Raw genomic sequence first — 245,117 nt, 5'->3', positions numbered from 1 at the left:
TGTTTTCCAGGAGGGATTTGGGGAACAGTAGCTGCAGCTTGCAAGGGCTAGAATTAGTTCCAATTCCCATATGGAATCCAGTAGTGAACAAATGCTTCCACTTAGCACTACACAGTTGTAACGGGAAATGGAAACAAAAAAAACAAAACTCATGAGCAAAATATTCTTGTCCTGTATTGGACATTTTCACAGGTTCATGGGGTAATAGCAAGGAAGTTCCTCAGTTCTTCATAATAGGTTCTTATCCATCTTCAATTCAAGCAAACTATTTAAAACGAACAGCGTTATTTATTAAAGTGAGAATTCAAAGTGAATTCAAAATTATTTTCAAATTTATGGCCTAAGTCAAATAGTTGACTTTAAGAATTATTGGCTAATTTACTTCTGAAATTCATTTTGAATTCTAACATTATTGTTCTAACATTATTGAATAACCCTGTTAATATTAAACTTTTAAACATGACATTAATTATTTTGTCAAATTTTCATAGGATTTGCAATAGGTGTATTGGAATCGTATAACCACAAGCAAATCAGACTAAGAAAAAGTCCATATAGTTCAGCCTTTGCACATCTTTGCTATTTCTATTGATTCAAAAGAACACAAAAAATCCAAATTGAAGTAATTTCCAACAATAACACAAATCTGAATTGCAGTCAGATTTTTCCTTGGATCAACCAAATATTAACTATTTAATATCACTGAATGTCATGGTTTTACAAAAAAAATTATGTTTAAAACAATCTGTATAGGTTCTGATAAAACAACCTCTAGGGTCAGAATTCTAAATATTTATTGTTCTTACTGTAAAGAATTCTTTCTTCTGTCATAGGTGAAATCTCCTTTCTTGAAGTCTAAATGAGTGACCTTTTGTCCTTTCTACATTCCTAATAAAGAAACACTATAACTTTAGGAATACAAACCTGTATTCCTAATGCTATAGTGTCCCTGTCCCTAACTTAATAAGTCCCCTCCCATCTCCGATCATGACAGAGTAAAAAAAAAACTTTTTTTAACTTACCTCTTTCCAGCACCAAAGCTCCTTCTCCCGTGATGTCACGGCTAGGTCTCTTCCTACAATGCGGGACCTAATACACATGTGTCACGACTACTAGTGTGGTCCAGCACGCAGAAACTATGTAAACATATACATAGGCAAGAAAAGGAAAATAAAAGGACAGAGCATAAACCGGACCTTAGAATGGCCGGACTAATACGCTAGGGACAGAGAATGGTCAAAGGGAATGCCGAGGTCAAGGAAGCCAGAAAATACACAAGCCAAGTCAGGGAAACCAGAATTCAGAATTACCAGGAAAAAGCCAAGATCAGGATACCAGGAAATCAGATTCACAAATATAAAGCACTCTCAGGAAAAAAAGGAACAGGAAACCACGACAGGGCAAGGTACTGAGGTGAGCTAGGGATTTAAATATCCCTCTCTAAGGTCTGATTGGTCAGAGGGCGACCTCTGACCCCAAAACGTGCGTGCGCATTGACGTTGTAACGTCACGCGCACGTCAGTATGAACTTTGGGGGCGGAGCTACGTCTAGGCGCGACCACGCGGTCATCGCCATTTTGGATCCGGGCGCGACGGCCGGAGGATGCAGGGAGACGGTTGTCGGCTCGCCAACGAGCAGGTAAGCTCGTGCTGTCGGCGAGGCTGTGCCAGTCGGGCACAGCCCTGCCACGCAGCGGGCCGGCAACCGGGACAACATGCATGGCACTTGCCCTTCTATGCAAGACAATCACTAGAGGTTAGTTAGCCCTGCAATGTAATCACTGCCGTTTATCAAAGCCAGAACATTAAAACACTGGCAGGTGAAGTGAGTAATATTGATTAAATCATTACAATGGCACCTGTCAAGGGGTGAGATACATTAGGCAGCAAGTGAACCAGCAGTTCTTGAATTTTATGTGTTGGGAGCAGGAAAAATGGGCAAGCAAAAATATTTGAGAGACTTTAGTGCCAAATAGTGATGGCTAGAGGACTGGGTCAGAGCATCATCAAAACTGCAAGTTGTGGGTTGTTCCCGGTATACAGTAGTTAGTACCTACCAAAATTGGAGTAAGGAAGAACAACCGGTGAGCAGGCATCAGGGTCATAGGCGCCCAAGGCTCATTGATGCATGTGTGGAGTGAAGGATAGCCGTCTGGTCTGATTGCACAGAAGAGCTACTGTAGCTCAAACTGCTAAAATAAGTAATGCTGATTATGTTAGAAAGTTATCAGAACACATCATGCATTACAGTTTGCTTTCAATGGGGATGTGAGCTTTTAGAACTGGACTATGAAGAAATGGAAGAAGGCTGTCTGATCTTACAAATCACATTTTCTTTCAGATCTATTGGATGAATGGGTGCATGTGCACCTGTTGGCACCTGGATAACTGTTCTACTCTGGACTTGGGAAAAATTAAAGCATAATATCCACTAATTCATATCTCCAATGCAATCTTCATATCACAATAAATCATATCTAAGGAACAGCAAGCTCATACAGCAAAAATGGCACTTGTCCAGTCTTAACTCTTGTCATGCTTATATCCCTGTGTTGCTGACACTCTATATAACTGTGTCACATGACTGCATATGTGGGGCACACACTTGTATTCTTTTCATATTGGTTGGCCTTAATTGGAGCTGCCAAAGGTAAAGAAGTATAGAATGAACCTATATATTTAATATTCATTTTATAGAATATAGTGGACTAAGTTCCTTTCACCTATAGGTAGAGGATAACCAGGGCTGGTGTTACCATTAGGAGAATAAGGCATTCTCATGGGAAGCAAACCTGCCGGGTGCGCCCATTGAGAGGTTTCCTGGTGGGCTGCCATGCTGCTGTTCCCCAGCCACCACTCTTTTTCCCCCCAGCCCCTTCATGTGCCTTATTCCCCCCAGCAGCTCCATCCCCAACCATGTGTCTCATTCCCCCCTTACCCACTCCATGTTTCTCATTTCCACCCATAGCCCCTCCATGTGTTTAATTCACCTCCAGCCCTCCATGTGTATCTACCCCATCCCCTTCATGTGTCTCTCCCCAAACCCCTTCATGTATCACATTCCCTCCCCAGCCCCTCAACGTTTCTTATTCTCCCCCTCTTATCTTGCATGTGTCTCTGCCATCCCTTCCATGTGTTTCACCCACCACCATGGCCCCTTCAGGTGACTCCCCCCAAGTCCTTCTATGTGTCTCATCCCCCCAGACCTTCAATGTGTCTCTTGCATGCCTTCCATGTGTCTCTCTCATCCCCAGCCCCTCCATGTGTGTCTACCACCACCTTCCTCCCGCAGCCCCTCCATGTGTCTCTTCCACATCCAACCCATGTGTCTCATTCTCCCCCAGCCCCTCCATGTGTCTCATTCTGCCCCCAGGCCCTCCATGTGTCTCATCCCCGCCCCAGCCCCGCCATGTGTCTCTCCCACCCCCCAGGCCCCTCCATGTATCTCTCCCCCATTCTCCTTTCCTCCTGTACTTGCTGACTCTATGATGAGCTGACTGTTGTACCTGTCTGACAGAAAGTGCTCTCTCTGAGCACTTCCTGTCAAACATCAGTCCGCTCAGCCACACTACATAAAGTGACTAGCAGTGTGCGCCCCGGGACGACCTTGAAGTGATGGCAGCTTGCGGGTGCAGGGGGCGAAAGGGCGGCCTAGCCCCCTTGAGTGATGGGCCCAATTGCACCCTGCAACTGTGGTAGTTATGGAACTGCCTCTGAGAGAATGTAGAAAAGGGATCTTTGCCTATGGCAGCAGGTATCCTTGCACCACCTTGAGTATAACAACTAGGTAGAAAATATAAAAATGGGAACTTGGCAGTTCCAAATCTTTCCATTAATGTAGTAATACACTAGTCATACAGTACATGCTTTTTAATCTGGTTAGCAAAGGGGGTTTAACAGATTAGGCAAAGGACACCCTATGCTGGTTACATTTGTCTCGCTGGGGTTGGTGACTTGAATTCCTAACTCCAAAGTGTAGAAGATCGGGGATTGAACAGCCCAGACATCAATTCCTTTTCTGGTAATACCCAATCCTGGCACATTTTAAAATTATGGGCTCGATTTCATGTTTGGATCAGCATTAGAAATGATCACAGTCAGTGAGATAAACTTTTTTTAAATGTTTAATCTACAAAATATTCCCATATACTTTTTTTTATTATTCTTTTTGTTCTGCATTAGATAAACAACATTTAAGCATTGATGACATTAGTTGTTAACATGATGGATGAACTATATATCAGCATAAACATGACGAATGGCCTGCACATTTTTATAGTAAAATAAAGACCTGAGTGGAAAAAACAGATATCTTACATTCGATGAAACTAGTGTATCCATCAGAGCCTAATGTGAGATGAGAGGCCAATACAACACAAATTATGAGGTTGTATAACCTGAGGGGTAGCAGGTTGGTGTTTGTGTATTGAACTTTACTTTGTCAGGTGTCTGGGCTCGGCAGATTCTCAGACTCTGGAGCTATGTTGAGCATATAGCCGAGAAGAGGTAAAACAAAAAGGAAAATAAAATATGAATTTAGTTAAGATTAAAATATAGTTAGGATGGGAAGACCCTTGTGGAAAGGACATTAGCTAGCAATTATCTTAAGTCTTTGTCTTAGCTAAGCCACCCTCCAGCATGCCCTGTCATACCCGGGGAGGCGAGAGTTGTTGTTGGGCAGGGCGAGAGTGTGCTTTGGGTCCCATGGCGAGCGCTCTGGGTAATTAACTCTGGGCCAGCTCTCTGGGTAATTAACTTCACCGAATGATCGTTTTTGGGGACGTTAAGTGTGCGTGTCTTCCCATTGGATCTCCATGGTGTTGGGTGACCATTGCCACTCAAGCTATAATTTTACCCCTAACCAAAGGGGCAGCGGGGGGTTGGGGGTTTCATAGTTGCTGTATTATAAGGACCTGTGCTCTGGCAGTTACAGTTACAGAGGTAAGAGCTGCACAGGGGCCTTGGTACCAGAAAGTTCAAACTATAAACAAGAGGTAACGCTAAGAGATGAGATAAAATTTAGGGTCCATTTGGACTGCTTGAAGTGTAGACTTTTCCTGTCCCAGTCAGGGCATTGGGCTTCTAGATTCCATCGGTCATGGGATAAATGGTGCTGAATTGGCTGGGTCCCAGATCCTAGGAGGAGGTATATTGGTAGGTATATCTGGAAGTCTCATTTTAGCAAGAAGTGCGGGCACCTCCGCATCAGAGGATATCTTGTGGGTGAGTCCGTTGAAGGGGATTAACAGGGACCTCTGTGCTCCTGAGAATGCTTTCCTATGAACTGCCTGGATGCGCGCACGGCTCTTGCCGCGCATGCGCATTCAACTGATGACGACCGAAGGAGGAGGAGAGTCCCCAGCGCAGAGGGAGCACGGCACTGGAGAAAGGTGAGTGTTTAACCCCCTTCCTCCCCCTTCCGCCCGGCGGGATTGGGACCCTGAGGGTGGGGGCACCCTCAGGGCACTATAGTACCAGGAAAACGAGTTTGTTTTCCTGGCACTATAGTGGTCCTTTAATATTCCTACATCAGTAGCCAGCATTTTCTGTATGTCCTGCACCCAGTTTTGTAGGTCCCGCTTGGTAGCAAGTGTAATGTCGTCTGGCGCAGCAATGTCCGGCTCCGCCTGAGTAGATGAGTGGGCCGGTGAGCGGGATTGCGTCTGTTCAGCAGGGGCCATTTTAGGCTGCACCTGCCAATGTCGGGCTGTTCTGTAGAAGGGCCAGGGTGAGACTTTTGTGTGCGTCTCTCGTGGGGGTTTTAGTGTGGTTTGGGTAGAAGTCGCTGTCCGGATTGGAGTCACCATGTATGTAGGCTTCCCTGATGAGCTTCTCCAAGTCGTGGATGGTCAGTGATTGGTAGGCCTTGGGTCTGCGTTTCAGCTTGCTAGTCCTCGGTGTGTGGAGGAAAGTTGTGGTGTTCGATCCAGATGTCGATTTTGGGTGATGAGCACTTCTCAAGATATTTGCAGATTATTAGCCTCCAAGGTGGGAGCCAGCAGCTATGGCATCTGCCCACCTTTAGGTCCTATCTCTGCCCTCCCCATATACATTTATGGTGACTTCTGCAGATAAACCATTTGAACTTTTTTTTTTCAAACAGATTGTAATCATTTGTGATGCTGATCCAAACAAATTAAATCAAGGCCTATGTTACCTAAAGAAAAGTCATTCAGTTCGCATAGCAGCACACAAGCTAGCGGATACATTTACAGGCTTAGGGAATCTACGTCAAAGTTAGCTCCATGGTGCCTGAGCTACGACGGATATATATCAGAAATTACGGTAATTTAATGGGGAGGGTTATATTTTCAATAGTACGTCCTAACTAGTGAATTGTAAATGTGTTTTCTATCTGTCATAGACTGTGCTCTTTTTTTCCAGTTGCTAGAGAGCAGGAGAAATTCCAGTCCAATCAGCCAAGAGAGAACCCATCCTCCCCTGCACAAAGATCACCCCCCACTCCACAAATCTTCACAGTCCCTTCTATAACCTAATAATTTCTCTGCCTGAGCTGCTGAGTGCCTATATTATGCAGAAACGCTGAAAAGAGACCTCAGCGTTTACCATCCTGTGCCCTTATGGTAAAACCACTATTGCACATTCACATACCATCACATCCCAAAGGAAGCAGGCTCCAGTGGATTACTCTGAGTTTTTTTTCAGAACCTCAAGTCTTTATATGGGCAAAGAGAAATGAAACAAGCAGAAACACTCTTCACTGCATTCAATCTAATCTCAATTAAAACAGACAGAGGGAGATAAAAAAAGATCCTGTTATGTTCTGTAACAAAATGTATCTCTCTCACCCTACGAAGGGATTGCACATATGAAAAATGAAGGAGCAGAACAGCACACATAGAATACTTGAGCATCTAAATATATCACCTACTGAATCCCTAGAGGGACCTGTCTAAACTATCTGAGCCAAACTCATTTATCTAAAATGAAGATAGAATCAAGATCTTGAACTATTATGTTTATATACCTGGGAACATTCTAAAGGAGCGTTAAAATATTAACCCTTTCATAGCACAGCAATGATTTGATCACAGGGAAAATGCACAAAACAAACAGTTGGTAGTGGGGAAGATATAGACCAATTTTGCCAGAAAAAATAAAAAAGTTGACTTATTTTGTAATATAGTTGTTAACTCTCATCAGCGTGTTGCAAATCCCTATAAATTAATTCGCTTATATTATTTTGGCGTTAGTGGTTTTAAAGTTACATTCCAGTCACCATAAAAACTTCTTCTGAATTAAAATCAAGGTTAAACAATTATAGAGCAGCTTAACTCCAAAGTCTTTAATCTGCCGACCATCAGCTCTGTCCTCCACTTCTGTTCCAGTTATTGGTTTAAATCAGGAAATCAGGACTGGATGCTGACGACATGCCTACTATTTTCAAAAACAGAGTGAAAAATGTGCATATCTTGTTCATCTACTGATTAAAGGTTCAAACTGGAATGGTAGAGAAGGGGCAGAGCTAACAGACAACACACTGAAAACTTTGAAGTCAAACCATTTGATAACACCAGGAGGCACACCAGCCTGAGCCCTGCAGACAGCAAAGTGTGGTCACCCCTTTAAGAGAACTGGCTGGGTTTGAACTCACAGCTCCAGCATCCCAGTCAAGTTCTCTGCTGTGCTGTCCACCAGGGGGCTGCAGTTTCTGTTTGCATTATTCTGCTTCCTGACCCCTGGCCTGGATTAAGCCGTGTTGATCCGCCTGTAGCCCTTTTCCAATTAGGGTCAGCTGCATCTAATTTGCAGGCTGTAAAAGCCAGCCCCGCCTGAGACCTAGTATCTGGTCATTTTGCCTGTTTGGGGTTTCCTGATGGATATTTGCTTTGCTACTGACTGATTTCCTGGACTCTGACCTCTGCCTGCTTTACCGACTACGTTACTCCGCTGCCAGCCCTGACTTCTGCTTCTTGTCTGACCCTGCCTTTGAATTTCCCCTTAATCTGTACTGCGCTTTTGTTTTTTGCCTCCTCCCTGTGCCATCTCCTGCAACTGGGCTCCAACTCCTGTTAAACTGTTACATAAGTCCCCAGGTGACTGTTACAGGAGGTAGTCCTGGGACCTCATAGGTTGTTATGGTGCCAACAGTGCCCAAACCATGTAAATCTTAATTTATCCTTTTCAGCTCTTGTCATAAGAACCCCAAAAATTCTAGGGTGGGTATTTTACAAAAAAAAATAACTGGGTGCCCTCAAGCGAGCATACATAAAAACCATGTGGTTTTGTACATTTACATGCTACTAAATATATATTCCACTTTAAAAAAAAAAAAAAAAAAAAGGTTTTTTTTTTTTTTCATCATGTTTAAAGAGTTACTCCAAACACCATGACCACTTCAGTGATATTATGTGGTCATGGTGCCTGGAGTTTATATGTACAGCGTTTCAGTTAAAGGAGTTCCTGGAGCTCTGGGAGAGGATCACCCTCAAGTCCTGGGTATCCTTACATGCTCTTTACCTCCCTGATAACCTCTAAAAATAGGGCTATGATTGGTGGTTGGGGGGTCGAGCAACACCCGATTAAAGATACAACCGATTACAGCACTGTTCCTATCCAGTGAATAGTTCCACAGTGATTCAATGCATCTTCCAGTGAGGCGCTTGCTATGTAGAATCAGTCCAGGTCATCCCCAGAATTAATCGAGTAAGCACATCTGGTCCCCATATCCCTTGCCACAGTGACAATAGCCCCATTTTGATTACTTTGAGCATGGGTCGTCAACCTGGTCCCTACCGCCCACTAGTGGGCATTTCAGGATTCCAGGTGGGCGGTAGGGATTTCCTCATCTTGAGAGATCGGGCGGGTGCGAGCCAGCGGTACCCCAGCAACCGGGTAAAACCGCCGGGGCTGCCATCCAAGGGGTCCATCGGGTGGCCCATGCTGTCAGGGCCACCTGATGGATGTGGATTGTAAGGGGGCCCAGTCAGCGCTGGGCGCTTTAACAGCGCGACCGGGCCCCCTGTGATTACATCACAGAGCTGGGAGGAAGTGACAGCATGTCACTCCTCCCAGCTAACACACAGACCGCGCGGGAGGAAGCAGAGGGAGTCAGAGTGGGAACTCTGACTCCCATCCACCTGAGCCACCACTGGACCCCAGGGAATGTCACCCTCCTGCACTTAAAAGGTAGGAAACAGGAGGGTGACTAAAATATTTTGTGTGTTTTTGTGTATGTGTGTGTGTGTGTGTCTGTGTGGATGTATGTCTTCTCTTTGTATGTATGTGTGTCTTGTGTCTGTGTGTGTCTTTGTATGTATTGTGTGTGTGTGTGTGTGTCTGTCTGTATGTATGTATGTGTGCCTGTCTGTTATAGTGGGCTATAGTAAGTAATAGTAAGTGGGCTACCTAGCTCAGCCTTCCTACTGGGCATTGCTATAAGGAAGGTAAAAAAAATAGAAAAAAGGGGGAAAAAAGGTGGGGGAGGGGAATTGAGGAGGGAGAGGAGGGGAGCTGATGCACAGATGAGAAATCATATTATGCGCAAACAGAGAAATCGTCTGATTATCCCCGAAAGAGGAGACCTTCGTTTGTTCCTTACGAAATTTGAACCAGATATCAAATATTTAGTCTTGCAGCATCAATCTCAAGGATCTCACTAATCACTAGTAAAGGTAATTTCAATTTACTTTAGTGTTTTCTCATTAAACTTTATAAAGTTAAAAACATTATAAACATGCATTAAGTAGAAATAAAAAGATAAATGTAAAAACACCCTCCTTTCTAAAAAAATATTCTGCACTTGCACTAAAACTGGTGGGCATTAGTGGGCGGTAGGTAGAAAAAGGTTGACTACCACTGGCTTAGAGGCTCCTGGGACCTTGTCCATAGTCTGCCCTCCAAGCCCCTCCACAAACCAGGGGAATTGGGTCTTCTTTCACAGGGGGCATGTTGTCCTCCTTTCAGTCTGCCCTCCCTGACCCTCGGCAAAGGGAAGTTGCCCACGGAGAATCGGGCTGGGGGGGGAGAACTTCACAGAGACTCAGCAACCGGTATGGAGATACATCTTATACACCCTATGCCTTCATAATATATCTAGCATAAATGTTTTCAGTTTTGTCGCGTACATGCTTAGTCTATCTACTAAATACCATTCCCCATCGCAAGTTCCATGTTTATCAATGGGAGTTTTTCAATTAATTTGAAGAGTTTTCTACAACCACATAACAGATTGGATATACCAATGACAGTAGTAAATTGCATGTTTTGTATAACGTTTACACAACACTACATTTTTTATAGTTTATTATAATAAATAGAAGGGATAGTGTTAACGGCTGTAACATAATGGCACATAAAAGTAATCTTGGTACTCTTCAAAACTATTTTTCCCCTGGTAATCCTATTTTTTTTTTCTCCAAATTTAAAGGGACACTATAGTCACAAGAACAACTACAGCTTATTGTAGTTGTTCTGATGAGTACAGTCGGTCCCTGTAGGGTTTTAATGTAAACACAGAGAAAAGGCAGTCTTTACATTACAGTCTAGGGACACCTTGCAGGGTTTCTTTTTGCAACTGCTATGAATCAGATATGACAGCAGAGATGTAAAAAAAAAAAAAAAAAAATCTTATATAGTACCAATGAATATAAATAATTATACAATAAAATGGCATCAAAGAGTCGTCACAAATTTTAAGCTAGGTATATCATATGGCAGATTTATTTATTGTTTTCACATTTTAGGAATCACAGGAGTATGGGCAACATTATTTGTCTGCCAACAAATGCAATGTTTCTGTATCAGAGAAAGAAATATGAGATTAAAAAAATTACCTCCAGGCATGGTAATGATTCATCTGTTTGTGGAGACAAACCAGATGATTTTATTCATGACAAGTAATAGCCTGCATTTATCTTTATTTCCTTTCTAAAAAATGTTTCGTTTTGTTTTTTAGATTGCTTAGTCATCTCAATATCAGCACTGTAATGACCTTTTATTTCTGTGTTATATCTACATTTGAAGTTAATTGCAGTTCAGTAATGTCCTTAGATATGATTGTTAGATATGATCGTTAATGTCCTTAGACATAATCAGCTAACAAAGGTGTGCTACAGACCCACCTCTATTGTTCTGCCAGACTTAGAGTGTTCTTACCTCCTTAAGAGGCATAAGAGCATAAAACACTGTGTAAAAAATAATTCAGATTTGGTTAAACGAATATAGATAGGACACTTGTGCAGGGCATTTTCGGCAGGGCCGGATTAACATAGGGGCTGATGAAGCTGCAGTTCCAGGCCCAGGCCCATGGAATAGGCCCATTTAAAAAAAATATATATATATATATTTTTTTTTTTACACACACTACTCTTAGGTTTGCCACCTGACTGGTATTTTACTGGCACAGCCGGTATTTGAGGCTGCCTGGCCATGCTGGTATTGCAGTAATACCGGCTATAGTACAAATGCAGGTATTTTTCTCAGAATAAATGGAGATTACTCTGCAATACCAGCACCAGCCAGTAGGGGTCACTGTCTGTGGAGAGAGGCAGGGATAGGAAGTTACAGCATATCCCTGCCTCTCTCTACTACTCACTGATCTGTGGGGGAGCAGCAACACAGCACAGAGTCCAGACAGCAGCTCTACAGTTCAGGTAAGTGAGGGATGGGGGGGAAGGCAGCAGGGACACATGGGGACACTGAGACAGTAGGGGACACTCAGACACTAGGGGAAACTGAGACACTAGGACACATGGGAACACAGACACAGGGAGACCTGGGAACACTGAGACACTGGAGAACATCGGGATGCTGAGACACATGGGGATGCTGTGAGACATAGGGACATTGGGAGACACTGAGACATTGTCTCCCAGTGTACCCATGTCCCCCAGCCAGTGTCCATAGTGTGCCCAAGTCTCCCAGTGTCTGTGTCCCATGTCTCTCAGTGTGCCTAGTGTCCCCATGTCTCCCAGTGTCCCTATATGTCCCAGTGTCCCCATGTCTATGTCCACAACTTTCCCCATGTCTCCAAGTGTCCCCAAGTGTCTGTCTCCCAGCCAGTGTCCCCTAGTCTCACAGTGTCTGTGTTCCCATGTCTCTGTGTCCCTAGTGTCCTCAAATGTTTCAGTGTCCCCATGTCTCCCAGTGTCTGTGTCCCTAGTGTCTCAGTGTCCCCATTTCTCCCAGTTTCCCTAAATGTCTCAGTGTCCCCGTGTCTCTGTGTCCCCAGTATCCTAGTGACATGGGGACACATTGAGACACTGGGAGAAATGGGGAAACTGAGACAGTGGGAGACTAGGGGACTGGGCGACATGGGGACACTGACACTGTGATACATAGGGACACTGAGACACTGGGTGACTTGCGAGACTGAGACACTGTGAGACAGGGAGACACTGGGAGCAATCCATCTATACAGCAGAATAAAACTCAGTAGTTTATTGGTGATTTTACAGAATTTTCTCTGATGTCACTCTTTGTGATTTACATCATGTGATGTCACGCTTAACTAATTAATTATACAAATGATTAAGGCTGGTATTTTTTTCCAAGAAAGGTGGCAACCTTAACTACTCTTCACATACTCGTTCTTAAAGGAGCACTATAGGGTCAGGAACACAATCATGTATTTCTGACCCTATAATGTTAAAACCATCACCCTGGCCCCTTCTTGCCTCCCTAAATATAGTAAAATCTTACTTGTATTCAAGTCTGAAGCTCCTGGCTCTACCTCTGAACTGACTGTCTGCTGACATCATCAGAAGTGGTGGTCTGAGCAAATTACAATACTTACCCATAGGATTGGCTGAGACTGTCAACTAGGCAGATCAGGGGCAGAGCCAGCACAAGTCCAACATAGCCCTGGCCAATCAGCATCTCCTCATAAAGATAAATTGAATCAATGCATCTCTATGAGGAAAGTTCAGTGTCTGCATGCAGAGGGTGGAGACACTGAATGGCAGTGCTGCACACTAGGCAGTACTGCCCCAGGAAGAACCTCTAGCAGCCATTTAAGGAGCGGCCAAAGGAGTTATTTTCTCTGAAAAGACAGTGTTTACTGCAAAAAGCCTGAATGGAATTATTCTACTTACCAGAACAAATACAATAAGCTGTAGTTGTTCTGGTGACTATAGTGTCCCTTTAAGTTTGGAAGCTTTAGAGGGATGTATGGGAACAAACTTGTGTGGACTGGCTGACAATAAAATTAGTTTAGGTAATGCAGACGTTGGTCTCTCTAACACTGTGGCATGTTCCCTTTTGTAATGAACCGTTTCACTTACAAGAGGATAAAACCCAGTTTAGGCGATATCCCCCTTTCCAGATGCACAGGCAGCTACTGCAAACACCGCTCTCCCGACCGGAACCACACAAACACTGGAACAGCTGAACAAGAAAAGCATATAATCCGCTTACACTCCTGGCAGTCAGCATACCATCCAATTCCCCCAAAGAACGAGACGACACATCGCTTTGAGGGTAAAACAGGAACACTGGACTGGCTCATCCAGCCTGGCTTTTATTTCCAACTCACACATACAGGCCACACCCAGGGGGAGGCATAAAAGAACCAATGACTTAGATGTTACATCCCACACATCCCCTCCCCTTAGTGTGACACATAATCCCATTAGGCATACAGTTACAAATATACTTTTATACAACTTTCATAACTTTGAAACCATACATCGCATCCACATAAAAGCCACATATTCAGACTCAGCATACTTTAAACATAAACACTCTCAAAAATCATACCAATCCCTTCAGTCAATAAAAAGTTACACGGAAGTCCTTTTATGACCGACCGCAAGCACCTTTTCTTGCCCAAAATAGTTCCATGGATTTGGGCTGTGCGGTCGGTCCCTTCCTGGTATAAAAACGACTAAGTCCCGTTCGAAGTGTGTTCGGTACTTCGACTTTAGTCGAAGTGTCGAAGTGCAGTCGATGGTACGGGTCGGCGGTGTTCGAGTTAAAATGGCCGCCGCCACGTGGTCCTTGGTCCGAGGCCGGTCACTTCGACGACTTCGACACCTTCGGTAACTTCGGCACTTCGGCTGCATCCGAAGTGCCCTCTAGTAAGTGCCAATCCTTCTCCCATAGTCATTAAAGGGGCGAACACTGTTCTAAAAGGGCCCAATCTCCCAGGGCCATAATCGCTGGGCAGGAGGCTAGCAACCAGGCCTCTCCAGTTCACAGTGGCGAAGCTGGTTTCGCCACACCTTTCTTCTATACTCCCTACATACACCTTTTCTCTGTCTCAGACTATATACCAGGAACTTCTGCCTGCTAGTAAGACGGTAAGCAGACAAGTGGACCAGCGAGTGCTAGGGGACAGTCCTTAGAAAGCATGGAGTGAGCGCATCATTAGACGCATTTATGTCAAGCTCAGGGTGCTGCCTGCATAGTATGCCGTTAGTTGGACAACCTGCAGGATTGGCAGGCAGCCTGACATGCATTCATGCCAGGCTGACCTTCCAATTCTTTGGATAAACATGCCCCCTTTTTGGGTATGTTCACACCCTTTTGGCAGGTCTGGTCACATGATTCGCACCAGTGGCACACCCTTTTACCCCACCCTTTGACTTCCTGCTTCACTGGACACTGCTGTTAGTGGTTATGGATTTACTTGAAAGATGAAAGCATAAGTTAGCGAGAGATTAGCATCGAGTATGTGTTTTCTTATAGCTGCATCCTATGATTTTCCCTCCAGCACCATCTCCATCAGATATATGACGCTTGGGCGGTATGACCGTTTTAGTGTTTCTGGTAGATAAGATTCCGTAATTAGGCCCATCATAATTGTCAGCACCAGGCCCACTGGGCTCTTAATCCAGCCCTGATTTTCGGGGTCTCCCTCTAGCTCAACTGTGACCAAGTCTACTCCTACAATGATTGGCCAACTGGAGATCAACCATTTGTCCATTCATCTAGGGTTGCGTTTGTGAGTAGTATCTGTGTGTTTGAATGTAAACATGTGTGTGCGCGTGTGAATGAAGCAGTGTATGTTTGTAGTGTTTGTATTTGAGTGCAGTTGTGTATTTGTATGTCTTTTGTTTTTTTACATTTTAACACAGTGGTGTATTTGTGTGTGGTGTTGACATTTGAATGCAAGGGTGTGTTTTTATGCAGGGGTATATTTGTGTGTAATATTCACGTGTGTCTAGTGTGCATGTTTGAATGCGTGGCTGTGTTTGTAGTATTGGCATTTTAATGCAGATGTGTTTTTTCGTGTAGGACACATTTTGCAGGACACATAACTTTATCATGCAAAACCAGAATCTCATACAAGTGAAAAAAACACAGTGCTAAAATAATAATTATAATTTTCTCACCCATGGCAATGTCTAACAAAATGGCTATTAAGAAAATTGCCATTCTTCTTTTAGGGCTCCACTAACACATTAAAGTGTTTTTTTCACTTCAGAGATTCTGGTATTGCATTACATTTGGAAGTGGGTTTGAGGTACTCCCACACAAGTGTGTTTAAGCTGCTTTTCTTTACTGCACTTAAACTCACTACAACCCTATTTGTTTTCCTTATGTTGGATTGCCGTATTCAATGTTACCAAATTAGTGAGCTAGCTACTAAACACACATACATGTACAAATAACCATAGATATATGCATATTCATACAATCACAATATACACATACATATATAATCACAGACCTATACACACACAATCAGAGACATACAAACACACAATCACAGACATATACACACACAATCATAGACCCACATACACTCACAGACCTGCACAAACAATCACAGATATGCAGACACACACAAACACAATCACAGATCCACACACATACAATCACTGACACACAGAAACATAATTATAGACCCACACACATACAATCATGGCCAAACAATCACATATACACATAATTACTGGCATACACATACACATATTTAGTAATAAAGAGGTCGACATAGTCTCCCTACATTGCTCTGGGAGTGGATCTTATCCCCGGTGGCCAGTAGTTGGTGCTGTGATGGGATCACTGTGCTTTTCCTGCACAGGTCCCTTGTACGTCCTGCAACGATGCCGATGTCGGGATAACGTCATATCCCAGCTGCCAGCTCAATGCAAGGCACGTGAAGGAACTGTGCAGAAAGAGCAAAGTAAGTAATGGCCTCCCTGCATCCCTCGCCGCAGCCCGGTCGGGAATTGGGCCTCATTACAAGCGATTCAGGGCTGCATGCGGCTCTCGAGTTCTACATGACTGATGTAAAAAGTAAAATTGAAAAAAGAATAACAAATCTTTCTTTGAACAAAGAGGGTCCCAAGTCAAAAGACTATGGGTAACAATTCTCAAAAAAAGGTTGGATTACCATCATATAACATGTATAACCCACTATAAGTGGTAAGAAACAAAAAAAATTATATACACCTTATTAGTATTTAAAGGGAATATCTACTTACTAGTGAAAAAGAAAAGACAAAGTGAAAAACACAATAGTGACTTGTGAAAGTGTAATATTAAAAAGGAGAAACCTAGAGGGTCTGCCTATCTGGCTTGTTTATATCAATCACAGCAAGCGCGAGGAAATATACTAATTCTTCATCAACCCAAGTAGAAAGATATATCAAGAAAGACAGCTGTTTAGTAATAAAATGTTATTCCAAGTGGAAGGCTAAAATCTAGCCAATTAAGTAGCAGCAGTGTATGGGGATCTGAAGAATAAAGCTTAGCATTTAGATTCAAAATTAAATATATTTAGAAAATTAGAGAAATATCAGAGATATTCAAAAAGGTGAATAAAAAGGTATGGGTAGATACAATGATAGAGATAATGGAAGGAAACTGGTATATTAGTAGTAGGTACCGTTTTCTTTGCAACTATAATCAGGGTTGTGGTTTGTAGTGGGGTAGGTGGTAGGTAATTATTGCTATGAACTCCTACCATCCTGTTTTCCTCTTTAAATCCCATATTCACCCTCTTTTAAGTGGAGTTTGGTCTAATATTAAGGTGGGGGTGGTGAATTAACACTCTATACACCTGCCCTCGTGTTCCTTATAATCAGACTCTACTAATATACCAGTTTACTTCCATTATCTTCCATTATCTCTATCATTGTATCTACCCATACCTTTTATTCACCTTTTTTGAATATCTCTAATATTCCCAATATCTCTAATTTTGTAAATATATCTAATTTTGAATCAAAATGCTAAGCTTTATTCTTCCAATCCCCATACACTGCTGCTATTTAATTGGCTACCTTGTAGCCTTCCACTTAGAATAACATTTTATTACTAAACAGCTGTCTTTCTTGATAAATCTTTCTACTTGGGTTGATCAAGAATTGATATATTTCCTCGCGCTTGCTATGATTGATATAAACAAGCCAGATAGTTAGACCCCCTAGGTTTCTCCTTTTTCATATTACACTTTCAGAAGTCACTTTTGTTTTTTTTTCACTTTGTCTTTTTTTTTCTTTTTCACTATTATGTAGATAAATAATAAAGTTTATATTTAAATTTGTTGTTTCTTGCCAATTATAGTGGTTTATACATGTTATATGTGGGTAATCTAAACTTTTTTTGAGAATTGTTACCCATAGTCTTTTTTGACTTGGGACCCCCTTTTTTCAAAGAAAGATATGTTATTCTTTTTTCAATTTTGTCTTTTCTGGGTTAAGTCCATATTACCCATTTAGTCCACTCTTGACTCTAGGGTCAGGTTTCTCCTGCCCCTCTAGTCGTGTAATTTTTTTTTATAAATGTAAAAGGTAAATGCTGTAGGATTCCTGATTTATTTAGCATCTGACTTTGTATCTGGATCATCTGATTTTTACATTCAACAGGGCAGAACTTTCTATATATTGTCGATAATATGTATCAGGGGAGGGCTGGCAGCCTTAGGCCTGGGGGCAAATCCAGTCAAGTGGCCCATTGCACCAAGAGGAGAGTAAAAACACCTTTCCCATGTGATTGAAAGTGTGTGTATGGGGGAGGGGGGGGGGGGGAACCAGTCACCTAAACAGACAATGAATGACAGGCACACACACTTGCTGATTTGGCACACACTAAAAAAACATACACTCACTGACAGGCACACGCACACACTCACTGACAGGCACACAGACACACACAGAAAGACACATTGTTACATGCATACTGACTCGGACAGACAGACATACTGACACACACAGGCATACTGGCTGACACAGACAAATTGGCACACACACAGAGACATACTTGCACACAGACATACTGACACACACACAGAGATACATACTGGTAATCACACAGACACACACAGAAAGACACACTGTTACAGGCATACTGACTCAGACAGACAGACATACTGACACACACACACAGGCATACTGGCTGACACACACACAGACAAACTGGCACACACACAGAGACATACTTGCACACACATAGACAGACATACTTGCACACACATAGACAGATATACTGACACACAGACAGACAGACATACTGGCACACAGACAGACAGACATACTGGCACACACATAGACAGACATACTGATGCACACACACAGACATACTGATGCGCACACACACATACATACTGACATACTAACGCACACACAGACATACTGACATACTGACGCACACACACACACACAGACATACTGACATACTGACTGACACAGACATACTGACACACACAGACATACTCATACACACACACACCCAAACTTTACACTTTTAAAATCAGTGGACAGGGGCTGAGTAAGGGGACAGGGCTGTAGTGGGGGACAGGGGGTGGTAGTGGAGGGTATAAGCTGTAATTGGGGGTTTAGGAAATGTACGGGGGATAGGGGCTGAAGCAAGTTGATGGCTACAATTTGGGAAAGGGGCTGTGGTGTGGGTAATATGGGTTGCAATTGGGGGAGAGGAGCTGTAGTGGGGATGTTATGGGGCTGTGGTGGGGGGCATGGGGCTGAGGAAGGGGGCAGGAGCTGAGAGGGGGGAAAGGAGCAGGGAAAGGGTGGGACACGGGCTGACCAAGGGGACAGGGGCTGACTAAGGGGGCAGGGGCTGACTAGGGGGACAGGGGCTGAGGAGGGGGACAGGGGCTGAGGTAGGAGCTGACTAAGGGGACAGGGGCTGACGAAGGGGAGGTGGGGACAGGGGCTGAGGTGGGGACAGGGGCTGACTAAGGCTGAGGTAGGGGACAGGGGCTGAGATGGGGACGGGGCTGAGGAGGGGACAGGGGCTGACTAAGGGGACAGGGGCTGAGGAGGGGGTACAGGGGCTGAGGAGGGGGGACAGGGGCTGAGGAGGGGGACAGGGGCTGAGGAGGGGGACAGGGGCTGAGGAGGGGGACAGGGGCTGAGGTGGGGACAGGGGCTGAGGTGGGGACAGGGGCTGAGATGGGGACAGGGACTGAGATGGGGACAGGGGCTGAGATGGGGACAGGGCTGAAGAGGGGACAGGGGCTGACTAAGGGGACAGGGGCTGAGGAGGGGGGACAGGGGCTGACTAAGGGGACAGGGCTGAGGAAGGGTGATAGGGGCTGAGGTAGGGGACAGGGGCTAAGGAGAGGACAGGGACTGAGGAGGGGACAGGGCTGAGGAGGGGAATAAAAAAAAACACTAAAGTATATTTCCCCCCCTCCCTGAGTCTTACCTTAGGCCAGGGAGGGGTGGACAGCAGCCAACAGGAGCAGCAACCAGCAGCAGCCAGTGACGTTGTCCTCTCCTGATGATGTCAGGAGGAGGGGGCGTGACTTCCTCTGCTCTTCTCCCAGACTCCCCAGCGGTCCTGTGAGAAGATCAGTGGAAGTCACGCCCCCTCCTCCTGACATAATCAGGAGAGGCCTGCCGACTCCACTGACTGCAGACTGCAGGAAGAGTGAGGTAAGTTGAAAAATCTGACTCCTCAGCCAGAAGCAGGGGATTCAGATTTTTCCTTTTTTTGCTGGGTGTGGGAGGCCCTGGGTTTAGGGCGGCCTGGGGGGCAATTGCCTCCCTGCCCCCCTTCCCAGCCCGCCCCTGATATGTATAGGGGATATGTATTCTGGAAAATATGGTGCATATGGCATCTCTGGAAGCAGAGAAAATGTCTATGCTACTGTGCGTGCAAACAGAGTCGCCATCAGGGGGGCACAGCCAGCACCCCATTACCATTGCTGGATTAACATAGGGGCTGATGGAGCTGCAGCTCCAGGCCCAGGACCATGGAATAGGCCCATTTAAAAAAAAAAATAATAATAATTTACTTTTTTTTTTTTTTTAACACACTTCTCTTGGGTTTGCCACCCGACTGGTATTTTACCAGCACAGTCAGTATTTGGGGCTGCCTGGCCGTGCCGTTTTTGCAGTAATACTGGCAATACAAATGCAGATATTTTTCTCAGTATAAATGGAGATTACTCTGCAATACCATCACCAGCCAGTAGGGGTCACTGTGTGTGGAGAGAGGCAGGGATAGGAGGTTACAGCATATCCCTCCCTGCATCTCTCTACTCATTGATCCGCCGGGGAGCAGCTACACAGCACAGAGAGTTCAGACAGCAGCTCCCAGTCTGCAGACAGACTACAGCTCAGGGAAGTGAAGGATGGGGGGGAACTGATGGGGTGGAAAGGCATCAGGGAAACATGGGGACACTGAGACACTTGGGGACACTGAGGCACTAGGAGACACTGTGAGACATAGGGACATTGGGACACACATTGGGACATGGAAACACTAGGGACACAGTGTCTCCATGTCTCCCAGTGTCCCCATGTCTCCCAGCCAATGTCCCTAGTGTCTCAGTGTCCCCATGGCTCCCAGTGTCCCCTAGTCTCTGTGTCTGTGTCCCCATGTCTCTGTGTCCCTAGAGTCTCATTGTCCCCATGTTTCCCAGTGTCCACATGTGTCTCAGTGTCCCCATGTGTCCCAAAATGTTGCAGTGTCCCCATGTCTCCCAGTGCCCCAATGTCCCTAGTGTCACAGTGCCCCCACGGCTCCCAGTGTCCCCTAGTCTCCCAGTGTATGTGTCCCCATGTCTCTGTGTCCCCATGTGTCCCAAGGTCCCCATGTCTCCCAGCCAGTGTTCCTAGTGTCTCAGTATCCCCATGTCTCCCAGTGCCCCAACATTTTTCAGTGCCCCTATGTCTCCCAGTGTCCCCATGTCTATGTCCACAAGTGCCCCCATGTCTCAGTGTCCCCAAGTGTCTCAGTGTCCCCATGCCTCCCAGCCAGTGTCCCTATCTCTCCCAGTGTCCCCTAGTCTCCCATTGTCTGTGTCCCCATGTCTCTGAGTCCCTAATGTCTTTGTCTCCATGTCTCCCAGTGTCCCCATGTCTGTATCCACAAGTGCCTCCAAGTGTCTCAGTGTCCACATGTCTCTCAGTGTCCCCTAGTATCCTAGTGACAAGGGAAACACTGAGACATGGGGACACAGACACTGGGAGACTAGGGGACTGGGTGACATGGGAACACTGACATTTTGATACATAGGGACACTGATGCCAGGCTGGCCTTCCAATTCTTTGGACAGACATGCCCCCTTTTTGGGCATGTTCACCCCTTTTGGCAGTTCTGGTCACGTGATTCGCGTCAGTGCCCCACCCTTTTACCCTGCCCATTGACTTCCTGCTTTACTGGACACTGCTGTTAGGGGGTATGGATTTACTTGAAAGATGAAAGCATAAATTAGAGAGAGATTAGCATAGAGTATGTGTTTTCTTATAGCTGCATCCTTTGAGTTTCCCTCCAACACCATCACCATCAGATACATGACACTTGGGAGGTATGACTGTTTTAGTGTTTTTGGTCGATAAGATTCTGTAATTAGGCCCATCATAATTGTCAGCACCAGGCCCACTGGGCTCTTAATCTGGCCCTGCCCATTAAGGGTCTCAGCCGGCGTTGTAGAGTTATGCTTTCCAGTTGAGGAGATATCACTATCTCACCTAACCAGACCACACTGTGGAACTCCTGTGCGTGCCCTTTATTTGGTGTGTTGACTGTCCCATTTCTCCTCCTGTGCAGTAAGGTTAAGAGAAAGTGATAACATATCGCTTCTTCCCAGCATGATGCCACGCAGCGGGTGTTGGGGGAAGGGACAAATAACACAGTTCATATCTTTTGCAGCCAAAAGAGATAGGAAACCAGGAGTGTGTCTTAAAACATATTTTTTTGAGTAAATACCTTTTTGTGTGTGAATGTATTTGGTGTGAGGGTTCTTTGTTTGTGTATCCATTAGTGTTCATGTGAGTATGATATCTATGTTTAGCAGTGTGTTATGAGGTCTGGCTATGAAAAATGAAATGTCGTAATGGCAAGCATGGATACAGACCTTCTGCACTCTACGTCCCCAGGTGGCAATAAGATTGCAGACTTTTAATTAACTTGACATTTGGAACTAAGTGCAAATAGAACTTCTAGGATGGATTTTGTTTATGCACGATTTCGCCGGGCTATATAAGACATTTTTATGTAATTTAGATATACATAATATTCAGCAATAGTTTTAAATTTGGGGTAACAGCTTATTGATCCAAGGAGAGATCTGCCAGTGTGGGGTTGAGGAGGAACTTTTCCTAGTTTGTTGTAAAATTGGAAAGTGCTTCAAACTGGGGGTTGGGGGGGGGAGGGAGTTGGGGGGGGAATATGCCATCTTTGGGGTCAATAACGAAAACCGTTGTGAGAAAGGCTGGACTTGATGGACACAAGAAACAAGATAATACATTTTCTAAATTGTTAAATTAGTTTGAATTATTTACTTTTTCATCTGTCAACCCTAGACTCAACCCCCATTGCCTCTGGCATTATGTTTTAAGGCATTGCTTTCCTGTTCAGACATCCAGCTGCAGTGCTGGACCTGGAAATGGCATATTGTTGTGGTGGTTGACTTGCATAATGTGAGCAAACTGTGCATGCTGGTGCCAGACAAGTACTTGTACAGCTAAATGGGGAAGCAATTCGTCCCCCTATGACATCAGTAGGGACAAGGATGGAGTCAGAGATGAAGCTGCAAATGACAAAACCTTCAAGGATTTAAAAGGTAAGCTCCCTAGCAACATAATCCTTACCATGAGTTGTAGTGGATATGGTGCTTCAAGTGTACCTTTACGTTTTAGAAGGGTACTTCTCATCTCTTATGTCTACCTTTTCTAAATGTCATCATTTATTTGTTAGATTTGTTTGTATACCTACTGGACAGCTCTGCTGAATGTCTTGTACTGTGCAAACAAGAATAATAGTATAATATTGATAAGAAGCTCACAGACTGGGAAAAGTAATAGAAATGGGACACATTAGCTGTATTGTGCATTTTAATGATTGTCTTGATCTGTTCAGATGATAAATCCATGATCATCGAAAGGTTAGAATTGCCAAAGCTATTATTTTTAGAATCATTTCCTTGTAAGTATCACACTGCTTCACATATTATTCGCAGCATTGAGCACATTGTTGGTACCATACGGATAAAGACACGCAAATCCTTTGGTACTTAAGATAGAGGAGCCGAGGTGTCTGGAAATGATTATGCATTGCTGACAAACTATGGCTGCATTTGATCTGCAGGTGCAAGAGTTCTTTTTATTTTTTATTATTTTGCATAGCACGTGCAGAGCAGCAGGTCTTATATGAGCTATACCCATGTGTTGAGTTTTAATTCAGAACTATTTATTAGCGGCTTTATGATGTTTCTGGCTTAGGAGAGTAATTCACTAAAAGAAAGGGATATTAATTGACCACAAGCATGTGAGAGCAAATAACAGCCTGCATTTAACAATCATGTGTGGTGCAGTTCATTTATTTGGTTTTAATTATTTTAACGGCAAGGAGTGAGCGCTCTGCTTCGTCCCTGTAGTTTTTCTCTTGCAGGGTTATTTACTCAACTGTGAATTCAAAATGAATGTCAAATTGATGGCCAAAATAGCTATATTTGACAAATTCTCTAAGTCAGCAATGCTAGCAGTTCGGTTATCTGACCTTTGATTTGAAATTCACTTGGAATTCTCACTTTATTGAAAACCCTGTAAAAAGGAAGTAGCAAAAAGCAGCACAACTGCCTACTAGCTAATTCCAACCCACTGGACTGTGGAATTGGAGAATTATATAAATTGGGGTAACCCAGACCAAATGTACTCCAGATATTAGGAGCGAGAGGTCTGTGGGATGGGGCATTTCGATTTTAAATGAACAAAAGTGTCATGCAGCAAGCCACCATTACCACCTGCCCTCATCACCTGTGCTTTAGAGTGGGGGTTACATTATTTGGATGGGTCTGTTGCATGGTCCCTCCCATGCCCATCAACAATGGATGAGAGATTAAAAATATAAGTGACTTCCATGTCCCGGAATTAAATTAAATTAGAGAGACGTGGCAAAATGCTCCCCAACCCAATTGTATACAAGCGCTGTGAATTTCAAATTTAAATTATAAATGTGCTATTATTTTTTTTTAGACACCTCATTATTTCATTGACTTGATTTGTAAATTGCTTTAAAAATCCCCATGTAAAATATAATACATTATAAGTGTTAAACTCTTTTCATTTTTTTCAATGTATTTTATTTTTCGTTTGACAGAAATAATAATAACATGAAAAACCACATTGATGAGGGGGGTACAGAAAAGAAAAAGGGAGGGGGAAGGAGAGGACAACGGCATATACCACATCTGTTTTGAATTCACAGCAGTTGTATACATACAAGGTTTCATCCAGTTTGAACATAGTGTAAAAAACAAAAATTGGTACAGTTGACAGATTTACAATTTAGTCACTAAGCATATAACCAATCAGTACAGGAATCCCTGATAACGGTGTGTAGGATGGCCTATACGGATCTTGTCCTAACTGGGTAGTGGGGGAAGAGGGAGGGAGGCAGCAGCGCGCGCTAACCTGTGACCGCTTACCATCTTCGTTACGCTAGGAGTTCACTGGCCCTATATTAAGTATTATTTGTCGTTTGGCTGTTGGGCACTTGTTATTTATTTATTTATATATATATATTTTTTTTTTTTTAATCATTTACATGTTTCTCCCTGCTGGTATTCCACCCATCTGTGCCAGCGTGTCATGTGTTTGGCTTGGTTACTGGTCAGACGACTAGCCATGCATTCGTACGTGTAGGTGGAATCTAGTCTACTCAGGATCTCTGACAGGGTAGGCGTCTGTGTGGACTTCCATTTATGGGCTATAGCAGTCTTAGCTGCCAACAAGCAGTGGATCATCAGATAGAGTTCATCTGCAGGGATGGTGTTCTGGAGGATGTGTAACAGAAAGCTTTCAGGCCTCATAGGCTCCTCAATCCCTAAGTGATTGCGTAGGAATGACGCAACGTCACACCATAGTGTGGAAATCTTTGGGCAAGACCAGAAAATATGGTAAAGGGTACCCACCTGGTTCTGACACCTCCAACACATGTTATCTGACCCTGGGTAGATGTGAGCTAGTTTGGATGGAACCAAATACCAGCGCATAGTCAATTTGCAATATGATTCCCAATGGGAGAGGCTACGGGAGGCCTGTTTTGTTTTCTTTTGGGCATGGTACCATGTGTCTATTGGGAAACAGTTCCCTATATCTATTTCCCACTTTGTCATGTATGAGGGTTTTGCTTGTATGTTTTGGGATAGCAGTGCATGATAACACATAGATAATGCTTTAACCTTCGGTAGTTTCCCCATACATTTTTGAATAAACGGCGGTAGGAAGGCTGGCTGTTCGAGTCGGAGTCCGCACTCCAGTGTGATATTCCTAATCCGTAGGTAAGGGAACAATTCTCGGGGTGGTAGTTGGTATTCTCTAGCTAATTCCGGAAATGGTTTGATGCCTTGGGGCGTCAGGAGGGAGCGAACATATTGGACCCCATGTCTCAGCCACGGGTCAACCTGGAGGTTCGAAGTCCGGGCCGTCAGAGCCTGTAGCGGCGCGGCCATGAGTAAGTCGTTTTCCCTGAGAAACAGTGGGGTAGTCTGCTTCCATGTATGGACCAGGGTTTTCGTGACTGGTAATAAGGATTTTGAGGTGGGGAGCTTAGTGCCCGCCCAAAGGATAAGAGGGATCGTGTTCATGGGCATACACGCGTTTTCCAGCGCTAGCCATAACGGAGGAGATGCACGCTCAAGGATCGTGAGACCCTGTGCCAATATTGATGCTTTGTAGTAAAGTTTTATGTTAGGAATGCCTAATCCGCCTTTAGTAAAAGATCGCCACAATGAGTTTTGTGCTATCCTCGGCGGTTTTCGCTTCCAAATGTGTGCGTTAATTGTGGCCTGAAATTTATGTAAAATGGGGTTAGGGATTGTGATAGGGAGGGTGCGAAAAAGATATAATATGTGAGGTAATATCATCATTTTAATAGTGTGGATTCGCCCCAGCCACGAGATCTCCTTGTCTTCCCATTTTTTAAGTTGTTGGTCTAGTCTGTTAATAAGTGGTAAATGGTTTTCCTTTAGTATCGCTGCGTGTGATATGGGCAGTTTAATGCCCAAATACGAAATGGAAGTTGACCGCCAATCAAAGGGATATTCTGATTTCAGCTGTGTTAGGGTGGCATGTGGGAGCCCTATCGCTAACGTCTGCGTCTTTTTGGCATTATTCTTGTAGTAGGACATCCTCCCATACCTCTCCAGCAGTGCTAGCAGGATTGGCAACGTTGTCTCCGGGTATGTTAAAAAAAGGAGAACATCATCCGCAAAGAGGGCTATCTTTTGGATCCCCAGCGGCGTGTCAGGTCCTCTAATTGCATGGATATTCTTAATATGTCTGATCAGGGGTTCCATGCATAAGATAAATATTAAGGGGGACAGGGGGCACCCTTGTCTAGAGCCGTTGGTAATTCGGAAAGGCTGCGACAGAAAGCCAGAATTGAATATTTTGGCAGCAGGATTAGAGTATAAGGCCATAATACATTTCAGGAAGACTGGGGGGATACCCATGTGTGACAGTACCGCCTGCATATACGTCCAATTTAAGCGGTCAAACGCTTTTTCCGCGTCTAATGCTAAAAGCATGCCTATTTGGTTGGTGGTTTTGGCCCAAGTGATTAAGTTTAGGAAGTGACGAGTGTTGTCCCCCGGTTGCCTGTTTGGAACGAAACCTGCCTGTTCTGGGGAGACTAAGTCTTGTAGGATGGGTTGTAAACGCGTGGCTAGTAGTTTGGCGTACAATTTGACGTCCGCATTGAGCAGCGAAATCGGCCTCAGGTTGGCACATTCGGTGGGAGGTTTACCAGGTTTGGGGAGCGTAACAATATGGGCTAGCAGCATCTCCTCCGGAATGGACCCTGATTCCCTAAAAAAATTAAAGAGGTTCGTAAGGTGTGGTGTTAGAAGAGATTCGAATGTGGTGTAAAAGCAATTGGGGAACCCATCAGGGCCAGGAGCCTTGTGTTTGGGAAGTTTGAGAATTGCGGATCGCACTTCATCTTCAGTGAAGCTGGCCGACAATTTAGCGCTATGGTGTGCAGACAGGCAAGGCAAGTTCGCCTCTTCTAAGAAGATGTCAATCTCCGCCTCTAGCGGCTGGTGGAGGCTAGTGTCTTGTGTAAGGTTGTAAAGCTTATTGTAAAATTTAGCTAGTTCGTTCACTATATCTTGTGGGTTGAATAGTTTTGCCCCCGTGGCTGATGTCATGAAGGGGAGTTTGGACTGTACATATTGGGATTTTAGGCGTCTTGCAAGCATTTTACCCGCCTTATTACCGTGCATATAATGGGAGAGTTTCAGCTTGCGTAGTTGTCTTTCTAATGTTATTAGAGACAACGCGTGTAACTTTTCTCTTGTCTTTTCAATTTGTTGGGAGAGTTTTTTGGTTGGCCTTACTTTGTTGTCTCTATCTAATGTCTTGAGGTGTGTGAGTAGTTTGTCAGTTTCATTATGGACCTTTCGCTTGTGTATCGAACCGGCTTGGATTAATCGCCCCCTCAATACTGCCTTAAGTGCTAGCCATTTAGTGTCAGTGCGCGAGGGGTCATTTTCATGGATTTCCTAGAACGATTCAATACATTTACTCAATGTGGAGGCAGTGGTCCCGTCCTCGATAAGAGACTCGTTCAGGCGCCACGCACTCCGCCCACGGGCCGGGTACATGGCCCTGAACGTAACAATTACTGGGGCATGATCCGACCAAGTTCTGTCTCCTATCTGCACCTCCACAAGGTTTGTAAGGGTGCCCTTGTCTACCCAGCACATATCTATGCGGGAATATGTGTGATGGACCCGTGAGTAATAGGTGTAGTTTTCCTCCTCTGGGTATAGGGTGCGCCACGTATCATAGAGATCATGTCTGTGCAATAGGGTATTAAGATGATAGCTCATAGTGTTGGCTTGTTGGAGTGGATGCTTGCCTTCATTTCTTTTAATGTCTAATTTTGGGTCTAGTGTGCAGTTCAGGTCCCCACAAATTATAGTATGGCCCACCCGTATTTTGCTTATTTTGTTTAGTGATTTTTTTATGAAGGAAGTTTGGAAGTTATTGGGTGCATAGATGGATGCAATCGTGAGTTGCATTCCGTTCAGTGTGCCCACCACTATGAGGAGTCTGCCTTGTACATCCACGTAAGAGTTATTTAATTGGAAAACCCAGTCCGTATGGAACAAAATGGCCACACCTTTAGTTTTATTTGGTGATAGAGCGTGGTATACTTGAGGATACCTGGAGGGTAGGAAAGGAGGAGGGTTCTTAGTGCACATATGTGTCTCCTGGAGACATATTATTGCTGCTTTAGATTTGAGCATATCTTTGATCGCTACACTCCTTTTGTATGGGCTATTTAGGCCATTCACGTTCATAGATAGACATTTAAACTGGCAAGCCATTAGTGAGTTAAAAATATTCTGGGTGGCTTAATAAAGGTGAGTCTGTATCCACACAGGGGTGTGACCATCGGAAGAGCCAGCCAGTCAATAGACATTTGAAGATGGCTGGGCACCTGGCAAGGCTTTACGGATATACAGGAGATCAGCGCTGACTGGATAGGGGGGGAAGATTAACCAGGGTAAAACAGAGAGTAAAAAAATTAGGTATATACAACGTCTCTCGAACCAGAGAGAATGACAAGGGATACAATGGGGAGACTACTCGCTCCTTATCCATTGAAAGTCCCGTTTGGGGGTCGTGCGGAGCGGGTCCGCACCCGGGCCAAATAGTTGTCGTTGAGCCGCATTGTTGGTAGTGATTGTGATTACCGAGGGGCTTGTCTTAGATGGCAGCAGCTTCTCTAACAACGATTTCCCAAAGAAATATAAATATAAATTGGGAACCGATATAGTGCCACTCCGAGGGACCATTGATTATCAGTTGTGAAATGTAGTAAACCATTTTGCTTGCATTTTTTTTTTTCTCATTTGTTTTGTATATATTATACGGTTTGAGAGGCCTGATTTAGCCACCATCAGTTCTACTACTTCAGAAAGGCTGTGTGTTACCTAAGGATATACAGCGGTAGGGATCTGGGATGGGATTTGGGGTAGCATGAGAAATCAGTGGCAGGTATTGTTAGCGATATCACAGTAAAATAAGCATACAATCATATACTAACCACATAACAAATATCAGTGTGCAAAAAAGTACAACCCCAGTTAAACTTGAAGTAACCATTGGGTAGAGACCTCTATAACCAACAAGTGAGTTGAAGTCTCTTGAATATGTAGTTAGTTGTCATGCGTAGGGTCATATTGTGGCAGCTATCTGGGTTGGGATTTATGATATCGTGAGTGAATGTGACAAGTATTGGTAGATCACAGTAACCTAGGGTTACAATGATAGGCTGAGTCCCATTACAACAACAGTGTGCAGAAAAGGATACAGCACAAGCTGAACGTGGACTAACCAAATGGGTAAGGGCCTCCATACCCATTGCATGTGTTATAGTTTCTTAGAAACTAGTGCCAGAGTAAGTGTAAATCTACTAAACAGATGAAGCAGTAAGGTGTTATATTAAATACGGGCACTGGACTAAAGCATAATGGGGTCTGTTAAGAATTATGGGTACCATTTTTTCCTTTGTTTTTTTTTGTTTTTTTTTTGTTCTTGTTTTTTTTTTTTTTTTTTTTTTGCATTTTGTATTTATATTATTGATATCAGCCAAGTCCATTATGATAAAGCAGGTATGAGGAAGGAGCTTAGGACCATCGGGTGGCAAATAAGCGATAGTTCTTTCGGCGATCCGATCAAGTCACAGTCAGTTGGGTAGGTTCCTCGTAGCACTATTAGTTTGTCCTATGTTGAGAGGAGAGAAGGCCGCCATCTTCAACTTACTTCTAGCGGGGTGGGAGGCCCGCCATCTGCCAGTCCGGCCTGATCTTCTTCGGCGGAGGTGTGACAGCTACCGATGTAGAGGCCTGGTCTTGTGCGTTCCATAAGCCCCATTTAGTGAGCGTGGTCAATCCTTCCATCGGATCTTCTATAACATGGAGTTTGTTGTTTCTCCACACCATGAGTTTGGTGGGGAAACCCCATCTATAAGCTTGCTCGTGGTTCCGCAGGGTTTTGGTGATGGTGGAGAATTCCTTCCTTCTTGCCATTGTTAATGCTGAAAGGTCAGCATATATCGAGATTGCGTTGAATGGCTCCGGCAGCGACGGATTTGATCTGGCCGCCTTAAGGAGTGCTTCTTTGGCTTTAAAATAATGAAAGCGAGCAATGATATCGCGCGGCACTTCTGCTGCCAACCTGGATGGTTTTGGGATGCGGTGGACTCTGTCTAGCTCCCAATTAACGTCTTGTAGGCCGGGCACCAGTGTGGAGCTTAGGGTTTTAATGTAGGTGGGAAGCTGGTCAGTTGTAACGGTTTCTGGGACCCCACGGAATCTCACATTGTTCCGGCGGGAACAGTCCTCCATATCCGCCATTTTTTGCCAGAGCTTCACATTTTCCTCCTCCAGCTTCTGAACCTTATCAGATAAGGTATTATGAGCTGTGCAGAGATCATCAGTTTTCCTTTCGACTTGATCTGTGCGGTCTCCCAATTCTTCTAGTTCTTGGTGGATGCCAGACACAATGGTTGTGAAGTCGTCTTTAATCGTTGCTCTTAAGTCCATGAGCATAAGTTTCAGGTAGCCTTTAGTTACCTGGCTGTCGTCTGTTGCGTTTTGTGAGAGCGCCTCTGTGTTGTTGTCAGTCACAGGAGACTGGACTCTGCTAACGGCGCCATCTTGGGCCTGCTTCTGCCGTTCCTTTCTGTGCTGACGGACCGCGTCCGTTAGTTTCGTCTGCTTAGAGGGCGACATAGCACTCCTCCAGACTGTCCCACTCGGTTTTGGGTCTATTTGTGTAGGTAAAGAAATACTTGGTTGCTCGTTCGGCCCAGGTTAGTACGGAGCTCCTACTCCATGCGACCGTCCGTGCCGGAAGTTGGACACGCCCCCTGTTAAACTCTTTTCTAGTGTTTTGCATACTTATTGCTTTTCCATCTAGAATTAAATGTATTTAAATAAAGTATGCTCCCAATGATCTGCACAAACTAGTAGAGGGGAAAGTAGAGGGGAAAAGTCACATTTTACACAGGTATTGACAAATAAAAACCTGAAAAGTATTGATTACATGAGTATTAAAGGGACACTATAGTCACCAAAACAATTTTACCTTAATGAAGCTGTTTTAGTGTATAGATCATGCCCCTACAGTCTGTTCAATTCAGTGCTATTTAGGAGGTAAATCACTTTGTTTATGCAGCCCTAGTCACACCTCCCTGCATGTCACTTACACAGCCTTCCTAAACATTTCTTGTAAAGAATCATCTAATGTTTACACTTCCTTTATTACAAATTCTGTTCAATTTAGAATTTTTTTTATCTCCTGCTCTGTTAGGAGCAGTAGTGTCCTGAGTGTGATTACATTTTAATTTACAAAGCAGGAGATAAAAACATTAAAGCATGATCTATACATACAAACTGCTTCATTAAAGCAGCACTGTCATGCCGAACTTACCTTTAATCGCTTCCTCTTCTCTCCATCTGTCAGGATATGTTCTTCATTTCTTCCTGTCTGATCTAGTTTTTAAAACATAGGACAAAGAAGGGACTACTTTGTCTTATGGAGGTTTCCTACGCTTGACCATCTATGACCAGCGGAGGAGCAAAGTGTTTCCTGTGGCGAGAGAAATTTTCCCACAATTCTCACCTTTCCTTCATGATCTCACGATGCCTACTTTCTGTATTCCCATACGCCGGCAAAACTACTGAATTTCGTCCTAACAGAACGAGCAGTTCGTCCATTCGTGTTAGGACGAAAGTCGGTACTTTGTGCGGGTCGTAATTTAATTTGAATTAATGAAATTCCGATCCGATTGCGGCTGCATCTTGCAGCCGCTTAGCAGGTAGCTTCCTAATTCCCACGGCATTAGGGAGCTATCTACCAAAAGGCTGAAATACCAATATTGGTCTTTCAGCAAACTTTACTAAAACCAAGGTGGGGGTCTTAAATGAAAATGAGGGGATTTATTGTCCTCCCCCTGGCCTCCACCCATGAACTGTGGGTGGGGGCCCTAATCAAAAATGGGGGGGTGACCTATTGTGGGGGCTAAGTGTAAATACCCCCCAGGTGACTAGGGGTCCCCAAGCCCCTAGTCACCCCCCACCCAAAAAAGTTTAATAAAGACCTACTTAAAAATGGTGAGGGGGCAACGAGAAAACAAAATCTCTGTAAATAAAAAATAAGTTATCATTTAATGTCTTATTTTTTCAGCCCCCCAAAAAGCCAAATAAAATCCATAATACTAGTCGAACTTTAAAAATAAAATAAAAAAACAGAACGCTAATAAAAATCAGACGGAAAAAAAATCCTGACGCTAAAAAAGTAATCTATCTTCACCAAGCGAGGGCACCACGCAGACTGAGCTCCGCAATAGAGTACTCTGATTGATTGGTTTAAGCGAATCAGAGTGCTCTGACAGGTAGGTCTCTACATTTACCTGTCACAGCACTCTGATTGGCTTGAAATCCAACCAGAGTGCTCTGAGTAATTTTACACAGCGTGGGAAAGTTCTTTGGAATTTTCCCATGCTGTGTAATTTGACTCATAACAACACTCTGGTTGCTTTCCATCAACCAATCAGAGAGTTATGAGTCAAATTGCATTAGTATTGCAAAATTAGCATTGCAAATGGGGTATGTCCAGTCTTTTTAGTAGCCACTTATTCACAAACACAAAATTGGCGTTCAAATTCGTTTTTTGCATTTTTCACACACAAACAAATATTAACGCTAACTTTGGCCAGTGTTTGTGGCTAAGTGGCTAGTAAAAAAAAATGGACATACCCTATTTGCAATACTTTGGGTTGTGTACTATTGCAGATAGTATGCCATCTTGGGGGTAATTCTGATTCCTGGGCTACCATACAGTCTCAAAGGCAACGTAACCAATCTGGCAAATTTCAATGTGAAAAAAATGAAAAATATAACATGCTATATTTGACCCTGTAACTTCCCTAAACACCCTAAAACCTGTACATAGGGGGTACTGTTTTACATGTGAGACATCGCTGAATAAAAATATGTGTAATTTATTGCAGTAAAAGGTTACAGTATTAAGACATTCTTAATTTCTCACATTTTTCTTTTAGATTTTATTTATATTAAATTGCTTCATAGCTAAATATTTGATGTTAAATGAAAGCCCTATTTATCCTGAATAAAATGATATATAATAAGTGTGGGTGCACGTAATATGAAAGAAGTGAATTACGGTTGAACATATATATAGTCAATTTCCAAGTATTGCTTAAGTTTTTTATTTTGATCAAAGCGTGTACATTTGGCTCGGTCCTTAAGGGGTTAAGGAGTCACATAATTAGTTGAAAGTGTTCAGTGTTGTATAACTATAGATAAAATGTACCTGTTTCTGACAAAAGGCAGTGTTTACATTAGTGCCTAGTGACACCTCCAGACGGTATTCCTGGGTTGTGCACACTCTGCATGGAGAAGCTGAACATTCCTCATAAAGAAGCATTGATTCTCTCCAACTCTATGAGGATATGTTTTGAATGGCCAGCTGGTCCCAGGCTGACCGGCAGGAGGGAGAGATGTGCTGTGCTGCTCCCCTACTGCTGTCTATATGTGTAACGCGGCCAAGCACCGCGGTCTGACAGGAAGAAGGTCTGAAACATGGGAGGCTGGGAGAGAGAATGAGACACTTGGGTGGGTCGATGAGACACATGGAAGGGATTGGGGGGAAATGAGACACATGGAGGGACGGGGGAAATGAGACACATGGATAGGTTGGGAATTATGTGGGGGAGAAATGAGACCTATAGAGTGGCTTGGGGGGGTGAGACACATGGAGGAGCTTGGAATGGCTGGGGGGAGGGAATGAGACATAAAGAGGGACTGGTTGGGAGGAAAGTAGACACTTGGGGGGGAATGAGACACCTTAAGGGCTGGTGGGACCTGGGAGGGACTGAGATATATGGGGACAGCGGAGGGAAATGAGACAAATGGAGTAGTGAGGGGAAGGGAATGAGACACAGGGAGGGGCTGGGAAGGAGGTAATTAGACACATGGGGGGAGGGCCAGGGCAATTGGGGCCGGTGGTTTCTAATTACGCCTCTGATTCCAAGTTCTTCTCACGTCAATGAATAACCCTGTAATTCTTGATGATGAGATCCTGCAATGGTTTACTATTAGTTCCTTTCAGAACACACAGTAACTATAAAACAAAGATCCAGTTAAAATATAGCAAATTAAACCTCGGAATAGCTAGTTTGTACCAGTCCAAACCAGGGCCAAATTTCTGTCTATTAATTATCTCCTCCCAAATAGACTGCTGAAGAGATTTTGTAAAACATGTGACTTTGAGGTTTTTACACCATGGGTGGATATTAATGCAACTAACAAAAACATTTTGTACCTTCTGTGTGTCTCAAACAAAACACTCCTATAATCAGCAAGATGGTGCCTATACTAAAATAACTTCTCAAAAACGACTACACAATGTAGTAGCTATCACAGGCTTAGTCTCTCTTATTTTAACTTTTTCAGGACAAAGAATGAGACCATCTTCCATTAAAGGGTTAAAGCGTTTTCAGATTTTTCTTCTCTTCGATTTACTAAGAAAGTTCCTCAATTGTAAAAACTCTGGATTGCTTGCCTCATGGCAAGCGTAATTCATTTTAACCATGTGTTTGCAGGACAGTGTGTGCTGGCTGGGGGCAATATGTTGCAATACATTAAAGTGTTCACCACGTTGGCACTTTTAAATTCAGCCAGTAACTCACACATGCTTATATTTTTTCCCTTTTAATGAAGATATACACAGAAAAGTTTTTTTTTTTTTTTTTCCTTCACTGGCCGGAGGAAAATTCTGACATCTAGAGGCCAAAAATGAAACTCACCAGAAATCATATATTTTAGCCGTAAGGTCAACATTTTAAACTCAAAATATGTAAAATGGTATTAATCACATTAAGATTAAGATTTAAATCTCTATATACCATTAGGTACTGCAACCGAACAAGTAAAAAAAAAAGTGAAATATAGTTTTATTATTAAATGCTATTACGTCACATCTTACAACCAAATAAAATAAATTTCCTGGCCATATCCATGGCAGCACAACAATGGGTAGCAACTCCCCATCCCTAATTAGACAGGAACTAATTAAAATAAGGGTACAAGTAACCCCTCCTACCCTCAGTCTTTTTGTTCCTGTCCTATCCCTAGGACAGATTAGTCTTTTCAGACTGAGAATTAATTTTTTTTAATGGCTTACTATAAGGGTCTTTACCCTTGGCCCCAGGGGAGTTAAGCCTCTCTTCCTTGGGAAGCTCCAGTATGCGGCCCTGTACAAAGGTGTCCCCCTGGAGAAACCCCAGTGACCGGGGGAAGCTTGCAGTGACCGTAGGGGTAGCAAGCATAAGGAACCACTACCCTACTGACTGCAGTGACCCTATGGGTAGCAGGTATGGGCAAGGCATAAGCATTACGGATATATACCCCCTTCTACCTTCATTTTCAGTTACCTGGTTAATCCTGCCTTCTCTCTGATTTGGAGGCATTCCTCCTCTTTATTTCGGCAGTCCTCTGCCTGGTGTCTATTTCTCCCTTCTGGGGGAGGGCTTCCCTGGTGATCTAGGGTCCCCCCTGTCCCTATTCGCAGCATTTTTGCCGCATTTCTGGCTGTCCGTGATAGCTTGGGAGATCATGGGTCTCCTTGCTGGCTTGGCGTCCAGTTTTCCCTATTGCGCATGTGCGAACAGTTCGTTCACGCCATGACGTTTTCGGCAATGCGTGGAAGTGCCGGTTGTGCATGCACGGTACATCTGTGGTCCCGATTACGTCATTTCAGTAGTTTGGGCGCCCTTTTTAAAGTGCCAATACTGAAATTTTAGCTTTCCAATTAACTTAAAGTGGTACAGTGCGGTCTTCACCCAGTTTTGTGGTGCAGACTGAAGGTAAGTCTTTTAAAGGCACAGTTGGTCTGTTTTTGTTTTTTATTCAGTTGATGTTTTTTGAACCTTATTTTTAGCCTTATAGTATTTTATGGTCTTAACTTTTATAGATGAATTCATCTGCGATCATGGATTCAGACTCGTCAGTTCAAAGTAAACGGTCATTATCTAAATCTCAGGGATAAGCCATTTCCTATATACGAGAGATTGGCTCTTCTGGAGTTTATTTCTTCCCTGCAGCAAGAAGGCATCATTATGGAAGTTCCAAAGGAGGAAAAAACACACGGGTTTTATTCTCACCTATTCCTCACAAGAAAGTCCTCAGGAGCATGGAGACCCATTCTAGATCTTCACACTCTCAACAAGCGATTGAATGTAAGAAGATTCAAAATGGAGTCGCTTCAGTCCATCATCAAAGCAGTCTTGCCAGGGCAATGGCTGATGTCTGTAGATCTGCAAGATACCTATTTTCATGTTCTGATCGCTCAACTGCATCAAAGATATTTGATATTCGCAGTAGAAGGAGGGCACTTCCAGTTCCAAGCCATTCCCATTGGCCTCAGTACAGCTCCTCGCACTTTCTCAAAGATCCTGGTGGTCCTGATCGCAGAGTTAAGAAAGAGGGGCATTGTCATTTTTCATTATCTGGACGACATCCTGGTGCTGTCAGAGGACAGGTACACTCTCAATCAACAGGGACAGATATGCATTCAGTTCCTGTAGGAACACTGCTGGAAGATAAATGGAGAAAAGAGTCACCTTATTCCTTCACAGTCCATGCTTTATCTAGGAGCCCTGTTCAACACTGCACTGGGGACAGTTCAGCTCTCAAGAGAAAGAGGAGTAAAACTCATCAGCAAGGTGAAGGAGATACGACAATTCAAGGGCACCATGGCAGAGAAAGTCATGAGCCTACTAGGATCCATGTCATCAACCATAGGTTTGACAAGATGGGCGCAATGAAGAATGAGAACAATCCAGAGGAATTTTCTTTCCCAATACAGAGGGAAGAATCTACTCCAGCCCATCAGGATTCCCACCCTGGTCCATCTAAGCCTGACATGGTGGATGAACAAGAAGGCTATGTTCTTAGGGTTCCCCCTGGGGAACATTCCCTGGATTACTATAACGACAGACGCCAGTCACTGGGGTTGAGGAGCCTACCTGCAGAACGAGGTCACCCAGGGGAAGTGGGAGTTTCCTGCACACGAGACCCACTCAAACCTTCTGGAACTTCTGGCGGTTTTCAGAGCACTAAAGCACTTTCAGCGTTTACTACAGCACAAGTGGGTGAAGGTGAGAATGGACAATGCTACAGTAGTAGCACATATCAATCATCAAGGAGGTACCCGAAGTTTCAGTATGGTAAGGTTGATGATTCCCCTGATATCTTGGGCACAGAAGAACCTTGCGGGGCTAGTGGCGATTTATCTGCCAGGAGTGCAGAATACAGTGGCAGACTTTCTGAACAGGGTAAGGATAGACCCAGGAGAGTGGAGCCTCTCAGACAAAGTCTTCGAGGATATCGTGAAGAAATGGGGTCTTCCTCAAATAGACATCATGGCCACCAACAACAACAAGAAACTCCAGGGATTCTTCTCAACGGGGCACGAACCACAGGCCCGGTAGAGGGATGCCCTATCATGCAGATGGGAGTTCACAAAGGGGCATGTATTTCCTCCCACTCCCCTCATATTTCCTCTACTAAGAAGGATTCAGCAGGAATTTATGATCCTAATTGCCCCATACTGGCCTCACCGGCCTTGGTTCCCTCTTCTTCTGAGCCTCTGTCAGGAACCTCCGTGAGACCTTCCAGCAGTTCCTTCTCTTCTGCACCAGGGTCCTATCCTACACCCAGACCCAGCATCACTCAACCTGGAGGTTGAAAGGGAAAGGCTTCTAGAGAAGGGTTTCTCGGCTGCAGTCACAGATACCCTGTTATAGGTCGGCAGCATTCCACTTCCTCTACCTACTATAGAATGTGGAACGCATTTTCTTCCTGGGCCTCTCCTAAGCAGGTTAACATACAGCATCCTGCTATTAAAGACATCTTACATAGTTACATAGCTGAAAAGAGACTTGCGTCCATCAAGTTCAGCCTTCCTCACATATGCTTTTGCTGTTGATCCAAAAGAAGGCAAAAAACCCAGTCTGAAGCGCTTCAAATTTTGCAACAAACTAGGAAAAAATTCCTTCTTGACCCCAAAATAGCAGTCAGATGTCTCCTTGGATCAAGCAGCTATTACCCCACTAATTAGAAATTGTATCCCTGTATGTTATGTTTTTGCAAGTATTTATCCAATTGCAACTTAAACATCTGTATAGACTCTGACAAAACCAACTCTTCCGGCAATGAATTCCATATCCTTATTGCTCTTACTGTAAAAAAACCTTTTCTTTGCCTTAGATGAAATCTCCTTTCTTCAAGCCTAAATGTGTGACCTCGTGTCCTATGTATAGCCCTGTTTATGAATAGATTTCCAGATAAAGGTTTGTACTGGCCCCGAATATATTTGTATAATGTTATCATATCCCCTCTAAGGCGCCGTTTTTCCAAACTGAAGAGATTTACATTTTTTAACCTTTCTTCATAACTAAAATGCTCCATTCCTTTTATAAATTTTGTAGCTCGTCTCTGCACTTTTTCTAGTGCCATGATATCCTTCTTTAGAACAGGTGCCCAAAATTGCACAGCATATTCAAGGTGTGGTCTTACCAGCGATTTATAAAGAGGCAAATTGTGCTTGTGCATTCTTAACCCCGAAGTGCATAACTTTGCATTTTTCTACGTTAAATTTCATCTGCCATTTTAGTGCCCAGTCCCCCAATCTATCCAAATCCCTCTGCAGCAAGGCAATATCCTGCTCACATTTTATTACTTTACAAAGTTTTGTGTCATCTGCAAACACTGATACATGGCTTTCAATGCCCATTTCAAGATCATTTATAAATATGTTAAATAGAAGCGGTCCCAAAACAGAACCCTGAGGGACACCACTTACTACTTTTGTCCAGCTTGAAAATTTACCATTTATGACAACTCGCTGTACTCTATCCTTAAGCCAATGTTCTACCCAAGAACAAGAATATTCATCTAGACCAATTTCTTTTAGTTTGAAGACTAACCTATTGTGAGGAACCGTATCAAATGCCTTGGCAAAATCCAAGTCGATCTTGTAGTTTCTTACAAAAGGGTTTGAGCTACAACACCTTAAAGGTACATGTCTCCGCTCTTTCAGCTCTCACTGACCACAAAGGGGCCTTTAATCCGGATGTATCCAGGTTTTTTTCTGCAGTACTCAAGATTAAACCTCCGATCAAGCCATTTGCTCCCCCATGGGATCTACCCCTGGTATTGCAAGCCATGAAGTCAGCTCCCTTCGAACCCTTGGAATCCACCTCTCCTCATCTTCTTACCATCTAGACAGTTTTGCTGGTGGGGTTAGCATCAGGGAGAAGGGTTTCGGAGCTCAGTGCCTTATCAGTCAAAGAGCCTTTCACGGTGTTTCACAGAGACAGGGTGATTCGAAGAACCATCCCCGAATTTCACCCTAAGGTAACCACGGCCTTTCATGTGAATGAAGACATAGTGCTTCCAGCCCTGACACAAGAAGAAGATTCCCCAGAAGGAGGTTCTTCTCCGCTGGACTTGGTAAGATGTTTAAGAATCTATATTGACAGATCTCTTGGCATTCTTCGGATCAGCTATTCATCATCCCGAATGGGGCTAGGAGTGGTCGCCAAGCTTCTAGAGAGGCCGTGAGCAGATGGATTGTCTCCGCTATCATTCAAGCTTACTGTGCCAGTAGGGTTCCAGTACCTAGCGGTCTAAAGGCTCACTCGACCAGGTCCATTTCCTCCTCTTGGGCAGTCGCAGCGAGAGTCTCTCCAGAACTTATCTGCAGAGCAGCTACGTTGTCTTCGGTGAACACCTTTATTTGACATTATCAACTAGATGTCAGAGCGGGTCAATGGGACAAGTTTGGTAAATGTGTCCTTTCAGCATCCAACTAATGTCTCTTATTGTATGATTTCATTTCTAGATGTGCTAATACACTTGCATTACGAAATAATTTGAGTCCGTGTAATTCTTTTTTTTTCCCTCCCTTGGTTTTGCTTGGGTATTACCCATTGTTGTGCTGCCATGGACATGGCCAGGAAAGAGGAAAATGTATTCATACTTACCGTAATTTTCTTTTCCTGGTCATAGGCCATGGCAGCACAAAGATCCCGCCCAGGGATTTTGCTGGAATACAAGACTAGGGGTAGGATGGGGTACTGATACCCTTATTTTAATTAGTTCCTGTCTAATTAGGGATGGGGAGGAGCTACCCATTGTTGTGCTGCCATGGCCTATGACCAGGAAAAGAAAATTACGGTAAGTATGAATACATTTTCCTCTTTCTCTATGATAAATCTATAAGAAAGGAAAAAAATATCCAATGTGCAGATATCTAACAGGATCGAAAAAATACTGTAATAGAAATGCTAGCTGGCCTGAGTATGAGTTAATAAATCACAGAGCATGCCCATCTCTGGCATGACTCTGGCTCCACCATCGTCCAGTCCCAAATGTGTGTATAGTTGGAGGTACATGTTTATGTGACATCTCTGACACTTGTTTTGTTCTATCAAAGTCCACGTTTACTGAGATATATTCTATGTCAATTAAATACACATCGTGGGCAGTCATTGCTTTACTTTGCCTGAACCTGCTCTGTTTAGAGAAAATTGCCATACAAGGGAAAATAACTGTCAAAGCAAAGAATAAACGGATGAGAGTTAACAATGAATTAATTACTACAGTATATTCTGTATCAGCTTGGTAGTTGAGTACTGAGGTATTATTTTACTGTGAAATACCCTTTTTTTTTACATCATGGGTTTTGCTGTTTTTCCAATAGCATCGTTATGTAAAGTATGTTATGAGCAATGTCATAGTAACTGTGAGATTTGATAATGTCCGTAGAAGAAGAACAAACAGGCCTTTATAAACCTAACAGAAAAGTATTTTTTTAATAAAAACACATTTTAGGGTGCTTGCTCAGAATGCTGATTGTCGTAAAACAGGGTTTTGTGTTTAAGTTGGTTTATTGATTTATTTTTTTACTTTTGAAATTCCAATAAATTATTTTTTAAATCTTTTTTTATAAAATGGATAAATCCATAAAAATCCACAACAGTAACATGTGGCAGAGAGTCAGGGCAAACAATGACCTAAAATCAGAGCAAGAAAATAAAATATAATTTTAAAAATTGAGAAAAAAGAGAAAGAGGGCCATTCTGCAAACGAGCACCTGGATTTATCCTGCTTCCCACAACTAGAGTGTATTTAATCAATCACTGAGTCCATTGTGTTATAGCCAAAGCTAGTTCAAGGTTGCCCAGTGTGCCTGATAGGGGTTCCCTCCTAAATCCTTGAGCTCTGTTTCTGTGAGTGGTATGTGTAAGAGTGTGTGTAGTGGCCAGTGGTGACTCTAGGAACAATACACAGGGGGCGCAAAGACACCACATCAAAACGGGAAGGGGGAGCACTAATATCTCAACCAGTAAATCATATCAATAGTGGATGCCGGGGGCATAGGAGCTGCGTAGGTGCAATGGGGAGTGACTGTATTGTGTGCAGGTGGTAGAAGCTTTGGTTGATGCAGGGGAGTGAAAGGGTCTGTAGTGGGTGCAGGAGGTAGTGACTGTAGTGTGTGCAGGTGGTAGAAGCTTTGGTTGATGCAGGGGAGTGAAAGGGTCTGTAGCGGGTGCAGGAGGTAGTGACTGTAGTGTGTGCAGGTGGTAGAAGCTTTGGTTGATGCAGGGGAGGGAAAGAGTCTGTAGCGGGTGCAGGAGGTAGTGACTGTAGTGTGTGCAGGTGGTAGAAGCTTTGGTTGATGCAGGGGAGGGAAAGAGGTGCAGGAGGTAGTGACTGTAGTGTGTGCAGGTGGTAGAAGCTTTGGTTGATGCAGGGGAGGGAAAGAGTCTGTAGCGGGTGCAGGAGGTAGTGACTGTAGTGTGTGCAGGTGGTAGAAGCTTTGGTTGATGCAGGGTAGGGAAAGAGTCTGTAGTGGGTGCAGGAGGTAGTGACTGTAGTGTGTGCAAGTGGTAGAAGCTTTGGTTGATGCAGGGGAGTGAAAGGGTATGTAGTGGGTGCAGGAGGTAGTGACTGTAGTGTGTGCAGGTGGTAGAAGCTTTGGTTGATGCAGGGGAGGGAAAGAGTCTGTAGCGGGTGCAGGAGGTAGTGACTGTAGTGTGTGCAAGTGGTAGAAGCTTTGGTTGATGCAGGGGAGTGAAAGGGTATGTAGTGGGTGCAGGAGGTAGTGACTGTAGTGTGTGCAGGTGGTAGAAGCTTTGGTTGATGCAGGGGAGGGAAAGAGTCTGTAGCGGGTGCAGGAGGTAGTGACTGTAGTGTGTGCAGGTGGTAGAAGCTTTGGTTGATGCAGGGTAGGGAAAGAGTCTGTAGCGGGTGCAGGAGGTAGTGACTGTAGTGTGTGCAGGTGGTAGAAGCTTTGGTTGATGTAGGGGAGTGAAAGAGTCTGTAGCGGGTGCAGGAGGTAGTTACTGTAGTGTGTGCAGGTGGTAGAAGCTTTGGTTGATGTACGGGAGTGAAAGGGTATGTAGTGGGTGCAGGAGGTAGTGACTGTAGTGTGTGCAGGTGGTAGAAGCTTTGGTTGATGCAGAGGAGTAAAAGGGTCTGTAGCGGGTGCAGGAGGTAGTGACTGTAGTGTGTGCAGGTGGTAGAAGCTTTGGTTGATGCAGGGGAGGGAAAGAGTCTGTAGCGGGTGCAGGAGGTAGTGACTGTAGTGTGTGCAGGTGGTAGAAGCTTTGGTTGATGCAGGGGAGGGAAAGAGTCTGTAGTCGGTGTAGGGGGTAGGGGCTATGTTGGGTACAGGGGAGATTGGGGCTATAAGGTGTAATATAGACTGTAGTGGTACATGAGATAATAGGGATATAGTGTGTGCAGGTGTAATAGAGGCTGTATAGAATATAGGTGATAATAGGGGCTGTAGTGGGTGTAGGGGATAATGGGTGTTGTAGTGGGTGTGGGGTGGTAGGGGTTGTAGTGGGTGCAGGGAAGATAAAGGCTATATTGGATCGGATGCACTTACTTTCTTTCTGTCATCCCACTTGTGTCTCTCCTCATTCCCCCAGTTATGTCTCTGCCTCACCTTTTATTATCCCCCCTCCTCCCCAAGTCCTCCTTTCTGCCCCCAACTTTTATTTCAGCCCATTTTCGCTCTCCATCCTCTCCAGCAGCATCCCATCACATATGTGCAGCCGCAGGTTTTCCAGTCTGGAGCTCTGTGAGGACGTCGGAGCAGTGACTGGGAAACCTGGCGCCTGTGCTCTGACTCTCTCACATATTGCCAGAACCGCTCGATTACACCATGGACACCCGGAGATGGGTTTCTAAAGGATCGCACAGGGAGTTTATTTTATTTACCTGTCGGCTCGAGGTGGGGGTCTGATCAGAACCAGAGCTCCAGCCTCAGAGCCGGGGCCCTGGGTAGCCGTCTTGAATAATCCCGCTCTGGTTATTACCTGTCTTATACCCACAGCTTTGAGTTAAGTTTTTCATAAATTCTATTCATTTCTGAGTACATTAGCAAACTATATCCGATGGTAAGAGACCTATCACTATATATTCGCCTACCTCAAATCTTCATAGATTGCGATTGTGTGTATGTATGTGTGTCTGTGTGTCTACATGTATGTATATATGTATATACATTAAGAAGGAATTTAAGAAGAAGTCCATCTTGGGCACAGAAACATGAGAAATCATCTTTCCAAGCTCCCAGTTTGGCATACAAATAAACACAGATCCTGTTCCAGACTTTATACTTTATTTCTGCAGATACCCTTAGAAATTGACATTGGTTTAAACACAGCTTTTTTGGACTATGACTCCAAAGGATAAGTGACCATTGATTAGGCAGCGACTAGGGACTGAACTATGGAAGCTCTTCTATCTTACAACTAGTCCTTCAATAAAAATTAGAAAAGGGTAGCACCAAGGAGTGTTACAAAGAAAATAAATCTTCCTATCCTTTTGTTATGTACCTGTGATAGTGCATGTGTGTATGATCACTGTACATAATACTTTTGATAAATATCATTATTTTGTGACTTGATGACTTTCTATACATTTTACATTATTTTTCAAGCAAACTTTCTCTGCTATTTGAACCCTATAAAATAACCAAATACTTAAACTTAAATTACAGATTGACTCATAATTAGTAATTATGATTGAGTCAGAATTGGTAATTTTCAGGCTTAGAGATTTTTATTAAAGTCAGTTATTACACTCGACTTTAATTAAGCAGTTTTTATTTGTCAGTCTTGGGCCAGAATTGACTTGTTCTGCTTTCATTCAGATGATTATGTTTGGAGTGGTGGAGTGCATAGTTTGGGATAAAGATGTTTTTATTTATATTTTATTGTCCACGGGGCAACTGTGACAAGCTAGCGAGAGATGTGACATTAAACTCTTTATGTTCTTCAATTATGGCCTCGCTGTTAGCCTGACTGTGATAGAAGCCATTTGCACAGGCATGAATGAATCAAAGGATTGGAGCCAAGTACTTATTATCATGATTATTATTGGCATTTATATATAACATATTCTAGAGCATTTTACATTTTGATTGCTGGAATATAACAGAAAGCAACTAAGAAAAACAATTATCATCAATATAAATAAATAATTGACATTAGTCAAACAATAGTCATTTAATTATTTTAAATATGCAATTGGTGAATATATTTTATGTGTAATTTTTTGTTTGTACTTGAAGTTTATTAAGCTTTTTGTGCTTCCAAACAATAAAAACACGAATAACATACATAACATGCAATGGATGGATAAGTAAGACATAAAGGTACAAAACCATTGAGCGTACATGCATCATCCAGCAATACATTCCAGTACAAGGTAGAACTGTGCGATCGGCAGTCATAATACAATCCATAGACCACCCCAACTTATGGATATTCTTTTAAAGGAAATTTTAGTTAGTTGTCTTGGGTAACTAAAATACACTTGTTTTGTGTCTAGACTTCTAGTACTGCCTTTGCACCCCACATCGCCCCACCTATTCCTATAAGGTCGTGAGATAAGCCAGCCATGGCTTCCAAGTTTGGTCAAAGATCAGTCTCTGAGTGAAGGAGTCTAGGAACAATATTGTCTACTTTTTTTCTGCAAATATGGATATATATATATATATTGTTTCCAGAACTAATAGATAGTGAGGGAGGATATAACAATTTTAAGCAAGTGACCAGACAGCAGTTGGGCCACTGTATGCGAGAGAGGTTGAATCCTGGGACACTAATATTAGATGTGTGACTTTGTGCTGTCAAGACCTCAGCATCACCAACAAAGTGAAGGCACCAATGGTTACATTCTGTGAAGTCTGCTAGAAGTCTGCTAGGCATTAAGTATCATCGGTAAACTTCCTGTGCACTTCTATGTAATTATAGCATTTAGTTAAGCCCTATACAAAATTAATAGACAGGGACCAGTTTTGATCAGAAAATATGATGGTACATTCAGTCTCCCACTGCTGGATGAAAGCAAATACTTTATCTGGCCCGTGACATCTCTGGACAGTCCAACAGTTTAGATAGATGAAAGATAGATGTCCTCTACTGATAAGGTCTCACTTCACACTTCCAGTACCAAGCAATTCTAAACCTCTCCATTTGCAACTTAATGGTAGCTATTGAAGCTTGGAAGATAATCCACCTAATTGATTCTTATTTTGTTACTATATTATCATTTGTTACTATAGCATTGCTACAATTTATACTTGTAGTTTGCCACTGTAATGTTTTGTGCATGCAGGTATTTTTTTATTTATTATTATTGTCATTGAAGGTATTCCATCAATATTGCATGTATACATTGTTAATAATATTTTAGGTGATAGAATGTGGCTGATAAACTTTTCAATGGTATACAGCATATGTTTGCTCTGTCTACCCTTTCTCTCAAGCAATATTTGATCTCTCCATTTTCTCTAAACAACCACAGTGGGTGCAGACAGCTCCTTCTGGACTGCCGAGAAATATACCAGAAAGTTGTGTGTCATCACTCTAACAAAGTAGGAGGCAGACCATGCTATCCCTCCTCTGCACAGCATCCGGGCAGACTGGCAGGTGAGGAGATCATTAATCTCCCCACTAGCCATGAAAATCGGCATGCGGACAGATGGGAGGGCAAGGCAATGTATTGCCCCCTCTTGCCACCTGTAGCGACACCTGTGCTAGTAAGGTATTATAGCAGCAATTTTGGTCTTCTTGGTCCGCTATTTTATCTGTAAAGTGCTGTAGGGCAACTGTGAATTGTGAGCATTGATCAGCTCTTCGGCCTTGACTTCTAAATGAGCAGTGCACTCTCCTAGTGCTTGAATATTGGCCTTGCTATCTCAAGCCAGTGCAGAGATATCCACCTTTACTTTAAGTCACTTAACATTCTTTAAACCGAAGAATCAGTGCTGGGACCAGACACATCACCGAAATAGAGGTGACATCCCTCTTGTTTAAGCACGAAGACAAAGATGGCGGCTTGTCCATGCCATCTTGGGTCCTCATTTGCGGGGAAGCAAGTGATGAAACCTGGAGATTAAGAGTTCTTTCCTAGGATTTGTTGCTTGAGCAATTTGCCATCATGGCTCAAAGTAGGAAAAAAATTTCCACTAGAATTCCAGAAGCTACTGCTGTGATACACGCGGTGGTATGACACATCTCAGAGGGGTGGGTGCCTCACACAACTGACTCCTTGAACCATCCCTGGAGTCATTTAAAATCACTACAACAACAGTGTATTTGAGCACAATTTACAATATATGAACGTAAAGGAACACTTTAGTGTTAGGAATGCAAAGATGTTCATTTACCTGTTTCCAGTGACGCATGCGCATTAGGCCTTCCCTATAGGAAAGCATTACTTCAATACTTTCCTATGGTGTTTTCTCTGATGTTGGACATCCTCGTGCAGATCGTTTCATGGAGTCAAACTATGTAAAACTCCAGGAAACGTCATACACTAGAGGCAGTCTTAGTACTGCAACAATAACATTGCAGTTCTCAAAAACTAAAGACTAGAACTAAAGGGGACATGGGCACTGCATCCAGACCATTTGATGAGATGAAGTGGTCGGGTACCTATAGTGTCCATTTAAGGGTTTGTTATCTATAAATATGTTGCATTTTAATTATGAGGATCTAGACCCTTTTTTGGCAATATATATATGAAATTAGATTTTTCGCTATCTCTTTTCCTAACAACATATGACTAATAATTTCTCATCACTGCAATAGTTTTTCCAGAAGCCATTCCAATACACAATACGCAACAAATGTAACAATCTGTGTGCCAATAGAAAAAATGCAATATGCATAGTACACCCCACTAGTCAACAAAAGGTTAATAAAGGTTCAGATTTCAGACATAGGACGATAATTAGATATTCTATTTAAGATATTGTCAATGAACTATATTTAATCTTCTTTATTAGAGCATTATACAGAATCCGATTCCATACCAATATGGTCAAAGAATGCTAACCAGATAGCAATGCTGGAAACATTAGGTTTGCAGTTCTGAGAAAGAAAATTACTCAGACTGTTTCCAAAAAAAAAAAAAATACATAAATAAACTCACATTAACACTTCGTGTGACAAGGAGGTTTTTGAAATATTGCCTGTGTCATTAAATCATGTATGGGAGGTTATTTATTCTAATAACCTATTAGCTGACTATTAATATGACAAATATATGTATATACCTAACTCCTATATTTCTTTTAAAATGCTAAAACAGCTAAGTTGGTTAATTAATTTTTATTTTTTGCCTGGCAATCTATAACAGGCCGTGTAGACTTTCGATAAGATTTAACGTTGTTGCAGTTATATTTTAGCTCATTAGAGAAGGAAACACAGTTTAGAACCGTGGTCAAAGTTCACCTTACTAGTTCACCTTAAGTGTCCATGGGCAAACACCTGATGATATATATTAGACATGTGCAATTTGTTTCGTTCCGAATGTACATTCGTACAAATTTTATGCCATTTGGACATTCGGATGCTTACGAATGTCCAAAGTGCCCAAGTTCCGAAGCGCCAAAATTCCAAAGTGACGACGTTTGGCAGTTCCAAAGTGCCGAGCCGAACCGAATGCCATTGGTATGAATTGCCGAAGCAGACAAATGATTTTACTTACCTGAATTTCCTAACTGAACTGAACCAAATTTTTTGCCCATGCAAATCCCTAATATATATCCACCTACCTCAGATCCTCTTACATTGTAAACTTGTTTTATGATTGTAAAGTCCTGCAATATAATATTTATCTACATATTATTGCAATCAGGGCTCCGCTCCAATGGGAACTCAGTTCCCTCTGCTAATATAATATGGGAACTAAGCTTCCATTTGAAAAAAATATATAGATATGTGAAATATTAATATAGGCGTATTCCTTTAGTCCAACTATTGGAGGAAAAACATGGTGGTCTTGGAATTGTTTGAATGTTTTACGTCACCTGTGTGACACTCTTTTGCAAAGTGAGAGTTTAGTCTCAGCCAAATAAAATGCAGCACTCAGCAATCCCCATCTGAGTCCTTAAACTGTCCTACTATATGTTTTAACACAATAAAAAAAGGCATTGGTAGAGAATCAGATTAGGAATTTGAAACAAAACATCAGATTTTTTTACATTGTGAATGTAGATGGATGCTATATGTTCTGTAATTCTATGTTAATGCTATAACGTGCTTAAATATAATACTCAAAATTAAATATATTACTTGCAGCATGTGATAATGTGATTGTAATGGTGGTTTCAATAGCTACAATTTCAGGACTATACTGTGTCTACTTATTCCCCCATATCTACATAGCCAAGGACTAAATATTACACTCCTGATAGCCTTTTCTTCCCTTCCCCATTGCCCATCCTCATCCTTTTATTGTTTCTCTCTTTTTTGTCTTAGTTGATAAATTCTTTACTCTGATTTCTTATGTTGATCTTTTTATATCTATATCTGTCTATATCTGTCTGATGCGTTCAGTATTAGAAGGCATTCTTACAACCATATATTATCTTACAACTATCTCCATGAATATTCTCTTATTCTCTCTCTAACCAGCAATGCCAGTTTACTATTGGTTCGGTTGCTATTTTTTTGTTTAATGTTATATTATAAATCACTGTGTATTATTAAGCATTACATTTTGATTATTGAATAATGATTCTTTTTTTTTTTACGCGTATTATTGTGATAGCGTAATCACTTACAATTGCATGTCTTAACATAGTAAAAAATAAATTAATTAAAAATGGGGGACATTACTATATTGTGAGCATGTACAGCGCTATGGAATCTGATGGCGCTATATAAATAATAATAACAATGTTGGACAAATAAACAGCTAGTTCGGTGCTTGCATAAACCAATTTACAGTGAAAGCCGTACAGTGAAATCCTTGCTGTGGTTGTCAGGGTAACATTCATGGAATTCCAGCAGATTCAATGCTGATAAATGTGTTGCTTTCATATTGAATACAAAGTCCATAGAAATGTAACAGTTTGAAGTAGTGATGTGATTGGAGTTAATAGTTTCTGTGTTTCTTCCACGATGGAGTCTAATTTTGTAGTTTATATTGTTTGTTCATTTCATTTGCATGACGGCTTCTTGCACAACGATAAATGACGGATCTGCTCTATCAGATGGAAGCAATTTCCTTACACTTTGAAACATCAATTGCTGTACAACATTGAACAATGCAAGGTTCAGGTAATTCGTCTGAAAGAAAGAATACTTTAATGTTACGGGAAGATGTTATTTAAACCTTTTAATTATACAAAATCAAAGAAGTTGAAATAAAAAGTGTGAAAACGCAGCCATTTACCTAACTTATAAAAAAAAAAAAATCTTGTCTTTAGACAACCACTGATTTGTGCTGCATTCACAACTAAAACATTTTGCTCTGAAACAGTATTGATGGAAAATAGTTTGATGTGGAATTCCTTCTTTCAATGTTCTCTCACTGTAAATAACCCATTCCTCTGCTATAGGCAATGTTTTTGCTCTTCAAGTTTAAATGGGTGGTGTTTTGTCATTTGGACCGTCCTATCAATGAACAGATTATGAGAGCTGCCTGTACTGATCTTGTATGTATTTTAATAATTTTAGTATATCCCCTGTGAGTCCACATTTTTCTTTATTAAACAAGTTTAAGTTTTTTAGCCATTCTTCGTAATTAAAATCTAAATCTTCAGTTCCCCTAATTAATTATGTAGCCTATACACAATTATACACAATCTTTTTAGTATTACACTTATTTACATCCCTCTTTACAACACTTTCCCTTTATTGCATCACGTATTCAAGGTGCAGTTATTACCATTGATGATAATGATGCAATTAGTATTTTGCCCTGTGAATGAATAGTCCTTTTAACCACTAACATCGCTAGGGGGGTCAGAGGCCCCCTATGTTATACTGTGCCGACCCCCCACTTCCCCTCACCCCCCCTCACCCATTTGCCCTCCAGAGACGGAGGGAAAATTACGTGAATCATGATAGTAATCTTGACCAATAAGCTAATTCCTGGCACTGGGAGCCCTATAGATGTGTAAGTGGTGGCAAACCTGGCACTGGGAGCCCTACAGATGTGTAAATGGTTGTGGTGGCAGTTCAGGCACTGGGAGCCCTACAGATGTGTAAGTGCGTATGGTGGTTAGGGTTAAGGGTAGGGTTAGGGGTAGGGTTAAGGGTACGAGTAGGGTTAGGGAGCCCTACAGATGTTCTGAATTGCCAAAGTTCCAGATTGCCGAAGTTCCAAATTTCGGAAGTGCCGAACCGAACCGAATTGCTGAAGTGCCGAATTGCGGAAGTGTTTAATTTATTTTCCTTATCCGAATTTCCAAACCAAACTGAATTTTTGGCCCATGCACATCTCTAGTTCAGTGCTCAGCCTGGATATTGATTGGATACGTTTCAAGTAAACTGTGCAGGTCCCAAAACATTAATCAGGGTTATAAAGGGGAAGCAGGATTGATTGCAGTGCAACCAGGCCCCCAGGGATTTAGAAATCAGTCACAGCTGTACTCTCCTGGATCCTTTTTTTTTTTTTATGCCAATGCTTATGGCCCATTTGCTAACAGCAGCACAATAACTTCTATAGGGAAATCAAATGTACAGGGTTAATTAGCCCATAAATCTCCTCCCATCAATCACAGTCAAAAACACACGATTTACAAAAATATATTTCGTAAGTCTGTGGCAGTGTTTTATATTTAGAATAGGATTTATTATAGGTTCAATGGGAAACAACCAGGTAAAAAATGTGCATGAGAAACAAGCATGGCATTTGGTACAGTGCCAAGTATAATTGCAGCTATTTTTAAATGAAACTCTTTCCTTGATTAAAATGTTTCTTCAATAAAGGAAACATAAACATCGGTATAAATAACCAAAATGTAAAAATATCAGAGTTGCAAAAGTCCATTTATGTTAACCACACAAATAATGGCTGTTATAGCGAGGCCACCATTTAAGGCAGTACTGACTAATGTTGGTATCATAGATGTTTGTAAAATAAATTCCTGTTTATCAAGGTCGTCTTAACAGCATTTTAGGCCCAGGGCAAAGCGGTGCACTGGGACCTTGCCTACACAACCACTTGCACGATTAAAAATGTTAACTATCGACAAAATGAAGCTTAAATGTATTGGTACCTCCACCAAAATCAGTGTTTAAAATTTTAAAAACCTGCTGTATTGCAGCGTTGAATCCACACAAACATTTAGTAGGCAGCAGGCATGGATTGTTAAAAATATTAGAATAACTTTATTATAGTTTTATGGCTTCAAAAACCGCTGTGTGTTTATTTTGTTTGGCTTATGTACAATTAGTATGTGTGCGTTGTTTTCGTCAAGACTATTAGGCAGACTAGATGGGCCGAATGGTTCTTATCTGCCGTCACATTCTATGTTTCTATATGTATTCACAACAGCAAGATCGCATGTACAGATAACAGCTGATTAGTACACCTAAGCATTTCAATATAGAGGGTTTGAAGGCTCTGAATAAATCTTACGGGATAATATACTGAAAAGTTGGCAAGTCTATGAGGCCCCTATGCTCGTGGCGCCCTCAAGCAACTGTCCAGCGTGCCCATGCTCTAAGACAGCCCCGCTATTTATGATCATCAAGACTAAGGTTTTCTTTAATCAGTGGTGGCTAACTTAAGATCTGTTTAAGCATCATGGGTAATGTAGTTCACAAACATCAACAGTGCCAAGATTAGCCATCACTAATACAATAAAGGGAAGGAAACGTTTTCAGAAATATATGTAACACATATATAGATATGAACATATTCAAGCAAAAAATTCCTCTTTAAAGAAGCATGTTTAATGTTTTTTTTATATTTTATTACAGTAGTATGTCCATTTCTAAAAGAGAGTTCTTGTGAAACATATGAACAACTAATGTATTTGTGTTTAACAGAACCCCACACTCCTTAACCCTTAAATTGTCTAGGTTCCAATAAGTCCGATAATACAAGTAAAGCAGATTTTCAAAATTATTCAACACAGGGATTTTTTCAGCATAGCTACTATGGCCTAAAATGAGCCTGCCCTTGTCTATTCTACAACATTATTGGCTTAGTGAATAACCCTTTAATGTAAAGATTTGCTTAAAAATGGTTCTCCAAAACTTGGTAATGTCATAATTCGATTTCCGCTCACTCTGGTGAAGTACCTCACAGTACCACTACTTGTCTGTGGTGCTATTGCAGGCTGCTCCACCCAGACTGAGATCTATTTCCAGCTGGCCTTACTTTGTAATTATCTTCTCCCTATTTAGTTGAGCCTCACCCCTTCTTGTTGGCCAGTTCATTCATGTTAATGTTGTTGGTCTGGTCCTTCTGTCCTGTATATCTGAGCTAGATGGCCTCTCTGAGTTCCTGTCAGTGGAAGAGAACTTTGAAACAGCACAGTAATTTATAAGATAAATTTGCTTCTAGAACATTCTCCAGTATAAGTACTGGGCAATATGCTTTATGAGAACTGCTATTAGACTGTCATGTCACAGCCTGCACAGTATATGTAGACCAAAACATTGCTAATCCTGTGGCGGTGCTAATAAGGCTATGGCTTTACACATATGCAGACCAAAACTTATGCTTTGCATGTCTTATAAGGTTAGTGGAACATCTGTCCATAACACCACTACATTGGCAAACTACAGTACAGTTTACTGACCGTCCCTATGAGATTTACCTTCAACAATGTTATCATCCATCTTCCATCGAATCAGATGTTAGATTAACCTCTTCTAGTTCTGCACAAACCTTCCGAATGAAGATGCGATTTATTCCTACAATTTGGAAAAAAATTTGTATCGAGAGTCAGCGCCGGCACTATTACAAGGCTACCAATGTCAGGCTGACCAGCAGGAGAGAATCGCACTGCGCTCCTCTCCAGCCGGTTACTTCTTGAAGCGTGGCTGAGCGCAGCCCAGATCTTTCCGCCCGCAAAGCCCAGCCTCTTACTCTGGTGTCTGCTGCAGGCTGTGTGGAGGGAGTGGGGATATGATTTACATCGTATCCCTGCTCCCTGTGTACCACACAGCGCAGCTGGCGGCCAGTGATGGGGCTGGGCTGCAGGACGGGACTCCACAGAGCTGGACAACATGCACCCTAGGGACCAGATGTAAGTCTGTTTATGTATGTATGTCTCTGCATGCATGCATGTAACTGTATATATGTATGTATGTATCTGTATGCCTGTACATATATACAGCTACATACATATATACAGCTACATACATGCATACAGAGGTATACATACCTCTGAATGCATGTATGTAGCTGTATATATGTATGTTTCTGCATGCATGTATGTCTCTCTATGCCTTTTAGTCTCTGCATGTATGTTTCTGTATGCCTGTATGGCTCTGTATGTACGTGTCTGTATGCCTGTATGTCTTTGTATGTATGTTTCTGAATGCCTTTATGTTTCTGTATGTATGTTTCTGTATGCCTGTATGTCTCTGTATGTATGTAGGTATGTATGTATGTATGTGTCTGTGCGTCTCTTTATGCCTGTATGTGTTTGTATGTATGTTTCTGTATGCCTGTATGGCTCTGTATGTACGTGTCTGTATGCCTGTATGTATGTTTCTGTATGCCTATATGTATAAATGTGTCTGTATGACGGCATGCCTCTGTATGCATGTATGTATGTATGTCTCTGTATGCCTGTATGTCTCTGTATGCCTGTATGTCTCTGTATGCTTGTATGTCTCTGTATGTGTGTATGTCCCTGTATGTGTGTATGTCTCTGTGTAATTATGTCTGTGTATGAAAGTGTACCTGAATGACTTTGATTGTGTGCCTTTTATGACTGTGCGCCTGAAAAATTGTGCCTGTGGCTTGGAAGGAAAGACACACAAATGGGTCTGGAGAGGAGGGACACACAAAATGGACTGAGGGGAAAAAGAGCCACAAAGAGGGTCTGTGGTGGAGAATGAGACACGGAAAGGGGCTGAAGGTAAGAGACACACAAAGGGGCTGGGGGGAAGTAAGAGACATACAAAGGGGGGTTGTAAGACACACTAAAGGCAAAATAAAACACACTAGAGCAAAAAAGGGGTAAGAAATTCAACAACCCCCGTAGTTTTTCTCCTGCTTTAATAGAGACAGACTAGAGCAGACGGTATTGTATATCTACACTAAAGTTGGATGAAGGTTCCTGTGAGGGCAGATGTAGAAATACTTTTGTGTAGCACTGTTTAAGCGTCACACTAGGAAGGCTTATGATGAATCACCTTATATAAAAGTACAAATAAATAAAAACAACACCATTGTTCCAGAGGATCAGAATCAAAACCTTGCTCTCTCGAATGCTCTCTTTAGTTAATTAATATCATTCTATAAGAAAAGGCCAAGGATTGCATTAAGTTATAAAAGAAAAATCAAAGAGAGTATCAGCTAAAGCTAGATAGACTGTTCTATGGCATTGCGGCAAACTTGCACCATAATTCCTATATTTCTAACTTGTGTAATGCCACTTAGTAAAGGCGCCAGTCAAAGTGGGAGCACTTCAAGAAACCTCAGTGCTATTTGGTCTTCAATAATGGTGCAGCGGTTACGATCTCTGGAATAGCCTTTTTATTGGCAGAAAAGCTTTGCCTAATGACAGCAGACATTACGTCTTAGTAGGCGAGTAGTGCCAGAAGAATCAACCTTTTCATGCCGCACCAGAGAGATAAAATGTTATATTTTTATATATATATATATATATAATTGTATTTCTTTTTTTTTTCTTTTTTTTGTGTGTGTGTAATGTCTGTCATATTGCAAGGACACCCTCTTTATGAGACGTTCTATTTTGTACAAAAGCATCCCCCTCTCAATTGGCTTGTGTAAGTGGGATTGGCTACATATACAATATAACTAAAATATGCTTTTAGAAGAAATTGTGGTACTTTACATCTTATAGCAAGCCAAATCAATAAAGATTATCCTCTCTAATGCTATAAGGCGGTTTGCCAAGATAAAAGCTTGAAATGTCAGGTTTTATTTTTTTAATGTGCTTAGTAAACATTCTACGCTTTACATATTTTTCTTATCATAATTTTAATTGTGTTTTCAATAACTTCTAAGTTGAAAGTACATACTGTAAATTTCAATTATTATTTTTTTTTCCTTCTTGCTTTGAAAATAAAAGTTAATTTAGGATGAAAGACAAGATGCCAAGGCTGTTGTTTCTCCTCGGGATATCTCTGCATATTAAATAGATTTCTTACGTATTAGATAAATCTGAAAGAAGGAACTATGAAGCTTATGTATAACAAAATGTAATGGTAGGGTGGTGCATCACGGGTTGCTTTAGAGGCACAACAGATGGGGGTGGTAATTTTACAAAGTTTAACCCAAGGCAAGAGATGAAAATGAATGATGATATTTCTTCCATTCTCTTTATCAAGATCATGTCCTGATCTTACTGCCATATCAAAGGTGGTTACCCCATGTTCTTTACTAGCAATTAGTCTAATCTATAATCCGAAATAATGGTGTCATATAATGTAAGTCAACTATTTAGAGAGTGGCATCTTGTTTCCCACATTTGTACATTTTCTCCAATTTAGAGTCTAATAAGAGAATTAATTCATGGTCATTATAGGTATAGGACTAAGGAGGGACTTTTTCATCAATTAGTGAATCTATAGAGAAATCTGAAAAGTTGGACACGGAAATATTCTACTATGTATTTTTCATGTCAGAAATAATCGACTAATAAAAAAAAAACCTCCCATGATACTGCTCAGCAAAGGGTTTTCTTAATATGGTGACACACTGCCAAGAGCTTGAACCTACAAAAATGAATATAATTCATTTTGATTATGTGTTCTGAAAACGTTTCCTAGCACAACATAGAGATTACATTTTATTTTCTATAAATTGGGATTTTGCATAACAGGTGCACTTTAAGGGACTTTAAAGGAGCACTATAGGGTCAGGAACACAAACATATATTTCTGACCCTATAGTGTTAAAACCACCATCTAGCCCCCTGCTCCCCTCTTGCCACCCTAAATATAGTAAAACATTTACTTGTTTTCAAGTCTGCAGCTGCTACCTTTGCCCCTGTTTGCCTATGAACTGCCTCTGTCTGCTGACATCATCAGAAGTGGTAAAAAAAACTCACAGGCACTCCAAATGATCTATTTTGCTTAATCATCAGAAGTGGTGGCCTGAGCCAATCACAATGCTTCCCCATAGGATTGGCTGAGACTATCAAGGAGGCAGATCAGGGGCAGAGCCAACACAAGTCAAACACAGCCCTGGCCAATCAGCATCTCCTCATCAAAGAGCATCTTTATGAGGAAAGTTCAGTGTCTGCATGAAGAGAGGGTGCAGACACTGAATGGCAGTGCTGCTTACTCTGCAGCACTACCCCAGGAAGCACCTCTTGCAGCCATCTGAGAAGTGGCCAGTGGAGTTATGATATCCCTAGGATATAATGTAAACATCGCATTTTCTCTGAAAAGACAGTGTTTACAGCAAAAAGCCTGAAGGTAATGATTCTACTCACCAGAACAAATGCTGTAGTTGTTCTGGTGACTTTAGTGTCCCTTTAAGGAACTGGAAACACCATAAAGTAGACTTTTAAGGCAAATATTGTCTAAAATGAAAAAAAATAGCTAAATTGAATGAAGCATGTTTACATTTTCTCATGTTGTCATAAAATGTGCGATTCCCTGTGGGTTTCTCTAATCATGGAAATCAGAATTTCTTTTGGATCAAGCACAGAAACAGATTTGTGGACCATTGAACTTGATGAACTTTAAATTTAGGGCAAAAATAGCCGAACTGGAAGTATAATTTGTGTGGACAATTTTTAAGCTGTACAGAGGATTCTAAAGCTAGTGGAGTCACATGTGATTTTTGTGCTTGTGTGTACCTAATACAAGGCAAGAGGTCGCCTATTAAAAGGGTCAGTACAATTCTTTCTCTCCAGCTCCTCTGTTGATATATTACTGCTAAGAGAGCCATTAAAGGGACATCTCATTGAAGTGGTCTGGGTGCAGTTTCACTGTTCCTTTAACCCTGCAATGTAAAACATTCCAGTTTCTGAGAAACTGCAATAATTACATTGCAGGTTAACTCCACCTCAAATGGCTGTATTCCAGACAGCCACTAGAGGAGCTTCCTGGTGCTTCATAGCGTTTATCTCAATGAAACATGAGGATGTCCAGCTTCTTGAACATCCCCATAAGAAAGCATTGATTCAATAATTTCCTATGGGGAAGCTCTAATGCACGTTACCCCATTGCTGTGATGTTGGAGGAGACAGAGCCAGCACTGAGGGACCTCGACACTGGAAAGAGGTAAGTGAAATACAGGTTGCTCAGTGTTAGAGATACAGTTTTGTTCGGAAGTACCAAATATTTATTCCTAAACGTTCCTGCAAGGGTTACATTCTGGTGTAATACATATATGGAATAGTGAGTGCACCTTTATTATTATCATCAGTGGTTGTGACAAACTAGCCTTTTTCTGTGAGTTTGCCACGGGTTTTGGAGGGGCCTGTTTGCCAGCCTCCTACCCTGGGACTATGGCCCCTGTGTCAAATCCTGGTTAGAACCACTGTGTGCCCTTTTTAAACTTGTATGGCCACACTTCGAACTTTCGAAGTTGCACTTCGAACTCCTGAACTTCCGAAGCCATCCGAAGTGCCATTCGAACATGTGGCTGCGGCCATCTTGTTTAGTCGAACGCATCCAGCGGTGTTTGGTTGTTGAGTGCATGGAACTCAAATCAGACAGCCAATGGCATGAACACCGCTAAACTTTTACCTTCCATGGAGGTTCAGCTATTCGAACGGGAGTCAGACGGCGTTCGGTAAAAATAAACCCACGAACAAGAGACACATAATGACATTGTCCACGAATGGCTATGTTCGGTAATTCAAACTGTTTAGGGCATGAAACCATGCGTGCGGTTGGTCAAAAAGAGACTTCCAGGAATTTCCTCAACCCTTGCTCTGATCTGGGTGATTTTTGGATATGTTGTTCACCCAGATCAGGGCTATCAGGGGGTGTGTTGTGTTTTGGGGTACTTATGATAATTTATCAAATATGTGTTTTTTCTGCCTCGAGATAAATTAGTTACATACTGTACTTTATTCAATTATCTCCCATGCAGAGGGGAGGGATTGTGTGCTGTGTGTGGGAGTCTCAGTTACATTTAATTACTGTTCTGATTGGTTTGTAAGCTTTGTGTCCCTGTCCCATATACCTTGCTTGGAGCCAGCTGTGGCTTCCATTAAACACACTTGTTTTACCCTTCATGAAGTCTAGGCTCATGTTTGGGGGATTGGAGAACTACATTCACTCTGGGGATTGCTATAATCACTCTACTCCCCGGAGTATAATCACTAAGCTCTTGTAAGAGCTGTTCCTGCTACGCTCTCTGGACTAGGAAAGGTCTACCTACTGGAAGCTGGATCTTGGTCTTGGGTCCAGGGTGGGTGGACGACGGTGAGACCCCAACCAAGCTGCAGCAGTTTGTGGGGTTTATGGTGCTTATGGTGTTCCAGTGCAGTGCTTATGGTACTCACAAGTACTAGGAAGCAGTGATTGATGGAGGTACCCAGTCGGAGTGCCAGGCGGACCGTCACAGTGGTCAAACTGGAACTTAGTGCAAGCTAAGGATTTTCTTTTTTTAAAACCTGCAAAGCTATATACAGGGAGTGCAGAATTATTAGGCAAGTTGTATTTTTGAGGATTAATTTTATTATTGAACAACAACCATGTTCTCAATGAACCCAAAAAACTCATTAATATCAAAGCTGAATATTTTTGGAAGTAGTTTTTAGTTTGTTTTTAGTTATAGCTATTTTAGGGGGATATCTGTGTGTGCAGGTGACTATTACTGTGCATAATTATTAGGCAACTTAACAAAAAACAAATATATACCCATTTCAATTATTTATTTTTACCAGTGAAACCAATATAACATCTCAACATTCACAAATATACATTTCTGACATTCAAAAACATAACAAAAACAAATCAGTGACCAATATAGCCACCTTTCTTTGCAAGGACACTCAAAAGCCTGCCATCCATGGATTCTGTCAGTGTTTGATCTGTTCACCATCAACATTGCGTGCAAAAGCAACCACAGCCTCCCAGACACTGTTCAGAGAGGTGTACTGTTTTCCCTCCTTGTAAATCTCACATTTGATGATGGACCACAGGTTCTCAATGGGGTTCAGATCAGGTGAACAAGGAGGCCATGTCATTAGATTTTCTTCTTTTATACCCTTTCTTGCCAGCCACGCTGTGGAGTACTTGGACGCGGGTGATGGAGCATTGTCCTGCATGCAAATCATGTTTTTTCTTGAAGGATGCAGACTTCTTCCTGTACCACTGCTTGAAGAAGGTGTCTTCCAGAAACTGGCAGTAGGACTGGGAGTTGAGCTTGACTCCATCCTCAACCCGAAAAGGCCCCACAAGCTCATCTTTGATGATACCAGCCCAAACCAGTACTCCACCTCCACCTTGCTGGCATCTGAGTCGGACTTGAGCTCTCTGCCCTTTACCAATCCAGCCACGGGCCCATCCATCTGGCCCATCAAGACTCACTCTCATTTCATCAGTCCATAAAACCTTAGAAAAATCAGTCTTGAGATATTTCTTGGCCCAGTCTTGACGTTTCAGCTTGTGTGTCTTGTTCAGTGGTGGTCGTCTTTCAGCCTTTCTTACCTTGGCCATGTCTCTGAGTATTGCACACCTTGTGCTTTTGGGCACTCCAGTGATGTTGCAGCTCTGAAATATGGCCAAACTGGTGGCAAGTGGCATCTTGGCAGCTGCACGCTTGACTTTTCTCAGTTCATGGGCAGTTATTTTGCGCCTTGGTTTTTCCACACGCTTCTTGCGACCCTGTTGACTATTTTGAATGAAACGCTTGATTGTTCGATGATCACGCTTCAGAAGCTTTGCAATTCTAAGAGTGCTGCATCCCTCTGCAAGATATCTCACTATTTTTGACTTTTCTGAGCCTGTCAAGTCCTTCTTTTGACCCATTTTGCCAAAGGAAAGGAAGTTGCCTAATAATTGTGCACACCTGATATAGGGTGTTGATGTCATTAGACCACACCCCTTCTCATTACAGAGATGCACATCACCTAATATGATTAATTGGTAGTAGGCTTTCGAGCCTATACAGCTTGGAGTAAGACAACATGCATAAAGAGGATGATGTGGTCAAAATACTCATTTGCCTAATAATTCTGCACTCCCTGTATTTGTGAGCCATTTTCAAGTTAAAACAGGATTAGAGGAATCAAGTCACTAAACTGAGAATTATGGGGAAATGACAATGGAATTGCAAATTTTAGGTCAAAATAGCCAAATCGGATACATTTTTCAATTCGCTGCTTTTCCACATTGAATAATTTGGTCTAGAATGTGTCTAGAATGGTTCTATAGCCATTTTACCACAACTCCTGGCTGAGTAAACAACTTTAATTGATCAATCACATTAACAAGTTTTGGCCTGAACTTTATTCACTAAATACAACAAATTTCAGTCGTGCGAAATCCCGATGGACGAATGAAAACAAGTAGATATAAAAAGAAAATAAAAGAAACAAAATGTAAAAAGCGCTACCTTATCTCTGAAAGGAAATCTAGTATCTAGTATTTAACTGTAAAGGTTTTGATATTTATATGTTTACAAAGAGTAATTAAGAAGACTTTATCATAATAACATCTTTATTTAAGATCATTATTTTTTGTGTGTATAAAGCGCCACCTGCAGAGCACAATAGGAAACTGCAACACGTATAAATGCTGTCCTTGTTAAACATACAATACAAAAATAAAGATGGTTATTTGCAAATAATGAGGTAAAAGAAGGTGACACTTTGGATAAACATAAGCCTTTGGAATGGTATTGCTGACGCATTTAATAAGTGATTAGCGTCACAGGAGCTGTCTGCACAAAAAGGTTGCTGTTAAAATGTAAAGTTCAAAATGTCTAACTCATTTTTATTGAAATGTTGTTTTTCAGTTGATCCTAATTTGGTATTTAGTGAATGACCCCAGCTTTGGTGACACATATATATATATACTGTATTGGGTTTGTCTGATATCTAACAATGGAAGCCTGAGGTTGTCAGTTTATTTAACCCCTTAAAGACACATGACATGTGTGACATGTCATGATTCCCTTTTATTCCAGAAGTTTGGTCCTTAAGGGGTAAAGGACCACTATAGGCACCCAGAACACTTCAGCTTAATGAAGTGGTCTGGGTGCCTGGTCCAGCTAGGTTTAACCCTTTTTTATATAAACATAGCAGTTTCAGAGAAACTGCTATGTTTATATTAGGGTTAATCCAGCCTCTAGTGGCTGTCTCATTGACAGCCGCTAGAGGGCTTGCATGCTTCTCACTGTGAAAATCACAGTGAGAAGACGCAAGCGTCTATAAGGAAAGCATTGATAATGCTTTCCTATGAGACCGGCTGAATGCGCGCGCGGCTCCTGCCGCGCATGCTCATTCAGCCGAGGAGGCGGAGAGGAGGAGGAGAGCAGGAGGAGAGCTCCCTGCCTGGCGCTGGAAAAAGAGGTAAGTTTAACCCCTTCCACTCCATCCAACCCGGCGGGAGGGGGACCCTGAGGGTGGGGGCTCCCTCAGGGCACTATAGTGCCAGGAAAACGAGTATGTTTTCCTGGCACTATAGTGGTCCTTTAATAAGATCTTATTGTGAGCTGTATCAAATACCCTTACCAAATCTAGGTAACTATATCTAGTGTGTTCACCCTGTGTATTCTCCAAACTGGGAATTGTCGAGAAATGACAAAAACATTGAAAATATTACTCCAAATCAGCTGATAACAGTTTAACTGCAAAGAAAAAGAAAAATACAGCAATAAACCTCTCTTAACTTCACCTATTCTCCTGCATTACTTTAAAACATCCAGGTAAAAACACGTGACAGCAAGAACAATGGTTAATTTGTCCACTTGCAGAAGCACTGTAAATGTGGGCATTATGCCACCCATGTTTCCCTATGAGATGCCACACATCAAAATGTCAAGAACTTACAAGAGCTTATGTCCAAAGCAGAGAAGTTTGACGGGTTCGATTCATCATAGTCTAGTTTTAGCCAGGCAATTGTATTTAATGTATATGGGCGTTATGCTACCATACCATCTTAATACTTAAAATCCACTAGAATTAAGGGAATCTGCATTTTTTATACGTCATCAGACTGATCTCAAATACCCAAAACCTCTGTGAGCACTTCCTGTCTGACCATTTAGGGGATGGTCCGCCTGCGCAGTCACACTACATATAATGACTGGCAGGAGGGAAGTGATGTGCAGTTTGGACACCCTCTAAAGATTCACCCCCCCCTCCCCCTACCCTGCGCTTAGTACGCCAGTGCCATATAATTTGCCATTAAAATGTATAGAGTGCTTCCCTACTGTTAATGTCATTTTCAATAGATAACAACACCGTCTGTGTAAACTGCTGGTAGATAAACTCTCTCTCTCTCTCTCTCTCTCTCTCTCTCTCTCTCTCTCTCACATCTTCTCTCTCTCATATATATAATTCTTTTTGAGTTAAGGTATATTTTACTTTTGTTTCATGGAAAAATATGAATAAGACAAATAAAATATCTAAATAAAAATGTTTTGTTCTCAAGGGGGGAGGGCACCTTGCTAAAGGGCATGTAAGCTTAGCCTTACAGAGGTACAGGTAAGTATCCCACCACACTCCCCTTACACTTACAGACATCCATTTGTTGTTACATTGGTTTTGGTGGTGCCGGCAATAAAGCAATGTAGCTATGTAAAATACAACAGGAAGTCAGTGCTAATTAACAGACAAAATGTAAATGGGCAGCAACCCAAACGAAGGAGACCCCTCAAATCCTTCAACAGATAGATAAGCAATATAAAAAGATGGAGTAGGGCTGCGCCAACAGAAAATGAAATAACGTTAAATAGTCCCAAAAATCTCACTGGACGAACAAAAGATCGTCAGGAGTACTTGATAAAATGTAGATGAATATACTCTTCAGTGTGGATAGGTGCGTCTGAATGTCTCAGGGTATTTGTTTATTTTGAGGAAAAAGAGACAGAGGAAGCCAATAGTGCAATAAGTCTAAAATCCAGAGTGCAAAATAGTAGTAGGAGGTAGAAAACTCACATTTAAAAGAGCTATGGCCAGCTCTGGTGTGAAGGGCGTATAGCGGTATAATCCCGGTTATGGAATATGTGAAGAAAGTGCGTCTATCAGCACCGGTCATCCAAGGCCCCATGGGGAAATAAAAAAAGGCAACAATAGTGCTCTCAATTATGATAAAAATACTAAATAAAATTGTACTCACAAGCATAGAGCAGAAGCACTGCTCTATTAATAAAGAGTTGGTGGTATGATCCCACCTCGGATTTCTTTGAGTACAGGAACAATAAAAAGCCAGGAAGAGTAAGAATAATAAAAGTGCATATACATACAATCAAAAGAGGCTTGGCACAGCAAAGTTACCAAAAAACTTTTAATGATCTAAAATACACAATATAAAATAACCATTACGCGTTTCACCAATATAGGTTTTCTCAAATGGTATAAAAAACATACAACCTGGCTAGTAGGAGTTTATATGTAGGGGGGAAAATAGTTTAACATTGGAACCAAAATTACATCATAGGCTATCCTCCAATCAGCATACATCATTATTGTATAGATTATAAATAAGGAAAAGAGTGGTACATACTAATAGATATTGGGTTATGCACCATTAATAACATGTTTAATATCAAAAACAAACATGTAGTGAGTAGTTTCGGCTATTTGAAGCTGGACCACGTGACGCACATCACATGCACAGCTTTATTTACCAGCCGCTAGGTGTAATGGGAAATGTAGTTCCCAGTGTAGTAATTACGAGATCGGCCAAAAAATGGCGTTTGCCAACCTCAAAAATGAAGTGAGATTGGGAAGATGGAATGCAGGTGGTAGGCAAGGGAAAAAACATCAGTTTCATAGGGGGGAAAAAAAAGAAGTAATAATGTAAAATAAAATAAATCATGGCGGCCATCTTGGTTGGGGAAAATAATAGTGGCATATGCCATATACATGGGGAGTAAACTTAGTGGCCATGTTTGGGGGGGAACATCCCTAATGTTTGTTAAAAATTGCTGTACATAATAGTGAGTAATGTAAACTAAAAGTAATAATAATGAATGAGGTAAAAAATAGCTGAATAAGTTATTAGGTAAATAACAAAGAGTGCATTTAAAAGGTTTTGTATTAGATTAAACAATTAAAAGTGTCATAGGAACTGAGAGGAAGTGGTTATAGTAGGGATTTTCTTAATCATAATGCTGTAGGTAAAACAACTATGTATTAGAATATCCCTTAGATAACAACAAAATATTCCCAAGGAAGTGCTGCTAAAAGTGGTTTATTAACCAGGCCCGGACTGGCCATCGGGCACACTGGGCAAATGCCCGGTGGGCCGCGATGGCCATGGGCCGACACCGGCCGGTCTATGTAGGGCCGGCACTATCCGAGCGCCGGCCCCGCTGTGTTCCATGAAGGGCCGGTGGGGAGATCAAAGATCTCCCTCACCAGCCCACGTGCTGTCAAGCGCGGCCGCAGCTGGGGAGAGAGGGAGGGAGACAGCCAGCCTGGAGAGAGGACCCGGCGGAGCTCTAACTTGCAGCTCCATCGGGTTTATCTCGTGAGATTCGGGCCGTTGCCACTTACCACGAGGACCATCAGGGATGGATGTCAGCAGCACGACCCCCCCTTCCAGGCTACAGGTAAGAAGGGGGGGATATAATGTTGTTGTTGTTTTTTTGTTTTTTTGTTATTAAAAATAAATAAATAAGTCAATATTGGCCTCCCCCAACACACAATCCTTACAAACACACACACACACACAGTACCCTAACTCACAGCACCCTAACACACACACACACACAGTACCCTAACACACAGTACCCTAACACACAGCACCCTAACACACACACACACACACAGTACCCTAACAGACAGCACCCTAACACACACACACAGTACCCTAACAGACAGCACCCTAACAGACAGCACCCTAACGGACAGCACCCTAACAGACAGCACGCTAACACACACACACATCACCCTCACACAGCACCCTAACACATACACACACACACAGCACCCTAACAGACAGCACCCTAACACACACAGCACCCTAACAGACAGCACCCTAACACACACACACACACAGTACCCTAACAGACAGAACCCTAACACACACACACACAGTACCCTAACAGACAGCACCCTAACACACACCGCACCCTAACACACACACACAGTACCCTAACAGACAGCACCCTAACACACACAGCACCCTAACACCCTCACACAGCACCCTAACACACACAGCACCCTAACACCCTCACACAGCACCCTAACACACAGCACCCTAACACACAGCACCCTAACACACACAGCACCCTAACACACACACACAGTACCCTAACAGACAGCACCCTAACACACACAGCACCCTAACACCCTCACACAGCACCCTAACACACACAGCACCCTAACACCCTCACACAGCACCCTAACACACAGCACCCTAACACACAGCACCCTAACACACACAGCACCCTAACACACACAGCACCCTAACACACAGCACCCTCCCTCACACATACACACACACATCACCCTCGCACAGCACCCTAACACACACAGCACCCTCACACAGCATCCTAACACACCTCACACATGCATACTGCACCCTCACACACACATACTGCACCCCCCACACAGCACCCTCACACACACACACACTATACTCCTCACAAATGCACACTACACCCCTCACACATACACACTACACTCTTCACCCTAACACACACAGCACCCTAATACACAGCACCCTCACACACACACTATACTCCTCACAAATGCACACTGCACACCTCACACATACACACAGCAGCCCCCAAACACACTGCACCACTCACACACACACACAATAGTTCCAAACATGTATATACTACAGAACCCCTCACACACATACTGCACCCCTAAACACATTAAATTCCAGACAAACACTAGATTCCTTACCCAACTCTGGATCATCTAAAGATATACACACACTAGATCTCTATATACCTTCTGAATCCTCTATACACACACACACACTCACTAGATCTCCTATACACACTCCTGAGTCCTTCAAACACACACTAGATCTCCTACACACAGATGCTGCACCACCTACACACACACTACATTTCTGACATACACACTCTGGATCCCCTACGCACACACTAGATTCCATGTAAGCAAACACATAGTGTCTCCATAAATGGGATACAGTGAGTATCCCAATTATGGAAACCACTGAGACAAGTTTCAAGCAAACACAACGCAAGCATGTTATTAAATTTGCTTGCGCTGTTCAGAACAAATACAGGGCCCTTTTCTCATGCCCTGGAAGAGCATTGAACCAACATGCTCACTTTGAGATAGGGCATGCTTGTCATTGGGGATGACAAAACACACCCTATCTGGCCCCGCCCCCTTTTCAGTGGGCTGCTGTGAATAAAAAATGCCCGGGCCAAATTTTTTCCCCAGTCCAGCCCTGGTATTAACTAAAAACATCAAACATTATTAAAATCTTAGTAATAAATCATGACAATAGGCACTCTGACCAACATTGGTAGGTAATGCATGGGTATTATATAAAAGAGGATATATACATATAGAGTAGTACACATAATTAAATAAAATTAAACAGATCAAAATCCACGTTTAGACCAGAGGGGGTTAATGTTTTTAAATTAAATACCCATTCCATTTTCTTGATATTTCCACCTCTCCATGGAATCACACATTTTTTTATACCTATGCATTTAAGTAGTTTTGTGTCATTATTATGCATGCAAAAATGTTTGGTTTAGTTTTAAGGTTTGTTGTGGTCATACCTACATACTGGAGGCCACATGGGCACTCCAGTAAGTAGATTACATTTTTAGTGTCACAGCTGATAAAATCCTTAATTTTATAAGTTTTATTAGTTATATTTGATTTAAATAGAGTGTTTTTTGATGGAACAGAGGGGTCTGTGTTTTTACAAACAATACATCGCTTACATTTGTAAACTCCACTGGCATTGGAAATAAAAGAGGTGGTATTAGGTTTAGTCTCTTTAGTAAAATTTGTGGTTAAAATAGACCTAAAACTAGTAGCACCTCTAAAAACAATCTTCGGTCTATCCGGTATAATGTTTTTTAGTACTTCATTGTGTTTTAGTAAATGCATATGCTGTTTAATTACTTACCACTTTTGTTGTTAAAATTAAAAATGACCGGACCACCCGGGGTGGAAAAGTTAAAACCTCTTATTTGTCTGCTAATTTATGTGTTTGATGTTTTTAAACTACTCAATAACCGAGTTGATAGAACATCAGTCTATTCAGAAACATACACACACTTAATAAGCACATGAAACACTTGTAGTGATGTAGCCAGTGGAACAACCCCACAGCCTCTCACACACACGCTAAGCCTCACATCTCACTACTGTCTACCCAAAGCATAACTAAAAGAGCCTGCGTGTATACATAACTGTTGAATTCTTCAGTATCTAACATGTACCACAAGCGTATACCTTTATGAACAGTTCACTAACGGTGACAAACTTTAGCATATACTCTAGACACGGAAGATAAGCCTGTAACTGCTCATTATTATAAAAATGTGTGCAGTAATCATCTATGCCATATGTATGTAAAACTATGTTCTCCACCTTTCTTGTTACTGCTGTTGTGGCATTACGAGAGTATGTACCTATTCAATGCACCACAAAAATAAAGAATTAAAAAAAAAAAAAAAAAAAAAAAATGACCGGAAGGGGCATGGCATTAGTGGTTGGTTTGTTTTTGCATGTTAGGAGATCTGTTCTTTCTTTCTTCCTAATACCATTTATGGTGGTGTTGAGATGGGTTGGTGAATAGTTTTTTTCAATAAATTAATCTCTACGGAGACGTAGAAATCGGCTTTGTGGGGCACTTTCTAATCAGGACTTATAATGACAACTCGATTGCTCAATGTGCTATAGGCAGATGCCTATTCTTGTATTCTTCTCCTACTGTTCTTGGCAAAACTGGCCGCGTTGAAAAAACGAGGAAGAAGACAATGTCTGCTCACAGTCCAAAAGCAGACAATGTAACAATCTATGTACCTGTACAACAAGTTCAACCCAATAATTAATTAGGCCATGCCAAAATTGGATAAATTGTATCTTGTGAGCCTGATTGTTTTCTTCCTAGAGTTACTGCTTCATATTTTCTCCTACTGCAACAATATTTGAAAATACAGCGATTTTACTAATAAAATTTAATATAACGTGGTTGTGCTGTTTATACTATGTGGTTGTTGTTTATTGTTTCTCTTCCTTTAGTAATTATTTATTGTAACTGTTTTTGTTACTTTACATTTTATGAATTCATGCTGTTTGTGGGTGTTTCTTCGCATTTTTCCTTTAAAGGGACACCGTAGGCTCTATAACTTCTTCAACTGATTAAAGGTATTATGGTGAAGACCACATGGGCCGAGTCCAACATTAATCTTAAACTGATGCCAACTGTCTCTGGCAGCCTACAACTCCCCAAGATGATCTTGTGAAGGAAGAGTGATGTTGTGCCTCACACCAATTCATACCAGGGAATGCTGAAAAAGATAGATAATAAAAGTGATTAGTTAATGCCCTTAGCCTATCATTGCCTTATTCCTCTGGAATGGTGTATAGAACATCAATCTGACATTGCCATATCATCAATGGGGGGCAGCCGGGGACCAATCATCTCTGCTAAATGGTGAGTAAACCATTTAAGATCATAACAAGTCCAGTCAGTATTATCATAACACATTTAGATTAATGGTATCATTTAATGGTATTATTTAAAAAGGTCTGACTAAGGTCAGTAGGACATGTTTTAAGTGCAGCTACACTAATATATAGTATAAACTTTGCATGTGATATGGTACCTAATATGCAAAGGTTTTTAATTGAACATGCTATTGTATATATTGAAACCAAACACCAATTAGAAAGCCATCTGTAGTATAATGACAAGATAATCACAGACTAGTCTTTATTTCCTTTCAGCTACCACATATATTACCTTTGGGTCCTTCTTCCTTTCAGACAAAGATATAGTCAATATGCTGTGGCTATACATAAACAAATACTACAAACAAACAAAAAAAGCACGTATATATGTACAGAACTATTAAAAATGTATACATTTTGGGGGCGTGGCCTGACCAGGGATCGAACTGGACGTGGCTGTGTAGAGCTCCGGCCCCAACGCACAATCTAAAGCTTACTTTAGCAGTATTTTAGACACGAATCGATAACTATTGCCAAGCATGGAGAAGCGGAACCTCAAGAAACAGCCCAGGAGGGGAACCGAGGGGGGTACGTCGGTCCTGGACCTGATGACGGCCCATAAAGCCGGGTCTCCGGATCCCCAAGATGGCGCCGGACGGAGCCCCTCACACCGACCATGCTCACCACACGAGGCACTGGGTGAAAGAAGAAACAAGGGCGAAACTTCGCAAATCTTGGACCGCCTCGCTGAAGTCCAGGCTTACCTGGCAGGCGAAATCGTGAACTCCACAGCGGTCCTCCGAGGTGAGATTGCGGCCTTGGGTACACGCACTGCCCAACTCGAGGAGCGGATGGAGGCCACAGCCAAGGCCCATAATGCGGCGGTGACCCACCTTAACGGCCTGGCGGCCCGGATGACTGACGCAGAGCTGGCTATCGAAGATATGTCCAATAGATCGAGGAGAAATAATCTCCGTGTTCGTGGCCTACCGGAGGGCGAAACGGAGGGCATGCTGCCGACCATCCTTATGGCGTTGTTTAGACCCCTTCTGCCGGATCTCTCCGAAGATCGATGGCACATGGAAAGGGCTCATCGTGCCCTCCGAACGAGAAGGGCTGAAATCAACTCCCCTCGGGATGTAATTGTCCGCTTTCTGTTCTACCAGACGAAGGAAGCACTAATGCGCAAAACCAGAGAGGCCAAGTTAATGCATGACGGCAAGGAACTACAGGTATACCAAGATTTAGCCCCCAGCACGCTGCAGAGGAGGCGAGAGTGGAGGCCCGTTACGGAAGCCCTGCGAGGGGCGAACATCCAGTATGCTTGGGGGTTCCCATTTCGCCTGATGGCTTTTAGAGGGGGGAAGACCTTTACCCTGACCCCTAACGGAGACCCGAGAGGCTTCATGGATGCCCTGGGAGTAGCTGCTCGAGGGGACCTACCAGATATGAGGCCTACGCAACAGGTGCTGGACCCTCTCCCGATTGAATGGCAGGAGGTGGGAGCTCGTCGGCGATGACCTCGGAGGCCGGTATGGTATGTTGGCCCTGGGATAAATCTCCTCGAAGCAGAGGCCCTGTGGGGGGGGAACGGGACTGTGCTTGGGTGGGTTTTTTGGGCATGCGGAACCCTGGACCTCCCTGGGCTCTCGGTGCTGGATTGGTGAGCGGGGGGCTACTGCGGTACTGGGGAGGGGGCCCTGGGGGATTTGTTCCGGCCATCCAGGCAACTGATGAGGGGGCTGGGGACTGTCTCCCATGCACGATCGACTGGCCTCCCAGTGTGTGTGAGAATGGGAGCGAAGCTTCGCAGCAGGGAGCCTCGGACTCTTCCATACAGGCCCCGGGGAGGCTTACAGTTGCAGGACTGACACAAACACTATGGGTTCTTTGATAGATTTATCGCCCAAGCGGCCCCCTAGCCTGATGTACCCTGTTTATAGTTTCACTCTTACTTGTTTTATGCATGAAGGCAGGGGTACGTGAGTTTCCTACCGCTTTAGGGGGGCCGGCGCTCTGGGTAATCTGCACGACAGGTTGACCGGGCCCGGTGTACTGCCGGGAACCATGGCTTCTAAGCAAACCCGTGCAGAAGTTGCTGTTATTTTTCTTCTCCAGTTTTTTAATCAAAAGAGGGGGGTATGTCTTAGGAAGGATTAATGGTGGCCGGGGTACAATCGTACCGACGGAGATAATGGGACTAGGTTACAAGACATAGCTCATAACCGTAGTCACCTCCCGACGACGACCATAAGTCTTCACAGTATTTTACACGTTAACACATAAATGTACTTAAAATAAAAAAAATAAAAAAAAAATAAAAAAAAAAATAATAAAGACGAAAAAAGGGGGAGACGGTAGAATTAAAACGCAAAAAACAAAAACAAAAAAAGGGTGAAACCACCATTACATTAAAAGTTCTCTTTGCACCATGTATGTAGACTAGTTACAGGTAATGTGTATCTCATGGGGGGATAAAGGAGTACAAACGAAAAATGTAAACTGTTTACAAAATATAGTTTTCTGATTAATAACGCAGGAACTAAAGTAAATAAGTGAATTGTCAAACAGATAAGATCACAAAGGGCAGGTTGACTGGAAGCCGCCATTATTGTATAAGTACGACCTAGAGGCGAGAACTTAGTGTGTGACCCTGCCTGGGACGTCAACGGAGACCCCGGACACCCCGAGGGCCGTAGGGGCATGGTTGCAGTGCCTATCCCATGTGGATAGCCGCTGGGGGCCGCATAGCGGCACTAGGATCCTGGGGGGTCGAGGGGGGAGGTTGAGAGTAGAAAGGGACACGGATTGGAGGAGTGAGGGCTACTGCCCGTTTTAGGGATAGGGAGTCCCAAGTCGCACGGCCATACTGCTGTTTCTAACCCCCCTTCCTTTGAAGTATTTTTTGATGTATTTGTTGAAATGTTATGTTGTCAAGTGGTTGCATGCTTACACACATTGCTTTACCGGTAGCGGAGCCTTAGGGCGGGCGAGCACTCTGTACGGCGCCCCAGATGCCCCTATTGGAGGGCAATTTCGTTGCCATGCTGTGTATGTCACAATGTCTATGTACAATTTCAGTAAACTCCATTGTGCTGAGGGGGATGGGCTCGCGATCCCGCATATTCCTCCGAGCGCTGGACGCGGTTGGAATGCGGGGTCTTGACCCCACTGACGCCTGGCGGAGAGTAAGACCAGGCACTATTGGTGGAGCGCGAGATGCGCACCACTCTTTTTTATTTGATTCAATTTCTTTTTTTTTTGTTTCCCTCTTATTCTCTCTTTCCTTTCTTCCTTTTCCTGAATTCCAGTTTCTCTCTTTTTCCCTGTTTTATCCTGGGGGCAGGGGCGTCGCGGAGGGGGTGGGGGGCGGGGGCGTGGGGGGGACAGAGGTGGGCGTGCACTGCAGCAGACCGAGTGGAACGGACTATGGCAGTTAAAATAACTTCCCTGAACGTTAAGGGGCTTAACTCCCCAACCAAACGGAGACTATTATTTAGAGAAATTAAGAGAATGAGGACAGACATAGCTTTTATTCAAGAAACGCATCTCCCCCGACAGGCTAAATTTAAACTTAAAGACCACACATATAGCTCGACCCATGAAGCCAGGGCTTTATGCAAACGCAATGGAGTGGCGATCCTGATACGGAATAGCTGCCCCCTCAAGGTAGTAGCCACTGAATCCGACACGGAGGGTCGGTATGTGATAGTCTCAGGCACCTTGCTTTCCCATCAGGTCCATTTAGTTAATGTATACGCCCCAAACCGCCCAGAGGCAGCCTTCTGGGAGTCAATACAGTCCAAATTACAGACACTACCTCGTGGGATGATCATTGTAGGGGGGGACATGAACGCGACACCTTGTCCAGCAGTGGACAGGAAGACAGACGGTGGCATGCATAGGTCACAGGGCAGGGGGAGCCAGGACAAACTGCTACAAACTTTCATTGCGGGCTCGGGGTTGGTAGACGCGTGGAGAGCGCATCATCCAAGCACAAAAGATTACACCTTCTTTTCGGCCCCGCATGGATCCTATTCCAGGATCGATATGTTCCTGGTCAATACCGGGTGCCTACCGAGGATACTCGGCACGGACATTGGGACTATCTCCTGGTCGGATCATGCCGACATCTCACTAACCCTGGGGAGGCTATGCGAAGCGACCCCGTGGACGTGGCGTCTTAACACTTCTTTGCTGAAAGACCCGGATATAGCAAGCCAGATTAGGGCAGAGCTCGAACAATTTTTCGAGACCAACACAACCCCAGATGTGACACTAGCCACCGTGTGGGCGGCCCATAAAACGGTGATAAGAGGCACACTCATCAAAGTAGCGACAGCTAGAAAGAAATTGAAATTTCAGAAGCTGGAGGGCCTCCTGATAGACCTTAAGAGGGCGGAACAACAAAACCAGGGTAACCCGACGGAGCGCACCGCAGAGCGCTTGCGAGAGGTAAGGTTGGCAATACGCCAGCTGCTCCTTGACGACACGGCTAGATCCCTTACGTGGTCCAGGAGGAACTTCTACGAACATGCGAACAAAATGGATACCCTATTAGCCAGGGTCCTGAAACCTAGGCACCGCGGGGGACACATTACGTCCATAAAACACAAAGATGGCTCGACTAAAACTGGTCCACGGGATATCGCAGAGGTCTTCACGGACTATTATAAATCTCTGTACAATCACACCCCGGGTTCCGAGATGCGGGAGGCTGGGGAAGAGGCTCGGACGCGGCGATTCCTGGCAGACTTAGGACTGCCCAAACTAGATCAGGCAGGGGCAGACGTACTAGCGGCAGAAATCACAAATGAGGAGGTAGCGCAAGCTATAGCCGCCCTAAAGGGGAAGAAAGCTCCGGGACCTGACGGGTTCGACGGAAGCTACTATAAGGAATTCCGTGAGGAGCTGACCCCTCGCTTAACGGCTCTTTTCAACGAATTTAGATCGGGAGGCGATCCAGATTTAGATATGTCACTAGCGACCATTGTCCTAATACCGAAGCCGGACAAGGACCCGGGCCTCCCGAGTAGCTATAGGCCGATTTCCCTTATTAACCACGACATGAAGATTTTAGCAAAAATTCAAGCGACGAGACTAAACCCCTATTTGACCACTTTGGTGGACGCGGATCAAGTGGGATTTGTGCAAAACAGACAATTGTTCGAGAACACCCGCAGGAACATTGACATCATTTGGAAGCAGAAAGTTACACGCACTAAGACTATGCTAGTATCTTTGGACGCTGAAAAAGCGTTTGACAGGGTCACATGGACGTACCTATTCACACTACTATCTCATATTGGTTTCCCTGATCATGCGATGACCCTGATCAAAGCCATGTATAGCAATGCGCGAGCGCAAGTAAAAATCTCTGGAGCCCCGCTGACCCCTTTCAGGCTGTATAATGGCACCAGACAGGGCTGCCCCTTGTCCCCGCTCCTATTTGTACTCTCCTTGGAGCCGTTGCTCCAGGCCCTCAGGAAACACCCGGACATTCAGGGGGTTCGAGTGGGGGGCAGGGAATTCATAGTATCGGCATATGCGGATGATGTGCTCTTGACGCTCACTGACCCCATCCACTCGCTGCGGGCCTTGCAAGGGGTCCTAAAGGACTTCGGAGCTGTGTCAGGCTACAAAGCCAACATGTCCAAGTCTAGCGCCCTTCCTATTGCGATCTCAGAAGTAGAATTGGCTGCTCTTCAGAGGGAACACCACATACACATAGAGCGACAGACGATTAAATATCTAGGCATTAAATTGACAGCAGACCCGGACCATCTACTGCAACAAAACTACACACCACTCATAAAACAACTCATTAGGGAACTGGAGGCATGGAATGAAAAGCCTATATCTTGGATAGGGAGAATACATGCAGTCAAAATGAATATACTACCTAGGATTCTATTCCTTTTTCAATCTCTGCCCATACATCTCTCCAAGTCGCACCTTGCGCCCCTGCAGCAGGCGATAGGGAATTTCGTGTGGCAAAATAAACGTCACAGAATCTCGAGACTCACCCTATATAGGCCAAAGAATAGAGGAGGCCTGGGTCTACCTAACCTATATGGATACTACTTGGCGACACAATTGTCGCAGATAGTTTTATGGCACTCTCCGCCTGGAGAAAGGAAATGGGTAGACCTGGAGTCGCTGATGGTGGGGGCAGATATACCGCAGCTACTAATTTGGGTTCCCAAAGATAAAAGACCAATTGTTAGGGCCACATGCCCAGCTATATTGAATTCTATGCACATATGGGATAGGACCCAGCTGAGGTATGGCCTAGCGTCTGCCCCGTCTCCGTTGATGCCTTATTTGCGAAATAGGGCATTCCCCCCGGGTATGTCGGCAAGGAACTTTAGGAATCTAGAACGCATAGGCCTGCAGCGCATTCACCAATTAGTGCAGGGCTCAGAAGTGATATCATTTAGCGACCTACAACAAAGGGGTCACCTCACACCTGCAGATTTCTTCAGATACCTTCAAGTAAGGGATTTCGTAAGACTCCCATGGGTCCGAGCTGCGGCCCAAACACCCATGACTTTTTTTGAAAGAATCTGCCTTCGAGACCATATGCCTACGGGTCTGATAACCCAGTTGTACGCTCACCTCTGCTCTGTGTCCACTGTAGAGGGCGACATGGCCTATATCGACCAGTGGGAGAGGGACTTAGGGGAGCACCTAGAGGGGGTGGAATGGCAGGAGATCTGGGAAGCCAATCATAGATCTTCTGTGTGCGTAACGATGCAGGAGCAAGCAGTTAAGACGCTGTTTCGTTGGTATACAACCCCGGTTAAGCTATGCCACATGAGGAAGTGTCCTACAGACTTCTGCTGGAGGGGTTGCGGGATGAAAGGGACCTATATCCACATGTGGTGGGAATGCCCCCTGATGGTACGCTTTTGGCAACAGGTTAGAGATATGATGGCCCAGGTATTTTCCAGACCCCCTCCCTGGGACCCGTGGCTATACCTGCTCAGTCGAACGGTAGAAGGGTGGACGAGACGTGAACAAAAACTCATTCATAAATTTACACTGGCAGCTAGGAGAGCAGTGGCGGCTGATTGGCTTAAACAGACCACGCCGGCCATAGCGGGGGTACTTAACAGAATGAGAGAGGTGTACGTGATGGATGACCTGACGGCACGGGTTAGAGGAACGCAGACACAATTCCAAAAAATTTGGGCGCCCTGGGAAAATAGCCCCTGGTGCTAGGACCGGCAGAGGTATCGACAACTGCGAGTACTTAGACTGACGACAGTGGGCCCCTAATGGCTCCCGCCCCACCCCGCCCCACGCCCTACCCTTCTACCCTTCTATCTTTGACCTCTCTCTTTCCCCCTTTTCTTTGCTTTTATTTTTATGGTTAGCATATATTTGCCAGAGGCTGCTGGGTGGGATCTACCCGGGAGACGTAGTCACTACTGCTGTGCATGGGCTAGGCCCTATCGGGAGCCTCACTCACCACAGGGGCCTCCTTGCTAGGGGAGGGCACGCGTTACTGCTGCTCTTAGGCCCGTATGCACTAAAGCTGCATGATATGCCCCAGACTACATGTAGCGTACTGATTATCTCTGCGAAGTGACAAATGGCTGCTGGCATAACCATCCAGATCTCGGGGGATCACTACGACAGCCTCTGATACGAGAGTGGGTTGTCATTGACCACCTGTATAGCTCATGTTTACAGATGCAGTTAGGTTAAGGCTACCTGTGTATGCTAGGGGAGTCGCCCTTGGCCTGCCGACAAGAATCACTGAACGCATAAATAAATAAAGGGGCTGGTCGGCCAGGAAAGCTCAACTACAGAGGGTCATACACACCCGCTGTCTATGTTTTTTCTTTTCTTAAAATATAAAATTGTGCAATATGTTTTTCTATGCCATGTATATATTGTTTTGATGTTTGCCGCCTACGTCAGCTGTCGTGGCTACGTAAGCCCGTTGTTATGTCATGCACAACTATAAATAAAGAATTTAAAAAAAAAAAAAAAAATGTATACATTTTCATCCAATGCAGGTTCTCTGGAATTGAAGTCTTGAGATTTGACTGATCGATTTGGTCAAATTGTCCATGAAAATCCTTCACTACTCATGTTTTTCACATAATAACATGCTTTCCATCTTCAGGTATTACAAGAAAACAATATATGTACAACACTGACAACGATGTATTCTGATTGTTTTAATGTATTGTATGTAGCTTGTTTGAAAAAGGCTTTCTTCCCCTCCTGTCTCTCTACGCTGCGGAATATCTTGGCGCTATGTAAATAATATTAATAGACTTTCTTCAATGTCCACTTACAGGTCGGGGGAGCAGCACGGTGAAAATCCAACATTGACACAGATTACAGCAAAATATTGAGTTGGACCTCTTAGTGAGAAATAAAACTCTTTTACAAATTAAATTGAAATGATTGAATTTCAACAATTACCATGTCAGATGTATACCTAGCATGCAAAGTATACCTGGCTATACATAACCAACAATTATACGATTGAAGCAAGCAGGAAGCAATCTCTAACTTGAATATCAAAAGTTCTAAATTGACATTCCATTACATCGGAATGGCCACTTTAGAGAATCTTGTTATATCTGTCACCTTAGAATTAAATTACAGCTATCACTGGCATCGCTTAAAGCATACGTGTGGTTGGACTTAAGTCAAAATGAATTACGTCTGTTTTGAAGTAATGGCTTTTTTTTTTTAGTTATGCAATACTGCAATGCAATATCAATTAGTTAATCTCATGAGAGGTCATTCATAATCATAATGAATAGTGGGGTTAAACCATTGCAGAGATGTGGCGTCAACATTTTTATAAAATCAGCAGTAAAGCCATTGGGGCCCGGTGCTTTCCCAACACGAAGGAAAGAGATAGTTCGAAACTCCTCATCTATGTGCAAGATGAACAAAGCCTTGAAATAGGCAATTACTTTAGAGTGGTCATCTGATTGAGAGGTGTAGAGGGATTTAGAATGCTCTTAAAATCATCAATTTATGTGGGTATGAGCAGTTATTTTGGTGACAGAGAATGTGGTGATAGAGGCAATGTGTTTTACACTGAACGAACGATTAGCCATATGGACCAATAGTCTTTTGGGAATTCCACCAAAGGGGAACAATTAGCTCTTTCAAGATATTTTCAAGGATTAACATATCTAAGCACCATTTTTTTTTACAGTGGGAGGCAACCGAAAAGAGAATCAACACTGTTTTGGAGGTCTCCCACAGCAGTTTTGGATCATCTGCATCCTCAAGAAAGTTTGCCCCGGTGATAATGATGGGAGCTTAGAAGAATAGGTTTAGTGTCAAACATGAGGGAGATATTCAGTGCGGTGTGTAAAGTTGAGGAGGTAGAGAGTGGAAGGTTAAGGTGATGAGTGCATGCTAAGAGATGGTGATGGATTCTGTGAAGGTAGGACAGAAGTTATGTAAAAACTAAGAACATATCGAGGTTTGGGCACCTGATAATAATTCCTGCAGTCTATTTCTGTTTCATGAGATATACATGATGGCTAATGAAGACCACCAGTATGACACACAGTCAAGAGATCAATTTTATTGTCCAAAACAGTAGTCTCCATCTATGCGATCTGTCAATGCTTGGGTCTAAGACTGTGTTCTAGTCACCATGATTATTAAGCAGTCATGGTCAAATTAAGGGAGAAGTGTTAACAACTTAGAATAAAGAGAGGTCGTGGATGAATTCGGAGCATGGAAGGATTTCGTGCCAAATTCAAGGGGGTGCTGGTTTCACCCCCTTACTCCCATAATGGTATATTAATGTTTTTACTTTCATTTACTTTTCAAAACACATTTTAGTCTATAAAACTTCACTCACCCACATTTATATAACAGGAATAATTATCAGCCACTGGAAAAACAAATTTCTCTACCAGGACCCTCTGTCCAGTGTGCTGAAAATGTCAACTACCATTTCCTTTCAAGCAGTGGAGGACATTTCAATGAGCTATATGATTCCTACAGTCAATGAGTGGTAAGGAGTGAGTGGGCTGTTAGCGTTACATTAGCATACTTTGGAATATGTTTTCTGATCATCAGGCAAATTACATTTAAACCTACTGTACAGTGCTGCTAAGGCATTATAAATGATAATTGTCTCAACAGATGCAGAGTTACCTGCTGGTTTATAGCTACCTGTGATGAAGAAAAAGAGTTTTGAGATAGTAAGCTATTTTGTGAATATCTTTTTATTTGCAAAGAGAATACACAAACAGGCTCTGAACATTGACAACTGCCCTGTCTTTGCTGGAACAGGCCCATGTTTTGGGCTCCAATAATGACAAAAACAGGTCATACTTGGCAACCACAGAGAGCTGCTCCACTGTGGCAATGGGTCACTCTGTTTTGGGGCCCTGATTATTTGGCAGCTCCTAGGGAGAAGTTCCCTAAAACTACAGGACAGTCCAATCCCTGCCCCATGATCACTCTATTTGCTGTAGAGCGATCATGCAGGCACAGAGCCATTGTGTAACGGTAGTTGCTTGTAGTAACTCCAGGATACATGTCACGGTAGATTATAAGTATACATCACTCTCTGTGTACCTGTGAGTGTATGATGTGTATATGTGTAATAGTGTGTGTATCTGTAATTGTTTGAGTGTGTGTCTATGTGTGTTTGTATATATCAGTGATCACTATATGTAGGGTGAGGTAGAGGCAAAAAATGCCTACAAAATTCAAAATATAAATAGAGAAAAAATTAGACCTGTGCTGCAGATACTCCGCACTGAAGTCCCAACAGTGTATATACAACCAAAAAACAAACACGAGTCCTGCGCATACAGTATAGGTGTGCACACCCAGGTGCTACCACAGTTTATTTGAGGACAAAGTTAATGCAGCAAACGTTTCGAGCGGCAGCCCTTTATGAGGACATTGAGCATTGAGAAAGGGCTGCTGCTCGAAACGTTTGCTGCATTAACGTTGTCCTCAAATAAACTGTGGTGCACACCTATACTGGATGTGCAGGACTCGTGTTTGTTTTTTGGTTGTATATATCAGTGTGTTGTGAGTGTATGAGCAACTTCCACGTGTATTGACTGGTTATTATCTATCAATTAGACAAATATCATCCTAGCTCCGATGGACCTATCATCACACCTTGTATGGTTGGTTCAGCACAGACTCCTGTGTATTTTACATCCATGTTGCTAGGGAACCTTTTTTGTTAATGTTAGTGTTTTAATATCTTAAAAGGCAATTGTCATGAAATGGTGCTAAATAGATGCTAATAATAACAATAGAATCTGAGCCAACATGGTTGCTCGACCAGATAAAAAAGTGAGATCTTCACATCACCCCCCCCTCCTTCCCTGTAGACACACTCCGTCACCATGTCACAGTCACCCCAACACTATTCCCTCACACAGTCACCATATCACAGTTCATCCCCACACTTAGCCCTCACACACAGTTGCATTGCCAAAGTCACCCTGTCACACTCTGTTGCAGTAACCCTTTCGCACTCATTATGCCATAACAACCCTGCTACAGTCACCCTAATAAACACACAGGAAGACAGTGACCCGCATACCAGTGGCATACCTACCGCAGTCGCAGGGGTCGGCAGAGAGACCGGGTCCCCTGGAGTGAATGAGACACACGGAATGTAGGGAATGAGACACACGGATGGGCTGTGGGAGAAAATTAGACTCACGGAGGGACTGGGGGAAGGAATGAGACACACGGAGGGGCTGGGGGGAGGGAATGAGACACATGGACAGGCTGGGGGGAGGGAAGGAGACCAACAGAGTGGCTGAATGAGACACATGGGGGGCCCCAGGGCAATATTCGCACCCCTCACACATACAACACAGCCCTACCGCCCACAGCAATGAGTACAGCAAGAACACAAGCAGCTCTCATACACACAACACACTGCAGGCAGCTCCCTCCACACACTCACAGACACACAGACAAAGATATGCATTGAATGCACAGTCATTGATACACATACACACAGATAGACATTCACAGATGCACCATAATACTCAATGCCAGACACACCTTTAGGCAAATACATGCTACACAATACCAGACATGCACACACAGGTACCACCAATACACACTGCCAGACATACACTGTGATTGTATCACTGTATCTGTCAATATATGTGCATTTGTGTCTGTGTCATTGCATCTCTGTACATCAGTGTGTTTGTGTGTGTATCGAGTGTATATATGTGCATATGTTAATGTGTATATTTGCGAGCGTGTATCACTGTTTATATGTGTGCACATGTATTTGGGTGTGTCGAAAGTGGCAACATGCCTGTAATGTGAGGGTGATATGGTATGGCTAAAGTCAAGGTAATGTGGCAATATATGCAATATACATAGGGAGATTATATATATAAAGAAATAATCAGTCTAGAATTTTAATGGTAGGTGTATTTTAACAGTGAGAGACAAAATAACAAAACAAAACAAAAATCCGGAAAAAAGCTTTTAACAAAAGCTTTAAATTGATTTCCATGTCAATGAGTGAAATAAGTATTTGATCCCCTATCAATCAGCAAGATTTCTAGCTCCCAGGTGTCTTTTATACATGTAATTATTATTAGTATGTAGCTCCGTACAATGGGTGGACAAACAGACATGTAATTGTAACCAGACAACTGGACATACAGGAACAGAGAGGTGAGCTTACATTCTAGAGGGAGTGGGGTATAGTGACACAAAGGGTAAAAATAGGGGTACGAAGTAGGTTGTTAGAAAAGTATTCACTGAGGGCTTAGTAGGTAATATTTGACAGTTGCAGGAGAGGAGTCATGGGGGGTGGGGGATAAAAACCCGCTAACAGTTTAATTTATATGCTTTCCTGAAGAAGTGAGTTTTCAATGATTTTTTGAATGAGTGAAGACTGGGTGAAAGTCTTACAGAGAAGGAAAGCGAGTTCCACAGAAGAGGTGCAGCCCTGGAGAAATCTTGGAGGCGACCATTAGAGGTGGGAGTATGGACAGAGGATATACATAGGTCTTTGACAGAGCGTAGGGGCCTCAACGGGACATACTTGTGTATTAGGGAGGATAGGTAGGTTGTAGCAGCATTATGTAAGGACTTGTAAGCAAGCACCAGAATTTTAAATTGAACCCTATATCTAACTGGAAGCCAATGCAGGGACAGACAGAGCGGGGAGGCGTGGGAGGTGCGATCGGACAGGAAAATTAGCCTCGCCGCCGAATTCATTATAGATTGCACCGGTGCAATCTGAGAACATGTTAGACCACTGAGAAGGGTATTGCAGTAGTCAAGGCGAGAGAGAACAAGAGTAGGGACCAGCACCTTAGCCGCATCTGGGGTTAAATAGTGGTGGATGCGCGCTATGTTTTTGAGATGGAAGTGACAGGATTTGGAGATTGATTGGACATGAGGGGTTGAAGTAAAAAAGAACACCCAGGCAGCAAGCCTGCGAGGTAGAGGTGATGGTAGCGCTGTTGACTTGGAGGGAGACAGACACGGGAGTGGTAACACTTGAGGGAGGAAAGACCAGAAGTTCAGGCCCTGGGGAGATAGCGCAGCTAAGCGGACAAGGGCACATAATAGTAACAAAAAAACCGTGCTATAAAGGCGCTCAAACAATAATGTAATGAAGAACCTAATACAACTAAGCAGCTCAACACACGTGAAGGTACCTCCAAACCTTAACACAGTAACATGCAGAACAGTGGGGTGATGAGAGTAGAAAGGTCACAACAATCAAGACCCAGTGGAGCGCTAAAAAATATATATCAACTCACCCTTTTATAAAGGGATATAAATGTAGGAAAATCTGGAGGGAATGAGATATAGTGGAAACAATGGTGTAGTATATATGGACTGGATAAATTAAGAGAGAAGAGTTATATGATAGCGAACTCACATGGTACAGAGCCTGAAAGAGATAGGCTCAAATCATAGGCGCAGGGGTATTATATAGCAAATACCAGGCTTCTTCAATGGCTGTGTGTCAATCCTCAGAGAAAGGGAGAAAAAAGGACAATGGACCAAAGTCCTAGTGTGTTATCCTCAACCCCAAAAATGGATCTGAACAAATACAAAAACTTGCTCACCTTTAAAGGAGCCAATCCGAACTGGGCTCTCAGTTTAATGGACAATGTGCCTTTAAGAGGGCACTACTCTTCTTGTTAGCAGGAAAATGGATGCAGGTCATGGACTCAAATTAAAAAATAAAATTTATTATAAAACACTTACATAAAATGTAAAATAAAAAGCTCCCATAAATAAATGGTGCAGAAATGAGTCCTCTTCCGAGACGCGTTTCACCTTGTACAAAAGGCTTTTTCAATCGGTGTCCTGCTTGTGTTTCCCGCTGGTTTAAATACCCAGAGAGTCCTTTTCTATTGGTTCCTGATGTCTTCCGGTTTGCCGAACACGGCAAGGGATATTTCCATCAGCTGTTGTGAAAGTTCGTAATACCGGAAGTGACGTATCGCGTTTACCGCAACGTCACTTCCGTTTAGATCGTGGCCGCCATATTTGTCCTTGGCAAGCCCCGAACCCACTCATTGTATAAGTATTTTCAACATAGCATAGATGCACATAGAGGGAAAGAAAAAAAGGGAGATCAGTTTACATCTTGTCCCCATACATATGCTCGATAAGACAATGAGACAAATTGAATAGATGCACAAAAGGAATATAGTAAATTCCCTTTGATTAAACAGCCCCATATCTTTGCTGTGTGAATAGATTGCCATTTTAGCCTGTTGCATCAAATGTTAAACAGAGGTGAATCTCCAACGTCACTTCTACCTTAAAGAGATAAACAATCAATTCATTCTCAACGAAATGTAAATTCTGGGTAAATTTCGTTCACATGAAATAATCTGGTTAATAATCTTATATATACAATATTCGAGTATTTACAAAAATATTCAATAGTGTCATTGTCTTAAAGAGGTACACTAGTAATTATATGTCAGAAAACAGTAAATGGAGTCACTAGCATAGTAGCCCATCATAGTAGAGATCATGGGATGGCTGAGATGAAAGGCAGAAAAAATTAATAATAACTAAATTTATAAAAAATGACAGAGCTCAAAGTCTTGGTTAAGACCTCTGGGGTGTAGGGTATCTAAATCGAAAATCCATTTCATCTCAGCCTTACCCATTTTCTTCACTAAATCATCACCTCTCCAATCTGTGACTACTTTCTGGATGCCCATAAATTGTATACCTTTCGGATCACTATTGTGTGTATTTTTGAAATGAAGTGATACATTGTGCTTTAAGAATCCGTTTCTTACATTTCTGACGTGCTCCTGTATTCTCACCTGCAAAGGGCGTATAGTCCGCCCAATGTACAGGAGGCCACAAGGGCACGTCAGCATGTATATTACTCTTTTGGTATGACAGGTAATGATGTCCTTTATTTTATAATTCCTTTTGGGATTATTAGGGTCCGCAAATTCCCCAATAGCTCTTTTAGGATTGCTGGTATTCCTGCAGGCCCCACAAACCCCGCAACCATAGAAACCTTTAGACTCTTTAAAGGGGTTTGAGGTTCCCTTGGCTCTAGTTGAATTATTGTTGGAGAGACTATTCCTTAAGTTGGAGACCCCCCTATAGATAATCTTAGGTTGTTCAGGTAGGAGGGTATTTAATATCTCATCATTTTTGAGAATAGGCCAGTGTTTCTGAATTATTTTTTTAACCTGCTGGCTCTGCGTATTGAAATCGCAAATGAAGGCCAATTCCCTATCTGCAGAGGCGGTTGGTTTTACTTTATATTGTAAGAGAGATTCTCGTTCTCTGAGACTTATCTCCTTATAGGCATTGTCTAATAGCTGTTTATCATAACCTTTATCCGAGAAATCTGTCATGATTTTCTGTGCTTGGTTGTGAAACACGGTAAAATCAGTACAATTGCGTCGTATTCTGAGAAGTTGTGCCTTCGGTGCATTAAGGAGCCAGGGTGAATAGTGGCAGCTGTTGCCCTCGATGTAGCTATTTACATCGACCTTTTTGAAAAAGGTACTGGTTTTAATGGTGTTATTCTCGATGAAAATATTAAGGTCTAGGAATTCAACTGTATTCTTACTGCTATTTTTAGTGAGCTTAATGCCCCAATCATTGTCTTCAATATATGAAAAGAAGAGGTCGAGGGATTCACTGCTGCCCTTCCAAACAAAAAAGATATCATCTATATAACGATGGTAGGACACCAGGCTTGCACCCCACCTACAATCGCCAAATATGAACAAATGTTCCCAGTATGACATAAACAAATTGGCGTAGCTGGGTGCAAACCTGGTGCCCATCGCCGTTCCACAGATTTGCAGATAGAATGTCTCATTAAACCAAAAGTAGTTGTTTTGAAGTATCCAATTAATTCCTTCCAGAATGAAATCAATCTGGGATTGCGGAAAAAGTTCGGATTTCTCAAGAAAAAACCTGGTCGCTTCGCATCCTTTATTATGCTGTATGATGGTATACAAGGAATGAACGTCAGCTGTAACTAGCCAGCAATCATCATCCCATACTACATCTTTGAGGACTTGAAGGACATTAATGGTATCTTTCAGATAACCTCTACACTTCTTAACTATAGGTTGTATACATTGGTTGATGTACTGGGAAAGCCTACTCGATATAGATCCAATACCCGAGATGATGGGACGTCCCGGGGGCTTGGTGAGATGTTTATGGATCTTTGGCAGATAATAGAAAACAGGGATCCTAGGATGATGGATATTAAGGAACTCTGATTCTTTTTTATTTAGGATACCCTCTAGTTTGCCTTTATCTATCAGTCTAGTGTAACTGACCTTCATTTCGCTGGTGGGGTCTTTATTTAAAACAGTATATGTTGTGGTGTCTTCGAGTAGCCTATTAGATTCCACAATATAGTCACTTTTCTCGATAAGGACAATCCCCCCTCCCTTGTCGGCAGGCTTAATGACCAGTGTGTTGTCATTTTTAAAATTCTTAAGACTATTTCTCTCTTGGAAGGTCAGATTATATTCATTTTTCCCAATAGGTCTAATGCGCTTAATGTCCCTCATAACCATTTTCCCAAATGTTGACATCTCATCAGAGATGCAAAACTTGGGAAAAAAATGAGATTTATCTTTAAGTTCCGTATGCACAAATTCATCACTTATTTCACTTGACGTGGATGTTAATGATGGTTTTTTATGGAAGAACTTTTTTAGACACATTTTTCTCTTAAACCTGTTTAGGTCCAAATAGGTGCTGAATTTATCTAATGTTCTAGTCGGGGCGAATTTAAGGCCCTTTTCAAGTAGTGATAATTGTGGTTTAGAGAGCACTCTATTTGTGAGGTTAAATATGCCGTTGTGGATTATTTTTTGTCTCTTTTTCCTCTTTTGAAAAGATACTCCTCCTCTAGTTCCCCTTCCTCTAGGGATCTCCTCCTTTTTCCTAGTGGGGAGCATTTGTACCTCTCCCTCTCTTGAAGTTCCCAAAAATCCTCCTGTCTTGGTGACCGATCTAAATGTGAGAATCTGTTGTATAGAGGAACACTCTCCTCCTCTTTCCTCTTAGGTCTGCTGGAATTTGATTGATGTTTATCAAAATGTACACCTGTTTTTTCCCATCTATATACGTCCCTTTCATTGGGGTGATTATTCCTTCTATTTTTAGGAGAAACGGGATTGCTTCTACCATAACTATGATTCTCACTTGGTCTATATCTGGATCTATTTGTGGTTGTTGTTTGAAGTTCTTTATGAACAGGACGGTCCCTATTGGGGTATTTCCTACCAGAAAAATCTTTGTAGGTGTTGGAATGGTAGGATGTATTCCTATCAAAGTTATTCCCTTTAGGGTATTTAGTTTTTCGGGGATCATTTATATTATTATGGTTATATTTAGAGTATGTTCTGACTCTATTGTTGGCATAGTCATTTTTGTCCCTCAAATACTTTCTTTTTCAATCCAATAAAATACAACTACAAGATTGTAGATTTATGTTAGAGAAAACATTAGGGAAAGAGATCAAGAATAAATGGGAAATAGCAACCCTTGAAAAATACAATAGAGAGAAAATCACACCGAGGGGACTAAGGTTTTCAAAGGATCCATCCTTTGATCAAGAGGAGGAAGATTTTATGACCGAATGGAATAACAAATTAGAAAGTTTTTCCTTCGGATTAATGGACTTAATCATTGAGAGGCGCCGACATAATCTGGCGAAATTAGATAAAAAAATTGATGAATTACAGAATTATCTAATTAATAACACTTCCTCAGAAGAATATACTTCCATTACAGAGGATATAAAAAATAATCTTGAAAAAATGGAGAAAGCCGTAATTGACACTAAAAAAAGAAAGTATTTGAGGGACAAAAATGACTATGCCAACAATAGAGTCAGAACATACTCTAAATATAACCATAATAATATAAATGATCCCCGAAAAACTAAATACCCTAAAGGGAATAACTTTGATAGGAATACATCCTACCATTCCAACACCTACAAAGATTTTTCTGGTAGGAAATACCCCAATAGGGACCGTCCTGTTCATAAAGAACTTCAAACAACAACCACAAATAGATCCAGATATAGACCAAGTGAGAATCATAGTTATGGTAGAAGCAATCCCGTTTCTCCTAAAAATAGAAGGAATAATCACCCCAATGAAAGGGACGTATATAGATGGGAAAAAACAGGTGTACATTTTGATAAACATCAATCAAATTCCAGCAGACCTAAGAGGAAAGAGGAGGAGAGTGTTCCTCTATACAACAGATTCTCACATTTAGATCGGTCACCAAGACAGGAGGATTTTTGGGAACTTCAAGAGAGGGAGAGGTACAAATGCTCCCCACTAGGAAAAAGGAGGAGATCCCTAGAGGAAGGGGAACTAGAGGAGGAGTATCTTTTCAAAAGAGGAAAAAGAGACAAAAAATAATCCACAACGGCATATTTAACCTCACAAATAGAGTGCTCTCTAAACCACAATTATCACTACTTGAAAAGGGCCTTAAATTCGCCCCGACTAGAACATTAGATAAATTCAGCACCTATTTGGACCTAAACAGGTTTAAGAGAAAAATGTGTCTAAAAAAGTTCTTCCATAAAAAACCATCATTAACATCCACGTCAAGTGAAATAAGTGATGAATTTGTGCATACGAAACTTAAAGATAAATCTCATTTTTTTCCCAAGTTTTGCATCTCTGATGAGATGTCAACATTTGGGAAAATGGTTATGAGGGACATTAAGCGCATTAGACCTATTGGGAAAAATGAATATAATCTGACCTTCCAAGAGAGAAATAGTCTTAAGAATTTTAAAAATGACAACACACTGGTCATTAAGCCTGCCGACAAGGGAGGGGGGATTGTCCTTATCGAGAAAAGTGACTATATTGTGGAATCTAATAGGCTACTCGAAGACACCACAACATATACTGTTTTAAATAAAGACCCCACCAGCGAAATGAAGGTCAGTTACACTAGACTGATAGATAAAGGCAAACTAGAGGGTATCCTAAATAAAAAAGAATCAGAGTTCCTTAATATCCATCATCCTAGGATCCCTGTTTTCTATTATCTGCCAAAGATCCATAAACATCTCACCAAGCCCCCGGGACGTCCCATCATCTCGGGTATTGGATCTATATCGAGTAGGCTTTCCCAGTACATCGACCAATGTATACAACCTATAGTTAAGAAGTGTAGAGGTTATCTGAAAGATACCATTAATGTCCTTCAAGTCCTCAAAGATGTAGTATGGGATGATGATTGCTGGCTAGTTACAGCTGACGTTCATTCCTTGTATACCATCATACAGCATAATAAAGGATGCGAAGCGACCAGGTTTTTTCTTGAGAAATCCGAACTTTTTCCGCAATCCCAGATTGATTTCATTCTGGAAGGAATTAATTGGATACTTCAAAACAACTACTTTTGGTTTAATGAGACATTCTATCTGCAAATCTGTGGAACGGCGATGGGCACCAGGTTTGCACCCAGCTACGCCAATTTGTTTATGTCATACTGGGAACATTTGTTCATATTTGGCGATTGTAGGTGGGGTGCAAGCCTGGTGTCCTACCATCGTTATATAGATGATATCTTTTTTGTTTGGAAGGGCAGCAGTGAATCCCTCGACCTCTACTTTTCATATATTGAAGACAATGATTGGGGCATTAAGCTCACTAAAAATAGCAGTAAGAATACAGTTGAATTCCTAGACCTTAATATTTTCATCGAGAATAACACCATTAAAACCAGTACCTTTTTCAAAAAGGTCGATGTAAATAGCTACATCGAGGGCAACAGCTGCCACTATTCACCCTGGCTCCTTAATGCACCGAAGGCACAACTTCTCAGAATACGACGCAATTGTACTGATTTTACCGTGTTTCACAACCAAGCACAGAAAATCATGACAGATTTCTCGGATAAAGGTTATGATAAACAGCTATTAGACAATGCCTATAAGGAGATAAGTCTCAGAGAACGAGAATCTCTCTTACAATATAAAGTAAAACCAACCGCCTCTGCAGATAGGGAATTGGCCTTCATTTGCGATTTCAATACGCAGAGCCAGCAGGTTAAAAAAATAATTCAGAAACACTGGCCTATTCTCAAAAATGATGAGATATTAAATACCCTCCTACCTGAACAACCTAAGATTATCTATAGGGGGGTCTCCAACTTAAGGAATAGTCTCTCCAACAATAATTCAACTAGAGCCAAGGGAACCTCAAACCCCTTTAAAGAGTCTAAAGGTTTCTATGGTTGCGGGGTTTGTGGGGCCTGCAGGAATACCAGCAATCCTAAAAGAGCTATTGGGGAATTTGCGGACCCTAATAATCCCAAAAGGAATTATAAAATAAAGGACATCATTACCTGTCATACCAAAAGAGTAATATACATGCTGACGTGCCCTTGTGGCCTCCTGTACATTGGGTGGACTATACGCCCTTTGCAGGTGAGAATACAGGAGCACGTCAGAAATGTAAGAAACGGATTCTTAAAGCACAATGTATCACTTCATTTCAAAAATACACACAATAGTGATCCGAAAGGTATACAATTTATGGGCATCCAGAAAGTAGTCACAGATTGGAGAGGTGATGATTTAGTGAAGAAAATGGGTAAGGCTGAGATGAAATGGATTTTCGATTTAGATACCCTACACCCCAGAGGTCTTAACCAAGACTTTGAGCTCTGTCATTTTTTATAAATTTAGTTATTATTAATTTTTTCTGCCTTTCATCTCAGCCATCCCATGATCTCTACTATGATGGGCTACTATGCTAGTGACTCCATTTACTGTTTTCTGACATATAATTACTAGTGTACCTCTTTAAGACAATGACACTATTGAATATTTTTGTAAATACTCGAATATTGTATATATAAGATTATTAACCAGATTATTTCATGTGAACGAAATTTACCCAGAATTTATACACGTACATTTCGTTGAGAATGAATTGATTGTTTATCTCTTTAAGGTAGAAGTGACGTTGGAGATTCACCTCTGTTTAACATTTGATGCAACAGGCTAAAATGGCAATCTATTCACACAGCAAAGATATGGGGCTGTTTAATCAAAGGGAATTTACTATATTCCTTTTGTGCATCTATTCAATTTGTCTCATTGTCTTATCGAGCATATGTATGGGGACAAGATGTAAACTGATCTCCCTTTTTTTCTTTCCCTCTATGTGCATCTATGCTATGTTGAAAATACTTATACAATGAGTGGGTTCGGGGCTTGCCAAGGACAAATATGGCGGCCACGATCTAAACGGAAGTGACGTTGCGGTAAACGCGATACGTCACTTCCGGTATTACGAACTTTCACAACAGCTGATGGAAATATCCCTTGCCGTGTTCGGCAAACCGGAAGACATCAGGAACCAATAGAAAAGGACTCTCTGGGTATTTAAACCAGCGGGAAACACAAGCAGCACACCGATTGAAAAAGCCTTTTGTACAAGGTGAAACGCGTCTCGGAAGAGGACTCATTTCTGCACCATTTATTTATGGGAGCTTTTTATTTTACATTTTATGTACGTGTTTTATAATAAATTTTATTTTTTAATTTGAGTCCATGACCTGCATCCATTTTCCTGCTAACAAGAAGAGTAGTGCCCTCTTAAAGGCACATTGTCCATTAAACTGAGAGCCCAGTTCGGATTGGCTCCTTTAAAGGTGAGCAAGTTTTTGTATTTGTTCAGATTCATTTTTGGGGTTGAGGATAACACACTAGGACTTTGGTCCATTGTCCTTTTTTCTCCCTTTCTCTGAGGATTGACACACAGCCATTGAAGAAGCCTGGTATTTGCTATATAATACCCCTGCGCCTATGATTTGAGCCTATCTCTTTCAGGCTCTGTACCATGTGAGTTCGCTATCATATAACTCTTCTCTCTTAATTTATCCAGTCCATATATACTACACCATTGTTTCCACTATATCTCATTCCCTCCAGATTTTCCTACATTTATATCCCTTTATAAAAGGGTGAGTTGATATATATTTTTTAGCGCTCCACTGGGTCTTGATTGTTGGGACAAGGGCACATGTAGGAGTGTGGGGATAGATGCATGGGATTGGTTGGAATGAGTCTGGGGGTGTGATTATGTTCTGTGTAAGACAGTGTGGGGGAGGTCTTACCTCAGTGCCACTTGGGATTCGGGCCAGCAAACAGCTTCCTGTCCTCCAGCTCCTGTTTGCCTGGGCCTGCAGATTTACACAGCCTGATGGTTGAGGCTTCTGGCTTCCCTCAGGGCTGCTGCAGCATGGATGGTGGCCGGCTCCTGTGGGAACAATTGGCAAGCATTAATGAGGTATGGCTACCGGTGTGGGCCCCCCCCGCGGCCTACCTCCCCCTGGGGCACCCCCTGTGGTCTCCCCTGCTGCCTCCCTTGCGGCCCCTGCCCCTGGGGGCCGCTCCAGCACTGGCAGGCGTTCCCACCCGCCTGCCAGGCTCTCTCCAAACCCCACTCCTCGGGCCCGGTGTAGGAGCAGGAGCCTGGGCCCGAGGCATCACCAGGACCGCGTGTCTGGGGGCTCCAGACACGCGGCCTGGGTCATGTGGCCGTGATTTGGGGCCTTCCGTGGCTGCACGCGTGGCGCAGCCTGCTCCCTCAAGGCCTGAGGTTAGGCCTTCATCTGCTGCGCGCCCTGCGGCCCGGAGGCCTGGTGCGCAGCCTACCCGGCGGGCTCCACATGCCCGGCTGGTTCCCCTGACTCCCGCCCCGGCCGCCAGCGTTGGAACGCGGTCCGGGGCGGTGGGAGGCCCATGAATACTTCCGGGCGGCAGGCGGCCGCCCGGCAACGTGCCAGGTCCCCCGCAGCCGGCGGGGGTGTGGGGCTGCCGCTGGGGCCCCTGTGGTGAGTGGGCCCGCAAGGGCCGCGCGGGGTACCGTGGTACCGCCGTTGGGGGTGCGTGGGGGGTCCCCTTGTGGGTCGGGAGCCTCCTCTGCCGGTGAGGAAGGCTCCCGGTATGCTTTTTCCCCTGTCTCCTCCCCCTCCCATGTGGTTTCCACGTGAGGGGTCCCCTGGGGGGCCCAGCTTCCCACTGACAGGGCCCCCGGGACCCTCTCATCCCTTACTGTCCTCCTCTTACCCCCTACCCCCCCCTTTCATCTCTGTGCCCTCCTTTCCTGCCCCCCCCTCCTCTTCCTCCTTTCCTGCCCTTCCCCCCTTTTCTGCCCTTCAAGCCCCTGGTGCCTACCCTGCTCTATCTGGGTCCCCTCTGTTCTCCCCTGCCCACTATACCTGGCCTGGCCCCCCTCTCCCCCCCCCCTTCCAGGTCACTTACCTTGGCCTTCTCCTCTGGGGCGTGGGCTCACGTCCTCTCTGCTGCTTCCTTCTCAGGACACTGCTGCAGTTCATGGATCCATCCAGCAGGTGGCGCCTGGATCACAGCTGATGTCTTCTGTGGTTGCTGGAACTGCTGTGTCTTTGCCTCAGCCTTCTGTGATCGCAGTGCCGGGCTTGGATCGCCAGACTGCGACCGGTGAGTAAATTTCTCCCCTCTTTTAGCGCTTCGCGTACCTACGTTGTTCCTTCCTTTATTCAGTCTAGTTCTCTTTGAACACGCAAAAAAAATAAAAAAATTATTACAGGACAGAAATAAACTGTAAATTGCCACATGGAATAAATCACAAAAAAAAAAAAAAATGAGAAATAAAAAATACAGTGACAAATACAAGAAGAAGATTAAACATTCAAAAAAAAAAAAAAAAAAAGAAAAACTGAAATAGAATCCAAGTACTTGGGTGCATGGACGCCGCTTCCCCCTCCCCCTTAATTTTCAGTATGTATCGTATGTTTAAGTGCGCTTTCCTGCAGCGTCCAGGGTTCGCGTGACTCTGGGTGTTGCTGAGCTACTATGGCCCGTTTGGCTTGCGCGCAATGCTAGGGTGCAGATGGGGGGAGGGGCTTTTTACTGCAGGGACGTTCCCTCCTGCCACGGGGGGTCCCTTGACTAAAAAGGAACATTAAGGGTTCCGGGAGGGTCATGGGGTACGTGCCGTTGACGGTAGCGCCCCATGGCGCATATTCGAATGCACCCTGTGTTCTGGATGGTGTGGGTCCAGTTTACCAAGAACGCTCGATTAGCTTACTTCCCAATCGTTTAGTGGGCCCCTGGGGTCCACTTTGCGGGTCCCCCCTTGGGGATGTGGTGCCCATGGAGGAACGGGGTTGATGTAGCCTGATTCCTTATTTACTCGGTTGTCGTTTCTTTCCGTTTTTTTCTTTCCAGCAAACAGCTTCCCTCCCGCCCACCCTATAGTATATTTCGTCGCAGCTAGCCGGGGGTATGTCCTTGCCAATTGAGTTTGAGGTTACGTTTAAGTATATGGAATGAGATGAACAAGTTTTTAAGGTCTCAAACCTCCCCTGCTCCAAAGGTTAAACTTTAGGTTGCCTGAGGTCTCGTGCCCATCGAGCGTGGATAAGGTCGGCTGATGGCAGGCATTGGAAGGATTTTTTATGACGAGGGGGGAGGTGAGAGGGAGTGGTGATTAGGAACCACTCCATGTTTTTATTGGCAAGGACGGTTGGGTCACTGTATAACACTATGGGTGGAGTTATATATGTATATATGTTAATTTATGCTTATTTATGTCTAATGTTTTGGTTACAGAAAAGAAGAGATTTAATAAAGAAAGTTATGGATGTGTTATGCAGTAATTTATTTGTGATAATAAATGCTGTGGCCTGTTTCATCCATACTAAGTGGTCTGTCGTTATTGGGGGGGTTGAATGGGGTTAGTTTTTGTTCTAGGCTGCATCGCGATTCCCCACTACGTACATACATGTTTTGGACAGGTTGAGTTTAAGGAAGTGAGCAGCCATCCAGTTGGAAATCGAAGAGAGGCAGTCAGAGACACGAGTCAAGATGGGCGGAGAGAGACCGGGAGAGGACGGGTAGATTTGCATGTCATCCGCATAGAAATGATAAAGGAAGCCAAAGGAGCTGATGAGTTTACCAAGGGAGGCAGTATAGATAGAGAACAGTAGGGGACCAAAGACAGAACCTTGAGGACTGGAGCAGAGCAGAAACCTCTTCTGCTGTAGTAGGTGCGAATGAGTTTAGAATGGTGGAGGAAGTGGGGTTGGGTGATGTATTGGTAGGGGAAGGAGAGAAATTAGCTACCTCTTCTCTGATTGTAGAGATCTTCTCAGTGAAGTAAGATGCAAAGTTTGTGGTCGACAAGGTGGTAGAAGGAGGGAGAGTAAAAGGGCGAAGAAGAGCATCAAACGTGTGAAATAGGTGTTTGGGTTGATGGGACAGTGTACTTATGAGGGTGTTAAAGTAATTTACATTTGCAGTGGAAAGAGCCAGGCTGTAGGAGCGCAGCATAAATTTATATTGGAGGAAGTCAGATGCAAAGTGAGACTTTCTCCAGCAGTTCTAGAACATTTTTGGAGTTAACAGCTCGGTGTACCAGGCTGTGACATGCAATTGAAGTGCAGACTTTCAGTTTAATTTCATGGGGTTAAACCAAAATGTGGCAAACCTAGCCACTTATAGACTATTGTGCATATATATGCCTGACTGTTGTTTCCTTTGTGTCTCCATCCAGGAGAAACCTAACCCCTGTTAAATGTATCTGCATATCCAGGTTTCACCTAATGTTCCTATGTATTCGTGTGTTTCAGCGCACGAATACCACTAACCCGATGTTTCAAGTTTCACGAACAGGGGATTCCAACCCTGTTCGTGAAACGAACAAAATACAGAATAAGAGACCACCCCAGGAGCCGCTCATTAGTAAATCGAAACATTGTATCCATCCTTTAATCAGTGTTCTGTGTGTGGCCGCCATTTGTATACCGAACAGGTGGCGGCGGCCATCTTTGCTTTGTTAGATTTCAGCGGTGTTTGGTCGTCGAGTACCTGGAACCGAAATCGGTCACTTGATTTTCAAGAAATTGCCACTTGTATAAATTAACCTGGTTACACCCCCTGACTTTCAAGCAAACAACAGGTCTTATTACTTCCTGGTTTGGTTAGCTCAGTGGAGTAAAACCCAAGAGGCGCAGAGCACCAGCCTTGCAAAGACTCATTGAGATTCATTGGAAAATCTGTGATTGGACAGCCATAGAAAATCTGGGTAGAGCTAGAGAAGGGAACTGCAGCTCTTGCAATCTGTTTTAAATATACCCCCAATGAAAAAAGTTCGTTCTTAAATGCATGCAAATTTTTTTGGGGGGTATATCTACTAAAAACTGATTTTAATTTATTTTGTATTTAGGCAGTGGAGTGTCCCTTTAAGTTTTGTATTTAGGGGGCGGGGCCTGACCGCCGGCGGGATCAGACGTGCTCCGTCTGAGCTCCCGCTCCAGGGTCCGCAAACCGGAGCTAGCTGGAGGCCAACCGCGCAGATTGACCCACAACAGGAACCACACTGACCCCCTGTCTCGCTTCCCCCCCCCCTGGACCGGGGGGGTTATCCCGGTCTGCAAGGGTGCCAGCCATCGCACCAGGCCGGCCCTGGACGGCTGTCCAGGCGTGCAGCATCCACCAGACGGTGCCCCTCTGGAGGGCCGCAAGATGGCCGCCAAGCGCCAATAGGAAGGCCCCAAGATGGCGGAGAGCTGGGCGATGTACACTACACAAGCAGCGGGCACCACATGAACGGAAATTACCAATCCCTAAGCCTGTCAAGACACCAGTGATAGCAGAGTTGCTGCTGATCCCGGTGAGTGGATTTGCCCCACAGCCCACTCTCAAGCATAGGAGGCCGAGACAGCGCCCTGCCGTACCAGCGCCGGCTCTAAGCAGCATGGCACATCCAACAAGGCAACAACCTAGCCACCCCACACACCGAAATGAGATGGACACTCACCCACCAAACGCGAGAACCACAGAGTGGCAAGCAACCACCAAGCTAGACAGACCGATAAACCCAGACGGCGTCGGCTGAGAGGAAAAGGGCCAAAGGACATACAGAGCTGGGGCCATGCCTGAATAAGCCACGAACTCACGGGACTCTGTAACAACGTGCAGATTTACCTGTAAAGCTATTTATACTACAGCCTATAATGAAGCTATGCCATTCACCTGTACTATCACTCCCATGCCGCATAATGTGTCAATCTGTACCTATGCCTGAACTAATCAGCGTGCCAACTAGTGACATATTGTGTGACTATAAGCATTGGTAAAATCCTAAAAATGCAGACATCGTTAAACTTACACCACTATTCTTGTCACTTATGCGTAAAATGCGATAGTAATGCCTTAAACTTATGGTGCTCAATGTACGCTTTTATGCTTTGCCTTTACTAGTATCTCACCTGGCATAGTCATTGTACCTTCTTTTGTCTGACTATTCATGTCTCAGGTCACCATCTTACATACCTCACCCTGTTAGAGCCCAACTAGCTCGTTGCCCGCATGCTCCAGCTTGCAGCGCCTTCATTAACTTGTTGCGCTCCCTATGTGTAATGCATCTACGATATAATGCCATTGATATCAATCTACATATGTTTAAAATTTTTAATAGCCTGTAACAACGATAACAAAAAAGAAAAATGTGCAGTATTTTTCGTGCCAACCTGCATATCTGTAAAATATGCGTGCTGTTGTGGCACATTGCAATTGCTTGTTACTTTCATGCACAGAAAAATAAAGAATTAAAAAATAAAAAAAAGTTTTGTATTTAGCAAGTGAAGTGCATCCCTGATCAGATTGAGATCAGGTGATTGACTTGCTGAATATTCCTCTTCTTTGCCTTATCTGGGTTGCTTTCACAGTATGTTTTGGGTCATTTTCCATCTGTAAAGTAAAGCGTCGTCTGATCAACATCACTGAATTTGGATCTGAGCAGACAATATATTCCGATACACCTCAGAATTCATGTTTCTGTTGCATCATCAATAAACACTAGTTACCCAGTACCATTGGAAGCCATGCATGCCCATGCCATCACACTGCCTCCACTGTGAATTACATACTACACAGTATGCTTCGGATCATGAGCCGTTCCAAGCCTTATCCATACTTTTTTATTCCTATCATTCTGGTACAGGTTGATCATAGCTTCATCTGTCCAAAGAATGCTGTTCCAGAACTTGGCATGCTTTTTTTTTTAGATGTTTTCTGGCAAAGTTTAATTTGGCCATTCTATTCTTGAGGCTTATGAATGGTTTTCACCTTGTGTTGAACTCTCTGTATTTGCTCTCATTAAGTTTTCTCTTTATGGTAGACTTGGATAATGATATGCCTACTTCCTGGAGACTTCTTCACTTGGCTGGATGTTGTGAATGGGTTTTTCTTTACCATTGAAAGGATCCTACCATCATCCACCACTGTTGTTTGCTGTAGACATCTATACAACATAATCTGTTGTAAGAGCATTGTTAATATATAATGCACATTAGAGGCTGTATTTAATGTATGCGTTGTTCCTTAATCTGCCTTTATACCTTTTGACATACCTGCTTTTTGACGTAATCTTACTGGTGAACCATTTTGACAATTATTATTTATAAAAAAATATTTGGAACATTTCCTGGTGTTGAATTGTCAATTCTAACACATGCTTGATTATATGTTTGCAAAAGAATCATTGGGTTCTTATTTCTAACTGCAATATAACATCTGTCCACAGCAACCAATATAAGTATTTATCTATTGAAATCAATAAGCCTAGAATTTATATTTAAAATGTGTACCTTTGTAGATATTGTTCAAGGTGATCTAGACATCTGGGCTAGAAAGTTACTCTAAAGTGACTAAAATAAAGATGACCGATTAAATCCAAACAAAGGAGCTTGCTTTCTGAGTGAGGAGTCAGTCATTAGAGCAGCTAACATTCAGCTAAGAAGAGCTTACCTTTCCCATTCTGTGTTTGAGTAGGTGTGCATGAGGGATGAGAGTAGACTCTTGTTATCCAGTGTTATTTTTGTCGAGTAACAATTTTGGTAACATTTTATTCGACTAAAATGTTTGAGATTTAGTCGATAAAACTAGACTAAAACTAAAACAATTCATATGACTAAAATATGACTGAAACTAAAATGTGTTTTTTTTTTGTCAAAATACTTTCACTAAAACTAAATTGAAATTTGCTGCCAAACTTCACACTGCACAGAGGGGATGTGGAAGGGGCAAAAGAGACAGACCATGGCTTGGGAGAGAGACCCATAGAGGGGCTGGGAGGACACAAAGAGACACAGAGGGGAGGGGGAAGGGGCAAAAGAGACAGATAGAGGCTTTAACTAAACCCATTAGATTTTATTCGTGTCAGCTAAAATCTCCAGTAGATTTAGTCAACTAAAACAATTCAGATGACTAAAATACAACTAAAACTAAAATGGCTTTTTAGTCAAGAGACCATGACTAAAACTAAATTGAAATTTGCCGCCAAAATTAACACTGCTGTTATCTATATTTGGTGATACAGAACAACAACAAACAAAAAAATTTAACAAACGAAAATGACGTTTTACTCGCTAAACAGAATGTTTAATGACTTGAGATTTGACTTGCAAAATGTAGACCAAAATAACAAACCTGGAGTAAAAATTTCTGCTTAAACATATATTTTAAGCTGAGAGTTATGATAAGAAGTCAGCCTGTGAGACGTGATAGTAAGTATGAAGGACCTTGCAGCAAACTTCTCAGTGGACTTACTTTAGCCATTGCAGAAGTTTCATCCCAATCTTGTAAATCAAGCTGGTAAACATGTTTCTAGATGAGGGGTAGGCAACATTAGGAACAGTATACATTTTACATATTGTTGGCAGGAAATTGCCCAATGTGCTACTGCAGCGGTCCCCAGACTGTGTCGCGACAGGCACACAGGGGTGCCGCAGAATGTTTCCCCAACGCTATGATTATAGCACCGTGGAAACATTACTGCTGAACAGGGGCCCAGTCGGGTGCCACGGTCCTCTAAGAACGCAAACGGGACCCTGTAACATAGGCCAGCTGGGAGGAAGTGACAGCCTGTCACTTCCTCCCAGCATCATGCAGTGAGACAGTGCGGGAGGGAGAGGAGGCAGCCACAGCAGGAGGGGAGAGGAGCACTCCAGGAGCTGCTCCAGACCCCTCACTCCCACCAACAGAAGCAGGACCAGGACTCCAAGCCACTCTCCTGAACACACAAGGTAAGCTAACAGGAGGGTGGCTGGAGCTATTAAAAATAGCATGTGTGTGCGTGTGAATATGAGTGAGTGAATGTCTGTGTGTGTGTGTGTATGTGTGACACAGGTGTGCATCTGTGTGTGTGTGTGTCATCACAGGTGTGCATCTGTGTGTTAGTGTGTGTGTATCAGGGTGGGCATCTGTGTGTGAGTGAGTGAGTGAGTGTGTGTGTGTGTGTGTCAGGGTGTGTATCTCATGTCAGTGTGCTTCTGTGTCAGTGTGTGTGCACATATCTGTGTGTCAGGATATGCATCTGTGTGTCAGAATGTGTGTTTTTATGTCAGTGTGTGTATCTGTATCAAGGTGAGTGCATGTATCAATGTTTGTGAGTCTGTGTATGTGTCAGTGTGTGTTGGTGTCTATAGGAGTCTGTGTGCATGTATATCTATGTAAGTATGTATGTATGTGGCAGTGTATCTGCATACATCCAAGCAGTCATACATCAGCACAACGTACAAGCACACTCCTGCAATTTAACACACATATTACATACAAAACACCCCTGCATTCAAATGCCAAAAGGATATACAAACACAACTTCACTCAAACACAAATACTTCACACAAATATACATCCTCTTTTAAAAGTGAACATTACATTCAGACACACCCATGCAATCAAACGCAAACATTACATACAAACACACCCCTATATTAAAACACTAAACCTATATACAAGCACCCCTTCAAACACCAACACTGTACATTACACTATAGCGCCAGTAAATGCAGCAGCGCTGTACAGATATACTACCTAGAAATTTTGACTTGGGGTGCCTTGGAAAAATACTGAAATATTAAGGGCGCCTTGAACCTAAAAAGTTTTGGAATCACTGCACTACTGCATATTAAAATATTCCCCAAGTGTTTCCTTCTACATTTTATTTAGGAGTTTGGAAGCATACGGGTTCATTAATTATTTATTAAATCCTCCACATCGCTTTTGTCTGTTAACAAGAATGACAGCTGTCTCACTTCACATTCCCACACATATGTCAGATGTTGTGATTTTTAGAGGATTTTATGTGAAATCCAGATTTCACACTTTAAAATATTTATAAATTATGTTTAAACATTTGTTTATGGAGTGTTAAGGTAAGCTATAGAATAAGAAATGCCTTCACAAAAACAAAAAAAACTTTTCCAACCCTTTCTGTCCCATGCTACAACTGTGGGAGGCAGTTACATGCAAGATGTTTATACCACAGATGTAGACTTTCAATAAACATTATAGCGTTAGTACAGGGACAGACTGACAGTAGCCAGGGTCCCCGGACATATTTTGGCCCAGGGTCCCTGTCACATACAAAACTCATACACAACTGGGCAATATTCAATTTATTCACTAAATTTTCACTATTTATTCACTAAAATGTTAATTGTATTGAATTGCAAAATTTAGGGCAATATATGAGGCGTGGATACATTTTAATAAACTGCTATATTTGCATCCTGGCTATTTTAGCCTGAATTTTTTAGCCTGAATTTCTGTTTAGCTAATTAATCATATAGTTGTTTAGCAATAAATTGTGGAGAATTGACAAGACACTGAAATTGCTTATTTTATGTACCTAATGCACATGAATTTGAATGTGCAAATGCAAAAATGTTTTTGAGTAGAGCAAGTTTATAAATGCATGTGTTTATGTACACAATTTCATATTCTGTGATTGAATGTAGGGGCATATAACGGTGTAATGTCTGGGGTTTGTGAATTGTAGATATATTTGTGTTCAAGGAGAGAACGGACAGATGCATTTTTTTACAATGCAAGAGATAATTTAAAGTGTCAAAGTGTGTACATATATAGGTTCTTAGTCCAAGTGTGTGTATTTGCAAGCAGTGTTTTTTGTATATGTATGAAATGTGAACACAGAAATATTTTTGTGGAGTGTCACTGTGTATTTAGCAACGTGTCTCTAGGTGTATGTGAATCCAAATATATATTTTTTAATTATACCTTATGTGCAAATTTGTGAATGCAGGCAGAGCCGGCCCTATAATGGATCCAGTTGGGGCCATGACTCCAGGTGGCACTTTAAAGGGTGCAGCAATTTGCCACCTCGCCACGTCCAGACCCATTTTTTTTTTACTGGTAGCGTACAGCCTTAAGGGAACCGAACATACACTAGATTAGCAGGGGAGTGCCTTTCCCCTTGTGCTCTGTGTCGGATTGCCGGCTGTCATGTGACAGCCGCTCAGTCTACAACTACAGGCAGCATGCCGAAAGAATGGGGAAAGATATGTAAGGGAGAAGATAATCATGGAAGGGGTAAGACAGACAAGGATGGAAGAGGAAAAAGACATGGATGGAAGGGGGAGAGAGACATGGATGGAAGGGGGAGAGAGACATGGATGGAAGAGGAAAAAGACATGGATGGAAGGGGGAGAGAGACATGGATGGAATTGGGGGGAAGAAAAACATGAAGAGTCATGGATTGCACAATGTCTTGGGCCTGCCCTGAATGTAGGGGTGTATCTGTAAGCCATGTCACATGGTGTGAATACAATTGTGTGTTTGTAAGGTAAAAGAGTATGTGTGAGTACAGTGGAAGGATTTTCGTATGACAGCGAATAGAAGTGGACTTAACTCTACAATGTTAAATCTTGTAGTTTCTAAAAAAAACTTCAGTGAGATTTACGATGCAGAGTAAAAAGAACAGGGTCCACTGCACCCAGACAACTTCATCAAGAGAACGTGACCTGGGTGACTATAGTGTCCCTTTAAAACGTGTGTCTCTTTGACTTTAACTCCTACATTGTTACATTTAATGTAACTAAAATATTATATAACTTTTTTGAGAAAATTGCACCTTTTTATCTAGCTGAGCAGTCATGTTGGGTCAGATTCTATTATCTGACCAACCGCTGCTCAATCTAACTTGCCTGCAGTTCTGTTGTGGAATTAATTTAGAGATGACCCTAGTGCAAGAAGGTTTTTTGGGCCCCCCTTCTAGAGCAAGAGTGGCCAAAAGTTAGATCCCCATCTGTCATACAAATACAAAGATGATATGCCAGTAAGGGATCTACCATTTGCCGCATGTTTGTGCGTTTGGGTGTAAGTATGTTTTTGTACAGAGTATATGTGTCCATATAGGGGCATGCTTTTGTATGTACTGTTGCCATTGGAATGCAGTGATGCACTTTTGTGTAGTTTGCATTTGAATGCAGGGGTGTGTTTGTATGTCGTGTTGACTTTTAAATGCAGGTGTGTTTTTATGTGTAGTGTTGGTGTTTGATTGAAGGGGTGTGTTTTTATGGAATATTTGTGTTAGATTGCAGGACACATACACAAACTGACACATGCACACATCCCGACATATACACACACAGATACACATTCTGACACACAGATACATGCACTCAAACACACACACACTGACACACGAACACACCATGACATATACACACAGAAATACACACTGACATATATACACACACATCCTGACACTCAGATACACACACACTAATACATACATACACCTGGACACAGATACATACATACAGTCAAACATACATAAACACACACATGTGATAATTGTTATATTTGCAGCCACCCTCCTGTTAGCTTATCTTTTGTGTCCAGGAGGGTGGATTGTTTGGAATCCTACTGCTGCTCCTGGCTGAGGATAATGGGATTTCCTGCAAGTCACTGCAGACTCTCTCCCTTAATGCTTACTGTCTGCGCTGCGGCCTTCTGCTGCTTCCTCCCTCTCGCATGACACTCTCCATTTAAGAAGGGAGGAAGTGATCGCCTGTCATCCGGCCGGCGCCACAGGGGCTCGGTCAGGCACTTAAAGGGCCATGGCACCCTGTTAAGCGATAAAGAAATTATACCCACCCGAAGAACCCCCAGACTGTGCAGACCCTGGTGCAGCTGCACCGGCACTAGTTCCGTCACTGCAGCAGCAGGCAAGTTATGTTGAGCAGCAACTGGCCAGATAGTGGTACAGTCTGACCCAATATGGCTACTCAGCAAAATATAAAAAGGGAAATTTTCTTTAAAAAAAAATATAAATATATATATATCATTTAAAAATATATCTAATTATGTTTAATTTAATGTAATACATTTTTTTTAAAAAAATAAGGGACATTTTGATCATAGTTGTCCTTTATAGGTCCCACGAATTTTCACGTTTTGTATAATGTATTAAACCATAATTTAAAAAAAAAAATCTTTTAATAAATTCTTTATTTTTGCACTGATAGAAATGTGGTAGTATGACAGTGTAGGCTTATGCAAAAGCCAATTCACAATACTTGTGTCATTTGGTTTACAGAAGGGAAGGTCATGTTTGTTAGAGCATGTAACATTATAAACATGGGTAATTGATTTGTTTGCATTCCATCAGATTTTGCATTTATTTCTTATTTTTAAATAATTGAACAAGAACTTTAATTGAATTGTAAAAAGAAAAGAAAGGAAAAAAAAAACGAAGGGGAAAAATGGGTATATACCATGATAGTAGCCCAATGTGATGGGTTGAGGATGTTTCTCTGTTGGCCAGTGTGTGGATCTGTTCGCTAGGGTTGGTTCCCTGTTGTAAGCCAAGGTGTTTAGTTCGGAGACAGTATAGTGCCTATCTGGTGTGGGCGAGGAGAGAGAGGGGACGGGAGTGCCCTAGGGCTTTCTGAGCTTGTAGGACTCTAGCTCAGGCTCCTTTGTGGGCCCGTGACCATGACCTGGGCCAAAGTCTTTGGGTGTCTTCGTTAGGTGGGTATTCCTTGTTTTCAGTCTGCTACATTGGGGGCTCGATCTCCCTCCTAGTTGGGTGGAGTGTTCCTGTGTTTTGTATAGTGGGTGGAGTGTTCCTGTGTTTTGTATATGGGATTATTCTGCCGCTCGCGAAGAAGTGGTACAGACTATAAAGGTAATTTTGTTCGTAGTGAGCGAAATCTTTGGGTGTCATGCCTGGAGGGAATGTCCTATTGCGCAAGATGGGGGTCTTAGGTGTGGGGTCATTGATGATGGGGAATTTCTTGGTGATTTTGTTCCATGTGTCTATAGAGTTGGTGAGTGATGGGGGCGGCAGGGGGCGTGATTTCCCTGGTACCCAGAGGTAGAGAGAAGGGAAGTCGAAGCCGAAGAGATCGTGTTCTAGAGCTACCCATCTTTTGGTTCCTATAGGGGAGTGCAGATTTTGGATTTGGGTGAGTTGCGCGGCATGGTAGTATTATTGGAATTGAGCTCACCGGTCCCTCGCACCCAGCACCGCTCAGTCAGGACTTTTCCATCAGAGTGACTGTGCTTAGGGGGATGCTTCCTGATGGCTTGCAGCCAATGTGAGGGAGAGCGAGCATGTACTCCATACCTTTGGTACCAATGCGCCCGCTGCCAGTTTTTCCACCTCCGAGATGGCGCGCGGGGGATGCGTGAAAGAAAGGCAGGCTTGTGGTGCCGGTCAGCTGGCTGGATCTGAGATGCCTTATCTCGACTTAGGAGAGTAGCGATGAGTATCCGACTGCTGAGTTTCGTCCAAAATTGTGCACAAACGTCTAAAGAATCGGGTCTATACTCGCAGGCGGCTGTGGAAATGCACTGGCTATAGTGGGCACTAGGACGGCCATTTCAAGAGGTATGCCTAGATTCTCCATATCCAAGTAGTTTCAAAGACCGAGTAGGCGACAATATTTCACCAGTGGGGACCGGGATATCAACCACCGGTCCACAGGGGGATAGGGAAACAGAGCACAAATGCAGATGTCACCGATGCCAGAAGATCCAGGCCGGGAGATCAACCGTTTCTCCCACTCTCCCCCCCCCCCTGCCCCAAGGAAAAGGCGTGTAGGCCGCAGACTGCAGGCTTGAAAGTGGGGCTTCAGTCTTGCTCAGTAGTGCTCTCCAGTATTCAGAATCAGGTAGGTAGTTGTTTGATTAACTGCTGTATGTATATTCCCACCATAGGTTAGTGGATTTCAAGCTGTATGTGAGGAGCCCACACTATGCATGTCTGTCTGCAATACTGGCCACATTTTATAAATTCTTCACAGTTTTGTCATTAATAATGTGTACATAAATAGTAAAGCTCAAGAAATGTGCTTTACAATAAATAAATTAATTTGCACCATACACTGATCAGCCACTACATGAAAACCTCTTTCCTAATATCGTGTAGATCCTCTCATGCTGCCAAAGCAGTTCTGATGCACCAAGGCATGGACTCCAGAAAACCTGTGAACATGTCCAGTGGTATCTGGCACCAAAACATTAGCAGCAGACCCTTTAAGTCCCACTAGTTGCAAGGTGGGGCCTCCAGGGATTGGATTTGTTGTTCCAGTACATCCCACAGATCCTCAGCTTGATTTAGATCTGTGGAATTTGAAAGGCAAGGCAAAACCTTGAACTCTTTGTTGTGTTCCTCTAACCATTCCTGAACTTTTATTGCATTGTGGCAGAGTGCGTTATCCTGCTGTAAGAGGCCACTGACATCAGGGAACACCAATGCCATGAATTGAGTTTACGTGGTCTGCAACAATCTCTTGGTAGGTGGTATGTGTCAAATAACTTACACATGAATGCTAGGACCCAAGTTTTCCCAGCAGAACATTGCTATCTATTCCCTAGGTAAATGATACATATGCACCTGGCCATGTATGCTCATGCACACAGCTGTATGGTGTCGGGGGCTTAGGCCCTATACCCCCAAAGTGTGTACATATACCGTGTTTCTCCGAAAATAAGACCGGGTCTTATATTAATTTTAATTACAAAAAAAACACTAGGGCTTATTTTCAGGGTAGGGCTTAGAGCCAGTCTGTCAGCCAGTGTCCGCGCTGTGTAACCCCCCCAGAGACCCTCACCTCCCCCTCCCTGTAATATTCTCCCCTCCCTCCCTCCCTCCCTGTAATACTCTCCCCCCTCCCTCCCTGTAATATTCTCCCCCCCTCCCTCCCTGTAATATTCTCCCCTTCCCTCCCTGTAATATTCTCCCCTTCCCTCCCTCCCTGTAATATTATCTCTATAGAACGCTCAGGCGGCTGAGGCATTTAAAGGGCCGGCGGATGCCGGCCCTGCCTAGGTCTTATTTTCTGGGGTAGGGCTTATATTGCAGCCCACCCCGAAAATTCAGCTAGGGCTTATTTTCGGGGTAGGGCGTATTTTCGGGGAAACACGGTATATAGCAAGTATCACTATATATATATATATATACATATACATACACATACATACATACCCCTGCTGGCTTATCTAGTAAAGAGTGGCCCAGGAGACTTTAAGTTCCATCTACATAGCACACATATTTGAGGCCTCCAACAGCCTCGTTTATATACAATAGGGTGCATAGAGTACTATAGTACAAGGAAGGGTGGGGTCAGACAATAGCAAGAGATGAGGGTAGATTGAGGGGGGACAAAGCAGCTAGCTTAAATTGGACTGGCAGTGTCCCTGGGACAATGCCCTGCTGGGGAAACTATAGGTCAGGAAAAGGGGGGGGGGAGGGAGGAAGGCACAGAAAAGCAATACATTCAACATACTCTGCACCAATAATGGGCACAGGGTGACAAAAACACAAAAGGAATCTGGGGACCCACATATAGTGTCTGTCTTCCACCCCCAGTGACTGTGACTACCATCACAGTCTGCTCAGATTCAGCAAAGTTAATTGGACAGTGCTTCACTTTACAGATGGACAATGATCCAAATCATACTGTGAAAGCAACCTAGGAGACAAAGAGGTGGAGTAATTTGCAATGGCTGAGTCAATCACCTGGTGGTGGGAGCCGCCCATGTGATCGGCTCTTCCTGAACTTAGTCAGTGCCTGGTTCTTCTGGTGCTTGCTCAAGTCTCCTAGTATCCTGGTTCTTGTCCCTGATTCCCAGTAATATTTCTCGGCTTCTGACCTTCGGCTTTAACCCTGCCCACACTTTTTGTCTCTGACCCGTGGCTTCTGGTATCCTGCCAGATCATTTGTGGATCTCCTTCTGACCTTCAGGTTGACTCTTGACCTTGCTCCTTTGCTGCCGGCACCTGACAACTCTTCTTGCCTTTCTGACTTCTTTGCTTCCTCTGTAAATAAGAGACGCATGCCCTTATAGATCTCCCAGGTTCCTGTACCACTCTCAGGCACCTTGGAATGTAGGGTTGCAAATGGGTTGTCGTTCCACTGCAACTGAGTTCTTCTACAAACAAGCCAACCGGTAGATTTTCACACTTCTTTTGGATCAACAGCAAAAACAAATGTAAGAAAGGCTGAACTTAACCCCTTAAGGACTGGACTGTTTTTGCGATGCATTGTACATTTGCGACCAGGCCTCTTTTTACACTTTTGTGGGGTTTGTGTTTAGCTGTAATTTTCCGCTCTCTCATTTACTGTTCCTATACAAATGATATATTGTTTTTTTCAGGACAAAAAAGGCTTTCTTTACATACCATTATTTATATAATCTCATGTAATTTAATTTTAAAAAAAACAAACAAATATGATGAAAAATTTAAAAAAATTCATGTTTTTTTGACTTTTACTTGAAAAATATTTTACTCATCTACAAAAGCGAATAAAAAAAACTGCTAAATAGATTAAAAATATTGTCCTGAGTTTTAAAATACCCAGTGTTTACATGCTTTTTTGCAAGTTATAGGGTTATAGGTACAAGTAGGATATTGCGATTTCAAAACATATATTCTTTCAAATTTATCAATAGTGACATTGGAACACTATTATCTGCCAAAAGTCTCTGAATAACACCCCACATGTACATATCTTTTTTAAAGTAGACAAACCAGGGTATTCAATATAGGGTATGTCCAGTCTTTTTTAGTAGGCACCTAGTCGCAAACACTGGCCAAAGTTAGCAATCATATTTGTTTTCTGTGTGAAAAAACAAAAAAACTAAATTGAACGCTAATTTTGGCCAGTGTTTGTGACTAAGTGGCTACTAAAAAAGACTGGACATACCCCATTTGCAATACCTTTTGTTGTCTTCTTTTGCAAATGGTATGCCATCATGGGGTTAATTCTCATTCCTGGGCTACCATACGCTCTCAAAGGCAACATAACCAACCTGGCCATTTTCAATGTAAAAATATTTGACCCATATATTTGACCCTGTAACTTTCAAAAACGCTATAAAATCTGTACATGGGGGGTACTATTATACTCGGGAGACTTTCTTGAACACAAATATTAGTGTTTCAAAACAGGAAAACATATCACAACAATATCATCAGTAAAAGTGCTGTTTGTGTGTGAAAAATGCGAAACAAAGTCACTTTCACTGACAATATCATCGCTGTGATAGGTTTTGCTGTTTTGAATCACTAATATTTGTGTTCAGTGAAGTCTCCCGAGTAAAACGGTACCCCCCATGTACAGGTTTTAGGGTGTCATAGAAAGTTACAGGGTAAAATACAGTGCTAGCAAATTAAATTCTCTGGAATTCCGGCCTGGGTTGGCAGTCAGGTCCCTCAAATTGCAATTAATAAAATTACTTAATTATGTAAAAATATTACATAAATATGCACGTAGAATTTAAATATATATGCATATTTATATATTTTAAGTCTACGTGTATATTTATAATAATTATTTATGTAATATTTCGTATTATATTTATTTATTTATATATACATAGATATATATACAATTTCATTCTAAGTGTATTTTGATATAAATATATATATTTTAATATCAAAATACAGTTAGAATAAAATTGCATATAGATAATAAAATTTTTTACAAAAATTACATATTATTTTTAATTTTTTTTTATTTAATTTACTTATTATTTGTATTTTATAATAATATATATACAATATATAGTTATTATATATATTATATATATATACGTGTGTAATTTAATTATAAGTGTATTTTTATATATGTACATATTAATATAAAAATACACTTATCATGACATTACATATAGGATATATAGACGTATATTATATAGGTCTAATATATGTCTATATATCATATATATATATATATATATATATACACATATATAATTATTATTATTTTTTTATTAACTTTAACTTTATTTTTTTTTTGATTTTACACTAGCAGGGAGACTGCCTGTCAGCACAGACAGTCCCCCTGCAGGCAGACACATGGACACCTATTATGACCACGTGGTCACCCTGTTGAGCGATCACATGGCCCCAGGGGTCCTAATCCGCCATGGGGAGACTGTCTGGGCTGCAGGCAGTCTCCCCACAACGGGAGCACCGCCGATCGCCGCCGGGGGAACAACGGCGATCAGGTAAGTACATCTGACCGTTAGGACGGTTCAGGACCGTCATCGGTCGGCAACGCAAAAATGCCGATGACGGTCCTGAACCGTCCTCGGTCGTTAAGGGGTTAATGGACACGTGTCTCTTTTCAGCTATGTAATGATGATAATTTTGTTTAACCAGTTGAATTAGAGCTGAAAGTCTGCTCTTTAATTGCATCTCGGATGTTCCATTTCAAATCCATTGTGGTGGCGTACAGAACAAAAATTAGGAAAATTGTATCAGTGTCCAAATATTGAAAACAAAGTGTTGTGGAGCTGCCATAAAGACCAAAATATATACAAAATACAGTAACAGCACACAAAGACAAAAATACAGTTTTACATTTTACAAGGCTACTTAAAATCCCATCTTAGCAAACAAATATGAGGATTCAGTTACACCATATGGCCATATTGTGTTAAGCCAATCACTACGTCACAGTACTCCAATATGGTGGGTCCTACACTAATTTTAAAATGGGAGAAATACATGCTAACTTGCAATATTTACTTGCAGTTTAAACTGCTTCCAGAAACTCTGCATCCTATGCTGTCCTGTTGTCACCTCCAAACTGGTACCTATAGTGGATGGGTGGGGTGCTCAGCCCAGCATCAATCTGATCTGGATTCCAAATCTACACAGAAAAAATGGTAATTGAGGCACATCCAGAAGCAATTTTAAGTAGCATCCGATTCATGCTGCTTTAACAATTGTGTTCACTATTACCTCAGTAACGTTCCAACTGTTGTGGAGGTTTATATATATTGTTAAGATGATTAGAATTAAAAGGGATAATTAAACTCTAAAAGCCTATGTAATTTGAATATTTGGAACAAACATGTAATGAGTATTAGTAAGCATTTTTATCTCTGCTGCAACCTACATTTCCCCAATTAAGCCGATTTATTCAGCATTTTTTTTTAGTTCCAATGACCATGTGGCATGGAACATATAGGAACATATGGTAATACACTATAAAAGATAAGCAACCACTAAAACGAGAGAGCATTTTTTAATTTTCCAGCACTGTAAGCGTTATTTCTGCATATTTGTCTTATTTCAGAAACACTACTCAATACCTTAACATTTTTTAAAAAATATATGAAAGTGCATCCCAGCTCTGTCCCGATTTTTCACTATGAGACAATTTAAAAGGCTCCCATGTGGCTGGTGTGACAAGTGATGGATGGATCCAATTCAAAAACTCAATCAAGCAGAATCATGTGTCTAATGATTCTACCTGACCGACCTGGTTCATCAAGTGAGGCAGGAAAATCGACAAAGATGTAGGAATAAATCTCTCATATAATTTTGTTTTTATACATCATGCAGAGCTTTTGAAACAACTGAAATGAACATTAATTCACAATTTTAATTTCATCATTTGCTTGTAATTTTGTGTAGTGACATTTTCCAGCGTGCTGTAAAAAAAACAAAAAACTGCATAAGTGATTTGTCAATATATGTGAGGTTTATATGTACGGTAGGTTACAAGATGCTCTTTCATATCCCTTTTTTTAAACATGTTTTCTTTTCAAAGTAACATTATGTCTCCTTGAGCACCTCAAAGTGAGCGAGAAAATGCAAACACATTTCTATTAGATTGATGTACCTTAATAATACATAAGTGCAAAAAAATAATCTGAAATTAGTGTAAAGTAGGGCATTTTCCCAGTTGCATTAAATCTGGTTTTAGATACATAGATATTCCATAGAATGCAGGAACCCCAAGCAACCTGCACGAATATACTCATACGATTCTACACACACTGCAAAGCATGTTAAATTGTATTAGCTATAAAGAGGAAAGTAGCAAAACCAAACTGTATAGGTAAAAAGGGTGAATTATTTTCCCCATCATTGGAAAATAAAAGCTATCATAATCAAATCCATGCCTTTTCCTTGACAAAATATAAACCACTTTTTCACCAACAGAATGGTTCCTCAAGATCAAATGGAGTTTCTAAATGTTGCATGCTGTTTTTTTGGTTGTTTTTTTTTTTGTTTGTGTGTGATCTATTTGTACTATGTATGCTCTCTTGGATTGGGAAGGCCTACATTACGCTGCTGGTTCCTGAAGGAATAATGCTATCCATACAATTTTTAGAAACAAGACTTGACCATGATAAAGAAAAGCTCTTTGGAGACAGTAATTAATATTTCAGATATGTCTCTTTTTATTACAGCCTTAGTGAATACATCAAAACATACCCACAATGTCCCTTAAAGTGACCCGCAAATATGTACACTATATTACAATACAATGCACATGGGTAAGACCTAGGTGCAGTTCTATAAGCCCTTCTGTTTTGGATGAAACTTTCTCTGCTAGAGATCGGCAGCTAATTGCTTCTCCCTCTGGCATGAAAGATTTTAAAATAAAAGTTGAAATAAGAAAAAATAAAAAATAAATCGATAAATCACATAATGCCTCTTTCGTACAGCAGATTCACTGCAAAAACAACACTGTAATTACAACATTGCCTTTAAAAAAAAAATCACAATTTTCCAATCATCCGCAAAACAAATGTATTATTTCCCGTTCCTTGTTGTCTAAAAATCAATTAGCTTATCCAGAACTCTAAAACTAGTAAAGCTATTGGAGCAGGAATAATTAATAACCAAAATAATTTAGCCGTTTGCTAACATTTTAAACAACTATTTACTGTAGAACATTGTGTTTTAGGTTAAGAACTACTGATCAAAAAAGGTGAACATATAATACAAGATGTCCTACTTAAACAGTATGGTAACTTCTTAACCAATTTTGCTGAAATAAGCCATGGGTATTGCATTAGTAAAAACGGACTTCGACCAGTCAAAGAGAGCTTGCAAAAGGCTTGTCAAATATTACAAGAGAAACTTGTTACGTTTGGCCTGGGATGTTAATTAATAAAAATATGCCCATAGCTTCCTCTGGTGTTTCAACAGCTAATACCCAACCAAGATTGATCAAAGAGCATACAGAAGTCAATGAATATATAGTGAAACTATGCAGAGAATTTCAGTCCACCAGGGCATGTCTTATAACTTTTAATCCAATGTTATATAAATGCATCCTAGAAATGGTACAATGTTACTTGTAAAGAAGTCTACAGAAAAGAAGGTTCACATGCATTTTGATCGTCTACCATAACTTCCCTGTAAGTGACCCACTTCACGCTTAAAATAGACAAGTGAGCAGATTTTATAGTTAGCCATAGCGAATGTCCTTGAAAAGGCCTCTGCATTATGGCTCATATATTTGCAGTATCAGCAGTGTGTTTATAAAGAATCCTTGAGGTGGAAGAGCCAACATATGGTGCAATTGTTACATCATTTCATATGCACATTCACACTGAAGGCTCTGCTCTTGACAGATTACCAAACAGAAGTTTGCAAATATTGCCCAATGACTAGTAGCTACCTGTTAATTATTAAAGGGATACTGCAGTCTGGATGGGATTTTTTTGTGTGTGTGTGTGTGTGAATTATTTAGATAATGTATTAAAATCATTTATAATACAGAATAAAATAAAAAATACTTTTTAAGTTCCTGCATTTCATGGGATTCTTACATCTCCGAGAGCTTAGTCCAGACCACGATGCTGCTCAATTAGTTGAGGGGAACTCTTGTTTGGTTTAGTGGCACCTTCACCTATGCCACATATGCTGCCAAGCTGCGTTTTAATAGATATGTAGATAAGCATTTCCATTCATTACATAAGATAGCAAACTGACAGCTCCATTCATACCTTTGATACTGCTGTCAGACACGATCACGCATCCTATGTGTAGACTTCTTCAGTTAGCAGTAAAGAAACATGTCAGCAGAGCTAGGGGCTTTCTATAGCAATCGCAGGTTGTATGCTCATCAATAAATCAATGCAAAGGCAGAGGGGGATGTATAGTTTCCTCTTCTGACCTCAGACACTGGAGAGGCAGGCTTATAGTTGCAGAGATTATTGCAAATACTTCAGTTATAAGCAATTGTATCCTGCAAAGGACGGGGACTTAGCAAGGATCCGACACGATTATGGTGTTTGCAGTGTCCCTTTAATGTTTCTGAATTCAGGTCTGAGAAACACGTTTCTGGTGCCAACATGGGGTAAGAACCAGCATTTCTAAAATGGCCCATCCTAATGGTATAGCTGAATGACATTTACATCAATGAAATAAAAAGGAACACTTCAATCACGATAACCGCTACAGTGGATTCTAATTGGTATGGTAGCCGGCATGCCCTGGCACCCGTCTTTCCCATTGTAAGTAGTCAAACCGTATAGTAATAGAATTACTTCTTACCTGGGTCCGCCAGTCACAGCTCCTCGCCTCCTCTCAGCCTTCAGGGAGCCAGAAGCTTTTGATTTGGAGATTCTGTTAGCTCTCCACAGCTACGTTTTGCAGTGCAGGGCCAGTTTATGGCATCTCAGCCAGTGAATCAAGCTCTGCACCGCTGGGCTTCACTCAGAGCAGAAAGTGTCTGGCAAGAAAGGAGTGTGCTCCAGGTAAAATTCAAACTATATCACTAAATGGCTTGACTACTTACATTGGAGGGAGGCCACGACACTCAATTTACTGTGTTTGGAATATTCCTTTAAGCACTTTCCTTTTTAATCTATACTTTGTAGCTATTCTTGTAACGCAACTCCCACCATACCCAAATGAAGCTGATGAGATTTGTAGCAAGCCACCCTATGCTTCCATTAAATAGTTTCAAGATGTCCCCCATTAATCAAGTGGTGTACTAAAAATATTAACTCTGTTCAAGAAGAGAAGTAAGCAGTGGAGAGTAGTGCCTTCTCTTTGCATCATTACCATGATTTTAACAGGAAGAGAAACGGAGACAGATAGATAACATATCTTGGTTTTCTATTGCAGTTTAAAACAGAACAGAAAAACAATGAGATAAAAAGTTCAAAGTACTAAAATTGCAATGGAAGATGTAAAAGTAAATGATATTTTTAAAATGATGCATGGTAAGGCAAAGTGAAACAGGTCACATTTAAATATTAAAATTATCATATCACAAATTTTCACCCCCAAACCTCCCCCCATAAATTTACAAAATAATGAATTTACAATAATCGCCCTTTTGATCTTAAGCATCTAAGATTACCAAAATGACATCAGACTGTGCTGTGCCCTAGGCACACATAATTATAAGTTACCCATATATTTTAGCCTGTAATTTTTGCCAGGTTAGCAAAGCATAACACCGTCAGAAAAATGCCTTTATAGTAAAGTGCAAAAAAAAAAAAAGTAATTTAAATAAAAATGAATGTTATAAACTAGCACTTATTGTTGATTTCTACTACAAACCCAAAACGAACAAAAACAAACTATGAAACTAGAAACTATGCTCAAACATAACAAATGATTGTTAGGAGATAATGGATACAAGCAATGTACAGGTATCACACATTACAGTTATAAAAAGAATATTACACATTTGATGGAATGTCTCAAACACCACTTAATCTGTCAGCCATTTTACCTGAAGCATACACCAGCCTTCAGTATTGCAATAGAACATCCTAAATTGCAAAGCATTCTGGTCCCTCTCTGTTTTTTACTTTCTCTAATAATAAACCCTTTGATTTTATTTTAGATGTTAAATACAGTCCAAAGTGTTTCTGCATATCAAAAAAATAATTTTCATTAAAAACAAAAACACATTTAAATAACAAAAAGAACGAGTTCGAACATGGATTAGTATTATGGAATGCAAATTCAGAACAGAAACTGAAGCAGTATTTAATACTAAATAACTATGCCCTAATACTTTAAAATGTGTGCATGTGTATTTAAGAAAATACGGTAGACCTCATTTCCTGAGGTGTTTATTAATTAAACGTGGATTTTTTTTTAGAATTGATAAGAGATTGTATGCATGTATGGCCTTTATATCCTATTTCTAAAATAAAGAGCTTCATTTACTAACAGTTATAAAGATTATTCACCAAGTCCTGGGGTTTCCCAAACACGCCCAAGGTGTTACCAAGACATGAGAATTTTCACCTGGATTTAAGCAAAATTGGAAATGTCACTTGCAATCTACCATGGCCAATGCAAAATACAAGGATATCTTCCCGTAAATTACTCCATTTAGATTATGTACGAGTCCAGCAATTGTTTCCCCTACCTCAGCCACTATTGAAATTGATGAGGATTCAATCAGGAGAGCTTGGAGGAATATGAAAGCAGGTTGGGAAAAGGATTGGATTCAATGACTCCTATAGAAGTCACGTAAGCTAGAAGTGAACCCATCTCTCCAGATTACCTTACTTAAATTTTACATTTTTAAAAAAATACACTATTTGTATGTATGAGTCCATCTTCACTTCTTTCAATATAATTGCCAAACCCTCAACATGAAAGCACAGCACGTCAAAGTTACTATGTGTACAGTTGGTGAATGGAAGCAACTAAAGAGAATTAATGAAATGGTTGGATTTGTAAGAGGGATAGGCCAAACTGCAAATAAATAATAGGAAGTGGCCAACAGCCATTAAGCTTAGACCGAAATGCCAATAGGCATCCAAGTTCTACATCTGGGCAAAAATGCCCAGTATATTGCATCATTATAGGTGGGTGAATTGTTATGATATTACATGTTTATGCTGCCCATTTTTACCAGAGTTGAAACTTAAAGGGGCTCTGTCATGCCGAACTTACCTTCCTCCTATTGTTTCCTCTTCTCTTCCTCTCTCAGAATTTGTTCTACTTTTATTTATTTATGATCTAGTATTCTTTAAAACATAAGACAAACTAGGAACTACTTTGTACAATGTATTTTTCCTTCGCCTGATTGTTTTTGACCAAAGGAGGAGCTAAGTCAGCTCAATATCCTGTGTCTGAGAAAGTACTTATCCTTCCCCATGATACAGCAAATGGAGCCGATTACTCATTTGGTCAAAGAAAGTCAAGTGTAGGTAAAACACATAAGAAAAAGTAGTTCCTGCTTTGTCTTATGTTTTAAATAAAACTAGATCAGAAATAAAGAAAGAAGAACCGAGTCTGAGAGAGTAAGAGGAAACAATAGGAGAAAGGAAAGTTAGGCATGACGGTGCCGCTTTAAGTACTACACAGTAATATCAACAAATGGGCAATATTGGAAATGTACACGTAATGGCTGATAATGAGGATGAAATACATGATATTTACTAGTTTGTGGCATTATTCTCATGTAATGTAATTCAAACAAAAGTAAAAATAAAAAAATCATTCCAATGTTAAGAGCTTGTGTTTTATTGTTAACGATCCAAAACTTTTAACAAAACATTTTTCTGACAATGTCCCTTTAAACTTTATTGTAATGCTTCCTGTAGAATGTAACTAAGAATTCTCATAGTTTACAAGAAGTTTGCAATTGTATTTTTGTGTTTTTTCCCATAAACTGTATAATTTATTTTTTTTGCTAAACGATCATTGTACGTGGAACATAACTTTGAATCTAACAGTTTTTAATAAGGTCCTTAGTGAAAAGCCTCTTTTGCTTTAATACATTGTTTTAATTAACAGGATAAGGAAATACAATACTTCTCTGCTTGAATATTCAGAAATCGTGTTAAAGAAACACTCTAAGCACCATAACCACTACATCCCACTGCAGTGGTTATGGTGCAGTGCCCTCCAAAAGTAACGAGTCAAACCATTTAAGAAGCAATTGACAACTAACCTGTGATCCACAGGCCGCCCACTGCCACCTCCCTAGGTGCTGGAAGCAGTCAGCGGAATGCTGTTACAAGGAGCTCTTAGCAGCAAGGGAGAAAACAGTGGGCACCTGGCATGACCAAGGTTCCTAAACGACTTGATTACTTATCCTGGGAGGGCACCTGGGCTCTCCTGGTACAATAACCACTACAGCAGGCTCTATTGGATATGGTGCTTGAAGTGTTCCTTTAACTAACAACAGTGTTATGAATAATCGATTACAAAAAATGAAATGCCAAATGAATCCCCAAAACAAAATGTTAAAAAAAAAATACTTAGTAAAAAATAATGTTTGATCAAACCTAACATCTCATCTCTGACCTAAATGTTTCTATTGATGGGTAATGGATAATTAGAAAGAGAACTGACTATGGTTTCATCATCTATGTTGTCTAGGCATTTCAACTATACCGTTTTCCTCTTAATAGATAGTCTCTGGACCATCTATCACAATGTGATTTAACTTGAAATTAAACTTCAACATTTCTCTGAGTAAAGCCAATTCCCTTTGTAAATATGATCTTAAGTAGATCTTTTGGAGACTTTTTTGAAGGAGAAATGTAATCACTGTCAGTTGCATTAACAAAACCACTGTTCAATCAATGGGCGTAAAATTGTACAGTCCTCTTTATTACTATTTATTTCCAAGCTGTTATTTTGTACTAGTGTACAATTTGCTACATAGATAAATGGATTGCAAAGTTTAAGCTAAAACAGTGACATTTTAAAGTTTTCAACTTTGCTATTTATCCATCTCGTACCCCACTATTCCTTTTTTCAGGAATAAACACTTGTGAATACACTAATAAAACAAAGAGGTCAACTAGGCATTACTTATTAAATATTATTAAACTTTACCTCTGTGACACTCTGCCAGTCTTACTACAACACTGTCCTAGAAAATCTGGTGATAAAATAAATTTATTAACTTGTATTTAGCATACTCTGAAAGTCAGACTGAGACAATGTAAAAACAATTAAAAACAAATAAAAATTACTTTTTCAGTTTTGGATTCAGATACCAAATTTGGTTGGTAAATAATAAAAAAAAATACATTGTGTATGTTATGTCACAAACACAAAAATATATTATATTGTAAAATGAACCACAGCTCCAGGTTTTAAATTGCACTGCAGCATCTAGTACACTGGGCCATAACAGAGGTATGAATATTACGAGAGCCTAAATGTATTGCAATACTTTAACAAAGGTAGAACTACAGGATCCAGAATGCATTGCAACATCAACTATGTCAAGTCCTTTCTAATGGCTTATTAACTACTAAGATCCAAAACATGTTGCAACTTGAAAAACAGCAGAATACCAGAACTGCAGGAACCAGAAAACACCGTAGGATGCCGAACAATTCTCTTATCCCCCTTCAAACATTAAAAGTGTATGACCGCAAGTAAACCTGCTCATTGCAAGGATCCTGCATAAAAATCACTGGTTCATTATACAGTCTCTTCCACTGTAAAATGTTCAACAGACTCCGTAGTTCTTTCTTAAAGTATCTTGGGAAACACTTCCAAAACCAGCTCTCGATAAGGCCCTCCACATTAGACAGTTTAGCAGAGTTTTGCTAAGAAATGTTCCCCAATGTTCTGCAGCACCACCCTGCAGTCCAATCGGTCGGTATCCTTACTGCTGCCACTAGCAGTATCTAATCAGTTATGCTGATGAGGGTAAGGGAAAAAAAAAAAGATAAAAGGCATGTTTCCCCTCATGAAAAATTAGGTTTGAACCAGTGAAAGATACAGATGTTTTTTGTTCCCCATGTTTCGGTTATGTTTTTTTAAGTAATGGAGGATGGGCTTCTTTAATCGGCTGTGATGCCTTTGGCTCGGAGCTCCTCCTGTACTCTCATCAAGTAGGTGGGATCTGGGTATCCAAATCTGAGAGGAAAAATACACAAATAATTAAAACACATTCTCGAACACTTTTTTTTTTTTTTCGGGAATTGGGGTCACACATTGAGCTTCTACATATCAAAGAGGGACATGGAGATGCTGCTTTTGTTGAGGGGGTGACAGTTGAAGGTTTACATCACATTATCTGCGGAATACATGGACCAGAAAGAATAAAAAGAAAAAAACTTTGTGATGTCAGGTGACACTACAGGATCATCATGCCCACCTGAGGCGAAACAAGCACAATGGCAGTGCAGGAACAATGAGCAGAGAGGTCCCATGTGCTGTATCTCTGCACACAGTTGCTTATATCAGAAGTCATTTATAAAAATTACTGCAGCTTTTAAACGGCTCCTTCCTACTCAAATGTTAATAAAGGTCTGCAGTGCAGATCCCTACCTCTGTTTGAGCCACGTATGCACACATGAAAGGAAGGTTGGAAATTATAAATTAAGTACTAATACCATTGTTGATATTTTTCCCATGGATAAATATTTATACCCATGCTCTTATTTTTAGTTAATGTAAACTCATTTAAATCTGGAGACTTGAGGCTGTCATAAAATTGTAAACATTTTTGAAGATATCTTTGCCCCTTTCAGGAATCTTTGCACATTCTGCCAAGACCCCTGAAAGGAATATCCTCACATTGTGTGCAGTGTAGTGAAGCTAAAGGTAGATATGATTACCTGAAGCTCTCCCTCTTTTTTCAGTTCCTGGCGCCTTATCTGCCAGGAGCCTGCATCACTGCACATGTGCCAGAGTACAACACAGATTAATGGACGAGCCAACAAGACCATCCATAAATGTGATCTGCTGTAATAGAGCCCCTTTAAAATATATACAGTGCTAACTGACATAACTACAAAACATTTCTTGAAGGGATTAATTTTATACTCAGTTCAGCCTTTTAGCAGCAGAATTATGTTATCTGAGGTTGCCAGAAAGTGTTATTAATGAGCACTTACAGCTGTGGTCCTCCTGTGCAGTTGGTTTTGTGATGAATGTCATTCCACGTGATGACATTGGGTCTCCCTGTTGTCATTGAAGTACCAATGGTAAAGGTTAAACGCTGGTCAAAGGCTTTCTTGAACAGTGCAAGAACTTTATTTCCTTCAGGGCAATCAGGCAAGTAAGCCACGCGAGTGGTCCCTGGATATCTTACACCAGGATTAGGATGTTCTGTCTGTATAAAAAAATATATATTTTATTAGTAAAGGAAAGAGCTGTGCCTGGCAGGCATGCAAGTATAACCTAACAAGTTCTATTTTAATATCGATGTTCTGCGCTAGCTCGATATCAGCAAACAGATAGATTGGCATATATATCACATTTAAAATACATTTTATATTTTATTAGGTTATATTCCCTGCCTTTGCTACTCACCTCCAGTCTCGTATCATGCTACCCATCACTGTTGCAAACATTTGTAAACAGGCCTAAACACATCAGTAATCCAATTCAGTCCAACAAAAAAAAAGTAGTAAAAAAAGTACCTTTTCTTATCATCATTTCTGATGCTTATAACTGCAGACATTTAGAGCACGTGTACATTTGTAGCAAGGGAAACAAAGCAAGTTTATTATTTTACAGTCATTTCAATAATGCATTATTTAATACACCAGCCTAGATTGACTCTTGCAATACTGTAATCAGTTCATTTAGTGACTAAATACGAGGGCCAGAGAATGGGTAACTAATGCCCTACTCTCAAGATGCATATAACTATGGCTGCATGAAGAATTACATTCTCTTAAAGACTGCAATGTGGATAATACATAGGTAATGGGTAAACATTTCCCTAGGAAAATATTACGATCTTACAGAAAAAAAAAAATTATAAGAAGAGGTAGTATAGAAGCAGGTTTTTTTTCATTCTTTATTTTAGTTGACAAATCAATATATGACAAGGCAGGATGTTCTGGTTTAAGCATAAACCGTGGTCAAGCGTAACACATCTTATTACAGTATAGGCATACATTTGGTAGGCTTGGTAGACATAGGGTAATACAATACATGCCTAGTGCACAAGGCTCTTCATTGGGGCGCAGACATCGCATATGTGCTGTCAGTTTTTTATTTATAATGCGCAGTGACTCGGTTACAGGTGGCCAGGGTGGGAAGGTGGGTTTCTGTGGGCATCCGGTGGTGCCTACCGTATAGCTATCGAAGGGTCTTAGAGTATACTTGGGTTATGACTTATCTTTCAGTGATGCGGTGGAGCCGCTAGCAATGTTAGATACGAGTGGTGGCCCTGCTTACTTGCTCCGATTGCAATGTGTCATCTGTATTGAGGTACCCATGGCTGACTCCTGCTTTTTGTACCCAATTCAGCTTAGCTTCGGCATGTGTATACACCATTCCATTCCCTGGCGCCTACCGGTCTGGCATGTGATTACGTGGGTGTTTGTGCTAATTGTAAGCTTCAGTGGGTTATCGATGCCTATGTGTGCTTAGTATGTAAAAAGTAGCGAGAAGGCCCTCATCTAGAGCAAGGACCATAGTGAGAAGATGAGTGAGAAGTAAAGTAGAGAAAGAGGAGGAATAGCAGAGAAGAGGGTTGGACCAGGCGTCCGGGCAGGCAGGGGGGGCCCAAGAGGGTGGGGGGAGGAGGCGGGGGGGAGAGTCAGGAAGGGGAACAAGGAGCCAACCATCGCCTCCCATCTGCGGGGTCCATAGGCCCGGGCATTCCCCAGACCCCCTGGGGGTATAGTGCTGCTCTATAGTACATCCGCACCTCTGGCATTCCCAACCCTCCCTGTGCCAGATTTTTGTGAGAATCTTCGTGGCTACTCGTATTCTTTTGTGTGCCTAAACAAAGCTAGTGATGGTTTTCTGCAGCCGTCTCAAGTATGTGTTGGGTAGGGGTATCTGTAGTGTTCTAAGTAGGTATTGAAATGTTGGCAGTAGCATCATCTTCACTGCCACTAGTCTCCCCACCTATGACATGTATTTATCGTCCCATTTCTTCAGTGTGTTGCTGATTTCTCCTTGTAGTCTTCCATAGTTGAGGTCTAAAAGACCCCTTGGCTCTTTTTGGATTCTCAGTCCAAGGAACGTGAGGTGGTCATCCCTCCACTCCAGTGGGAATAAGAGTTTTAAGTGTTCTATGGTGTGTTGTGGTATCCCTATCCCCATAGCTTGGGTTTTCCTGACGTTAAGTAGTGAGTAGTATGTTGTCTGTGAATATGTTCGCCTTGTACACCCTCACTCCTATCTCCAGACAGTGTATCGCAAGGTTTTTCCGTATCTTAATCGCCAGCGGCTCCAACGCCAAGACATATAACAGGGGGGATAGGGGGCAGCCCTGTCTCGTGCCGTTCGTGAGTTGGAACGGCTCGGACAAAAATCCTGCATTGAGTACCCTTGCCAAGGGCTCACTGTAGTGGGCCTTCACTACAGACACAAAACCGGAGGGGATGTCAAACTTGCCCAGTACTGCTCGTAGGAACCCCCAGTGCAGGCGGTCAAAAGCTTTTTCAGCGTCGAGGAAGACCATCATTCCCCCCCAGCCGCTGGCTCTTCAAGTGGTGGATGATGTTGATGACCTTCCTGGTATTATCCGCTCTCTGTCTACCCTTGATGAAACCCACCTGGTCAATGTGAATTATGTGTGGTAGTATGTCTCCCAACTGGTTTGCATTTAGTTTGAGCTTCACATCAGTGTTGAGGAGGGAGATGGGTCGGAGGTTTTGCGGTACAGTTGGGGTTTTATTGGGTTTAGGGAGCGTGACAATATGAGCGGCCAGCGTTTCTCTGGGAAGTTTGCCCTTGTGGGCTGCGTCCGTGAACATTCTGGCTAGGTAAGGCGCCAGTATTGTGCCAAACTGCTTATAGTACTGGTTGTCAAACCCGTCTGGTCCTCGGGATTTTCCCGACAGAAGGCCTCTAATTAGGTCCCTAATCTCTTGGGCCTCTATCGGTTCAGTAAGGGCCAACTGTGGTTGAGGTGTGAGCTTACGTAGCTTCACCTAGCCAAGGTAGTTCCTGATGCTAAGGTTTGTTGGGTGTTTTGTCTGCAAGTCTTTCTGTATGTTATATAGTGAGGAGTAGTATGTTGCGAACACCTCGCTTATTCCCTTGGGGGTGGAGATTTTAGTACCTGTCTGGTCTGTGAGGTAAGATATTTTCTGATTCGCCTGCCTTGTTTTTAGTCATTGTGCCAGTAGTTTGCTTGCTTTATTGCCCTGTATGTAGTGGGTTATTTTGAGCTTCTGCATGTTTGAGTTAAGTGTGTCTAGTGCTTGCTGGTGTATGAGTTTTGTGATCTGGGCTATCCTGGCTTTCGTCTCTGCAGATGGGGTGTGTTGATTGAGTCTATTCATCTCGTACAGTTCTACCTGCCATGCCCTAAGTTGAATTTGGCGTGTCTTTTTTACATATGCTGCCCTGTGTATTAGTAGGCCTCGCGCTACTGTTTTGTGGGCGAGCCACAGAGTTGCGTCTGTGTTGTCATTCAGTTGAAAGTACATTTGAAGGTCCCTCGTCAGGGAGTTTACAAATTTCCCATCCCTCAACAAGGAGTTGTTAATTTTCCAAGGGCTACGATGTTTAAAGTCATAGTTATTTTTTAGTTCTATGGTTACTGGTGCGTAGTCGGACCATGTGATTTGCTGTATGTCGCTGTGGATGAGTTGGTCTAGCGCTGAGCCTGATATAAGGAATCTGTCTATTTTAGAGTAGGAGTAGTGGGTATATGCCCTTTCTGTCGGGTGTGTGATCCTCCAAGCATCATATAGATGGTAATCGTGCAGGACTTTCGCTTAGGATTTTGTGCAAGAAATTTCTCTGATTTGTATTTGGGGAGTATATGTTTACGATGGTGTATAGCATGTCGTTAAACAACCCTTTGAGTATGATGTACCGACCATTCGGGTCTATGTCTGCGGACTGTAGTGTGAACGAGACATCTTTGTTTATTAGGATGGATGCTCCTCTTGCCTTTGTGGGAGATGTGGCGAGGAATTGATGTGGAAAGTCGTTGGTCAGTATTGCTGGGTGGTCATTGTGTCTAAAATGTGTTTCTTGGAGGCATAATATGTCTGTTCCCAGGGCTCTGACCTCCCTGGTGAGCAGGTGTCTTTTCACTGGTGCGTTGACATTAAAAGAACACAATTTCACGGTGGCTTGTGGGGTTGGTACTCCTTACACCTCTTGTGGTAGTCTATGGTTTGGAGGGTCCCCGCTCTCCCCAGCTTGGTCGAGCCGAGCAGTGTGTCCCTCTGTGTGTTAGGTAGCTTCCGTGTTGGGCTTGCGGAACAGTCGGTGACAATGGTCTGGCAACTTCCAGGCCTCATCATTATTTTTGTGGCGGTTGGTGTTGGGTTACCCACTAACCTATCTCATGTTTGTTAGCAAAATGCAAAACATGTGGAGTGTAAACATTGCATAAAACAACATACAATAATACAATAACATAAACGAAAGTAGTTACATAAACATTCTTAAGAACTGTTAGTGCCGTTGAGTCGGCTTGGCACTGCATTGTCGTGCCTTGGGGGAAAAGGCTTATGGCCTCACGTCCTTTGGGAGCTGTCTCCCTCTGCGGCTATTTCTGGTGTTTGCGTTGGTAGGTCCCAACTGTAGTCTAAAGCCTTGGATAATACGTTGGGCTATCTATATTTATATATATATATATAATTATTATTATTTTTTTAAATTATTATATATATATATATATATATATATATATTATTATTTTTTTTTTTTTAATTATTATTATATATATATTTTTTTATTATTATTTTTTTTTTTTTCCAGGTCTCGGTGCAAGGTTGTGTGGATGTCTCCCTGGCTATTCTCCTCTTATTCGGGCGGGTGTGCTAGGCTTGTGTGGCTCAACTTTTTAGTCTGGGTGGGGAATAGTAGTCTGGGGTCTGCGATCCCCCTGGTCCCTCTATGCTATAATGTGTAGTCCCCCATCTTTCCCGTGCTCAGTCTGGAGCACTTAGGTTACTCTAGGAGTGTGGTGTAATTCAGTACGTTACCCTGCCCCGCAGTTGGTAGTCTTGTGCATTTAGGTGCCATAGAGCATCCACACTCAAAGTCTCTGCCCCTTATCTCCTTTTCGCCTTCTTCCAGTCCTGTGAGGCCTTGGCTATGCTCCCCTCTTGTTCCGTCGTTGGCATGGCTGCTATGTTCCAATCTCACAAGATACGCTGGCTGCCCTCCGGGGATTCAATGATGGTGGTTTTCCATTCTCTCATCACTAGTAGCTTGGTGGGGTCGCCCCATCTATATGGGAGGTGGTTGTCCCTGAGTTGGGTAGTTATGTCTCGGAAGTCCCGTTGTCTATTTAAGGTATATGAGGAGATGTCCGCATATATGGTGGTCCCTCTATAGGCCATAAGCATTTCCTTCCATCTTCTGCTTGCACTGAGTATTGCTTCTTTAGCGTGATAATAGTGCACCCTTAGCAGGATGTCTCTTGATGTGTCTGCTGGTAAGAATTTTGGTTTGGCGGTTCTGTGGATTCTATCCATCAGGAGCAGGTCTTGTGGCAAGTCTTGCAGGTCTTGAGCCAGTTCTCTCAGCAGGCCCGTGACATGGGCGGTGAGATCCTCCGTTTTAACCGCCTCTGCAACTCCCCGTATACGCAGGTTCTTGCGGCTTGCCCGGTCCTCCATATCCGCAATTTTGAGGTCCTGTTATCTAGTCTTGCGACCAGGCCCTCCACAGTGTCTGCCAGGGAATTGTGGGCCTTTGCCCTTTCCGAGAAGCTTTTTCAAGGTGCTGTGGGTCAGTGGATTTTCATTTTCGCCAGGCTGGGCCTCCCTTTCGGGTTCGCCTCCAGCGCCATCTTGTGAGTGCTCTGCCTGGCTTGAGGCATTTCCTTGTCTTCATGTATTTTTCTGCCCAGCCGTTTCTGCTTGTGAGCATTGGTTAGCGGTGGCCGAATAGAAGGTTTATGCACAGTTGCAAAACTCTGGAGTATTCTACACCTTGATGTCCGTGGGACTCCAGAGGCACCAGCAGCTTCAAATATCTGTTTGCTGCTATGTAATGGTATTTTAGTAGCTGCTCTCTTGATCAGATGCATGGATCTGGCAGAAATATTCCTCAATGTGCCTTTATCTGCACAAACCTGTCTGTGCTCTGAATCAGCCACAAATCTCTTAATAGTGCGATGATTACGCTTAAGTTTTCGTAAAATATCTAATGTTTTCACACCTCGTCCAAGGCATTGAACTATTTCACTCTTTTCAGCAGCAGAGAGATCATTTTTCTTCCCCATATTGCATGAAAATGGTGTGCTGCTTAATAATGTGGAACACCCTCCTTTAGTAGTTTTTCCTTAAATTGGGCTCACCTGACAATCTTATTATCACAGGTGTCCAAGATTGTTTTCAGTGATCAAAAGAGCCCTGAGACACAATGCCATCCATGAGTTAAACTGAAAAACAAAATATTTAATCTTTGTGACACTTAAATAGAATTTGCATAATAATTTGGAACAGGGTGTATAGTCAAACCATGACAGGTGCATTCTGTATTGAGGTATGTTGCCATAGATATATCTCTTTAAATTCCTATATCCTAATACAATGGTGAGTTTTTTTATCATCTGCTGCTATTATCTGTTAGTGTGTGCGCGCGCATTTTTGTGAGTGTGTCACATCAGTGATAGTCTTTTTGTCATTATTTATTATTATTATTGCCATTTATATAGCGCCAACAGATTCCGTAGCGCTTTACAATATTATGAGAGGGGATTTAACTATAAATAGGACAATTACAAATAAACTTACAGGAACAATAGGTTGAAGAGGACCCTGCTCAATCGAGCTTACATTCTATAGGCCATTGAGTGTGTGTGTGTGACTATCAGTATATGTCTGTCAATGAGTGTCTGTCAGCGTTTGTGTGTCTGCCAGTGTGCCTATGTATATCTGTCAATAAGTGTGTGTGTCAAATCAGTGAATCTATGTCTGTCAGTAACGACGTGTGTTTGTCACTGAGTGTGTGTGTGTGTGTGTGTGAATGTCAGTGTGTATCTGCCAGTGTGTGTCTGTCAGTGAATGTGTTTGTCAATAGAGGGACTTCCGGGTGGTTAGTCGACCAAAAGTCGCCTAACTGATGCTGGACGTCCTCACGCTGTGCATGAGGACATCCAGCATCTGCTAAATCCCATAGGAAAGGAGTGATACAATGCTTTGCTATGGGAAAGCCTAATGCAGCACAGAGGAGGAGCCTGGCCCAGCGCCGAGGGACATTGACGCTCGATTCAGGTAAGTGACTGATGGGGTTTTAACCCCTTTAGTGTCCAGTGCTGTGTGGGGTGCACTATAGTGAACTATAGTGTTAGGAAAACAGCTTTGTTTTCCTGGCACTATAGTATCCCTTGAAAAGGGGTAGAAATAGGTGATGTTTAAAGAGTTAGGGGTGGGTTCTTAATCAGGAAGAAGTGTGGTCTTGAAAGGAAGGGGTGGGACAAATTTAGATTGGGGGGTGCCCAGGTTTAGTCATGCTTAGGGAAATCAAAATACACCACTGTATGTGTTTCTAGGGAATTAGGGAATTAGTATTGATGCTGATAGAAAATATATTATAGTATCAGAACAGATATATTGCATGCTTTCAAAATCAAATTACCAGCTGGAGCACAGCTTTACGGATGCATTACAAGATTTTTTTATTTTTTTTAATGACTTATTATATTGGCAAAAACAGAGTATAGCTAGTTTGAGAAAATGAGGCATGTTTGTAGCTTTCCTTATTCTAATGAAGGTTAACCATTGACCCTGTGGTCAAGTTGTTCTTGTTAAATAAAATTAATTATTTTGTAAAGTGCCATAACAGGTTTCCTAGCTCTTGCCAACATGAGTAAGAACATTTTTATTGTGAATATGATACATACTATAATTTTACAGTATGGGTCTAACAGTTGAGGGCTTTTAACCATTTAAGTTAAATGTATGAAAAACAGGGGGTGCTAACTGCTTTGCTGATCAGTAGCGTAAACATAGAGTTCCCGGAGAGTCTGCTTTTTGCACATTTAGACAATTTTTTACTTGAGACACCAAGAATTCAAACTGAAGGGGCTATACCTTTCCTCTGTAAGTCTGGTACTAGAGGCATCCCTGGATATTTGTGGCAGTTTTTACTGGAAGCTCCGGAGGCCTACCGGGGGCTGGTCTGACATTCTGAGTGTGGGAGAAGCTGCCGATTTCTCCTCTCAGATTTGTCCTGAAGTCAGGGGATGCAGCATGGACCCCGTGTCCCCTCACCCCGTGCCAGTGAGGGTTATCCTGGCATGTTATACTTGTCTTTAATTAATCACTGGTAACTTTGAAGACTACTAAACATCTAGGCAATGCAACTGCACAGATCTGCCTTAGATGGCGTACACAGCAAGCTCCTTCGAACCTAGAGGACTGTAACATAATAAAATGGTTTGCCTGGAAGGACTATTCAATGCTTTTTGGCTGAAATTAAGACAACAACTACATTTGTCAGAAACACAGGAATTGGTTCATGACCTACCTAAGAAGCCACCGCAGAATGTTACTTGAACGTCGGATGGTCTTGTTTATATAAAAGGCCACAGTCCTCTATTCCAACTCAATCTGGGAGTCCTGAGAAACCTACTAAGCCATCTTATTTTAACCATATCTCCAAGAAGTTCATTGCTTTTCTATAGTAATTTCACTGACACTGGATGTCAAGCATCGTTTAATGCACTCAGAATTCGGTAAACTCCCGGAAAACTGTCTTAGTACTGCAACGTAAACATTGCAGTTTCTAAGAAAAACTGCAATGTTTTCCATTACAGAACTAAGAGGGACACTGCACCCAAACCACTTCCATGAGCAAAAGTGGTCTGGGTGCCTATATTGTTCCTTTAAGGAGTGCTTTCTCTGAGTCCTTTCATGCTTTCTGATCCCTTTAGTGTATTTGTCACATATTGAGTTCCTTTTACTAACCAAGCTTTTCTTTTGACTATACTTGTATTTGTGTATCAGACTTGGCTTGTATGACTACCTTGTTCGTTTACCAGACCCAGCTTGTTCATCAATCTGTTCCAGTCCGCATTCCTCACCTTGGCCTGTTTGACTACATTTTGGTGTTCATGTACCAGAGGTTTTTTTTTTCTCTGTACACAGTTTTGTTTATTTTCTTAATTTGTGTTCCTCTATGGCCTAAAGGCAACCTTCGGCACTCCAGATGTTTTGGACTATATCTCCCATAATGCTGGCAAAGCATTTTCTAGTTCAGTCCTGTTATTTCCTGGTTCCTGCTTTACTTTAAGCCTAGCAACTCTAAAGTCCGGTAATACATGTTTGTGGTGAAGGGAGGGGACCTGGGGCAGAGGGACACTACAGTGTTCGGAATACCAATTTGTATTCCTAACACTATAGTGCTCCTTTAACGTTTGTAATATTTTATCTCCTATTTGTAGCTTTCTTCTTACATTCAAATTTTAAAGTGCTGTGAATTAGGTTGGCGCTGTATAAATTCAGACAACAATAATACTAAATCAGGAAATTTATAGAGATATGATGCGATTCGTTACCTTGGCAATGTAAAGAAATACTGTAAGCTTATACTGTATTGTGTGCGCCAGGGCAGTGAGTCGGGTGTCTTGCACTGCTGTGTTCAGCTCCGCTTCGTGAAGACGAGTTGACACCCTGCTGATCTCCTCGCGGAACTGGCTTATGTTGCGCTGGAGTTCGGCTAGGAGGCCTCTCAGCTTACCCTCCGTCACCGGGGTACCCGTGGTGGCTGTAGGCGTCGAGGGTACAGGTTCCCTCACACGCCGGGCGCATATAGTCCCCAAGTCGTCCAGGGAATCCTCACTGGAGGATTGGGAGGGCCCATCTGATGGAGTCACCATGACCCTTTTTCCGGTTTGTATTTTTTGTTTTTGCAGCCCATCGTTTAGGCTGCCTTACCCCGTTGTTTAGGGGTAGTGGGACAAGGATTGATCCCCCTATTTCATTGTATTTTTACAACAGTGGTGCATATTTATGCTATGGTGTGATAATGCTATATTTTCTGAATGGGGAAAATCAGCAATCCTGGGGGCGGGGCCTGACAGCCGACCGAGGCAGCCGCATGTAACCAGGGCTCCTCAATAGAATCTAAATTCTGAGCAATTTCAGGAGTATTTGGCCCAAATTAACAGCAACAAAACATACGATTAAGCCTCCATACGTTGCTGTTACGGACTGGCTGAGTCTGGGTGTTCTAGCCCCTGGCAGCCGCTACTGTAAACCTCGGCGGCCTAGTACAGCATAAGGGCTGGAGGGGACGGCCGCTCCTCTGACCCACACAGACCAGCTTGTTAGCGAGCCCTGTTTCCCCCCCTTTGGACCGGCGGGGGATATCCCGGTCTCCACTTAGGGACTCACCTGTCCTGGGCCTCGACCGCAGCGAACAACAGTGTCAGGCTCTAGAGTCAGCGAGACCGCACACAAGAGGCCGGCACCACAAGATGGCCACTGCAACGATACCTGAGACCCAGACCCCTCACGAAGAGCGGAGGGCCTTTATGCGGTTCTGGGAGCAATTTTGGGCCCAAGTGCAGCGGAGAGCAGAGAGGATGGCAGCGACAGAAAGTCCCCGGCAGGGGCGCGAACCTGCTGGTACAGCTCCTGAGCGGATGCCTGCCATTGTCCTCACTTCTGCAGCGCCGACAAAGAGGAGGAGAAAGAAACGTGGAGGGCCTCGATTGAGGAGACGTGGCCTAAAGAAAAGCCAGCACTCACCTGGACATCAGTCCTTTAGGAGAAGAATCCCTAGACCTCGCTCACAATTCCGAGAGGCAACTACCGTGAATGCAAATCGGAAACCCCTGGGCAGATCCTGCGACTTCGGTGGGGTAATTGAATGTGGGCAGAGCAATGTGGAGCGTGAGCTGAACTGTCTCAAAGCCTGGGGCCGGTGGGGCAATGCTCTGGGGGCCTGGCACACCAAAAACCCTCTGAATAGGCAATGCTGTTTGGTGGGAATAGGCTGAGCATCCTAATAGCATTAAGACACCATGCGGTCTTTGGACTCACTTGGACTACATGCATTGAGCTTATATTTTCTGTGCCTTGTGTTTGTTTTATGAGCAGCCTTCAGTGGATTTATTCTCCTAATATAATGTTTCCCTGTTTCATAGCATGTTACTAATTTTAAGCAATAAGCCTCTACTACACACATGCTTTACCACTTGTCTTGCAATTTGTATTTTACTTAGAGATGTTGGCTTAGCCAGAATCGCAAAGCTTACTTACTTTAACCTTTATGTCTAGACATTAATCAATGCTTACTGCATCTAAAGTAAAGAAACCCTCTAGCCAATGAAGTTTAGCATGCCTTCATGTTATGTTATCTTTCTATTATAAAAACAAAAAGTGCATTACTAACTACGTAACGACCACATAGCCATACATGTATAGTCTAACTACTAACTACGTAACGACCACATAGCCATACATGTATAGTCTAACTACTAACTACGTAACGATCACATAGCCATACATGTATAGTCTAACTACTAACTACTTAACGATCACATAGCCATACATGTATAGTCTAACTACTAACTACGTAACGATCACATAGCCATACATGTATAGTCTAACTACTAACTACGTAACGACCACATAGCCATACATGTATAGTCTAACTACTAACTACGTAACGATCACATAGCCATACATGTATAGTCTAACTACTAACTACGTAACGATCACATAGCCATACATGTATAGTCTAACTACTAACTACGTAACGACCACATAGCCATACATGTATAGTCTAACTACTAACTACGTAACGACCACATAGCCATACATGTATAGTCTAACTACTCTACATAAATTCCACTCAAGTACTCCAAGCGTGTCATCTCTCATAAAAATTAAATGTGCTGATCACTATGCCATGATATTGTATGCCGCTGAATAGCTTGTATTTGCTGTCGTGGCGCTACAAGCTTATCTGTAAACGTATGCACAAGAAAAATAAAGAATTAAAAACAAAAAAAAAAAAAGGTACGGTTCCTAGATACCTGCATTTTTTTTTACCAGCCATTATATCTGTCTGCAGCAAATATATGCCTTGATCACAGTTTATCGTTTGAGATTGATCAGCATGTTACTGCTGCAGAGGAGCTGATAACAATGTTGATGCAATTCCAATCACATAATAATGACAATTTTCCCGCAACACTAGTTACAATATCAGTAGAGCCCTATACCCTGCCTACTCATTAGGCAATTACGATGTCACCAATGACAAAGATTTACATTTTAAAATTTGATTTAAAACAAGGAGCCAGCTAAAAAGTTAGGAACCATTTTTTTTTTTTAAACTAACAAAGCTTTATTCTCCAAAACAAAAATAACAGATCGTAAAAGAACACTATAGTAGCCAGAGCCACTACAGCCTAATGCAGTGTACAGCAACTTTGTTCAGCAGCTCCGTGTTCTGTATGGAGACGCTAAACGTTCCCCATAGAGATGAATTAATTCAACTTATATCTATGAGATGCTGATTGGCACAATGCGGTGTTTTGCATTGGATTGGCTGAGATTCACGATCTCAGCCATGTAGGAGGGGCTAACCGCAGCAAGTGCAGCGCAGCATCGGAAAAAAAAGTGAGTAAAAACATCTTTACCATGCGATTGGAGGTGGGCCGGTCACCTAAATAGTTACTTTAACAATATAATGTGTCAGGAATACATGTGTGTATTCTTGACACTATAGTGTTCCCTTAAATTTACACATGAAGACTAGAACCACTAGAAGACTAGCTCATCTTGCGCATTTAACTTAATGAAATAATGAATATATTCTGATATGACACACCACATGTTTTATGCAATGCTTCAGTGTTTCACTTGGCTTCTGGCCAAGAACATGCCTTGTATTTTTAGAATTAAAGTACCAAAACTCACACACAGTAACTGACAGACACATAATGACAGATACACAAATACTAACTGACAGACACACACACACACACACATACACACACACACACACACACACTCACTGAAAAACACATACACCAGACATACATTCTCTCACACAATTTACATCCACCCATCCTCACAACTTCTGGAAGTGCTGGAGTGGATCCTTTTATTAGGGTCCAGTGGAGCAGCTATGATCCTGTAATCTTTAAGCACTTCTTGCTCTGCTCCCTTGCATGCTCTTTAGTGAAGCTGGGGCCAGAGTGACGTTATAATCCAAGCTCCCTGCGTGAAGCAGGGTACACAATGGAGGAGAGCAAGAAGATTCCAGCTCCCTCGCCACCACTTCCATTGGGCACAGCTGCCTGCCTTGGGGGCCCTATGGAGGCCAGCCTGCCAACTCTTGGGCCCCCCTGACCTGAAGTGGAACAAAGAGGACCCTGACGCACTCGCGACCTCAGCAAGCCATGCAGTTCTGCCACTGCACCGGCAAACGTGTAGAAACAACTGCTGATTAATCAATAAATCAAATAAAGTGCATAAAAACACACGTACATGATGTATAACAAGTCCAACTAAATATGCCTTTAGAAACATACATGCATGTCAATGTCGATTTGGAACACAATAGGTTAATGGCAAGCATGTATCCATTTTGTTTGTCCTTAACTCTGAGATGTCAGGGTATCATACACAAGATTATGTGATTAACAATGAGAACTGATGCCTGGTTTTCAATCAATAACAATTTCAAGCGTTGGAAACGAAAACATTTGAAGCGAGGAATAAATGTTCATCTGAGTATCTTGTCCCACTACCAATGTTTTTATGATCCCTTCTCCTAGATCAGGGATAGGCAACCTTCGGCACTCCAGGTGTTGTGGACTACATCCCCCATAATGATCTTACACCCATAATCCTGGCAAAGCATCATGGAAGGTGTAGTCCAAAACACCTGGAGTGCCGAAGGTTGCCTATACTTGTGCTAGATTTATCTAACCTTTTTCATCATATGAACTTGCCTAGTGCAATGGTCATGTGTATGATGATGAAAGCCTATGTGTGCAATGTAAGATAAATTTGTTGGTATAGATGTGTGTGAGTGTATATATATATATATATACGGTATATATATATATATACACACACACACACACACATACACACACAGAGCAACATGAATACACGTATCTCCTCTGGTGTTTAAAATCTTTATAAGTACTGGCATTAATCATTAATATAAATATATATTATTATTCTTTTTAGAGAAGAACAAACAACATACAGTCTGCCACCTCTACAAACATTATCCTACATCCAAAGCCTACATGTCACCATTAGATATGTTTTTACTCTCTCTGTTTTGACTACCCCTTCACACACTGACTTTTGAAAAATATCGGACTAGGGAGTTTTTAATAAATGGTATCGATGAATACTTTTTCAAGTCATTTACAATATGGCTGCTCCTTACTCGTTTTGTTTTCGACATTTGATTACATGTGTTGCCTCATCTGGATTACTTGTATTTCAAATTGATTTATAAAATGTATGTGTGTTTGGACTTAGTTTTTCACTTATGGCTTCTTTATTTGGCTTTATTTTTGTTAAATAAATCATGACATAGTAATATGCAATTTATTCTTCATTGAGGTTGTATTTACCTAATTTTAAGGCTTGCTGAGGAACAGATGATTGTTATTATGTCATGACATATAAAACCATAAAATTCAAAGAGGGTGCACTTTCTTTTTCCTGTGACTGTATATATTATATATATATTTATTTATTCTAAAACTACAACAATAGTGCTTTTTGAAAAAAAACATAAAAAATGTCTTGCGGTCAAGCAAAATATACAGCATATCTTACCCCTTGGATTCCAGGTGGAAAGACGTACTGGATAATAATGGTCCCATATTTCTCATAGCTTGGAAGCAACAGGCCGGAGTCCTTCGATACCAACATTCTTCCATTCTCAGGTTGGTTTCCCACCAGCTGTCCATAGAAACGACCACACATTGGGCAGGCTTTCTTCACCTGCAGGGCCCTTGTAATGCAATCCTCACAGAATGAGTGCTGGCACTTTTCCAGTGTCTTTATATTCTGGATCTCACCCAAGCAAATTGGACACTGGTTCTCTCGGTCATCCTCTACTTCGTCTCTTCTATGGTCACGAGAGCTGCCATGACTACTACTGGCTCCACCAGAGCATCCAGGAACTCCCCTGCTACCTGTACTCTGCTGCCCTCTAGAATATGTGCCTCGAATGTGCAATTCAGCGCCATGTTCATTGTTCTTATCCCCATAGCTCATACAACCAGAAAGCTGGTGCTGTTTGTGAGATTTCTTTAACTCCTTTTCAGTCTCCTTCAACAGAGTTTTAAGTGCCTTTCTAGCTACAGGTACAGCATTTGGTGTAATGTGGTTCTCAGGAGATAACCGTAAAACATATATCTCAGACGTTTCCCCATCGATCAAAATCCGGACTCTGTTCTCCTCACTCAGTCGGTCAAGTTTGGACGGAGCCTCTTTGCTGAGAAAATCCCATATGGGCTTATTAACAGTAACTTTGTTCTTCTGATTTCCTCCACAAGCTGCCATTCTGGATAAGACAAAAGAAACTAAAAAAAAAAAAAAAAAAAAAAAGAAGAGGAGGAGGAGAGTGTTAGAGAATAAATTGTTTGTTTTAATCCTTTCATATAAATATATATATATATATATCATACACACACACACACTTCAGACGTACATCCACAAACATATCCCTTTACTTTTGCAGCACTGTCTCCCCAAGTGTCATCTGAAAATGTGAAGAGACTAATTAATAGGTTTCACAGAAATCATTTTGTTATATGTTATGTACATAATTAGGATTGCCGATATAATATATCTTCATAAAAAACGTGACAGTGCTGCTTTATGCCAAACTTCTCAGTGTCAAAATGTAAATCCTTGCAGTACAGTACTTTATCTAGTTTGAAATGATGACAATCTGAGCTGATTTTAATGTAAAGACCTGCAACACTGAGGTTTTATCAGCTATAATAAGTTCCAACTGGATAATCTCACGGACTTCAAACAATATCCCTTAATCACAAACAGAGATCTTTATGGAAACTGTTCAGGAATTTTACATACTGACCATTTGTCATGTGCCAGTTGTTAAAGATGTACATAGTAAAATATATAAAAAAAAAAAAAGATACACCAGGTTTGCTTACTCACACAACTGTCATTCTGCAATGGATCCAAAAGTAGGCAAAAAATGCCCCAACTGCATTCCAATCGTGCCACAAAATGGAAAAGTTTTGCACTCCAAAATAACTTTTAAACTTATCTTTGGATCAACAACTCTGTTTTCGGAGAAAACAAAAAACATCTAGGCTGTATTTTTTTTTTATTCCCTCTGACTCTGACACTGATAAAAAAAAAAAAAAACTACTTAGGCAAAGAGTTCCACAGAGTTCTTAAAGGGAACAAACCTCTATGAAAACAAAACCTCCACGTACGAGTCTAAATGAATGCCCTCTTGTCCTACTGCACAAAGCAACTTTAGCCTAATGGAGCGGTTCTGGTGTATGGATCATGCCCCTGCAGTCTCACTGCTCAGTTCTCTGCTATTTAAGCATTATATCACTTTGTTTATGTCACAAATACCATGAGTGTGACTTACACAGTCTTCCTGCACACTTCCTGTAAATAGATCTAATGTTTAAAGGGACACTATAGTCACCTGAATAACTTTAGCTTAGTGAAGCAGTTTTGGTGTATAGAACATGCCCTGCAGCCTCACTGCTCAATCCTCTGCCATTTAGGAGTTAAATCCCTTTGTTTATGAACACCTAGTCACACCTCCCTGCATGTGACTTGCACAGCCTTCCATACACACTTCCTGTAAAGAGAGCCCTATTTAGGCTTTCTTTATTGCAAGTTCTGTTTAATTAAGATTTTCTTATCCCCTGCTATGTTAATAGCTTGCTAGATCCTGCAAGAGCCTCCTGTATGTGATTAAAGTTCAATTTAGAGATTGAGATACAATTATTTAAGGTAAACTACATCTGTTTGAAAGTGAAACCAGTTTTTTTTTTCATGCAGGCTCTGTCAATCACAGCCAGGGGAGGTGTGGCTAGGGTTGCATAAACAGAAACAACGTGATTTAACTCCTAAATGACAGTGAATTGAGCAGTGAAATTGCAGGGGAATGATCTATACACTAAAACTGCTTTATTTAGCTAAAGTAATTTAAGTGACTATAGTGTTCCTTTATTGCACAGTCTGTAAAATTTATAATGTATCTGCTGCTCTGTTAAAGGTGTATCTGGACCCTGGGGTGTGATTAAAGCATGCACTAGTGGCTACGTGCCAGGGGACTACAGATGAGCCATGAGATGAATGTGTCCCTTTAAGGATGGAGATTTGATGAAGGAGTTTGCTTTTGCCATAGGTGGAAGTAAGAAAAAGAATGAATGGAGACAGTAAGGACCACAGGTAGACAAAGGTTGAGGTTTGGCAGTAGACAGAGTGAGTAAAATATGTGTGAAAGAAGAATGAAGAAAGACCAGAGGTTGGGAAGTAGAGGGTTTTATAAATCATGGAGCACTGGTAGATCGAAAATGTGTGCGGTGCTAGTATCAAAAGAGGTAGGACATAAGTATGTACAAGGTAAATATTATGTATCGACAAGTAAGTGAAATGATCAGTCTACCGATTAGAGAACAGACAGATAAGATAGGTGAAGAGGAGCAGAAGATCATTGGACAGAGGAAGGTAGGGAATATACAGAAGTGGTAGAGCAATAATAAATGGTGAGGCCAATCCCTCTCTCTCAGTGTGATGATGGAGTCTGTCTCAGCTGGCAGTTTGGGCTCTGCAGTGTGTGATGGATGGTATTTGTCTCACACTGACAGATAAATCACACTCTGCAGCGTGTGACAAATGGAGTCTGTCTCACAAGAATAGTTTGCTCTCTCTGCAGTGCGGGATGGATAGAGATTTATTTATTTTAAGTTGTCCCTGCTATTTTTTCCATGAAACATGCATGCTGTATATTTATAGCAAAATTCCATGCAGGTAATTCAATTCAGGGGCTTATCTTGGCAAAAACACAATCCAGGGAAGGAACACTCTTGGGTCTTAAACAACAAGGATTAATTAATTGCTGGCAATGTTTAGTGCCTAATTGAAGGCTTTTATCAAGGCAATTATGTAAATGCGCATAAAGCATTATGTAATCACAAAGCAGGATTGAAGATTTCACATGTAGACAATTCTACGAGTTCCAAGCTTTTCAAGAAGGTACATGACTAGGAATTAATAATGGATACATTTAAGTCAGTGGCTGAGCATCCTGGGAGTTGTTGAGAGTCACCCCCCTTTCATGGTGCAAAAGGTATATCCTAGGGATCGACCGATATTGATTTTTTTTTAGAGCCGATACCAATAATCTGTGAAGTTTCAGGCCGATAGCCGATAACTTACCAATATTTTGTACATTTACCATTTTGAAAAAATAAACTATTTCTACACAAATCTACTGTTAACTGAACATGTTTATTATTTATTTATTTGCAAATCTTTTTTTATTAAGGTAAAAGCACAAAATATACATGTCAGTCAGAATGGTTTATGTTTTCAAGAATATATGTGTGTGTAGTGGATGCAGTGAGAGTATTTGATTAGTGAATGCAGTGTGTGTGTGTGTGTGTTTGTGTAGTGAATGCAGTGTGTGTGTGTGTGTGTGTGTGTGTGTTTGTGTAGTGGATGCAGTGTGTGTGTTAATATATAATAAATGCAGTGTGTGTGCAGTGAATGTGTAGTGTGTGTATATAATTAATGTAGAGTGTGTGTGTTTGTGCAGTGAATGTGTAGTGTGTGTATATAATTAATGTAGAGTGTGTGATGTGCAGTGTGTGTTTGTGCAGTGTGTGTAGGTATGTAATGTGTGTAAAATGGGGGGTGGAGGGGGCATTTTTATTTTAGTAACTTTTTTTTAGAATTTTTTACATTTTGTTTGTCCCCCCTCCCTGCTTCTTACCTGGCCAGGGAGGGTGGGTATGGCATTCCCCGGGGGGCCCACAGCAGTCCTGTGGGGCCCAGCAACACTCTTACTCTCCTTCCCAGCAGCTCCCCTGTCTAACTCTTCTGGCCTGTGTGCCATGCAGAGCGCTGCCATGGTAACTGGTGGCAATGCTCTGACGGCGGCAGGACTCGCAAGATTTACACAGGGGAGCTGCTGGGAAGGTAAGTAATGCTTTCTTAGCCTGTGGCAGCCCAGGGTACAAAAGTTTCATGGTCTCAATTTGCCCACCTACAACAGTGCATGACAAATTTGCTTGGAATCTAGGAGCCACCTAAAAAAAGTTTCATTTTCAATGACAAAAATACAATTCTTAAAGAAAAATATGTAGGCTTAATGTAGTGGTTCTGGTGTCTATAGACGTTTCCTGCACACTTTTCAAGGTAAACACTGTCTTTTCAGAGAAAGGCAATGTTTACACTGCTGCCTAGTCACACCTCTAGTAGTCATTTAGGCGAGCACTAGAGGTGATTCAGCGTCTCCACATTCTGCATGGAGGCACTGAATGCTCCCGATAGAGATGCATTGATTCAATACATCTCTATGATGAGATGCGGATTGGCGCAGTGTGACATTTTGCCGCACATGTGCAATAGCCTACCTAAGGGAAAGCATTTGCTTGGCTGACATCATCAAGAATGATCAGCTCTGCAATGAAGGCGGGGCCACCCATGGCGAAATCGGCACAGCGTGGGAAAAAAGGAGAGTAAAAATACCTTTCCTGTGTGATCGCAGGGGGACTATCACCTAAACAGACACAATCAGTGACAGACACAAACTCACTGATTTGACACACACACTCTGACAGACCGACCAACACAAACACACTCATTAACAGAGAGACAGACACACTCACACACACTTTAAATCTTTCTGCTCTTCTTGCTCTGCTCCCTCACTTGCCGTTTAGTGATGCGGGGCCCAGGTGACGTCGGATAACAGCACCCAGATTCACTGCAGCGTGTGGGAGAGAGCAGAGCAAGAAAAACAGGAAGATTACTGTTCCCTTGTGTGACCAATTCTATGATCCCTGGGCCAGTCAGCCACCTCTATACTCTCTGGGCCGGCTGCCTCCGCTGAACAGACAGACAAATCCCAGGCGCCAGGACAAAATTCCTGGTCACCATGGCGACTGGGATTTGTCGGTGCCATGACCTACAACATCCATTTATATATCTACTTCATATAAATGGGTTAATTAGAATTGCTTCCCCCATACAAACACTGATAATTTGTTTTTAATATGCTGGGATTTAATCCAACAACATTATCAACACAGCCACAAAGTATTATTTTTAAAGCAGTCAACATCATTGCTCTTTTTTCATTTGTTCAGCTGATATAAGAACTCTCTAGCACAAAAGGGAAAATATAAAACACATCACAGAAGCCTCCCACTTGCAGAGCTATGAATGCTACACGTTATGAAGATCAATTATGTCCTTATGTCTATTGCAATGATGGTATATGCGTGTGACAAATGTTCTGCAATAGTTTTTTGCTACTAAACTAGTTTATTAGGGATTTCGAAGGATGCTTTTTTGAAAAACAAGTATACTCAAATGGCAATGAGTGTAGTAGCAGCCACTAGTGACACTGGTTGTGCGAAATGCTACTATAATCTTACAGATCAGGGGTGGCCAGCCTATAGAATGTCATTGGCTGGGCACACAGAGCAGGAACGCACATATAAGACAAAATAATTTTAACTACTCGACACAATCAAGGTTTGAAGATTCAGAAGCAGATTCTTTTATTTTATTTAGTATCCATATCAGTTACTAATTTAGTTAACACATTTATCTTCAATTAATAACTAATATGCCCACAGTGCCAAACACTGCTCCCCAGGATATCACGCAACCATCTGGCTTGAAATATACAGCCCTCAGACACTAACCTCACGTTAAATAGAGCAAACTAAGACAGGGCTTGACAAATTTGCTTTGAATATAGGAGCCAGCAAAAAAAGTTAGGAGCCAGGTTTTTTCAATGTCAAAAATACAATTCTTAATGGGACACTATAATCACCAGAACCACTACAACTTAATGTAGTTGCACCCGTGTCTATAACCTTTCCCTCCACACATTTTAATGTAAACCCTGCCTTTTCAGATAAAAGGTAGTATTTACATTGTTGCCTGGTAACACTTCTAGTGAAAGTCACTCAGACGGCCTCTAAAGTGTGTCCTGGGTCAGTGCTGCGCAGTACCTACGTTTAGCGTCTCCACGCTCTATGAGGAGATGCTGATTGGTGCAGCATGGCATTTTGCCACACATGCGCAATAGCCTCACACACACACACTCACTCACTCACTCACGGACAAACACTCACTGACACACACATTCACTCTCTGAAACACTCACACTCACTGTCACTGCAATAACAACACACATTAAGGTGACCACCCAGCCTCCCTACCTGGAACTGGAGTGGTTTGGCTTTCCCACGGGTCCAGTGGGGCTTCAGTCATCTCAATGCTCTGCTCCATAGAGCGCTGTTTAGTGATGCCGGGGCCAGCATAATTTCATATTCCGGCTCCCGGCATCACTGGAGGATGCGTGAGGGAGCAGAGCAGAGAGGGAGGTTACAGCTCCCTCGCATGCCTGCCCGTCTGTCTCAATCCTCTTCCACCTTTTCTATCCCACAGTATGAAAGAAGTGTAGGATCCCTATTGTGGTGTGTTCTGAAGTGGTTGGAGAATGTTGCTCAATGCCTCTTTTAATGTTGTAAACATGTTCTCTGAGTCTGATCTTGAGTATCCTTTTTGTTTGACCCACGTATTGGAGGCCACAAGGGCACTCCAACTTGTAGATCACTTGTTTGGTATTGCAGGTGATGCAATGTTTGATGTCATAAGTTTCTTTTGTGGCTAAGGACTGGAAGGAGGTTTGTTTTTTTCCTTTGGAGCTTGTTTTGCATATGTTACAGTTTCCACACTTGTAAAATCCCTTTTGACCTGTTAGAAAATGGGTAGGTCTCGTGGGTTTGTTGTAACTATGAACTAATCTGTCTTGTAGTGTGGGGGCCCCCCTGAATATTATCCTGGGTCGTATAGGTAAAAGTGTGGCTAAAACCGGGTCCTGCCGAAGCAGATGCCAGTGCTTTTGTACACTCGCTTTTATGAAATTCGCTTGTGCACTATAGTTAAATACTACAGGGCACATGTTCTCTGTATCTTTATCCCTTTTGGTTTTCTCCTGCTTTGTTTGTAAAAGGGTAGTGCGCTCTATCGTTTTAACTTTCCGGAGAGCTAGTTACAGTGATTTCTCGCTGTAATCTTTCTCAGAAAACTGCTGTTTTACTTTTAGTGCTTGCGATTCATATACCTCGGGGTCTGTACAGTTCTTTTTGACCCTTAAAAATTGGCCAAATGGAACATTTGACAGCCATGATGGATAGTGACAGCTTGAAGTCCAAATGTAGCTGTTTACGTCCACACTTTTAAAAAAGGTCTTTGATTTCAAAGTGTTCTGTGCGTCGATATAGAGGATCAAATCCAAAAAGTCAATGTCTGTAGAACTGTATTTATATGTAAACGATAAATTATAAGTGTTCTGGTTAATATATGCCAGAAAATTGATGAGTTCCGTCTCCTCCCCCTTCCACACAAAAAAACAATCATCAATGTACCGTCTATAGAAGACCAGATTCGCCCCCCACTGGTGCCCTTGCCAGACAAACAAACTCTCCCAGTGGGCCATAAAGATGTTGGCGTAGCTGGGGCGAACCTGGTCCCCATAGCGTTACCATTGGTTTGTAAATATATGTCACTGCCGTACCAAAAGAAATTGTTATTTAATATAAAGTCGATGCACTCAATTAAAAATTCCCCTTGTTCCATTAACATTGTAGGTTCTTCATATAGTGTTTTTCTTATTGCCTCTATTCCCTGGTCATGTTTAATGACGGTGTACAGGGATGTTACATCGCAGGTCACCATATTGTAGTCCTGGTCCCATTTTAGGCCTTCTATATTTCTCAAAAGGTCTCCACTGTCTTTTAGGTAGGATCTTGCTTTTTTAACAAATGGTTGCAATATGACGTCTATATACTGTGATAAATTGCATGTGAGTGATCCTATCCCGGAGATAATGGGTCTACCCGGAGGATTTACAAGGTTTTTATGGATTTTTGGTAACTGGTAAAATACTGTTTTTTTTTTATATATCACCATGACAAACTGCAGTTCTTTTTTGGTTAAAATATTTAAGAACTTTCCCTTCTCCAGGATGTGGAAAAGGCGTTGTTTTGTGTCCAGTGTGGGGTCACCGGTCACTGGACATTTTTCCAGTTTACAATAAAGACCATTAGCAAGAAGGGTCTTCAGAACTGTTGTAACATGTCTGTGATGAGTGTGTAAATCTGTAGAGTAAATTAATATGTCGTCCAAGTACAAAATTACAAATGTGTGAATAAAGTCTCTTAAGACGTCATTAATAAATTCTTGAAACACTGCTGGAGCATTGCATAGACCAAATGGCATAACAGTATACTCGTAATGGCCAGATCTAGTCTTAAATGCCGTCTTCCATTCGTGGTCTTTCTTAATACGTATTAAATTGTATGCACGTCTAAGATCCAATTTAGTGAATACAGTAGCATGTTTGAGCCTGTCAAATAATTCCGTAATTAAAGGTATAGGGTAAGCATTTTTGATGGTGATTTTATTTAGACCTCTATAATCGATACACGGTCTTAAATCACCTTCTTTCTTCGATACAAAGAAGAACCCTGCTCCAGCCGGAGAAGGGGATCTCCTAATAAACCCCTTTTCTAGTGATTCCTTAATATACTCCTCCATGACACGGTTTTCTTGAATCGATAAAGGGTACACCCTGCCCTTTGGAGGTATAGTGCCAGGCAATAAATCGATAGCACAATCGTAGGGTCTGTGAGGCGGTAATTTGTCAGCCTCCCTTTTATCGAAGACAGTCTTGAGAAATAAGTACTGAGGGGGTATAACAGTAGACAAAGGAGGAGTAGTAGGAACATTAATAGAATTCAAAGGGGTGACTTCAATAGTACAAGACTCGTGGCAGGCTTTGCTCCATGATTTTATTTGCCCTGACTCCCAGTTGAAAATGTGATTGTGAGTACGTAACCATGGGTACCCTAACACGACGTGAGAAGAGGGAGAGGTGATGACCTGGAACCGAATGGTTTCAAAGTGTAAAACCCCTGTATACATGTGTAACGGTACAGTTTCATGGGTAACAACTGGAGAACTTAATGGTCTGCCATCTATGGCCTCAACGGCCAAGGGTATCTCCTTCTCTGATGGGAATGTTGTTTTTCTTAACAAAACCAGAGTCTATGAAATTATCAGCTGCCCCGGAGTCAACCAGAGCTTGTATGTGCTCAGCTATGCAACTCTCTCCCATATGCAAAGAAACAGGGAGAAGCAAACGGTTAGGAGGCAATTTAGGAGACTTAGATATCACAGCCAAGGCCAGTCCCCTATAGGGTCTTTGGTGCGAGAGTTTTCCGGAAGCACGGGACATTCTTTTGTCATATGGTCTCTCCTACCACAGTATAGGCAGAGTCCGTCCCTTCTCCTTTGCAATTTTTCAGTATCAGAGAGTTTGGCAACCCCTAATTGCATGGGTTCCTCCTCAGATACTTTAACACTCTCAGGTTTATCAACTCTGGGGTTAATAGGTGTAACCAAACGTCTATTCATGTTTTTAGTATAGAGCCTGTCACGAATCCTATTATCTATATCAATGAGGTAGTCAATAAGGTCCTCTAATGCAATAGGAAGCTCCCTAGCTGCTACCTCATCCAATATAGTGTCAGATAAACCTTCCATGAATGCAGTAGTTAACCAATTGTTGGTCCAATCTACCTGTGAAGCAAGGGTACGAAACTGAATGGCATAGTCTGCAACAGACCTAGAACCCGGTTTAATTCTCATTAATGTTCTGGCGGCATTCTTTGACCTTTTAGTTGTGTCAAAAGTTCTACGAAAAGCTGTAAGGAAACTATTAAAATTATGTACCATAGGTCCATTAGCCTCCCAAATAGGATTTTCCCACTCAAGTGCTTTATCGGTAAGTTGGTGCATTAGGAACCCTACTTTAAACCTATCTGTGGGAAAGGAACGTGGATAAATTTCAAAGTGGAATTCTATTTGATTAATGAATCCTCTGCAAGTCTTAGCTTCCCCTCCATACCTAGGAGGGGGTGTTAAATGGGCCGAAGCATTAGGCAAAGTAGATACATCAGGAAGAAGAGGAGCAGGAGGATCTGGTACGGTTACTGAAATAGTTCTAGATAAGAGCGTTTGGAGAGCCTGGGCTATCTGATCCATACGGTGATCCTGCTCTACAAATCTAGCCTCATGAGAAGCCATCTGCTGAGCTAAATCTGCGGGGTCCATGGCCCTATCGTAGTGTAACTAAAATATACCCCAACACGCAGGATTCAACTCAACAGAAGACAACACAGAGGGGAGATACGTCTACCGGACCTTAGAATGGCCGGACTCGACGTATAAGAGAGGAGTACAGAGTCAGGAGCGATCCGAGGTCAAGGGCACAAAGAGACAGCGTAAACTAAGACTAGCCGGGGTCTGGTACACAGTAAACAGCAAGCCGGCAAACAGAACAGATAAGGATAAAGAGATAACGTAGTCAGAAACAAAGCCAAGGTCAAGTACGAAGGAACACAACTGAACACAACAAGCGCTAAAGGAAACTGAAACAGAAACCACGATAGGGCAAGTAACTAAGGGAAAAAGGTGAGTATATATACCTAAACATCTATTTTGATTGGCCCCTGTCATATGCACGCCCCCAAAAGGTAAGTGTATGGGGAGTGTGGCATGACAGGGACCAATGGGAGGCCTTTGCCAATTTAGGCTCCCACTGTCCCTTTAAGAGCGCGCCCGATACCCGCGGCGCGCTCTTAGAGTCAGGCGGGACACGTGACCGCTTCTCGCGGTCACTGCCCGCCTTCCTGTCACAGACGGCGGATGAGCCGCGCGCGGCTCGTGCAGCAGCAGCAGGACCGCGCGCGGCTTGAACAGAGGACCCCGGCCGGCCTCTGGAAAGGGTAAGTACCGCTACAGACATCTAGTTTCTTCAAAATCCCCATAGGAAAGCGCTTATTCAATGCTTTCCTATGGGGATGGCCTAATGTGTGCGCCGGGCTTGTTGTGCATGCAAATTAGGTTTCCTCCCATTGCCAACATTGGAGGACGCAAAGACGGAGCCATCCACGAGGGACCTCAGTGAAGGGTATGGGCAGACAATATCATTATGGCAGAGAGACACTATAGCCTTAGGAATACTCATCTTTTTTTCAACAACATAAAAAACCTGAAAATTAAATGAAAAAATAGGTTTAATCCCTCATTTATATGAAATGTGTGACATGGCAATAAGCAGGAACTCTTTGGTCTCTTAGCAAGTATGATATAAGGCAGTGCCAGCACAACCATTAGGGGAACTAGGCATTCGCCTAGGGCGCCGGCCTGCTGAGAGCACCCACCGGGATGTTTCCTGATGGGCTGCCTGCCCCGTCTGGGGCCGCAGCACTGGGCAAGCGGCTCTTGAGCTGCCCTCAGCGCCGGGTCGATCCTCAAGGCGCCCGAAGGCAGAGGCACCGAGAGGAGCTCTGTCAAAGAGGGGACAGAAGGTGGCCATCTGGCCACCTCAGGGTGCCCCCAAAGCTGTGCTATGCTAAGGCAGAGCAGGCACCAGAGGAGAGGAGGACGGAAGAGCCAGGCAGCGAGGGAGGCTGTTCTTGTAGCCTCTCACTCCTCCCTTGCGCACCCTCTGTCATATGACGTCATTCCGGCCCAGCATACTAAACAGCGGGCGGGTGGAGTGAGGAGCTGCCCCACACTGGATCCCAGGGAAGTGAGTGTTTGACTGTCAGTGTGTGTGTGTGTGTATGTATGTATGTCAGTAAGTGTCTGTCTGTGTGTGTCTGTCAGTGAGTGTGTGTGTGTGTGTGTGTGTGTGTGCATCTGTCAGTGAGTGAATGTCTGTCAGTGAGTGTCTGTGTCTGTCAGTGAGTGAGTTTATGTATGTCAGTGAGTGAGTGTCTGCCAGTGTGTGTCTGTCAGTGAGTGAGTGACATGAGGGGGCAGCAAAATGGATCTTTGCCTAAGGCGGCAGAAATCCTTGCACCAGCCCTGATATAAGGATATTGTTTCTTCAAACTACTAAATTTAAAGCTGACATGACACAGTGTTTTTTATTACAAGAATAGACCAGACTGGAGAACAGTAAACTTGTTAAAAACAGCATGCTTACCACCTCCTTGGAGAAATACGTGTTACCTAACACCTAAACTGAGAAAGACAGAACAGAGGGAATTTCTAGTCGCCATTTCTTCATTTGGAATGCAATCTTGTGATCACACCATAAGCTTGCTAGTGAGAGGGGGTGAGATGCAAGAAACATGCCATTTTAACACAAATATAGATATAAAAAATCCCTTGCCTCTTACTAGATACATGCTTTATATGCTTTTCATATGAATCATTTATACTTTTCATTTTATTAAATATGTTATTCCTTCCCAGATGCTACATAAACACATTAAATCATTATCTTGCTGCTTTTACTAGCTAGATTTTCTTTTCATTTTTCTTTATTTTTTTTTACACAAAAATCTCCCACGCCTGTAAAAAATGGTTTTCAGAACCCAATCCACTGTCAGTTCATCCCCATATGACACAGAAGATAAACAAGCAAACTAAGAGGCAGTTGCAAAAAAAACAAAAACCCCATTACCAAATAGGTTCCATGTGTTCAGTGCTTAGAGAACAATACTCACAACCGTATTTGTTAAAGTATTTACCAAAATATTTTCAAAGTTTGCACATCAGGTTGTATTTAAACAAAAGGAGTAAACTTGAAGGGACCTGTGAGTAACATGTAAGTTACAATTAGTATGTACCGTATTTGGTTTATGGTGAAACAATCATCAGAATGTCATGTACAGTATAAAAGTGGTACATTTCAGACATTCACCTCTGAACAACGAGGAAGTCACATTACATGACTGGAAATTCCCAGATCCACCCATGAATTATCTCATTACAGCAAACTAGGGGAGGCTTTTCTATTTGCAGCATTCAAAGCAAGGTTTCTAAACAAAGCAAACTGCTCCGAGACAAATGTGGAATGATATACAGTAAAAGAGACATCAAGCTACTTACCAGAATGCATATACCTATAGCACATGACGTCAAACTATATTAGATAGCATGAGTTAGGATGTAAGGTCATATAGCGCAGGTCTTCACAGAACAGTCATTAGATCTATCTCAGACTCAGATACAGAGGTGTCTCTGTGCAGCATAGAATCAATAGGGAATAAAGATAGTGGTTTAAGATAATAGCCGAGTAGGGAGAACACAATCTTCATGGGACTCCAGTGATTACCTAGACAAGGGAGTTTTCCTGATGTCATTAGGGAAAGTCAGCAGGCAAAGTCTATTTTTACATAATGCCATGGCTGCCAATCCCCAGAATTATTCTCTGATTTGGTTTCTGTGTCATTAATCTGATGGTAGAAATGTAATACACCCCACCACCACCCTTCCTCAATGCCACTGATCCATGGTGCAGTCTTACAGCTGCAGCAATATTTACAAATCTACATAATTCAAAGCCACATTTGGCAGGGGTGTAGGCTACTCTGTGTATCATAAATGTAATGTTTCAAAGTTTTTAAGGTACTTATAGTGAGTGACTGTATAATAGCAACAAGATGGGAAGAAACATAAAGTGTGTGCTGAGGGCAGGTTTGTAATAATGGGACTTAGAATAACCGGTTATGCACAAAGGTCAAGTTACACTGGTATGTCTGAATGCTTTTATTGTTCACATAATACAAAGATTCTTAGTCATTAGAATGTGGAATGTTTACTGGTGTGGATAGCAGGAGTGCTGGTATGTTGATTTCCGTCATAATTTATTGCAAAACTCCATAAGAGATAGGAAGCTCAACTACTCAAGCATCTGCAAACTTCAACTCCTAGAATGCTCACGAAGAAAATATATTTTTCCACACTCCTATCCTAAGCGTCCAAAATGCGGCCTGCTGGACGTTTACATGCGGCTCACAAAAGGGTCGCACGCTGAGTGGGTCCATTGGGTGGCATGGGGCACCGAGGGCCACCTGATGGCACTGTGTCTTCAGGGGCCCGGTCAGTGATGCGGCTCTTTAACAGCACAAATGGACCCCTGTGATGATGTCAGTGCTGGGAGGATGTGACAGTCGGTCACTTTCTCCCAGCTAACACAGAGTGCCGCGCAGGAGGAAAAGGAGAGGAGGGTGCAGAGGGGGAGAGCTGGGAGCTAGCCACTGGACCCCAGGAAAGCCACTTTCCTGCACCTAAAAGGTAGGAAACAGGAGGATGGTAAAAAAATCTTTTATCATTTGCCTGTATGTCTGTGCTTATCTGTGTGTCTATATATTTATATATTTGCCTGTATGTCTGTACATGTATGTGTATTTATCTGTGTGTCTGTATGTATCTGTATGTGTTTATATCTATATGTAGGTCTGTATTTGCATCTGTTTGTGGTTATATGTATCAATATGTGTGTATGCATGTGTTTATGTGTGTGTCAGTGTATACACCTGTGTGTCTGTCTATGTCTGTGCATCTGAATGTCTGTACCTATGTGTGTACCTATATATATGTATGTGTGTCAGTGTTCGCATCTGCTTGTGAGTCAGGGTGGGAATTTTCTCTCAGTGAAAAATGAGTGCGACCCATGCACACAAACATTTCTGATGAAGTGGCCCACTGCAGAAAAAGCTTGGACACACCCCTGCTCCATATACAAGGAATATTCAAAATATGTAGAAAAAGTATGGCCAAATAATGCCAAGCTGCAGGATTTAACAACTACATTTTAAAAATGGAGGAGTCAGCAATAGAATAAAACATATTTAAAACCCCATGATAAGGAACGATTCGTGAAACATTCAATCACTGAATGTGTTAATGCATTGCATGCATCACAAACAAAGCTCAGCATCCTCACAACACTATGGCGGAAAGCCACTATTTCCTTCAGTTTGAATATCCATAATTTGCTGGAACTAGTGTGTAATACACAAACCAGAACATCTCCTAATATAAAACACAGGGACCATCACAAAGAAAACAATGAAGGCTGATAATGATGGAAGAGCAGAATAAGGTAGAGACAAGTACCAAAACAAGTTCAATTCATGAATGACTTCAGAAATGAACAAAACAATGTTAAACTTACCAACAATAGCAGTACAAAGAAGAACTTTAATAACATTATGGCCACCACAAATCTACCAAGCATACTTGACTAAACATCAGCAAAGCATGGCTCTCATCTGGACATCTTGAGTTAACAACATTAGACTCATTAAAATAAACTAGCAGCATGAAGGGAAGTTTCCTAAAATTATCAGGGGAAAATGGCATATCACTCAGAGAAATAATTTAAAAATGTACACATCATCCTTGATGTGCTCTAAGGATGGAAATTAATTTAATGTGTGTTCCTGACTTGCAGAATATTCACCGTGTCAGGTCACCATGACGACAGGTGATGACTTTCTGTCAGTCATGGAAATCTCAAAAGCTCTCCCGACTGGAATATAGGTTGCAAGGATCATTAAGTGTCATGATTTACATAGCTTTCAATGGGGATATAAAACAGAAAATAATTGACAAACAAAATCAGGAGGTGACGATGGCCATACTCATAAAATGTTTACAATCAAAGATTGTGCCGGAATTTTGTAGGGAATTTGTCAAATCAATTGTTAATTGATGGCCCAGCTGGATAAAAAAATAAACAAAATAGTAATTTAATGAATTAAAGAGACACTAAAGGCACCCAGACCACTTCATCTCAGTGCCCCTGTCTTTTGAGTAGTATAATGTAAAACATTGCAGCTCTGTAGGATTCCCAATCCTACAGTGCTCTAGTCACTATTTAGATGACCGGGCCCCCACTGCAAAAGTTTAAAAAAATGAGTTATTTACCTTTTCTGCCTCACAGCACTGGTTTCAGGCATGCCGCTACAAATTTTCGGCTGGGATCATCAAAATCGCTGATGTCGGCTAATCCAATGTTTTCTCACAGGAAAGTATTTGGAGGATTGTGTGCATGCGCGGCAAAACACAGAGCCGCGCCAAACAGATGGTGTCTGAGACATTCTGATTCAAATAGTAGAGTTTTACTCTGCTATTTCAGCAAAAGCGCCTCTAGTGGTTGCCAGTATGACAGCCACTAGTGGCAAGTTAACCCCTTAAGACCGCAGCCAAATGTACAAGTTGTGATCCCAAAAAAACGTAAACAAAACCTGGCATTTGCGCTACATGTCTGTCCAACCGTAATTCACCTCTTTCATATTAAATGCACCCACACTTATTATATATCATTTTATTCAGGGGAAACAGGGCTTTCGTTTAACATCAAATATTTAGGTATGGAACATAATTTAATATGAAAAAAAATTACAAAAATGAGAGAAAATAAGATTTTTTTTTAATTTTTTTAGTTCTACGTGACATTCTAACTGTGAATGTCATAATACTGTTTGCTTTTACTGCAATACAATACACATATTTGTATTCAGCGATGTCTCACGTGTAAAAAAGTACCCCCTATGTACAGGTTTTATGGTGTTTTGGGAAGTTACAGGGTCAAATATAGCATGTTACATATTTCATTTTTTTCACATTGAAATTTGCCAGATTGGTTACGTTGCCTTTGAGACCATATGGTAGCCCAGAAATAAGAATTACCCCCATGATGGCATACCATTTGCAAAAGTAGACAACCCAAGGTATTGCAAATGGAGTATGTCCAGTCTTTTTTAGTAGCCACTTGGTCACAAACACTGGCCAAAGTTAGTGTTAATATTTGAAAATGCAAAAAACTCATTTGAACGCAAATTTTGGCCAGTGTTTGTGACTAAGTGGCTACTAAAAAAAAAAAAACATACCCTATTTGCAATACCCTGGGTTGTCTACTATTGCAAATGGTATGCCATCATGGAGATAATTTTCATTCCTGGGCTACCATACGGTCTCAAAGGCAACCTGGCGAATTTTAATGTGAAAAAACTGAAACGCAAAACTTATATTTGACTCTGTAACTTTTGAAAACACCATAAAACCTGTACATGAGGGGTACTGTTGTACTCGGGAGACTTCGCTGAACACAAATATTTTTGTTTCAAAACAGTAAAACGTATCACAACAATTATATCGTCAGTGTAAGTGCCATTTGTGTGTGAAAAATGCAAAAAATGTCACTGTCACTGACGATATCGTCGTTGTAATATATTTTACTGTTTTGAAACACTAATATTTGTGTTCAGCGAAGTCTTCCGAGTAAAACAGTACCCCTCATGTACAGGTTATTGCAAATGCGTTTTATGGTGTCTTGGAAAGTTACAGGGTTAAATATAGTGCTAGCAAATTAAATTCCCTATAGTTTCAGCATGGGTTGTCAGGCAGGTCCCGCTAATTGTAATTAATAAAACGACCTAATTATGTAAAATTATTACATAAATATATGCGTAGAATTATTATATATAGGTGTGTATATATATATATATATGTGTGCATATATATGTATATAATTTTTTTTATTATTTTTATTTATATATAGGTATATATTTAGTGATATATACGTATATACTTATGTATATAGATATATATATTATTTCGTTCTAGATGTATTTTGATATCAATATATATATATTAATTTTAAAATACAGTTAGAACGAAATTTCGCATGTTTATATATTTTTTATCTATTTATTTTGTATTATTTATTTTATTTTATTTTTTAACGTATTTATATATTTATTTATTTTTTATTATATATAAATATATATATAATAAAAATTATATATATATTTAATCAATATCATTGTACGTGTATTTTGATATTAATATATATATATATATAATTATGTATATATTAATATTAAAATACATGTAGACAGTGTATGTATATTTATGTGTATATGTGTATATGTGTATATATATACTTAGATCATATATATAATAAATATATATATGATCTAAGTATATATAATCTTATTTTTACACTGTTTTAACTGATTTTATTTGAATTTCAGACAGCAGGGGGAGTACCTGTCATTACAGGCACTCCCCCTGCTGGCACTGCCTTGGACGGCTATGCCGTCCATGTGATCGCGGGGTCCTCGCAAGGACCTCGCGATCACATGGCCCTGGGGGGCCGAAGAGGACGGAGGGGGACTCCCTGGGCTCCCAGGTAAGTCCCCCATACCGCGATCGCCGGCGTGGGATCGCCGGCGTGGGATCGCCGGCGACCGGGTAAGTACATAAGACCGCAGGACGTTCTATGCCGCCCTGCGGATTTTAGAGCCATCTAAATAAGGACGGCATAGAACGTACTGCGGTCTTAAGGGGTTAATCCTGCAATGTAAACATTGCCATTCCTGCAGAACGCTGAAGGGTTAAAAAGGAGAGGACATGGTACCCATATCAATTAATTGAGTTGAAGCGGTCCAGGTGTCTGCAGTGTCCCTTTAAATCTTTTCCGCACAGAGAAGATAACAGTGATCATGATACTGAACTGTGCAGGAGTTGAAGAAACAGCTACTGGCTTCCCTCTTACATGAAGGCAACATGTTCGGATAGCAGCAAAAGAGCAGTACATAAGAGTAGGTGCTAAGGTTTCTAAAAGTAAGTGCACATTCTTCACTTCCAGCTATTGTACCTTACAAGGAATTAGCAATAATTTATTTTACTCCCATAAGATTCATCTAAAGGGCTGGCACATTTAAATCATGCAGCACACAATTTATTGTAAGCCCATTAAAAGTGATTGACAGCTCTCATGACTGTTGTATTCAATGTAATATACAACATAATGAATATGCTACAAACAGACAGAAAGCTCTTACCCAGCTAGCACTAAACAGCTCAGGAGCTTAACAAATTAGGAGCCGTGGCTGCCTCTAAAGGATATGCACTTGTGTTAATCTCTATTACACGAGTATGAAAGTCACTCACTGACACTGATGATCAATGATAAAGGGACACTATAGGCACTGTAACCATTTCATTGATCTGGTTATACTGTCTGGAGTTCCCTACTGTTGCCTCATCATTCAATGTTAAACCATTTTCGAGCAGTTTAACACTGAATGATGAGGGTCTAAAGGCAGAAATGACACATTTCCTTAGTCAATCACCTAGTCACAATCTAACAATCATCTCCACCCATTGATGCTCAGGCTAATGCTTCCTCACGACACCAAACACCACAGAGGGCATGGGCTGCTAGGGACGCTTGTTTGTTTAGCATTAAACTATTAAAACAGTGAACGGAAGGACGGCACTAGTAGATTCCAATCACTATAACTAATTCAATGAAGTGAAGCAGGTGTGCCCATGTTTTTCACTGTTTGAGATTTTAAAGTAATGAATGCGGGTTCACGTCTGGTTTAGTTATGGACTTCAAGCAGCTCTGGACAGGGTACAATGTCATGAAAAGTAGGAGATATACAAACTACTTTTATTACATGTAGAGGTATTTTAGGCTTTCATTATTTCTCTCTTGTCACCATCCAAGCCCCAGCTGCAGACTCTGGTTCTGACGTTTGTAATCCCAAATGCTCTTTGAAAATAATTTCAATAAATATTTTTTGAGTATTTAGTTTAACCCCTTAAGGACACATGACATGTGTGACATGTCATGATTCCCTTTTATTCCAGAAGTTTGGTCCTTAAGGGGTTAAACAAACACCAAGGACACATGTTTTGGTCAACCTTAAACAGTGATATCATTAGACATACCTCGTACCCCTCCCACTGAGAAATCAGGGACAACTCTCAGAATTAATCGTGCTCAGGAGACCAAACTGAAGGACTGTCTGTAAATTGAGAACAAAATCTTGAACTTCTAATTTAACACAAAGAACTAGGAAATTGCAATTCTTGGCACATTATCTATTAAAGACTCTCCTTGTTAGGTGTCACAATGTGTCAGTGAGTACAATTCATATCCTACTGGAAGGTTATCAGTTAAGAAGGGATCCCAAATTGAATGCACTGATTTGTTGTATTTTCATTCTCCAACATTACATACATACAACTGGGCAGCACTCTTCATGTTCTGCCCATCTACCTTGAGACATTATGTGTTCAAAACACATGGTGGATCGGCAACTCTAATTACAGCTTGTGAAGTCAGATCTAACATATTTTCCTGGATAATTATCACTTACTCTTATTGATGGACAACACACAAAGTAAGTAGGTAGCAGCTAGAGAATCAGTTTATTTAAAAAAAGCAATGCTGCAGAGTACAAATGCTAAATATTTAGAGGCAGCTCTTATAATGCACTGCATCAGCATAAAAGCATTATGTGTCCAGGAAAACACTGTGGATCTGACAACTCTAGTTGTGTCACATACGAACTGACAGGGATTTTTTGACTGTTCTGTTATGTCAACTTCCCAAAACCAAACAATTTTGATTTGCTTTTTCTTTTTTTTTTTTTTTGGCAGTATCTACTGACTTAATAAGACAATCCGCTGTCCAAATGCAAAAAAAAAAAATTGTAAAAATAATTACTGTTTTGTAGATACAGACCCAATAAAAACATGCATATAAAAAACAGACCTCAAAGAGCGCATATTTCTTATCTGAAGCCTTTGCAAGCCCTCCCCTTCTAATCCTGCCCAGGCTTTCTATGGCTGTCCCCACTTCTAAGCCCTCCCCTTCTAAACCCACCCAGACTTTCTATGGCTGTCCAATCAAAGACTTAACAATGCAGCTCAATGAGAAGTTTTTGCAAGGCAGGTAATCTGAGTAATTGCTGCCTGTTGAGATTAGCTCAACTGAGTATACAATCAGGAAGTAACAGGACTAGTTTGATTGGCAGCCAGGATGTGTAACAAACTTCAATTATAAAAGTGGCAATTTTTGTAAAATGAAAAAAGAGAGAACACACTTTTCACACGTAAAGCACATGAGCAAGATGAAGTGCTGTAAGGGTCTGGAGTGTTCCTTTAAAGGTACACTATAGTCACCGAGACCACTTCAGCTCAATGAAGTGGTTTGGGTACCAGGTCCCTCAGGTTTTAATCCTTCACATGTAAACATAACACTTTCAGAGAAACTGCTATGTTTACATTTGGGGTTAATCCAGCCTCTAGTGGCTGTCTTCCAGACAGCCACTAGAGGCGCATCTGCGACGCTGGAGGCGAATTTCACCTCCATCGCGTAGAGCGTCCATAGGAAAGCATTGAGAAATGCTTTCCTATGGACAATTTGAATGCGTACGCGGCACTTGCCGCACATGCGCATTCGGCTTCAGTGACGTCGGACAGAGAGGAAAGGTCACCAGCACATAGGGAGCCCGACACTGGATTAAGGTAAGTGACTGAAAGGGTTTTAACCCATTCAGCGCCACGGAAGGGGGATGCACTATAGTGTCAGGAAAACCGCTTTGTTTTCCTGACACTATAGTGATCGTTTAACTGACTCATCACATATTGTAGGATGCCGATTGTGTTGGATGCACAATATCATTACTCATGTTTTTTGACTCTGAAAAGAGCAGTCAGTCTTCTCATTTGAACTCTTCCAACTTAGAAAATGATTACCAAGAGGGACTTTAAAGAGGTAATGCCACTTCCTCAATTTTGGCACAGATATTGTGTTGTGTTTTTTTTAAATAATCTTAAACGTTTATTTCAGAGGTTCCCAATACAGTCCTTAAGTACCCCCTAACAGTCCAGGATTTAGGGATTACCCTTTTGTGTCCAACGTGTTTTTTTTTTCTTTCTAGCGGCAGAGGTAAGTATGTTTGATCTAGTTTTTTTTTTTTTTTTTTAACTTACCTCTGCTCTGTTATTCACAGGAAAATATGAAGTGACAGTTGAAAGAAACAGTTCCTCTTTAAAGGAGATCTGCCCTAATTTTTTGGTGATTTTCACTAGAATATCTTATTTTCAAATGATAGTTTTGTATTAAGAGGAATATGTTACATAGTTATAGAGTTACATAGCTGAAAAGAGACTTGCGTCCATCAAGTTCAGCCTTCCTCACATATGTTTTTTGCTGTTGATCCTAAAGAAGGCAAAAAAAAACAGTTTGAAGCACTTCCAATTTTGCAACAAGCTAGGAAAAAATTCCTTCTTAACCCCAGAATGGCAGTCAGATTTATCCTTGGATCAAGCAGTTATTACCCTACATTGAAAGATTATATCCTTGAATATTCTGTTTTTGCAAGTATGCATCTAGTAGCTGTTTGAACATCTGTATGGACTCTGATAAAACCACTTCTTCAGGCAGAGAATGCCACATCCTGATTGTTCTTACAGTAAAAAACCTTTCCTTTGCCTTAGACGAAATCTTCTTTCTTCCAATCTAAACGCATGACCTTGTGTCCTATGTAAAGTCCGGTTTGTGAATAGATTTCCACACAATGGTTTGTATTGGCCCCGAATATATTTGTAATGTATGTGTTTCTCTTCCAGGAGATATCAGAATGTTAAAGGAACAATCTAGACATAACCACTGTCTAAAGTTACTATTTAAGAATGGTGTCTGCGCCTGCACTGCTTCTAATCTGTGCAGGTATGGAGAAACAAAAGTTTGCATTTCTGTATTATCACAGCAAACTGGGACAGTACTCATTGGCTGAGAACATCAGTAATGCCACATCAGCAATGTCACTTTTGTTCAAATTTGGACATGACTAAGGTTAGTTATACACTATCCCACAGTCCAGGGGAATGCACCCTCACACCATCTTCCACAATGTGCAATAGCCCTTTCCCGCTTAATATGTAATCTAGGAGACTAGATTTATTTTCTGCAATTTATGCATACAGACACTTATTTTTTTTTTGCAGCCAATGGACCAAACTTTTGGGAGTGTTTTGTAAATTGCTTTGAGTTTCACACCAATTTCTGAGGTCGCCATCCACATATAAGTCAATCGTAGGAAATTGGGGCCATTTAATACTGATTCACATTGTATCCAGTTTGGAGATGATTTTGCAAATTAAATAGATTCGTACATTATGTGAACTATTTCTGAATCGCATGAAATTATTTTCCCTAAATTTTGCTACTACACATTTGGAGCTCAGTGAATTACACCCACACACAAAAAAAAGTGAAAGCAGACATGGGTAAGATTAAATATAAAAGTGAAACAAATATATATTGAATGACTCAGTCTGTCTTTGCAAAATAGGGCAGGCTATATGTCTCCATGGCTTGCTAACAGTATACTGACATACAGGTGCAATGAATGCAATAATAAATGTCATGCTATAATCTCAATTTTGGGTAGTTTTACATATGCACACCTTTCTGTTCTGAGCTCATCATTCATCAATCAATACATTCCAACAGGAAATAAAGGTTTAGAGTTAATATACCATGTGGCATGGGTAACACAAATAATAATAATAAAAAAAAAGCAAATCATGCAAAGTAGAGGCAAGTGAATGTAGGCACCAAATGGGTAGAGGAAGTGACAATGAGAAAGGAACAAAATCAAATGTGGTTAAAGTTTAAATACCTATTTCCCACAACACATTCTCATCATATGCAGTACAGCACAATGCTAAATATTTCATTGTGATTATATTACCTGTACTGATGTTGCTTGGAAGCAGCAACCTTTTAAAGAACGCTCCATTATATGATTACTAAGTAGGCTATTATAAAAGTGCAATGAGCACAAGCTAAGAAATGATTTAATTTGCTCTCCTGCTGTCAGTGCATCAGCTATTCGCTCACTTGCCAGTTATAATGCAATTTATCAGGAAGGAGGTAGAGATGGGGTATCATTGCATTGCAATGACTCATACACAATGCAGTCAGTGGGTGATTCTTACCTGGAGACCCCATGGGCTGCTTCTGCAACAAGAAAATGTCTTCAAAGGTCCTAATTTACCAGAACTGGAAGAAAAAAAATGGTAGATACAGAATTATAAATGACAACACTGCCACCGATTTTCTTTTTACTCATAAAGGACGGGGGGGGGGGGGGGGGGGGAGGGGGTGTTCTTCACACCAGTGAATGATACAGATGGCATGCATAGGGAGGACGCCTGTATAAGGAAATACTGGAGCAGAAATGTTCAAATAAATAGTCAGTCAGGAATAGATCAGCTTCAAGCCTGCCAAACACCCTCCCTCAACCTGACACAATGTCCTGAGATCTGATGCAGAAGAGTATTAAACGCCTCCATCATCTTTTGCCCTGCCCAGTATCTTCCCCCTTTGCTATTGCAAAGGATAAAGCAAACAATAAGATGCATTTTGCTCACCGCCAGCTTGTCACCGGGGCCTTTGCATTGCAATACAGGAATGCTTTTCCTGTCATGTGCTACCCTTATTCCCAGCCTCTTATGGGCTTTGTTCCTCCCCTATCTTCAAGGCAGAGCTTAGAAAAGAAGCACACATAGGTTATATACATGTATTTAGAAACTACAACTTGCTCGTGCTTTTAACACATCATTGGCTGAAGACTACAATGCACATAATGCGCGTGATGTGGCAGAGCATAATTGGAATCGTAGTCCAGAAGTATCTTTCCCTTACACAACGTATTAATCACATATGAACTATGCCCCCCCCCCCCCGTTGGCACCTGTCCATATATAATGTCGTAGTGAACATTAAGCATTTACACAAAACAATATAATCAACAGATAAGGCACCTCAGGGGTCCAGAATTTAACCCTCTGCATGTCCAGAGGTTTTGCTTTATATAAAGTTCTGGTGCTCGCAGGGTTAAGCTTTTCGAAGAATGCAACAAACCCCATGCTTATTCTTAGAGGAATATGAAGCGTTCTAATTCGGAATGGCTGAGCTTGAGGAAGTGACAAAGGGGGTATTTTTGGTTTTATGAATTCTGATAGACGCATTGTTATTTTAGGTGTTTGAGTTAATCCAGAGCTACTGAATATTGGCCAAAATGGCGTATGTTTACAAAATATAGAAACTGAACTTACTGGTTTCGATAGGCAGGAAACAGCAAGTGATCTCTGATGCCCAGGAAATACAAGATTTTATATGAGGGGGAAGGTAAACTTAGTGAAACTGAATTCGTAGCTCAGGGCTTGTATGTATGCTTCCTGCCAGTGCCATTCTCAATAACAAACATAACACTTTTCATTATGATGTACAGGGCTGCCATCAGAAATTTTGGGGCCCCTGACAAAGCACAAGTTCTGGGCTCCCCGCCGCCCCCCCTCCTGGGCCCGCCCACGCCCTACCTAGTCCAACAATGATGCAGGACTGAATGTGGTGTGTATAGTGGAAGTGAATTAGAATGTGTGTAATGGATGTAGTGTTTGTGTGTATTGGATACTGTTTGCGCAGTGAATGCAGAGTGTGTGTTTGTGTAGCGGATGCAGTGTTATAGTGAACGCAGAGTGTGTTTGAGTAGTGGATGTAGTGTGTGTACAGTGATGTAGTGTGTGTTTGTGTAGTGGATGTAGTGTTTGTATGTACTATATGAAATGTGTTTAGTGGATGCAGTGTCTGTAGTGGATGTAGTGTGTGTATTAGACGCAGTGTCTGTGTATAGTGAATGCAGAGTGTTTCAATTTGTGGTGGATGTAGTGTGTGTACTGTGAATACAGGATGTTTGTGTAGTGGATGCTATGTGTACAGTTAATGCAGAGTGTGTGTCAGTATAGTGAATCCAGAGTGTGTGCATAGTTTAGTGAATGCAGAGTGTGTGTTAGTGTGTAATGAATGCAGAGTGTGTGTTAGTGTGTAATGAATGCAGAGTGTGTGTTAGTGTGTAGTGAATGCAGAGTGTGTCAGTGTAATGAATGTAGTGTGTGTGTTAGTGCAGTGAATGCAGAGAGTGTGTAAATGTGTAGTGAATGCAGAGAGTGTGTTAATGTGTAGTGAATGCAGAGAGTGTGTTAGTGTGTAGCGGATGCAGAGTGTGTGTGTTAGTGTAGTGAATGCAGAGGATGTGTTAGTGTGTAGCGGATGCAGAGTGTGTGTTAGTGTAGTGAATGCAGAGAGTGTTTGAGTAGTGGATGTAGTGTGTGTACAGTGATGTAGTGTGTGTTTGTGTAGTGAATGTAGTGTTTGTATGTACTAGATGAAATGTGTTTAGTGGATGCAGTGTCTGTAGTGGATGTAGTGTGTGTATTAGACGCAGTGTCTGTGTATAGTGAATGCAGAGTGTTTCAATTTGTGGTGGATGTAGTGTGTGTACTGTGAATACAGGATGTTTGTGTAGTGGATGCTATGTGTACAGTTAATGCAGAGTGTGTGTCAGTATAGTGAATCCAGAGTGTGTGCATAGTTTAGTGAATGCAGAGTGTGTGTTAGTGTGTAATGAATGCAGAGTGTGTGTTAGTGTGTAATGAATGCAGAGTGTGTGTTAGTGTGTAGTGAATGCAGAGTGTGTCAGTGTAATGAATGTAGTGTGTGTGTTAGTGCAGTGAATGCAGAGAGTGTGTAAATGTGTAGTGAATGCAGAGAGTGTGTTAATGTGTAGTGAATGCAGAGAGTGTGTTAGTGTGTAGCGGATGCAGAGTGTGTGTGTTAGTGTAGTGAATGCAGAGGATGTGTTAGTGTGTAGCGGATGCAGAGTGTGTGTTAGTGTGTAGCGGATGCAGAGTGTGTGTGTTAGTGTAGTGAATGCAGAGAGTGTGTAAATGTGTAGTGAATGCAGAGAGTGTGTTAATGTGTAGTGAATGCAGAGAGTGTGTTAGTGTGTAGCGGATGCAGAGTGTGTGTGTTAGTGTAGTGAATGCAGAGGATGTGTTAGTGTGTAGCGGATGCAGAGTGTGTGTTAGTGTAGTGAATGCAGAGAGTGTTTGAGTAGTGGATGTAGTGTGTGTACAGTGATGTAGTGTGTGTTTGTGTAGTGAATGTAGTGTTTGTATGTACTAGATGAAATGTGTTTAGTGGATGCAGTGTCTGTAGTGGATGTAGTGTGTGTATTAGACGCAGTGTCTGTGTATAGTGAATGCAGAGTGTTTCAATTTGTGGTGGATGTAGTGTGTGTACTGTGAATACAGGATGTTTGTGTAGTGGATGCTATGTGTACAGTTAATGCAGAGTGTGTGTCAGTATAGTGAATCCAGAGTGTGTGCATAGTTTAGTGAATGCAGAGTGTGTGTTAGTGTGTAATGAATGCAGAGTGTGAGTTAGTGTGTAATGAATGCAGAGTGTGTGTTAGTGTGTAGTGAATGCAGAGTGTGTCAGTGTAATGAATGTAGTGTGTGTGTTAGTGCAGTGAATGCAGAGAGTGTGTAAATGTGTAGTGAATGCAGAGAGTGTGTTAATGTGTAGTGAATGCAGAGAGTGTGTTAGTGTGTAGCGGATGCAGAGTGTGTGTGTTAGTGTAGTGAATGCAGAGGATGTGTTAGTGTGTAGCGGATGCAGAGTGTGTGTTAGTGTAGTGAATGCAGAGAGTGTTTGAGTAGTGGATGTAGTGTGTGTACAGTGATGTAGTGTGTGTTTGTGTAGTGAATGTAGTGTTTGTATGTACTAGATGAAATGTGTTTAGTGGATGCAGTGTCTGTAGTGGATGTAGTGTGTGTATTAGACGCAGTGTCTGTGTATAGTGAATGCAGAGTGTTTCAATTTGTGGTGGATGTAGTGTGTGTACTGTGAATACAGGATGTGTATGTGTAGTGGATGCTGTGTGTACAGTTAATGCAGAGTGTATGTTAGTGTAGTGAATGCAGAGTGTGTGCATAGTTTAGTGAATGCAGAGTGTGTGTGAGTGTGTAATAAATGCAGAGTGTGTGTTAGGGTGTAGTGAATGCAGAGTGTGTCAGTGTAATGAATGTAGTGTGTGTGTGTAAATTTGTAGTGAATGCAGAGTGTGTGTTAATGTGTAGTGAATGCAGAGAGTATGTTAGTGTAATGAATGCAGAGTGTGTTCATGTGTAGTGAATGCAGAGAGTGTGTTAATGTGTAGTGAATGCAGAGAGTGTGTTAGTGTATAGCGGATGCAGAGTGTGTTAATGTGTAGCGAATGCAGAGTGTGTGTCAGTATAGTGGATGCAGTGAGTGTGTTTGTGTGTAGTGTATGCAGAGTGCATGTTGTATTAGTGAATGCAGTGTGTGTATTGTATTAGTGGATGCAGTGTGTGTTGTATTAGTGTATGCAGTGTGTGTGTTGTGCTAGTGTATGCAGTGTGTGTGTTGTGCTAGTGTATGCAGTGTGTGTTGTATGAGTGTATGCAGTGTGTGTTGTATTAGTGTATGCAGTGTGTGTTGTATTAGTGTATGCAGTGTGTGTTGTGTCAGTGTATGCAGAGTGTGTGTTGTGTCAGTGTATGCAGAGTGTGTGTTGTGTTAGTGTATTCAGTTTGTGTTGTGTTAATGTATGCAGAGTGTGTGTTGTGTTAGTGTATGCAGTGTGTGTTGTATGAGTGTATGCAATGTGTGTGTTGTATTAGTGTATGCAGTGTGTGTGTGTTAGTGTATGCAGTGTGTGTTGTGTCAGTGTATTCAGAGTGTGTGTTGTGTTAGTGTATGTAGTGTGTGTGTTGTGTTAGTGTATGTAGTGTGTGTGTTGTGTCAGTGTATGTAGTGTGTATGTGTGTGTTGTGTTAGTGTGTGTTGTGTCAGTGTATGCAGTGTGTGTTGTGTTAGTGTATGTAGTGTGTTGTGTTAGTGTATGTAGTGTGTGTTGTGTTAGTGTATGTAGTGTGTTGTGTTGTGTCAGTGTATGTAGTGTGTGTTGTGTTAGTGTATGTAGTGTGTGTGTGTTGTGTCAGTGTATGTGGTGTGTGTGTGTTGTGTCAGTGTGTGTTGTGCTAGTGTATGCAGTGTGTGTTGTATGAGTGTATGCAGTGTGTGTTGTATGAGTGTATGCAGTGTGTGTTGTGTCAGTGTATGCAGAGTGTGTGGTGTGTTAGTGTATGCAGTGTGTGTTGTGTTAATGTATGCAGAGTGTGTGTTGTGTTAGTGTATGCAGTGTGTGTTGTGTTAGTGTATGCAGTGTGTGTTGTGTTAGTGTATGCAGTGTGTGTTGTGTTAGTGTATCCGTGTGTTGTGTCAGTGTATGCAGTGTGTGTGTTGTGTTAGTGTATGCAGTGTGTGTGTGTTGTGTTAGTGTATGCAGTGTGTGTTGTGTCAGTGTATGCAGAGTGTGTGTTGTATTAGTGTATGCAGGGTGTGTGTGTTGTGTTAGTGTATACAGTGTGTGTTGTGTTGGTGTATTCAGAGTGTGTGTTGTGTTGGTGTATTCAGAGTGTGTGTTGTGTTGGTGTATGTAGTGTGTGTGTGTGTTGTGTTAGTGTATGTAGTGTGTTTGGTGTGTCAGTGTATGTAATGTGTGTGTGTGTTGTGCTAGTGTGTAGTGTGTGTTGTGTCAGTGTATGTGGTGTGTATGTGTGTGTTGTGTTAGTGTATGTAGTGTGTGTGTGTTGTGTCAGTGTATGCAGTGTGTGTTGTGTTAGTGTATGCAGTGTGTGTTGTGTTAGTGTATGTAGTGTGTGTGTGTTGTGTCAGTGTATGTAGTGTGTGTGTGTTGTGTCAGTGTATCTAGTGTGTGTGTTGTTAGTGTATGGTGTGTGTGTGTGTGTGTGTGTGTGTGTTGTGTCAGTGTATGTAGTGTGTGTGTGTGTGTGTGTGTAAATGTGCAATCTGGGGGGGAGGAGGAGGAAGGGGCATTTTCACATTATTTTTTTTTATTTTTTTTAATTTAATTGTAAATCTCACATTTGATGATGGACCACAGGTTCTCAATGGGGTTCAGATCAGGTGAACAAGGAGGCCATGTCATTAGATTTTCTTCTTTTATACCCTTTCTTGCCAGCCACGCTGTGGAGTACTTGGACGTGTGTGATGGAGCATTGTCCTGCATGAAAATCATGTTTTTCTTGAAGGATGCAGACTTCTTCCTGTACCACTGCTTGAAGAAGGTGTCTTCCAGAAACTGGCAGTAGGACTGGGAGTTGAGCTTGACTCCATCCTCAACCCGAAAAGGCCCCACACGCTCATCTTTGATGATACCAGCCCAAACCAGTACTCCCCCTCCACCTTGCTGGCGTCTGAGTCGGACTGGAGCTCTCTGCCCTTTACCAATCCAGCCACGGGCCCATCCATCTGGCCCATCAAGACTCACTCTCATTTCATCAGTCCATAAAACCTTAGAAAAATCAGTCTTGAGATATTTCTTGGCCCAGTCTTGACGTTTCAGCTTGTGTGTCTTGTTCAGTGGTGGTCGTCTTTCAGCCTTTCTTACCTTGGCCATGTCTCTGAGTATTGCACACCTTGTGCTTTTGGGCACTCCAGTGATGTTGCAGCTCTGAAATATGGCCAAACTGGTGGCAAGTGGCATCTTGGCAGCTGCTTGCTTGACTTTTCTCAGTTCATGGGCAGTTATTTTGCGCCTTGGTTTTTCCACACGCTTCTTGCGACCCTGTTGACTATTTTGAATGAAACGCTTGATTGTTGGTTGATTGAATGTTGCTTGATTGAAGCTTTGCAATTTTAAGAGTGCTGCATCCCTCTGCAAGATATCTCACTATTTTTGACTTTTCTGAGCCTGTCAAGTCCTTCTTTTGACCCATTTTGCCAAAGGAAAGGAAGTTGCCTAATAATTATGCACACCTGATATAGGGTGTTGATGTCATTAGACCACACCCCTTCTCATTACAGAGATGCACATCACCTAATATGCTTAATTGGTAGTAGGCTTTCGAGCCTATACAGCTTGGAGTAAGACAACATGCATAAAGAGGATGATGTGGTCAAAATACTCATTTGCCTAATAATTCTGCACTCCCTGTATGTGTTGACTATATATGTGTGATGTGTGTGTTGACTGTGTGGTGTGTGAGTTGTCTATGTGTGCTAATTTTAAATTTAAAAAAAAACCATGTTTTGTCCCCTGTTCTGCTTATCTTTTTTGCAGGGAGGAGACGAAAATCCCTGGCGGTCCAGTGTGGCCAGGGTAATATAAAAATATAAATTCCATTGATGGAGTAATATGGTCTGCACCTCCGGATGGTGCAGGTCATTATAATTGTTCCTTCTAGTTCAACACACAGTGTTGAGTCACAGCAGAGAATGGAATTCCTGGCGGCACTCTACCTCACTGAGCACCAGAAACACCAGACCACCAGTTTATTTAATATACTGCTGATTTGTCCTAAGACACTACTACCTGCTGGTGCACCCCTTAGACTGCCAATGTGCAGACCTTTAGTAACACCAGCCCCTATCATACAGGGAACATTTAATATTTGCAGTGAAATGAACCAGTTACTAGCAAAAATAATACAGTTTTATACATTTTATGTAACATTAGACAAGGAGGTAATCCTTATCACACAAAAATAAAGTTATGGTTACAACTTAATGTACAGACTGCTCTCTATAAGGGTGTGTCCAGGAGCACATGGCACATCCCTTGTGCATGTCTACAGTGGTATACAGCATTACTTATTTGACATTTTAAAACTATATGGCAGATCTTTTAAATGTAGCAAGCAAGGAATTATTTGGGTGCAACCTGGTGAGACAGGAAGCACTAATATGTATATAAAATATCCAATAATCTGAAACAAATGGATACTATAGGCACCAAAGCAACTTTAGCGTAATGAAGCAGTTTTGGTATCTAGATCAGGCCCCTGCAGTTTTACTACTCAATTGTTTATACAGCCCTAGTCACTCCTCCATGCATGTGACTTACACAGCCTTCCTAAAAACTTCCTGCAAAGAGAGATCTAATGTTTAAACTTCCTATATTACACATTCTGTGTAATTTAGAATGTCTTACCTCCTGCTCTGTTAATACCCTGCTATAGCCTCATGTTTGTGATTAAAGTTCAATTTACAGAGCAGGACATAAAACTATTCTAAAGTACGTTAACATCTGATTGAAAACTAAACCCTTTTTTCATGCAGGCTGTGTGAGTCACAGCCAGAGAAGATGTGGTTAGGGCTGCACTGACATAAACAAAAGTAATTTAACTCCTAAATGGCAGAGAATTGAGCAGTGGTACTTTAGGGGCATGATCTATACACCAAGTCAGCTTTTTTAGCTTATGTTGTTTTGGTGGCTTTAGGAATTCCCCTTAGCCTCATTTCCTTCTAGCGATGGATGTAGGCATCTGAATGTCTGGCAAGGATAGTTTAGAATTGTTTACCAAGTGTAAGATAAACGACATCCCTAGGAAAACAGACACTATTTGCCCACAATCCTGATACTCTACTTTATGTTGTGTTGTAAAAAATGGGAAGATGCTTGGTCTTCAGTTCAACAGAAAGAACAGTTTTTTGTCTGTTTGATCCCAGTGCTACTTCACATTGACTTCTCACAAAGGAAGATATGGCTAGGGCTGCATTGACATAAACAAAAGTGATTTAACTCCTAAATGGCAGATAAATTAGCAGTGAGACTGCAGGGGCATGATATGTACATTCAATTGCTTCATTGACCCCTTACCGACCGAGGACGGTTCAGGACCGTCATCGCCATTTTAGCGTTGCTGACGGTCCTGAACCATCACAACGGTAATATGTACTTACCCGATCGCCGTCGTTCCCCCAGCTGCGATTGGTGATGCTCCCGGTGTGGGGAGACTGCCTGCAGCCTAGACAGTGTCCCCATGGCGAATTAGGACACCTTGGGCCATGTGATCGCTCAACTGAGCGGTCACATGGCCACAATAGGTGTCCTAGTGTCTGCCTGCAGGGGGACTGCCTGTGCTGACAGGCAGTCTCCCTGCTAGTGTAAAATAAATAAAAAAAAATAAAGGTTAATGTTAATTTAAAAAAAATAGAATTATATGTGTATATTTATATATATGATATATATAATATCTATATATGTCTATATATCATATATATATCATACTAAGTGTATTTTGATATTAATATATACATATATTAATATAAAAATACACTTATAATTGAATTACACACGTATATATATAATAACTATATATATTATAAAACACAAATAATAAGTAAATTAAATTAAATAAAAAAAAATTAAAATTTATAATAAAATTTTACAAATAATTATATATCTATATGAAATTTTATTCTAACTGTATTTTGATATAAATATTTATATCAAAATACACATAGAATGAAATTGTATATATATATATCTATGTATATATAAATAAATGAAAATAATACGAAATATACATATTTCCATATACAAAATTACATAAATAATTATATAAATATACACGTAGACTTCAAATATATAAATATGCATTTTTATTTAAATTCTACGTGCTTATTTATGTAATATTTTTACTTAAGTAATTTTATTGATTGCAATTTGAGGGACCTGCCTGACAACCCAGGCCGAAAGACCAGAGAATTTAATTTGCTAGCACTGTATTTTACCCTGTAACTTTCTATGACACCCTAAAACTTGTACATGGGGGGTACTGTTTTACTCGGGAAACTTCGCTGAACACAAATATTAGTGATTCAAAACAGTAAAACATATCACAGCGATGATGGTGTCAGTGAAAGTGACATTTTTTGCATTTTTCACACAAAAACAGCATTTTACTGATGATATAATTGTTGTGATACGTTTTCCTGGTTTGAAACACTAATATTTGTGTTCAGCAAAGTCACACAAGTATAACAGTAACAGTTAAAAATACCCAGTGTTTGTGACTAAGTTGCTACTAAAAAAGACTGGACATACCCCATATTGAATATCCTGGGTTGTCTACTTAAAAAAAATATGTACATATGGGGTGTGATTCTGAGAGTTATGACAGATAATAGTGTTACAATGTCACTATTGATACATTTTAAAAATGTATGTTTTGAAACTGCAATATCCTACTTGTACTTATAGCCCTATAACATGCAAAAAAGCATGTAAACACTGGGTATTTTTAAACTCAGGACAAAATTTTGAATCTATTTAGCCGTTTTTTTCATTAGCTTTTGTAGATGAGTAAAATATTTTTTAAAGTAAAAGTCAAAAACATGTATTTTTTAATTTTTCATTATAATTTATTATTTTCTTTTAAATTAAATTACATGAGATTATATAAATAATGGTATGTAAAGAAAGCCCCTTTTGTCCTGAAAAAAAACAATATATAATTTGTATGGGAACAGTAAATGAGAGAGCAGAAAATTACAGCTAAACACGAACACCACAAAAGTGTCTTTTTAGGCCTGGTCGCAAATGTACAACATCGCAAAAACAGTCTGGTCCTTAAGGGGTTAAAGGACCACTATAGCGCCAGGAAAACAAACTTGTTTTCCTGGCTCTATAGGGTCTCTAGGTCCCACCCACCCTCAGGGTCCCACTCCCGCCGGGTGGAAGGGGGAGGAAGGGGTTAAATGCTTGCCTTTCTCCAGCGCCAGGCTCCCTCGGCGCTGGGGACTCTCCTCCCTCTTCCGACGTCATCCGCCGAATTTGCATGTGAGGCAAGTCCATTTCTCAATGCTTTCCTATGGACATCAGCGTCTTCTCACTGTGATTTTCACAGTGAGAAGCGCGGAAGCGCCTCTAGCGGCTGTCAATTGTTTTTTAAATTCTATTAAACATTTAGTAAACAACATACCAATCTAGTTCTGACAAGAAAAACACATTGTTTTATTTCTCCTTTTCTCTGTATGCTTTCTGTATGCTGACTGCTAGGAGCACAGTACAAGAAGAGCTTCTTACAATGATTGATAGGGAGCTAAGATGGAGGCGCTCAGTTGCAGAATAAAGAGGTGTGGATAGCTACAATTCTTTTTTTTTTTTTTTTTTACACCTCGCAAACTCATATTAGTTACGTACAGGTATAAGTAAACATACATTAGGAAAATAATATTGTGCAAAACAACACTCGCTGTATGTGCCTAGTGACAGGTGCTGGATACTTAGCAAAAACTAGGTGGAAGAACATATTCCCCAGTAATCCAGTGTTCCAAGACTATAAATCTCTTCTATGCGATCGGGACCAGGTGCCCAGCACAGTAGGTGCACATCACCTCATACATTATCTAGCACCATAGGTGAGCTCAGCTTCTGTCACTCCTACAGAGCCTTTTGATCTGATAAGTTCTGATAGGTGGCAGATACAGCTGGACCCCTTAAATAAGCAGAGTAAAAGCTGGGCGAGAAGTTAAGTTGCTTCTAACACCAGGCAGAGCTGTCATTATCAAACATTGCCTTGCAGCTACCAGCAGAGCGATAAAGATTATTCCCCAGTTTGCTTAGTTCTGTCACCAGTATTACGTGAGGTTGATGGCTTGTCTAGAAGACTTGAAACACAAGTCTCACAACTTCCTTAACACAGAGAATGCATCAGAAAAAAGTACAGACAGGACTTTCTTTGCAGATTCCTGAAACTCTCTTGTACAAAAATTTCTTCTTACAGAAAATACCCATGAATCATGTTACAAGCACAGAACAGAAAGTGCCACCTGGACAAGTCCAAAATGGAGGCCTTACTAGGTAAATACAGGCACTCCTCACTTACGGACCGAGTTCCGTTCTCACAACTAGGTTGTAAAACGAACTGGTCAGTAAGCGAGGATGCCTCACACCAGTGAGACAACCAAGTCTCGCGTGCGCCAGAAAGCAGGTCTGTGTTTGGGGTATTGCCCCGAACATAGTCCAGCTCACTAGCGCGGGAATCCCTCAGATCTATGTTCAGAGAAATTCTCAAGACTCGGATTCTGGTAAATTCTGAAGACTCAGATTCTGGGGAATTCCCAAGATTTAAATTCAGGGGAATTCCCAAGACTCAGATTCAGGGGATTCCACATGCGAGAGTATAGCTTGGAGGAAAGACGAGACAGGGGGGGTATGATAGAAACATTTAAATACATAAAGGGAATCAACACAGTAAAGGTGGAGACTATATTTAAAAGAAGAAAAACTACCACAACAAGAGGACATAGTCTTAAATTAGAGGGAAAATGGTTTAAAAATAATATCAGGAAGTATTACTTTACTGAGAGGGTAGTGGATGCATGGAATAGCCTTCCAGCTGAAGTGGTAGGGGTTAACACAGTAAAGGAGTTTAAGCATGCGTGGAATAGGCATAAGGCTATCCTAACTATAAGATAAGACTAATGAAAGTATTTAGAAAACTGGGCAGACTAGCTGAGCCGAATGGTTCTTATCTGCCGTCACATTCTATGTTTCTATCTGGTCATATGTCTGAGCAGTCGGTAAACGGGTAAGTCGTTAAGTGAGGACTACCTGTACACACTTCCATGTTTCAATGTAAACCCATTGGTTCCCTTTGGCAAAGTATTACAGATGGCTAATTTTGTTTTAATAAGGTTCAATTTTCAGAAATCTAAGGCCATGATGAATGTAGACTTGGTCCTACACAAGTCCCTTTCTCTTGCACTACAATAGAAAAAGGAAGAGTGCACATATTTATACTATGTAGGCTTGAAAATTCACACTTTCCTAATATATATATATCCAAAAATAGATGACTGATGTATCAATATATACAGGTTCTTGAAAGTTAAAGGGATACTGTGGGGCACCGTAACTGCTTTATCTCATTGAAGAGGTATTAGTGTCCTGGTGTCCTCTGGCACTTCCTTCCACTCAGCAAAATACTTTTTATATTTTAATGCTACAGTTGTGCTCAAAAGTTTGCATACCCTTAGAGAATTGGTAAAAATTTTACATTTTTAAAGAAAATATGAGTGAGCAGGCAAAACACATTTCATTTATTTCCTTTGGGATTCATATTCAACTGTAGGTTATAACAGAATGGCACAATCATAAAACAAAACATGGCAACAAAGAAAACAAAGGTCTGTTCAAAAGTCTGCGTACCCTTACTTCTTAAAGGGACACTATAGTCAACTTCAGCTTAATGAGGTTGTTCAGGTGAGTGCTACAGCTCCCTGCAGCCTTTTTCTTGTAAGCACTGTATTTTCTGAGAAAATGCAGTGTTTACATTGGAAGCTTGGAACACCTCTTGTTGCAGTCAATCAGACGGCCACCAGAGGGACTTCCAAGTTCAGAGGCCCTAAAAAGGCCTCATTCACGTCTGACGTATTCACGCATGGGTGAATACTTCAGACGGGCTATCAGCATACAAAGCACTGTGAACGCGCTTTGTGTGCTGAGGCTGTCAGCACTGCTGTGGGAGTGGCGTCAGCTGACAGCTGAAGACCGGACCCACAGGGACTCTTTCTGGCCACAATAGCGGATGAAGGGAGGGGGCGGGAGACCTACTCTCCTTCCCCCCCCGGCCCCCACCCCTGAGCGGTGGGTGGGGGCCCTAAAATTAAAAATAAGGGGGGACCTACTGTCCCCCCCCCCGGCCCCCACCCCTGTGCGGCAGGTGGGGGCCCTAAAATTAAAAATAAGGGGGGGACCTACTGTACCCCCCTGGCCCCCACCCCTGAGCGGCGGTTGGGGGCCCTAAAATTAAAAATAAGGGGGGAACCTACTGTCCCCCCGGCCCCCACCCCTGTGCGGCGGGTGGGGGCCCTAAAAATAACAATAAGGGGGGGAACTACTGTCCCCCCCGGCCCCCACCCCTGAGCGGCGGGTGGGGGCCCTAAAATTTACAATAAGGGGGGGACCTATTGTCCCCCCCCCCCGGCCCCCACCCCTGAGCGGTGGGTGGGGGCACTAAATACAAAAGGGGGGGGACCCTAGTTAACCCTCCCCCCCCCCACAAAAATTTTTTATCTCCCTACCTACCCCCCTCACCCTAAAAATTATGAGGGTGGGGACCTTTAACTAAAAACCTGTAAAAAAAAAAAAATGAGATAAAAACAACTTACCATTCGATGTTTTCTTTCTTCTAAAATCTTCTTTCTTCAGCCCCCAAAAAGGCCAAATAAAAAGCCATAATAACCGTCGCAATTAAAAAAAAATAAAGCCTTGCCACGTCCTGCAATTAGGCTAAGAACACTCTGATTGGCTGGTTTAAGCCAATCAGAGTGCTCTTTGTCATTTTACACAGCGTGGGAAAATTCCAAAGAATTTTCCCACGCTGTGTAAAATGACACAAAGCACTGTGATTGGATGGATTTCAAGCCATCCAATCACAGTGCTCTGTGTCATTTTACACAGCGGCTTTTTTGTGGCATTAGTGCAGTAAAGACTTCTTTCTGGCAACTCGACCATGCAGCTCATTTTTGTTCAATTATCGTCTTATTGTGCTCCTTGAAACAACATTTTTTTTTTTTTTTTTGCCAGAGCAACCTGTATTTCTCCTGAGGTTACCAGTGGGGTTTTTTTGTATCCCGAACAATTCTTCTGGCAGATGTGGCTGAAATCTTTCTTGGTCTACATGTATCAAGAGATCCCCAAATTTTCCACTTCTAAATAAGTGATTGAAAATTACTAACTGGCATTTTCAAGGCTTTGGATATCGTTTTATATCCTTTTCCATTTTTTATAACATTCTATTACCTTGTTACACAGGACTTTTGACAGTTCCTTTCTGCTCCCCATAGCTCAGTATCTAGCCTGCTCAGTGGATCCATGTGAGAGCTAACAAACTCATTGACTATTTATACACAGACATTAATTTTATGGCAAGACAGGAGGCTTCATATTTGCTTATCTTTCTTTACTGAACCTCCCAGCAGCAAAGAAATAGTTAACAATAGTGTAAAAACAATTCAACCAATCAGAGTGCATAACAGTATTATATGATGTCATCAAACTCTTCCCAAGTCCTCTTTCTTTGCCACTTGCCTCCCAGGTGAGTCTGCTCCAATTATATTGCCCTATGGTTTTTGCCTTTAATGCAATATTTGAACTAATTTTCTCATTAATTTGTTAAATTTTATAGCACCCATATCTCTATTATCATTTTAAAATAATTTTCTGTGGTAATGTTTTGTTTATCAAACATTAATTCTCACTAGTTTCTCACACAATTTATTATCAGTACACAATACCCTTACTACATAAAATTATACCTAACATGTTGGTTTATTTATGTCTCTGAACAGTTTTTAAACTTTAGCTCCATTGTTCCCCTTTAAAAATCGTCGGTGTTTGCCTCCGCGATTTTATTACATTTGTGGCCGCGGTTTCCTCTCGATTCTGAGAGACCGCGGCTCACCCTTCAGTTTTTCACATCCAATTCCGAGGAGTCCGCAGCTCAATTTCGCGCCCTTTCTCGGTTCCCGCCTTCTCGCGTCTGCAATTACCTGACGCGCTTCCTCCCGCCTTTTTGCTGGTTGCGGCCATCTTAAACCGCGGTTTACCTTGTTATTTATGCGCAATTGCTTCATCTCACGTCGGATCCGGTAAGTATCTTATTTACTTGTTGCTCATAGCACCCTTAAAGTGCTACCACCTTTTTCCAAATTATTCATTGTACCTATTTCTTGACAGGAAAATACCTGCTGTATCTTATCATTATTAAATAAAGGAGGGCCTTATGGGTGACCCCCACCTTTTTGTCACTTGATTCATTGAATGTTGTTGTGGGTGACCCACCATTACTACAAGTGAGTGACCCTCACCTTTTTTATATTCTATAATTATATTATTTAAAATGCACCCACACTTTAAAATATTTTACAGACATACTCATACAAGTCTGACTACTGAGTGGTGAATCCCACTTCTTATTGTTACAGTGGTACAATCCACTTATATAATTTAGTGGTCTACCCCACTATATATTGTGTGCCACCCTTATATATCAAACTATGCTTATTTGGGTGACCCCCGACTTAGAAATTTTACTAAGCACAATTGGGTGAACCCCATTTAATATTGTCTTACGACTATTTGTCAGAATCACTAATACAGTCCTAACTAAAATGTCTGACAATACTGAGCCCGCAATCTCTCAGGAACTTAAAGCTTGGCTGGTTTCAACCATTACCAAATCCATCCCCAAGGCGTTAGCAGCAATCCATGAAAAGACTCCTGGCGAAATCAATCCGACCGCACATTTACTCTCTGACTCAGAGGACTCTCAGCCCTCAGACCAGGAGGTCACACGTAAGCGCCCTTGGAAAGGGAATAGTGTGTCTGCGGGCAAGGTCAAGGCTCCTGCCAAGTCCCAAAAATTAGATGTCACTCGCCCCGCCCAAGCTATTTTCAACCCCTTGGAGGGTTCCACTTCTCAAACGGGCGATGGGGTTGAGGATTACTACCTTGGCTATTCTGATGAGGACCCCTCGGCGAATGCGCTAGGGGATACCTCATCAGAATTTGTCAAGGAGTCATTCATTACCAAAAAGGACACAAATGCAAACATCTCTATGCCCAAGTTACCCGACTCAGACACCCTTCTGGATGCCTCGGGTATCCCTTTTTTCGACCCTAGGGTCATTAGACATCCACGTTCGGCCGAATGGGCCCCACCTGACCACATCTCTAATTTTTGCAAGATGTGGCTGCGTAAACCCCTTGAAAAAGAAATAAGGGCTAAACTCAGAGCCGAATGCCATCGGCCAACTATACCAAGTAAAGTGGCTCTCACGCCAGAGTTTGACCCGCTATTTGTGACCTTCCTCACTAAAACAGGGAAAGATCCTCGCAAGGGTATTGAGCAGGGTCTTAAGACAGCCCAGGACAAGCGCCTGGATATCGCTGGTCCCATCATCCAAATTTTCATACTAGCTGACGAAGCTATAACTAGTGGGGAGTTTGACCCTCACACAGTCCGAGAAGAGCCCTATGTTTCCTGGGTAATGCAAATGTGGCTATAACCATTGAGAGACGTAGGGCGGCACTATATAAACTCGATGCTAAATTAGCAGACTTAAGCTCCCGAGAACTGGGACCAGAAGCTAATGGCTTGTTATTTGGGGATTCTTTCATGAGAGATCTGTCCAAACATGTAGCGGTATTTACTACCTTAAACAAGGCCCAATCCTCCATATGCAGGGTATTTCGCTCCCAGTCAGGTCGTTTTTCTGGGAGAGCAGGACGAACAGCAGAGCTGCCTTCACAGGCTACAGGCCTCGTCCCTCAGAAAACTAATGGAACTCGGGACCCCCCCGACCCTACGCGAACACACTGCTCCAGGTTATAAACCTTCCATTTTTTCAATGTACCTATAGCAGGTCGACTAACCCATTTTTTCCAACAGTGGGAAATGCTTTCACAGGATCTATGGATCCTACACACAGTCAAGGGGTTTAAAATCGATTTCCTTTCCACTCCCTTCCAGAATACACCACCTACACCATTTCGGATGTCTGCAACAGACAACCTGGCATTACACACAGAATTGAACAAACTGGTGGAAAAAGGGGCGATAGAAAGATCACCCTTCCCACATACCTTTCTAAGCAATATTTTTCTGGTCCACAAAAAATTCGGAGACCTGCGTGCAATAATCAATTTGAAAGACCTGAATCACTATGTCCGATATCGTCATTTCAAAATGGAGGGCATCCATCTCCTCAGGGACCTCCTTTGCGTGGGAGACTGGTGTAACGGATCACCTTCCGTTGACGGATGCTCCTAGCACTTCCTGAGGACTCCCAGCACTGCAGACGACACCACAACCACTGCAGACTCCACAACCGCCGTAGCTTAACTGGAGCCGCGCCGTCTTCCTTCCACCCTGAATGAACCTACAGCATTCAGGACCGTGTGGGAAAGACCTCTCCTCCAAGGAGAGTGTAACAGGAACAAGAACAAGTGATTAAAGCTCAAGAGAGTATGCAGTGTGATATAGCAGTTCCCTCCAATAACAAGACAAGGCTACGTATTGAGGGTCAAGAAGAACTCTGGTTTAATGACAGGGACACTGCTTTTATGCAGTGCTCCCCTGCAAGGGAGGCGCCCACAGGCAATTAGGGGCGTGGTCAGGGGCGTGGCCACGGACCGCATGGAAACGGTCGCATAAGCTGTGAGCTCCGCCGAGCCGTGGGTCCCACAGCGTGTTTTTACAGCGATCGGGCCGCCCATCACAACCACCCACAACGAATATTGCACCCTGAGCACAATGGCTACGAAATCAGCCAAAAAGCTGAAGCAGAGGACGATGGAATCACACTTACAAGCGCAGCAAGCTACTCCCGCACGGATCCAAGATGGCGGCGGGAGAACAGGATCGCCCGCATGGGACTCCGATGCAGGTGATAGCCAAAGCAGCTTCCCCACCACTGTCACTGCCCCAGCCACAGATGCCTCAATTAGCACCATGCTTGACAATCTAAAAGCAGATCTGCGCTCTGACTTCCACAAACTGGCATCAGACATAAGAGCTGACATCCAAACACTGGGGGACAGGCCGCACACCTGGAAGAACGAACAGAGGGATTGCAAGAGGCCCATAATGTCCTTGCAGAAGCCCATGCTGCACTAGAAAATAAGGTAACCTACTTAGAAGGAAAGATTGCTGATAATGAAGATCGGGATAGGAGAAACCATATTAGAATCCGTGGAATATCTGAAAACGTTAAACCGCAAGACCTTGCGCAATATGTGCAGACATTATTTAAAACTATACTCCCCACGCTGACGAAGGAGGACCTTCACCTAGACAGGACGCACAGACTTCCCAAACCAAGGTACTTACCTGCGACCACACCACGAGATGTCATTACCAGGGTCCACTACTTCAAGGTAAAAGACCAGATAATGCAGACGTCTAGACAATACGGAACTACCAGGCGACTATGCAGGCATCAAACTCTTCATCGACCTATCAGCGACCACCATGTTCAAAAGACGGTCATTTGCTCCCATAACAGCGGCACTACGCAACGCTAATATCCTGTACAAATGGGGATTTCCTACCAAGCTAATTATTAGAATAAACGGAATTGACCGAGCCATCATGTCGCTGGAGGAAGGCCTAAAGCTCCTGGAAGATTGGAATATCTCCACCCCAGCGATCGACACTCGCAGGCAAGACCTACCGCCGCCACGCAAAATGGCGAGAGACTGGCAGCAGGTCCCATGGATCAGAACACCACCACCAGACCGCATAGATCCTGCTACTTAAACCCTCACAAACTGTGCGCCCAGACACGTAACATAATTAGCGTGTTTAGTTTTATATAACAAAGAATGCATATGTTTATGGTTGAATGTTTATATATATATATATACCTAATGTTTTAACGTACTTACAGTATACAACGGCGGCCATAAGAAATAGGCCCATGACCGGTTTTGAGCCACCGCTCACTGTTGCGCTGTGACTCGCATTTAAAAGTTTCCCTATAACTGTTTTTACTTTTATTACAACTGACAAATAAGATAACCATTGATTTTTGTACCCTGCATCTCACTACCACCAACCCCCGCGCTAGGCTTACAGAGTAAGCCAACATATATCCGTCTGCATACTCTTGCATAAAGCCCTAAAGGCTAACGGATTTTTGCACATAGTTCTTCCCTTCCTCCACCCGCACCAACCTGCTCAAACGGGGCCGACTTCCCATAACACCGATAACATCCACATTTACTCGAACTCCTCCAACCAAGACTAAACCAGAGCGATTGCTATACACTATATTGCAGCTGTTTAACTATCATGCCCCTTAAGTTCCTGTCACTCAATGCGAAAGGCTTAAACTCACCCAATAAGCGCAGGCTGGCACTCCAGGAGGCCAAGAAGCATGGAGCCCACGTGGCTTTCTTCCAGGAAACCTACTTCAAATGGGGTGTAAAACCCAGGTTCGACTCTTCTTGGTTCCCACTAGCCTATCATACGTGCTTTCACAAAAAAAAGAGAGGTGTCTCAATACTGATCAGTAAGAATGTTGTCTTTGAATTAATCCGTAAGATAGGTGACAAAAAAGGGAGATACCTTTTATTACAATGTCGCAATCCACAATCAACCGTTTACCCTAATGAATGTTTATGGCCCTAATGTAAACCAACCAGGGTTTATGGCTAATGTTTTTTCTCTTCTGTTAATGTATAGCTTTGGGGAGGTAATTCTTGGAGGCGACACGAATTTCCTTCTTGATATCCACATGGACTCCTCCGCCGCAAAAACGGTAACCACGACAACGGCGAAACAAAGACATACTCAAACATCCGCCATTTGCCGCACACTACAGGCACATAACTTTGTAGACCCCTGGAGAATACACCACCCGGTGGAAATAGACTAAACATGCTATACTGCTGCACACAACAGCTATTCTAGAATTGACAGATTTCTACTTAAAACTACGTCCCTAGAGAAAGTGGTCGATACGGAAATAGGTATCATTTCCTGGTCAGACCACGCCCCCATTATGATGACTATGTCTGAACAATTCCCCATGGGTGGTAAAACCTCTTGGAGATTAAACGAATCTCTACTAAATGATCCTGTCATAGTGTCCCACATTACAACAGACCTCCAAAATTACTTCACTGACAATGTACCCCCTGACACATCCCCAGACTATATCTGGCTTGCACACAAAGCGGTAATAAGGGGCAGCTTTATAAAGCATGCCAGTCAAGCCAAGAAAGCACGCCAGGCCACATACACAGAAATCATCACGGAAATAACTTCCTTAACCCACAGGAACAAACGATCACCATCACCTACTATACAGGCTGCTCTATTACAAGCCCACACCAAACTACGAAATTTTGAATTGGCTAAAACCACGTATCTACTACAAAAACATAAGCACAAATACTTCGCCTCTGGAAACAGAGCGGGAGCTAAACTAGCTTCACAGCTCAAACAAAGATCAACCGCCTCCATGATTGCCTTCCTAAACAAATCTAATCAGAAAATCATTGATCCGAAGCAAATAGTAAATGAATTCTCGGACTATTATCACAAACTGTATAATCTTAAAGAAGATGACGGGACGAAAGTTCCTACACTTACAGACATTGACAATTTTTTAGATCATATACACCTTCCAGCCCTATCACCTGATAAAACATACCAATTGACCCAGCCGATATCCATAGAGGAAATATCCAGAGCCATAGCAGACTTGCCATCACACAAGTCCCCAGGGCCAGATGGTCTCTCCAATAGATACTACAAGGTCTTCTCACGGATACTGCTCCCACACCTATTAAATTTATACCAGCATAGTGTCCAAACTGGAACGCTCGCCTCGGAACTATTGTTAGCTCACATTTCCACGCTGCCCAAGCAAGGCAAGCCCCCCACCGCTTGCAAAAACTTCAGACCTATTTCCCTCCTAAACGGGGATGCCAAACTATACGCGAAGATTCTAAGCAATAGACTCACACCCATAATCAGCACATTAATCCACAATGACCAAACGGGGTTTGTCAAGGGACGTCAGGGCTCAGATAATACCCGTAAAGTCCTCAACATATTAGCCACAATGGAGAGGGGATCGGGCGGAGGCCTCCTCATGGCACTGGATGCGGAGAAGGCCTTTGACCGACTCAATTGGGCATACATGCTAAGGGTGTTGCAAAAATTCAGTTTCCCTGATAACTTCATCAAAGGCATTATGGCATTGTACACAACACCAGCAGCTAAAGTAGCTCATGGGGGTTACATCTCAGACCCCTTCCAGATATCTAATGGAACGAGACAGGGGTGCCCCCTATCGCCCCTGCTCTACATTCTATCTCTCAAACCCCTTGCACAAAAAATAAGAAATGATCCCAACATACAAGGCATTACTATTGTAGGACGCGAATACAAACTAGCACTGTTCGCAGATGATATCCTAATAACACTGGTAAACCCGCAGTTTTCAATACCACACCTGATGGAGACCTTACAGGAGTTTGGAGACATATGACACTATCGCCTAAACCAAGACAAAACCCAAGCACTACCCATCAAACTTCCCCTTCACACTACATCCTCCCTGAAGGAGCAGTATGCGTTCGATTGGAGGACATCCTCACTTACTTACCTTGGCGTTAAGATTGCACCTTCTATAGCCGAAGTGCAGAAATTAAACTACCTCACCCTTCCACAACAGTGCAAAAAAGACACACACAAATGGTCGCAGACACACATTTCTTGGCTGGGCAAAGTAAACGCATACAAAATGATGATTTTACCGAAACTACTTTACATTTTCAGAATGCTCCCCATCTGCATTCCACAAACACTTCTAAAAACGCTCCAGGCTATCTGTAATGCTTTCATCTGGGGAAACAAAAAGCCACGTATAGCCAGCTCGATACTATATAAACACACAAAACAGGGCGGTGTAGGGTTACCCAACATAGGCCTCTACTACAAAGCCTCTGCCTTGGCCACGGGGATACTGATGCACACCGAGGAGGGAACCACACAGTGGGTGGACATGGAAAAAGCCCAATTCAAGGACAACCAGGCACTGGCATATCTTTGGACACCAAAAAACTTCAGGACAGTGCAACCGCACCTCCTACCCACCACGAAACTCACTGTCCAGTTTTGGACGACATACTTGGAGACCATAGGGAGAAAACACACATTCCATGATAGAGCCCCTCTGATGGCCTTCAGATCCATCTCACCAGATATACGCCTCAAGAGCTGGGAACAAGCACGAATAACGCACACCAATTACTCCAACCCCAAGGGGTGATACCATTCCCAGAAATGCAACAGAAATGGGATCTACCCAACAACACTATCTTCACATACTTACAAATTAAGGGGATCATCACTTCGCATGTACACAGCAGATACGCAAACCCCGACAACATGTCACCACCAACAATGGCAATACTAGACTGATGTTGGAAGCACCCCACAAAACCAAAAACTATTTCCATGTGCTACACAGCGTGGGGGAACACAACACCCAACACGCTGGAGCCAGGGACACTTATTTACTATTGAACTGCTCAAAAATGGTTTTAGTTTATCTAGGAAATTATTGTAGTTTAACTAATATATTTAGATTCCAATTTCTTTATTATCTAGACCCCTCTATAACATATAAAACTTCTAGAATATATGAAGATTGAAAACACTAAATATCAGTGTTACGTGCATTAGTTACTCTCACTTATCTGGGATTTATGCTAGACACAAATTATTGGGATTATATAGGATTAGTCATAGCCTGCAACTCATCCAAATGTAGGCCGATTGCCAGATCAACTGAATTCTATTACTCTGAAATGCCATTTGGTTGTATCATCAAACAAATGACTGGCATAATGGACAAGCATTTCTGGTGCCATAAAATAAGTGACGAAATTGAGAAGAAGCTTATTTTCTAGGGAGAGCTAATGAGCAGCTCAGTTTGCTGTGATGACAAGAGGTCTTTTCAATGCTGTGGGCTGTATCTCTTGTCCAATTAAGAGCCTGAAAAAAAATATATATATTTGCTAGCAGGATTTTTTGACTTCATCTATTGATGGAGACAAACCAGCATATGAAACTTGCTTGGTTTTGTCCATGCTGTGCCTCTGTGGGAGTAGGAGATAGTATGTGTCATTGCTCCTAGTGTGAGACTGGTTAGGTTTGGGATACTGCTGCGACTAGCCACTGAGAGTGCAACTTACACCAACTCTGAGTGGAAGATAGATAAAGCCTTTTCATTTTACTTGTTTAAATGCTCCTAGTATGAGACTGGATAGGTTTCTGCTGTGCCTAGCCTGGGGATGGATATAGCTGGGTATGTCTGGTGCCCGTAGACACAACATTTTAAGGTGCCCCCTGCTCCCCAACACGAAAAGGTCAGATAACACGAGTATAATTAATTTATTAACTGGACATTTGTCTAAACACATTGAATAAACATAGTTCATAATGCTTTTTATTAGACTAGATTTTCTTTCCATTTCATTATTAAAAAAAAAAAAAGATATTCACAAATACATATACATACATCTACATACATTTATGATTACAATATAAGTAAAATACTTTACGCAGATGATATCGACATAACAAACATTTAACAATACTTGGATGAGATAAGAAAAAAAAGCGACCAATATCTTTGAATATAGTAAAGAGAGAAATGACCACATTGAATAAACATAAATATTCATATTTGACAACTGCATATGTATAAATGCATGCATATGCATATTCCCACTGGCCATGTATTGTGTTTGAATGTGTGAGTATAGTAAATGTATGCAGCTATGTAAATGCATGCATGGGTTAAAGATAATGTTAGAAGTTGTTAGGGTACAGGGATGTTTAAGGTTAAAGAGGAGGAGTGTTAACATCAGAGTTACATTATATAGGGTGTTTAGAAGATTAAAGTCTTGACAGAGGTTAAAGTTCTAGTTTTGATGGCTGTTTTAGATTATTGGTTTTAGGTTTAAAGTGGGGTTGAATGTAGTATTTGGTTATAGTCGTGGTTTTATGATTAATACATTTATTTTCAGGTTTAGGCTTTGAGTACTCAAAGAAACACTCCGGCGCCATTAAAACTTGATAAAAATTAAGTTGTTATGATGCCAAGTCATTGGCGCTGACTCACCTTAATTTGTTCTTGAACGGTTTTTACTTTTTATATTTCAATGCCACAGTTGTGCTCAAAAGTTTGCATACCCTTAGAGAATTGGTAAAAATGTTACATTTTTAAAGAAAATATGAGTGAGCAGGCAAAACACATTTCATTTATTTCTTATGGGATTCATATTCAACTGTAGGTTATAACAGAATGGCACAATCATAAAACAAAACATGGCAACAAAGAAAACAAAGGTCTGTTCAAAAGTCTGTGTACCCTTACTTCTTAATACTGTGTATTGTCCCCTTATCAATCATCAATGACAGTGTGCAGTCTTTTGTAACAGTTGTCTATGAGGCCCCTAATTCTTGCAGGTGGTATAGCTGCCCATTCGTTTTGGCAAAATGCCTCCAGCTCTTGCAAAGTTTTTGGTAGTCTTGCATGAACCGCACTTTTGAGATCTCCCCAGATAGGCTCAATGATCTCAAGTTCAGGAAACTGTGATGGCCACTCAAGATTAACCAAACTGCCACATGTACAAAGTGGTTCGTCCAAAACAATGTATTTGCCATGCCTAAGACTAGTAACTTACGGGCCTTGTAAGTGGCAAAGGGCTTGTTTACAATCTTACAGGCCAGCCTGTAAGGTTACTGTTAGCAAGTGGCTGGTTATCAACTGCAGATTTTCAACAGAAACCACTGGGGGTTAATAGCAGCAGCTACTGAAAACCAGTTGCTAAGTAGCAGATAATGGCTTTATATATTCTCTATGGGAGTCACTAATCACTGCTAGTGAAATGCTTTCCAACTGGTTTTCACTCCTGTCGCTACTCATTACTGTCTGCCTCTAACCCAAAAAATTTAACAGCAGCCTCTGACCTGGTGTAAACAGATTAACAACATCTAAATCCCCATATATCGTATATAAAGAAATATTCCAACCCTGGTGCTACGTTTTACCAACCAGTCAGCACTTGCTTATGGCTTATGGCCACAGAGGGTGAAGTTTGCATGCTCAGGAGTGTGTTTCTGTGCTTTACCAGCAACCAGTTAATATATAAATGGTTAGCATCTAGAGAGGTTACTGTTCTTAGTAATTGGCTACCAGGGCCTTATAATTCATCGGGCCACAGAGTGTTTGTGTTTTTTATCTCGATGTGCCTTGGGGCTGTTATATTGTTTATTACCCGAAGCCCCTCACTCCATATGATCCATGGGTATTACAGTGCTGTAATACCCACCCTCCAGGCTGACACACACAATCTCACAACAGACAAGCTCAACAACACACACAAGTTCTCTTACTCATACACAAGCTCACTACAGACAAGCTTACTGATACACACAACCTCACTACAGACAAGCTCGCTGACACACACAAGCTAACTCAAGTCAAGATCACTGATACACACAAGCTCACTAAAGACAAGCTCAATGACACACATACAAGCTCACTACAGACAAGCACGCTACAGACATGCTCACTGACACAAATACAGACAAGCTCATCTGACACACACAAGCTCACTACAGACATGCTCGCTGACATACACAATGTCCCTATAATCTCACTGACACACACTCAAGCACAGCACACACACATAAGCTCACTACAACCTCACTGACACACACATAAGCTCACTACAAACGCACTGAAACACACAAGCTCACTACAGACATGCTCACTACAAGCTCACTGACACACACAGAGGCTCACACACACACATAAGCTCACTACATGCTCACTAACACACACATAAGCTCACTACAGACATGCTCACTGACACACACAGGCTCACACACATATAAGCTCACTAAAAACTCACTGACACACAAAAGCTCACTGACACACTGGCTCACTACAAACTCACTGACACACCCAAGCTCACTATAGACAAGCTCTCTAAACACACAAAAGCATAATACAGACAAGCTCACTGATACAAACAAGCTCACTATAAGTTCAGTGACACACTCAAGCACTGTACAGACATGCTCACTATAAGCTCACTGACACACACATAAGCTAACTATAAACTTACTGAAACACAAGCTCACTACAGACATGCTTACTGACACACAGGAGCTCATTACCAACTCACTGACACACACAAGCTCACTACAGACATGCTCACTAAAGCACACACAGGCTCACACACATAAACTCACTACAGACTCACTGACACACATATGCCCACTACAAGCTCACTGACACACACACACAAACACACATAAGCTCACTACAAGCTATCTGACACACAACCTCACTACAGACAAAAAAAATGTGACAATAAATTTAAGGACGATAACTATCCCAGAAAATCTTGAACTACATCTGAACCTTTTATTCTAATATTAAAAAGGGACTATTCACTAAGGTGTTTATTGGCGATTTGAGAACCACCTTTAAGACCACAATAGCAAAGTTGGGGAAAAAATTCCAATTCTACTAAAAAAAGATTTATTTTTTTTACAACTTGGATATTTGTCCTAAATATTGAAAGACAATTCATCAGCACAAGTCACTTTTTATTTAATAAGTCCCTTAATATTTATATCAAAGGTAACATACGTCCAACAGGTGATTAGAAAATAATTATTAACTTTTTAGGTTTTTCTACATCTATTAGTGTCTTAAAAGAACACTCCAAGCATCCTAACCACTACAGCCCGCTGGGACTATTGCTAAATTGGATAATTTGTCTACATCATCTAATATCATAAACAAATGCTTTTTAACCACTACAGACCTCTGTAGTGGTTATGGTGCCAGGAGAGCCCTGCTGCCATTCGTCACTAAGGTGTCAAACTTTTTTAGCATGGATTGACATTTATCTAGGTTTTACTGGGCGCCCATCCCGCAACTGTTACATCTGGTATTCTACAGCAGGAGAAGCCATATTTCACTGCTTAGCACAAACTAGGACTGGAGTCATAAGCTGAGAGTATCAGTGCTGTCCTCCATCTGCATGGTAGCATGCTGTAGTAGTTGTGGTATTTTAATTGTTTCATCAATTTAGAATTTCAGTTTACGGTTTATTATAAACTGGTGCTTAGTGTATATACTCCACAAACTTTAATTATTTAAACCAGGGCTGCCCAATAGGTAGCACCCCAGACATTGTAGAACTACAACTCCCATGATGCCTTTTCATTCTAAAGGCATGAAATACATCATGGAAGTTGTAGTTCTTCAACATCTGGGGATTTAAATTTTAGGCAGCCCTGATTTAAACAGTGCATTGTCTGAAACTCACAAGTGTCCCTTTAAATTTAAAGTCTGTGGTAAATTCCTGTCAATTTTCAGTTTAATGAATACATCTGCCAGTGTTTTCCATAGGGATTAATTCACACACAGAAGCTCACTAAAAGCTCTATACATATACACACACACACACACACACACACGCACACACACACACACACACCTCACTGACACACATTAGATCACTACAAGCTCTATACACACTCACTGACACACATTATCAATCCTGTGCTGCTTAGTGGCTATATAATTACCTGTACCTTCACTGTACCTGGACTTTGAGTGCAGTGTGAGCATTTTCCATGCAGCTCTTCCACTTCCTGTGTGAATGGTCACCAGGGAGAGGCTGGGGGCGGAGCTCTAGTGCGGGGGCTGGATCTGCAGACTGTCCATGCAGAGCTGGAGGGAAGCTGCTTTTGTGAGAGGGTGAGAGAGAAATACAGGTGATCTCTCACTGCTCTCTGCTGCAAACCAGCTGTCACCTTTTTTTCTTAGGTCTCTGGCAGCCATCCAGCAAACTTTCTGCCCCAGCCTCCAGCCCCAAACAAAGATGTCAGAGGAGAAAAAAAAGAGTAATGTGCTGCACTGCCGGCCCCAGGAGCACCGGCCCACTGGGGAATTTCCCGGTATCCCGGTGGGCCAGTCCGGCCCTGTTGGCTACAAAAATGTATCAACAAAGTCCCAAACTTGCTGTAACGTTCTAGCTACTTGAAGCTACTGGCTGTTAATAGTGAAAGTTAATGGCACGTATTTACCGACAAAGCTGGTTTCTAATGTGTCTGTTTAAGACACAAGGTACTTCCATGTATATAATGTGTAATAGACATGAGGAAACTTGTACTGTTGCAAGCAATTTATCTGTTAACAATGTGAGTGTCTTTCACTCTCGTTTCCTTCCTCTAGTCCCTTAAGGACTCCTGAAGCCCTTAAGGCCTTCGAAACTCTCAAGAAGGCATTTGCCTCTGCTCCAGTGCTACACCACCCTAATCCTTCTCTTCCCTTTGTTATGTAAGTAGATGCTTCTGAATCAGGTGTGGGAGCAGTACTGTCACAGAGGTTATCGTATGACGAACCCCTCGATCCCTGTTGTTACTTTTCAAAAAGGTTGTCTGATCCAGAAAAGAATTACGATGTTGGGAACAGGGAACTATTAGCTATTGTGTTAGCTTTTAAGGAATGGAGGTACTTATTAGAGGGTTCTGGACACAAAATTATGGTTATAACAGATCATAAGAACCTCTCCTGTATAGCTGATGCTAGAAGGTTGTCCGCCCGGCAGGCTAGATGGTCTCTATTTCTTTCGCGCTTCCAATACGTTATTACCTATAGACCTGGTTGCCGTAATGCCAAAGCTGACGCTATCTCTCAACAGTATGAACCTTTAGAATTTGTTAACCCGACTCCTGAACCTATTGTACCTGCGTCTCAGATAATAGCTGCTACCCGTTTGGTTGTTTCGTCTCCTTTCCTTGATAATATTAAGACATACCAAACCCAAGCACCCCCTGAGACGCCTATTGGTAAACTATACGTTAAAGTAAATGACAGAAAAAGTTGTTAACTTTATTTCACACCACCAAAACTGCTGGTCATCAGGGGGTTACCAAGACTTATAAGGGCCTCCTTCAACAGTTCTGGTGGCCTTCACTTAAGCGAGACGTAGTGGATTTTGTACAGGCTTGTCGGGTCTGTACGCAGTGTAAGTCTCCTAATGTGAGACCCCGGGGTCTACTGATACCTCTATCTGTACCCAAGAAACCATGGACCCACTTATCCATGGATTTTATTGTAGACCTTCCACCTTCTGATGGTCAGACAGTGATATTGACTGTGACGGATAGGTTCTCTAAAATGGCGCACTTTATTCCGCTTAAGAAACTGCCTTCTGCGATTCAGCTTGCTCAGGTGTTCGTATCTGGTACCTCCGGATATCGTATCTGACAGGGGCCCTCAATTTGTCTCTCGGTTTTGGAGGGGCTTTTGTGCTGAGATGGGGTTCTCATTGTCGTTCACTTCCTTCTATCACCCGCAATCTAATGGTGCAGCCGAACGTGCTAATCAGTCTGTGGAATTGTATTTGCGCTGCTTCACTAATGCGCACCAGGACGACTAGTCTCGCCTCCTTCCGTGGGCTGAATTTGCCAGGAATACGGTGTCTCATTTGTCTACTGGCTTAAGTCCTTTTGAGGTTGCTTATGGGTTTCAGCCTTCTGTCCTTCCCGGTGCCTTCTCCGACAAGGGAATGTCTGCCTTGGACCAGCACCTCGCCTCTTTGCGGAAGATGTGGGATCAGGTCCATATCGCGCTGTCTCGTTCAGCAGCTGCTCAGAAGAAGTTTGCTGATCGCCGTAGGGGTGCGGCCCCTTCTTATGCTCCGCGTGATAGGGTATGGTTGTTCTCCAAGAACCTCCGTCTCAAGGTTCCCTCGATGAAGTTTGCTCCCAGATTTCTTGGTCCCTACAAGGTGTTACGTAGGATTAACCCCGTTTCCTACTCCCTGGACTTGCCTCCTTCCATGCGTATTCCGAACACGTTTCACGTCTTGCTTTTGAAGCCCTTGCTGTGTAACCGGTTCTCTCGTCCCCTCGGACGGCCCGTTTCCCCTCGCACTGTCTCTAGTGACGTGTACGAAGTGGCTGCCCTTCTCGACTCTCGTGTTTCTACGGGTCATCTGCAATATCTGGTGGATTGGAAGGGTTACGGCCCTGAGGAGCGGTCTTGGGTTTCGAGCTCTGATTTGCACGCTCCCTCTTTGGTCTGCTCCTTTCATGCCCGGTTTCCTTTGAAGCCTTCTGCATTCCGCCCTCCGGGCGGTCTTCGAGGGGGGAGTAATGTCAGGATCCTCCGGGCGGCTGCTAGGGGAGGCTGCAGTCCACTCGCGGCACTCACCCTCCAGCCGTCCGCGGTCCCCTTCCTGGCGTGCGCACGGCGGGCGGCATCCTCCCAGCCACGGATGCCGCCCGCGTCTTCCTCTACGTCCCCCAGCGGCAGCATGCATGACGCTGCACACTGGGAGACCGCCCAATTTAATAAACGCCGGGGTCAGCCACCTGACCCGGCGTTAAAGGCACAGTGCCTCAATCGCAGTGGGAGGTCTAGATATCTCCCACGTGTGATTGTTAATTCTGATTGGAAACTATCCAATCAGAATTAACCTATGGATTTAAATACTTACCTTTCCTGTTCCTCTCTGCCCTGTTGTGGTCTTTGCTTGCTAGTATTACTACTGAACTTGTGTTTCTGGTTACGTACTCTCTGGCTTGTTTATCTGATTTTGTGACTTTCTCCTACCCTTTGACCTCGGCTTGTTTCTCGTTATTCTGTCTTCTGGTTCCCCTTACTCGGCTTGTCTCCTGACTATTCTTTGTGTGCTTAGCCTGGCCACTCTAAAGTCCGGTACTGCACCTTTTCTGTGTGTGTGTTAGCGTGTTTAATTCCCGGAATCGTGACACCCTGTGCCCGTTAGCGGATTACCTGGACTTCCAAAACAAAACAGGGAGTGAGAACCCTTTCGATGCCTCATGGGAGTTCCACTCACTACAATAGGAAGCATACACAAATGAGAGAATATAGTGTCCCTGGCTGACCTTAAAGGTATTAATCACCTCACTTCCTTACTAGTCAACTTGCATTATTCCCAATTGTTTAATTTCCTTAAAGTGAGAATTCTACCAGGTTGGAAACATAGGTACCTGTTTGAGAATGCATGTATAAACAAGCTCACTAAACCTTTCTAAACCTCTCTTGCATATATATTCACTGGTTCAACAAGGCTCGGTGGACACGAGTCCTCCTTCCTTTCAATCAAAATGGTGCTCTACCCTCCACATACATATTGACAAAAGAGACTGGGCACATATTATGGGTAAAAACAGAAATAAGAGTAAGCGCTAAATACCAAAAAGGCAGCAACCCTATAAGGGAATCTCTCTAAAAACCCTTAAACAGATAGCGGATACAAGAAATAGGGGGAAGGGCTGCGCCACAAAACGTCAATGTATAAATAGTCCAAGTAAAAAAAAGGGAAAGAAAGTCTTATCTGGAACAGGTCCAGTAGGGGACGCAGAATCTGTAGATGTTGGTCCGGAGCGGATATCCTCTTTCTCCTCCTTCTTAGGGATTCACTCAAATATAGGGAAAAATAGAGAACAAAAAATAGTGCAATACGTCTGATAAAGAGATACAACAGTCTAAAAGCTGGTATAGAACTCACATGTGGAGGAGCTGTAACTCGCTCTAGTATGAAAGGCGTGCAGCGGTACAATCCCCGCTTATGGGATATACGGGAGATTCCTCCGTCAGTGATGTATTCAGGAGGCAAATATAAAAAAAAAAAAAGGAGACAACAAATAGTGCTCACTGGGTAAAATCCATGGATAAAATAGAAATAAAAATAATACTCACAAGGATGGAGCAGGCCAACTGCTCCTTGATAATAACGCTGGTGGTATTATCCCCACCTTGGGATTACTTGGGAGTCCTTGTGAGTATTATTTTTTTTTTTGTAAATATCTTTTTATTAAACTTTTCGTTTTTGTTGGACTTGCAACATGGAAGAGAGAAACGTGGACTCGCAGGTCCCTCTGGTCATTCACAGAAGCTTATACATTGTAAGGCATGTCATGACGTACGTGTCTGGGCGACTCGCAGGTCGCTTTCATGAGTAAATAGTATGTGTATTGTGGACTCGCAGGTCCGGTGTTACACGGTGTTTAGTACTCTTTTTTTTTTTTTTTTTTTTTGTAAATATCTTCTTATTGAACCTTTCGTTTTTGTTGGTTTTGCAACATGTAAAAGAGAAACGTGGACTCATCGGAAGGCATATGATGTCGTACGTGTCTGGGCGACTCGCAGGTCGCTTTCTTGAGTAAATAGCATGTGTATTATGGACTCGCAGGTCCGGTGTTTCCCGGTGGTGTTTCGTACTCTGTTACATTCAATATGCACCATTTCTACGTTGGGTGGTTTTGCATGCCCCACTGTTGTGTTTTGTTTGTCTTTTCCCCCTGCCCACCCTGTAGCCTCTAGGCAGTAGTGAGGCATGTGGCCATCTGTTGTATAGGGTCCCTTCAGGACGTGCAGCCCTCCAGTGACCCTGTGTCTATGGTCCTGGATGGCAGTGTTGTGGGGTGTTGGCCCCCTACCTTAGTATGGTTCGGTTCTGCCCAGCGGTGTAGGTTGTGCTGATGGGGATAACCTAAGGGGTATCCTACGACTCCTTCCAAACTCATTAGCTCTATAGCTCACAAAACTGGCGCACTTCCACCCCCCTCGCTAGCGGGGCTGCAGGCCGCCCCGGGCTCCGCATGTGGTCGCCCCCCAGCAGGCGCCGTAGCCTTCCCCGCACACCCCCGCGGGGTCGGCCCAGGCACCGCCCCCCGGGTCCCCCGGACAGCGCCCCACCCCCTTTTGACGTGGGGCGGGAGTGAGGCATCACGGTTTGGGCCAGGTGTGGATCGTCCCGCTAGTCTCCCAGCGTCCTCTCCTGGGGATTGTCTGTTCCTCCCCCCATGGTCAAGTGCATAGTCCGGAATGCCTCTGTACCCACCCGTGCCAACCATGGTGTCCATGTGTCTAAGTATGTCTGCGTTCGGTCTTGGGCTGAATACCAGATCTCCTCTGTGACTCGTAACTCCTCCATTCTGGTAAACCATAGGGAGAGTGTTGGGGTTGTGTCTTTTTTCCAGTACAAAGGTATTAGGTGTTTTGCGACATTAAGAATTCGGATGGTCAGGGAGCGTTTGTAACGTGATGTGGGGGTTGTCGTGTGGTGTAGGAGGTATGGGGCGGGCTGGAAGGGTGGGACCTTGTCCGTGAACATGGCCACCATGGCAGCTATTTTCTCCCAGAACGGTACTATGAGTGGGCATTCCCACCATATGTGAAGAAAGGATCCTTCCCCTCTCTTGCACCTCCAGCAGAGGCCGTCCGCGTCCAAATGCATTCTCTGTAAGCGTGCTGGGGTCAGGTACCATTGTGTGAGAACCTTATAGGCCGTTTCCTGGGTTTTGCTAGCGATTGCGCAATGGTGCACTAGGTCGCAGATCTTGTGCCACTGGGTCTCGGTAAGTGTTTCCCCTACGGCAGTCTCCCATTTGGACATGAAGGGAGGTGGGGGGTGTCCCTGTTGCCGTTGTAGCATGGAGTAGAGGTCCGAAATACTATGGGGCATGGGCTCCGGGTCTTGGCATAGCTGTTCGAATGGCGTGAGGTCCCTATATATGTCGGGATGTTGTGGTATAGCGGTGATGTAGTTCCTAATTTGGGTGTATCTAAATGTTGTCATGAAAGGCTGGGTGGGTGTGCCCGTGAGCGTCTGTAGGGACACAATTTTCCCATTGGCGGTCATGTCTCGGAGTCTGGGTATGGTTTGAGGGAGGATGCAGCGGAGGCTCCCCGGTCTTACCCCCGGTTCGAACTCCGGATTGTACGCCAGAGGTAGTAGCGGGGACGGGAAGGAGGAGAGGCGTAGTTTCCTCGCTTGTGAGTGCCATACGGTTAGGGTGGCGGTGGTGAAGGGCTGTTGGCGAACTAGCCGCCTACCAATCGATGGGTCCAGCCACAGGAGGGCTGAAAGGGGCCTGCCTGCGTGGTGTGTTTCGATGGCCTTCCAGGGTTTGCTAATTCCCTCTTTTGCCCATTCCAGGGCCCGTTGCATGTGGCATGCTTGGTAATATAGTTTAAAATCAGGAACGGCCAGGCCTCCTGCTGTTTTGGGGAGTGTGAGTTGTGTATACTTGAGTCTGGGTTTGGTACCCTTCCAGATAAATTTAATGAGGAGGGTGCGGAGTGCGGAGAAGAAGGTGGTAGGGAGTTGGAGTGGCAGTGTCTGGAATAGGTAAAGTACCCGTGGGAGGATGTTCATTTTGGCAATGGCCACCCTGCCGAGCCAGGAGAAGTGAGGTGTGGCCCATTCTGTCAGGTTCTTCCGTAATGTTGCCATCAGTGGGGTGAAGTTCATATGGTAGAGTTTGGATAGGTCGTCCGTGAGCTTCACCCCCAGGTATTTAATAGCGGTGTCCTGCCATTGGAAGGGGAAATTTCGTCGGATTTGGTCTGCCCTCTTCTGGGGGAAGCCAATGTTAAGAATAGAGGATTTAGCGTAATTGATCTTGAGGTTGGCGATGTGGCCGTATGTCTTAAACTCTGCCATGAGGTTTGGGAGGGAGATTTCTGGGTTTGTTATAAAAAATAGCATATCATCCGCATATGCTGCGATTTTGTGGTGGTCTGCCTCCACCGCCACCCCCGAGATATCTGGGTTGTCCCTTACCGCTTGTAGGAAGGGCTCCAAGGCCAGGATGAACAAAAGCGGCGACAGAGGGCAGCCCTGCCTGGTGCCATTCCTGACCGGGAATGCGTCTGTATAGACCCCATTTATGCACACCCTGGCCGTGGGGGACGAGTAGAGGGCCTCTATCCACTGGCGCATGTGGGTCCCCATGCCAACATGCTCCAGTACTGAGAACAGGTAGTCCCACGCCACCCTGTCGAAGGCCTTCTCTGCGTCCGTAGAGAGGAGGAGAAGGCTCTCCGAGGTGCGCTGTGCGTGGTGGATCAGGGAGAGGGCCCGGACCGTGTTGTCCCGGGCTTCCCTGTGGGGGACGAATCCCACTTGGTCAGGTGAGATTAAGTCTGGTATGTGTGGGTTCAACCTTGTAGCTAGTATTTTGGCGAATAGGCGTAGGTCGCAGTTGAGTAACGATATCGGTCGGTAGCCCGTGCACCGTTCGGTATCTCCCCCCTCCTTTGGCAGCAGGACAATATTGGCCGCTAGTGTTTGCTGGGGGATAGTATTTCCCTCTGTTATAGAGTTGAAGGCCGAGATAAATTGGGGGGACAATGTGGCCAGGAAGGTTTTATAGTATTTGAGGGGGAGGCCGTCAGGGCCTGGGCTTGTGCCGGTCTTTGAGGATTTAATGGCTAGGGCCAGTTCCCCTTCTGTCAGGGGCGCTTCCAGAGCCTCCGCTGCGTCTGTGGAGAGTTTAGATTTAGTGTATTTAGAGAGGTATGCGTTCATGCGGGTCGTTCCCACGTTAGGGTCCGCCCGAGGGGTGTGGGGGGGGATCGCGTAAAGTTCCGTGTAGAAGCGGGTTACGGCTGTGGCGATTTGATCTGGCATGTGGTGTAGTTGGCCTGCGGCGTCGCGCATGCGTGCAATATATGTCGTGGAGCGTTTTTTGTTAATCATTCTGGCCAACAACCTGCCGCACTTATCTCCCTCTCTGTAGAAGAACGATTTAGTGCGCTGGAGAGCCCTAGTGTACGATTGTCGCAGGGTCCGTGCTAGTTCTTCACGGGCTGCTGTAAGTTCCCCGAGAAGTGTGTCGTCTAGTGTTTGCTTGTGGGCCTGTGTTAGGGTCCCTATCCTGGCAGTTAGTTCTTGGATCGTGTGGTCCCGTGCCTTCTTCAGGGCAGAGGAGTGTGAGATGAGAATTCCTCTCATCACACACTTGTGGGCCTCCCAAGTCAAGAGGGGGGATGTGTCCTGTGGTAGGTTCTCGGCGAAGTAGTTTGTCAGGGCTTGTTGTACGTCTTGGGCCACCTGTGGGTTGGATAGGAGGTTTTCGTGGAGCCGCCATGTCGTGGTTTTGGGTTTGTGTAGTGGCGATGTGAGTTGGATCGTGAGTGGTGCGTGGTCGGACCACATTGTCCCCCCTATGGCAGCGTCCCGCAGTCTGGGTAGATAGTAGTATGGCAGAAAGAAGTAGTCGATGCGTGTGTAGCAGTCATTCGGGGTCGAATAGAAGGTGTAGTCCCTGGCTGTCGGGTGTGTCGCCCTCCAACAATCTGTAAGCCTGTACTGGTGGAGAAGTTTACGAATTTTAAGCAGTGTGGGGGGGGGGTGTCGATGAGTGGCCCCTGGATGCGTCCATCGTCGGGTGTAGAGCGATGTTGAAGTCCCCACCCAGGACCAGACAGCCCGTCGTGAAGTCGTGAAGGGCCCGGAGTACGTCCCGGAGGAATCTGTCCTGTCGCGTGTTTGGGGCGTAGATGTTGGCAAAGGTGTAGGTTTCGTCCAGGATTTTGCCCCTAACGAATACGTATCTGCCCCAGTTATCAGTCATGGTCGAGTCAGCTACGAAGGGTATGGATTTGTGTAGGAGTATTGCCGTCCCCCTAGATTTCCCCTCCGGGTTATTGCTGTAGAAGCCTTGGGTGTATATATGGTTGCAGAGTTTCGGGGCGGCGTTGGTTTTAAAGTGGGTTTCTTGGAGGTAGACCACATGGGCTCTGGTTTTCCGACAGAGGTGTAGAGCGTGTGACCTCTTTTCGGGGGAGTTTAATCCCTTTGCGTTTAGGGATAAGAAGGTGAGTGGGGCCGGTGCGTATTTGGGTGCGGGTGTCGCCATAATGTCAAGTCCCACGGGTGTCTAAGTCGCCCCGGTCAGTGAGGGCGGGTGATGGTCTAGGTAGGTAGAGCCCGGTCCGGGGGACGCAGGGCTGAGCAGGGGAGCGGATATCTCCGCGCAGTGGAGCAGAGGCACCGGTGTCAGGGGGGTAGAGATCCCCCGGCCCGGAGACCGGAGTGGGGGATGGCCCCCCTATACAGTAGACACCGACCTCACGGGGAGTGGAAGGCGCCTTGTCAACTCGCCAACAGCGGCGGTTGTGTATCAAAACAAACACCAACGGGTGTAACTTAAACCTGTGAAAATTGCTGTCGCGCCCCCGGGGCGAGTTTCCCAGGATATGGCCGGGTTCCGGCTGTAACTGTAACCTGTTGTGTGTCTGCAGGGGCTCGCCCCCGGGTCCCGACGTTGTCCTATCTGAAGGGAAGATGCACTAGCCTACCTAGGGTGTGACCTCCTTTCTACAGTGCGGGTGGTTAGGATATTGGTGGATCCCCCCTCCCCCAACCCATTCCCCCTCTGAGCATCAGTGTAGTCCCGTGGTGCCATTCCTCCGTCCCTGGAAGTGGTATGGGAAGCCTGTGTGTCCCCGAAGGGTATCCCGGTTAACGGACCCCCTTGTGGGTTCCCCCTTCTGTGTGGTGGTGGGTTGCATCGCTCTGGTTGCAGCAGGTCTCTGGGTTGTGTACGCGGATGCTCATACTATATTGCATATAGAACTGTACCCTGGTGTAGCGAGGTCTGGCACCTATCCCAATGTTGCATGCGAACCCCTATACCCTGGGGACTTGCACGTGCGCCGAACCTGAGGTATAAGTAGTAGCCAGGTGTGGGACATGCAGGGGCATATCTTGTGTTGTACCCAGTCCCATGGTGTTAGTAGCGTGTACGGGTGTGTACGCAGTGTGGCATGTGCACCAAGGAGTACCGTTAGCCTGCCTGGCAGGTCTACACATATATATACACATTCACATAAATACACAATATATACACATTGGTTCATGTAGTGCAGTATACAAGTCTAACAGTAGCAGGCGCGAACACCATATTGTACAGATATAAAGCAATGCAGGGTACTAGGGGGGCATGTCAAAAAGGGAGCCCCACAAGTAGGGGGACCTGCGAACAGCTCCTAGGAAAAAACATCTCATGTGCTATACAATGCAATGGGCAATTTGAGCATGCGCGAGCGTGCATATGGGGCTATACACCAGCCGGCACATTTACAGCGGTCAATGTAATGCAGTAGACAATTGTGGCGGGTGTGGGCATTTATGCCGTGGTGCCTGCACTGCGGTGAGCCGTTTTAGTGATGGCGGGCGCAGAAACAGTGGTGTGCAGCGCGGGGGGGGGTAGTTGTGACCTGTGCGTGCGGGTGATATGCAGCGCCGTGGATAGTTATAGCATACGCTGGCACATAAGCGGTGGGTAGTTGCAGCATGCGTGGGCGCGTGTGCCACAGAGACATAGGGCAGTAGGTGCACCCAGCGGGCCAGTGTCAACCTTGGCGGACATTGTCAGGTACCACGGTCCCCTGGGCCATATCCACCGCCACACCTAACGCCATCGGGGTAGACAGGGCCCTCGTGTCCATGGTGGCGCTTCTGTGCGGCCTGGCTGTAGGTGAAGTGTGGCTCAGCAACTGTCCGCCCGGCATAAGGATCAGTTCTGTGGGGCGGAGAGACAGGGTGCCAATGTGGGATGTCCAATTGGTAGGTTGGCTAAGTTCGTATCTGGGGACAGTGTCTATGTCCTGGAACGGGGCTATTAGCGCCCTGGAGGGGGTCAGGCTGGTGTTGGGCGCATTGTGGGGGGGGAAGGGGGGAAAGTCATGCCCTCTAACGGGCGGTACCTGTGGGCCTAGTGGCCTCCTGGCGTCCCCCTCTAGTGCGTTGCGGCAGTGCCGGTCTCGGGTAGGGGTTTCTTGCGGTGGTATAGATGTCCAATGGGTCAGGCCATCTCATGTTGATGGCAGGCAGTTGGAGCTCCGTGCCCAGTGCTATGTAGTCGCTGTGTGTGCGGACCAGGAACGGACCTCTCGGCGTGTGGACAAGCAGTCCCGTGGGCATCTGCCATCTGTACCGAATCTGTTGGGCCACCAGTACCCTCGTGAGTGGTTTCAGAGCGCGTCGGTAGGTCAGGGTAGCCGGTGATAAATCTGGAAAGAGTTGCAGGTCTTGGTTCCGGTAGGTGAGCGATTGCCGGCCTCGTGCTTGTTTAAGGATAGTCTCCTTTAAGGCAAAATTCGCCAGGCAGCATATGACATCCCTGGGTGGGCTATCTGGCGTGCCCTTAGGACGGAGGGCTCTATGAGCTCTTACAAATTCTATGGGTGTCAGGCGGTCGCGGCCCAGGATCCCATTTAATATTTCCAGGAGGATTTCTTGTAGCTGCTGGGGGGAGTCCTCAGTTTCAGGGAGGCCGCGCAGTCTTAAGTTATTGCGTCGCCCCCTGTTGTCCAGATCCTCAATATGTAGGGCCATGCCACGTACCTGTTCTGAGGTGGTGTCTGCAGCCTCTGCTAGTGTATTCTGTGTTTCCCTCAGGCTGTCACAGGCTGCCTCTATGTGGCTCACGCGGTCTGACAGGCCCTGCATGTCAGCTCTCAGTGCCTGGATGTCCTGCCGGATTGTAGCTCCCATTTCTGAGGTGGCCGAGCGGAGATCTTCTTTGGTGGGCAGTGCTCTCAGGAGGTCTAACCACGGGGGCTGTTCTGTGCCGCCCGTGAGCATGTCTGATGCCGGTGATGACGGCGCGGACTCCTCCGACGCCATTGATCCGTCGGCGCCATGCGGCTGTGTCGCGAGGTCTGCAGGGGTCACCAGGAACTGGCGCAGGGACGAGGTAAGCTGTCCCTTTTTGGGCTCTGGGGTCTTCCCGGTCTGTGGGGTCCTATTTGGTCTCCCCATGTCGGCAGTGTAGCGGGTAGGTTGCGGTTTTGGCGGCGGGACCCGGGCGGCGGGAAAGTTTAAGCGGCCATGTTCTTCGGCTGCCAAGCCACGCCCCGTGAGTATTATTTTTATTATTATTTTATCCGTGGATTTTACCCAGTGAGCACTATTTGTTGTCTCCTTTTTTTTTATATTTGCCTCCTGAATACATCACTGACGGAGGAATCTCCCGTATATCCCATAAGCGGGGATTGTACCGCTGCACGCCTTTCATACTAGAGCGAGTTACAGCTCCTCCACATGTGAGTTCTATACCAGCTTTTAGACTGTTGTATCTCTTTATCAGACTTATTGCACTATTTTTTGTTCTCTATTTTTCCCTATATTTGAGTGAATCCCTAGTGTAGAAATATCCTCTTATCCACAAAGTCAAAAATCTATAAACCGGTGTAAGTGAGAGCCTACACCTATAAGTGGAGCGCGAAACAAATTATATATATATAAAGTGCATATGTGAGGTAGACGTACCCCATGTAACTTGATTAAAAACTTGGTTCAAGATACATATAAAAGATAAAAGACAAGAAATACAGTACATTGCAGATGGTACATAAAGTGGAACACAATGTATGGTATTGAAGTCAGGACACTCACATTTTACGGAGCCTGTGTGTGAGTACTGGTTCCGTAATCAAGCTGGTATGCTATTTTGGCAGCACCACACCTCCAATACGTTGTAAAGTAAATGTTTCCATTTTGAGATTCACTTTACAACGTATTGGAGGTGTGGTCATCTCTATAGCACCTGTTTTTGTTTGTTTTTGTTGTTGTTTTTTTATGTTTGACCTATCAGATGTTTAAGTTCATTCCTAACTGCAGGACATTTTCTCCAGATATATCTCAGAGCTTCTTTGAAGAAACACTGTATATATACGATTTTTGGGGATTGAATTGTAGTTATTGTATGTCTTGAGAAATGTGCTATCACTAGTATGGTTGTGTGCTATGTTTATATACATTTATTGTGGTTGTTTATTGATTTTAAAGTCCATTTACATTAAACTATATCATTTGCCTATTTAGATTTTCCTTGACACATTCCTCTGGTTGGGCATGAGCATGTTGCCAGATTACCAGTAAGGTTGCCAGATTACCAGTAAGGGATATCACTTCATGTGATTAAACTAATATATTGCTCCCACGTCGAATATGCGGTGCAATTTTCAGCACTATTTAAAATAAAATAATATTAAGGAACTGTAAAAAGTGCAAAGCTGCACTTAAAAAATTATTAAGGGGAATGAAAAATTTTAGTTATGTAGAAAAGCTAGAAAAACTGAAACTGGGGATAAGATAGCCCTTTACAAATGTATACAGGTCAATACACACAGCCGTCTGACAATATTTTTTATTTACATTACTGAACATATGACAGTCCTGTTTGTGACATAATTGAAAATGGCTTAAAATGTATTTGTTAGCGATTTTTTTTGCCTTCTTTTGTATGTTTTTGACCGCTGTTAACATGTGTGGACAGTTGAACTTGATAGACTTGAGCCTTTTTTCAATCTAGATAACTATGTTACTATTTAATGTGTGCACACTGCATGCACCCTTTACTCTATCCATGCACAAAGCATGCTCTTTTTACCCAAATGTATTTAAGCTTCAATACCACCTATGTAAAGGTTATGGATCTATCGCTTAGTTCTGACATTGGGGGGTTGGCGGGGGTTGACATTCTTAATTTTTTTTAAATTAATAATTAAAACATAATAATTAAGCCATGGACATTCCACGATACCTCACCTGGGCCTTGTTTTAACCCATCAGTCCTCCCAGAACTGGTCCCTTTCTCTCATTACAAATAGTTTTGATATTCCCTACCCTCAGTGCAGCCCAGAGGACCCAGCATCTTCCCGCCCGCCCAGCTTCCTACCGCCTGCGGAGCCCAGCCTCCTATCCCGCTGTCTGTCACATGCTCTGTGGAGGGGGCGGCAATATGAATTACATCATATCCCTGCTCCCTTTGTACCACACAGCACGGCTGGCGCCCTTTGATGTGGCTGGGCTGCAAGACAGGGCTCCACAGAGCCGGACAGCATGCACCCCAACCCTGTCTGTACAGTAGGTATGTCACGTCCTGTTCTGAAGATTATTTCTGTCTTGGCTTCTGATATTCAGTACTCTTTTTACAATTCTTTTTTCTGGTTCTCTGTTCCATGTCTGGTTTTCTTTATGCTGGGTTTTCTGGGTTCATTCCTTTATTCCATTCCTGGAATTCCCAGTCTCCTGGATTCCTTTAAATGTTTGTTTTTTGTTGCCACACCTGTTCCTTTGCCATTTATCCTTTTTGTTTCAGTGTGTTCCTGCTAGCAGTGGTCTCATTCCTCTGCTCCTTTCTTTGCAGGTAAGTACTGTGTGTGTTTTATTATTGTACTTTTAGTCATGCATACTAGGCAGTTAGGACCTAGTATGCATGACTAAAAGTACAATAATTGGGCTTACCTGAAGGCAATGACGACGACGACCTACAGGGGCTCCTACTTTCCATCTTGAAGCCTCTCCTTCCGAACCTTCTGGAGGAGCAATGGCACATGGAGAGGGCGCACAGGGCCTTAAGAACACAGAGAACTGACCTGAGCACCCCGAGAGATGTGATTATCCGCTTCTTCCATTTTAAAACAAAGGAGGCTCTAATGAAAAAGAGCCGCGAGGGGCCTATCCGGCATGCTGGCACCCTAATATCCCTTTACCAAGATTTGACTCCTTCTATGCTTCAACGGAGGAGGGAATGGCGGCCCATCACAGGCGCTTTACGAGGAGCAGGCCTCAAATATGCCTGGGGATTACCCTTCAAATTGATTGTGTTTCGGGGTGATCGAGTGCACATCTTTGCACCGGGAGGTGACCCTCTTCGTCTGTTCCGAAACCTGGACGTCCAGCCACCCCCGGACCTTCCGAATGTGGCGATGTACCCGGAAGAACTCCCGCATCTACAGCCCAAGTGGCACGAAGCAGGAGCCAGAGGCCATCGTTGGTACGAACGGGTGTCGTATAATTTCCACACCACAAGGGGCCTAGTTCCCCGCCGGGGCCAAGAGGGTCGGGGAGTTTAATTATTCCTTGGGAGGGAGGTTGTTTGGGCTGAGGGCCTCACACGCGCACAATGCGCTGTTGAAACCCCCTTACCTAACTTCACCTATAGTTTACAACCTTCAGTTACTAGTATTGCAGTTTAGATCCACACTATAAGATCGCAGGAGTTGGTGCTGAGGGACCGCTCTCTTTTCCATAATGAGTAAAAGCCTTACCAGGGTGCTGCCGTCCCTTCCAGGTGGTGTCACATGAAGCAGACCCAGAGAGCCGATACGTTATGGTATCGGGTACCTTGCATTCACACACCATTCATTTGATAAATGTCTCCGCGCCAAACCAGCCGGACCCCGGCTTCTGGAAAATGCTCCAGGAGAAGCTCTCGGGGCTATCACATGGTATGGTATACATGGGGGGCGACTTTAACGCGGCCCCGTGCCCAGCTGTGGACAGGAGCTCACGAGACGGAATACCTAGGTCACAAGGACGGGGCAGGATCGGCTTCTCAAAGAGTTAAAATCTGAATTGGGGATGGTAGACGTATGGCGAGCCCACCACCCGGGCGATAGGGACTGTTCATTTTATTCAGCCCCACATGGAACGTACTCAAGGATCGACCTATTCCTGACTAATGCGACGGGAATGGCTCGGGTAGTAGGGTCAATGGTGGGCAATATATCGAGGTCGGACCATGCCGACGGGTCCATAAATTTGGGCGGGGTCAGTGTGGCATCACCTTTGACGTGGAGGCTTAACACGTCTCTGCTATGGGACCCTGACATAAAAGAGCAAATTTGGACGGAGATAAAATAATATTTCGATACAAACAACACCCCGGATGTAAGTGCTGGTACGGTATGGGCGGTGGTGAGGGGGACCCTGATCAAACTAGCCACCAGGAAGAAAAAACTGAAACATCAAGAGCTGGAGAACCTAGTAGGACAACTGAGAACCCTCGAACAGAAACACCAAACTTCACCAGAGGATGATACCTACAGACAGCTCGACGCAGTAAGAAGATCCATCCGTACGCTACTATTGGACGATACAGCTAGATCTATGACCTGATCGAAACGGACCCTTTTTGAAAAAGCCAATAAGATGGATACCCTCCTGGCCAGGACATTACGACCCAGGCAGGAATGGTCTCATATCACAGCCATCAAACATCCGGATGGCACAACCAGATTGAAGCCGAGTGGGATAGCCAAGGTCTGTAAAGATTTATATAAGCGGTTATACAACGCACCGGATGGTAATTCTAACGAGGGGCAGGAGGAACAACATATCCTCAACTACCTAGACAACCTAGGGATGAACAGACTGGACAGAGAGGCGATCAATAGTTTGTCTGCGGAAATTAATGAAGATGACGTAGACAGAGCTATATCGAGTCTAAAAGGCAACAGAGTGCCAGGGCCAGATGGATTTGATGGCTCATACTACAAAACCTTTCGGGAGGAACTTGTACTCCAACTAGTGCGACTGTTCGATAACCTAAGGAGGGGGGGACAGCTAGACCCTGACATGACCCTGGCCACAATAGTGTTACTGCCCAAACCAGGCAAAGATCCACAACAACCAGAGAATTTTAGGCCCATATCTCTAATCAATCACAACCTAAAGATTCTAGCAAAGATACAGGCAGATAGGTTGAACCCGTTGCTGAACTCGCTTATTCACGCGGACCAAGTCGGCTTCATCCAGGGCAGGCAATTGTTCGTAAACACCAGAAGGAACATCGATTTGATATGGAAGCAGGTGGCCACTGGGACACCTACCTTGGTGGTCTCCATCAACGCAGAAAAGGCCTTTGATAGGGTCCGGTGGCAATTCCTGTTTTCGGTATTGAAACACATGGGCTTCCCAGACGAATATATAAAGATAACAAGTGCGATGTATCATAACGTGAGAGCACAAGTACAGATATCGGCCACCGCGCTGAACCCATTTAGGCTATATAATGGGACCAGACAGGGGTGTCCTCTTTCCCCCCTCGTATTCGTTTTGGCATTGGAACCCCTACTACAAGCGATACGCCGGAATCCGAACATTAGAGGTGTTAGAGTTAGTGATAGTGAATTCAAGGTGTCGGCCTATGCGGACGATGTCCTCCTCACCGTCACGAACCCAACAGAATCACTGATGGCAATACAGGACGTAATAACAGAATATGTAAAGACCTCCGCATACAAAGCAAACATACAGAAGTCCAGCGCCCTGCCGGTAGGTTTAACGGAGGCCGAGACGGCCAGGATCCGAGAGACCCACTGCATCCGGATGGAAACGGACTCCTTAAAATACTTAGGGATCCACCTAACAGCAGACCTGGGACGCCTATATCCCACCAATTACGACCCCATGATTAGAGCATTAATAAGAGACCTAGAAAAGTGGAAGGATAAACCTATCTCTTGGATAGGACGGATTAATTCTGTGAAAATTTATATTCTTCCACGTATACTATTCTTGTTTCAGGCATTACCTGTCCGCGTTACGAAATCACAACTGACACCTCTACAAAAATCAATAGGGGACTTTATTTGGCAGAACAAGAGACATAGAATCTCCAGACAAGTACTATATAGACGCAAAGACAGAGGCGGACTGGGGATGCCGAACCTATATTTTTACTACCTAGCGGCTCAATTACCTCAGGTAGCTATGTGGCATTCCCCACCTAATGAAAGGAGGTGGGTGGAAATTGAGTCTATGCTGGTGGGTTTAAATATCCCCCAGTTTACGATGTGGGTCCCCAAGGAAAATAGACCAATGATACGGGTGACGTGTCTGGCCATACTCAATTCGATACAAATATGGGACGTGTGTGGTACTAGGTATGGGCTCACATCGTCCTCCTCCCCTCTCACTCCAATATTGCGAAACCGAGAATTTCCGCCCGGAATGGTCCCTAGGGAATTTCGAAACATTGAGAGAACCAGATTACAACGGATTCACCAGCTATATCATGACGGAGAGATCATCCAATTTGCTGACCTCCAACAAGACACTCACTTAACCCCAGCGGACTTCTTTTGATATTTACAGATACGTGACTTCGCTAGAAGATTACACATAAGAACAGCGGCCCAGAGAGAGCTAACTTTCTACGAGAGAATGTGCTTAAAGGGGGTTGCCCCCAAGGGAATGATCATGCTCTTATATGCCCACCTCAGCACAGAAAATAAAGAATGGGGAAGACTAACGTAGACCGACAAATGAGAAACAGACTTGGGGGAGGTATTGGAGGGAATCGAGTGGCAAGAGATATGGGAAGCAAACACTAACTATATGTGTCACACCCGTAAAACTATATCAAATGCATACAACAAACTCGGACGTATGCTGGAGGGGTTGCGGACACCGTGGCACATACATTCACATGTGGTGGGAATGTCCGAGGATTCGCAGCTTCTGGGGGTCTGTGGAGGACCTGCTACATCAGACGTTTGACAGGCCCCTAGTTATGGACCTGTGGGTCTGTCTGTTAAATAGGTCACTGGAAGGGTGGACTAGGAGGGAGCAGAAGTTAATACCTAAGATAACTTTAAGTGCACGCCGAGCAATAGCATCCGCATGGCTTTCACCAGAGGGCCCAGAAATCCCAGGGGTCATTACCAGAATAAGAGAATGTAGAATAATGGACGACCTGACAGCAAGGGTAAGGGGGACGGCAGAGACCTTCCAGAAACTGTGGGAGCCATGGGACAACAGCACAATGGGCTCGAGCAGTGCCTGACGGGGACTGGTTAGGGGAACAGACCCGTACCAGCAATAGCGACAACGGAATTCTCCTCTCGGGAGACATAATATCATTCTGGGGGGGGCCCTCTGCCCTCCCCCCCCCCCCGCGCCTCTCTTCTTTTCTCTACCCCTCCTTCTCTGACACTATGTCCCTCTCTCACTTCTTTTACTATGTTCTTCATATCTTTCTTCCTTTTTTGCCCTTCTCCCTGATTTTAGGGGGAGGCTGTTTTCGTTTTTTCTTTTTCTTTTTATCCTTACCAGGCATGATTAAATGGTTCCAAGGAACCGGGAGGCCCATGGGCAAGATGAGGCTGAGTAATGAAAGGGCTCCCATGGATAATGAAGTGCCTGCTCAAAAATCAAAAATACCCTCGATGAGAGACAAACTTCAATTGGTTCAAGATTGGGCATGCATTGTACTGTTGAAATTGTTCTGTTTGAATTGCACTATGTTTACTAAAATTAAATTTCAGATGGCTTCTGCGAAAGCCCAAAATTTGATGTCAACTTGTTCTGTCTGTCGAGTGAAAAATACAGAATAAAAAATAAAAAAATAAAAAGAAGTACTAGATTTATTATCAGGTTTATTATTGTTTTTATTAATAAATTTATGTTTAAGATAAGGTTTATAATTAATTGTAGTATTGGGATTATGTTTCAGATTAGGATTCAGATTATGGTTCAAATTAGGATTAGGGTCAGCACGGGCATCCCTTGCTGAATATAGCAAGGGAATTCCTCTGCTGACACCAGCAGGGTGGATCATTTTAACACTATTGCTAAAGGTAGGATTGAGATTAGGATTAAGGTTATAATTAGGGTTACACATGGGATTACGTTATGGGTTAGGATTGTGGTAAGGGTTTATGATTAGATTGAGGGTTAGATTTGGGATTAGGATTTGGTTTAGAATTAGGGTTTGGTTTAGGATTAGGGATTTAGATTGGGATTAAGATTAAGATCGCTACTTTCCAAAGATATACATATGGGGTATATTAGTACTGAGAAGATGTTGCTGAGTACAGCTAAGATAATTTTATGACAGTGGGACACATGAGATTTAAAAATGAAGCATCAAAAATACTACCGTATATACTCGAGTATAAGACGAGTTTTTCAGCACATTTTTTGTGCTGAAAACCCCCTACTCGTCTTACACTCGAGTGAGTGTCTGTATTATGGCAACATTATGGCACATAATAAACACACAACATCCCCACAAAACATCCCCCGATTGCCCTGATCTGGGTGACCAACATATCCAAAAATCACCCAGATCGGTTCAGGGGTTCAGGAATTTCCTGGAAGTCATACCGACCGTACGCATGGTCCCATGCCTGAAACAGTTCCAGAGAATCAGGGCTTGCAGTCGGTCTAGTTGGGTAGTTTAGAAATAAACAAACTACCGTAAATATTCAATGCTCTTACCCTGGAGCTTGTTCCCCTTGTTCGTGGGAACGTTTCCACTGACCATTGTCTTCCCAAGTGCTATAAAACTGAACCTAGATGATCATGGAAGTCCAGCAGTGTTCGGGAGCTTCAGTGTTCCGAAAATAGTTCCATGAACTCGACGACCAAACACCGCTGCCCAAACACCATAACCTGTACCTCGTGGTCGTCCATAGGAAATGCGCCCACCGAGATGAACACTTAGAACACTGAGGTGGAAATTGCTACAAAGTAGCAATTAGGCTTAACAGGCTCCAGGGTGGTCTCCGGTTCGTGCAGTGGTTCGGTTCCCGAACCAAATATAAAATCCCATGAACCAAGTCTGTTCACATAGGTTTTTAAAGGGCCCATAGTCTTTTTGTAAGTGGCTGGCCAGTAGGCCCCTCCAAGAACATGTGACGAGCTTCAATTCCTAACAGGGATATATTCTTAAGAGACAGAAGTAGAATGACCTTAGTACATCTCATAACAACTAAAGTATGATGAAGTCACATATTCTACCAACCAAACTTAGAAATTCTGTTCCAAACATCGGGAAAGAAATGGAGATAACCAACACCTGCTAGACTGGTTAAACACACCTTTATTATCCAAACATACACAACAGGCCTTGGGATCGCAATGGCGGCAGTGTATTTTAGAGCTGAAAACCATTGAGACGGATATTTCTCAGCAGAGCACAAATATCCTATTATATGCAGATCCCCATGCAAGGGGCACTCCCCCCTGGACCTGAGAGTAGACTACAGTAAAAACATATACACGATTACATAGGCTCTCAGGTCCAGGACACTCCCATGCAAAATAGGTCAATCCCTCCCCTATGCCTGGGAGATAATTGAGTCAGCACTGTATTAAACTCAATTATCTCCAGGCACAGAAAAAAACATACAATTTTATAAAACCCCAAATATAGCTTGAAACAGAAAAAAAATCCCTGATAGCCATGATCTGGGTGACCAACATATCCAAAAATCACCCAGATCAGTTCAGGAGTTCAGGAATTTCCTGGAAGCACAAATATCCTATTCATGAAGAAGAAAGCTCAGATAGGGAGTCATCCTTGGATTAGGCCTAGGACTGGAATTTAGAGTTATTAAAAAGAATGTTCTCAGTGTGCTTTTATTGCCAAGATACCCCTTTGGATTGATCAGGTGTGCAGCAAGATGGTCGTGTAAACACCTCTAAGTTCAATAAAACCTACCTGCCATGTACCATCATATGACTTAGATCATGGCTCCTCATATAGGGAAATAAAAGGAAGTATTGAAGTAAAATAGGTGTATTACTTCTTCAAAATATATATTTCAAGGACGTTGCTCCGATGGAATAATTCATGAGACATATGCTTTCCCAATTTAAACTGTAACAAACCACCTCTTTTACAGGTAGGGTTGTCACAGATCTTGCAGTAACCACCGCCTTCTAGGGTATATAAAGTCCAGGACACAGTCAGCTCGGTTTTCCTTTTTTTATTCAATAAGAAAACAGGTGCTTCAAATAATAACAAAAACAAACAAAGTCCTTGCTCTTACTAGAGCTCTTACTAGACAGGAAATTGCTATCTGCAATTGGGTGGCTTTCCCACTTACCAATTTTCCAAACAAAAGAAATGTCTTTGCAACAAACACAGTTGTCATTCACTCTCCTAGCTGTCTTTTCCTCCCTCACTCTGCAGCAGGCTGCCCTCTTCATTTAAAGGCCTGTCCACTAATTGACTAGCTACAGGTGAGTGTCAATTTAGTTAACTCTTAAGTCTGATCTAAATTGTGGTTTGTTACACAGCAACTAATGCTGTTGGAGCATTGGCCCAACCTACTCTCCAAATACTCCGCCCCAGGGACCCATACCATGTTTTTCAGAACCTCAGCAATGTAGATTGCAAACACTAACATCTCCCTGGGGCATTTAACTGAAAATTCTCAGGTTGCAGTTTAGCAAATCCGGCCTGATGTATCTTCCATCAACCACAATGCCACTTTCACGCTCACATATCCTCCCCCCCAGCTCACAGGGCCGTACTGGGGATACAAAGCAGCCCTGGAAAAAAAAATCTATGCCAGCCCCATAAGTCATTGCGCCATATATTGTCGCAATATATATATATATATATATATATATATATATATTGCTTTTTCTAATATAATATATTGGTCCTTTCAGAGTAAAACATTTAATTATACAGTAAGCATACTCACATGCAGACACAGACAATCTCACTGACACACACAAGCTCATTGATACACAGCCTCATAGACAAACAATTTCACTAATATACATAAGCTCATTGACATAAAAACACAAGCTCACTCACTAGCAGGCACACACACACACACACATACATACACATGCAAGCAAGCTCACTAGCAGGCGCACACACACACAGCTTAATGTAGTGGTTCTGGTGTCTATAGCCTGTCCCTGCAGGCTTTTGAATGTAAACACTGACTTTGCAGAGAAAAGGCAGTGTTTACATTGCTTCCTAGTGACACCTCTAGTGACAGACACTCAGACGGTCACTAGAGGCGCTTCCTGTGTCAGTGCGGATTGGCTGAGATCATCAAGCTTGATGATCTCAGTCATAGAGGCAGAGACCAGCACGACGTTGGGGAAAAAAAAAAGGTGAGTAAAACACTATTTTTAAAACACACACAGACACCACAACTGACACACACACACACACACCACGACTGACACACACACACACACACACACACCATGACAGACAAAGACACACACACACACCATGACAGACACACACCATGATACAGACACACCGTGACACAGACAGACACACAGCATGACACATACAGACACACACACACAGCGTAACACAGACAGACACACACACAGCGTAACACAGACACACACACAGAGTAACACAGACAGACACACAGCATGACACAGACAGACACACAGCATGACACAGACAGACACACAGCATGACACAGACAGACACACAGCATGACACAGACAGACACACACACACACTGCATGACACAGACAGACACACAGCATGACACAGACAGACACACACACACTGCATGACACAGACAGATACACAGCATGACACAGACACACACACACCGCATGACACAGACAGACACACACACACACCGCATGACACAGACACACACACACCATGACAGACACACACCATGATACAGACACAGCATGACACAGACAGACACACAGCATGATACAGACACACACACACCGCATGACACAGACACACAAACAGCATGACACAGACAGACACACACACACCATGACAGACATACACACACACCATGACAGACACACACCATGATACAGACACAGCATGACACAGACAGACACACAGCATGATACAGACACACACACAGCATGACACAGACATAAACACAGCATGATACAGACACACACACAGCATGACACAGACACACACACACAGCATGACGCAGACACACACACACAGCATGACGCAGACACACACAGCATGACACAGACACACACACAGCATGACACAGACACACACACAGCATGACGCAGACACACACACACACAGCATGACGCAGACACACACAGCATGACACAGACAGACAGACAGACACACACACAGCATGATACAGACACACACACACACAGCATGACACAGACACATACACACACACCATGACAGACAGACACAAACACACACAGCATGACACACACACACACTTCCACTGACATACATATTTTTTAGTACCTGTGGGCAGGGGCGTACCTAGAGCATTTGGCACCCGGGGCGGACCCTGAGTGTGGCAACCCCCCCCCCCCCCCGCCCTAATAAAAATGTAAGAAAACACCCACATATTTTTTCAATGTTTTCAATAATATTTATTGCACAAATTTGTAAACTGCTTGTAAAATTTGTAAAATGCGCCAGTTTTGTAGAAGGGGGAAGACCAGTGCTTTTGTAGAAAGGGGCTGGTGAGAACCTTCTAGAAAACTCCTGCCCTGCCCCTTTCTACAAAGCCCCTTGTCTCGCCCTTCATATAAAAACCCTGCACCCCGATCACATAAATTTCATACACTCCCTACACATAAAAACCCTGCACCCCGATCACATAAATTTCAGACACTCCCTACACATAAAAACCCTGCACCCCGATCACATAAATTTCAGACACTCCCTACACATAAAAACCCTGCACCCCGATCGCATAAATTTCATTCACTCCCTACACATAAAAATCCTGCACACCCCCTTAATAAAAAACAAAAACGTGCACAACCCCTCTTAATAACAAAAAACCTGCACACCCCCTTATAAAAACCCTGCACACCCCCTTAACAAAAAACAAAAATCTGCAGTGCACATCCTCCCTTAATAAATAGAATACTGCAACCCCCTTAATAAAAAAAACCCTGCACCCCCATTATGTAAACCTCCCCCTTTAATTCTTTAATCCACAGCCCCCTTTAATTAATCCACACACCCCTTAATTAATACACCCCCCTTAATTAATCCTCACTCCCCCTTAATTAATACACCCCCTTAATTAATCCACACACCCCTTAATTATTACACCCCCTTAATTAATCCTCACTCCCCCTTAATACACCCCCCTTAATTAATCCACATCCCCCTTAATTAATCCACACCCCCTTAATTAATACATCCCCCTTAATTAATCCACTCACCCCTTAATTAATCCACTCACCCCTTAATTAATCCTCACTCCCCCTTAATACACCCCCCTTAATTAATAGACCCCCCTTAATTAACCCACACCCCCATTAATACACCCCCCTTAATTAATACATCCCCCTTAATTAATCCACTCACCCCTTAATTAATCCTCACTCCCCCTTAATACACCACACTTAATTAATACTCACTCCCCCCTTAATTAATACACCCCCCTTAATTAATCCACACCCCCCTTAATTAATACACCCCCTTAATACAACCCCCTTAATTAATCCACACCCCCCTTAATTAATACTCACTCCCGCCTTAATTAATCAATACACCCCCCTTAATTAATACACCCCCCTTAATTAATACACCCCCCTTAATTAATACTCACTCCCCCCTTAATTAATACACCCCCTTAATTAATACACCCCCTTAATTAATACACCCCCTTAATTAATACTCACTCCCCCTTAATTAATACACCCACTTAATGAATACACCCCCCTTAATTAACACACCCTTAATTAATACACCCCCTTAATTAATACTCACTCCCCCTTAATTAATCCACACCCCCCTTAATTAATACACCCCCCTTAATTAATCCACACCCCCCTTAATTAACACACCTTAATTAACACACCCCCCTTAATTAATACACCCCCCTTAATTAATACACCCCCCTTAATTAATACTCACTCCCCCCTTAATTAATACACCCCCCTTAATTAATACACCCCCCTTAATTAATACACCCCCCTTAATTAATACACCCCCTTAATTAATACACCCCCTTAATTAATACTCACTCCCCCTTAATTAATACACCCACTTAATGAATACACCCCCCTTAATTAACACACCCTTAATTAATACACCCCCTTAATTAATACTCACTCCCCCTTAATTAATCCACACCCCCCTTAATTAATACACCCCCCTTAATTAATCCACACACCCCTTAATTAACACACCTTAATTAACACCCCCCCCTTAATTAATACACCCCCCTTAATTAATACTCACTCCCCCCTTAATTAATACACCCCCTTAATTAATACACCCCCCTTAATTAATACTCACTCCCCCTTAATTAATACACCCCCTTAATTAATACACCCCCTTAATTAATACACCCCCTTAATTAATCAATACACCCCCTTAATTAATACACCCCCCTTAATTAATACACCCCCCCTTAATTAATACACCCCCTTAATTAATACTCACTCCCCCCTTAATTAATACACCCTCCTTAATTAATACACCCCCTTAATTAATACTCACTCCCCCCCTTAATTAATACACCCCCTTAATTAATACTCACTCCCCCCTTAATTAATACACCCCCTTAATAAATACACCCCCCTTAATTAATACACCCCCCTTAATTAATACTCACTCCCCCTTAATTAATACACCCACTTAATGAATACACCCCCCTTAATTAACACACCCTTAATTAATACACCCCCTTAATTAATACTCACTCCCCCTTAATTAATCCACACCCCCCTTAATTAATACACCCCCCTTAATTAATCCACACACCCCTTAATTAACACACCTTAATTAACACCCCCCTTAATTAATACACCCCCCTTAATTAATACTCACTCCCCCCTTAATTAATACACCCCCTTAATTAATACACCCCCCTTAATTAATACTCACTCCCCCTTAATTAATACACCCCCTTAATTAATACACCCCCTTAATTAATACACCCCCTTAATTAATCAATACACCCCCTTAATTAATACACCCCCCTTAATTAATACACCCCCCTTAATTAATACACCCCCTTAATTAATACTCACTCCCCCCTTAATTAATACACCCTCCTTAATTAATACACCCCCTTAATTAATACTCACTCCCCCCCTTAATTAATACACCCCCTTAATTAATACTCACTCCCCCCTTAATTAATACACCCCCTTAATAAATACACCCCCTTAATAAATACACCCCCCTTAATTAATACACCCCCCTTAATTAATACTCACTCCCCCTTAATTAATACTCACTCCCCCCTTAATTAATACACCCTCCTTAATTAATACACCCCCCTTAATTAATACTCACTCCCCCCTTAATTAATACACCCTCCTTAATTAATACACCCCCCTTAATTAATACACCCTCCTTAATTAATACACCCCCCTTAATTAATACTCACTCCCCCCTTAATTAATACACCCCCCCCTTAATTAAACCTCCCTCCCCTTTAATTCTTTAATTAATCCATTATCCACCCCCCCTTTAATTAATTTAGCCCCATCACATAAAATGACTACTTACATTTTATTGAAGTAGTACGCCACTGCCTGTGGGTGGGCAGACTGGCGGCTGCAGGAAGAACTTGAAAGGCGGCCGCAGGGGAAGCTTTTCATGAGGCCGGGAGCAGGCTCTTCTGGGGGAGCAGGCTGTTCTGTCTCTGCTCCCCCTCCCTCGCGCGCTAGAAAGACCGGGGCCGGAATATGACGTCATATTCCGGCTCCGGTCTCATTAAGCTGCGCGCGAGGGAGGGGGAGCAGAGACAGAACAGCCTGCTCCCCCAGAAGAGCCTGCTCCCGGCCTCATGAAAAGCTTCCCCTGCGGCCGCCTTTCAAGTTCTCCCTGCGGCCGCAGGTCACCCCGGCCCCAGTTGCCGACGGCCCACCGGGAAATTTCCCGGTATCCCGGTGGGCCAGTCCGGCCCTGCCAGCTCATACCTATTGGTTTGAGCGACCATGGAAATCAGAGAGTGTACCCTCGACAGCCCATCAGCATTACCTTGTCGCAGACCAGCCCTGTGTTCCACAGTGAAATTAAAAGATTGTAAACTCAAAAAACACCTGGTTACTCTGCAATTATTTGCTTTGTACTGATACATCCATGTCAGAGGTGCATGGTCCGTTATCAAGCGGAACTTTCTGCCCAGCAGGTAGTATTTTAGAGAGTCTAATGCCCACTTAATAGCAAGACACTCTTTCTCAACAATAGAGTAGTTTCTCTCGTGTGGGTTTAACTTCCTGCTCAAAAAAAAGATAGGGTGTTCTTCACCCTGGTATTCCTGTGAAAGAACAGCTCCCAAGCCAATATCAGAAGCATCTGTCTGAACTATAAAGTCCCTGGAAAAATCTGGGGTCACCAAGACAGGGTGGCTACAGATAGCTTCCTTCAGACTCTTAAAAGCCTCTTCCGCCTCAGGGCACCACTTAACTATGACCGGGGATTTGGCTTTAATAAGGTCTGTTAGAGGTGCAGCAATGGTAGCAAAATCTGGGATGAACCGCCTATAATATCCAATTAAACCCAAAAATGCCTTTACTTGTTTCTTTGTAAGGGGCTGTGGCCATTTTTGTATGGCTTCTACTTTGGCTTCCTGTGGTTTAACCAAACCCCTCCCAATAGAATAACCTAAGTACTTTGCTTCCTCTAAACCAATTGTACACTTGGAAGGGTTGGCAGTTAAGCCCGCTGAGCGGACAGCATCAAGCACCGCTTGAACTTTGGGGAGGTGGGATTCCCAGTCTGTACTGTGGATGACGACATCGTCCAAATATGCTGCAGCATAACGAACATGAGGTCTAAGAATTCTGTCCATCATTCGTTGGAATGTGGCAGGTGCCCCATGTAACCCAAATGGCAATACAGTGTACTGAAACAGGCCACTGGGTGTTGAAAAGGCTGTCTTTTCTTTGGCTCTTTCGGTGAGAGGGACCTGCCAGTAACCCTTTGTTAAATCCAAGGTTGTTAGATAACGGGCTTTACCCAGTCTTTCTATTAACTCATCAACTCTGGGCATTGGGTAGGCATCAAATTTTGAGATGGCATTTAACTTGCAGTAGTCATTACAGAACCTCCATGTGCCATCAGGTTTTGGCACCAATACAATAGGACTACTCCAGTTACTCTGGGATTCTTCAATGACTCCAAGTTTTAACATGCTCTCAACTTCTAAGTTTATAACCTCCCTCCGGGCCTCAGGAATTCTTTTTTTTTTTGTTGTCAATCTTTCTTTTATTGAGGCAATAAAGGTACAATACAGAAGAAAAAGGAGTGTTAGAGGTTAAGCACATGACATATACATCTGCAATGGTACATCAACTCCAGTGTACGACAGCCTCATTTTTTTTTATTTTAAGTAAAACAGTAAAAGTAAATCAATAGCAAGGTTGGTAAGCTCCACAAACTCAGGTACATTATCACAGACAGTGATAATAATCTCGGCTAAGCATTAATACGTTGTCTAAGCAAGTGTGACAACAGTGGATATGTTAATTTTGCGAACTAAACAGTTAATGAAAAGCAAGATACAAGTCAAGTGTTATGAGTCACACGTGAGTAAGGCAGGCAATATACATTGATCTAAACATAAATATCACTGCATGCGAGATGCACAAAAACTGGTTAACTAGCGGTACACGTATGTTACATAAGGGGAGCAAATTAGGGGAAACAATTAGGCCTACACGACTGACTAAACACACTTAACAATTAATGCAAGTTAAGCAGGTGGCAGAGCGGTTAATGTGAGCACACGGAAGTAAGACGTAGCCATTGATATATTACTCGCTGCACGTGTATGTGAAAATTCTAGACGCTATATACTAGGCACAGGTTCTTACACAGCTAGTAAAACTATGCAGGCAATCGTCAGTCTACATGCCCTGCCATTCAATAATGCTGGGTGTCATTTGAAAGTCTGCCATACGTTAAGAGAAAGTAAATGATAATAAAATAAAGAGCTTGTCCATTCGTCTACCGTTTGAGCAATAAGGATTCAACATTACGCTTCGTCTAGTCGCTTTATCTATATGCATGCTATAGCTAATTACAAAACCAGCAGGTAACTTAGGAGTGAGGTTACAAACGGAAGTCCAGCAAAGGGAGGTCGTGTAGCTGAACAGGTTATGTCCCAACAGTCCTTAACCAGGGGTGGTGGTAGTGAGACAGTCTGTTAGCGGGGTTAGTTCAGCCTATCCCGCTGCTGGGTAGAGCTGTCGTGCATGTCTGAGGGGTGGGAAAGACGGCCTCGGCAACTGGTAAATTCCACAGGGGTACGACTTGGTGCAGACTGGTGGCAGCTGTCTGCCAGCCCCAGGCCCCTGTGAAGGCCTTCACCTGTATTCCACCGACTCGGTTGCTCGGAGAGGCCGGGTCGTCCCTTCTTCGGGCGCCATGTGGGGCTCGGATGTTCTGCCGCCACCAGCGGTGGGTAAGCCTCCGGCGGTGTGGTTGGTGCCTTGGAGTCTGACTCCATGTGGTCTTCGGCCTGGGAAGGCATTGTGGGCGGCCCTCAGTACCGCGTCCCCGTCGTTGTGGGTAGAGCTCTGGACCGTGAGGCGCATCTTTGGGCCTGGTCAGGACTCCACTGCTTGTGTGAGATGGTTTTGTATGTGTTAGGTGCACACTCTGCCCGGAGGTAGCTTTGGGGGTGTGCAGCCGCACATATCCCTGTGTCGTAGTGATGGCGGGTGAGTGCTGGTTCGAGTTGCGCTGGCTCGTATGAGACCGGTCCAATGAGTGCCCCACTAGAGTAGCTTGTGTGTTTATCCCAGTTTTGTGTGACTTTAGGTGGAAGCTTGCATGCGATAAACCTAGTGCTCCGTCCCTCTTTAAGGCTCGCCGGAACCTATATAGCCGAACAGCAGCTCTGGAGGCTCGAGGTATGCGCCTGTAGTGACTGCGCCTTGCCGCCGGTCGGATCCACGAGGCCACCAATGCTTCAGCCTTGTAGTACGGTATGCCTCTGCTGTGTAGCATGTCCCCAAGCCGTGTGCAGAGCCAGTCAAGGTGTTCTCGCTGAGGAGTGGATAGCTTGGGTTGGGCTACCCCCCGCTGGGGCCCGCGTGGGGCGGCCATCTTAAGAGAGCCTTGAGATTCTGGTGCCTCTGCGTACCGTCTCAGGAATTCTATAGGGCTTGAGATTAACTCTTTTCCCCGGTTCGGTTATTATGTCATGTTTGATCACTTTAGTCTTTCCTGGAACTACCGAGAAAACATCCCTATTTCTTCTGATGAAATCTCTGACCTCTTGCTTTTGATGCACAGACAGAGTCTCAGATATGTTCACTTCTGGCTCTACTATAGGAGGTTCTGCAGGTTTTAAAGCCTACAGGATCTCCCTGTCCTTCCATGGCTTTAACAGATTTATATGATACAACTGTTCAGGCTTTCTTCTCCCTGGTTGTCTGACTTTATAATTGACATCACTCACTTTTTCTATTATTTCATAGGGTCCATGCCAAGTCGCAAGGAACTTATTCTCCACTGTAGGGACCAGAACCAATACCCTGTCTCCAGGTTGGAACACTCTGACTCTAGCATTACGGTTATAGCTGCTTTTCTGAGCCTGCTGGGCTTCCAGCATGTGTTCCCTGACAATAGGCATGACGGTGGCGATTCTATCCTGCATTTGAGCTATATGCTCAATTACACTCCTGCGAGGAGTAGTCTCCTGTTCCCAGGTCTCCTTAGCAATATCTAATATTCCCCTGGGATGTCTTCCATACAACAATTCAAAAGGAGAGAAGCCAGTGGAGGCCTGTGGAACTTCCCTAATGGAAAACAGTAGATATGGCAATAAAAAATCCCAATTTCTTCCATCTGCATCGATTACCTTGCGTAGCATACTCTTAAGGGTTTTGTTGAACCTCTCTACTAAGCCATCAGTCTGTGGGTGATATACTGAGGTCTTAAGATGTTTCACCTGCAAGAGCCTGCACAACTCTTTTGTGACTCTGGACATGAACGGGGTCCCCTGATCTGTCAGGATTTCTTTAGGGATACCCACCCTACTGAACATCAACATAAGTTCCTTAGCTATTACCTTTGAAGAGGTATTACGCAAGGGAATGGCCTCAGGGTAGCGAGTCGCATAGTCCAAGATGACTAATATATACTGGTGTCCCCTAGCAGACCTTACCAGTGGCCCCACTAAGTCCATAGCGATCCTTTCAAAAGGCACATCAATTATGGGTAAGGGTACAAGTGGACTACGAAAAGTCTTGAAAGGAGCCCTGTACTGGCACTCTGGGCATGAAGAGCAATAGTTTGTAATAGCAGTAAACACTCCAGGCCAGTAAAACCTTCTAAGGACTCTCTCTCTAGTCTTTTCGACTCCCAAGTGTCCCCCTAATACGTGGCTGTGAGCCAACTTTAGTACTATATTTTGGTTAGTCTGAGGAACCAACAGCTGCTTAATGACGTCTGAATCCCTTTTTTCTACACGGTACATTAGGTCATTTTGTACTTCAAAATAGGGGAACGGTAGGGCTTCTCCTGGCTGATTAGCAACCCCGTTTACCACTTTAATATCATTTCTAGCTGCCACTAAAGTGGGGTCTTCCCACTGAGCACTTTTAAAATTACCTGGACTAATTCCAATATCAATTAGGTCCTTATCCTTGTCTGCGGTATTAGTAGGCTCCTCACTAGTTTGAGCTGGGTTATCTCCTATTAATACTGGTTTAGGGCAGTACTTTCTCCTTTTTCTCATTTTTCTGTCACAGTGGTCAAAACCCAAGTCAATATCGGAAAAAGGGAACACATTATCCTCGGCCGATTGACTAATTTCTGATAAATTTTGTTCCCTCTTTTGTACAGCTGCCCATAATTCTAGAAAATGAGGAAAGTCTCTACCGATCACTACCTCATGGGCTAATCTAGGTACAACACCCACTCGGTACTTTAAATTCCCATACTGGGTTCCAATATTTACTTCCGCAGTAGGGTATTCCTTTTGATCACCGTGAACACAGATAATGCCTATTTTCTGTACATGGTCGGGTTTTACCCAAGGTATTATGGACTCTGTTACCAACGTTACCATACTGCCTGAATCAAGTAATGCTTTAGACATTTTTCCGTTCACAGATACACAGCATTTATGCGGGTTATCATCATAGTCATTGTTAACAGTACCATAACAGTTAAACAAACATGAACGGGCTCCCTCATCTTTGCCCATATTGCATTCCATAGGTTCATCCCCCAATGGACAGTCTTTGGCCATATGACCAGCCTCTTTACACCTGAAACATTTGACCGTAAAATTTGTCCACCAATCAGTTCCTCTCCCAGGCCTATTAGACCTGGATGCCCCCCTGGTGTTTTGTGTATAGAGCTGCCGCTCTTCAGCTCCCCTTAAACCTTGAACAGTCTTACCAGGTCTTGCCGAATCATGGGGCTTAGGATTGCAAGGGTTTTCCTTTGAAGTAGGACATAGCAGTTCTCCTGCAGCCACATATCTTTCTACCAAGGCAATCAGTTGGTCAGCTGTATGGGGGTCACTTTGGCTGACCCAGCGACGTAGGGCAGCTGGTAAACCATGCAAAAAACGGTCCATAACTAGGGTTTCCACAATGTGGCTAGCTGAATGGATTTCAGGTTGTAGCCATTTCCGTGCAAGGTGTATGAGGTCAAACATTTGGGAGCGTGCGGCTTTGTCTGAATTATATGACCATGAGTGGAACCTTTGGGCACATACTGCAGAGGTGACACCCAGTCGTGCCAAGATTTCAGCTTTCAATTTGCTGTAGTTACTTGCATCAGCTGGTTCTAGGTCATAATATGCTTTCTGTGGCTCTCCACTTAGGAACGGTGCCAGTATGCTTGCCCACTCACCAGCCGGCCATCCCTCTCTCTCAGCAGTGCGCTCAAATGCCAGAAGGTACGCCTCAACATCATCGGATATGGTCATTTTCTGAAGATAGTGGCTCGCCCGAATCGCCTTTGGCTGACTCTGGTATCCTCCATCAGGGTCTCCATTCAATTTTCCAGAGAGAGCTTGGATTTCCTGTTGTAGCCCCTGGGTGACTTTTTGCTGTTCCTCCCGGGATACTTTAAACATCTCCGCTTGTGTGACAACAAGCTGTTTCACCAAGGACTCAGTGCACTCCATCTGTGTTTTGGCCAGGACTTTAGCACCCTCTGCCTGGGCCAGCACCAGTTGCTGCAGGGCTGTACTGTTTTCTGCAGCTCTCCTGTTAGTCTCCTGTTGCACAGAGGTGGACTGGATCAGAGCCTTGATAACATCCTCCATGTTGAGCTTTAACTGACTTCTACCCTCAGGCTTACGTGGATGCCCGCATTCTCCACCATATGTAACAAACCACCTCTTTTACAGGTAGGGTTGTCACAGATCTTGCAGTAACCACCGCCTTCTAGGGTATATAAAGTCCAGGACACAGTCAGCTCGGTTTTCCTTTTTTTATTCAATAAGAAAACAGGTGCTTCAAATAATAACAAAAACAAACAAAGTCCTTGCTCTTACTAGAGCTCTTACTAGACAGGAAATTGCTATCTGCAATTGGGTGGCTTTCCCACTTACCAATTTTCCAAACAAAAGAAATGTCTTTGCAACAAACACAGTTGTCATTCACTCTCCTAGCTGTCTTTTCCTCCCTCACTCTGCAGCAGGCTGCCCTCTTCATTTAAAGGCCTGTCCACTAATTGACTAGCTACAGGTGAGTGTCAATTTAGTTAACTCTTAAGTCTGATCTAAATTGTGGTTTGTTACACAGCAACTAATGCTGTTGGAGCATTGGCCCACCCTACTCTCCAAATACTCCGCCCCAGGGACCCATACCATGTTTTGCAGAACCTCAGCAATGTAGATTGCAAACACTAACATCTCCCTGGGGCATTTAACTGAAAATTCTCAGGTTGCAGTTTAGCAAATCCGTCCTGATGTATCTTCCATCAACCACAATGCCACTTTCACGCTCACAAAACATATATTTTTGCTTTGGAGACATCACACACGCTTTTCCTCTACTATTTTTCTAAAAAGCCTCATTGAGTGATTCATGATTAAAGTTACATTAGTCTACATTCCTGCTGCACATAAAGCTACACCTATATCATCCATCATTTCCAGTAACCATGATACATTGAGCGGACAGAAATTTCGCCTCCAGAGGTCAACAAAACATGTTCCGGCAATCTGAAAAACCTTTAGCTCTGCATCATGTGAGTGGTTTTATTGCTTATTCCACCTTCCTTTGCTTCACTGTGTGATTGTGGAATCTTGCAAAGAACTGATCTCCATACAAGTGAGAACCGGCCTTACCTGTTCGATTTCTGTTTTATACTTTCTTAAAGCTCCACTGTTGGTCATTTTATATGTTTTGACATTATTCACTAAAACAAATATTTATTTGGTTATCTGTCATTTTATTAAGCATTGTTGGGGGTAGGTACCCCTAGAGAGGAGGTAAGTTGGCGCTCCACAGAAAATATGGTTTTATGAACATATTTGTTAAAGTATTAGGGCCTTGGGCTGAGAAAGAAAAAGAAGATAGGATTGCGTAGCCAATGGAGCAGCACAGCTTAGTGGAATAGGGCCTTGACAGAGCTAGGAGGCAGGCATTTACAGTTAGTGCAGGCCCGGACTGGCCATCAGGCATACCGGGCAAATGCCCAGTGGGCCGCGATGGCCGTGGGCCGAGGCCGGCAGGGGAGATCACAGGATTTCCCCTGCCAGCCCCTGCAGGGCCAGCGCTAACCGAGCGCCGGCCCTGCTGTATGCCTTCGTGGGCCCTGCTGTATGCACTCTTAATCCTCTACACACACACACACACACACACACACACTCTCCTATACACACTCTGGGTCCTTTACACACTAGATCTCCTACACACACACACACACACACACTGCACCACCTACACACACTACATTCCTTGTAAGCAAACACATACAACATTCTCTAAACACACCCTCTCTACAACCCCTACACACACTACATCACCTATACACACACACACACACACACACACTACAGCCCGTATGCACACACTTGCTACATCCCCTATAACACTATGCCCCCTATACACACACTCTCTACAGCCCCTAGCCACACATATTACACCACAAACACAAATTAAATTGACTTATACACAATACCACACCACACTCTACACACACGCAATCCCACAAGCAGGCTCCAAACACATGCACGATACGCTTTCCTGGCCCGTTTGGCAGCTGGTATCCCACTTGTGGAGACACCAGAGACAAATTAAAAGTAAACACAGCGCAAGCATGTTATTACATTTGCTTGCGCTGCGCAGAACAAATACAGGGCCTTTTTCTAATGCCAGAGCTCTTCAGCGGGGCTCTGTGCATTGAACTAACATGCTCACTTTGAGAGGAGGCATGCTTGTCATTAGTGATGACAAAACACACCTTCTCTGGCCCCGCCCCCTTCTTAGGGGGCCGTTCTGATTGAAAAATGCCCGGGCCTAATTTTTTTCCCAGTCCGGGTCTGAGTTAGTGGCTAGCTATCTGGGATGGGCAGGTTGATACAGATAGGGCAGCCATCTTAAAATGTTCCCATTCTAATGCTTTCTCACTGACCTTGTTGTTGTTGCCAGCACTGCTGGTGGGGCTTCATAAAGGGGTCTGTGTTTACATCCATACTGGAGATCAGGAGATCAAGAGATCAGTCCAGGAGAATGGAGCTGACTGGGTTCAGGCAGTGGTGTATCCTGGTTTTGTGCTGCCCTAGGCACCCCCATCCAACCCTTCCCCCCGCCCGCACCACCCCCACCGTTCCCCCGCCCCGCCCCGCCTTCTAAATACACACACACACATTCACTTACAGATACGCATACACTAGCTAACAGAAACACAGACTCGCTAACAGACACACTCACACTCTCTAACAGACACACATTCACTAGCAGATACACACACACACGCACTAACAGACACACACTAACAGACATACATACACACACACTAACAGACATACACACACACACTAACAGACAGACACACACACACTAACAGACAGACACACTCACACTAACAGACAGACACACTAACAGACATTCACACACACACACACTAACAGACATACACACACACACTAACAGACAGACACACACACACACTAACAGACAGACACACACACACTAACAGACAGACACACACACACTAACAGACAGACACACACACTAACAGACAGACACACACACACACTAACAGACAGACACACACACACACTAACAGACAGACACACACACACACTAACAGACAGACACACTAACAGACAGACAGACAGACACACACACTAACAGACATACACACACACACACTAACACACACACAGACATTCACACACACACACTAACAGACATTCTCTCACACACACACACTAACAGACATACACACTAACAGACATAAACACATACACACATACTCACTCACTCACATATTTAACACATTTTTTATTTTTATTTTTTAATTTACCCCCCCAGCCTCCTTACCTTTGGGAATGCTGGGGGGGTCCTATTTCTCCCTGGTGGTCCAGTGATTGCTGGGCGGCGCTGGAGGGCGGCCGGCGAGGGAGCTCTTCCTCTGAGTTGTCTGCTTAGCTCCCTCGCGCGCCGCACAGTGAGGCTGGGAGGCGGAGCCGGAATATGACGTCATATTCCGGCTCCCAGCCTCACTGTGCGGCGCGCGAGGGAGCTGAGCAGACAGCTCAGAGGAAGAGCTCCCTCGCCGGCCGCCCGCCCGCCAGCACTGCCCAGCAGACCGCCCAGCCGGCATGTCAGTTAGCCGCAAGGCTAACAAGGCATTTGCCCTGGGCGTTTGGGGGCGGCTTTTTTGCCGCCCCCTGGAAAATGCCGCCCAAGGCAAATGCCTTGTTTGCCTCGCGGCTAATACGCCCCTGGGTTCAGGAGCAGCTGAAATCACTGATGACAGCAGGGCTTAGAGGCTTTATGGCAGACAATGCAGGTCTGATGGCCCTATGCAGTTAATGAATCAAAGCAAGGCTCCAGGACATCAGAGGTGCTGTTCAGGGCCACAGGAGGCTTAATACTGACAGTAAAAGGTGTCAGATCTGAACATAGCAGATCCATTGATCATCATGGCAAGGATGTGAAACAGGAATCCTTTGGCAGCAGGAGTGATAGGGTCATCATGAAGTCTATGTTTGCAGCCAAGAGAGCAACCCAGAAGGGAGCTGACTGGGTTCAGGGGCGGCTGAAATCACTGATTACACCAGAGCTGAGAGACTATATGGCAGACAGTGCATGCCTTAGGGGCCTAGCCAGCAAAGGAATCACAGCAGGGCCCCAGGACATCAGGGGTGCTGTTCAGGACCGCAGGAGGCTTAAGACAGACATGAAAGGTGTCAGATCAGAACATTGATTATCATGGCAAGGAAATAGAACAGGAATCCTTTAGCAGCTGAAGTGACTGGTCTGGGAGTTGGTCGCCAGCGGTTTCATTTAGGAACCTGGCTTCAGGATCCATGCCAGCAACTGCAGCAGCAGCTTCCCGGACAGTAAGACAATGAGAGGCAGCCCCGCATTTTTCAGCGACTGGGGGTTCAGGTGCTGAGTTGAATACTGCACTACATGGTGGGAATTTACTAGGTTTAAAATATTTTCTAAATTAGAAGGGTACAATGACAGGAAACAGGTCAGGCTTTGGGCAAGTTTGGGTACCACACACAGGGTCACAAGGTTGGGGGTGTTATAGAATTATTAAAACCCTTATTAAATTTCCCATTAACTCCATTAACTTCATTATATGACAGATTTTCCTAACAGCATTTAGAATATTAGAAAGAGAATGTATTTTCTAGAAGGATATGAGCAACACCGGAATTGTCAAGTTCCTGTAGTATGAAACATTGTATGCCATAGTTAGATCATGAGAACTGTACTAATGAAATGTCCATTCACTAAAAAAGCCTTGAACCTGACCTTGAATCTAACAGCACTAACTACTCAAAATGGCGCCTGAACCCCCCTCCCACCAAGTGAAGCCTCGTGCTAGCAAGATGGCGTCTGAGCCATCGTGTCCACTCCCGTGTCCAAGATGACGCCACCTCTCGGTGGGAGGACATTTAGCCGGCCACTTAGTACTTAAGCCAATTAATAATATTGATGGGTGGGTATTGACATAGCCACTTAACACCTAACCCAATTAATGATGTTTATTTGTTGTTATCTTGATATTCTATAATGATGTAATATTGCTCTTATAAGGGTCTGCGAGACCGCTTTTTAACCAGATGCCATTAAATTTTCTCGAAGTTCTTTTAACCTGAACTCCGTGTGTCAGTGTGAATTTACTTCTGCGTATACGCAATTAATCATCTCAAATTTGGACAGGAACAGATAGTCATTCAAACTTATTTGTTTGCTTAAAAGAATCTATATCAATTTGGCGCCCAACGTGGGGCTCCGGGTTATGGCCTTTGGCCGGTCAGCCGTCCTAGAAGACGCTGGACGGAGGAATCCTGGGGGAAGGAAAGGAGACTGATCACCTCCCAGTACACGGTAGAGACTGCTGCAGAGCCTAGCCGGTATGTTCCAGCCCCTTTGATTGACCCGTCCCAGTGTCTGCGACTGCTGCCGGGAGGACATCAAAGTCAGGTAATAACTTGCCCGGGGCCTTATTGTTACCCACCTGTTTACCTGCATTTTGACTATCTGTTGCCTGGGTGTGTTTGTATTGGTCTGTCCTTAGCTTAGTGCCCGGGTAGAGTGCTTGCCTGTTTACCCCTTTTAGGAGCCACGTGGCTGTGGCTGTAAGGAAAAAGGGGGGTGGACCTGTGGAAGTTTTCCTGGGGGTCTTCTTTTGCCTGTTTACCTCTCTTAGGTGCCGGGTAGCTGCGGCAGTAAGGAAAAAGAGGAGGGGGGAATCTGTGGAGGGGTGTAGACTCACTGCTTCCTGGGGATTCCCCATAGTGTCGCTTTGACAGCTTAGCTAGCCTCATTGGACACTTATTTTCTCTGCTTGCAGAGGACAGGACACTTCAGCCTCGAGCGCTGATGCTGGTAGTGTTCCAGTTTTTATTTTTGTGGCGGGTGGATTCAAGCAGGCATTGCTGTCTCCAGCACCACGTGGTAGTGGGACTTACGGGTGGGTCCGTAGGGGCACTACGGGAGTGAAGAAAGTTCCTGACCGTATTGACAGATGAGCTGCAGCCTATTAGGGACAGGAAGGGACAGAATTGCACTTTGCAATAACACCTAGCTAGCGGTCATGGGGTTTCTGTGCCTTTGGGCTAACACGTCTTCTGGTATTAACAAATAAAGTTTATCTTTTTAGTGCCTAACATTTCATAGGGGGGACTGTTATAGAAGGATATGAGCAACACCGGAATTGTCAAGTTCCTGTAGTATGAAACATTGTATGCCATAGTTAGATCATGAGAACTGTACTAATGAAATGTCCATTCACTAAAAAAGCCTTGAACCTGACCTCGAATCTAACAGCACTAACTACTCAAAATGGCGCCTGAAGCCCCCCTCCCATCGAGTGAAGCCTCGTGCTAGCAAGATGGCGTCTGAGCCATCGTGTCCACTCCCGTGTCCAAGATGACGCCACCTCTCGGTGGGAGGACATTTAGCCGGCCACTTAGTACTTAAGCCAATTAATAATATTGATGGGTGGGTATTGACATAGCCACTTAACACCTAACCCAATTAATGATGTTTATTTGTTGTTATCTTGATATTCTATGATGATGTAATATTGCTCTTATAAGGGTCTGCGAGCCTGCTTTTTAACCAGATGCCATTACATTTTCTCGAAGTTCTTTTAACCTGAACTCCGTGTGTCAGTGTGAATTTACTTCTGCGTATACGCAATTTAATCATTTCAAATTTGGACAGGAACAGATAGTCATTCAAACTTATTTGTTTGCTTAAAAGAATCTATATCAGGGGCACTGCTACTCTAGCTCGGGGGGATTTAATGGAGTCTTGGGGGTGACGTGGTGGCAGCATCGGGTGTGTAGGTCACTTCTGAGGTGGATAGTGAGCGACCTGAACTGTCTGGTTGCATTCCTAGTGCGGCCAGACAGAATGCTTATGTATCCTTTTCAGGGGGTTCTGGCGGTCAATTTAAAACAGAAGATGTAAGAAAAAACTTGGAAGGGGGAGTTTGGGGAATATTCTCTTTTGACCTTCGAGGAATTAATTGACATGAAGGAAGATGATAAAAAGGATGCAAAGGAAGTGAGAAATGAGAAGATACCTAAGTCTTTTTGGTAATTGGTTGCAGGCATTTTGCATCCTTGCGATTGTAATTGGCGAGGTCACCGGTATAATGCCCCCCGTTGTTCTGTTATCTAGACATACGTTTTTCTTGCTACTCAGTGGTAGCCAATGCAAGTGGGGCACCAGCTGTAAGTTCAAGCACAATTGCCCTGGTTGTAGGAGAGAATCTGGAAGTTCTTCAAGCGGGGTAAGACACGTATCCATTATGCAGTATAACCTGCTACTTTTTGCATTTTCCTAACTTTGGCTACTTTGCTATAGGTGTCAACTGTTGTTTTGTTTGCATTAAAGGAACACTATAGTCACCTAAATTACTTTAGCTAAATAAAGCAGTTTTAGTGTATAGATCATTCCCCTGCAATTTCACTGCCAATTCACTGTCATTTAGGAGTAAAATCACTTTGTTTCTGTTTATGCAGCCCTAGCCACACCTCCCCTGGCTATGATTGACAGAGCCTGCATGAAAAAAAACTGGTTTCACTTACAAACAGATGTAATTTAGCCAATTATCTCCAGGCACAGAAAACATACAATTTTATAAAACCCCAAATATAGCTTGAAACAGAAAAAAATCCCCTGATAGCCATGATCTGGGTGACCAACATATCCAAAAGTCACCCAGATCAGTTCAGGAGTTCAGGAATTTCCTGGAAGCACAAATATCCTGAAGAGGAATGCTCAGATAGGGAGTCATCCTTGGATTAGGCCTAGGACTGGAATTTAGAGTTATTAAAAATAATGTTCTCAGTGTGCTTTTATTGCCAAGATACCCCTTTGGATTGATCAGGTGTGCAGCAAGATGGTCGTGTAAACACCTCTGTTTATAGGTTTCTTTTGAATTGTGTTACTAAGTGGCATGACATCAATTGGGGAACTGTGTCCATTCAAGAAAGGGCTCATTTCATTTGGGCAGATGTACAGTCAGGTCCATAAATATTGGGACATCTATATATACAAACTGTTGTAATTCCTACACCGTTTACCTGATTTGGATGTAAATACCCTCAAATTAAAGCGGAGAGTGTGCAGTTAAAGCACATCTTGTTCATTTCATTCCATTGTGGTGGTGCATAGAGCCAAAAAGATTAGAATTGTGTCGAGGTCCCAATATTTATGGACCTGACTGTATTGTATCATTTGTTAACAGTAAGGCTATCACTGCTATGTCAATCTGTGAATGTACAAGTGCTGTATCTCTGGGATCAGTATTTGGATCAAACAATGTAGGAGAATCTATCTTGACTGACTGGGAAACAACATTTTCTACTATTGCATCTTTAGGCACCGATTACTGAAAAAGAGCTTCCAGCTTTTCAACACTAGACAAGGAAAGGTACAAAAAACATCCCAATTCCAGCAAAGGGCAACACAATTGCACTCCCTCTGTCATTGACAAAAGCTCCTGTACCTCTGTCATGGCTAAACATCTGCAAAAGCGTTGCAAGTGCTGGAGAATGCATTTTGCTATTCCAAGCCCCAAGATGCAGTTATCACTAGTGTTGATGAATATAACCCCCAAAAAGGTGTACCCAGCCCCAGCGAGTTGAATTAATAGTGTAGGATTCACCCAAGAGGTGCCTTTACATGGCAGGTGAACTTACACTTAAAGGGACACCCGAACAACTATAGCTTATTGAATTTGTTCTGGTTGGGAGAAGCATTACCTTCAGGCTTTTTGCTGTAAACACTGTCTTTTCAGAGAAAATGCAGTGTTTACATTACATCCCAGTGATAACTTCACTGGCCACTCCTCAGATGGCTGTTAGAGATCCTTCCTGGGTCATGGCTGCCTAAAATATATCCAAACATTCAGTATCTCCTCTCTCTGCATGCAGACACTGAACTTTCCTCATAGAGATTCATTGATTCAATTCATCTCTATGAGGAGATGCTGATTGGCCAGAGCTGTGTTTGAATCATGCTGGCTCTGCCCCTGATCTACCTCCTTGTCAGTCTCAGCCAATCTTATGGGGAAACATTGTGATTGGATCAGGCCACCACTTCTGATGATGTCAGCAGACAGCTTGTTTTTCTGAGGCATGCAGATCTACAGTTTCAGGCTTGAATAGAGTAAGATTTTTCTATATTTATGGAGGCATGAGGGTCCCAACTAGATGGTGGTTTTAACACTTTAGGGTCAGGAATACATGTTTATGTTCCTGACCATATAGTGATCATTTAAATATTAAAGAAAGAAAGAAAAGAAAAAAACAAACATACAAGGATTTAATTGTGCATAGAGATTTGGAATAGTGTGCAAGTAATTTTTTTTTCTTTGGTTTTGTTATATGTACTGAGGTTGATGTGTACTATAGTCATTGCTTCTGCTTAGGAGTGATGGGAGTTTTAGCACAGGGCTTACTTTTGTATGTTTGTATTTACTTTTGTATCACACAGCCATGTTACAATGCTGCTACCCACCCCATATGTGCAGAAACCCATATGCCCGGACCAGAGGCTTTTCCCTTATTATTATTTTATATATATATATATATATATATATATATATACAGGGGCGTACCTAGAGCATTTGGCACCCGGGGCGGATCCATTGCTTGGATACAATACAAATACAAAACCCCTGCCCCTTCTACAAAATCCCTGCAGCCGCACACACACATTTACAGGCAGGCAGTCACACACACAGTTACAGGCATACAGTCACACACAGTTACAGGCAGACAGTCTCACGCACACAGTCACATGCAGACAGTCACACATACAGTCACAGACAGTCATGCACACAGTTACAGGCAGACAGTCACATATACATTGACACATACACACACACACACAGTTAAAGGCAGCAGCAGACAGTCACATGCACACAGTCACAGACAGATAGTCAGAGGCGTGCGCAGCCCATTGCATAAGGATGTGCACCTTGAAGCACAAACACACGCTGCTTATTATATATATATATATATATATATACACATACATACACACACATACATATACATACACACACACACACACTACTGTGTGTGTGTGTGTGTGTGTGTGTGTGGGCGCTGTGTGTGTGAAGGCACTGTGTGTGTGGGCACTGTGTGTGTGGGCGTTGTGTGTGAAAGCACGTTGTGTGTGTGCAGGCAGTGTGTGTGTAAGGGTGCTGTGTGTGTTTGTGAGGGTGGTGTGTGTGTGCGTGAGGGCGCTGTTAGTGTGTGTGTGTGTGTGTGTGTGTAAGGGTGCTGTGTGTGTGAGGGTGCTGTTAGTGTATGTGTGAGGGTGCTGTTAGTGTGTGTGTGGGTGCTGTTTGTGTGTAGGTGGGTGGGCCATTTAGTTAATATCCCCCCTCCCTTCTTACCTTATGTAGGGAGGGGGGACAGTGCTGCTGCCATCCCTGGTGGTCCAGTGGTGAGTGAACTTTAGCCCCGCAGCTTGCGGGGCTAGAGTTCACTCTCGCAAGATCTGAGCGTTGCCGTGGCAACGCTCAGATCTTGCGAGAGGAACATGGCGGAGCTGCTGGCTAGAGCTCCCTGGGTCCTCTCCTGCCACCCTCCATGCTGGTGTGGGCCGGTGAGGGAGATCTTTGATCTCCCTCACCGGCCCACGGAGGGAGGCACATAGCGCGTGCCGCAGGCATTAGGGTGTGCCCAGGCACACCCCGTGCGCATGCCTATGCAGATAGACACACACACGGTTACAGGCAACATCAAACAGTCACAGGCAGACAGTCAGACATACATAGTCACATGCAGTCACACACACAGTTATAGGCAGACAGTTACACACACACACACAGTCAGTTACAGGTAGTCACACACAGTCATAGCCAGACAGTCACGCACACAGTTACAGGCAGACAGTCACATATACAGTCACGCGCACACACAGTCACAGGCAGAGAGTCACACACACTTACAGTCACACACACACAAAGTTACAGGCATGCAGTCACACACAAATACACACAGTTACAGGCAGTTACACAAACGCACACACAGTTACAGGCAGTTTTACACACACATGCACACAGTCACACACAAACAGTCTCACACACAGACACACAGTCACACACAAACACACACACAGTCACACACACACAGACACACACAGAGACACACACACACACATAGACACACACACACACACAGAGACACACACACACACAGTCACACACACACAAACACACACTCTTACTTACAGACAATGGGCTGAAGGAGGACTGGATTCCCTGAAGTCCTTCCCTGAAGCCTGTGGAGAAGCAGGGATTGCATCTTGCTGCACCTCCATGTGCAGCAGTAACCGGTAAGGGCCGTATTAAGCCCCGCCCCCGCTGCCGGGTTGGCTCCGCCCCCGATTTGTGTTAGCTCCGCCCCCACTTTTCCTCCGTGCGGCCAGTTCAGCAGCTCTTTGTGTGTGTGAGCTGTTCTGGCCGCACGGCCCCCTAACTACCATGCGGGGGGTACTGTGCTGCCACAGCTCACACAGCCCCCTCCTGCTCCCAGACCAGGGTCATGGCACCCCCACCCTGGTGGCACCCGGGGCGGACCGCCCCCTCCGCCCCCCCTTAGTACGCCACTGTATATATATACGATACCAGTAGAGAGCACTCAGGAGTCTTTCAAGGTAAATTTCATCTGTTGCTTTATTGAGCAATTACAAATTCACACAACGTTCCAGTCGACGTTTCAGTCTGTAAAATACTTTTTTCAAGACCTTTTTTCAAAGTCTTTAACAGACTGAAACGTCGACTGGAACATTGTGTGAATTTGTAATTGCTCAATAAAGCAACAGATTAAATTTACCTTGAAAGACTCCTGAGTGCTCTCTACTGGTATCGTATACAATTTGGTTGGAGACAGCACCGGAGCATTAAAAGACCGGGAGCATTGAGTGCTGGGACCTGGGACGTATATAAATATATATATATAGCTTCCTCTGGTACCCTGCACACACACTTTCAAATGCAAAACATTGCCGGGTGCAATATAGCCATAGCCAAAAATTATAGAAATAATGAAATAAGGCTTGCACTCACGGTCTTTTTCTTCTTTATTCCAAAAGTTAAAACATGTAATTTGTCATCAACGTTTCAGCCATCGTCCGTGGCTTTCATCAGGATCAGTTCAGCAAGATGCTGAACTGATCCTGATGAAAGCCACGGACGATGGCTGAAACGTTGATGACAAATTACATGTTTTAACTTTTGGAATAAAGAAGAAACCTTTTATCTTTAAAAGACCGTGAGTGCAAGCCTTATTTCATTATTTCTATATTTATATATATATATATGTACATTTTACCAGAGGCTTCACCCTTAGCATTCATATCTATGAGAAACGTAAAACCTCACAAGTTAATAATAGGACGTCCTATGCTTACTGCTAATTCTCTAGAAATATTAGTGCATGATCATGCTATGATAGATGACACGATTAGCGTTTATTGTAAGACTCTAATGAAATCCTTTAGGTGTCTCACAGCACAGGTACAAGCCGTGCGCACGAACACCGAAGACAATGAACCCATTCATCAAATCCAACTGGGAGACTACCTATAGGTCAAAAGTTTCAAACGAAAGAAAGCTCTCCAACCTTGTTGGAAGGGCCCATATCAAGTCTTGCTTGTAACCAACAGCTGTCAAGGTAGCTGAGATTGCTTCTTGGATTCATTGTAGCCATTTAAAGCTTGCCCCAGTACCAAGGAAATCAACAAGTTAGTTTTCCACCGGGCACAATAATCCCAACTGACTAACCTGTGCAGGAAAGGTGAGAAGTGCCAAGAGGCCACTCGCCAAACCATGCAGCCAATTTATGAAAAAACTGGAAACAAGAAGAAAATTATTTTTGTGATGAACTCTTCCTATCTGGAGGAAAGGTTTGGATGTTTATTGTATGTCTTGCTATATTGTTTATGCTATTGTGCATTTCTGTAGTATACTGGTATCATTCTAGAGCAGCAGTTGTCAACTCTATTGCCAGACACAAAAAAGGTGGAGAGTGTGTTTTAATTAAGGAGCAATGTTGTGTATTTATTAAAGACAGAACTGGTGACATAGAAATGAACTAGATAAAATAAAAATAAAAAATGGAAAAAAATGTCAGGTTAACGATAAATGGAATCCACTATATCTTAAAAGATTGCTTAGTTCACTTGGAGCAAAACTGGTGCCTGGTCTGATTGTGGCTTTGTTTGTTATTGTATGTGTCTGTTTTCTTTCTTCTCATTAGGTGTGTATTGGCACTAGCTGCATAATGCCTTTGTTGGAAGGTGAAGAATTCCCTAATTTAAAAGACATGGAAACCCTGAATAATGCAATGTATGATGACTCACATAAACAGAAATTAATGAACACATGGATCGCTATGCAACAAATTCCATCTGGTCAGGGAACAATTTATTAATTGATTCATTAACAGGATCTGTTAAGAAGAAAAAGTGTCGGGGCGGGGCCGGACCATCATGCCGAGCGGACGCACAGAGGAATAGCTCCCGACAAGCTACCCAGTTTTAGCCCTTAGAAACCGGCAAAATTCTTACCCAGCAACTGGCAGCTGTGCCACAGCACAAGAGGCGACCCTGGTACCGGGGAGAGGCTTGCCGTGAGGTTTTAGTCCCTCGGTGGGGCGATCCCTGTCAGCCAAGATGGAGACCGCTCGGGCAGTGAGCGGGGTGGACAGCCGCTGCCCAGCTATCCTGCCCACCAGAGGTACGGCAGAACCGAGAAGCTAGGCGGGTCCAGCCCTGTCCCCCCCCCCTCTGGGCCGGTGGGGGTGGTCCCAGTCCCCACCCTGTGACCCACCGGAGTGCCACAAACTTGTCGAGGGTCCGCTTCCAAAATGGCGGAGACCACGTGGCAGGCAACTCTGCCGGACGCATCCCCCTCTCCTGATGCTACACAGGCAGACTGCAGACCCTGAACGAGCAGGAACCGGCGAATAAGTACCAAGGTACCACAAGCCAGGGAGGTGCAGCACTACTACCCACAACATCAGAGGGTACTAATCGCACCATGGGACAATGCTTTAAGGCCTTCAATTACTCTACTGTGCCGCTTAACTCACCGCAGAGGGGCAGAAACAAACTGCCTGACAACCTAAAGTCACCATCCTGGGACTCTCCCCCTGTACAAGACAGGCATCAGGCTGGACAGCAAATGCCCCTGGGTGGAAAATTGTTTCCCTGCACGGACACCTAATGGGACTGCATTTCCCACCAAAGTCATCAATCCGCTCATTCCACTATGGCAGACCGCACTGCAAACAGACGGATCGCCCGGCATCCCGACAAGGGCGCTTGACTAGCTGCACTGGCCCAACATGGGGTGGACACTCTACACAGCAAAGCATACCCCTAATGTTGACACCGCTTTTATGTCTTGCTCTTTGTTGTCAAGCTACCTACACCTTAAAGCTAGCTTGACAAACCGTTTTCTCTTTCGCAACGTTCAGTTAAGCCTGGACAGAAGTCTTAAATAGATAACTCATATACGCGTAATGTTAAGCTTGGTTATATATATTAAAAATGTGCAAAGACCTCATGCCACTGCCTAAACTGAATGCATATGCAAGTGAACGCTGTTGTGGCGTATTGAAAATGCTTGTACCTACCTGCACAATAAAAATAAAGAATTAAAAAAAAAAAAAAGATGAAAAAGTGTCTTAGCTCCTCAGCCGCCATGTTATTCTTATATCAGCCATGTTTGCCCCCTGTGTGACTTTGTGTGCATGAAGAGTTAAGTGTGGACGTGTGTTTGTTGTGGTCCAAGTAGTATTATAAGAAACTGTTTTTCCCTATTCAATGATCATTAAGAAAACAGGTAAAGGTGGGTTATCACCTTAGGGTGAATGGTCAAAAGGGATTTATTCAGAAGTAGATTGAAATGACCATAGCAGGATGAGTAAGTTTAAAGGCAACTAATTATCGGGTACTGTGTTTTTATTGCATATATCAAGATATTCATAATTTGTCACTATACTGTTTCTGGCATATTGAGGATGGCAGTCTTCTTTGACTCTTTACTTGTGCAATAGCAATAAGCATTACATGAAGTGCAGGCTAGGCTGCCTGAGGAACACGATCATTTTCATTTTACTGGTTTATTTGGGGGGTTATATGTGGCCTTTGGCATAGGGGAAATACTTAGAAATGTTGGAAAAAATGTTTTGTACGGCATTCTTTAAAAAAAAAAAAATTATATCTATATATGTGATTGTTATCATTTTTACATTTATTTTGCTTTTAATGCATAAATTAGGATGCTGCCCTTATGTAGAAATGAGACCTATCAAACCTGGTACTAATGTTGAAGTCCCCTTCCCTATTCCACCCTCTGTTGTACTCAAAATCTACTAATCATATTCCTTGAATGGCTAGTTATTCTTACACAGAATAAAATAAGGGACTGTTAGATATGATGTTACAATCAGCTGCCATTTAAGTCAGCCGCCATTTCATAAGCATTAGCCATTTTCAATCTGATTCTATTTTTCTAGTGCATTGCTTAAAGCTGTTAACATCGTTTATAAAGACAGAATACAATAATAAGAATAAAATAATAAGTATGATTTATTTGTTAATTCAAGTGTTCTGTTGCTTAGAGATGTTCTCTAAAAGGGGTAGAATATGTCCATCACTTTGAGGAAGTAACAGAAATATAAATTCTGCAAGATGATCAAATATGTTATGAAACCATGTCTATAATTATATTTTTAGAAAGTAGTTATCTGCCATATTATCAAGTTTTATTGAGCTTTGGCAACGACATGTCTACCTTGCGACCATGAACTAATTTTTCTGTCAATGCTCCAAAATATTTGCTGAATTGCTGACTCTGTGTAATATGACGTAATCATCTTCTGTTTTTTATAAAAACCCTGACTGAAGCCAATAAATTCCGAGATATGATTTGAGACTGTGTTGTGTGTCAGTCATTTCTCCCGAGCTGCTCGTAGGTGTGTTTGTGCTGGTTGGAGTTCCAAGGATGTTCTGCAGTCGTGAATAATCCCGGTGGAAAAATTTCTACCCTAACACTATCGATGAGTTGCTCCATCTCATGTGCTTACTTGGAATTATTTAGCACTTTGTGGAATGGGTAGTTAGAGAGGAAGCTGGTAGTCAATTTATTGTTCACTACCTGGATGATTATATTTGTGTGGGCCCTTCTGATTTAGATTCTTTCCTATACATGATGAGAACGCTGAAATGGGTAGCCCATTTGTTTGGTCTAATATTGACGGCTGGCAAAATGGAGGGCCTAGCAACATGTCTTACTTCCTAGGGTTGGAGATCGACTCGGAGAGGGGTGGGAATAGGCTTCCTATAGACAAAGTGATTGCATTGCGGTAGGTTGTGGCAGAGGTAAAAGAGGCCAGGAAGGTGACATTGAGGCAATTACAATCTTTGATTGGCCATCTTAACTTTGGGTTATCCTGATGGGGCAAATTTTAAAAGGTTTTTGGCTAAGGCTACTTGTGGGAAAGAGTCTGCTCATCACTTTATTCAGGGTCACTGCTTCTATGGAGGCAGTTGTGGGAGTATGGGAACCATTTCTTTATTAGGACGGTGTTTTTCAGAAAAAGGCGGTTTCTCCTGCGGAGCTGGCTGTTTTTCCTTAGGAGCATCTTTATTGATGCTTCAGGGAGTGTGGGCTGTGGGACTTATTTTGGAGATCAGTGGTGTGCAGAGAGGGTTGGCCTGCAGAGTAGAAAATAAGCCCACTCGTCCGCAAACTAGCATTCCTCGAGTTGTTTCCATTGGTGGTGGCACTTTAATTGTGGGTTGAGCAGTTGAGGCATAAAAAAGTTATACTCACAATATACCGGGTGTTCTTGTGGTTAATCAGCAGTTTGTTTTATCGTTTGCTTTATCGCATGGCCATGGGCCAATAAATAAATAACGAGCTAAAAAAAAACAAAAAAAAAACCTTTCTTAATATGAAGTATTGTTATTTACGTGAGTTTTTTTTTTTTGCTTCATTAGGGTTGGTTGCATGGTAGGTGGGTCATTTACACACAAACATACAGACAGACAGACACACAGACACACAGACACACACACACATACATACACCCCTCGACCGACAGACACACACACATACAGAGACACACACACATACATACTGGGCCCCATGGATTGTGTGTACGCCACTGCATACATAGACACACACAGATACAGAGACACACACGTACATACAGAGACACACACACATACAGAGACACAGACACACATACACATACAGAGACACAGACACACATACAGAGACACAGACACACATACCGAGAGACAGACACACACATACAGAGACACACATACACATACAGACATACACACACAAAAACAGAGACATAAACACACAGAGACACACACACACATACAGAGAAATATACAGAGACACATACATATACAGAGAGACACAGACACACATACAGAGACACAGACGCACACATACAGAGACACACACACATACACATACAGTGACAGACACACACACAGACACACACACACACATACAGAGATACACATTTACATAGACACATACACACACACATACAGAGACACACACACATACATACAGAGAAACACACACACATACACAAAATGTTTCCTACCTTGTGATTTTCCCTGGGTTCCAGTGGGGGCTCAGCCTGATGGGAGTCAGAGTTCCCACTCTGACTCCCTCCTCCTCCTCCTTCCTCCCGCGCGGGCTCTCAGTATGCTGGGATTAGTGACCATGGAATCACTTCCTCCCAGCTCTGATGTAATCACAGGGGGCCCGGTCGCGCTCTTAAAGTGCCCAGCGCAGACTGGGCCCCCCTACAATCCATATCCATCGGGTGGCCCTGACAGCATGGGCCACCCAATGGACCCCTCCATATGCAGCCCCGGCGGTTTGCCACGCGGGCCGGGGCCGCAAAATGTGGCAGCTGGCCTGGTACCCGGTTGCAGGGGTCCGCAGGGCGGCCGGGGCCCCTGGGGTCCCGGGCCCGGTCGCAGCTGCGACACCTGCAACCGCAGTATGTACGCCGCTGGCAATTAGGTTCCAAGGTCAGCAGCTGGGCTTTCTGGTAGACCAGGTTACATTGGTGTGGCTTGGGTTTTAGGGGTTTCTGGTAGAAAGATTTGTGGCGATAGGTGTGTAACGGACCGTTTTGCTCACCAGAGGTTAAAAACCGTTTAGGCGATATTCCCCTTTCCATATGCACAGGCAGCTACTGTAAGCACCAATCTCCCGAACTGCAAACTACACGAATCCTGGAAACAGCTGAACAGGAAAAAACATATGAAAGGTTTACACTCCTGGCAGTCAGCATACAATCCAATTCCCCCAATAACGAGACGACACTTTGTTTTGAGGGTTAAGCAGAATCTCACTGTCCTGGCACATACAGGCTCTTTTATTCCCAATCCACAACCACAGTACAGCCCACAGGGTATTACAGAACAACCAATCAATCCGTACAATACACACAGACACTCCCACACAAAATCCTCCCCTTTGCCTGTGATATGATTACTGAACACAATGGGTAATCTCATTATCACAGGCAGAGGAATGCAGTTTTTACACAATATTTAACATTTCTAAAATATACATGTCACAAACATAAAACATACATTTTCATAAGCAGCATACTCCAAATACAAACATATGTCAAAATCATCCAAATTGATCCATTGGTTCAAAAGATAGATCGAAGTCCTTTGTGACCAAGTGAAGCATGGCTTTTCTGCCCAAAACCAGTTCCACAGAGTCTTCTATTCTTGAGATAATTGAGAAGTAATCCAATTATCTCCAAGGACAGAGGCAAAACTCCATTAGCCACATGGCAGACAAAGGACAATAAAAGACATAAAAATACAATAAAATACACAAGTTTACATTTATTACATAAAATACAGACATTCTACCTATCCCCAGATAGCTTAGATCTGAGCGCACATTATTACCAGATGGCGCTCAGATCACATACATACAGTTCAATCGCCATGGAGCCAAAGTCTTTCATACAGTCTTTCAGCATATGGCTGGGCTCCATGGCATAGCTATCTGGGGTAGCATGGCTTTAACAGTCCGCAGAAAGGCACAAACCAGCCTTTCTGCAGGGAAAAAGAACAGGGGCCATAGTCTAAAGCCAAGAGGCGGGCAAACAGCCCCCTCCAAGGACACGTGGCGAGGTCGGTTTCGCCACAAGGTATTCAGCAGCTTGGATGAGGTAGGGGTCCCCAGATTTTGTTTATTTCACACAGGAGGTAATGAAGTGGGACAGGTGTAAAAGCAGGAGTTGGTTAAATGAAAAGGGATGTGGACCAATTGCGGGATTTAGTGGCAGGGGCAGTGGTTCTTTGGTCAGCAATATTTCTCTGGAGACATGCTAGGTGGTTTTCTTATAAAGGGTTGGCAGGCTGGTGATTAGGCACCTGGAGCTGGAATCAATGTTGCCAGGTTAATGGATGAGCTGCATCTTTCGGAGGTTGGTCTCCACCATTTCAATTTGGGAATACAAGTAGGTTTGGCCAGGACATTGTATATTGTGGGTGGCGGTGCTCAGACATCTTAAGGGGTCGAGGTCTGAGCTGCGGCGAGGGGGCTGGATAGGTACGTTGGGGGGTGGAATGGGTTGTTATTATGGATTGAATTATGTGTTTTAAAAGTTGGTATGTGGTTTAAAAGTTGGAATGATAGGTTTCGAGCTGGCCTGTGGCTCAGAACCTGGGGGTGTAGTGGTATCTCGGTATACCCCTACATTGGATCATTTGGGCAAGTTGTTTGCACTTTATTATGTTTCATGATGTTATTTATGTTATATTGTTATGTTGTTAATTTTGGGGTCATTGTCATTGTAATGTTGTAGGGGGCTAGTTATATACTGTGTCATAGGGTTTGTTTGACAATAACTTTTTGTAATAACATTTTATATTATATTATATTAAAAGCAGTGGACATACTTTTACACAACATATTGGTGTCCATGCATTATTGGGTATGTATGGGTTTTTTATTCTTAATGCCCAAGGGTACGACTATGCACCTATCATGTTTGTGAATAGTCTGGAGATACACTTTACTCCTTAAAATTACGAAAATACAATTTGCTTCTTGAAATTACAATGAACAAAACTATATTTAGTTGCTAATTAATCTGCTGCTGTAATTTCAGCAATATTGTAAATATAACTCCATATGATGATGTACAGTACAAAACAAATTCTGCCATGCATACATATTTCATTCCTGCATCTAACCTCTTCAGCACCCAACAGATTCCTTGTTACTGTGGCAGAAATGAACATAATGTTATACCACTATTTTACAAAAAAATTATTTATGGGCTATTAAACCCCCAAATGGAAATGACACCAAAACTTTGAAATAAAAAATGTAAGAATTACTGACCACATATTGAAAGGTATTAACTAAAAAAGTTAGTCTCATGTTCTTTAAAACACATTACACATTCAACACGTTTATTTTCATGGAGAATATAGTAAGTATACAGAAAAGTTGCCATTATCTAGCAGACAAAGAGTTAATGTCAACACAATGGCACGCACACAAAGAAAGCAAGGACACGCTGCCTGGGCAGGAAAACTGTTGCAGTGTACAAAAAAAGCTACCAAAATCAAAGTGTTGTGCAGATTATAGAACATGAATACAATCAAATGTTTCAATCATCACTGCTATCATTATCATATTACACATCAGTTGGAAATGCACATCATTTAAAAAGAACAGAAATATACATTAAAATGCACAAGATCCAAATGTGTTTGTGTGTGTGTCCTTTTGTGTGTGTATGTTTGTGTAGATGTACCTATTTATATGTGTATGTGTATATTTGGGACTAAATCTTGTGTTTCTGTCTGTCTGTCTATCTAACTGTCTGTCAAATCACAGTTTGGGGAACATTGGTGACACCGTCACTCCTGACAAGCTCCTGAAAATGGACAATGTTTTTAATGCACTGATCCATAAACTGTCCTTCAGAATCCAGCTGGCAGCCTGCAATTCCACCCCTGTTCTCATTCCCTGCAAGATATCGTTTCCTTTATAAGTGCTCAATACAGACTAATGTTTACACGAGATGAATGATTTAGCAGAAACAAGCTCTCTCTTTCTGTGTGTGTGTGTGTGTGTATATATATAAATTTAATATTATTATTTATTTATTTGTATATCATAATTATTAAATATACATTTAGCTTTCCCTCGTTTTCAAGTATGTTCTATGGTATGTCATAGATATAAATATAATATTTTTTATCTCCTGGAATCATACATTCCTTCTCGCATCCTTACACATTGTGCCCAATTAAGTGTCAGTTTTTATCCTTTTGCTAAGGCCAGCTGTTAAATAACGAAAAAAAAAAAAAAAAGGATACACACCCTGATCGCTGCATGAATGAGACAGCTGTCTCCAGGCCTGGAACGATCAGAATGCCCTGGATGTAACGATGTGCACGGTATCCAGCCACTATGCCCATATATTTCCAAATCCTGGGACAACGTACTCCCCCTCCATGCCTTTGACCCCAGGTGCCTATTTCAATCAGACACTGGGTGGTTAATCAGCTCCAAGAATGCTCCGAGCCACATATCCCAATGATATTCCCCGTATTAAAAGCCAGTGTCAAGGTAGCTGGTGAAATATTCTGTAAGATTACATACCTCCCATCTGAGCAGCCATAATAGAGCAGGTCACATGGGTGTTTCGTTGCAGGAATGATGGTCATAGCCATAGCAACAGCAAAGGAGCCTGGAAAAAAAAAAAACTGTAAAGAATTGGTCGTGGTGATAAGAAGGTGTAGGTGATTTTGACATTCCCTCCTCCGTCTGTCTTTCTTCAGGGATCATAACCAATAGATATACCTTCATTGGGATGCATGGGAATTGGGTAGCAGATGATTAGACAAAAGGGTGAATCCTGCTACATCTCATACTGTCTCTGGAGAGATAAGATGTTTGTCTGCAACAATGCTGGGTAATTTTCTTCCTAGGTTACCGTTTAGTGTGATTAATTTTTTATATGGTGCCAACATATTCTGCAGCGCAGTTCTATGATTAATGCAAATTATCAGTATGTATCTGGAGACCTCTATTTAATAATTGAAACAGAGCCATCAAACGATAATTCCTATTCCTAGATGTAGCTTCAGGACTTCCATTTATGTAATTATTGTAAGCTCTGCGGAGCATCGACCCATAGCAAGATATATTTATATGGGACTGTACTCCGTATTATATTGACACCAAAACTGTACCCACTCTAGTGTAATGTAACCTGTAAAGTGCTAAGTATATCTGTTAGTGATCTATGAATCATATATTAATATACAAAGTTAATGATCAAAATAGCTTATTTATTGCAATTACAGCAGTAAAGGTTATCAGCGGTCCATACAAGGTGAGCTACACACCCATAGAGCACAGCTAATGGGTCACCCATCAGGACCTGTAACAGGCCAGACAGCAATATAGGAAGGAACTGTGCACATGATTTCACTCATAAGTAAAACAATGTTTTTATATATTTTAAATTTAAAAAAAAAATGGTGTTGCCCCTACTGTACCCTTATCTGTTTACTAAACTGGTTCATGGATTGCAGGATAAAACTTACCAGGAAAAGTTAAAGGATCTTAACATGTATAGCTTGGAGGAAAGACGAGACAGGGGGGATATGATAGAGACATTTAAATACATAAAGGGAATCAACACAGTAAAGGAGGAGACTATATTTAAAAGAAGAAAAACTACCACAACAAGAGGACATAGTCTTAAATTAGAGGGGCAAAGGTTTAAAAATAATATCGGGAATAATAGGAAGTATTACTTTACTGAGAGGGTTGTGGATGCATGGAATAGCCTTCCAGCTGAAGTGGTAGAGGTTAACACAGTGAGGGAGTTTAAGCATGCATGGGATAGAGCAGTGATTGCTAACCTTGACACCATAAATTGTTTCTGCACTACATTTCCCATGATGCTCAGCTAGCTTTTAGACTCTAAAAGCTAGCTGAACATCATGGGAAATGTAGTCCAGAAACAATTTATGGTGTCAAGATTAGCCATCACTAGGATAGGGCTATCTTAGACTTAAGATAAGGCCAGGGACTAATGAAAATATTTAGAAAATTAGGCAGACTAGATGGGCCAAATGTTTCTGTTTGTTTGTTACTGATCACAAAGTGTAAGCTTTGTGCCAAATACCAGACAATGTAATGTACCATGCTACTGAGGATCTTATTGGGCTCTACTA

General features: G+C 42.8%; 1 protein-coding gene and 1 non-coding gene across 7 annotated transcripts; both read right to left on the bottom strand.

Moving 5' to 3' along the window:
- Positions 1 to 117,793: 117,793 nt before the first annotated feature.
- On the bottom strand, positions 117,794 to 243,607 carry DTX3 (deltex E3 ubiquitin ligase 3). Of its 6 annotated transcripts, none has more exons than XM_063427588.1 (5): positions 243,532 to 243,607; positions 160,066 to 160,129; positions 135,973 to 136,724; positions 121,162 to 121,379; positions 117,794 to 120,178 (listed from the first exon to the last, which is right to left on the bottom strand). In XM_063427588.1, the coding sequence occupies exons 2-5, from the start codon at positions 160,076 to 160,078 to the stop codon at positions 120,103 to 120,105; spliced, it is 1,059 nt and encodes a 352-aa protein (XP_063283658.1). In that variant the 5' UTR covers positions 160,079 to 160,129; positions 243,532 to 243,607; the 3' UTR covers positions 117,794 to 120,102. The 6 variants fall into 6 exon arrangements, with proteins under 6 accessions (XP_063283658.1, XP_063283649.1, XP_063283666.1 ...); XM_063427579.1 differs by lacking the exon at positions 243,532 to 243,607 and adding an exon at positions 243,250 to 243,471; XM_063427596.1 differs by lacking the exon at positions 243,532 to 243,607 and adding an exon at positions 161,188 to 161,206.
- On the bottom strand, positions 173,649 to 173,787 carry LOC134576989 (small Cajal body-specific RNA 11). The gene has a single exon (XR_010085907.1). It is a non-coding gene; the product is annotated as a small Cajal body-specific RNA 11 (non-coding RNA).
- Positions 243,608 to 245,117: the final 1,510 nt, after the last annotated feature.

The sequence above is a fragment of the Pelobates fuscus genome, chromosome 1 (genome assembly GCF_036172605.1).
Source record: "Pelobates fuscus isolate aPelFus1 chromosome 1, aPelFus1.pri, whole genome shotgun sequence".
NCBI classification, from domain to species: Eukaryota; Metazoa; Chordata; class Amphibia; order Anura; family Pelobatidae; genus Pelobates; species Pelobates fuscus.
Note: the sequence above shows the minus strand (reverse complement) of the source record. Positions and strands in the feature narration are given on the sequence as shown.

Bases quoted from the DNA above. Each gene is read 5' to 3' on its own strand.
- DTX3 (XM_063427588.1), bottom strand. The intron at 121,380-135,972 runs GTAAGATATGCT...TTTTTTATACAG, and splicing joins TTCCACCTGGAATCCAAGGG to ACAGAACATCCTAATCCTGG. The intron at 120,179-121,161 runs GTAAGTGCTCAT...TTTTCCTCTCAG, and splicing joins TGCACAGGAGGACCACAGCT to ATTTGGATACCCAGATCCCA.